General features: G+C 37.8%; 3 protein-coding genes across 9 annotated transcripts; 2 read left to right on the top strand and 1 right to left on the bottom strand.

The window, feature by feature from the left end:
• Positions 1-1,150: 1,150 nt before the first annotated feature.
• USP33 (ubiquitin specific peptidase 33) lies at positions 1,151-45,316 on the top strand. Of its 6 annotated transcripts, none has more exons than XM_075711123.1 (25): positions 1,151-1,190; positions 6,268-6,331; positions 6,893-7,004; positions 8,075-8,128; positions 10,213-10,275; positions 12,716-12,868; positions 15,167-15,266; positions 17,787-17,856; positions 19,206-19,319; positions 20,057-20,135; positions 22,300-22,717; positions 23,132-23,272; positions 26,092-26,204; positions 27,536-27,708; positions 27,844-27,914; positions 28,504-28,537; positions 29,361-29,406; positions 30,144-30,324; positions 31,612-31,738; positions 33,974-34,143; positions 35,562-35,643; positions 38,233-38,341; positions 40,253-40,355; positions 41,115-41,183; positions 43,553-45,316. In XM_075711123.1, the coding sequence occupies exons 3-25, from the start codon at positions 6,924-6,926 to the stop codon at positions 43,708-43,710; spliced, it is 2,709 nt and encodes a 902-aa protein (XP_075567238.1). In that variant the 5' UTR covers positions 1,151-1,190; positions 6,268-6,331; positions 6,893-6,923; the 3' UTR covers positions 43,711-45,316. The 6 variants fall into 6 exon arrangements, with proteins under 6 accessions (XP_075567238.1, XP_075567237.1, XP_075567235.1 ...); XM_075711122.1 differs by having other exon boundaries at positions 27,820-27,914; XM_075711120.1 differs by lacking the exons at positions 1,151-1,190; positions 6,268-6,331; positions 43,553-45,316 and having other exon boundaries at positions 6,885-7,004; positions 27,820-27,914; positions 38,233-38,349; positions 41,115-41,153.
• A 13,267-nt stretch (positions 45,317-58,583) lies between these two features.
• ZZZ3 (zinc finger ZZ-type containing 3) lies at positions 58,584-119,451 on the top strand. Its single transcript, XM_075711119.1, is given in 14 exon segments — positions 58,584-58,613; positions 84,314-84,470; positions 86,881-87,861; positions 87,864-88,441; positions 103,558-103,696; positions 105,124-105,271; positions 105,354-105,472; positions 105,758-105,829; positions 106,008-106,109; positions 107,511-107,606; positions 111,843-111,995; positions 115,485-115,619; positions 117,735-117,835; positions 118,211-119,451. Coding segments are annotated over 12 exon segments (2,718 nt in total). The 5' UTR covers positions 58,584-58,613; positions 84,314-84,470; positions 86,881-86,931; the 3' UTR covers positions 118,356-119,451.
• Positions 119,452-122,781: 3,330 nt separating this feature from the next.
• AK5 (adenylate kinase 5) lies at positions 122,782-218,016 on the bottom strand. 2 transcript variants are annotated; one of them, XM_075710978.1, is made up of 14 exons: positions 217,957-218,016; positions 215,877-216,075; positions 214,766-214,933; positions 208,420-208,589; positions 208,186-208,299; positions 195,517-195,708; positions 169,554-169,644; positions 162,924-163,000; positions 147,510-147,552; positions 146,350-146,394; positions 137,895-138,058; positions 136,702-136,818; positions 132,514-132,702; positions 122,782-122,892 (listed from the first exon to the last, which is right to left on the bottom strand). In XM_075710978.1, the coding sequence occupies exons 1-14, from the start codon at positions 218,014-218,016 to the stop codon at positions 122,782-122,784; spliced, it is 1,740 nt and encodes a 579-aa protein (XP_075567093.1). The 2 variants fall into 2 exon arrangements, with proteins under 2 accessions (XP_075567093.1, XP_075567094.1); XM_075710979.1 differs by having other exon boundaries at positions 215,889-216,075.
• Positions 218,017-234,191: the final 16,175 nt, after the last annotated feature.

Below are 234,191 nucleotides of genomic sequence, written 5' to 3'. Positions count from 1 at the left end.
GCTAGAGGGGACTCCGTCTGCTCTGATTAGCTGGCAGTTCACTTATTATACCTTCGAAATCATGCACGGGAACAGCCCTGTTCCCAAGATCGCTGTTGTTGGAAGAACAGATTTGCCAGCTAAAAGAGTTAAACTTTTTGTGGCTGCTCTCAAATCTTTTCTGGCATTCAGAGCTTCATTCTTTTTGCAGAAACACGATGCAGAATAAATACTACTGCCTGAGGCAATCTCCCGCATGAAAAGAACACGCCCCTCGCTCCCCGATGCCAAACACACCGCGAAGCCCCCGACGCCCGACACCCGGGGCACGGAGCGAGGTGCAAGCGGAGGGCGGCCTCGGCACCGCCACCGGCTCCTTTCCCTCCGCCGACATCCCCGGCGCTTCCTCAGGGCAGGGCCCTCTCCCCGCCGCGGGGCCCGGCCGGCTTCGGAGGGGCAGCGAACCCCGCCCCCGCAGCCGGCCCCCGTGGGGGCAGAAGCCGCCTCCCCCGGCCCCGCCGAGCCCTCCCCGGGCAAGGCGGCCCCGGCATCGCGGTCGGGGCTGCCCGAGCCTTGCGGCGCCTCGGGCGGCAAAGGCGGGCGCCCCTCGCCCGGGGCCGGGTCCCGCTGCGCGGTGGCCCTGCGGTTGCCGCCCTCGTTACCTGCCGGGGGGGCGCCGCGGGCAGCAGCCACGGCCCCTCGCGGGCGGCTCCCTTCCCGCAGCGGCAGCTGCGAGCGGGGCGGCAGGGGATCCGCTTCCGGGCCAGCGAGAAGCGGCCGAGGTCGGCCGGGAGACAGCCCCTGTCGCTGCCACGTGAGGGTGACCCGCTCCGCTAGGAGTCCGCGTCGGCCATCTTTACGCAGGGCAGCCTGCCTCCGCGGGCGGCCGAGCAAGGTGGGAATGAGGGCCTGGCGCCGCCATCTTTGTGCGGGGCAGCGCTCACGTGAGCGGCGGAGACGCTCCGCGCGGCCATCTTTGTGCGGGGCGCGCCCCGCGGCCGGTGTTGCCGCAGCCGCGGCTGTTGGGCGTCCGTCTGCCGAGGAGGCGCCGGCGGAGCCCCGGTGATCTTCCGCAGCGCGCCGGGCCGGGCCGGGGAGCGCTGCCCGCCGTCCCCGGGGGCTGGGGTTCGCCGTCGGTGTGAGCCGTAGGGCTGGCCGCGGCCCCGCTTATCTCCGGGCTCCGCGCACGGTGCGTCCTCCCGGCTGCTCCGGTAAGAGGGGGAGAGCCCCGGCGGCGGCGGGGAAGGCGGCTCGGGTCCGGCGCCCATGAGGGAGGACAGGAGCGCGGCGGCCCGTGTCCCCGGCCGGCCTCAGGGTCCCGGGCGGCTGGGCCCGCTGGGCGCGTTGGCACGGTGATGGCCGCCGCCGGCGGCAGCCGTCTCGGTGGCCGGGCCGCCGCGCTCCCGGAGGGCTGGGCGGGGGCCGGGGGCGGTGCGCGGCCGGCCTGCCCCGCCGGGCCGCGGGGCTGAGCTGGGCTGCGAGGCGGCGGGGGCCGGGCCGCCCGCCCCGGGCCAGCGGGTCGCCGTGCGGGGCGGCCGGCCGGCGGGGTAGGTGCGGCCGCGGAGCGTTGAGTCGACCTCCCAAAGCCCTTCTGAAGCTGAAGAGGCGCGGCGACGGCAGTGTAGATAGGCTGCAATTCCTAAAGCCAGTCGTTTAGCTATAAATCCCGCTGTTCGTTCCCTGAGGTTTCCGCACGCTTGGACCCCCGCGTACGAGGGATGGTACAGAATGGAGAAAAGCGTCTGGTGTAGCACCTGGTGGAAAACCACTGTGGAGTTCTCCTGTGCGCAGGCAAAGGCCCGAGTTAGGAAAATCCTCTTAGAAACATAAAGGTCAGCTAATGGGTTTCAGAGTTAGGATTTAAAGTGGTGGAAGAAAGAAATTAATGGACGTTCTGTGTGCTTTAAAAGGCAATCTGAAATGAAAGATGGCTAACCCTGTAAGAGGATATACCCTCAGCTCAGGCGGGTTTTTTAATGTCCTTTCTCTTGGGAAACGCTACTTCATGACAGGAAAAAAAAATCTAATGGAAGCGACTTAAGAAGTAGTGTCTTGCTTGGATGAAAAGTTCTTGGTGCCTGAGGAGAAGGACCGGGTATCTTTCATTAGCTTACTGAGTATGCTTTTGTCATTTACTAGGAAAAAAACAGGTTTTATTCTAAGCAGATAAAGTAATTTTTCTGCCAGAGTTAGTACTGATGGCTGGTGTCATTTTTTTCGAAGAAAACGGGATACTTGTGTGTAGAGTTGGTAGATTAAAAAAGGTAGAAATAGGGAGGGGTGGGAGATGAAAATCAAACCCACCTGCTAATTAACAGAATATAAAGGAACTTAGTGTGTGAAATTAATCTTAATCTTCCCTATTTCTTGATCTAAGAAGACAATTCTCAAGTTTGATAACAATATTATTCACGTGCATTGTTATGCTGAAGTAATTTCTGTAATAGTTGTCAAAGAATCCAGTAAAGTTTTAAAAGAGCAACAGTTCTTTAGAAAACTGATAGAAAAATGTGTATCTTAAAAATCTGTATATGTATGTCTAAGGTTGTAGCTTCAGTGGGCATGTATAGTTTGGAGTGAATGCTAGTGGTTTTTTTGTGAAGTGTGAAGAATATCTATATGACAAGTAATTACTGAAGTTCCAGATCTCTCTAGTATTCTAAATTAATTAAATGTTCAGATACAAAATTGCACCCCCATGTCACTTTTACTTTGTTGCCATAAAATGAAAATAAATGTCATTGTTCCAGTGCATCACTAGTAAAATAACTGTGAGTAAGCTTGAACTTAGAGCTTACTAGGTTGATATGCTGTTATTCAGAGCTGTACAGGCAAAATAATAAAAACCTATAATGAGGATACAATTACTGCTTCAGGTAATTGCTGTCTTCAGAATAATCCTTTTATTCTTAAAATCTTCTACCAGCATTCCCCAATTTAACCCTGTAAAATGATCTGATAAAATGGCTCAATATTTAGGGACATCAACAGAATAAAGATATATATTTGTTTATTTCAACATCTGTTGAAGTGTTAACTACTGCAACTAGGCAGATGAAAACATTACTTCAAAAACATTTTTTGAGAGTATTTAATATCTGTTATGGTTCTTTAGGAAATACTAGGCTCCCTGCATGAGCCTAAGATCATTTTCAAGACCAGTTTAATTCTCTTAGTGTTTGATGGGATTTTTCTCTGTGTGTGTGATACTTCTATGGTAGGCAGTGCACAAGTCTGTGATGCCATGGAATTCTGCTGAATAATAAATAGGTTGCTAGTTGTGATGCTTTAAATTATGGTTCACATTTATCTGACTGCTTGTGTGAGAAAATGTTATTTTCTTAGTGAATGCAAAGAATAAACGGGAACAAAAAAAAAGGCTGGAGTTCAAGATAAGTGTTACAGGCTTGCTTTTGTTTTTTAAGTATGACTCGCTATGTGTGCACTAAGGAAAAATGTGTTAATAAGTCCTTCTTTTGAACATTAAATGATTCAATTAGTTGAATGATGTAGTATGATGCATTGAGATAGGTGGGTTGAAACAAACCTTTCAAGTGGAAACAGTGGAGAGAGCTAGGGAGAACAAGGGAGAGACGGCAGAGTTCTCTCCCAAATATGTTGGGAGCATTTGATGAGAAGCTTATTGCATGAATATGACTGTGAACAGTTAGTGTGAAAACTTGAGTTCTATTCCAGGTTAAGTTTTACTTCATTCTTAACCTCATAGTAAAACAAAGATGCTTCCTGTATCACATATGTGTAGGTCTATGGTCTTCAGCTTGTGATTTTTCTGAGGTTCCTGTGAGACCACGGAATACTTCTGAAGGGTCCACGTAACAGGCAGAAACAGTCTTGTTACCACTGGACACGGTCGCTGTCTAAGAATTCCTGTCTTGGTAACAATTTTTTAGAGTTCTTCAACCTGAGGAAGGCTGAAGTTACCGATACAGATCTTTTCCAGAGCTTCTGTCTTTCTAATACACAGACTTGGTTCAGGAAGCCCCAGAGCTGGAAAGGATTCAGGGAAGCTATGTATTCTGTAATATTTTTATTTTTCTGTGGATGTCTTCTTTTGGTCAGTGATGGAAACAGGATACTGGGCTAAACGGACCTTTCATCTGACCCAGTAGAGCTGTTCATATGAGGTATCTAGGTACTTTCCCAGTACAAACTATCACATGTCACTGGGGGCATGAAGTGGTGATGTACTCCAGCTTCAGAACAGGAGTATAAAACAGAATGTAAGAGAAACTACAAAAGTAGAATTTTTTTTTTTTTTTAAATTACTGAAAATGTGAAGTGACTTTTGGATGAGGTCAACACAATGTAGAAGCTTGTGAAAGAGCATATGTGATAATGAGATGCATCAGTAGAGGAAGATAAGCAATCTTTTCAGATAGAGTAGGAAGTGGTGAAAAGGAGGAAGGGCAGTGAGCAAGGGAGGGACTACCCTGGGCTTGCTAGGACTTAGAGAGATGAAGGATGAATCACAGTTTTGAAATTAATTTTACAGTTTTAGACTTCAACATAAAATTTTACAAAATGTGTTACTGCAGCTAGGTATATTAAGCTACCAAGGTTATGGCAGTACAGCGAGTTATCACTGTTGCTACAGGATGGAAGGAGGTGTGTAAGAATTTTGTTAACAAAAGGTGAAAGAAAGGCCATTCAGCTCCACCCATATAATAACATGCAAAGAATCTATAACATTAACTACACTTCAACAAGGGATGCTTTTCATATAGACAGGAATAGGGACCACATCCATAGGGACAGGAGTTTCAACATGCTTTGGTCTTTCTGATGATTATTATGAGGAGATGCAGACTGCACCAAGAAACAGAATCTGATGAGAGCAGAACTCCTGGCTTTGGGTTTGTTCAGAACAGCAGGTTTGGATTTGTGCAGTTCCAGGTGTGACAAGTAGCTTAAATACAAATCTGATAGCATGAGGTGAAGTCTCCACCTCATTCATTGCTTTGTATTAGTTGAAATAATGCATTCAAAAACCTTCTTCCATAAAAGAAGTAAGCCTAAAGCTTTACTAATCCATTATACCAGTCTTTCTAAAGCATTTGTGTTGAATCAATATTAATTCACACGGAATTTTTTTTAAGGTTGTCAGGGTGTTATTTGAAACTCACTTGTCCATTTTTAATGTTTTAACAGACCTTGCAAAATGTGGAAGGTGAAGCATACATTCATGTTTCCATTTCTGTTCTGAAAAGGAACTTTACAGTTCAAAGCAGAATTGCTAATATGACTGAGGTTGAGAAGGTTTGGTCTGAAAAACTATCGTGTTCATATTTGAAGTGTCTTTCAGCAATACTGCACATGGATTACAAATAGACACTGAACTCAGGAAATACTTCTCTGGCTGCAGCTTATATTTGAGAGTAATGCGTTTTAAATGTCATGCCATTGGTTGGGGAAGAGAATTTAGACATCATCTTGAAAAAAAAATCCCAAATTACTAATTTCCTGTAGTAGTTCTAGTCTTGTAAGATAAGTTCTTAAATATTTTATTGAACTGCTGTTAACATGACATGCAAAAGGACTGTGAAGGATACACACACTTACTTGAGTATATGTATACATGTTATAATAATTATATTTTGTATTATTTTTATATATAAATAATTGTTTATATATAAATAAAATATACCTAAATATATATGCAGGTATATACCTGCATGTATATAATAAATCATACAAAGAATTATATATTATTCCTATAAAATAATATATAATACGTTAATAATATTATTTGTATAGGAATGTTGGTAGGAATAATATAGGCAATTTACACACACACACATATTAAAAAAAAAAAAACCTTTCATAATCAAAGGGAACTGAAATGGCTCTTGATTCAAAGGGATCTTATTGCAAGGCAATGGAAGTAAAGACCAAGTCAAAGATAACAAACTGAAAGTTTACTAGGAAGTGTGTCTGAGATGCCTACTAGGCAAGGTTTGTTTTTCCCCCACGCCATCAGAGCTCTAGGTTACTTAGTACTCAAAGGAGTGATTGGTCGTGTAGCGGAAGGAACAGACCTAAAGCTGCTAAAGCAAACGGGCAAAGTGGAAAGAGATGTTGATAACGGTGCTAAAGGCTGCAAACAGATCAAGGAGTCTGCCTCACTGAGTTAGAACGGAAGTTTAGTTGCAAGTCTTGATAAAGGAATGCTAGATTGGACAGATAATATGTGCAACCATCAAAATAATAATGACAAAGTGATTGTATTTAGCATTCTTTATTGCTGATACGTTTCTGTGTCTGCATCAGAGACCTTGGATGGACAGAGAGAACTCAAACGAGAGAAGAGCTCACTGTGTGTTCAGTACTACATGTGAGTTACAAGTTTCAGTTTGCTTTTGCTATATAATATGCCTGAATTTAGAATGTGTCTTTGTAAATAAATAAAACCAAGATAAAGTTTTCTCCTTCTTTGACAAGCCAGTCATGTGCTTCTGCATTTTAGCCTTCACAGCTTCAGCACACTTCAGCAGTGTTGCGTAAGATCCCTTTCCCATATATACAGTCAAAGCCACTATCAGTTCTGGGTAGGCTTGAAAACCGTAATTCTTAGGTTGATGGAGTGCCATGGTACAGGCTAGGAAGTTAAATAGTTAATCCAAACCAGCTCTGCTCCACTCAGGATTCTGTTTGTTTATGCCCTGAAACTCAGAGGATTTTGTTTTAGAAGTCAGCTGTGTTTAATTTGGACTATTGGATTCTCTTACTGTTAATAAAGTTATTTGTACTAACTTACTTTAAAAAGGCACATTCTTTTAAAAGTTATGTATATGTTGCATATTAGATACCTAATATTGCTGTCTAATGTAAGGAACTGGGTTTTACTCATTCTTACTTCTGTTGACAAGTGATTCCCTGGTCTTGAAAATCCCAGCTACAGGATCTTGGAAAATACAGCTTCCAAAATGTCATCACCCAGCAGCAATTGTCCACACTTGGAATCAGTTGGTGAGATAACGAAAGAGGAATTGATACAGAAATCTCATGTGAGTTGTAGCAGCTTGCTTTCTTTCTATCACAGTTAACGCTGGTCACTTATTTTAGCTACATATCTTGTTATGTATTACTAGTTATAAGATGCATTTAAGTGTTAAGCATGGGTAAAATCTGGTGAACTGGAATAGTAAGGTTTGTTTAAATGAAGTACGGAAAGAATTATGGACTTGATAAAACTGGAAAATGATTTTTCAGTACTTAACACTTAGAGTACCTTGCCCAGCAGTGTTTTCCAAAGCAAGTGATGTTTTAATGGAAATATTAGTTAAAAGCCTTAGCATAACACCAAGCTGAACTTTATTTTCAGACACTGCCATTGTAGCAGGTAGGTATTTGGAATGTTAATGTCATATAGTATAACTGACTTGATTTCAAGTAGAAACTGTAACACAGAAATTTATGCCTAAGTTTTTCTTGGATAACAGTTCACTGTTTGATGGAGCAGCCACAGTTTCAGAAACTGCCCCTACCTGAACTCTTGGTTAATTAGTATTAATAAATGGAACAAAGAAAGATCTTGTAACCCATTACAGTAGCTGGGACGTGATGAAAAGCCAAACCTTTTCTGTCCATGGTGCTAAATTTCTTTATCTGAAAAGTGTATTTGCTGCTGAGGGAGTATAGCATTTCTCTAGTGTTGCATCTTTTTTTGTAAACCTTTGAAGGAAGTGTTGACTGTCTGCAGATAGGGATATGCACTTATTATGAGTTCTATCTCTTTAATTTCTTTTTATGTTAAATTGATAGGAAAGACCAATTTTGAGGATTTTTATAATAATGTGATATGATATATCTTTATGCTTTATTTAGAAGAACAATTTTTGGTTTAAGATGAAAATTCAGAGAGATTCAAGGTTTTACTAGAAAAATACGCTGATCTTAAGATTACGTGAAGCAAAACAAACCTTGAGTTGGTTATTAACACATCCTTTTTTCTGTCTTAAAATGATTCAGTTGATACTGACACTTACAGTATTTTTTTCTCATTTTGTCTCAAAGATGTGGTTTACTGGTGAAAGTAGATGAAATAATACTTTGCTTGTGTATTTAACTTCAATAGGGCACTTGTCAAGACTGTAAAGTAAGAGGACCCAACCTTTGGGCATGCTTAGAGGTAAGTTGTTCTGTTGTTCCATAGTAGGGTCCTTTTCTAGTAATCTGTAGATAAAGTTGGTGGTATTTTTTTTAAGAAACAACTATAATGAAGTTCTTAAAATTAGCTTAAGTTATTATTTAAAAGCAAAACCTCTTGGGCAGTTTTCTATTTTTAAAATTATTTACCTTTTACCAGGTACATATTTCTTGTGATTTAAGAATGCTGTGTTCAAAAGGAGATTTTTTTGGTAAAGAAAGCATATTAAGGTTTTTTCTTGAGTTATGCTATTTTTTTAGCTCTTAAGATTTTCTTTTTTTAAATCCTTTTCCCAGGTCTGTAGATCTGAAAAATAATATATTATTCCTGAATTAAGTTACTTTTTATAAGCCTCTGTTAGCATTTGTAGTAATAACATCTAGCAGTAAATGCTGACTTTTTACAGCATAAAAATATGTACTTTTTTTTGATTTTTAAGCAAAACAAAAAACTAATTTTGAAACTTATAGAAGCATGTATAAACATTCTTCAGACCTTGTATGAATTTTGTACAGTCTTCCCCCTGTATATAGTTCTTTCTTAAATATGCTTTTGCCTTACTCTTCTTGCTGTCTACAAAAAACATAATTTTCAGTGTATTTAAAACAAAAAGCTCTGAAAATGATGCTTCTGATTGATCTATGATACCAACAGGAAAGTATGTAGCTAATTTAGTTTGTAAAATGTCTGGTGAGTTCTTCATACATACAGCTGTTTCCAGAGATTGAAATTTTGCTCTATAGGCTTGAGTTCATTCCTTGGCAACACTTGTTTAAGTCCTGTTGGGAAGATAGCTAGGCTGAGATGCCAACCATTAGGAGTATGTATGAGTATTTTTAAAAATCTCCTTAATTAGTTTCCTTTTAAGTGGATTATTGTAACAGTTAAGACATCAGATTATTTTGCCCCTTCTGTCACTAAGAGATAGAAACGAAGAGGGAAAGAAACAGTGTTTAATGTCTTTTTGTTACGTGGCTTGAAGTTTAATTATGTATAAAACCCTCTTGGGAGTAGGAAGAGGTGTTCAGGGATGCATCAACCTGGCAGGTGGGAAAACGCTGTGAAGCTTAAAACATGTTTTTTATTTCTCACTTAGAGCTCTTAAACTGTTACTGAAAAACTTAATTTCATACCAACATTTCCATAGGAGAGTTTTCTAATTGCAGTAGGACGCTTAGTGTCATGCTGTGATATATCTCCTCTTGGATGAATTGGCATCTTGCCATCACCTCTTTCAGTAGAAAAACATGGTGAGATCCCAGCATGTTAACTATCTGTAACTTAACCAATATCTGTGATTATTTAATATAGAAAATTGACTGTGTTCAGCTGCTATTTGATTGTATAAATTAACGTGCTTAGAGAGTTATACAGATAACATGCTGTGCCCTCTTGTGTGATTGTCTTGACTCATGCAAATGAGGAATTAATGAAAATTGCTTGAAGATTGGCAGCTGCAAGATTCCACACTCAACTCAGCCAAATATGTTTTGCAATTAGCACAATTAAAATCGACAATTATTTTGCATGTTATAACTAGAATTTAGTAAGTACTTAACCATATAGTGCTGGTAACTCTTACAGAAAGATGAAAAAACTAATTAATTGTGAAGTAATACTCTGATAAATAGGCACGGCAGATTGGGGCGTATAGGCATTTTTGTATAAATGTGTCATGTTCCGAGGCTGTTGCAATTCAGTGTTTTAGACACTGGGCTAACTGCGTATTTTCTGTAACAATTTCTACCAAATCATGAAATGTAAAAAATACACATTGACCTTAATCTTGAATAAATATATCAAAATGGCCAAAAAAATATATTCCAAATGCATTAGATGTCTAACACTGCCCACTAGTGAGAGAAGTTGAGTTAAATCTTGCAGCATTCTTATTTGTTTTAGGTGATATTTATTTTAACATTTACTGTGCATGTCTCAGTTTGTGTAGGACTCTGCAAGTTTGAATTTGAATGAATTTTGAAGGGACTGGCAGTATATTCCTATTCAGTAAACCTGTTTGACACCACTTTTTAATTCTGTATATTTCTTCATATCTTGCTCAACAGAACAGATGTACATACGTTGGCTGTGGTGAATCTCATGTTGATCACAGTACTACCCATTCCCAGGTATGTGTATTTGCTAGTAATACAGTTACTTGAAGCAGTGAAGTAGAATTAGAGAACTTTTTTTACTCACTTTAGTGAAGTCATTAACCTGTGTTAGCATAACTGGAAACTTGATTAGCTATGATTGTTTTTTATCTATAGGAGCAGGTCTTACTAATTTAGGAGTATATGAGTTTACATTCTTTGTGCAGCTGTATAATTATTTATGTAATTCTGATGTTACTGTGCTCCCTATAAGAACACGGTGAAAATTACAACAATTATTACTGATGATTTTCAAGATGGGTGGACAAAAGAATTCTTGAGTACTTCAGCTTATATGTAATACCTCACTACTTCACTCTAACTTTTTAGGATGTTGGGTTAATGAAGATGAGAGCTGAACAGGTGTAAGATAGGAAGTATAAATTACCAGAAACAGGTGCTTTGTTTCTGCATTATGCTCCCTGTTCCAGTGGCTACAGATGAAGAACCTGTAGACTGAGCTGAGCATATCGTTCCTGCTATGTCCTGATTTTGGATCCAGCTTGGTAGGAGCAGTCGAGTGTGTGCACCATGTTCCCCAGCATGCCAAGTTCTGGCAAGGTTGGACAGCTTGAGTGAATCTGTTTGGGTCTTAAACTCACTGTCTGTTCTGTGCACACTTGCCAAAATGAAGCAAATGAGATGTATCATTCTCTCTTAACAAATATACTGGGGACAGAGGGATGGCAGTTTTATTAATATTTCAGAATTGCTGACTTTCTGATTAAATGAAATTCTTGCCACAGTTCGTCTGTCAGAATATACATCTAAGGTTCCACACTGAGCAATTTTTGGTCGTTAAAAATACTACCCCCCCAACCATTAATATTAAAATGAACAAGTAGAATATACTAGGGTTTTACAAGAAGTATGCTTTATGACTGCGTTTTACCACCACTCTGGATTTTTTTGAAGGGAGGGCCTTGAGAGGGGTGCATATTTATACAAATCAATAGTGCATTGATATAAATCTATTTAAATACAATTTTTTTGTCATCTATTTAAGCTGAATCGTAGTTCTAAAGCTTTTACAATGGATATATAAATGAGATGCTTGTTGTGCAATTGTGGAACAGATGGTCCCTGAATTTCTTGCCTACAATATTATACCTCTTGGCTTTCTACGGTAGTTTATTCCTGATTTACATGCTGATTTAGCAATGTTATGTACTTGCTAGGTAAGAGAGAGGGAATGGATAGTTTGCTTGCTGTCAGTGACATCCTTGTCTTGATTTTCTTGTTACTTAATTTTAATTTCTGGATAGTAAGCCCTCTTCTGGATTTTTTTTCTTCAGTAAAAATCTCAATAAACTCACTAAAATGAGAGGAGCAAGGTTGACATGAGTCAGTTTATTTCTGCTTGCTCCAGTTTCTACCAGCAAGCCTCCCAGTACTGCAAATAGTCATGTTCATTGTGTCCACTTCAAGAAAATTAATAAGCTGTTGCTCTGGAGACTTGTAATCATTTATGCAGCTGAAGCTGCAGAATCAAGCATATTCTCATGATTAAAATTGTCTGAGATATTTACGTAATCTGATGTTTCTGATGTTTTTTAGTAGGGGGAGGGCTACTTAATGAAATTGTAGCCCACATTATATATTAAAAACATTGTTCTTGTGCAAGGCCTTATTAAATGAGGGGAGGAGGAACTTGGGCATCCTGCAGCAGTTGTTGTATTTTCCTAATCTCTAGCAGATACCTCGTTGTCTATAAACCTGTCTGGTGCTGACATGTAAGGAAGAAATACAGGAAGGATTGGTGGAAATATTTGGAGGATGATAGCAACTGTGTACACAATCTTACAGTAAGCAAAGAGGTTAAAAAAAGAAAGAGGAAGATGAGAACAGTAAAAATATTACCCATCTGTCAAATTTTTATATTGCTTCACAGTATGAAGCTGTTCAGCAAGAGAACTAATTGAGTCTAGAATGTTTGTTTTGATATGAGCACCTCTTACCGTAACTGAACTAAAAAATCTTCTCTTACTCTTCTGATTGTTTGTTAAATAGCTTGAATTTCCTACAGCAAAGCAGTAGAAATAAACACTGCCCTTACTGTAGAGGAGGTGGCTGCCATTATGACCAATAGCAGACCTTCCTGGAAGATTTGTTGTGAATTGTAACTTTTCTGACAACAGGCTTTCTTCTTATTTTTGTAATTACACAGAGGCATGTCAGATATGACAGTGGCTTAGATTCTGATTGTACATTGTTGCTAATTCGAGTGACTTGTACTAAAAATGAGTGTGGTAGAGTTTGTGCTAAAATTTCTGTAATTGATATTTTTTAATATTCTAACATATGTATTTGTTTCATTGTTGAAAGATCTAGAATTTTAATACTTCTGTTCTAGCTTGCATGTAGCAGTGTTATTCCAAATTTCTGAATCACAGTTTTGGTTTTTGTTCTGTTTTAGGAGACAAAACACTGTCTAACTGTCAACCTTACTACACTCCGTGTTTGGTGTTATGCCTGTAGTAAGGAAGTATTCCTGGACAGAAAATTAGGATCTCATTCTCCACTACCAAATGCAAGACTGTCTCACCAAGCACAAGAAAATAGTGTGCAGGTATTTTTTAACCCAGTGAAACAAAGGCAGCTGTAGCTTTGCAGTAAACATTGTGTCTTCTCACAAGTGAGACTGACTTTTCCTCCTTTCTTGTGGCTGAACTTTACATTAATTTCTCTCTATTTTTATAAAATGTCTTTAAAAAGACAATGCCCAGCTTCTGTGTCTGTCTCTTGTGTACTGCACGCTTCCTAAGAATGCTTTTTTCATCTTACTGTCTAACTGGTTTTAATCTACGATAAACTGTAAGGTACAGAAAAAGCACAGGGTTAAATTTAAGGTTACAAGACTGGAATAGTTCACCTGTGCTTACCCATTTTGTCAGCTCTTGAAAATGTTATTTACAAAACTCATTACACTAATTGCTGGCTAACTTACAGGGAGCAGCAAAATGCCTTAGTATGTATTTATGGATACTTACCTGAGATACAAAGTCATTCCTACAAGCACAGTACTTTTAAAGAAATACATGCTAATTGTTAACCTCATTCAGCTAGTAATATAAGACACTTAATGGGATTCCTTTAACTTAGTTTCTGAGGTTTAAATGTGTCTAGTTTTCAGTTTTGATAAATGACTGAAAAGGTCTTGACTTTTGTGTGTGTATGTGCATGTGGGAAAATTTTTCCAGTGGAGCAGTATGCGCACAAACACTCCTGAATAGTTAAGAATGTAACTACTATGTAAGAATTTACTAAGAAGGCAGTAGTAACCTGTGTATATTCTATATATGTGTGTAATTTTGGTGTAGAATGACAAATACATTGTGTTAGATTCACGTGGAAAAATATGTATCAAACTACAAATCAGGAGAGTGCTAATAGTGTTCTATGGCAGTTAGGATTGCCAAGGAGTATAAATATGCCAAGGTGAAAAATCTGGCCAGTATCTGGGGAGTTGACATTAGTCGAGTAAACACAAGCTTGAGGTTGTGGTGGTTTATATGTTTATGGCATCAAAGACAAGACTTTATAAAAGGGCTTAGCTGTTCCTAACTCCACATGTATTAACAATTAACATAGTAGCTGAAGAGTAAGATAATGAATAAAGCATTCGCTAGTATCAGAGACAAGTTAGAGGAAAAAAGCAAAGCAGACGTTACACAGAGAATTTTGAAATATGCTATTTGCTTGTCTTGTTCTTGTGCAATTTCAACAAGGTTTGGTTTGTTTTGTTGTTATCTTCTGGTTACGTAAGTCTTCACTGGCGTCAGTACTGTCACTCTGATAATATGTTTTCTAGACAAGTGTTGTCTTAGAGAAAGTTATGCTGCAATTTCTGAAGTATAATTGGCATAATGCATGTATCTGAAAGAAAGGTGTTATTTCTTTATTGCATATTTAATGTACTTATAAAAAAATGACAGGTAACTCAGTTAAAACTGACACAAGTACAAGTATGGTATTTCTAAAATTGTTTTGCTTTAGGCATAGAGCTATGGAAGAGATACCATGATGCACAGGTTGGACAGAAAGATGGGTAGTTTTTCAATATATATAGAGAGAGGAAATATCCTTCAATGTTTTCACTTCAAAGTTTAGTATTTCGTATGAACGTAATCTGATCGTTTTCTTGTAAAATGACAGCAGCTTAATTGGAATAGTACCACTGGAATATTTTTTTAAATTTCTGTTGTCCAGAAATTCTGGTGACTTGATATAAAGCTGGGTTCAGACTTCTGAACTTCTGTTCTATTATACTTAACCTGTTTTAATCTTCCAAGGAAGTGCGTATAATATACAGAAAAATCAGTAGAACTTACAAAGTCTGTCAAACATTTTGTTTACAACTTTTATTTATATGTTCACAAGAAGACCTCATCATGCAATAAATGTCTGCCTGCCTAAGACTCTGTTTCTCTATTTGTGCATTTTGCTTCCAACAGTTTAATTTGTCTTCGTTAAATGCAGTGAGCCATCTGGTGGCATATCAAAAACATATACACTAACTTTTATGTGATGACTACTGTGTTAGCTTTTCAGTGCTGGCTTACTGTTTGTTATCCAAGGGAAAGAAATACTATAACTTGCTTTGTTTTGATTCTTCAGCTGTTGTCATAAAATCATGCGATGTTGTCACTGCTAATCTGAAAACAAAAACGTGGGGTTTTTCTTAGTAAACTTTATCAGGGTAGCTGTGGAATCCTCTTATTACCAGTTTATGTGCAGTGAGATTTCAAAATGCATTCACATAATTTTCAGTTCGTAGATTTGTTGGTGAAATTATATGTAAGCCCAGTTAAGAGGAAAATTGATAAATACAAGTAAATATATTTTTTTTTCTTTTTCTCCTTACAAGGATTTTAAAATACCTAGTAATCCCACACTGAAGATTCCGCTAGCAGCTGTATTTGATGACTTAGATATAGAAGTGGAAGAAGATGAGTTAAAGACTAGAGGTAATAAAAGCAAAATCCAGTGCTTTATTGCATTTGTATGTCTCCAAGTCTGTTCTCCAGCTATATATTAGTTCTAAGTGGAACTGTTTCCCATTCTGCTCCAACTAAGGTCTGTATTTTTAGTTTCACCTTTATTGCAGCAATCTTTACTTACCTTCAGAGCAGAGGCTGTGGTGATAAATGTAGTGCACCTGTGCAAGCAGCAACAAAAATAAGAAAGCGTGTTGGAGTAATGTTTAGTGTAGCTGGTGTTCTAGCCACTCTGGTAAAAGTAGGTTTTTTAAATAAAATCTGTCCTGATGTTTTCTCCTGTCCGAAAAGGTTCCTGATTTGAATGCTTTCCTGCATTTTGGGTAACCGTTTTCTGAGCCTGTAGTATCCCAATATGGGGTTTTGGGTTTGTATTTTCTCCTTTGCGGTAATGGATTTCATGCACTGCCAAACTTTCTGGTGTAAAATGTTACCCCACCCTAATATTAAACTATTGTAAAGATGGAGATGACAGTGGGTGAAACCCCAGTGAAGCCTGAATATTTGATTTCATAAGAGAACATAATTATTATTTCTTACAAGTCTCAAATTGGTGTTGACCATTTTAAAAAGGATATATGTATTTGTTAGTAAAGAAAATATTTCTAACTACCATTTTCTCAGAAAAATCTGACCAGCAGATTGTTAAGCTGTTGTTTTTGAGATGCCAGTTTCATATGTCAAGGCAGTGTGTCTTCCATCAGTGATGATAAAAGAGTTATTCTAATTTATGGATCTCATTTCTCCTTTACTCATCTACTACCAGCTTTCCCTCTCCTAACTCTGCTGGCATTGGCCAAAAAACCCCTACTTTCCCCCTTCTGTTGTCTGGCACGGTCTTTCAGGATATGTCACCACCCCACTAATTTGCCATCTGCCCTTAAATCATTAAACCATGTGTTTCATTTCCAGTTAGTTTCTCCTACCAATGTGTGCATTGTATCTTCTTGTCCTATTAATATATTTAGGAACGTAACTTGTATAGAAGTAATATATGAATAGAATTGCATTAAAGTTCCTGATAATATTGATGTGCCTCTGTTAATGTATTTCTCAAATTTAAGGAAAAAAAACTTCTTTAGCTCTATTTTAACTTTGTTCTTAAAATTTCTTTTGAAATGCTTGAAGAAGCAAACATTAGAATATATCTTTGCAAGGAAAGAAGTCTATTCAAAAACTTTACTTGCAACACTGCAGGCTGGAAAACTGCAGTGAGAGTATCTTCCTGATATATCTTCTGCTGTTAAAAAAATTTAAAAAAAATCCTATGACTGGTCTTACTTTCAGATTTTGGTAAGAATGACTGTCCTTTTTGTAGCAGAAATTGGAAGGGCAGAATGCAGGTTCAGATGTGGGAAGCAGGACTATATTTCCATTCAGACAGATAGAAGAAACTTTTAAAACTTAAAAATGAAGTTCTGTGCATTAGAAAATTCAACTGAAGTAACCAAACTGTTTTTTAGATGTAAGAGGATTTTCTTAGTAAGTTTTGGTTTTTTCTGCCACAGGCTAAAACGATCAGGGTAGTTCCTATACTTCAAGGATTGCGTAGAGCCGATGGTGTTGATTGCTGAATATTTTAAGTTTTCCAGTCTTATTGATTCTTTGTTTATAAATGTTACTGCTTTCTCACACAAAAGCAATTTTATTTTGAAATTACTTCCTTCCTTAATTTAACACTTCAGTAGTTATGAATAGTGTTTCAGATTAATTTTTTAAAATTGAGATCATGTGAGAACTATGACTTGTTTAAATAGCCTCTCCTCAAATATTTAGAGAGCAGTTTTCATGACTCCATAATCACTGAAAGAATATATGTTAACTGTAACTTTTAGGTGTGTGGAAAAACTGTATGTGGATATCAGTAAAGAAAGTAAACAATCTGGGCTTGAAAATAAATTCTGTGGGGAAGTCTAAACTGAGCAGTCTGTGTATAAAAATAAGGGTATATAATTGGCATAGAAAAAGTCTGATCGTAGGTAATTGTAATTCTGATTCTGGGATAATCACATGCTGAGTAGTTTTTGAATGTTCAGCATAATCTGACTACTAGCATGAACTTGAGACAGAAGAATGAAATCTTCCTTGAGAAGCTTTTCGTAATATGATTAGCTGTTATGAATGCAGCATAGCAACAATTTAACTGAACAGGTAAATCATTAAGTTCAAGTAAAACTTAAATATTGATAAACATATTTTAAATGACAATCTGCAGCTGTCATAAACAATCAAAAGTTAGTAAGATGAAATACAGTCTACTTGTCTGAAGTGTTCTAGTCAGCCAAAATCAAAACACTTAATTACTTCTTCTAGTTAGATTAGCATTCCTTTCCGAGTCCTATGTTTATTTTAGTTACAACTCTGCATTATAATTGGCATCAGAAGTGTTACATGAGTATTTTAATTAGTACATATTTTCTAGAAAGTATTTTCCTTAATATATCTTGTATTGGATTAAAAGACTTGCTGAATATTCATTCTGTTTTTCAGGTCTAACAGGATTAAAAAATATTGGAAACACTTGTTACATGAATGCAGCTTTACAAGCTCTTTCCAACTGGTAAGAAAAATGGTTGTGAATGTAATTTTATATTTGCTTATACATGCATTTTTTCAAGATGGACTTCAGGATTTTGGAGGGCTGCACTACCATGGAAGAAGATGTGTATTCATTAAATCTCAGTCTTATATACTACAAACAGTTGTGTCACTGATAAAGGGGGGAAAAAAAAAGTATTATGGTATATGGGGACTCAGCTTTTTCCTTGTTTCATTCTAATTCCTCACTGTCCTAAATAAAAACACATGCTGTTCTAGAAGTTAGAAGAAAATCTGATAAAAGCTATTAAATTTGTGGGTTGGGTTTTTTCTGCTACAGAAGAAATCAAAGGAAATGTATAAGTATAAACCCTAATTAAAAAAAAGAGACATGTTAAGATCAAAAGGTCCAAATTCAGTCCTTACAAACAATGCACTTGGGACATTGTATGTGAAATCATCCTAGGAATAGCTAGAATACAAAATCTTCTCGTCCCATGGGGATACCAGACAAGCTCACGAAGGAGAAATCTACAAAAGCTGAAGAGATAAAACACTATCCATCTCTGAAGTTTCCTGCACTCAGAATGGTTAGGTGGGGACAGTACTTGAGCATATATCATATATGCTTACTGTATGCATCTGCTTTTGGCTGCAGTCCAAGACAGGATACAGGGCTAAGTAGACCTCACTGACATCCTTTGTTGAGGGAGAGAACAGAGGCAAATCTCTCTAGAAGGTAAAGAAATAGACAAGGCATCTAATCATGAGGAAATTATTCTGTTGACACATGCCAAATTTTGCAAGTATACTGGGATATCTCCTTTCTTGGATAAAAACAGGTCCAATCTGTATGAAGGATTGTGACTTGTGATTGTGACAAAAGGGGGGTTGAAGGGAGAGAAGTGAGAGAGTATGTGGGTTGGCAACACTGCATGAAGTAAACAGATAAATAATAATTTAAGTATAAATTATTTACCTACAACCATCATGTGGCACTATTGGATAGAGAAAAGAAGATTTGTTTAAGATGCTATTTATGGACTAGGCTTATGGTGATTGTTGCTGTAGTAGTACACGTATACTTCTGTGATGGCTAGTAGGAATTACGTTGAATTTGAATGCCATTAGACAATTCTGGTGCTTTAACAAATGTCAGAATACATTTGAGGAGCAGTGTTGCTGTACTGCTGACGTTGTCCTACTAGGAAATGTTTGGTTGTGGCATTTAAGGATGTAGGAAATTAAATTGTTCGCTTACATAATAGTATTACTTTTTTTTAATAATCTTGTATGAAATGCTGATTTCCTCTTTTATTTTAACAACCTGAAACAACCTGAAAAAAATACTATTTTCTTCTTTTTAATCAGCCCACCTTTGACGCACTTTTTTCTTGACTGTGGAGGCTTAGCCCAAACAGATAAGAAACCAGCAATCTCTAAAAGTTACCTCAAGCTGATGACGGAACTCTGGCACAAAAGCAGGTATTGCATCATTTTGGTGATGAAATGATTATAAATAAACTCCAGAGTCATGAAGGATGTATTAATCTGTCCTAGGTTTCTAATTTTTATCTTGTGTGTATCACAGAATTACTTTTATAAATTAAGGAAGGAAAGACTAACTTGCAGGATTTAAACACTCCTTATAACCTGTTCTTTTCCATATCTACCAAAGATAGGACAAATAATGTAAATTGTAGTAAGATCTGACAAGAAATAGATGATAAACACTATACAAAGTAGCATTAAGCTTTTAAAAATAAGTTTATATCTGCCAGAAATACATCTAAAATGTATTATCCTCTCTGTGTCCTTCATTCTATATCAGTGCTTTATCAATTTCTCTTTATTTCCTTATATGGAATTTCTGTTATCTCTGGCTAAGAAAATACTTCAAAATAAAAGTACAAAGGTAAAGAAACAGTACCTGTGCATAGTGCCAGGAGTACGTCTGATTTGTCATCCGATTCTCTGACAAGAGACGTGGCATAAAAGTCCCAATACAGTCTCTATTTCTGTTGGATGACAGATTTTAAAAAAATATATTGTTAATTACTCAATACCAGTGTTATGCTTGGTTAAGATTAAAATTATTAGTGTTAGATGTGTTATAGTTCAAGTTGCAGGCAAAATTATGATCCCAGTAAAGATAGAAAATTCCACTTAAATGCTTGCTTTTTTATGTATATTTATATATTTGAAACTTTTTTTTCCTTTAGGCCTGGTTCTGTTGTTCCTACTGGTTTATTTCAAGGAATTAAAACTGTTAATCCAACATTTCGAGGCTACTCTCAACAGGTAAAACTTCCTGATGTCTCTTAAATCTGCCTAACCCATAAAGTTACCTCTTATTTTTAAATTTAATGCTTAAGGTACCATGCTTCCTATATTTGTTAAAAGCAAATGCAACATAAACTGTAGTTTATATGCTTCAGATGTAGATCATCTGAAACCAAACCATCAACAGTTAAGTCAGGTTTTATGTTTGTTTATATCAAATTCTTGAAAGGCCTTCAAATTCTGAGAATAACTCCTTTTCCCTTTTTTCAGGAGAATTAAAATAATACGTATCTGAAACTTTTCCTGTGTGTGAAATAATGCTGCTAATATTTGAGCTGTCCCAGAAAACAAAATAAAGGTGTTCAGAAATAAAAAAGAATATAATAGCTTTTTATATTCATCTACCAGTTACGTTTTTTTTAAATTAAATACGCAGTACCCAATTTTTATTTAGTATCTTTGGGGGAAAAAAGAACCCCACTGCTGTGTGTTTCGTAAGCAGTATTGTGGGAATTGTAAGTTGGTAACTTGTTAGAGGCATGGATTATGATATAGTAAAGGCAGTCTTCAGTTGATCCTTCCTACAGTATCTTGCTACATTCATACAGTTTGCAGTACTTTATTAAAAGCTTTTGGGCTAGAGGAAAAAAACTAAACCCTGTAATTAGAAAAGCTTACTAATATCTTCCAGGAATCTGCTGTTACTCAGAGGAATTTTGCTGTTTCGGTTAGCGTGTTTCATATTTGTGGAGTGGAGGATAAGAACACATGTTTTAATATTCAAATGCTGCTTGTAGCTGTAAAGAAAATATTTAAATAGTAATCTCAATGTTTTTAAGTTACTCATGAGCTTCTTAAGAGCCACATGAATTTTTGGAGAAGTAGAAAATCAGTCTTGATAACTGAAAAGAAACTGTATGGAAACCTGCTTCTCACAGCTTCGAACACTGATGAGAATGTCTTTTTCCATGCAGAGCAACACTTAATGAGAACCTTTTTAGGTTCTGCCTGGATCACACTTCAGTTGTATGTTTGGTAGGTTTCATGGCAACAATTAAAACAAAGCAGCTCTTTCATGACCAACACTCTCCTGTTCCCCAGCCTCACAAGTTGGGCAGCCATGTCCAATATTCAGGGAGAAAAAAAGAATTCTTTTGCTCAATGAAGAATGTTTATCAGTTAATCTGTGTCTCAAGGTTTGAGTCTTCCCTCTTTTTTTTTTTCTTTAAAAGGATTACCAGCAAATACGCATATTAGATTTTTTTATTACCCAAACCCAAAACACAAATCTGACAGTTGTAGTTTTTAAAAAAAAAAATGTTTTCTAGTCAGCAGTTATGAGCTTAATAAGTAATTGCTATGATGGATGGGAATGTTGAGCAGCAAAAATTATTATTATTATGAACAACTGAAATACAAAAAGGAAAATAGAAGAAAATAGAAGCAGTAGTAGTTGCCAAGAACAGGCTATTGTTTTCTCCCATGCTTGCTTTATTAGATATTCTCTATTGCCAGGAACCAAGCTGCTGTGTGGATTGTTGAAGTTTGGCTTTTAAGATATTTCCAAACACGGATTAGACTTGTAGTAATACTTGACAGCACTTTGTGGAAACACTGATAGTTGAGTAATCTTGTCCAGGCTTGAGAAGAAGAATTAAGATCTTGTTGACAGTACGATGCAATTGGAAAGACGGGCCAAGTACCTCATAATACTTTTTAATAAAGTACTTCCATGCCCAGTGAAAGCAAGGCTCCGATTGCTTTGCTGAAGATGCTGCATAAGGTTTTAAAAAACTGTCCCTAAAACGTTCCATTACCAGCAAAGCTGGAGTCTGACCACGCTGTTGGTAGTTGCTTGAGTTACATTTATCCTTTGTGTAAGCTATGCCGGTATTTTTGTTAAAGTTGTTGAAATAAGCTTTTGGGGAATTGAAGTGTTTTAGCAGAAACTTGTATGATAAGATTACTTGTTACATGCAAGAAATAGGTGCAGGAAACAAGTATGTGGTCTGGAAATTAAATTTCTTTTGAACATTAGACCTGGGACAGAGGAATTTACCTTACTCTTCTTTTAACAGCCAGCTGTATCTTTCATTTTAGTGATCTGTATCTTTTCCTCATACGACTTTAATATCTTCCAAATAAAATGGAGTAATCTTGTAAAACCTGTTTAAAATCCTAGGATGCACAAGAATTTTTGCGTTGTCTAATGGATTTGCTTCATGAAGAACTTAAAGAACCAGTTGTAGAATTGGAAGATGCCCAGCCTATGGGTGTTGAAGAGAGTATGGAAGAAGACAAGAGCCAGTCAGATGTCAGCTTTCAGCCCTGTGAATCCTGTGGTACCTGTGACAAAACAGAAAATGATGCTATTTTCAAACCTGTCTTGGAGGATCCTGCAGAGACAACCATGTTAATTCAGGATGATGATAACTCAATCACATCCAAAGATTGGCAGAAAGAAAAAATATCAAGCAATAAGCTCAAACGAGCAAAATCTATGGAAGACTTGGAAAAAGACACAAACGCTGCTTCAGAGACCACTGAATTTTTAAATAATCAAGGGACTGTTAAAGTACAGATACACAGCAGGTTCTCAGGTAATGCATTACTAATGTGAAGTTGAAATAGTCAAATTATTAGCCAGAATATCTGTCTGAGTGGAAATGAGTTGTAGAACACCGTAGAGAGGTATAGATCAAATAGGGTAGGTGGGTTTACTTGTAAACAATGCAACTTCTTAATTTATTTTGTCAGTTTAGATGTTCTGAATTCAATTTGAATTCCCTTGAAAAGCTAAAGATTTGTGCTGGGTAAGGTTTCAGATAACCCAGAAGAGTGGGTTTTTTGGTTTTGTTCTGAACTTAAAGGTCTGTGAATTGAAGTGGTGCTTCATTCCTAGATGTCCAGTGACCTGACAGTGTGATTAAATAAATTACATAACTATTGTGTCTGTTCATTCTGCAGTACATTTTTTGGTAGCATTTATGAAATAATGCAAATATTAATTGCAGAGTACATCAATGATATCCACATGAATGATATATCTGCAGCCCAAACCCCATCATCAAATGAAGGGATGAACACACGCTTATCAAACAGTCCTCCAAAATCATTCTCATCATGCTCTTCATTGGCACCAGTCCACAAAAAAGGTATAGGCCCTTTTCTCCCTCCTGGTACTGAATTGCTCTGTATTACAGTTTTCATTTTGTTATTTCTTGTGCCTTGCATAGCAATGCAGTGGTGTTAGGATTTTTTTTTATCCCCTGTCCCCACTGGGGGGAGGGAGCATTATATAAGCTGGACATAAGACGACTCCCTTTGCTTCTGTAAAATTCTGATTCTTTTTAAGCATGAATAGTATTTGCCTCTGCTTTGGAAGGATGGAATAATATTTTTAGACAACTTTCTCAATTACACTGGTTTGGAGAGAGGGCAAATGTGGGAGAAGTTAGTACCTACAGAAAGGTAATGCTTTTCAGAGAACACGCACACTGGTTCTTCAGCAGAAGTTCACTAGGTCAGCATTTTAGTTTATTAACATTTAAGGAACCATATATACTGTAGATAGGCTTGTAAATGCTAGCTGCTTTCTGGTTGTTACTGTCTTTGTGGTATAGAGTGTTTCTTTTGGCACTTTCCACAGTGTGATGTGTTTATCAGCATCCAGAATGTTTAGACCTTTATTGCCTTTAGACATGAGACAGTGCAGCTTTAGGGCACAAGGGACAATATATGGGGGCTTCCCCCCCCCCCCCCTTATTTGTCTAACAGTAGGCTATTTTAATAAAAGCTTGTCTTTTGGAACAGGCTTTTACGGCTAGTATTAAACCAAACTAAAACACTCCCACAACTTTAATATTGTGATCCTCTTTCATTCAACAGGCTGTCCAGGATAAGTTCTGAGAATGTTCATGTTATCCTTTTAATGCTTTAGCATTGATGTTGAATGACAATGATTTAATGGACTTAAATCATTGACCTCCATGGTCCATTTGTTTCGCACTTTTGACACTGCATCTGTACTATTGTCTCTAGTTTTGGCTTTGCCCTTACAGGAGGGTTTTAGACAAACTGGAGTGAGTCTATCGAGAGAGATACTAGGTGGCTGGAGCCTGTAATGTACAAGGAGAGGCTGAGAGAGCTGGGTTTGTTCAGCCTGGAGAAGGAAAGGCTAAAGGGAAACTGTTGCTGTCATCAGCGTTATGGGCGGTTACAGAGAAGGCAGAGCCAGACTATTTTTGAAGCCATGCAGCAAATAGAAATGGAAGCAAGCTGCAGAAAGGAAAATTTCTATTAGATGGAGGGGAAAAAAAATCTTTCCATTCAGTGGTTGAATACTGGAACAGAGGTGGGAGCCCAGAGGTACCCTGAGGTTCTTAGAGACGGATATTCCAAAGTTCAGCTAGAGCTGCTTTGAACAGAGACTGTACCAGATGATATCCAAAGGTCTCTTCCAATCTAGACTACTGATTTTTGTCACTTCCTAATAATTTAACTCTTGGTCATAATTATTGACTATTGAGGGAACAGGTATGTATGCAGTAGAACTGACTAGTTCTACTGGTGGCAGCTGTTCGCAGGCTCACAAGGTGGGTTTTTTTTTTTAATTACCTATAATGCTAGGGGAATTCCCTAGTGTACTAGGACTTGTGTCTGGGGGCTAGCACCTAATTTACAACACACCTATTCCCTTCTCTTCCATTTCCCCCTTGCTAAAAGCATGTGGTGTTTGTTGGGTGCCACAATTCTAAGATGCCCCTGCTTGTCAGTGTCTTCCATTTTTTCCTGCTGTTAGTGTGGATAAATACAGCACATCCTCCACATCGCTGATAAATGAAGACTTTAGAACCATCTTAAAGCAGTTTGGTGGCAAAATAAGTGACTGAAAGGACCTTAGAGAATTCTGGGCAAAAGGCTGTGTGAGGCAGTTTGTGTCCGTGATAGATAAAATATGTGATGCACTATGGAAAAGAGGGTTTTTCAGATTACTTCTAATGGCTGTTCTTTCTGCTGGACGTACTTTTGAATTCAGACTTTTCTAGTATTTTAGACGTCTTCCTAGGTATGGGATGATAGAGGGATAATAGATAATACTGCTGGAGAGTAAAGAGACAAGAGTACTTGCTTATTGGCAAACTCTTTATGTACAAAAGAGCCTTGGGAGGTTGTGTTCTATGTGGAAGAGTCACTGGAGTAATTCAGTTTCCTTTTCACTATAACTATTCCTGTGTTTCACTGCATGTCTTGTTACTGGCTGTCAGCATTTTGGCAGTTTGCCTTTGACTCCTACAAGACTATTGAGTGGTCTCTTGGGTAATGTACTGACTCCAAAGAGGTTTTGTGGTCTTCATTTTAGCCTACCATTCCAGTAATCTGTAGAGCCCAAGAGGACTGCTCTGCTGTGTTTACCTAATTAGCAGTGGATTTGTGTGGGGAGGCATGGAGTTTTACTTTTTTTTTTTTTTTTTTTTAAATAAGCGCTGTTAAGCTGGACTCTGGTAGTAAGTTTAGTCTATTTCAACCCACTGTCATCAGTGTTGTGATACAGTAAGCTTGTGTATGAGCTCTTCAGTCCAATGTGGTTAAAACTTCCTGGAAAGATGTGATCAAATTCAATGTCAGATAGAATGTGCCTTTTTAAGTTTATACCTTGAGGGATTCCTGCCAAGATGAATCTTGTAGCAGTAGGCTGTAGATTTCAAGACTGGCAGTTTGACTTAAATAGAGACAAAATTTTCTGGTGTTTGTTCCCCATAAACCGCTTGAGGAACCTACATGAATTGCCTGGTACTAGCAGTAATCTGGTTGTGGAATTTCTAAGAAATATTTAGTAAATAGAAAACAGGGCTTGGCTCATAATTTCATCCTAAATATGTGTGATCTGTAATTATATTATGCAAAGTTGAAGGAAATCAGAATCCACTGTATCTTGATTTACTTTCAGCATTTTATTTTTGTCATTTTATAGTTTCGACTGTATCATCACCGAAAAGGAAGAAGCGCAAGAAGTACAGGAGTGTTATCTCTGATATATTTGATGGGACTATAATAAGCTCAGTACAGTGCTTGACTTGTGATCGGGTGAGTAAGGAGGGGAAGTTCTAGCTTATAATATGTTTTTTTTCCCCAGTACAAATACTTACAGTTTTACAAATACAGTCATTCTCTAGTAAGTTTATTCTTTTGTGGCAGATTTCCTCAGAAGGTTAGGTTGTTTCATACTTGCTCACTCAAATAGTAACAGCAGGTGCTACCAGTGCTTTGTGTTTAGACTAGCTTGCTTTCATTGAGCTGGATATTTACTCAGAGCTGAAAAATAACATTGAGAATTGGCTTACAGCAAGGATGGAGAAAGAGGCTTGCTTTTCAACTTCACTGAGGTATGATTAGTTTCTAGTAATGTTCTGAATGTCCTAATGCATACCTGCTACTGTCGTAAGTTCGCAGGTACATAATGTTACAAAGAAAAGTAAAAGATGGTAGTCCAATCATACAGCCTTACCAGGTAGACTGAGGCTAAGAAAATTCATCTCTTTCAAAAAATCCAGGTAAAGACACTTACTTTTACAGGTTATATGAATCATTAACTGCTTTCTGAAGTTGCCCTCTACTGCAAGATGTGGTGCAATATAGGAACAGTTGATTTTTTTTTTTCTGTACTATTTGCTCATAGAATTACTTAGAACAGCACATGTGCTCATTTAAAAAAAGTCAATTATCTAAACTCGTCTAGTGGACCACTTTCATTTCAAAGCAATAGTATCAAGAACTGGATATCCAAATCTTTGCACTGGGGACAAGTTTCTCAACATAAAGTTTAAACCTAACCCTGATGCATTGCATGCCCTTACTGCTTCCCTTGCTTTAGATCTAAGAATACTGAGACCTCAGGGTAATCTGGTGAGCAAGTTCAAAAAACAAATAAGAATTTTTGACATTTGCTTGATGTTTTACTCTGTGGCTATGTGATCACTAAACCCCGCATGGGAGGAAGAACATGCACAGCTGGGTCTCTTTTGCAGTGGGTCCAGTTACATCAGGTCAAGACAATGTCCAAGTAAATTACTGTCAAAACAGTGGGCTGAAGCTTTCTGAAACTAGCTTATATAACAGGAGCCTCAGGCAAAAATCATAGTGCTTTGTATGACTAGTAGGAAGACAAATAATGAATAACAACTTCAAAAAAAAAAGTTTCAGTGATAACAGTGTGTGAGCTCACTCTAAAAATGTTTTGGTTTTTTTTTCCTTCCTTTTTTTTAGAAAATGAATACTTACATCTCTGTATTTGTAATTAATTTGCTACCTGGTGAAACTTTCAACTATACAGTGACTTAGTACTTAACAGAATTCAATTTAATTGTTGTTTCTCTTCAAGCTTAACTCTGTTTTGTTTCATTTGTTTTCTTCTTTAGCTGTCTGTAACCCTGGAGACCTTTCAGGATCTGTCCTTACCTATTCCAGGTAAGGAAGATCTTGCTAAACTCCATTCTGCAAGTCATCAGACTTCTCTGGTCAAGGCAGGGTCATGTGGAGAAGCGTATGCCCCCCAGGGATGGATAGCTTTTTTTATGGAATATTTCAAAAGGTAAATAATATTTACCTTGTTTTATTTATTTATCTATTTTGAGATTCCAGTTTCTGCTCTTCTGGCAGAACATTTGTTGGTTTTCTTTCTTTTCTGTCAATGATGTTTCAGGTTTGTTGTCTCATGTGTTCCTAGCTGGTTTTGGGGTCCAGTTGTAACCTTACAAGATTGTCTTGCTGCCTTTTTCGCCAGAGATGAGCTCAAGGGTAAGATGTTAATTACATGAATGTGTTTCTTCTGGGCTTTTTTTCCTCCTATCACAATAAGGCGGTTGATATCTTCTTAGCTTCATGCAATTAAGCAAAGGCCACCTGCTAGACTGTAATACAGTCATTCCTTGCTCTTATGGGATCATTCATTTCATAAAAGGTAAGCTTCTCACTCAACTGAATATTTAAGGCAAGAAGTGCCCATGAAAGCTGCTTTAGAAATGTCAAGTAAAACTGAATTTGGTTTAATGAAGTGGTATCAACTGAAGGTTCATAAAAAATTCAAAACCCACTATATTAATACTCATTCTCATAACCTTAATTTGGACTTAGTAAATTATTTCCCTTCTTAAATTATATAGCATCATCTCTTCAGATTATGCTCTACTGCTTCATAGTTGAAAGCATAAAACCTAAGAACCTTTCTGTTTAGTTGCTATGTCAACACTCTTACGACTGTTAAATATTGAATGCAGCCTAAAGATAAATTCCCTTTAAACTTTTATATATCAAATGTATGCACTTGAAAGATAACTATTTGGATTTAGAGAATAATGACTGTTTTTCTTCTCCCTGATATTTGCAGGTGATAACATGTACAGCTGTGGAAGGTGTAAAAAGTAAGCTGGCTTTTACCTTTTTTTCAACTTGTCTCAATGTGAGTGCTTTAATGCTTCTGTTAGTCAAGAGGCATTTATTTCTGTTGGCTACTTCGCAGTACTATTAATCTTTTGATACTACCTTGTGTTCTGGCTGTCAGAAGTTTAGTATTACACAAGTGCAGGAGTCAGGAAGCACTGACTCACTGTAACGTATTGCGAACCAAATGTGCTTAATTTTTTTCATGTTCCTTACAATTTTAGACCTTTCTAAATTGTTTTTGATTGATGAAAGATTTTAGCCTTCTATATTACTAGCCAGTTTTCATTGATATGCAGTAGGTCGCTTCAGTGTGTTAAAAATAAATAAATATACTATGGCTTTAAATACTAAAGAACCAAGAAACAGAAGTAGTCTGAAGACTGCTCAAAGCCCTTTATGAAAAAGGAGTGTTATTCGTTGCTATATAACTGGTGATCTGCTGTAGGTAATTTCTTAAACTTAGTCTGTTTCTTTTTTCTCTTTTTGCTGAATAATCAGCTTTTATGGAGCTTAAAGCTCTTTCCTTTATGCTAAGAGAAACTGTTAGCTAGATGGAACTTGATTATCTGTACTTGCTGCTTTGAATTTTTCAGCAGTACAGATTGTCTTTTCTTCTGAAGTGTCATTGTTTGTATCATTTTGGCTAGTCCATGTCTAGTCTACATTCCAGAAATATTTTGGGTTTAGTAAATGTAATGTTCAGCTTAGACTTTTGCTGATAGAGCACAATAAAATAAAACCTTTTCAGAACTAAGTCTTGGTTGTTTGGTTGTTTTGTTTTGGTTTTTTTTCTTTGCTTAGGTTAAGAAATGGAGTGAAATTCTGCAAAGTGCAAAAATTTCCTGAGGTACTGTTACTACATGCACTTTAAAGTACTTTTTCTGCATGATTAGGAATGTGGTAAGACTAAGGAGTTGCATGGAGTAAATTGTGTTTATAATGTGTTATGATGAAAGCATATCTTTGTATTGGCATTTGTTTTAAGAATGTGAGCAACGTTTGATTATTCTCCCTGTAAGAAAGTGAACCTTGTACATGAAAAGTAAAGTTAGAAGAATTTTTCTATGTTGTTACTGTCAGCCTGCAGAACTTATTTATAGTTACGAAAGATCATAAATCTTTCCACAGCCAGACTGGAAATCTTTTCTATAAGTAATGCTTGTAACTTTACATTTTAAAAGTAATCCAATCTTACATTTCAAAACATGAGTTGATGGCTGCAATAAACAGGAAGAATTAATGTCCCTTGTGACAAGATTGTGCAATAGGTGCATTGAGGAAGAGAAAAAGGTATGTTGTTCATTGCTGCATCAGTGTTCATAACTGTTCCAGATTGGGGTTTTTTATACTGTCAGTAAGGTGAGTCTTCGATAATTACAAATTTATTTCTAACTCCTTGAGCCACAATTGGTTTTTAAAAAAAAAAAATGTGGAACACAGAGCTTGGGATAGTTGCCTCAGGCCATAGAGAAAAGTGATCCTTTTGGGATGATAAAAGGAAAAGGTGGCATGCACAGTGTAGTTACTAGGTACCAAAAAGTAGCATGTATAGTTCTTGAGTGAATCTGTCGATCCTTCTTACAGATATTGTGCATTCATCTCAAAAGATTTAGACATGAACTTATGTTTTCCACAAAAATTGGGACCCATGTGTCCTTTCCCTTGGAAGGCCTTGATCTTCAGCCTTTCCTTGCGAAGGACAGTCCTGCTCAAATAGTGACTTACGATCTCCTGTCTGTCATCTGCCATCATGGAACTGCCAGCAGTAAGTATAAGGTTGATTGTTTTGTCTCTGCAGTTGATATTCACATCAGCACTTCTGTTTAAGGGTGATATCCATATACTGAAGGGTAAATAGATGAGCATTGGTAATGATAATGTGGAAGATAAATGCTGTGATTTTTATCCTGAACCATAAGATGTCTTGCTTTTAAAGAGTTGACACATTTTTGAAATTGTATGACGTACCTAAATAAAATTGTAGGTGGAGAAAAATTAACAGATCCTGGAATATTAAGTAAAAAACCTGTATGCACTATTGAAAGTGAACAGTATAAATGTACAAATGATGTTACATGCCAGCAGATGACCAGTTGATTGGCTGTTCTACACAGCTGTTGTTTGTCTAGAGTTTTGATGCTTTGCATGCCTTACTTTTTTGGAAGGAGTTCACAAAGCACCAGAAAGATGCTGGTAATTCTTTTTTAAAACATGTTCTCTTGGATGATTGCTGCCAGTTAATGCCAAAACAGGCAGTAACTGCTATTTATGGGTAGTGATGATTTGCTGAATACACGTCTTATTGCTATATGTCAAGCTCATTCCTGCCCAAGTGCTTTCAGTATTTATAAGATTTGGAAAATAAGAGAAAAAACAAATTTTTTGAATGCAGAAACTTCATAGGTTTTTACAGAAGTTACCTGCTCCCTCCTGTGCCCCAAACTTGAGGTATCCATTGTTTAGATGAAGTTGTTTCTGTTTTTTCTGGATGCTTTTTCATCTTCTGTTTAGTGCTTGCTGAATGGTGCTTCTCGTAATCAGTTTAGTAGATATTTGATTATTTAATTATTGACAGTTGAATATGTATTTAAAAATAGTAATAATTTAAAATCTTTTTTGAGTAGTCTTCAAAAGACAGTTAAGTATGGTCCTGATATCATGTAGCCATTACACATCTATGCTAATTTCTATTATAAAGCATAAAAAGATTTGAAAAGAGTTCATTGTGGAAACTGATTAGGGTAAATTGTTCGGACAGTCTTACTCTGATTTGAATATCATGGTTCAGGAGTGCATTAGACAACAAGCCATGTGAAGAGTTCCAGAATGTGCTGAAAGTGGTGTCCAACTTTCCACTAGCTGATAGAAATTCAGAAACAAAAGCAGATCCTGAGTTTGAGGGAAGTTAATATCCAGGTCCTGTCTGCTAATGGTTTAATGTTTCTCCCATTTAAGACTTGCTTTTTTTGGACTTACTATGCAATACATGAAAAGGAAGTAAAATGGGCAGCTCTGGACACATTTTTAATAACTCTTGCTTCTGACACTCTAGGTGGACATTATATAGCTTATTGTCGCAACAATTTAAATAATTTGTGGTATGAATTTGATGACCAGAGTGTCACAGAAGTATCAGAATCCACAGTGCAAAATGCAGAAGCCTATGTTCTCTTCTACAGGTAAGAAACTACAATCATACTCATATTAGTCAGGTATGTAAATAACTTTTTAAGCAGTTGGGCAGCTTTCAGAAATTAGCTGCCCCACAAGAATTGTAATGGAAGAATTTTTCCAACCAGAAAAGCCTATGCTGGATAGAGACTTAATCCTTCAGTTATGTCCTTAACACTTGCTCTGTCACTGCTAAAACATATATAGAACTTAAAATGAAAATTAAATCGGCAGAAATAAAGTACAGTAATATGACTAGAAAGAGAACTTTAAGCAGCTGTTCGAACTGGCCACCAATTACCTTGTTTTCAATTAGAGGAAAGGAATTCTGCACATGGGGAGGTTTTGCACACAGACTCCAACTGTTAAGAGCTCTAAAGGGAATTGTGGAAAGTCTTTAGCAGATGGGATGTGGAACAACAGAGGTTTTACTGTATTGTAATTTAATTTCAGGGAATTTATAGGCTGGTCTTTTCCTGAAAGTTGAAATGAAAGGCAACAAGTCATGTTGTTATCATCTTCAGTCTAAGGAATTTTTGTACTTGAAATAGTAAACGCAACTTAACTCAATTTTCAAATTCTAAATTTCTGGTACCAAGATGAAATTTCCGCTAAAAGTTGACTGTGAAATAGATTGTGTCGGAGTTGCACAAGAAATGAGATGTGTTCTGAGAATGTTTTAACTTTCATTAGGAGCACTCATACCTGCCACTGTCTGAGCTAAGCCTGTAAGTCTGACTCAGTAGGCCTTTTAAAAGGAATGTGGAAGTCACGCTATATTGCCAAGAAAGAACACTGTACCTGATTGTGGGCAAACATATTAAAATAAACAATAAAAGAATAGCATTCATAAAACTTGGTTTTCAAAAAAGAATATACCCACAAAACACTACCACACACACACAAAACAGATGTTCTTTCAGTGCGTTTTAGAAAGCTTAGTGGAGATATGTCTGCATTTTTAAATTACAGCTGGAAAGTGAACTCACCTACTTGAATTTAATTTTCAGACTTCTAAGGTTTTTGTTAAATAATTTTTATCTGAATTTAAACAGGTAATGTATTTTAATTGGGTTCATAGCATTTGTGTTTTTTCCTACTCTTTTTTAGTCTTGTTTTGCTGCACTATAAATAGCGTTGTTGCTATAGCCATTAGGTCTACCTGAAGCTTTTCTATCAGCTATTTGAGTCAACTTGGATTCTGTAAATTAACTGGGGTGGCCCAGCTTCTGTGTGATGCTCAGTGACGTTTCAGGTCAGGGTTTTGGAGGGTGGAGTGAATGGTTCAAACCTTCTTTTGGAGAAGAGAGATTCTATTCAATCTAAAAACAGTAGAGCAGAGATGCTTCCAGTTGGACAGCAGCAACAGCTTCAAGGAGAAAAGTAGGGGGTACAGGAAAAGTAGGGCAATTACCCTATCTATTTACTGTTCAGCCTTACTTCTGAAGGTAAGTGAGGAACATCTGCCCAAGGAGTACAGCTTGCAGAGCTTTAGCTCAAAGATGCTAACCACTGGAACTGGTTGCCCAGAGAGGTGGTGGAGGCCCCATCCCTGGAAACATTCCAGGTCAGGTTGGATGGGGCTCTGAGCACCCTGATCTGGTTAAAGCTGCCCCTGCTCACTGCAGGGGGGTTGGGCTGGATGGCCTCTAAAGGTCCCTTCCAACCCAAAGCATTCTGTGATTCTGTGCATAGAGGAAATGGGCAGATGGGCAGAGCATTATCTCTTTCTCCTGTGATAGTAAGCACCTCTGCAGAATAGTCTGCTGCAGAATAGTCTGCTGTCTCTGTTGCAGTCCAGCTCTTTGCTTTCTTGGGCTGGCAGGTTGAATGGGAAGTGCCAGGGGTCTTTGAGTTGTTGAACTAAGCAGGCAAAAGTTTCCTTGTAAGCATGGTAACACCTGTGCCGTGGCTTGAGAGAGCTGAAGACAAGCATAGGTTTAGCAGAGCAAGTAGTCTTTGCCCTTCCTGCTCTGTACTAACTGTACTGACTCTTGTGACGCATCGTTCTGTAATGTGACAGTCTCGGTTCCTGCCATGCATTTAGATGGTGGTTCTGGCTGTGCGTGAAAGGTGCAAGTTTTCTCACGTGCTAAGTCAACTGCTTCATGCTAGCAGAACTTTGAAGTATAGACACGGCCCAGGTAATTTACTTGAAAGTACTGTTTTCTTTTTACAAAGTAAATTATCTTCACTGTACACAAGGATATATATTTGTTTAATGATTTCTATTTCGGTAATAGAAAAAGCAGTGAAGAAGCACAGAGAGAGAGACGGAGGATATCAGGTCTACTGAATATGATGGAACCAAGTCTTCTACAGTTCTATGTTTCCAGACAGTGGTTAAATAAATTCAAGACTTTTGCAGAGCCAGGACCAATTTCAAATAATGACTTTCTCTGTATGCATGGAGGTGAGACTGTAACTGAGTATCATTTAGAAAAACATTGTCTGTCGACCTGTACCTATACAGGGATGTACACTTGTTTTAATTAAAGGAATTTGAATAAAGTAAGTTCACATTATAACTTCTGTAACTTCTTAGGTAAATGGTAACTATAACTAGTAAATTATTTCTCTCATTTTAGTAGCTGACTAGTTGGAAATTATACTGTGTGAAGTTCTCCTAATGTTTTTTTTTCTTTTCTCTGCACATTTGATTTTGTTAATAACCTTTCTTGATTCTTAAAGAGGAACAGTTTGGCTTATCTGCTTGCTTCCTAAATATATATGTTCCTATTTTTAAAATCCTGTCACTTTATCATCATTCTTAGTACTTTGGTCTGCCAATGTAAATCTTTTTCTCAGCTATGTGCTAGAAGCAACAAGAAGGTTTAAAAGCTGCAGAACAAGAAATTGGTCTGATGCAGAGTATCCAGTGGACAGCACTGTGAAAATAGAGTAGTAATTCTGTATATTTTGTATAGGAGTATAAAAATTTTACATTGTGCTAGATTGTTACTAAAAATGAGAGGATTACATTAAGTAAAACATATTTGGGGAAATAGCCGTATTTGAGTGCTAACATGCCAAGAAATCCTTACTATGTGGTTTTCTTATACCTATTTTCTAATAAAAAATACAGCTGTGTTAGATTAGCAGTTAGAGGTGCTGCCCCTGTTGCTGAATCAAACTTTTAACATAGGAATACTGTGCCCCTGTAGCAAATTGCAGAGTGTGTATGTCAGCCCTTGTGGCTGTGGCTTTCCTTTTGCAGCGTTACGGCAGTTGACTCTTGTATGAGTGCCTGAACTACTAGATTTTCCCTATTCAAAAGAATTCCTGCATAGCACATTGCTGCTTACCGTGTGCTTCAATTCAATGCTTCTAATGCTACAAGCCCCTATTTCTGCCTCCCTCAAAGTTTCACTACTTTCAAGCATTCATGTTGTTTGAAGTAATTCAAAGGGTCTGCAGCAAATACGTGAATACTGAATAGACACTTTGCTAATGTGTTTACATGCATAAAGTATTTAATCAGTCTTTAACATTTTAATTGTATACCTTCAGAAGCATTTTGCAATCAGTATCTAAAAAGTATTCTAGCCCTTTAATTTTAATCTTACATGTAGTTTGCTTCTGCTTTTTATGAACTCTTCAGCCTCATAAAGACTAAAATTAGAGTGGTCTCTTTACATACAGTAATAGATTATACTGTGGTAAAATTTGTTTCACATGATTTCTCTGAATTAACTGAAAAGTTTTTTTGGTTTTTTGTTTTTTTTTTTTTATTATGAGACCTCTAACATAGTCTCGTCCTTCCCCCCACCCCCCCACTCAACCCCCCAATAAAATCCACAAGTCTCTTTTTTTTTTTGGTTGCTTCTGCAGGTGTTCCTCCACACAAAGCTAACTTCATAGAGGACCTAGTTGTAATGCTACCTCAAAATATATGGGATAATCTGTATAGCAGGTAAGTTTTGTACTGTAACTGGAAAAAATGCAGTGATACGGTTTGAGAGCAAACATGTGCCAAGCAGCAACAACAGACTTTAGGGGCTTAGAAAAATATATATATATACTCTAGGCACAAAGCTATGTGAAGGGATTGCAACCGGCTGATTTGTATAATTTGCTTGTGCAAAGTAGTGCTAAAAGCCTACATAAAGTAGTGTGTTACTGGGATAATACTTGAGTATTAAACCAGTAAACATATATGGTATGTACAAAATGACACGAAGTAGGTCAGCAAAAGTACACTTTGCAAGAGGTGTTTTGAAAGAGCTCTCTGTATTAGCTTCCTGTTCTCTTGTTGGCTGGAGACAGCTTTTCTTTTATGTTGGCTTTGAATCCATAGCGTCAGCTGCCAGTACTGCTTCAAAATAACTTATATCTAAGCGTTCCGTATAACTACTCCATGCTTTTTAATGTAGGTCAGGTTTAAGTGCTTCCTTATAAAGGAGGGATTCTTAAAAGATGCATCTCCTTTTAAAGTAACAAAAAGCTGCAGAAGAGCTTTGTTCATGACCTTAAGGACTCTGTTGCATTTGCATTAAATATTTTTAGCTGTTAATTTCCTGCCACCTAAGCACTATAGCTAAAACATTGGGGTGTTTTTGTTTTCAAGTCTCAATGGACACAAGTGAAAAATAGAAACAATACTATTTCCAGCTTATTTCCACTTTCCTAGGTGTATTGAATTTTTTTCCAACAAAGGCATTATCCATTTTCTGTATGCAGAAATATTTGTTAAATCTGAAGGAAAGTGGTTTTAAACTTCTATTAATTTCTGTTCTTTATAAGTGTTTTAACAAGATGTCAAATTTCAGTCATTTGATAGGTCGAAGTCCCAGAGGTGATAGGGTCCTTCAGATTTTGACAGTAATCTACTAGGTAGAAAAGAGGTATGAATTGTTATTGCTAAACATTTGTCTGTTCTGTCTGGCTTCCTGACTGGCACATGCACCCTTCAACACAGAGTAGCTCTGAAGCAACCGTGTTTTGCTTTTTGTCTTGCTGTTATCTGGGAATTATGGGAGAGTATAGTGGCTGCAGTGGGTGAGAATTTAGGGTGAGGAAGCCAACTATTGGTGGAAGCTCATTTTTACGGAGATAGTATTAAGGAAAAGGAGATACTCATCTAGGATGCCAATTGCTAATCCATGTCCCAAACACATTTGTTCTGTTGCTCACATGGCACTACTCCTGTTCAATCCCAAATATCTTGGGGTCAGAGTTGCTTCGAGATAACATAGTATCATCCATGCTTGACCTATTTCAGTTAAAAACTTGTGAACTGATCAATGCAGTCTAGAGACAAAGTGTCATCTTCAGAGGTACATTTTAAATGGCAGGTGACCATTCAATGAAATAAATGTCTTTTTTGGGATGATTGGGTATGTACCAAAAAACGTGTATGTACAAGTGCTGTTGTACTGAAATAATGCTTTAACATGCAGTTAAAATGCACTTCTGTATTTGGGGAAAAAAAATAGCATCCCAAATGATTTTTATGAACTGACAAACATACAAGTCTAAAAGTTTAAAAAAAAAAAAAAAAGCAATGCCTTCCATGGCAGGTTTTTGCTTAATTTTATTCACTAAGTAAATGTAGTTATTTTTAACTCTTGTTTAAGCACTTTCATATTTTGAAGTTTAACTCATGTTGCTATAGTTAAGAGTATTCTCTTATCTCCCTTAATGTAAGATTTTTGGAATAAAATCTGAGGGTTTAGAAGAGAAACAAAATCAGAAGAGAACACAGCTCTGACAAAAATAATTATTCAACTAGGAAGTAGAACCTGGAATGTCCTTATCTCAGTGCATATTTAAACCTGGCCTTTCTGTTGTAGTAAATGCATCTGTTAAGGCTGCTAGTCATTCAAGAATATTTTCTTTATCAGGCTTGTAGTTTCCAGGCTAGCAAATGCTGCCCATGTTCATAGTGATACATATATCACTCTGTGTGTGTGTGTATCTATCTATATATCTATCTCCTGTGCTTCTCAGTAATGGTGCCCCTGAGGACTTCCGTGTATGCACTTTTGCACAAGGAAAATATGGAGAGGAGGGTCATGGAGAATAACTTTTTAAGAACAAAATAATAAACAAGCTGGGAGGCTGGTGTCAAGGAGGTAGCAAACTGATGAAGAGCCTGCAGTGGCATGGAGGAATGTGGTTAAGATAGAACTGGCTGGAACATTTCCATAAGCTGTTTCTTAGAGGCCTTCAATAAAATCACACGTGGTGTATATAGAACAGAATACCTGCCCACTGATGTGTTCTGCCCATAGTAATGCCTTTTGAAGTGTGTGATACAGCAGAGTTTGAGATGGTTTGTACTGGGTTTAGGCAGTCAGAACTTGGAAGATGGTTATATCTTAGGATGGAGTACAAAATATTACTAGGAAAATAAGTGATGGCATTTGTGGATCAGTGTGACTGGCATGTATCAGACTTCTGTTACATGTTAGAAGAAGCTGACGCTTGCAATGTATACAGGTGCATGATCTTTTTACATGGTATTTTCCACAAGGTTAAGGTTTCTTTACTTTTACTGCAGGTATGGAGGAGGACCAGCTGTTAATCATCTGTATGTTTGTCACACCTGCCAAATAGAGTCTGAAAGAATTGAAAAAAGAAGGAAAAATGAATTGGAAATGTTTATTCGGGTAAAAAAGTAAACACTTATTCATTCTGCTTTTTGATATCACCTGATATTCATTACTTGACCCAAGGGGTTACCAGAAGTGCGTAGGTGATTCCTGTAACAAATGGACTTTATTAAATATCTGTATACCTATATAGAATCCCTTCTTTCCCATTGGCAACAGTAATGTTCTTGTGATATGCCAGATAAGTGTTTATATGGAAATGTACGTAGAGAAAATATTTAATCTGTTTCTTAAATTGCTTTTTTATAGTATGGAAACAGAGTGCAGCCACATGAGCAGTTGTTCTTTATATACTGCCAGTGATCTGTTCTGTGCAATCTGATAAGGTTTAAGTGCAATAATACTGTGCCAGCAAAAATTTAATCATAATCTTCATCTCTAGTTCTAATTTTAAAAATATCATTAGAGACATAAACAAACATAAATAATTCAGTGTGAGGCAAATAGCTTAGTATTGTAATGGATCTGTAAAAGTAATGTCAAGCAGCTACTATATTTTCCATGAGCTAGAGATTATGTGCATGAGTCTGGTAAAATAACTAGTAGTAATGATTTTGTAATTCTTAAACCAAAAATGTGTTTTGAAGTTTTCATTGAAAACAAATGCAGAGATATTGGAGTCCCATTTCTGCTACGTTAATTCACCAGAGGGAGAAAAATAGAATTGCAGCTGTTTCAGTTCTGTCTGTGCTTTAATCACACTTCAGAGATTATGTCAGCTTTTCCATATTTTTAACTGCTATTTGAACTTTTTAGTAATTGATTTTTCTTTAGTCTGGGTTACCACTGGATAGTAGTTATTATTAACAACACTGCGTCAACCTCATTTGCTTTAGCAATCAGTATTTTTCCAGTATAAACAATGATTATATATGCACTGTTGTGCAAGTATTGTTACTGGTTAGAAGACAGAAAATTCTGTTATCCTCTATAAAGATTGCTTTAGGGAATGATTGTAAAACTCATTCTATCTGAAATCTTAAGAAGTTGTGTTGATGCTTTAGGTTCATGGCTTCAAGGGGGAAGTATAGCTATATTATTACAGAGCTAAAAGATAATGGTTTAAAAGGTTTAAGTGACTTTTTGTATGTTTCTTAATAACATTGTGAAAAGATCTGTAGTCTCTGAAAAAGAATAAAATGTTGAACTTCCTAAAATCTTATTTATAAAAAAGATGGTTTTTTTTTTACAGTGATAGAAACAAATTTAGTTAAATGCAACTGAGACTCTTTACTTAGCTGTTTTTTGTAATTTATTGTCACTTACATTGCCTTGCAACAGAAACTCAGAAAACCAGGGTGTGATGATTTTTTTTTTTAATTTTAAAATAGTAGGAACAAAAAATATTTCATGTTTTTTAAACTGAAGCAAAGAAAAGTCATGAAAAGTCCCAGTGCATTAGTTCACCATGCCTTGCTTGGAGTCGTACTGGCATCTGTTTAAAGTATTAGGGGAAAAACAAACATAGATGAAGATATAGTTCATCACACAAAGAACCTTCCATAAAATTATGGAGCAAATCTTTTAAAAGACTGTTTTGTTTCATTTTATTTTACAAAAATAAGCTTTCTGCTTTCTTTTGCTACTTGGAAGTTCAGCCTTCACAGTAATTATTCAGTAGTGTTTGATGGGTAAGCACTTGTGCTTAAGAAGAACTTGTTGCTGTTTTCAAGAAAAAAATAGATGAATTCTCAAGTAAAGAATAAATCATCTTTTAATATGAAGGCTACCACTACATCAAAAGCTCACCTCAGGAATTCATCAGGTGTTTACTGTTCTGATGGTCAGTAGTTCTTTAAAATGTTCTGTAGCAGTGTAATATTATGCTGTTAATAATTACAGGGGTTAAAAGAATTCAGTAATTTAAAGAAAAAAACGCAGAAAAACACTGATTCTTTTTCCTTTCAGCTTAATAGAGCATTCCAAGAAGAAGAATCTCCATCAACATTTTACTGCATCAGTATGCAATGGTTCAGAGAATGGGAAGGATTTGTAAAGGGTAAAGACAGTGGTAAGTTGTGCTCCATTTCAAAACGTGGGTAATCTTCTCTTTTTTGTTGTCAGGTAGTGGTACTGTTTAAGTAAATGGTTTCTGCTTTGGTAGAAGGCTGTAGGAAGAACAGATAGAAACGGCAACAAAAGCTCTTAAAATGAACATCTAAGACACAGGTTTTATAGGTTACAACTAGATCCAGGAACCAAATTACAGAATATAGTCAAATAACTCACAGGAATGGATAATGGGACAGTTGTGGAAAGAAGGGGGTTTGCTGTTAGCAGCAGCAGGAAAATTGGATCTAAGTACAAGGGAGGATGGATTTTGCTGTGCAAACTGATAGATAATGCTACAGCTTCTGGAGGAAAGGTGACCTCGCTGTCACAGCCTAAACTCATAGATAACTGAGTAACAACTATAATAATATCACTTTAGCCTACTTTAGGTGCCTCTAAAGTTTTGAAATGGAAACACTGATAAAATGCTCTACAATTTTGTCTGAGTCTGCTCTAGGACAACTTTGCTAAGGGTGAGAGTCAGGATTAATTTGTGTTTTACATTGCTTGAAGACTTACAATAATCATGAATGCTTTAAAAAACTTGCTCTTAATTAAAATTCTGCTTAGCTTTTAACAACTTAGAATGTACTGTTAAGCAGTACAAGAACAAGCAGTAAACAAATGAGCTATTTCTCCTTCCATTTGAAAAACAGCACCTCCAACCTGCCGTTTGTTTTCAGCTCTCCCAATTGTAATCATCTTTCTGTCCCACTAGATCCTCCTGGTCCTATTGATAATGCTAAGATTGCAGTAACAAAATGTGGAAATGCTGTGCTAAAACAAGGTAGGTATCCAATACTGCTGCAGCTTTGGGCCCCTCATGATGTATTTGTTTGGAAAATTTATTATCAATTCTTTTTTCAACTGTTATAGTAAAATGGCTATTCCTTGTGAATCTGTTGTGCCCATTTTCAGGGAAGCAGCTTATTCTTAAAATAGAGATTTAGTATCTGTAATAAACTAATCCAAGTACAGATGAGGGTGTAGAAGGAGGTGTAGAGTAACTTTAAAATGGTGAAACTGTGCTTTGGCTTTGTATCACTTGGTTTGATTTGGATTTCTTAACGTAAATTGGGAGATGCTTGGCTTTTAGCCTGTGTCATATACCTGCATGTAGTTATTTGAATCTTGAAACCTAATTTGAGAACTACTTCTGACACAGGGAAATAAACCACAGTAAGTAAATGCTGTTGTTCATTTTTCTGCAACTTATTTGCCAACTTATTTGCAAAAACTTCTCTAGGGTGCAAAGATACAGATCTGTTTGTTATTCATCACAGTCAGATGCTTAATACCACTTACTTGAAATCTGTAGGTACAGAGAAAAAAAAAATCTAACACAGTCTGCTTTATGAAGAGGTCAGACTTCCTATGAATATTTAAATTCATTGTAGCTCAGCTTACAAAAATATTCAGCATTAAGATTAACCTTTATTTAACTGGATTTTTTCCCAATTGAATGCTGCAGCATACAGTGGGCCTACCAATGGCAGTTCACTGGAGGCCGTTAGGCCCTGCGTAACCCTCACCAATTGTAAAATGTCGAAAGCGTGTTTAAAAAAGAACGAGTTCTTGCACTCATGAGGTTTGCAGTACGTTTTAATGATTTAAGCACTAATGTAGAATTCAAATACAAGGTGTAAAGCATCTGACTGATGTATAGCAAAAAAAATCATTTTAGAATCAATAACGGATAGCAAATTAGCCAGTTGTTGACTTAACTTCAGCTACATTGATTCAAATTAGAACTTGGGTAGAAATGAAGATGAACAGGCTATGGAATATTTGTCTCAAGTCATGAGAGAAGAGGTGGGAGCGCCGCTAAATAGTATACAGTATTACATACCTCTGTGACCCAGTGGTCCTGATCCCAGTGTGCTAGTTCACTGTGCCTGTTCAGTTAAACCTGACCGTTAGAAGAGCTGAAATCTGGATAAGGGAGTGAAGATCTACTCCTGTGCCTACAGAGATGGAGTTGGGTTTTGAGTATCTGAACCTAAATGAGTAAAACTGAGGCATAACGTCATTAGTACTGGCACAGGATCTGCATCATGACTTTCAACCATGCAAAGCTTCATCTGGGGTAGCATAGGTAAACAAATGTTGCAGCTCTTTGTACCCTTCCTCTTTGGAACTTTTTATACGTAAAGTGCAGTAGTAGGCACACTGGAGCAGGTGGTGAGGACAGAAAAGTATAGGAGGTAGGGGGAGAAGTCCCCTTGTTATGGCGCACTTTTTTTTTTAGTAGGAGGGTGCTGAAATTAGGCTTAACAAGACACATTAATAGTATCTAATAAGGATATTGGGGGAAACTTGCTGTAGGGCAGGTTTTAATTAGTTGCTTAAAGAACAGAGGGGGTTTATTCAGATAGAATAGAAATTTGTCCTCTCTGCCTAGGTTACTGTGAAAAAATCACTTCAACTGTATCAGACAGATCCTCATGTTTAAAACCTAGAGGGGCAATGCGCTGATGCTCTCTTGCCCTTTGCCACTACAAAAGGTTATGGAAAATCAGAAAAGATTGTTGGATGCTGACCTGAGACAGGGAGGGACCTCTAGCCAGAGGAATGGAATCATAAGCAAAGACTTTAATCAGTGAAAGAAAAGAAATCAGGATGACCTGTCAGTGCTACATACAAGGAGCATCAGTGGGACTGTTAATGTCCTAATAGTGGTTTCTCTCTGGGGTTCTGAGAATTTCACTGTGGTTCTCACACTTTTGTTATTTACTGACAATATTAATTTATTTGATGAAAAAAGAATCTTGAGTCCTTGAACTTTACTGTGTAGTTGATGGGACTGCATATCCTTACATGAATATGAATCGTTGTTTCCTGTGTACTGAGAGCTACCAGTTGTCAGCTTGATTGATAAGTATCAGATAAGGTGTTTATCACAGAACCTTCATGTGTTTTATGCTTGAGGTGTGTTAAGTACTGGATAGTTTAGAGCAGGTAGTTGTAACAATCAAGAAATACAAAGTTAACATAAAATATGCCATTGGGTTTGGTAGTTGGTGCAAGATAAAGCACAAAATTCAGATTAGGGTTTTAAATTTGATTTTTTTTTTCTTTTTGTATCTGTTACGGACTTCAAAGAAATCATGAAAGAATTATTCTAAATAGTAATTAAAATTTTAAAAATGTTTTCAGGTGCAGATTCTGGACAAATATCTGAAGAAACATGGAATTTTCTTCAGTCAATCTATGGTGGAGGTCCAGAGATTATACTCAGACCACCTGTTCCTCTAGTAGAACCTGATATCTTGCAAACAGAGGAGAAGATTGAATTAGAAACTCATGGTCTGTAGCTATTGAGAAAAAGATGAACTTGTAAGGAATCCAGCTTCCTTACAAAATGCCCAAAATACATTCCTAAAAGTTTTATTCTCTTACGTCTGTTGGAGGCACAGCTCACTGGGCATTACGTTAACTACAGAATAGTAAGTTGAAATATGTATTACCATTTGTTTAAATAGAGGCTCTTTCTCTGTTTTGGAAGGCACATTTTGATTTGTACATTTTGGAGTGTTTGGTCAATAGAAAAAAATGTAATTTCTGAACCTTTTGTTATAAGGTAAAATCCTGTTATATCCTTAGACTTGAAAAATTAGGACAAATTTAGAGATGTTCAATAACCCTTCTGATTCCTGACTGGGCTTCTGAGATCTACAAACTTTTGCCTGACTTAATTGTACAGTCTCGACAAGCCTAGGTATATGGGGAGTGTATTTTAAATGGATTGCAGTCAATGGCAAAGAAAAAGGATTTTAATTTCCTAAATGCTCAGGAAAAAAATTCTCACTTATTTTGCACTGTAAGTATATGAAATGGGTAGTATATAACATCCAAATACTTATTGTATTTGAATGGATCAAACATTAGTGTAGACTGAATATTGTTTTAGTCAGCAAATGTCATAACTTATTACCTACTAAATTTTACATCTTATTATAGTCTTCTGTAACTCTGTAAACCTGGATAGTGTCTTTGATAGTATATGTGACAAAAAGATTTAGTCTTCTCTAGGGTAATGTTTGAGAGCATGAAGTGTGAAATGTAAAATGGTTATGGACATGAATGATATAAATTTCAGAAATTAAATTGTCTGGTCTCTTGAATTACATTCATAAACAGTTCCATTTGAAGGACTTTATTGTATTGTTAAAAGTTTTCATTGGCATGATGACCTATAATGTCAGAAGCTGGATGAAATGTATATATTGCACAACTTTACTGAATGATTCATACTGGAATGCAGAATGGCACTTGCTCTTGTTTTTGCCTGATATTGTTACCAAATAAGCAGCATCGTTCAAGGCTGGATCAATAAAAAAAATATATTAAACTATGGAGGGGGGGGGGAAGCTTTCTTAAACGTTTTTCATTTATTACATCAATACAAAAACTTTTGAAGTGATACTGTGGTACTGCTCTCATACCCATATAGATATATGAAATATAGTTACATTTCTTGACCACTTCATGTTTAGGCAATGATGTTGACAGTTCTAGCTCCAAAGTAAGAAAATGCTGACATACCATTCATCTGGATAATTTTATATCTAGTATAAAATCAAAGTGGTTTTGAAGTTTGTGAAGCACTTAAAGCCATTTTGGTTAAAAAGCCACCTGTAAGAGTCCTAGAGAAAGTGTCCTCTAACCTTAAGTACTTGCTAATGTGCTGTGTAGGAGGGGTCAGTTCTGTCTGAATGTAAATGCCAGTATTTTCCTAAGCCTGCCAGAGAAGAACTAGAGCTAAAAACACAGCGCTGCAAATAAGAGGGGTAAATGGACAGCAGTATGAAGCCAATGATTATATGGCTGGTGCATAAGGAAAATATTTTTCAATTTTAAACTGTGTCACAGGTAACTCTTGGCCAGCCTGTTAAGTTTCTGAACTCATATGTTAGTGGTGTTAAATTCCAGAGGAGGCTATGGGACATCGGCAGCTGAGAAGCCTTTCATGTAAATGTAAAGAGACAGTGAGCAGAGACTTTTAATGCCTGACAATGCATTTGGACAATTTTATATTAGTAGATAAGGCAACCTGAAGTTAATATCAAGTTACCCCTGTATGTACAAGGTAAACAAACACATCAGTTACTACTACAGACTTGTCTCTACTGACTAAGGTAAAGTTAACTTGCTTTTATGAACAGTCAATAGTAACTTGCTGACCTTGGCCTGTGGAAGGCTGTTCTAACTTCCCACCTCCATTTTTTGTCCTTTTTTCATATTAGGGTGACTAAACTAAATCTGGATTTATACTGTCTTATTTTAACTCTACCCCGCCACCCCAAGGTTTTATCTCATTTAAGCTATTCTTAAGGTAATCTAACATACTAAAGCTAAATGAATAGGTCTGCATACTTCAGAAAGAATTTTTCCTACATGATGTTCTTAACTGGAAACTTGGGAAATATTTTCTTGGTTAATCACTGTATGGTGATGAGGTTTACCAATTTATTCAATGTTTTCATCAGTAATCTGGATGGTGGAACAGACTGCCCCTGTAGAGCTTGCAAGAGAAAAATGGATTGAGTGTTAGGGACATCAGCTGGTTGGGGTAATGAAGCAGTTCTGTGCTAAGTATTTGAGGTATTGTAGCAGATCAGACTAAGAGTTAAAATCCAGTGATACCAAAACAAAACCTGTTCTGGGTAGTAGTAACAAAAGCATCAGATGTGAGGCACAGGAGGTAATTATTCTGCTCTACTTGGTGCTGTGCTTTTTGTGAGATCTCATCTGTACTGTTCCCCATTTCGGATGCTATATGATGATAAAGACAAGTTGGGGGGAGGTTATTTCAGAGAAGAGCAACAAGACTCAGCATTGAAAACAAAGTTGTTCTCTCGCTTAAAAGAATGCTGAAGATGCAAGACTACCAATGGGGAAATAATTGCTGGATAATAGTGAATGATTTTTCCTAGATGAGTAGGAATATTTGCCTCAGCTTTAGCAATTGTGACTTGTGCTGGGTTTAGGTAGCATATTAGAAATCTAGAAATCTTCCAGCAGTTTTGTCGATGTTTTCTGCTGGGTGTCCAGGAATCCATGGTCAAACATAATCTTAAACTGTGATGCACATAGATCAGTAACGAGACACTTTAAACTAGCAGAGTGGCCTCTGTCACGGTGGTAAAAGGCATCTTCACACTACAACTGTTTGTCATGCTTTAAAAAAAATTAAAGAAATCCTGAGTTTGCAGAGATGAAATAGATGTGTTTTGTGTTAAAGACTGTTCCAAAGGGATGACTGTCTTGCTTTTAGCCCTTTGAGAGCTCTACAAAGGATTTTATGCCCCAGAAATGGAAGCAGCCTTTTAAAGTAAAACAGTGTGGGAGAGCTCCAGATGGATGGCTTGTGTATGCTGGAGGGAAGGCAACACTTCAGGGTATAGGTAAAGGAGAAGCCTTTACTGTGAAGAGCTGCCTGATTCGCAGCAAAGAAAGAATGCATCTCAGGAAGGGGCTGTGGAAATTATTTTTTTCCATAAGCCTTTCACCAGACTATTTGGATTCTTTGTTCATTTGTTTCCAGTTGAGGAAACACAGCAATGTGTTTGGGTGCCAGGGAAGCTGTCATTTCAAGAAGGGAAAAATCCAGTGGAGTCCTTGTTTTAGGCCTGGGAATCTAGATTTGAGCTGTTAAAACCCTGCTGTTCAGTCTGGTAACTTTAATCCTCTCTTCTGGAGAAAACTGCGTGTGGGACTTACCAGCTCAAAGCTTGATTTCTCTATATTTTTAGGTTTTTTGCAAGTAGTATAGCTAATTGTTCATCTGAACCCGCAATGTCGAGGAGAGTGCTTCAGATACTGTGTGCTGTAGCTGAACAGTATAATTGGAGGGAAAAAGATTAGTGGAAGAGCTATTGAATTGCTTAGTAGCAAAATAAGGCACTTTTATAATACTCTTCAGAGGCAAGAGCTAAGTAGCCTGTCTGCTTAATAAAGCAAATAAAAATTACCTGTTTGTTAGCTGTAAAATTATCCCACGTTATACTTTTACTGACTTAAAGGCCAGTCTTTTCCTGTCCTGTGACTGTAACATTAGGAAATGAAGGAAGTTCTGAAGACAATTCTGTGATGCAAATTCATTGTTTAACCTGAGTAGTCCAGAAAGCTGTTTCTGCAAGTATAATCTAAATTAGTCCTGTGTCTAGGGATAGAGAGATAAATGCATATAATCTATTTCTCCAGTCTCTTAATTGAACTGTGCCTGGAGGCACTACAGTAATTATTTTTGATTCTGTGTTGGAATAGTGATCTTTAGTAGATACATCCGATGAAGGTTGGGTTTTGTTTTCAAATAGTGAAGTGACACTCAATTGACTGCTGTAATGGGTGTCAGTCTTCCCATCAGTAATGGCCTGAAAGTTTTCTAGGTAAGTTAGAACCTTCATACACTGCTCAAAAGCTGTATCAAGGTAAGATGAAAAAGGGCAAAAGCTATTTTTATTAATTCATATCAGACAAACTCAGAACCATTTTGATAACTCTGCATATTTTATTTGAATACTGTTGCCAGCTGTTCAGCTGCCTGAATGCAGCGAAAACATGTTTTAAGGTATCCTCTAATACCTATTTCACAAAAACTGCTGTAGGGTAAGCTCTCTGTGGTAAGGCTCTACAAACCTGCCAAATCTGAATTCAGGGGAGAACAGCCACACCCATTGTTGCTACATGTCCCTGACAGTGGTAAAGAGATCTTGTATTTCAATTTTACTGCTGTCTACATACTGTACTATGACTTGCAAACCTATTATATGCAGCTGGGTCAATGGAAGCTAATTTATTAAATGTTTTTTGATTAATCTATTTCTTCTCCCTGATGATATATTTGATGTCAAAGTTCTAGTCTGTTTTGCTTTGCTTGGGAGTTGTGGGAATGCTTACTGTTCTATGGACAGAGCTATGCTGATAGGAATTAACTTCTGACCAAGCTATCAAAGTAGAGATGTCAGAAGATTGGTACTAACAAGTAGTAGTGCATTAGTCCGTCCCTACTCTGAAGGCTAGATGATAACGTACTCTTAGAAATCTGTCCTTCCAGCAGAGTGTGACACTTGGTGACACCTGAAAGAATTTATATTTAGAAGCTTTTGTAAATTTGTGTGGTCCTGTATTTTGGTAAAGAGAGCCCCAGAGCAGGGTAGTTTCATCTAAGTATCTGTTGAGTTAGCAGTATGTCCCACTGACAGTGGGATATCAGCATGAAGTGTTAGAAATGTGTTTGGCTATAAAATATATTACGTGGATGAAGCAGTTTTCATTTGTGGAGCAAAAGTTAAATATGCCCATCTAGGCCTGAATTTTTCTTCTGAAATCTGGTGTAATTGGATGTGCTATGCTAATGCATTATGTAAGAATGCTGCTTCTCAGGTTCAAAATTCATGTAGTGATTGGCTTTTTCTAACACAAGATATCCTAGGTTTTCTTAAAAGGACTAAAGCGAAGAAGTTTCTTTCAAGTTAGTATTATAGGCATTTATTTATAATGATACTGCTAACATTTGATTTTTTTTTTTGATTGATAGATTATCGTGTTATGCATCATCTAAGTTCATTTGGAAAAGCAAACCTGAGAGCTGGAAAATTTACAGGAAAACTTAGAGATTATCTGCTTAAATGGGCAAGTGGTTTCTTCATATTTGCCATACAACTATTTTATACTGAACTAAGAAAATTCTGTTCCATTTATTCCTTTTGAATTCCCTATCTACATCTGGCTTAGTGCAGTCTAAGCAGTTTTCTCACTGAAAACCTTTCAGCTCTTCATTTTGCCCAGGAAATGAGTAAAACAACTAGGCTTTTTCATTCTTCCAAACAGATGGCTTTTCTGGCTTGCCTCTATACTTAAGCTATCCAGAGCTGACAATTAGTAGCAGGAAGCAAAAGAAGAGTTCTAGATTTCTGAAGTGTCACAAAGAAAGACAAATCACTTTCAGCATTATTTCACAGAAGTGATCTGGTTGCAAACAAACTTGGTTTATATTAGCCTTCAAACTCTTAGCAGATTAGAATATAGCCTTGTTCAGTAAAAAATTTTAAAAGGGCTCTTCTCACTAACAGTGAAAAGTGTAACTTGTTTTCTTGACTATATTCTATTATATATATAGCTGTTTAAAACATGTGACTTGTCTTAAGAATAGCTTCAGCCTAGCTTTCAGCCATTCAACAAGGTGACAAGTCTGTTTCTCCATAAAAAACAGTGTGAACACTGCCACACAGGAAGATAAAATGTCATCTGTTTATAATACATTTAATATTACAGATGTTTGCTTACAATAGCAGGGTCAAGTTTTTCACAGAAAGCTGGTGTTATTTACTCTTCACAAAACTTTTCTCTCTTCTCAATGTGTGTCTGCTGAGACATGCAGCTGGAAAAAGAAGGTCCATTTGTGAGAAACGTATCACTGATGGGTCTGGTAGGTTTTATGGATTGTTAGTGATACTACATTGCAAGTCATTTGATGACGTTTCCTTGTAAGGGTCGTAGATGGGTATATGTGTGGACTTAAGAAAATGCAATAGGAACTTGATCACTCAAATAGGACGTTTATAAGATGAATAAGCAAGAAATTTCATTTTCTGACTTGTTCAGGATTAAGTTGATTAGCTAAAAGGGTAAAATTCTGGCTGTTGAAATGAGTGGACCTGAGGAAATATGAGTTGACACTTGCCTTACTGATTATATACTGTTATGAAATGAACTGTCAGTAAAAAAGTGAAGTTGGAGTAACAGGAATACACCGGTTATTTAAGCAGTTTTGATACACCTTTATGTAATGCTAGTGAATCTCCAATCACTTATTTTTCTTACTAGTCATTTGTTCAGCAGCATGGGAGGTGCAAAAATAAAGCAGTCACCATCCACAAAATGTTTTCATAATATAAATGAAGTTGAGAAGACTTCGTTTCCAGACATTTCCAGATATGTTCCTCCTTTCTCACTTGGAACTCACAAAGAACTTAATGTATAGTAAGAACTTTAGGAAGATCTATTTTTGGAATAACTTACCACATGAGAAAGTGAATCTTAAAGTACTTGGAGAAGAATAAAGAGGGCAGAGGAGAGGAGGCATTTGATTCTTCCAAGTAAGAAAAAACTTAGCTCAAAGGAAATTGTCAGCTGTCAAAAATGAAAAATAGCAATTTTTGTCTTTTATCTCACAGGACAATGTCAAGACCTTTTCATTTTCATTGTTCATGAATAGTTTTGCCCAGAAATGAATATTTTTCTAGGTGACTAATTTTGTTCTGTCCTGTGTGAGTTTTTTTTTTTTTTTGAAGTACATGCTAAACCAAGATGTCCTGGTTACCATGGTAATACATTGCTTCCCCCCCCGCCCCTTCCCCCGGGTGTCTGTCAAAATGCCAAACCCAAACTAACAGAGATGCACCACTTGCTCATGCTGTGAATGCATGGTTCTTTCCACCTCTTTAGGACCAGAAGTAAGATTACATAGAGATTTTCAGCTGTAAGAAAAGAAATGCACTCATACCTGCCAAAATGCTAATTGATTGGCAGCTATTAATTCAGTTAGACAATATTTTCAACTAAATTTCTAGTCTAGTACTGAGGTTTTTATATTTAGGCTGGTTTTACAATTTAACTGTAGAAGCAAGAAATAAAGACATTGATTTAGCTATGAACTCTTCACTGGTGTCCCATCTTCTGAATAATTTTCAGTGAGGGAAATGTACTCTCCCTTACCTTGTTTGTTTGTTTGTAGTATAATTAATTTGCTTTCCAGCCAAGCAGGGTAGTGGAGGTAATTTGTCTCTTAAACTACATCTGTAGCAGTCTGAACTTCATGCGTGACTTTGACTTTGCACAGTCAAGTGCAGAGGCTAGTCTTCCTGGGCTCTTTCTGTAGAGACTGAAAAAGATACAGGTAAGGGGGGGCACTTTCTGGGCTTCTGCTCCGCAAGCCTCCCGGGAGATGTTAAGCTTCTGATCACACTGTTAACCTAAATCTGAAAAGTGCCTACCCTCCACTCTGGGTTTGAGCCCTGAACGGGATCTCTCCTTTTTAAACTGTCAGTGGTGTTGGCGTCCACTCCTGTGTGATGGCAATTACGTTTAATTAAAAATTCAGTCTTTTATATCTTCTGTGAGAGGGCCCTAATCACAGGCTAAGCTTGTCTTTAAAAAACTTTTGTTTGAGGAAAATGTGCCTAAAGGCTAGGCAGGAATGTGCCAGGTCTTATTTGGGGGGGTTTAGACACCTACCTCTTTCTGGAAAACTTCTCATCTGTGTTTTTTTGGTTTACATTGAACATACTACATGCTGTTCAGTTTGAGTGACAACAGAGCCCTTTATTGTGGTCTAGGACTTGAACGGATATGCAAGGTAGCCGAAACAGTAACAGGGATATTCCATGACCTGATGCATCTTTATGTAGGTTGTACATAATTGAAAGTATTCGTGCAGAACCACTAACACCTGAGAGTGCTCCATACATGTAACAAAGGGAAGTTTCTGAAGGAGAGGGGGAAGATAAAAGTGATTTGTTTGGATAGGAGTTCCTAACCTCTTAAGGGGTAAAACTCTTAGAGTTAAGCTAACTAACTCTTGAAGTCAGTGCTGATGTGAACACTCCAGTAAGGTAACTCTTAATACAGACTTCAGTTTTTCAGTAGCCTTAGGCAAAAACACCTGTGCCCATGCAGGTCCAGCTCCCAGTCTAATCCCATTTAGCCAAAACTTCCCTGTCTCACATAAGTGAAATCTCCCAGAACCAGGAATTCTCTGCACTGTTGTTTTCTTGAAGCCTGAGTCAAAGTGTATAAACTAGAATAACAACATTCTCAAAGTAACTGAAATAAAGCAAATAATAAAACAAATACACTTGCTTGAAATCTTTTAGACACCAGTATTTCAGTTTTGAAATATAAAACCTCACTCTTGAACATTAAAAAGTAAGAAGTAGAATACATTCTGAAAAACAAGAAGCTTCCTTCTTGGTATACTGCTTTTATGTTTAATGAGTTTCAATCGAATATTTTTTTTAAATAATGCATGACAGTCTAGCTATCATTTCATATCTACCTGACTTTGAAGCCTCTACTGAAATTAGAAAAAGCCGTATAAATGGGAATACCTCATGAGCGAGGAGTGGTTATACATTGTACTGAATATAGCCTAATGAATTTAATTATTAAAAATAAGTATCAGATCTACTCAACTGCAACTTTTTAGACCAGTTTGGGTTAGACTGCCCCTACTTCAAATATACAGGCATAAAATGGAAATCAACTAATAATTCCTAAATGTGTTTAACATTTGTAATTGGCAACTTGCTTTTTCAACATCTTTTGGTAACCAAAGTCAACTCTGGAGTAGTCTGTGTGGGTTACAAGACTCCTAAATTCTGTAATGTATGCATCCTTTATCAATGACTGGAGATCATTCTGTTTAATAAATAGCTATAACTTTGATTGCCCCCCACCTTGCTCCCACACACAAAAAAAAGTGTCATAAAAACAGGCATTCTAAAATTATGGCTGGAGCGGATTTATTTTGAGAAGATACTAGACCAGATGACCACTTATAGTCCTGTGTCATTTACCACAATTGCATTTTTTTTCAATTACGATTTTAGTAATTTTTTATTACTAATTTTGACATGCTGACATCCGTAACTACTGTAAAGTCTTTGTCCAAGTAGTATTTGAAGTAATGGAAATATTATTAAAAACATGCATTTTGTTACTATATTACTGAATTGATAATATTGAAAATTTTAATAAACGTTGTGGTAAAAAGCCTGTACAGTCTCTGATGTAAACTGGCTACTGAAGCCACACCTAAATGAGTCAGTAGGGTATGTCTTCAGGCAGAATTTTTTTTTTTTTTTTAAAGTTTAGACACAAACTAATTTTTTGTTTATTTAAAGCATTTTGCTTCAGGTAAAACCACTGAAAATGCTTTTTTGTTGATGATGATCTTAAGGGAAATCTAGCCTTTCTCATATTTGTTCTTTACATATTGTAGCATGAATGAAGGGGGAAAAAAAAAGAAAAAAATAGGGCTCTCCAGGGGATACAGCAGGCAGAACTGAGCAGCAAACAGAGGACCTATAACAAAGAAAACGTGAAGTGATTTTGTGTAAGTCTGCATATTTAAGCAGAAAATGGTCTTAAAACTGGGTTGGCTTTTTTTTTTTTAGTTCAACAAAAACTTCCCTTGTATATCTTTATTTTCTGTAACTGTTGTTGGAATTTTCTTCTCAAGAATGCAAATGCCTTTTGTTTTCTTTCAGAAATATGTAAATACAAAATCCCAAAGGCCACCTATAAAGTACCTACAAACAAAATTATTGAGATGGTAAAGTAATTAGTGCAGAGGCTTCCGAGTCTTGCGCTGAGCCAGCTCGCATCCAGTCCAGGACAGTTTATTAGGTTTGGGCCATACTGTGGAAGCTGACCCTATGGAACCTACACTGGCTTTAGGAAGTCTCTCCGCTCTTGTCCAGGGCTTACGGTGCAGCCACCCGAGTAATTCCACACAACTAGCCGGTCTGCCCTTCAGTCAGAACAAGTAAGCTTGAGCTGAACTCTGGAGATGAACTCAGCTATAATCTTCCTCGTCCCGCATGCCCTTTTTAAGAGCCAGCGTAGATCTAGAGCTGTAGCCAAGAGCATAAGCCCTGGCTGAACTGCAGTGCTGGGCAGCAAGCAGTAAGAGCTTGCTCATGTTCTTGGGGCATGGTGTGAAGATACCAGAGCAGCTGTCGCAGAACTAACCTCGGTGTCCTGAGGGTCAACTTCTCCATTGTGCTGAATTGTGAAGAGTGAACTTCGTTAATCTTTTGCCAGAAAAAAATATTTAATTTGCATTAATAATCATAGAATCATAGAATCATTTAGGTTGGAAAAGACCTTTAAGATCATCCAGTCCAACCATTAACCTACACTACCAAGTCCACACTAAGCCAATCAAGGGTAGACTAGACTAAACCATGTCCCAGAGTGCCGCATCTACCCGTTTTTTGAACACTTCCAGGGATGGTGACTCCACCACCTCTCTGGGCAGCCTGTTCCAATGCTTGACCACCCTTTCCATGAAGAAATTTTTCCTAATTTCCAACCTAAACCTCCCCTGGTGCAGCTTAAGCCCATTTCCTCTCGTCCTATCGCTAGCTACGTGGGAGAAGAGCCCAACACCCACCTCACTACAACCTCCTTTCAGGTAGTTGTAGAGAGCGATAAGGTCTCCCCTCAGTCTCCTCGTCTCCAGGCTAAACAACCCCAGTTCCCTCAGCCGCTCCTCATAAGGCCTGTGCTCCAGACCCTTCACCAGCTTCGTTGCCCTTCTCTGGACACGCTCCAGCACCTCAATGTCCTTCTTGTACTGAGGGGCCCAAAACTGGACACCGTATTCCAGGTGCAGCCTCACCAGCGCTGAGTACAATAGAATAATAGAAGCAATTAAACTATTTTAATGGATTGAGATAGGTAGAAACAGCAATGCTGCCACTGAAAGCATGAGGCACGTAACAGCCTCATGAAAGCTGGACCTTGGGGTCCTAGGCCGTTCTCTGTGCGCAAACACGAGTGGAGGTTTCAGTGACATGGAGGGATGTAAAACATCTCGGCTCCTGATTTTGTAGGAAGTACTTTTTTGGGGGAGTGGGGCGATAAGAGTATTTTTTTTAGCTTGTCCCATTGTAATGTGCTGAAAAGCTGTCATTAACACCATTTTCCCTTCATCAGCACAGTTGGGTTGTTTTGTTTGTTTTTACTAGCAACATCGATGAGGCCAGAGAAATTGTTATGGCCCTATACATGAGTAATATGGCTGTGGGTAATAAAGGCAGCTACCAGTTACTGGTACAAGATAGATGCTGTAGCACAGAGGAAGCTGCAGCCACAAGACTTAGGGATGTGATGTAGTTTGGGTAAGGTATATGAGGAGCAAGGGAGACTTGACTGGAAGTGGAAATGTGTTGGAGAAAAGCAGTGTGGTGCTGCTAGGGAGGAGCACATTCCTTTATATCTAGGAATTACTTAAAAGCTGCTATAGGATACAGTGAGGAAGGGGCTGCAGGCTAGCATGAGTGGATAAAAAAAGAGATTTTGAACTGTGGACAACAAAGTGGATGCAAAGCCCCAGCCAGCCAGCTTAAAGGGAAGCAGGTTTCTCCAGGTTTAAATGTAAATTCTCTTGGGCGGAGGTCTTAGTAAACCTGCTTGATCTCAGTCCTTACTACACATGGACTGCTTTTTTTCTTCTTTGCACGTTGTTAATTTTCCCCTGGAAGGTTAGCTGAGCCAAACTACCCTGTAGATACACAATGGCTGGATTCAATCCAGGGAAAAGTAGGGGGCACGTAGAGGTGGGGCAAGAGCCTCGGGAGTATCCCTTTCATTAGCAGCAGCCATTACCTGAAACATCACACCATTACCAGCAGTTGCTCTTTGTTATCAGCCCATCACTAGACATTATTGCTTCTTAGGCGAGGTGGCAGAACATATTTATTAAGTCCTCAGTGAATTCAAGGCAAGTCCTGGTGCAGGGTGTGGTTAGACAATATAGTTCGACTGGTTTAATCCTGTTGCCAAAAAGTTGCCGCTGCCAAAAGAGGATTGTCTCGTCCTTCCCCTCTACTGGCAAACTCTCTCACCCCCGTCTCACATGCTGGCTCTCATCTGTCTCCACAGTGAGCCAACGCCGCTTATTCTCCAGCTGAAAACTAACCCAGCAGAAACTGTTCCAGTTTCTTGGCGTTTTGGAAAGTCTGGCTGGTTTTCCACGTGTATAGATGGGCACCAGAGTGGGCAGTGGGAAAGACTGTGGGCAGGGGAGATGGGGGGGAAAGGGTGCTGCCTCGTGTGCCAGCAGGCCATCAGCCTAGGTCAGCTCTGTTGCTCAACTGCACCTTTAAACGGCCATGGGAATTTGGAAAAAAAATCAAAACCCAAAAAACCCAATCGATTTTGCACTGAAGCAGCTGAGAAGAACCCTGTGTTCCACTGTGAAAGCACCAACGCTTGCCTGAAATGCAGCAGTGTCTTCAGGCACTGCAGCTGTTTAGCTAAGTGAACGCATTTCTAAATGGATTGCAATTTTAGTGCTTACAGGTGCTCCTGCAGTAACGCAAAAGGCACCCTTCCTCTTTCAGATTCGGGCACGCAGGCAGAAGACTGCATGAGAACGGTGGCATAGATTCAAGAAAAAAATTTCCTTCTCTCTCTTGTGGGATTTCGGTTGTTTTGAATCTGATCACAGGAGACAACGTCCAAGTCGGCAAGACACAGGGAAAAGCGAGAACCGCTGGGGAAAGTGGAAAAGCTACTGAAGTTTTTCTGCAGACTCGGGCATTGCAGAACGAGTGTCTATATGACTAGACTTGCAATTAGGGCAACTAGGATTTTATTAAATCTGCTTTCTTTACAAAAGTATCAATCAGTAGCTGCTGTCAGTAACTACTTTTAAAAGCAACTGAAAATATTCTTCAGTACTGAGTCTTCTGTTACAGAAAGCTGTTTTAGCTTAGGCTTTTCTAGCAATTTGGAAAGCCTTTAATTGTTCTTAATGGAAAGGTTCTTGAATTTCATAAGCCCTTAACAGAAAACTTGAGCCTTTTTGTGTTTCTTGGCTACAGGAGGCTCTTCCAGATGTGTTACAACTGTGGTATATCGGGGGAAAAAAAACCCCAAACCCAAACAATTAGAGGTTACAAGGATAGTAAGAGCTAGACGGTAGTTCCTCTCCCTCTGTAGGAGTGCAGAGGTAAATAATCTCCTGCTGGAGCAGGCTGCGGGTGTTGAACAGTAACGCTGGGTGATGAGATACGCGTTAGCAGAGAACCAGACGGCACCAAAAAGAAGGACTTTGGAAGCGCGGCTACTTAATTCTCAGTCACCGTCTAGAGGGCTGGAGTGCCGCACGGTGCCTGCTCCCGAGGAGGAACGGGCGAGGAGCGCTCAAATCGCTGGGGAGCCGCGAAGGGACGAGCCCGGCTCTCGGGGCGCGGAGGCGGCCGCGGGCGCTTCCAGGGGCAGGAACGGCCCGGTGCCAGGCGGGCAGGGGCCGCCCCTCGCCCGGCCGCGCCGCAGCCAAGCTGCAGGCACCCGGCGCTGGCCGCCTGCTGCGGCTGCGGGCGGCGGCGCGGCTGGGCGCCAGGGCGGCCCGCCGGAGGGGGCGGCAGGCGGCACGGCCGCCGCGCCGGGAGCACCCACAGCCGCCGGCTGCCGCTTCGGGCCGCGCCGCCCTCCTCCTCCTCCTCCTCCTCCTCCTCGTCCCTCGGGGCGCCCCGCCAAGCACCTGCCCCAGCGCGGGGGGGGGGGCAAGTCCCGTCCCTCCCCCGCCGCCCCGCAGGCCCGGCCCTCCCCCCGGGGCATGCCGGAGCGCGGCGCCGCTCGGCCCCCACCCCCGCCCCGGGGCAGCGGGGCCGCCCCCCGGCCCTTGGCCACGGCCGCGGGCAGGCCGGGCCGGCCGCCTCCGCCCTCTGCCAGCAGGCGGAGCTGCAGGGAGCGGGTCCCCGCCGCAGCGGCTGGAGGGGGAGGGGAAGGAAGCGGAAGGAGCCGCCGCCGCCGCGCCGAGGGGAGCAGGCGCTGTGCGGAGCCGCCGCCGCCGCCTGGTGCGGGCAGCACGGAGGGAGCTCAGCCGCGGACGGGGGCTGCGCGGGGCCGGCGGCGCCGGGGAGCGGGCGCCAGGTGAGGGCGCGGGCCCGGCCCCGGGGGAAGGGGGGGGACCCGGATGGTGCCGAGTTCGGAACCCGCGAGGGGAGGGGGAAGGAGGAGGAGGAGGAGGCGGAGGGAATGAGAGGGGGGAAGCCCCCACGTGACCAGCGCGTGCGGGGAGGAGGTGGCGGCTCGCGCGCCCCGTTCGAATCAGCTGGCCCGCAGCGGCGCCGCCTGCGCGTGCGCGGCGGCCCCGCCCCCCCCCCCCCGGCGTTACGTGTGCCGACGTGTGTCCACGTGTGTCCGTGCGCGCGCCCGGCCTGGCACGGCGGGGCCGGGGGGGGGGGGACGGACACGTGCGCGGCGCCGCGGCCGCCATGTTGGGGCTGAGCCGAGCGCGGGCGGTGCGCGTGCGCGCGCGGGGCCGGGCCGGGTCGCGGGGCGGGGTGGCGCGTGCGGGGGGGGGGGTGGCTGAGGGGGGAGGAGGAGGAGGAGGAGGAGGAAATCTCGCGAGGTCGCGCGGCCCCTGCGGGAGCGGGCCGGCTGCGGGATGGCGGCGCAGCGCTGGGCGTGCTGGGTAATGGTAACGGGGGCCCGGGGGGCGGGGACCCTGGGACCAGCCTCCGCCCCGCCATCGTGCCCCGGGCCACACGGGGAGCGGGGCGGGGTTGGGCGCCCCGGGGAAGCGCGACTGGCTCCGCTCCGCTCCCTCCTCCCCCCCGCCCCGGCCCGGCCCCGCCTCACCTCAGATCACCTCACGCCTGCCCCTCGCAGTGCCCGGGCCGCGCCGCGGCACCCAGCCCCCCCACCCCCCCCCCCACGGCCCCGGCTCTCCCTCTCCGGAGGAGCGCAGGCTGCGGCGTCGCGGCCCGTCGCTCGCTCCGCGCTTCTCCCCCCCGCTGCCGCCGCACCGCCTCTGCCCTCGGTCCGGGGCCCTCCCTCCAGCCGCGGGTGCCGGGCTTGCGGGCGGCGTGCCCGGCCCAGCCCGCCGGGGCGCCCCCGGGCTGCCCCCCGCTGTCGTGCCCTATCGCCTGCCGGACAGCGGTCCCGACTTCACGGCGCTGAGTTGGCCGTGCCTCTGGCTGCTCCAGCGCTGCTCTGGCAGCTCCCAGCCCGGGTTAACATCCAGAGGTCCTGTGGCCCTTCCTCGGCCAGCGTGCAGCCCTGGCCCTGCCCTTGCCCCCACCAGCACGAAGTGGTGGTTTTGCTGTCCCGGCTTGCTGGCCGCACCTGACCCGTGCTCTTGCTTCTGTACTCAATTCAGGTTTCTGCTCGTGAACCCAGACTGCTCCTACCCTGTAGGAACGCTGATGTTTAAGGATGCAGGGATCCGCAAAGAGATATTTAACATCACAAATATGCTCTCTCTTGACGCGATGTCGTATGTCCCATTATACCCCAAACTTGTAAAATACATTTCTGTTTTTCTCTTGTGTTAGGAAAAATAATTCCAGTAGTATCCAGGCGTCCCAGCTCAGCAGTATCCCCTTTGTCTCCTAGTCCTGATCTCTCTTAAGGGAGAGCATATGGTTCGGCTTCTTCCTTATGGTGTCTTGTATTCCGTCGCTGATTATCCAGGCACGCTGGCAGGTTTTGTAGTATTGGAGTATAACCCTGCATTTTACTAATACGGTTTTAGGCTGCCACAGAGATGACACTACATTTTTGTAAAAGAATATGTTCTTTAGGCTTTGAAGTTCCAAGCTTTATTTTGGAAATATGTTTGCGGTTATTATTAAACAAATTGCAGTAGCTCTGCAGTGGTTGTACATGTATTTGCATGCTTTCCATTGATATTGTCGTTATTACTGTACTAATAACATAGCGATCGTTTACTGAGGAATAACATAGTGATCGTTTACTGAGGCTTTTAAGGTGAAGCTCTAAGAGTACTCTGTGTTTCATACTAAATATTAGCTTGTGCAGCCTTTTGAGAATACGCTTTTTGGGTGTATTTTTGACCTGTAGTTAGATGTTATGCCTCCCCCTCCCCAGCTGCTACAAGGACTGGTGATCCAGTAGGGAGTGGTAGATTTGGGGTTGGCAAAATTCGATCCTTTTCATAAGCAATATAACTTTTCAGAAAACAAGTTGACAAGTTACTGTTGCAGTCAGTTTTCAAGTGTTTTTTACTGTACTGTCTTTCAGATTAATAGTATTAGTTTTTGCTTAATCAGAAGTGGAAAAAGTTTATTTCAGAAAAAAAAGATGGGGTGTGTTAAACAGTAGGGGAGAAAATTGCAGTTCTTTTAAAGTAAAGAGTATGTGGTAAAATGTTCAAGAAAATAGCTATCAGGTGAAATTTTCACCTAATTGAAGTCACTCATGAAACTCCCCTTGCCTTAGAAGGGGTTAGCAGTTAGTAATTTGCTTTCTTATGTGACTTCTAGCAAGTCATTCAGAACCTGAACAACTTTGGTTGCAGGCTTTCTCCAGCACTGTCATGCTTATTTCATAAACGCATTTTATGTCTTGAATTTATAGTAAGATTTTTTGTGAAGGACTGTTACACAGTACAGCTGCATGGGTCAGTAAGGAGCAGCGGTTATGACCTTAAATTGAAATACTGTTGATAATTTATGTGTCTAGTTATTTAGTCCAATATAAGTAGTTGTTGCAATTCTCAGTTATACCACTGTTAACTGAAACGATTTTTCCTTTGCATTGCATACTCCAACTGTATAATTATGAAGAGACAGGCTGTATTAAATAGCTTAGTAACTAAGTCATGAAGTCAAATCATATGTTTTGTCTCATAATTTTTAACATTTCTGGAAAAAGAGAAAGAGCAAGTAGGATTTTTGAGCTCAGTGTTATTACAGTTATTAATGTGCAAAAACCCCCTAGATCTCTTATTTCACAGAATTTGGGAACTTATCCTAGTATGGGCTTCTGTTCTACAGCTGAACAGCACATGACTGCTCTGATACTTATCAGTGCTTCTAACATACTTATGTAGTGAGATTCCAGTCTGCTCTCCGTAGTCTCATACAGAATGAAGGCTTTACTCTCCCAGTATTTCCAAGAGACTTACAGATTTTTTTTGTTTCTGGTTCTTCCAGACCATTCTAGGTACTTTGATTAGGCTGACTTCTGGTCAGTAAGGGTTGTCTGGTTGATACAAGGTGGAAAGACTTTTACTCTGACCTTCTACCAACTTGTTGGATAAGGGAAATAAGAACTATTTTCTTAATGTTTCTAAAAGTACTCGGCAAGTTGGAACAGAAGTCTTTGCAGCCTGCCCTACTTCCAGTTGTGGGTTTTTTCTTGTTTTTTAAATTAGTCTTTCACATTTGAAAAGCTCTCTCTAAAGTCTTTAGGGCTAATCTAATGGGGTTTGCTTTGTTTTGGTTTTCCCCAAAATGGAAGTCTTTCCATTGTGTGGGAACTGATGATACAGGTCTCTCCGGTCATAAAGAACCAGATTTGCAAGGGAGAACTTATTTTTCAAGTATTCAGCACTTGCTTATATCCGTAGATTTACATTGTACTCACAGTTCTAGAAATGCAGTATTGTAAGACCTATTGTTCCCTTTCTTTAGGGATAGTGTAAATGTACTTAGGCTATTCCAGACAGATATTTGTAGGACTTGTCCTTAAAAACCTTGAACAAGAAGAGTTCTACCACCTCTGTAGGCGGGAGTGAAGTTGCAGAAAGTGAGAAACTTTCTCACTTCTGTAGTGAGGAGGGTTTTGTTTTTGGTTTCCAAATTAAGTGTTCTTTCTTTGCTGGAAATCAAGCTGCTGATCATAAGAACTTCCTTCTGGTAAACTTTACATTAAACACTTAATGGTATATTGTTCTAGTTTTAAGAACATTGTAAATATGGTTTCTGCTTCAAAAACTTCTTTGGATGCAGAAGAACTGTCATGAGAGTTTATTTTAGTTTTGTGAAAACCTTTTTCTGTTTGAGTAATTTGTAAAACACACTTCAGAAATGCAGAGCTGAACACTAAATAGTGTGTTCTCTTTCTTACTGGACACTGGTTTTCCTAACAAAAAGACTTTTAGAAAGATTCTCTGATTAAGTGCAGCTTTGTAATCAAAATATTCTGTTTTGGTTTTGTCGTGTAGTAGGTTGATAATTTGTGCAGCTTGTGTTCAAAATTTGTGTATTAGTTAACAGTTTGCATTTAACTACTTTCCCTTATACAGACAATTTGTCATGTAAGAGTTTGTTATAGCTTCAGACAAAAAGCCTAGTAGCCTAACTTACAATAACTGTTCTTTAAAGTTACTTTAACGTTTTGATGGTTATAATGAATTCGGTTAAACATAGAAATACGGAAAGGTCAGCTAGTCCAGTCCTCTGCCCTTTGGAAGTGTACCGAGGTAATTTCCTGTGATGATGAAGTTCCTCTTTGTGTTGCTGGTTTCAGCAGCTCATCACCCAATGGTTAAAGTTTTACCCGATACTCAGTTTAAATATTTTTGCTTCGCATTAGGCTGATTGCCTTGTGTCTTGTTGCTTCAGAAAACGATTGATTCTCTTTGTAGCAATTTTATCTACTAGACGGCCATTAGCTGCTCTCCATTCTTTCTGGTCTATTGAACTTCATCATAGGACATAAGAATATGAGTGTTGCCAAGACAGACAATTTGATTGTCCAAGATTTTAAAGTTTGTTTTTTTTTTTTTTTACTAGTTCAGATTTAAATACAGTATTTAAACGCAAATATTTGTTTTGATTAGTGGGTGCACATGTGCCAGACAAACTAGTGGTAAGAAGGGTAAAAGCTTACCTTTTAGAACATACATCAGTAGTAGAGCAGTGGGATTTTGTCAGTCTCTTACAGCTTTGTCATGAGAAATACCTGATTTGTGTCCCTAAAATGTAGTGATTTGCACTTTGTTTAAAACACTGAGAAAATGTAAAAGTCAGAAAGGAAATGAGTGTTCTTGAGAGTTTGCCTTTTGGTACATAAATGATAACATCCTGGTTTTTGTTTTATTGGAGGGGTGTGTGTGTGTATATATGTACATAAGATCTGAATTTTTCAGAGCTAGTGATTTTTTTTTTTCTGAATTGAAGTGTCTCTGTAGTATCTCTAGTATAGTATAGGAAAGGAAAACAGGGATATAGCCCAAATTCAAAATTGGAGGAGCTATGCATCTGGGTTACTGTGCCACATACAAATATATTAAAGGGGAAGGAGAGTGGTATATTTGTATTTGAAAGATGCTCTGCCTGTACAGTCATGTTGAAGTTAGGAGTTTCATCTCCACAGTTAAAGATTCTAGAAACACCAAAAATAGATACTGTTAAGAAGATTTGCAGTGCTGCTTAGTTACTTATTAATTAAATGCTTTAAGGACATTACAGATTGAAGGCATGGATTGAGTAGAATTGTGCAGGTGTATTTTCTGAATTTAATCCTGTTTAGTCTTTCAGTTTGTGACCTGGATGGTAGAACAAAGCAGATTTACTAACTGCCTGGACAGTACAAATCTGGGAGGGAATACAAGCATTAGAGTGTGAAATGGTCTTGACAAATTGGATGAATGACCTGAACTATATGGGATGCAGTTCAGTAAAGAGAAACACAAAATAATATGTTTGGGTAGTAGCAATAAACTTAAATATGAGAAACAACTGGCTGGGCGACAGTTCTGCAAATAAGCAGCTGTATCACAAAATGAACACAAAGGAGTCATGACGGTTCTCTAAAAAAACAAGAGTCATACTGGGATATATGAACAGGATTGTTGTTGCGTGTAAGGTATTAAATTCTTTTGCAGTGCTCAGCGTAAGGCCTCAGGTGATGCACTGTCTCCATTTTTGTTACTCTCCTTCAAACAGATTTGGACCAATTGAAGAATATTTAGAGAAGAGTTGTAATAATGACCCTGAAGGAAAGACTGAAAGAGTTGTGCTTGTTTAGTTTATAGCAGAGATGGGGAGACATAATAATAGGCTTCAAATATGGTAAAGATTGCTACAGAGAAGAATGTAATAAACTCTTCTCCCTAGATAGGGTAACAAATAATGGTCCTAAAGAGCACAAAAGGAGATTTTGACATTAGGAAAAGCTTTCCAGCTCTATGGATAGATAATCGCAGGGTTAAATAGCTGAGGGGGGTAATGGGATAGCTATTGCTGAAAGTGCTCTAGAAAAGGTTAAATAACTTCCTTTTAGAGGTGATTTGGGTATAGTCGGTCTGTCCTTGGCACAGGAGGTAGGATGACGTGTCAGCATGAGATCTCTCCACATTTTTATGATTTTTGTAATTTTGCTGGCCATGTTTTAAAAAAATGAAACAAAACTTCATGGTGGAGCAAAAATATTGGTGATGTGACAGTTTGTAAGATTTAGTTCAAAAAAATAATCAAATGTATTCATTAAAGGGTTTTTTATAAAGCATTTATTAAAGGCTTCTGTAATGTAATATTGAAAATAACTTTAATAGAGTCTTCATTGTAGATTTAATATCTTTGACTTACCTTTATGTGTTTTTTATGATCCAGTAGAAAGAAACTGAGCTAGAGTCAAAGTCTTTCAGAAGACGTCGTTGAAGAGAAGCAAAGTTCAAAAGATTAAGTCTAGGGAGCCAGGGAATCAGGTGCATTGCAGGCTCTGAAACAGAGCAAATTGTGCAACATCACGCCTTCTTTCTATAAAATAGAGATAACAGTTATTGTCTGAGAGAGGTATTTTGAGGGATAATCATCACTTACAAAGTATCTTCAGGTTCCTGAAGGGTTTGTTATATAAATATGTTATTTAAAATTGGTTTGTGTTCCATGAATTAGAAATAGATTTCAGTCTTCCATGCCCATTGCTGTGCAATAGTCACAATATGGAAAAGCCTGAATAGAAGTGTATCCTTTCTACTACATATACTAGTTTTAAACAAAATTTCTCCTTTGAGATTTTTTTTTTAGGTGATTTAAAAATATTTAATTAAATTGGAAGAACTAACCTTGACACAAATGAGTTTTTAAAGCTTTTCAGGGTTAAAAGCACTGGAAAATTTGATAAACCTGTGTTTTGAACCAAATTCAGTTCAATGAATTAGTCTGCACTTTTTCTATTCAAAATCAACTGCCGACTTTCCATGTGACCTTGTTCAAGCTTTTCTGATTTTTGAAATTTGACAAAGCTGCCTTGAGCTTAATGATGAATGAAGGATAGGCTCTGTGTCACATATGTATGTGCTCTGTAATTAGGAAAAGGGTTAAAGTGAAACAAATTCTGTCACATTCTCAATGTTTGAAAAGAGTGTAGAGGATTTAGATAAAACAATGCTTTCAGTCTATTACTGCCTAATTGTAATTAGGCTTTTAGGGCATTTTTCCGTCTCACCAATGATATGGATTAAACTTCATATATACTTCAACTTCACAGGGTATCATCATGCTGTTTGTTGTAATTGATGGGATATTGGTCACTAAACCATTGAGAAACAAAGTGTTGGTAACTGACATGGCACTGGCTTTAGATCCTGATGCAATGTTTGCTTACATATAGTTGCAGATGCAGCAGGACATGGTGGAAGTTAATTCTAACGGTTTCGTATACTTTATTTCAGTTAAATAAATGTGATCTCAAAGCTGTTAATGAGAATCCTATTTCTCAAAATCAATAAAGGAAGAATGCAAACACTGTTCGCTGTATTAGAATGATGTCAGAAAAGGAATTTGTTCCTTTCCTCAAATATTTTAAGTCTTCCAGGGATTTTCCTTTTATGTATAACTGCAGTACAGAGGCTTTTTTGTAGAGTATTATAAAGGGGTCACAGTATCTCATGCAGTAAGGGCACAAAGGCTTAACTCTTAGGCGGAGGCAGATGCACCTATTCCCTAAGCTCCACCTGAAGAGCTGTTACTGAGAAGAAATTGTCAGACAGAACTGTCTGAAAAAGGCTGTTTTAACCTGGAGTTTGGAGAAGCATTTCTTGCAGAGTGGACTGGGGGAGTGTATAGACAGTGACTAACTGAAAGACTTGGAGTGGGAATCTATTAACGTTACAACAGATGCTGGGGTTTGTTTGTTTTTTTTTTCTGTTTCCAAATGTATACATTTTCTTTGGCAACTTTAAAAATTGTATTTTATTAATCGTTCTAAAGTTAGAATATATTGGTACATGTTTTTTGTTCCACCTACTATCTTCTTTTCGTTTACTTGCGCTTTCTCTATACATGTCTCTGAAAGTCAGAGTATAACTAGCGGCGAGTTTTACTGTTTAGGTATACATTTTTATATTGCTTTTGTTAGTACCTACTTTGCCTAAATTGTCACTTGAAAAGATTTGACAATGTTTCTGTGCTTTGCTATGCTGCCACCACTATTCTTTGGGTGTTTCCTCAAAAGCTAGGCTTCAGGAAGAATGTAGCTAACCAGATGTTCTCAGTTCTTTTCAATCCTCAGTCTGCAACTTTTCTGTATTTTTTTAAATTTATTTTGCCCTGGAAAAAGGCAAAATAGAAAGCCACTACAGCTTTTTTTTTTAAAAAAAAAAAAACAACTAGTTTTCTATTTTTAGCAGAATCATGGTGTTTATTGTGTCAGTTTTCTGGAAATTCTGCTATATCCAGTGCGTTGCAAAACAATGCAGAAAGGCTGAAAAAAATCGTTATTCACAGTATCATTGTGGAGGCTGCAGCAATGCAATTACTTTTCATGTATGCTTGCGTAGTTTTAAATCCATCTGTGAGGAAGTGGTTTCTAACAGAACAAAGTGTAGTTATCTTGTTTCTCTTCGGTGAGGTCAGCTGAGAATTTCTCTGGATCATACAATTGGGAATCCACTGATCCTTTGTTAAGAGGATTCCTAAGATACTTCAGATGGAAAAGGTTCTTCACGTAGCTGCCATCTCACAGCCAGTGCTGAAAAGGACAATGAGAAGCATATAGTCTTTGTATGATGTCCTAGTGCAAATAAAGCTTCCCCTCCTCACCCCTCTGCCCCAAAGTGAAGTCTTGTCTTTTTCACATTTCTTTTCCTACTTTACAGTTAATTTCAAGACTTCTTAGATACTAAGTCTTATCTTTGTAGTTCTGGACATGTCATTTGAAGGTCTTAGTTGTTGTTGAACCAAAGAGAATTTTGCAAATCCTCAAGAATCCTCTGTATGTTATTCTCATAAATGGATTGCTTTGTGGAGTACAGTTTGCTGTTGGGACCATTCAAATTATCCAAATGTGTAAGTGTAAAGGAACGGATTTCTTGATGTTAAAGGCTAGATGGTCTTTTGTTGTTGTTTTATGACTACCCCTCAAAAACCCCACACCAACAACATAGGTAATTAATTTCTTGTTAATATTTGTGAATTTCAGTTATGTCACTCATGATCTGAAAATATCCCCGGTTAATTACAGCCCAGAAGTGGTTTTATTGAAACTTCCTGTATTGCATGAAGGGTTATTTTTTTTCTCCTACTGAAATTCTGAATGTAGAGAGGGAATCTTTTGCAGGGATATGGAGGTAAAGGCAGGCCAGTTAATGTCATTTTATCCTGTGTGACTCATGTCTCATTGATTTTCCACTTGAGAGGTAACTCCGGTGATCAGACCTTTGCGTCCTGCTTTTAGGGTACAGCTCATAATTGAATTTAGTTGCAGTTAGATCAACTGCCTTTTTAAAAAACTCGTTAGATTGTTGTATGTCTGTATTTACTTGGCCCAAGAAATTCTTCCAGAGAAACCATCCCAAAAGGTTAGGAGATTCTCCATGAGAAACAGGAGAGCTCTGGATAGGCTTACTGTTTAATATTCTTGGTACCATTTTCAGTTTTGATTCATGTGTCACTATAGCTTTGTTATATGACTTGTACGAAATAATCATGTGGACGTTTCTTCTCATCCTATCTGTTCTGTCAGTAGGCCTGATCTGCAGAAGTGGCATGAGCTAGAATTTAAGCTCTGTTTGTTTGTCTTCCCTTAAATGTGTCCTTTACTATGTGTGGGCTATAGTTACAGCTTCCCTAGTTGGTTAGCTCTTGCTACTGCTTTGAAACAAAAGTTTGCCTTTCTTACACTTAGAAATTAACTTCTGTTGAAGTCTGGACAACTGTTTCTTTTTGACCTTCACTGACTGCATTTTCTGTAATGAGAAGATGTCAAAAAGAGCCCAAGGGTTTGAATCAGTAACAAATCAGAATATAGAAGGTCTATTTCTTTTTTTTTTCTCTGATGCCTTTTTTGTGCCTCAGGTTCTGTCAGTGAAGACTTGCATCAACTGGATTTCAGTTAAATTTTCAATAGAGTTTTAACAGTTTTATATTCGAGTGAACAGTAAAACAGAATGAAAATAAAGTAAAACACATGATGCTCTGACCCCTGCTTTGCAGAAGCAGACATGAAGAGTGTTTCCCCCAAGGAGTTCACAATTCTAGTATACTGTAGGGTATAGCTGGACAGTACAGATAGATGGAAACAGTACGATGGTTGAATTATTTCCTGTGCATCAGTTAGAAAATATTTTTATCCTCATCATGGAAGATGCGAGTTGCAAGTTAAAAGAAGCAACTGTGCTTCTTAGGCTTACAAAGCATAAGGGAGAGCCTGAGAGTAAGGCTTCACATTACAGCTAACCTGATCCAACAGCTATCTGTCACCAAAATACATAGTTGTGACCCTGCTTTCCACTGGCACCTGTGCTCATTTGACCATTACAGTAAGCCTGTTCAGGGAGCTAAACCAGCAGAAAAATAATGGCTCTTTTGTAGGGGTTTGTATTTTCTAAATCAGCTCATTGTGAGATCGGATTGAATACTACAGCAAATGCATGGGAAAAATCAGGATGATGGCGCCTGAGAGTTACAGGGGAGTGGGATTGCTCCTTTTTGTAGATTAAATCACTTAACAGTAAAATGAAACCTCACCTGGGAAGTCTTGTTGCAAAATTAGAGAATGATTGAAGGCTCACCAGAGTGTGAATCGACCCTTTTGATAAGGAGTGAGATGATAGATGGGTGTGGCTTGCTTTGCTGTGTTAGAAAGCGGCAGGGGAAGGGGTGCCTTGGCCAAAGCAATAAACTAAGGAAAAGCTCTTTGGAGAAGTATCTAAATGCATATGAGTGGAGCAGGGGGTGAGAAGAGAGCATGGCAGTAATTAGGAGGCAAAATGACGAGATCCTCATCAGAGTTACCCGCTTGGGGTAACAGTGGAAACCTTCCTAAATCAAGCCAACTGCTGAAAGAGGGTTCCGTCGCTCAAGGCGGCGGTTGCCACTGGACCTTCGTAACCTCCCTTGTCGGTGAACGTGCAGCCTCCAACACAGGCTCCTGCACTGGCACAACACACTTCTAATCATGATTCTGCTAACTCACGCATGGATTTACAGTTTTTATTTCCTCGGTGGCCGTTTGAATACATAGACATAGTAGAGTTGCTCTTTGTCACCACTAAGAGTGATTAAGAAGATGTTTTTAATGTTTTCCTCAACTAAGCAAGGATAATGCAAACTGTATGCGTGCAGAAGTCCAGAAAGCAAGTAGTGCCCGCCTTAGCTGGCACACAATTTAAGAGGGGGATTTTCAGTCAAAGTAAGCAGGTGTTTCAAATGTTAGGAGATGGTCAGTTGTTAATTGTGATCAAATACTTGTAGTGATATTTTAGTAACATTATTACAGTGACTGCAGAAAAAAACCCCTCTACTCTGATAATAGTCTGGAGATTAATCTGATGATCTAATCTCTTGATTTCACCACTGTCTTGAGTCAGAGTTGTAGAAGGATCTCACAAAACTGAGCAAATGGGTGATAAAATAGAAGCAGAGATTTATTTTCAGAAATGTGAAGTAATGCATGAGAATAAAACAACTTTATGCAAAAAAACCCAACCTTGACTTTAAATCAGCTATTACTGCTTAGCAAAGTGTGTGATAGACATTTCTGTGAAAACATCAACTCGGTTTTCACTAGCTGTCAAAAGAAGTAAATAGTGTTGAGTATTATTAGAAAGGGGTCATAACATGAAACATTACTATTCTATGGTAAAAATCCATGACATACATAGGGCATGCGTTGAATATGATTATCCCACACTGATCTATGTGCTAGACTTAGTACAGAAAAAGGCAACAAGAATAATCAAAGGTTTGGGATAGCTTCTCTATGCGGAACACTAAGGAGATAAGCCAAATAAAATATCCATTAATTCTGGGAGTGTGCAGCAAAGGTATGTCCTCAGCTCTGCCATGCCATACATGGCCACTGTATTTCAGTACTTCCTTTGTTTCCAGATACAGTGAAACTAATTTTTAAAGGTATGGGGTTTTTCCTCTATTTTTTTTCTCCTGTTATCAAGAAAGGAATGTGTTTAATTACTTCTTGCCCTAGGAGAGATAATATATCATTGAGTTCTGAGGGCTTTGTATATTCAAGATACAGCGAAGGCTGCTTAGGGGCTATATTCTTACTGTATTTATTTTTCTTCTTTTATGGCTACAGCATTAGGCTGTGGGTAGTAGAGTTCATAACTGAATAATTTCATATTTTATACAGAAATTTTAGATGTTCTCTAAGAAAGCTGACAATCAGTTATTTTTTGATAATATTTTAAAAAAGGTTAAGCAGTTTTATGGATGGCATGTAAATTACATTTGTCAAGTTAATTCTTACTTAATACTTGATGTCAGCTCTTCAGAGGTGCTAAGTAAGGAATAAGCACAGCACTTGGTTTGACGTAGCACTGTTAAATTTCTTAGAATAGTTTGAAAAAACTGTGCCTTAGAAAGGGTCAGTAAGGCTTTTTTAGGAAATCGCTGTCAAACTGTAAATGATTTATTATTAAAAAAAGCTATGTAGAGTCTTCTGCTTGATATCCTTACTCTATAAATGCAAATGTGCATATGACTGTCAAAGTGAATGAATGTGATTTCTAACTTTGTAACTGCTTTTATTGATTGTTTTCAAATTCATACTATAAAGAGTCCAAACTGTATCTATGGCAAACTCAGAAAGCTACTGGTCAAATTGGTTTTGGTCTTGTAAGAAGTAAGCATTTGGAGTAATCGGATCTCTATAACTGAATGCTTCAGAGGGATAAAAATCAGGAAAAAATCAGGAAAAAAACATTTTACATTATATTTGTGTAAGTCAATATTTAAGTCCGTAGTAAATAACTTAGCCACTTAGTCTAAGCTTTATCTAATTTCTTAAAATTAGACGTTTTTTAAATGTGTTGTCAGTTGATTCAGTGTGGGCGATCTGGTGTGCATTTCAGAGGCAAAGCCCATGCCTGTGGAGAGCGAAAACTTAACTGCAAGTGCAGATTTCGTACTGCTGTGATGGGTTAGCCATTTAGGAAACTGTCTGAACTCTGGCAATCTGCTCATGTTTGCTTAGGATAGGTATGGAAACTATATAATTCACACTCTCTGACCCAGCTTCTGGCAGCTCCTTCCTGTAGCCTGAATCTGTGATAAAATATGCTGAAGGTAGATGGTAGCTCTCTTTTCCTTTGTTCTTGTGCTTTGAGAAATTCTCTAGTGGCTGAACCTGGAACTTGAATAGCCTTTTTATGTTTCTCCAGTCCTTTCACCTGCTGTTACAGGGTAATTGCAAGGAATGGTAGGATGTGCATCTCCCGTTTTATTTTTGGAAATTATTATTATTAAGAATTTTAGATACCATAGCCAGATGTATTTTTATATAAAAGGTTAAATGCTCTAATTGTTATTTTATTAAAATGTGGTCGTAGCTTGCACTGTATTATTGAATTAATAACTGATGAAGTATAAAATCAGTGCAATATTACTGTAGTCGTGAGTCCTATCATCTTGAGACAAAGGCTGAAATTCAGAGCTGTCAGAAATTACTTCGGTTTCAGAAAATTAAAATGAGAAAAGGCAAGATGCTATTTAAAATCTTGAAGTCTCATATGTTCTATTAGGGTAGATTGAAAACATATACCTAGGTTACTAGTACTAATGTGTATCCATTTGAAACATCCATGACATTGTAGTTGAAAAGTCATACTTCGTTTATGCAGTAGCTTTCTATCATTGATAATACCATGGATCTTTTTTTTTTTTTTTTTTTCTTTATTCCTGGAAAAATGTATGTAGGCAAAGTCCTAAAAAGTGAAGCAGAAGAAGGAGCTCTGACTAAAATGCAAAAATTTTATTCTGCCAATAAAATACAATTGGAAGCAGAGTAAAGAGAAAGAGTTAAAACTGAAGTTGCTGGGAGAGTTGCATTGGATATCTAACCTTGCAGCCTTTCCTTTTTGCCAGGTTATGGGTCTTTATACCTATTTGTAAAAATGAAAAATTAGAATTCTCTTTCATAAATCCATCAGTGGGATAGCTTGAATGCTCAAAATTTATGGGCGCTCAAGGGAAGACAGGGAAAATTCATGGAAGAGAAATCCGTTTAAGTTTAGTAAATCGATAGAAATCACACATGACTTAAGAGAACCCTGAGCTAAAATAGTTGGAAACTGGAAAGGTATTGTATACAGTTGCTCTTCCCTAGCCATCTGCTCATGGCTGCTGTTGGAGACAAAGTACTGACTGCATAGACCTTTGGTCTGACTCAGTGTGAGGAAAGAGGTTTGAAATGAATAACATTTATAATAATTGATTTGCTTTTAAAGTGAATGAGGAATAAGTTTTGAAAATGGATGGTCAATTAACATACAAAGGGAATTGAGTGTATATGTGCATAGGTGACAGGTATGTTCGTGTGCTTAGGTGGTAATAGGCAAGTCCCTTTTGCTCTGTAGGTGTAGTGCAGCATCAATACCTGGAGCATGGAACATATTTAGAAAGTGCTTGATAAAGTATTCAGCAAGTGGGAAGGCGTAATAGAATCAGAATGAATTTTTCACTTTGTAGGCAGTCTTTCATTTTATGTATGAACAGTGAGCATAATTTTGAAAGTAAATTGTCTCATGTAGATGCAGGAAATCATAAACTAAGTATTGCAAAACAAAACAACTGAAGAACAATCATAGTCAAAGCAGAATACCTGGGTATTCCTTATATCACAAAGTTGAGTAAAGGAAGCAAAAAGAAAAGCGTACAGAGGGCAAACTGTAATTGCATTTCAGCAATGTGTTGACAGGTTAATGGTGGGCTTAGAGTAACAGTGTAAAAATCTCAGAAATGCTTAGAAATGCATTTTAGATCTGTAAAATATGTATATTCAACAAGTTAATAAGATACCTGGAGAAAAAACAGCTGATGCGTAGTTGTACTGTGTGAAAAGTTTTACTTTTCTGGCTGAATCTTTTGAGATAATTAATTTGTGACTTTTAAAGATTAAAAAAGTGTGAATCAGACCGGTCTGAGTTTTTACTGTGCCAAGGGCTGTAGAAACTGCAAAACTGATGAGCAAGCCTGCATCTAGGTGAAAAACATAAGTAGAGCGAGCCTAAAGATTATTTATCAGTGGTCACAAGAAAAGCAAAGACCTGTAGTTAGGTCGGGGAAAAAAAAATACTCCTCTTCTGGGTTTTCTGCAGGGTGATAATGGCATTTATGCCGAAGTGTTCAAATGAAAAAATGTTCATAGTGAGAAAGTAAGCATTAACGGAAAGGCTGAGATTTTAAATGTAAATGCAGGCCAAACAGAACTTTCTTTGTATTTCCAGTTAGTACTGTAAGCATAGGCAAGGCAGAACACAGAAAACCCAGGAAATTAAATGCAGTGTATTGTTTATCAGTGAGTGTACCGGCCTACAAAGACTTTCTGAGCAGAGCAAGAGAAGAAAGCAAAATAGCAGTCAAGCAAAACAAAATTACACATGATGCAATCGTAGTCCTATTTGAAATATTAGAATAAAAAAGGAAAATAGACTACCATTGTACTGTTAAATCAAGGAAATTCTGGCCCGCTTTTTCCAATCTGGAAGTGGTTGGATGTAGACAGAAGCAGCCAAAGTAATGTACTGGTTGAACTGGACCACTCTTAAAATAAAGTTTGGGTTTTTTTAAATCAAGGCCTCTATTACCAGTAGGTATGCTGTAATTAAAAGGAAAAGGTATGCGATAATGTTCATATTGAAAGGGTTTTTTTCTGTGCCTGCAGACAGGACAGCAATCAAAGTGGCAGGTCGTTGTTACTTTAAGAGCTTTTAAAAAATGCAGTTGCTAATGCACTTAAAACACCTTCATTACTTGCCAGTTGAAACTTCAGGAATCCAAGTAGACTGAAATATGCATAACGGTCTTTCACTCGGAACACTTAAATACAGACTGAACAAAGAATGAGAACATCAAACTATAGAGGGGTATGAAACTTCTCTGCTTAGCAGGCTGAAGTGTCAGTTGCAAAGCAGAATTTGGAAACCATCTAAGAATAAGTTGTGAGACATTGTTTGTAAGTGCTGATATCTGCTGTTCTGTCAGGATGCCCAAGCACTGGGAGGAAATTTCTGTCTGCCTTCAAGTACTCCTGGGGAGACAGGCTCGTTCTCTGTGTAGATGATGCTGACATCCAGCTCACAGAACAGGAATGTGCTCAAAACTGCTTTGAAAGACTATCTGCAAAGGCAAAGCTGTCGTGTATGGCTAAATCTAGCTAGCAGTTGTGCTGTGTATTAGACCAAACAGCAAAAAGAGACAACGAAAATAACATCCTGTATGGAAGACTGGAACAAAAAGTAGGGATGGGTCTTTTTGCCACAATTCGCTATTTTGAGAACTGCAACAGTGTTGAGGTTCTAGCATAGGGGTGAAACATTTCAACAGCTGTAGTATCTCAGGCTGTTTCTGCAGAAAATAGATGTTTCTCTGCTTGCTGTGGGCCAGAGACTTGACTCAGTATAACAAAGTCAGTTACACTGTACAATTTTATTAATATATCAAAGTCAGTCATAACATAGCCACATGAGCATTGAAAAGAGTTATGGCTCTTAAACATAACTGCCAATCAAAAAACAACATAAGGCAAGTTATTTATGGTTGGACTCGATGATCTTAAGGGTCTTTTCCACCCTAAATGATTCTGTGATTCTATGGTAGCAGGCTACTACCATATTTAAATTCAAGGTTAAAGCATAGTTTGTCTTATATCTAGTTCATTACTTTTTAGAGCCCCTAGCACGTGAGAGCACATCTGTTTGGTGATACACCTGCAGTATCAGCTCGTGCGGCAAGGGATGCCTCTAATTCCGGGAGCGCGAAAGTGCATCTGGTCAGAAGGCACAGCAGGGCCACAGCATAGCTGTGACAGGCTTCCTTCCTTTTCTTCATAGATGCCAGCATAGTTCTGAATCCCACCCTGCCCCAGCCTGTCCAGAATGTGTTTTAAGCATTTAGAGACGTAATTTAGATCAACCCTTTAGCTTAAGCAAAAAGGTGTCCCTCTATTTGTTTACCGTTATCACTGAGTAACATTTTAACCTCTTGCGCAACTTTGCAACCCCCCTAAATGTAGCTGGGAGTGAAGATCTCGGAAGTGTAAAGAGTTTGCAGCTTTCATGAAAGTTGGAGCCCCCTTTTTAAGGACAATTGCAGTTTGAGCCCAGCAGTTACCTGCTATACGTGGTTTGCTAGCAGTCTAGTCAGTGCATGTATAGATTGGAATTGGTCACACCATCCTTGAATTTTAAAGATGGCTAGAGGGAGGAACATGAAGTTTTTCAAAATGGTGGAGGTGAGGTGGGGTGTCTGGCAGAACTGGGTTGCATTTAGGACTACAAAGAGCCAGCCCACAGGATAGCAGTTTTGCTGCTCTGCTTATAGAGTAACATGCTTACCTCCTAGATTGAGTCAAAAGTATTATCAGATGGAAAATAAGTGGTTGAAACATTTTTCATGAATGGAGATAACTGGAAAAACATCCTTCTTCCATTTTCTTTTTCCTTTGGGGACATTTTAAATTTTGATGAAAAACTGAGAACAAAATTTTAATTCTGATGAAACACTCAAAATATTTTACAGGAAGCATTGCATGCCTCATGCTCCCATTTTCCAATCTCTCTGGTTTGGTACTTGCCTTAGTACCCATGCAACAGCACTTTTAAGCACAACCCACAGAGATTACTTGGTTGTGTGTGTGTAGTACTGCTCCATTTTGTACGTCAGTGTTTGTCATTATGATAGCCTTCTGAGGGTTATGTAGCTGATGCTGTAGTTTTGCATAGAAAGAAGTATATTAATTGGTGTATTGCAAATGCATGCCCTTGACTGAAAATCATCTGGGATAAAAATATATTCCATACAGTATTTCATTCAATATATACAAACTATACACATTATAGTGTACTTCATAGGGTAGCATGTTTGTAATCACTGTTCCGAAAGTAAATCAGACAGAGTAGGTATTTCCAGTGTAGTGTTCTACAAAAATGAACAGACTGGTTTATCTCGGGGCTTTTAAGAAAATAAAGGAGGGCTGGTTTTCTTCATCAGCTTTCTTTTCATCTGTAAGCTGTTAGCAGGGTTATTCAGTACTTGATGACCCCATACAATTGCAGCCTACCTGTAGGAAAAAAGAAATGTCTTTTTATGCTTGATATTTTCTGCATGTTGCAATAATAACTTCATTAGGAAATAAATCATATTTTTCCTATTTATTGGTATAAAACTATGTTTTAGCTGTGCTTAAGAGATTAAATACTTTTGGAGTCTATTCTGCTAGGATAACATTTTGATAAATGGTTACTGTAATCAAGTTAGTGTAATTAATTTTATAATGAGCTTTTCAAGAACGTGTGTAATTTAATGTATCTCGAAGATGTTAGTCACATGTTTTGGTAATCCTGCACAGGAGATGCTCTTTGGATAACAGCACAGCTATTTAGCAGCTGAATGGTTTCACATGAAAAGCATATTATAATTTAGAGTGGGACGTTCACCTAGGATGGTACAGTGGAGTGGGTAGGCGGGGTGAGAAGGATATAGAGTGATGGCCAGTAAGTGAGGTTAAGCGTGATTTTTTGAAGTGGGACATGAAAGTTACTTGCGTAGTCTGTTTTTCGTTTTCTTGGTAAGTTAACTGTATTGGACAACAGTTACTTTCTTGACCGCCAATAGGTAAGGGTGTTAAGGCTACTGTCTTTATTCATGCTATGTGCAATTTGTATTAAATGATGTCACAGTAATTGAACCTTTTTTGCATTTTTCTGGTAAGATGAAGCAGTACTAGGTGGTGTGTTGAAGTATGGAATGTAGTTTATTGTTCCTAGGGCTTTGGTACCACCTTACAAATTTCACATCTTCACCTTTGGTTCTGGCCACATGACTCTACTCTTGTGCTGCAGCACATTCTCCTTTAATATGACCTACAGGAAAAATTGATCCATCTGGACCCATCTGAAAAGAAAAAAAATGAAAGGTGCTATTTTCATCTCAGACCTATTTGTAGATTCATTTCGTAGTATAGTTCCACAAATATTTGTGTTGACAGAGTTGTCACAAGTATTTGTGACAAATAATTGGGATGGGTGTTGTGGTGATGCGAATAGATTAGTTGTGACTAGGTAAGATCCCAGATTCTGCCAGGTCTGCCTGTCTGCTTCTTCCAGTTACTCCCAGTTTTACTTTCCCTCTTTCACAGTTGTGATCCTTCTGTCTTCTAGCAGTTCTTCAGGACTTCCAGTCTGTCTCTTTCTCCAGCGAGCATCCACTCACTTTGCTAATGTAGCTGCTCTCCTTACCTATCCATTCATGTTTAGCATTCCTCTTAGCCTGCCTTCATCACTGCTTCACCAGGATTTTTGTTCTCAGGCAAATGCTTCTCTTATGCCAAATTCCAATTTCTTACTCCAAAACATGCAGGTAGAAAAACATGTTGAAGGGAAAAAGTCAGATGTGTCTTAAGCAGTAAGAGGGTTTAAAAAAAAATTCCATATTTGTGCACAGAAATGAGTAATTATTGTGGCTGAGAATTGAGGGGAGAGGCAGCAGGGTGAGAATATCAGTCTGAGGCAGATGCTTCAATGTATGATTTCAGTGCAAACTGTTAATTTCACCAAGGTATAAGAAACTGAAAGCCGTTTAGGGTTTGTCTGTAAGGAGAAGAATTTTGATAGAGTGGTTACTTTTCTAGAGTTCTGCTGTACAGTTACACTTGTATAATTCATATTTAATTTTATATGAAGTAACTTTGCCACCTTATCTTGGAATGTTTGGCTGCCTCTATCATACCCAGCCTCCCAATAAATTTCCTCATGTAGGTAGCCCAGAAGAGTGAGAAATATCAGTGCAGTCAGCCATTTGCTAACCCACTGCTGACTGGAAGGGGTACAAAGGAACAGATGTGCATTGCTAGTCATTGTCATATAACTTGCTGGTTTGACCTTTTTCTTTATTTTGTGGTTTTAGACAAAGAGGTGTCAATGTAAGACAGTAATGGAGAGGAGGAGGTTAAGCTATTGGGTTTTTTCACACATCCTATTATTTAAGTACCAGATTCAGCTTAGTCGCTTACTCTTCCATAGCGCCCCCCCCCCCCCCCCAAAAGAACTAGAAACAATTTTTTCCGTAAGAAGTTTCTTCCTTAAGATTTTTTGCCCCCTCTTATGTAAGAATAGGTTTGTCTGGCCTGGTGAACCCCTCTATTTTAAGGAAGAAAATTAGCATATTGAACTATCTATTCCAGTTCTTTGTCAGTTTTATTTTTTTGGTAAAGCGTGTCCCTGCTAGTTTCGAGTGGTACAACTTTTTAAAACTTGATACTACTGTTCTAAATTTTTCTTTTTTCTTTATTTTCTTTATTTCATCTTGCTATCCTTATATATAAGATAAAGTAAATATAGGTAGTCCAGTTCTGACAAACTGTATTTTGACCATATGTAATACAATCTTACTGTGTCAGAGATGGCTGAAATCTCAGAGTAATTCCAGACCATGGAGCCTCGTAACATTTATTTATTTTTAGTTTTATTGCATTTAAACTTTCATTATAGCTTTAAGCTGCTTATTGTTATATATTATTTCAAGTAAGAGCTTTGTAATGTCTTTTGGTGGGGGGTTATTTCTATCATTTGAAAGTATTGCTTATCTTGATGTAATGTAAAATCGGAAAAATGTAGTGCCTTCTCCAGAAAACTAATTTCTTGCTAATGTAGTTATGCTAAGCTCAGTATGTGTGGGAAGAGATGCTGGCGTACTCAAGATGTGATAGACTGGTGAATATAATTTGTTAAATGTAATTCATCCCTAATTTAGTAATACTGCTTTACTAGGAAGTGATATGCTTTATATGTGGTGATCCAAAGTCCTGATAATCTGATGTCTGTGCAGGTTCTCTTCTGTTCAAAGATGCTAAGTTTTTGTCTTGGGCAAATACTTGTGTAAGGGATTAGATTCTGTTTACATAAATAACTTCTGCAGTCTTCATTTTATACAATAAACTTTTTATTTTAAAAAATGGACTGTTTTAAATAACATACTACTGCTCTGCAGAGAATTTAAGAATTGCTGTTTTATACCACAGAGATACACTGGTTTTATTCATAGATGACTTAAACTAATAAATATTCTTTTCTTTTGAGATACATACTTAAGCAGTGCTATGCATGCTTAAAAATGTACAAAGTCTAACTGGCTTTTTCTGTGTCACTGAAATAGTGTGGTCTGGAGTGTATAGCTGATAAGAAGAAAGGTAATGGTGTAATGATCAGGATGTCTCTAGGTAATCAGGACACAAAAGCTTATTCAAGATACCTTTGGTGTAGTTCTCTGTGGAAAATGCAAAACCAGAAGATGTAATTTTGTGCCCCCTGCAAAGGGCCGTAGCATGAAGCATATACAGGGTTCTGCTAACAATTAAAGATTGCGTGCATGCATGCTTAGGGTATGGATGCAGTTAATTGGTTAAAAATTTATGACATGCTCATAATAGAAAGTAATGACAAACAGGAGATTCATGATAAATGTTACGCTTTTCTTTGTTAAATCACTTTAGAAGACTGAGTTACAGGGTCAGGTCATACTCGGGTTTTGTCAGCTCTGATTCTTGGGAGAAGTGGAGTTTAGAAAGAGGCTTGAGAAAAAGCCAGTTTTGGCCATCAGTTTCGTATCTGCACTGAGATAGACCAGTAGCAAGGTAGTTCCTAGTGGACTGCTGTTTCCTAAAATGTAAATAGTGGCCAGTGGTTTCTGAGAGATTCTGAAAGAAACAGACCATGTTTATAGGTTCAGAAATACGGCAGACTTTGCTGTATTCTTATGTAAAAGTCACAGTCATTTTAGTAGTTATAAAGTGCATTGTAATAGCAGTCTAGAAAATCATTAGGTCAGTGGAAGCAGGATTTCAAAATTAAAGAAATAGTTTGGCATTAGATATATCATAATTGAGTGTACATTGTCTCAAACTAGCTAAATTAGGTAGAGTCTTATACTCTCAAATCACACCATATTGTTGTCATTGACACAGATTTGTTTCGATTTGTTTTCTTTCCCAGAAAATGTTCTGCCTTTTATTATTAGAAGGATATGTGTAAAAGTGATGTTTCTTCTGAAGTGTTACAATTTAAAAAAGAGAATGTAAAATCTGACACAGATTTTTAAAAGAATAAAATACAATGTTTTAAAAAAAAGGAATATACGTTAAGGACTCCCAAGTTCTGATGACAGAAATAAGTATGATCAAAGAGTCTTATGACTGAAATAAAACATTGTGCAATATTCCTTACAGCCAGAGGCAGGCAAGGTCCCACAGATCTAGAACAGAAAGAAAATGAAACAGGAGAGGGCAATTATATATGTGTCACATTTGCTCTTGTAAATGGTAACTACACCAATAACAGATAGTGTTTCTGAAGTAATTTGGGGATATACTGCAGCATGGGAGTAGAGAGTGCTACTGCTATCAGGTATCCACAGTTGCAATATCTGAACACTGGAAAAAGTTTTAATCTTTATCACCACACAGTATTATTGAGCACAAATGGAAACTGATTATCAGATGAGACTCAGAAGAACAGGAAGAGAACAGATTACTTCTCTTCATATAAGATGAGGATTCGCTATACTCAAACAAACTTCTCTTTTCTAGGGTTGAATTGTCGTGGAAGGCTGTAGCTATTGTCCATTTTCATAAAATAGTGACATCAAATAACCATTGGAGACTTTTTCCTGTTGCAAGAGTCTTCCTCTCCCCCCCCCCCCCCAATGTTTTTTGTTTGTTTAATGTTGTATGTAATGTTAATACATCCATCATAAGTACCATGTATAAAAAGCACCACCACACAATTACAGTAGAGGCTTTTGTGGCTTTGCTGCTTTCAGGTCCAGTATGTTCATATACTGACCTTTTTTCTTTACTATTTCTTTTCTAGCTTAGGGCCACATTGAACATACTTTTAACTATGTACCTGTTTCTTAATTCTTGGGGTTTCTTTAAACAATTGACTTGTTTCCCAGATACCCAGTACTGGCTTAACCCGGTGAAGAAATTGGTTATTCTACATATTTAGGAAGGAGTTCCCTCATTCTGCTGTCTTTAACTGTTGGTTTCCATCTCTATGTAGATTTGTTTCCTCTGTTGCTAGAGGTTTTCACACACACAGTTCAACATTCGCTAGCTTTGCTAAATAGGCTTCTGGTTAAGTTAAATAAAAATTCTAGTGTAATTATATGACTATGGTGTGTATCGGTAGAGTCCGCCTAAAGGTATGTAATACTTTAAGGGTTCTCAAATGCTAGAATACATACCCTGAAACTCCATCCTAGCTGTCATCAAACTCTTCATTTTATATAAGATGTATCACCAGTTTCTGTAAGCAGTCGTACTTCAGTCTCCCTCTTCAGAAGTTCCATGCTGATTAATGTATGACCATTCCCTATAAGGTTTCGGCATCAACGCTCGCTCACTGACTTCTTACACAGGCCCTTCCCCAAAAGAGACACATTCAGAGTCCCTTCAAAGCTTTGTCTCTGTCTGCATTACGTTCTGCTTTCACCTGTAGCTTCCTCATTTTTAGTGGGCTTTGCAAACCAGACCATGTTGTTTCTTAGCTGATTCTTTCTCTGTAGAGTCTTTATTGCAATATTCTTTTTCTTAAATGTTGGTGTGGTTCCCTGAAGAATGGCTTAGACCTAAAAGCGTATTTTGTTTCCCTTGCACTCCTTATTCCAACTCATAAATATCTTCTTAAAATGAGTGGTGTCCAAAACATTAAATTACTCTTCCATTGAATTTCTCTACCATTGAAGATGTGGTTGTTCTAGGTGAAAAAAGTTACTCTAATTGGTTATGAAATAAATGTAAAGAAATGATAGTTGCTTTTCAAGATAATTTTTCCAAGTAAACTTGTGGGAGAAGTTAATTGTTCACTTAGTAAGCTCTTGTGAATGTTGTTTTCTAGTTTCTAAGCAGTAATTAAGGTGCAGTCATTTCAGTGTATCCCGATTAAAGTTTTCTAATTTTTTTTCACCCCCCACCCCCGCTACTAAAAAAAAATCCTGACTAGGTAAAACTTTTTTTCCCACCTTGGTTTCCCCTCTTGTGATATTTGCACATTCTTTTTGCTGTTTCTAAAATGCTCTTGCTCTCCCCAAAGGTGCCTAGGCACAGCAGGGGTTGTGTCTTTCCTGCTGTGAGTGAAATAGAGTTGGTTTAGGGGAAAGAAAATTAGGGGACATAAAGTATACAAATCTGAGGGAAGACTGTCAACTATTTCAGCTGTTCCTGAAACAACTTATGCAAATGTTCTTTACTTATGGACTGGTGAAGTAATTATAAATTTTGAGATTAGACCTCCTTCTGATTGACTCATTATATTTTGTTTCAGGCTTTTTTCTGTATTTTGTGTTTTACCAAAGTTACTGAGCTGTGGGATTTTTGTTGGGGTGTGTTGTTCGGTTTTTACAAAAATCTGTCAAAATCTCTCTTTACTTTTGGTATCTACATATGTGTCTTTCCTGACAGTTAAAGGGATCTATAGGAAAGGCAGCAGTATAGGTTTAAGTAACGGAGAGTGTACCAGAATATTAAAACCAGAAGAAACTTGATGACCAGGGAGGTGGGGGGACACAGGCTGAAGTCACTTGTATTGGAGCTCTTTGTGGAGTTCGTCTCTCTCTGTTTCTGGTTCCATTCCTGGTGTGGCTAAGTAGCAACTGTTCCTTTTTGCTCATTCCTTTCAGTCATTTATCTCTTGCATTTTCAAGTGTTTTTCCTTGCCTTCTTGTTTTTCCATTCTTTATTTGTCTTTCATTATGACAGTTCTCTGCTCTTTGTTCAATTAAGAAATTCCACTGAATAATTGAAATCTAATTCGATTTAGTTATCCACATAATAGAATTTATGATACTTCATGTAACATGATTGTAGAAAAATCTTTCATTATTGAATTTCACTGTAACTAGACATAATTAATCTCCTCCTCTTACTTGGCTCAGTTTATATTTTGAGTTGTCAACTTAATGGGGAATTAGTTTTTTTGCTCTTACCAGTATGAAATCATAAGTAGGTTGAAAGTAAAGAAGACAATTTCCAAAGGCTTTGGACTTATATAAACTAAATATAACAACTCTGTAGATGTGGAGAAACCTGTCAGATTGTGTTTCGCATCATGATGTTTCTGAATTGTCAATAAGAAAATAAGTTCACTTTTAGGAAGTCAACAGAATATGAAGAAAGATTCAGTAATCACCATCGTATAGTGATTTATGGTGCCTCCATACTACTAGGTGTTCTTAAATTAAATGCAATTCCTGGTATGTTTTTTCAAGTAATACCTGTTGGGCATTGGCAATGATGCCTGAATTCTGGAGACAGCTGAAAGCATTGTGTGGTTTTTGGATCCATAGGCTTATTTCTGTCTTTCAATATCAAAATTGGTTCACTTCCACTATAAACAAGGTAGTATACATTGTTTTCCTGGGGTGAAGAATAGGTTTAATGTGAACTCTGGAAAGCATTTCACTCCTATTGTGTAGATGAAGGTTATTCAGGGATTTGGAGCCAATGTAAGTTCTGAATTCTGCTCACTTGATTAAAATTAAATAGCAGAAATAATTTTTTTTCACTGTGTGTCTAATTATAAAATATATTTGACAATGCATTTCATAATTCATTAGTTGTAGTAATGTCTTTCACTACTTGTTTTCTTGTGTCTCTTCAAATATCTTCTGAGGTTTGAACACCCTAACACATGACTTCCAGTTGTGAATTCATTTGCTTGCAAATCTTTAGTGTGATACAGTGCATCACTTAGAAAAAAATCGAGAGAGATTTTACATTTTAAACCTAAATTAGCATTTCACATTCTTAGTTACTTTATAGCATACTGTTCTTTATGTAGGACACTTGTAAAACTGATAACTGCTTCTTAAAAAGCTGTTACACTATATGTCCTGTTCCATTCTTCATAATTTTTAATGAAATAATGTAAAAGTTTTATTGATGCCTTTGTCTTTTTCTCAACAGTTTTCAAAATCTTGTTAATGTGATGGCATAAACTACTAAAAAGCCATTTGGATTACATCATGGATATTAGCAGTGGTGATTGATATTATTCGAGTGGTGCAGTGAGAGTCTGCTGTATGAAATGTCAGAAGTTTGTATTTCTTCTCATTTTGCAATGGTAAGTTTTTTACATTTTGTACTAAGTAAATAATGACTCTTTAACTTACTATGTAAGCTGTATTTCTTTAGAAAGTAACATACCACCAAATCAGTAAAGATTTCTGTCTTACCTATTGTTTCTCATGTCTGTTGAGTTCAACAGTAATTGCTCGCCAAAGTGTACATTGGAATTTGGTTTAATTTATTTTATTGGTATCCATTTGAAATGTCAGTTACTTATTCTTAACATGTGCTAACCTTAATTAGAAGAACTTAGGTGAAATGCAATATCTAAATGACCTTGTTTTTCATGTTTGGGTTGACCCCAAATGAGATCACTCTTCAGAAGGTATTGAGCTTGTGTGTAATGGGAGAATATACAGACAAGTTTATCTATGTGGAAAATAGGTGTAAACAACCATTATAGACAACGCATAGTTACATGGTTTTTTTTTCAGTCAGCTACTGATGTTTTGCCCACTTGCTGTTCATTGTATTATTTATATTTTCTCTTAAGACAGAGTTTGTTGGACATCTTACACTTTGTCCTGCATTGATACTTTTAAATGGGCAGAATGGAAGTTAGTACAATAGCAGTTCTTTACCTGTAACTCCAGGAATACAAACAGTGAACCTTTCCAGGCATTCATGTAAGGCAGCAGGAATAGCTAACAAGCCAGGAGGGTAGTAGCAGCACAAATACCAGGCAGTTTTGAGAACATTTGAAAATTCCATTTTGTAATTGCCTTTTCTTTGTTACGCAAAATGATGTTCTGTCTTATACAATTGTATCTAGAGCTATACCAAGCAATACTTTTAGGATACATTACTTTCATTAAGAAATACTACTTATGAATTATGAATACCTAAATAGACTATAGTAATTACTGTTAATTGTCAAACAGAATTGTATTGCTTAAGAGGTGTACTGCTCTTGTCCCGTTCTCTTTCTGCTCTAGGACCATCTGACACCTAAACAGTAGATTTGTGAGAATTTGTGCTCTTTTTTTTTCCCCCCCTCTCCTTTGCTGCAGATGGAAAACACCTATTGAAACAATTTTCCTCTGTTTGTCATTTTCAGCCTTTCTAAATAACATGTAAAAGGTTTGATTCCATATTTAAAATTTGAAGTCTTCACATCATATGTCAGTTGACCAGGTTTGTATAATCTGGAATTTGGGTAGATGGAAAAGGCAAGGTATGCCATTATGTACAAATGTGAATCTGTTCATTATCATGGACATTATGACAGGTTTGTGGTGATAAGCAGTTTGACACATTGAATTTTTAAAAGTAAAATGAATAGAAGGATAAGACTGAACTGCTTTCTATTAAAAATGTTATTTTGAGATTGGGCAGTTGAATACTCCTACATTTCACTCTGAAATCTGAAATACAGACACTCTCAAACTGGATGTTTTAAACTTAGCTTTGAGTCTGAATTTACTTAAATCCAATGTTGGTGATGATTCATCTCACCAACTGTATGAAAGGTTTAAAAATGGAGAAGGCTTGGGAAACAGCCTTCTAGTAACTCAGAGGAGATTACTGAGAAGATAGAGCCAGGCTTTTTGTTGACGTAAATGATGCAAAAATAGGGGAGGCCCCACCTGGGTCTAAGAAAAAGTATTTTAGCTATAAGGACAATTAAAACACTGGAACAGGTTGCCCAGATAAGTTGTGGAATATCTGTACTTGGAGGTTTTCAAGACCCAGCTGGACAATGCCCTGTGTAAGTAAATCTGAATTTAGTCTTGATGCTCATTTGAGTAGGAGGTTGGACTAGATTGCCTCCCAAAGTCCTTTCCAACTCGAATAGATGCAGGCATTAATTTAGTTCATTTTTACTATTAATGACTGTAACTTTCTTACTGGTGTGTGTGTGTTTTTTTTTTTTTTTAATCCCCTGTTAAATTACAATTGCAATTCAGTTTTGTTTTTGTTTCAAGCAACAGGTGAGCAAGCAAATACAATTTTAATGGTTTCCTTCTTAGTATGTGAAACCATGTAACTGGAAACTGTGGGATATTAAAAATGTGATTTGATCCCTCTCATTTGACCAGACGAACTTAAATAATAATACCAATACATTATGTCATATGTACAATACATAGAAATAGTGTATTTTAGTAAATGGAGCCTAACTGGAACATTGCAGCCTTACATAAAGCATAAATAGGGGCAACATTCACACACAAGTACTAAAGCCAGAACGATGGCAAATACCAAGTCAGCTACTTTGTAGCTTAGATGGAAAACTTTTTTAATGCCATAAGGAAATACCACAGAAAGAAGTGGTATTAATACATTGCGTAGGCATATTCAGTTTTACATTAGGTACATTTGTGTCAGTATATTCTTCAGCTTTGCTATGTCTGTAGGTGTTTTTAAGTATTTTTCCTGACTGGTTTGTTTACCTTTTTTTGAAGGTTTCCCAATGAGTGGATCATGATGAACATACTTTAGGGACTTGCCATAGTATGGCTGCTTCTCGATCTACTCGTGTTACAAGATCTACAGTGGGTTTGAATGGTTTGGATGAAAACTTTTGTGGTAGAACATTAAGAAACCGTAGTATTGCTCATCCAGAGGAAGTTTCACCCCATCCTCAAATACGGTCAAGGTCACCAAAGAAGAGGCCAGAGTCTGTGCAAACTCAGAAGGGAAGTAACGGTGGAAGAACTACTGATTTGAAACAACAGAGCGCTCGGGAGTCATGGGTGAGCCCTAGAAAGAGAGGGCTGTCTACTTCGGAAAAAGATAATGTTGATAAACAAACTGTGGAAAATTGTGAAAAAAAACAAGCAGAACCTGTTTCACCAGTTTTGAAAAGAATTAAGCGCTGTTTACGTTCAGAGGCACCCAACAGTTCAGAAGACGACTTGCCTGCTAAAACAGAGAAGGAATCATTGGAGCATAAAAGCTTAGTGTCGGACAATGATGCAGTCTCCACAGGGACTAAGCGAGCTTGTCGATGTCTTATATTGGATGATTGTGACAAAAGGGAAGTTAAAAAGGTGAATGTCTGTGCAGAAGGATTTAACAATTCTGCAATAGTTGACGAGATCGCAGGTTATCAGACTGTCAATGGAGTTGGTGAGAGAGACTCAAATTCTCTTAACTGTGATGACTGTCAGCTTGATGGGAACACTAAGCAAAACAGTGCTGGTTCCTGTATGCCCAAGGACAAAACAGTAGCAGAAAATGGAGACTCGTTTGCCCATTCTTCATTGTTGCTTAATAGCAGCAAGGAGGACAGTGTTGTAGACCATTATGTGCCTTGCACAAACTCTCAAGAACAGGTAAAGTTAGAGGACCACAAAATAATAAATGACTGCTTGCCTGAGGAGCATGCAAATCAGGCAGATGAGCCAGCTACAGGGTCCTTTTCTGAAATCCAGTCATCTTTGTTAAGGATTCGGAGGAGGAGGTAGATGTTGTAGGAGATAGTAGTGCCTCTAAGGAACAGTGTGCTGAAAACACCAATAGCAACCTGAATACTCATCATGACAGTGCATCAATCTCAGGTGAACCTGAACCACATTCTTCAGTGCTGGACTGTGTTTCAGCTCAAATGACTTCTGTGTCGGAACTTCAAGAACACAGATATACATTGAGAACTTCACCACGAAGGGCTGCTCCTGCCAGAAGTAGTCCTACTAAAAATAACTCTCCTTGTAGAGAAAACGGACAGGTTGAGGAAAATAATCTTAGTCCCACTGAAAAGAATGTACCTGTAGGTATTAATAATATCAATGGATCTCCCCAAAAGTCTGAAGAAATTAAACAGAATGAAAAAGAGAGAAATTGTAATATGGGAGATCATGGGAGTGATGGACTAAGAAAGCCACTTTCTGAGGCTAGGCTTGTTGCTGGATATGTACCATCTGCCAAAGAGAGTGCCAACATCCACACTGCAGAGGATGATGAGGAAGAGCCTGATGTGTATTACTTTGAATCAGATCATGTGGCATTGAAACACAACAAAGAGTATGTGTAACTATGGTAACCATGAATTCTGCTTTTGTTTCTTACCAAAAATATATAAATTAATACATATTTAAAGTACTTTCACAAAAATTTAAGTGCTTTATAATTTTCACACTCTTCAGTCTTCATTTTTCTTCCTTGTTTCTACCCCAAACAAAATTAAACTCTATTTAATATGCAGTATGGTACAGCAATATGGTTTATACATTTCTAGCAATATGAATTCTTTAGCCAGAAATTGTTTGGTTGTTTTTTTTTTTTTAAACACATCTGTTATCTCTTTTCTCTAAAAAACTAGCTGGAAGCAAAACCAAAGGAATTATAACCCTTAATTAGAGTTCAGTTATTTATCAGCATATCCAATAGGCACAGCATGTACAGCTTATGAAATTACCATTCTGTTGTACATAGAATTTAAGGTTAGATACCTATTTTCAGAGTGTCATGGGAAGCACTTATCATTATTGTGTTAAGGAAGATAAATTGATCAAATGCAGCAATTTGAGAACTTACTCTAGAGTAAATTATGTCTACATTGCTGTTTATATTCATTAAATGTAAATATACACATGTTCTAATTATTATTAGAAAAGAGCACTAACTTTTTTTCATATTTATCATCTGAATGTCTGTGAGTAGAACTGTGGTAATTGTACATTTATGGTAATTGTGAAAGAGATTCTTGAAAGAAAATGGCGATTTTTCTCAGTGAAGAAAGTTTACATGGAGAAAATTTGTCTTCAAATGATAGATCGGGCCACAGTTTTTATTGCACAGTCTTTGTAACGCTGTTTTGATTTCTGTGTTTTGCTGGTTAGTAGATGTTCTACATTTCGTTGCGAGTACTGAAAGGCCAAACGCAGATGATCTTCAGTTTGCTTCATATGAACAGCTAAACCACTACTAGTAGTTTCTGTAAATAACCACAGCACGATTATTATGAATATGGGGCAGAAGGCACAGATGATTGTTTAATCCAGCAGAAGTTTGACTGGGTTTTTTGGTATTAGGGTTGCATTATTTTTATAATGAAATTTTGTTCCATATTGGATATGAATAAATTATTTTAATCAGAGAAAATTGGGAATTAGAGCATGGTTCAGACAAACTATGATTTCAAAATATCAAAAATACCTGCAGCTTCAGCCATCAGCCTAAAGTGTATGGACACTTTTCCTGGTAGATAGAAGATTACTGTGTCCTAAATTATAAATGGGAAAAATGGACTGTTGCTTTTTGATGTTTTTTGGATGGTTTTGTATCTGTATGTAGGATGACTTTACTAGTTACGTTAGTACAAAGATACATTAGTAATGTGTCTTTTTTATTTTATTTATTAGGAAAAGAGTGATAAAGATCATATCAGATATTTAGATGCAGCCTCAATTTTTACTTCTTTCAAATTAAACATGTCCAAAATGCAGTTTTTAAAAATAATGTGCAATTTGATGTAAATACTGTAAAAATCCAAGTAATTTTTTCTGTTTTTACAATGAAACACAGATCTAAATTTTTCTTGAAGAATTTCAAGAACGTGCCCTAGTGTTAGCTTTTGAATCTACACAATTGCTCTGAAAACATGACTAGTTGTTGTTCAGATTGGCAGTCTGTCTGTGAGAGCTTGTTGGAGAGCTTTTGAAATTGCAGCTAGGACTTGGTAGCTTGCTACTATCTTGCTGCCTGAATGCAGAATTCCAGAAGAAATTGCTGTTATTTTTACCCTATCTTATTGGTTTTTGATGGCAACAAAGGCCAAAGCTAGAAGTCTCTTCTAGATCAAGAAAGAATAATTTCTGCTTTCCAGGAAGGAAGCATGCTACTGAAGGTAGTGTTAGCTGGATTTTCCGTGTGCCACCCCCCACCCCACCCCCCTTAAAAAATGTTGATATAATTGGAAAGTTATGAGCAGTCTTTTTTTGTTGTTGTTTATATTTGCAAGAAAATAAATCTTGTATTCTGATGGTTCCTTATGATAATAGGATCCTTCTAAAGAACTTAAGTCTATATTTTGATATTTGAGTGCAGTTGTCCTTTATCCGGACTATTCATAGTTCAAGAGTTAATCAAATACAGTGCACTACATCCTTTTTCAAATTTTAAAAATACCAAAGTTCATTAGAGGATACTCCTAATACATGTGTTACAGTTCTTGAATAGTGGCTTAATTATACCCTTGCTTAATCTTCCTTAGTGCTTATTTTCTAAAATGCTAAACTTAAAAAAAAAAAAAAAAAGTTTTTGGCAAGTGTTTTCCCTGATTAGTTAGATGCAAAGAATTCCAGGGTTCCCATGTTGTCAGGTAAAGGCCATTCACTTTGCCTGTGATATTTCTGGCTAAGCGAAGTATGCTGGTCTTCTGCTTATCAGATCTTCAGATGGTGCACAGCTTTGGTTTTCTGTCCATCATCAGTTTGTGATTAAACTTGTCTTTATGGATTATTTTTTTCTCAGGGTTATATTTATATTCTCTTTTAAAAGCAAATTCAGAGAGACATTAGCACCTTGGCTAGGTTGAGGAAGCAGATTTCTCCAAGAATGCATTAATACAATTCTCTGGATGTTCCACAGTGGGGAAAAAAACTATATTGCTCTGTTTTGTAGAAGCAATTTGATATGTCTGCAAACTTACATTATTTCTTGTTATATTACACAGCTTGATGGCATACACACTCATACAGCTGATTTTCACTCTCCAAGAAATTATTGTAACATTGATAGAATATGAATGTACCGAAACCTTCAACAGCTGTTGATAAGACTTGCTATAAGAAAACCAACTAAATGTATATTGTGGTATTTTTGTATGAATTTTGTCGCTTTTTTGAATGTTGTCGTGTTTAAACAACATTCATATATTAATATTTCTGGGAAAACTGGATGATATAATAGGAAAAATAATCATCACAGAAAGCAAACTATAGAATATTATTATTCAGAGGGAAGGCTGAAATGATGGATGTTCCACAACTTCTTTAATAAAATAGATCCCTCCTAAAAAGACAGATCAGAGATCTCTAAACAGAAATTTTATCACAACATAGACGTTCATGTAGATAATAACAGACTGATCTAGGGGGTTGTATATTTGTAAAGTACTGTTAACGTTAATTTTTCTGTTATTGCACACACAATGTGAATTTTTGTGTATTATGATTCCTCTCAGGAAAAATATGGTTTGATGCATATTTGAGAATTTTGCTTATATGTTCTAGCTCCGAAACCTTTGCCTTTTCTCTTGAGATATTTTCATCAATACTGAATTTGTTGAGTTAAATCTTTCTACACTGCTTAATTTTATATGCTGTGCTTAGTGTTTTGCATATGTCTTTCCTGAGGAGTTTCTTGTATATCTTTGCTGTATCTTTTTATAGTTTAATTCTTTCTTACAGTGCAATAGCTTACTTTAATTTTCTGTCTTATGCAATATTTTGTTCTGAGTACATTTTCCCCTTTGCCCAGTGTTTCATTTAGTGCCCTTTTTTCTTCTTTTCTTCTTCCTCTCTACTTACTCTCTTTGGAGATTTGCAGTGTTTGGCAGGTATTAGGTTGCGTGGGGGAAAATTTTCATTTAACACTTCACTCTGAGGTCTAAGATGGAAATGTAATTGAGGAATTGAGTTTTCATGTGCATATAATGCATTACACAGTGTATTTCTGGGAGCCTGTAAATTCTGATTAGCTTTATAAGGACCACGTAGGCCAGTAGGTAAGCCCACTGATACAAGAATTATGCATAAGCACTTGCCTACAGGCATTCAGTTGCAGGAGTTAGGACCTTGCATTTATTCAGTAAATAGATACTTTCATGTATCTTTGGTTTCATTTATTACTTTATAATATTTAAAAACATAATAGCTGTACTGACATTTAAACTGAAGACAGATTAAAATGAAATACTTCAATACATCTCTGAAAACCCAGTCTTGTGAATTCTTACTTACTGTGGGTTGAATTATTGCAGAGGCCTTGGAAAGATGTAAAATCAGATTTAATATTTAATTGACAATTCATAATAGTACTGTTAATGTTTTTGGATGCACTTTTAATATGATATGAATATGAGAAAGAAAAGAAGCATCTGTGGCATTTCCTGTGGTACAGGTTTTGTATTTCATTCAGTCACAAATGTTTCTGCCTAATGAATCAAATTAAAACAGTTCTCTATAAAAGTTCATCTTATTGCACTTGACTTGTTAGAATAGGGTCTGGTGCACCTTGCCATACCAATTACTTGACAACTGCCTTAAAAAGAATCGTTTTAAAATGTAATTCTAATGTAGTCCTGTACCAGCCTTTTTCACTAAGGTGAACTCCTAATTTTACCTGCACTATGTTTTTCCTTTAACTGGATGACAATTAGTGTTAAAAATCAAGCTACTTTTTATTAATATATTTTAAGATAAAATCTCCATGTCTATCTTCATATATATTGGGTAAGAATAAAACTATTACATCAGTTTCGTAACTTATCCCCATATATTCAGATACATATCTCAGAATTAAGGTCAAATTTATCACACAGTATGGATTTATTTTAATATACAGATAAGTCAGGTAATGTCACATTACTTTGTAGTGATGTCATGTAGCTATGAGTAGCTAATACTATAGAATAAATTATCCTTCCGTATTATTTTTAAGGACACCTTTGTCTCATTTTCCTATGAGACATGCAGTTTTAGTCTGAGGAGACTTTGTTTGTTACATTGTTCCATCTTAAGGAATAAAGGGAATTGGTAAAAATTGAGTAAATCAAGTTACATTTTGTAGTAGCAGTTTTAATCCATACTGGGGTCAAGAAGGTTATGAGATGGCAACTATTTTGTAAACATGTAACTTCTGAGTACTTTAGAGAATATATCATCAACATAGAAGACTGATGAAGTATACATTTTTAGTGTTGAAGAATAATAGAAGTTAATTATTTTTAAAAAAGCTTATATGCCATATGTATTAGATTACAATATATTTTAATTCATCCTTTGTTCCACACAAGAGTGGTGTAGCATAGAGTGTCTTTTTTCTTAAACTACGTATTAATGTAAAGCTTAAACATGTGGAAAATTGGTACTTTTTCCAGAGAGTAGTTTCTACTGTCTAGTGGATTGGTCTGTGTTCACAGTACGTAACAAAAAATTAAATCGGCTTTAAGTGAAAATCTCATTTCATGTAGAAGTTGAATGCTGCAACTAGTTAATCTGCAAAATAGAAATATAACGGAAATCAATTAGAAACTTCTAATATGAGTTTCTGATCAACTGCAGTTTGGTATTGCAGATAATTGTGTTACTAAAACGTTGTGGTAGTGCAGTGGGCATACAACCACATTTATTAATGAAATCCTTGTTATAATTTACACCAGCTTAAAATATTAAGTATTTTGAGAATTGTTTACTGCCAGAATTACTATTTTATCATGTTTTATAAAATAATTTCTATTTAGAAATACTTTTCAATGGAAAAGTTGTAAGAGACGCAAAATTATTGCGGGACTAAAGATTAAGTATTTTTGTAATCATAGAATCATGTTTTATAATTAGTAAACTATTCAGTAAACACTAAATAATAGAGTTCTTAATTTGCAAGAGAGAATGCCTTGGGCATGTGCTGCATCTCTTTTTTCTCTCCCTATTAATAGGCTTACTCTAGGAGCCATTAAATGTCAACTACATTTGTCAAATTAGTTTTTCTTTCTCTGAACATAGTTATCGTGCTGTCAACCGCAGCACAATCCTAGTGAACAGCACTATCAAACACAGTGCAATCCTCCTTTAAATAATGCATCCTGTGGAAAACCAAGCTTGATTTCTTCTGGATTTGTGTCCTTGAATTCTCTTCTCGCCTGATTTGCCTGATACCTGCTTTTCTTTTTCTGCCTGTGCTCTCACCTCCAAGAGTCCTCTGTTGCAGCGTCCTGGCCCGGAGGAGAGAGTGCGAGCTCTCCAGCGCAGAGCTGCTTCCCTGCGGGCTGGCTCGGTAGTATGTGTGGATGTGTGTGCTGATGGATTGACCAGAGAACGTGAAGAGTAACAGTTGGAATTCTGCTTGTCTTTCTCTGTAGTTCTCTGGCAAATGAAGTATTAATAAAAATAGTTTTGAGGTGTAGGGAATATCAGTTGAAAAAAAAAAAAGAAACGGCGTAGGAAATTCATGGTCCTGATTTTAAAAAAAGAGAGAGAAAACCAAGAAAAGATGGGATGGTGACGTATTCACCCAGCACGGCTGTGTGGAGAGTAAGGCTCTGGCTGTGTTTTTGGCTACGCACACGAGGGACACTTAACAAAAGCAGAAGTGGTAAAGTGTGGTTATGCCAGTTATACCAATGTAATGTATGTCTGGTGGGGCAAGGAATAAATTATATTAACGTAATTGCCTACTTGGTAGGGATGTACTAGTATTTCACTAAAATATTAGTAAGCGTAATGATGCCACCAAGAAAACAAGAACATAGCGACTGGCATATGCTGTGAGGATGGGGGTATCTTTTCTCTTCAGTTTTAACTAAACTAGCTTGAAATGGTAACTCCATTACCAGTCGGAAGTATTTGTTCTAGTCTCACATGAAGTTTTGACAGCATCTCCATCATGAACTACAAAACTAACTGTCAGTATCTTTTAGAAAGGAATTGTGCAAGCAGAACGTATTAATGCTTGTTTTAGTCTCAGCAATAAGTTCTAATCAAGATAGGTGTTTCTTTGGTACTAGAAAGTACTTATATGCTATTTTGAGAGGAGGACAGATCCTACTTTTTGGTTTCCTTTAAATTTTGTTCTTGGTAGGAATAACCAGCTGATTTTTAATTTTTCATTATTGCGTATCTTTCTTTTGCTTTGCATAGTCCAAGGTGAGGATGTTCTGTTCTTTTGTATAACCACCTTTGAAAGCTTTATGCTTCGTAAGGCAAGGACCAACTGTGTTTGTCCATGGTTTATAATCACAGTGAATACTAATAAAAATACACATTTTAGTAATTTTCTTCCTTATTTCTAACTTTTCTTCCCTTTCTTCTAAGATTGAGTGAATAATTCTTTGTGTTGCTGTTAGAACATTCAGCTTCTCAGGATTGCATGTCATGTTCTTCTAATCCAATTATAGTCTTCAGAGATTACTGTAACAGAATACTTGAGGGAATATGTTAATTTGTTCATACGGCAAGAATATACACCTGAATAACTGGGGGGTTTTTTCCTTGGGTTGTAGTAAAAACCTGCATAAACTACCGTAGAGTGAGTTGGAGGTGTTCAGTAATCAGTGTTGTCAACTTGCTCAGGTATTTTGTTCAGAGGATTTCTGTACAGTTGGGCCAGTTTCATGGTAACGGGGGTTGCTCCTATTTTGTCTCTGGAAGAAAGCCCCTTCTGAATGGTTGACTTCCCCAGCATCTTTTTAGAGAAGTATATCTAAGTGGCGATACTGGAGGAATCTGTGTGGTATTTTCTCTCAGTAAAGGAATGGGACCATTCTCATTAGAGTTGATGAGAAGGGAGGAGAAAGAGTAGGGGTGTGCTGTCAGTCTTTCTTTCTGTGCCCCTTGTGAGGAAAACAATTTTACTGCCATTTCCTTATGGCACTCCAAGCCTTGAAAATAGAGGAATGACAGGGACCTATATCTTCTTCGCTACCAAATGTCACTGTCCTGCAGGCAAATACTTTCAAAAATGCTGTTAAAGGAAGATCAAAAGGCTATATTAAAATGTGTTAACTGGGGGAGGACTGATGGATGATGTTTTAACCTTTCATGTTGACAAGATTGGAAAAAGTTACATGTTTGTTCAGAGGCACAGAGACCTAGCTGCTACTAAAAACTTTGAAAACTTGCTGGAAACGTGGGTATTCGATAAAGGTGCTTTTGTACAGCTAATATTAAAGCCTGCTGAGTGTGGTGGACAGCTCTTGACAAGGGTGAAGCCTATGGAAATATATGAGTGGGTGTTCCATTTCTGGAGCAGAGTTAAGGATTTAAGAAAGAAAGGGACATCACAAGTTCATAACCAATAAAATACCGTTCAGATGCTTGAAATACCAAGTCTGGAGCTGTGAAAGTTAGAAGAAAGGTGAAATTAGAGTGGAAGACAGCTCTTTTGCATCCAGGTAAAAGACTGCAGTAGGGTTTTCTGGTTTGGTTTAGGGTTTGTTGCTTTTTTAAAAATGTCCTTTAAAAAAACATACGCTTTTTGGCCTAGTTCTGTTTTGTTTTAAATAGGTGCATATTATAGCCTGAGGCTGGCATTCAGAAATTGTGATTTTTGTTCTGTTACTGGCACAGTAGACTTGGAGAGGCCACTTAATGTATGCTTTAGTTGTTTCATGTATAAAACGGAGATTTGCTTGATTATTTACTTATCTCAGAAGTCTTTTACAAGGTCTGAAGTATGAATATTAAATATGGGTAGAGAAAGTACACTAAATCACGTGTAAAGAGGTTAAGCTAGAGCGGAAAACAATTTCAGAATGAGTTGCAGAGTTGGCTATAAGTAGATTACCTTGGTCAGAGAATCTAAGCATTAGGTAAGGAAAAACCTGCCATATGCTGCCTTTGTCAGGCAAAGGTGCTTTTGTAAGGCCTGTCAGGAGTTGATATATGCCCTTATTGATTATGCCCTTAAACTCTTTTCTGTTTCTGAAGCTTCCTCGTTGCTGTCGTGTGTGTTCTACAAATCTAGCATTGAATCCCAGCACTCTTCCCTAGTGCAGTAACAGATTTTTTTAAATCCCAGATGCACATCAGAATAATTCGTGAGAAACTCTACAGTGTCAAAATTACTGTGTGATGACACTGGCAAAGATTTCAGGCCAAGCTTAAAAGCTGGGAGCATTATCTGCTATTTCTGAACCGAAACAAACAAACTGCAAACAAAATACTTCTTTGAAATGAGAAGATTGTTTGATGTAACTTAAAGATTTCTCCAGGAAGCCAATTTCTTACTGCCTGGGGTTTGCCTTCTCCCACAGTAATTTGCAGTCTTATAATATAACATGTTTAATATCCAATACTTCCTTAGCTGAGCATCTAACAAGGGATTTTTTTTTTATCTGATTCGGTGTTAGTAGACCAAAATCCAGAGTGGTAAATGACTAGGTATAGGAGAGCAGGTTTTAATCTGTACTTTGCTGGAGTGCCAGTAGATGGCAATAAAACAAAGACTTGCTCAAATCCTCCCGATTACTGGTAAGTACCGATTTTATGTCGCAGCTCTTGGAAATATAAAAACCAGGTTTGTTTTAAGGTAGATTTTTTTTTTTCTGCATATATTTCAGCCCTGTTTTGTTATGAGAAGTGTGTGTTCTTTCATTTAAAACAAATCCTACCTGCACAAGAAATAATGTTTCTGATACAAAATTTAAATTATGGCACACAGATTTTTACCTTCTAATCCCCAAAATTGATGTTACTATACTTTTTATCATATTGTGAACTATATTCACACAACTGTAGAAATGCAATTAGTTTGGGGAGTGGGAAGTGATGACCAGCAGCTGCACAGCATTTTATTGGTCAAGAGAGGATAAGTCACTTCTTTTTAATTAGGGATCCAAGTACATGTCTTTGCAAGGTGCTAAGTGATGATTATAAGGCAAGTAGAGTTGACGAAGTCACTTTTTTATTTCAAGTAATTCCTGTGAGCCTCCAGACAATAAACTACAGGGAACTCTCTATGCTGATTTTATTATATACATTACAAATAATTTCTTGCTACATTTTTCCATTGTTAATAAGTGTCACTTCTGTCACCTGTTAGCTTTATAAAACTATTTTATATATTGTCAACTTTCTAAAAAATACTGAATAGAGTTGCATTGGTGGTCTAACAATGATAAATATTTAAATAAGGGAAAAAAATTATCATTGTGATAACAGTGCAAGTGTTTTAAATCCATATATGGTTCATGCTAAAAGCAAGTAATAAACATTTAGCGGTGTGTCTGTAAGGTTGTCTGAATACTATGTGAAACTTAGAGGTGATCAAAGTTGCATGAGTTTATATAAGTAAATGTGAGAATGTTCATTATATCATTACTTCAGAGGTGATGATGTAAAGTTGAAAAAGATGAATTAAGGACTAAACTTTGGACTAGCAAGGACATCCTTCCATTTATTTTCATTTGAGGGGAGAGTAGAAGTGATACTGCTGTTTCCGAGTCTCTAGCTTAAAAAGTGAGAAAGTACATTATAATTATGTTGGAATATTACATAAGGAAAGTCCAACAAATAGTGCACAGTAGTGTTTTGAGGTGCCTCTGGCTAATTTCAAGTTTGTGTGTAAGTTTACTTTGGATAAAGATGCTTAAGATGAAATTTCTTCTTTTTCATGGATAAGACCAATGGCAGAAAATTTCCTCGTGTGTTCTTAAATGTTTGAGCATTAAGACTTTGTAGGGGGCTTGTTTTTAGAGGGGGCTTGGTATTTTTGTGGTGTTTGGTGAATGTTACCAACAGCCACTTTTATGTCTGCCCCTTACATTGTCCAACAGGACAAAACTGATGCTTCACATTTATTTATCACAATTTAACTGAAAAGCTTCACTTACTTATTTTATTCCATCCACTAATTTGAATTAGCTACCTAAAAGTTAAAATCTTCATTTTGTAGCATCAATTTCTCACATCAGTCACTCACTTGAAGTTTAAAGTATAGTGCCGCCTTCTCTTGATGGGAGAAGAAGCCTTCAGAAACCCCAGAGGGACTAGCCTCTGTGACTAATAGTGAAATGAATTTACTTAAAAATGTTGAATGACGTGGCCTCTTGTGCAGGCTAGTGTTAAGTCATTTAGTATAAAAAATGAGTCAACTTAAGAAACATGCTATTCTTAAGGCAGATAGACTCCAAATATATATAGTGCTTTTTAAAGCTCATTGTTAGTTCCTGATGCAAAGAAAATAAAATCTGTGATGTAACTCTGGGTACTTAGATCTGGAAATGTAAATAGTGTTATCACAGTGTGGAAAGAACAGGGAGAAAAAAGCATCCTGACAGTAGATCTCGGAAAACTGGATCAAAATGGAAATAGGTCCCATTAAGGTACTAGCTGCGCTATTTCCAAGCTTTATCACAGGCAAGAGAGGAGGCTGCTGTGTCCCTAATCACTGTTAGAACAAGGTTCGTGGAAACGAATAGTGTGGTGACTAATTGCTTGTGGCAGGGCTTCCAGAAATATGGCTCTGCTATGTGATAATTATTTTATGGAGCAATCCAAAAGAGTGAAGTAGTTATTGCTGCAGCAGAACAGCTGAATCAGCAGGAATCCCTGCTGAACAATATCAATCTTTAAGAAGTGGCTTTCCTTTTTTCAGTATTGGTTCCCTCAAAAACCCATTTTAATGAAGGTTTTTCAGCATCAGTTTCTATACTATACTGAATTATTCAAGTGTTCATCTGGAAGATTCCTGGCAATTGACATGATTTAAGAAATTACAACAGTGTTTCAGTACTGGGATTGTGGAAACACAGAATTACATTCTGTAGAATGAAAGTTGTCCTACAAAGAAAACTGCTTTGGGTTTTGTATGTGCTAACAAGTTAGTGATGAGAGTTGAGGAAAGTGTAACTTCAGTCAGTGTAGGGGATATGACTGAGTGTAAGTTTACTCAAATTATGCATTTTTAGTTTAGTTGTATGAGTTTGTTTGGAGGATGTGAGATAATTTTCCTTGGTAATTCCTCACAGATTTTTCAGAGAAAATTACGTATCTGTAGCAAGATAATTTGGAGATGGTTGCTCTTCGATTGCCTCACTGAAGGATGGAGCCAGTTTTGCAGCAGACTAGTGAGCAAGGCTCCAGTTACTTTCTCTTTACCTTCTTTAGGCTTCCAATTTTGGACAATGTTAGCACAACTGCAGGAGGTAGTTTGAATAATTGTTGTGCTTCTTTCCAAAGAACCTTGGAAGAGGGTTAGTAAAATTGTCAGCCACTTTTTTTTTTCTTTTTTTTTTAAATAGTCTTGGAACTTACGTGCACGCTGTCTTTTGCTTAATGTGGCAGAAGTATTATGTTGCTGTTTGAGACTAAGAAGCCTGAACAGACAGAGTCTTCAAGACAGTGATCAATGTGTGCATTATTTGGCTTACTGCTTTTTCAGAGAAATACTTGGCTTTATTACAGTCATGTAGGGCTGCAGAACTAAAAGCCTTTACAAACCTGTGAAAACAGTAGTAGTTCAAAACTTGAAAGAGCGTATGCAGAGATATTATAATACACTGGGTTAAAAAGTCATGTTGGAATTTAAAAAGACGTGCAATGGTTTGGAGAGAATGCAGTACTGCAGCAAATCTGAAGTACCTGAATATGGAATATGCAAACTATGTATTTCAGGATTAGTCTTTTCAATTTTTTCTCGGCAGTGTAAGACCCCAAAAGGCACATTTTCATGCATTTCAGTAGTTCTGATATTCACTTGATAAAATTGCACTCTTATTCCTGGGCTTCAGACTATATTAATTCATAAAAAGTGAATATGGAAGTTAAATAGCTCCAAGTTAATACATTTCCTTAGCGGAGGTACAAAAAAGTGCCAGGAAGTCTTTTTGTCTGAACAGTTTGCTCAAAACCCGCTTTTTCTCTCTTGGATTATTTCATGGTAATAGTGCTATATAGCCGCAGATCAACATCGCATGACATGTTTTTGAATGATCCTGACATTCTTGTAATATTGTACGTATTTCCATGAAGACCAGAGGTACCGTTTCTGAACCATTTATCTTTGAGTCCGTGATTACTTCAGAGAGGTCACGTGCATGTTTTAATGAGGGAAGTAATTGGAGTTCAGTATTCTTGTTTTGTTTGTTATTTCTCCCCAAATGTAATTCCTCCTTTTTCCATTTAGACTTAATAATTTAAGGCCACCTCATTAAGATGATTTCTTCCCCTACTTTACACATGTGAGTCATTGTTAAATGAGCACTTCATCTAAATCACCAACATTTGGTTGCTTTTTTCTTCTATGTATGTAAATGCTCTAAATGAAATACTGTTTTCTTTCAATTTCATTTGGAAAAGCAATCACTTAAATACAATTTGAGTAAGTGAGGTCAACTGGCTCAAGAAAAGAAAGGCAGGTATTTATTTAACATGTTCTTAGATGCAAATTTTTGTGTCTGCTACTGAGCCTCTGTTACCGTGACTAGAGTTAACTCCAGAGTCTTGTAGAGAAGTTTTGGCACCTGCTGGTAGAAAAAGGCTTTCCGTTGTCCAGGTTAAATCATCTCCCCAGATATCATTAAGCTCTTCTACAGCTGCATCTACATCAAACAGATTAGCAGCCTGCTTCTATTTCGTTTCTCTGGAGCATGCAAGGCAGGCTTCTGCATAAGCAGTGCTGTCAGTCCACCTGAGCATGGGCAGAGGCTGCCCACGCGAAGCTAGGCCGTAATCAGATGCTATTTGTAAAAACTAAGTGAAGATCTTAATTCTACATACGATGATTCCTGTAAGCCTGTAACAGTCTGAACTGTGCTGTTGTCTCAGGCCAGCTTTGATGAGCCATCACTACTTTTGTAAGTTATTTCTGAAGTTCGTTTTTCACCTGTTCAAGAATAGCCCCATTAATTGTCTTGCTTTATGCAAAGTTATTTTGTTTAGAAGAAACTGGAGCACTTTTCCAGTAGTGAAAATGTTCCACTACTGTTCCAATATTAATGGCCTATTTAACAAGCATTTTAGGTCTTAGTTGCATATAAACCTTGAATATGTGCAGGCAAATTTGAGTAATAATAAACTCGGAATTGTATCCTACTGTTTTTAAACAAGCTCAGTATTTTAGTTTCAAACTTGTATGGCTGTATTTTATGTTTTCAAATATTACATTTGAGTGAAAAGAAAATTACCTTTTTTCATGGGGAGGCAGCAGTTTAATGCCTAGGTAGAAACTTAAATATTTGATGGTACAAAACCTGTATTTTGCCTTGAGACTGTTTACTTCCCACCACTTCAAGCCTTACCCACTTGCCAGTGCAGTCAATTGGAAAACTTTCATTAGCTCAGTAACCTCTAGATCTTTTCTGTAATACATGTGGAATTCATTGTGTTAGGCTTGTCTTTATTTTAGCAATAAGAGAATAAAAAGAAAATTTACTGAAATACTGTAGTAGTGAATAGATCTTACCTGATTTTAGTATACATTGGGTTGCATTTTGGGCTGAACTAAAATACAGTTGCAGTATTAAATGTCAGAAAACATTTTCATGAAAAAGGTTGATACATAATAATTTGCAACAACAGGGGCCATGAGGAACTATATGATTCAGAAACTGAAGTGGACAACTGTAACTATAAGCTAATAAAAGGTATTAAATGTCGTTACCTATTTTTTAAAGGCTGTGTTATGGTATTGTATGATTTCCTGACTCTGAGTTAGCTTTATAGAAAACAGTTTGGGAAGCATACGTTATTTGGTACAGGTATGATAGTTACCTCAGTGACTCTTAAATGTATCTGTTAAATGGAAAATCAAAATTGTGTGTGCATCTGGGATGGCAGGTTTGAGGGAATGGCGACACTTTCATTCAACTTCTGTATTCTTAGAGGAATATCTTTTGTATTTTTATAAAGTACTTATTTCTTGGTTTATCATTATGTTTCGTAAATGATTCTTGTGTTCTGTTCGAAGGGAGGCTTATATGAAATGTTTAGATACAGTTTCTAAGTCATTCCTGTCCAACCTGTGGGTGGTTGAGCGAAATGTTAAAATTCTGTGGTAAAGTAATTTGTATTGGAGTAGAAGGAAGCTGATTTTGAAGTGGAAGAGAAATTAGGTCATTTTGTTTGTGGTTTGTTTTTTTTTTTTACCGTTGTAAGCAAAGTTTGTTGGTCTTAGCTATTGAGAATATGAATGGCTTGTCCCTGATAACATGTTGTTTGAGCTAGTATAGAATTTACATTTAAAGGAAATCACTGGAGGTTTTAAATATGGTTTTTTTAATGGGTTTATGTAAATTAATCTACTACTTAAAATAGATTTGATATAATTTTTATATAATTTAGTGAAAATGTCTATGAACTGTTTCAGATAAGCTATGAAATCTGGTAGTGCTAGTAGATAATCATGGCTAGTATTTAGATTGGGGGGTGTCACTTTTAAAGACAAATTTAGTGAGATGTTTTCCTTTGTCTCTGTAGTTATCAGAGACTGTTACAGACGATTGCTGTACTCGAGGCTCAACGTACTCAAGCAGTTCAAGACCTTGAAAGTTTAGGCAGACACCAGAGAGAAGCACTGAAAGATCCTATTGGATTTGTGGAAAGACTCCAGAAGAAGGTATTTCAATGGGCTTTTCTTAAGTCTTACTTGAAAAATTTTTTTTAATAACTAGTAACTTCATTGTCTGTAGAAATCAGAGAATTCTATGTATACTTGCATAAACATTATGAGTTTAAAATCCTTCCTCTGCTGAGCAAAAATGGCCCTTTGCTTATTAAATCTGTAAGACATAGGTCTTCAATGATTTTATTAGATATGCTTTCTTTCCTTTTTTTTTTTTGGTATGTAGAAATGTAATCTTTAAATTTCTAATTGTAGTGTAGGTATTTTAAGACAGCCTGAAATTTACAGGTGACAGGAAGTACTTCATAGTAAGGCAGGTCAAGAATTCATAACTTTTCTCAGTAGAGAAATTAAATGTGCTATGAGTGAATTTGGTAGGGTAGTACTTTTTAAAGAGCAGGAAATGTAGTTCATAGCCTAAACCCAAAATGAATGCTAGAAAACATATCTCAGTTCTGGATAACATAATAAAATATTGTCTGATGGAGGAGAATTAGTTTTGATAAGGAAACACTTTCTTTTCAAGCTTTAAAGAAAAAATTGTAGTAACAGGAATACTGAAAAAATGTTTAAAGCTTGAATACTTTATTGCTGCCACTTCTACCAGTGACAAACACTTGACCTTCTAGTCTGGTCGCAACGTGTTGTATTTCAGTGAACAATGGAATAGGTGTTTTATGGTGCAGTTTTCTTAGGTTTGTAGAGACCTAGGTTTAAAGAGAGGTCTGATGTAAGCCCATCGGTTTCAGTAGTTGTCTTTCCATTAAATTTTGAGATGACTTATAGCATGCATGACGTAATAGTGTTGCATTTGATAATCATTGGGGAAATACTAATGATAGTTGAAAGTATCTGGTGTATTTTTGTCTCCAAACCAAAGGAATGATACTGTTAAGGTTGACCTTTAAATAAAGTGGTGAGCTTTGCAACAGTTGTGTTCTAGGCAGAAGACAGCAAAATCAGTGTGAAATATACATTGATTTCTTTATGGGAGGAGTTTAGGTTTATCAGATGATAAAACTGAGTCCTATAGTTTTCTGTGTTAAGAAAGGTACAGATCCTGGGCAAACAGTATGTTTAAACAAAATAAAAGACAGGTAGACAGTAGCAGGGTATTGAAGTCAGCAACACATGATTTCAGCTGTGAAATACACGCTTTAAAGCTTTATGCTCAATAAGCCATCATTGACCGTGCCGCTGCATATTTTATGTGCACTGTTGTGTATTATTCTTGAAAGATATCTTCTTCTTAAAAAGACCATGTGCTGCATGGCACTTCAAAAGTTCTGATTTTGAATTCTGCTGTTAGCTAAAAGCAGTATCAGGTTTTCATAACTTTTCAGGATTCATAGTTTTTTCTTTGGGTATACGGCAGTTGTGTTAAATATTGCTTTTCACTTTTCACTCTTCTTTTTTTTCAGGTCGATATGGGTCTTCCGTATCCTCAGAGAGTTGTTCAGCTCCCTGAGATTGCCTGGGACCAATACACCACTAGCCTTGGAAACTTTGAGAGAGAATTCAAAAACCGAAAACGTAACAGTAGGAGAGTGAAGCTGATTTTTGACAAAGGTAAAAGGAAAGTAGGCATACATTACAAGAAAGAAATGACCAGTGCAGAGGTTTAATAATTCCTTTTTTGTGTTGCTTACAGTAGGTATACCTGCAAGACCAAAAAGTCCTTTGGATCCCAAGAAGGATGGAGAGTCTATTTCATACTCTGTCTTGCCTTTAAGTGATGGTCCAGAAGGTTCTACAAACAGTCGTCCACAGGTAGTTGTTACAAAAGGAAAGATAAAATTTTAGAAAATTTACTTTTGAATTTTTTTTCTTTTTCTTTTTTAATATGGATAATCTTAACTGTTACTTGAAGTGTTAATGTTGGTGATGATATTCATGTACTCAGATCAGAGAACTTATTTTTGGTTTAGGCAAATTTATTTCAAATTTTCATGTGTTTATTTGGTTTGGTTTTACTTAGGAAAGGGTTAAAATCAAGTTATCCTAACTGTACTTTTTCTAAACACGTATTCCATTTTATGTACTGTATTTGAGCAGATGATAAGAGGACGACTTTGTGATGAGACCAAACCTGAAACTTTTAACCAGCTGTGGACTGTAGAGGAACAGGTAATGGAAAACTTCCATTTTGTAGCTGTGGTAACATACATGAGAATAAAACCAAATTGTGTAATAATGTTTAAAGCACTTAGAAGTTCAGAGTCGCATGTATTTAGGTACTCTTCTTTTGACAACTCATACCTCTCCTAGGAAAGGTGTATTTATTTTTTTTTCCCTGTTGATTTAGAAAAAACTTGAGCAATTGCTTTTGAAGTATCCACCAGAGGAAGTAGAGTCCCGACGGTGGCAGAAGATAGCTGATGAACTGGGAAATAGAACTGCAAAGCAGGTAACAAGTAAAACACTTGAAGTAATCCCTTTCCTTGACTCCGCGCCCCCCCCCCCCCCCCCCCCCCCCCCCCCCCCCCTTTCCTTTTTAAAGCTTTTTAGGAAGCACTGGTAAGTGTTGAAGAGAAACCTGGATACAATTTCTGAAGTAATTTATTTCTAATTTGAGGGTTTTTTCTGTAAAAAAAACCCAATTCATAACTTTGGGAATTAAAAAAGAGGGTTTATTTTTTATAATGTTCATAATTAAAGCAATAAAATTTATTTTGATAGAAAAAAGATTTGACTACTTGCAATTGTTTGAGTGCTTGTGCTGTGATAGTAGTGATGTCGGTCACTGCATCCTAGGAGTTGATAGAGATTCACAGATTTATTTGTAGATGTTGGTTTTTGGGTTTTTTTTTTAAATGGCAGTAAATAAACCCCAGTATCTTTTCAGTAATCACTTTTTCTTAAAAATGTAGCAGTAGGACTTGCATTTCACTAATAAAATGCAACTTTTATTCTTGATCTCAAATACAGAATTTTAAAAGTGCCCCAAAGCCCATGACAAAGCTCCCGGACCTAGCTGTTCATTAGATTTTGACAACATGCATTTAATTCTGTATAGCAAGTATAGTGACACCAGTCGTTGTCAGATTGACTTACATTGAAGTACTGAATTTCCTGCACCTCAGTACTGTAGAATGGGCAGATATTTTAATACTTGTAGACAGAAGAATTAGTTCTGTACTGGGGCCGAGATCCACAAAAGGACACAGATGTGGAGACAGTGAGTATTTCTGCATCTGACTTGTGGGGATTTTTCCCCTAAAATGACATAATTTCTCCATTTTGACCAGAAGTAAAAGAAGCTGATGTTCTGTGTTCACAGAATTTTAATTTCTTCTATTTCAGTTGTATGCTTTCAGGTAAAAGTGTACTTCAATATTTCAATATACAAGATTACATCATCTCTGATCATATCTATACTTATAGGTATATTTCTCCATAGCTGAAAAAATTAAAATATATGCTTACTTATTTCATAAATAAAATGTAGGAGTACTTTCTGTATGCTAACTATGCATAATTTATCTGTCATTGTTAAGAAAGTATAAGTTTAGCTTCAGCAGGTAACGAACTACTAAAATTCTTTCCTCTCTCACAATTTTTGCTAGATTTCCTGTGTACTTTTAAACAAGGGTATTTTTTTTTCTCTGAAAGCCTTCGAAGTGTCTGGAAATATTACAAGATATATTACAATAGACAACATTGCAAGATAGGTAATCGTTAGAGAAGTTGTTGCAAAGCAGAAAATGAGGATTTCTTGTACCAATGTAGCAATGCTGGCAAAATCTTTGAAGTGAAAGCCTGTTACATTTCATTTGACATTTAACTGTTGCATGTTGTTTTTTTCCAGGTTGCCAGTAGAGTGCAAAAATATTTTATTAAACTGACTAAAGCTGGTATTCCAGTTCCAGGAAGAACTCCAAACTTATATTTATACTCCAAAAAGGTGAGACAACATTATAGCAGAAATTCTGTATTTCTGTTTGCATTTACGTGCAAATTGAATCTAAATCATTAATATTTTCAATAGATTTAAGTCTTGATTAGTGCTTTCTTACTAACTAGTTCTACCTTGCAAGTATTTCTTACTTAATAAAGTAATCTTTTTCTTTTGCCATTAGCACCATAGAGTGAGTTGGGTGTTATTCTAGTTTCACATCAGCATCTGTTCATTATCTGTCTGTCAGATAATCTCAGGGACATGAAGTGTAAGAAAAGAAAGCATAGCAGTCAGACTGCAGGCTGAACTAACAGGGTTGAATGATTGGTCTCGGGGTGCTTTTTACTCATTTGTAAGTTTACTGTAATTGATCTAGAAGAGCATAATAAGAACCCTGTTGGAAGAGCATAAGGAGCCCTACAATTCATATTGCACCCTCACCTTCTAATTAACAAAACAAAGAAAATTACCTATAACTGAGCATACTGAACTAGCACAAGCATAGGCTTAAGACTGAAATGTCATGTCTTATTTTGATTTGCAACATACATGACCATTAAGATTTTAATGGGTACTAATGAGGACCCTAGACATTTGAAGAGGGCAGCCTCAGGTTTTGTGGGGGTTTTGTTTGTTGGGGCGTTTTTTTCTTACCATTGTTTTCACAAAAGTTCTTTAAAACCTGTTACAGTGGCATTTTGTAGAGTAGCATTACTTTTTTGCATCCAGGTGTCCATGTTTTCTGATTAAGAATAGAGTAAGCCTTACATTGATTCTGCAAAAAGGCACATTTGCAGATTTAGTCCCTTGAAGATTGGGAACAAAAGTTACTGTCAGAGGGGCCTGACAGAAAGATCTACCACAGCTCATCTCTAATGATTTAAAATGTTACACACCTCCAGTTGTCTCCTAGTATTCTCTGAAGTTACTGCAAACAATGAGTGCTCCTATCGGAGGCTTTCCAGTTTGCCATCCTTCATGGTAATGTCATTTTACTTTCACCAGGCTTTTAATCTATCCTGCTCTATAAACAGAGGCAGAGAAGGTGCAGACATGGCTCTGTCTGGTGCCTTGTCTATTGGAAAAGTGCTTTCTGACAGAAGGACCAAAAAACCAGCTGGAAACATTGATACCTTAAATACTGTGCTGAGATTAATCTGTTAGAACTCTAAATTCCTTGTACAGTTTACCATACTGTGGAGCTAATTTCAAAATGGAAAATTTAGTTTTGAAAATTAAAATCCTTTGAGTTCTTTATGTCACCTTACTGTTTTAAGTGACTTCAGTCACATGTCTTTTCTTCTTTCCTCTTAGTTTTATTTGGAAAGACTGTTATTACAGAATGTGAGCAATGCTCCCAGGCAGCAGATCACTGTATTTGATAAATAGTGGGAATATTTAATCAGTACATGTGACATTTTAACCATATTTTTCACCAATTTGAACAGTGATCCGTAAAGTTCTTTAAACCAACTGATGTGTGTACAAACACAGCATAACCAAGAGTGAAACATATTTTTTTATAGAATTCTTAACTTTGTCATACTACAGTGGTAATGCTACCATCCTATAGATTTTTCTTAAGCTTGTATGTAGAACAAATCTAATACTTAACGTCTGTTTTCACAGTATGATTCATGTCCTTATTACCAAGTCATAAAAGTAAGGTCATTGTGCCCTGGTTTGTATTAAGGTAGTGGCTCCGTTTTGTATTTGTATCCCACGTAAGAAATACAGCCGATGAAAAGATCAAACAAATAGTGTATGTGGGGGAATTGAGCTCTCAGTCTGCTAATATAGCTGTCACTTAGAGCACAGATTGACAGCACTGTACCAGGTTGTAGTTATTCCCAAGTCTCCAATGGAGATAACATGATGTGGCAGAAAGGAAATGTGCGGGGTATTGGAAGCCTGGGTCATGCTTATGCTGTGCTTGTACTTATTTTGATACTGAGTATGCACATATGCTGTAAACTGTGGTATCTGCTTTATTGCCAATAATAGAAGTATGAAAATTGGATGCTGATACTTTAAGCACATATCTATGGGAGAATAAAAAACATAGATAGATTGAATGTAAATAATTGTGTGAAAAGGGATGCTTCACAAGAAGGTACTTGCATTCCTCCATGGGGATTGCCCAGGATGCTTTTTTTTTTTTCTTCTTTTTAAATCGTTACTGGGGAATTGAGAAACCTATTTGGTTCTTGAACATCTTGTTGAAGTTACTGTGTATATCTCCTCATATGGCATAATGTCTCTTCTGGTAAGTGATACAGGAAATTAAACAGGATGCATCAGTTTATTTTCCTGTATAACCATCATCTGCTACTGGTGAAAATAAAACTGAATCAGAGATTTAGGACTCCAGTATTCAGTTCTTTGATTATGGCTTATCATTTTCAATTTAATGCTTATATAATATCATTAGTGCACCTGCTTTTAAGCTTAATCCAGAATATACATTTCCCACAGGAAAAATTATTTTTTAACTGTCTGCTTTTATGTAGTATTTTAGTTCATTCTTCACCAGAAGTAGAATCATGTTGAAAAGAGAATTCAAATCCTCAGTTAAATTCCTAGGTCATAACTGTATGCGTAACAGTGGTACTATTTAAGCATAGACACAGTTTTCCTTTCTCAATTTCCAGACCTAGTATTGAATACAGATCTGTTTTCTGTTAACAGAAAATGTAAATCCCTGTGTCAGCTCAAGCTGAAATACGGTCTAACTTCAAAAATGGAAGTATTTGGGGGGGGTTGAAGTCTTAAAGGAAACCAGAAAAGCAGCAAAGCACAGGAAGTCAGTGATCATAAGGCAGAAGGTGGAAAAATTCAACACAGTGGATAGTACATTAGTCTTAGAACAAAACGTTCATTTTTATTCTATGCACTGTAGTTGTTCTGCAGATTTGAGGTACCAGCTTCCAGTCATTACTAGACTAGACTTCATCTCTTTCCTTAAGAGTGAATGGGGCTAGTCTCAATTCCTTGTTACACTTCTGTCTGCATAGTTGCATTCCATCTAAGATAATTTTTGTGATCTTTGCCTTTACTTTTTGAACTGTGCACAACTGTAAAGTAATGCTAGGTCCCTCTTTAGAGGTTGAATCCGTCTTTAGAGCTAAATGGTTGTATTATAGTATTACAGGTTTGTAACTGATTTAGGAACCTTTGGGATAAAAAGTCTTGCGTAAAAAGAGAAAGTATTAACTATTGTAAATATTCTTCATGTTTTATCTGTCTGACAGAAGCTAGACACAGTGTGAGACAATCTTCTCTTTTACGATTATTAAAGAAAGCACTTTTCGTACTTCTGGATTTTGAGTCACACTGTTTTCTTTAAATTGAGGAATGTAAGATTTGACATTTAAGATGTCAAAATGCTGGTCTGGAAAGTAGCTAAGTAAAAAGTTGAGTCGGTTTCATTCACCCTAAATTCTCATTTTTTGATATTTAATATTCTTCCATGGGGAATAAGTAATAGGGGCTGAGTGCCTTTAAGGAATCTATTTTAAAACTGCCATGCGTTCTACACCTTCAGAGAGCATAAAAGTTGAAAGGTTTTAGATATACACTAATGGAGTAATTTATCTCGTCTAACATTTTTTAGTTTCCTTTTCCAGTCAGTGGCAATGAAAAAGAACCTTCAGAGAGCAATTCTTTCTAACTCTTAGAAACCTCTTTTATGGTGGAATGAATTGCCTTTTCTCTCCCTCTACTAGGAAGAAAATCTGGACAATTAGCCTAGACTTAGATTTTTCTAAGGCACAAATTAATACAAGAAGTTGATGATAAGTGTCAAGCATGGACTGGTCTCTTGGATCTTGGACTGATGCAAAACTGCTTCTTTGTTTAGTCTTGCACTCACACCATTCATGACTCTTGGAAGTCCTTTAATATCTTTGCACTTTGGTTCTCAGTCTTCAAAATTGTAGCAGCTTTATTTTCTGTTTCTCTATTGTTGTTCATCTCCTTTGTTTGTTGGCAGGGTTTTTATGGTAAGGGCTCTTTCTTACTGGGTTCTTACCAAAGAAGTGTTGCACTGTTCATCTGATTTCACTTGTTAATGAGGAGGAAAATCTCCAGCTGTATGACGCTCTGATAGAGAGTTTTACCTAAAAAAAAAAGTTGGAAAGATGGTAGACTGTTCAGTGCAAAAGAGAAAATTTCTGGCAAGGTTTGATTGCTTAAATAATAACCAAGGAATGTTTTTAAAAATGTATCATTTTTTCACTGTAGTCATCAAGTAGACGGCAGCATCCTTTAAATAAACATCTTTTCAAACCTTCAACTTTCATGACATCTCATGAACCTCCAGTTTATATGGATGAAGATGATGACAGATCCAGTTTTCACAGCCATATGGATACTGCAGCAGAAGAGGAAGTATCGGTATGTCATTTAAATCAGTCAGAGACTGTCTTGCGTACTGTTATTTTAACCTTGTTTAATGAATAACACGAGGATTAAGCATCTCTGCCATAAAATAAATAACGTCAAGTAAGTATTAAATTGTGGTAATATTCATGAGCCATTTGGAAGTATAAACATATCATTAATATAAAGGCCCCCAATTGCAGAAAATTTAGACCAAATCAGAAAGGAAGTATGTAAAAGGAGAGATAAACAGTTTTGTCCTGAAACAGCTCTAAAAAGTTTTAGTTACATATTTTCAAAAAGTGATCTGACATGAGATCAGTTTGAAAATCGTATATAGTTATGATTCTGGTTAAAGATATGTTGTATCAGAAAAGTCACATAGAGCCCTGGTAAAATTTGAATGCTGTTGGCATCATTGCTTTTTGTCTTGCTTCACTGGCTGAATTAATTAGGGATTTTTTTAAAATCTGCTTCAAAGCGTGAACCAACAGACAGAGTTGTCAACCAGCAAATGGATGTGTTTTTAGAGGCAAATTCTAGTAGACATCCTAACCCAATGTATTATTACATAATGTAGTGTTCCACTTTCCTAATTTATCACATGTGATAATACTGCAAGAATTTAGACTTATATCTTTCCCACTTCCATATAGGGGGACTATATCCTACCACTAGGATGCTGGGCAAGATTTACAGCTGGTGTGAATCACTGTGGCTTTACTGTGCTTAGACTGAAGAACCTGACTCGTTAATTTTTTTTTGTATGTGTGTATGTGAGCCTAGTGACATCTTTTTTTGTGAAAAGCTTGTTGCATAACAGAAGTATTAAGGCCACCCAGTATAAGTCCATTCATTTTCTTTATTGTCTTTTTTACATGCACTGCATAATCTTCCTTAAATTACTGAATTTCCTCATCTATTACTCAGTCTTAAATCCCATCTTGAGTCATGTTCTGTATTCTCGCTCTGATGGTCTTTTGGTTCATCTCAGACATTCCTGATAACTTGGCATGTTCCAATAAGAACCTTAAAAGGCCTGGAAAGAAAAATGCATATTAGAGGAGATGCAGATTACTATTACTTTTCTCAATGGAACTGTTTTTGAGCAAACATTCTTCCATTCTGTATTGTTTTTAAATACATATTTTCTAACTGTTCTGAATATTTTCCTAAACCATTTCGGTTTTGCTGTGGTGTCCTAACTCCAATAAATACAGGCACCATAAATTAACTGGGATTTATTTTAATTTGGGTAGAGGTTGCTGGTTTACTCTTTTTTGCAGTGATAATGGTGGACTTGTGCCCCCTCCCTTTTTTTTTTTTTTTTTTTTTTTTTAAATTTGGCTTAATCTTTTCTTTCTTCACTAGTGCAGCATTTCCAGATGGATATATTTCTGGCTTGCAGTAATATAGAAAGACACAGGTGAGCTCAGTTACCAAAAAGATCCCCATTGTCAGTGCAAAATAGAAGCAATTTGGAAGGAAAAAAGAGATCATGAACTATATTCAAAATGAACGTACAAGATTCTGTTCTAATGTTAAAAGTCAGGTCTCTTAGTGACAGTCAGTGTCTTGGAGAAAAATACTTTGCATCAGCGTGGTGGAGAAGAGATTCAGTGTAGCAAGAGAATTATAGGAAAGGTTTTCTTTGAGTTCTTTACAATGGCAGTACCAGGTGCTGTTTCCCTGTAAAGGCAAAAGGTTTTGCCTGGATATTACCAGTCAGCTTGACTGGCATAACTGTTCCTGAAAAATTGTTTTAGTATAAATGAGTTATTCCCAAGTGAAGACCCTCTATTCCCAATAGAGTGAATTTACTTTTCAGTTACAATTACTTCATTTTGTGAGTAGTCTAATTCTTCTAGAATACAACTACTTAGTATTCCAGAATGAAGTGTCCACACAGGAAGCTATTACAGTGTAGTTTATTTAATATACAGTTATATTGTGCTAGGCAGTTTTTCTCTTTTGAGATTTGCATGGAAAGTGAATCCCTGTTTTATATTAAGAGAATGTAGCTTATCGGCATACAATTTAATCATGTAATTTAACCTTGATTTTTCTGAACATTTGCAGTCTAGTCCTTTATATAGGTTCATAATTAGAATTAAATAATCAATAAGGCCTTTAGAAATTTAACACTAAAGAGCAAGCCTCTTTCCCTCACTTCCTTTAATAAACTTACTAAATAATACAGATTCTTTCATCCTCATGGATTTGTAAAAAGCAATTGAAATTATGTGTGTAGGCTACATGTTAGAAGAATTTTGATTACTGTCTTGTAGTTGTTTTCCATAGCTGAATGTTCCTATCAGTATAGGATCTGAAAACTGCTCTACATCAGTAAAGACTTGTCATCTTTGAAAACAGCTGACGTGTGCCAAGTATGGCTGCTACAATTAAATAGTCATCTTGAAACGGGCATCTGAATTAGAATGAGAGCTTCTGTCCTCTCATAACATGGAGGTCCTCAACCTCTGTTGAAGAAAAGTGGATGAGAAAAAACAGAAATGGTGTGTTTCTTTAAAAATCTCTGGCAAGGTTGTATGCAACAGCCTGTAGGGAGACAAACTTTTAGGAAATTAGGAAGAATAGCAATCTATTTTCTTAAGCTATTAGGAGACAGCATGAAGTAAAGGGATGAAGGAGTTGGATAACTCTGAAACTTCTGCTCTTCCAGTCATGGAACGATGCTTCTCATCACTTTTTATTCATACAGGTAGAGGTGAGAAGTTAATACTGTTAAGACTGACTGTCTTCAAATAAAAAATACATATGATGGAAGCTTGGTACTGTCTTGATTTATGGGTCTTTTAAAAATCTGAGTTTGTGCAAAAATTCTTAAAACTGTAAAAAGTTTTTGGGTGTCCTTTGTTTTTGATATTCTCACAGTTTTGAAAGTACTTCAGAACAGTGAGCGTAACCATCCTTAGAATAGTATTATTCCATACCATTCCATGGAATAGTAAAGAGAAAGGTCAATTAACTTGATAAAACTGACCTGAAATTTCAGTTCTCAAGTATAGTATCTGTTGCCATGTATTTAAAACTAAACTAAACTAGCTTTGTCTTAAACAAAAGCTAAGTCTTGTACTGCAGCTGCCATTTTGCCCACAATGTATGGACAAGTGGATTATATGTGAATTGAAGTTAGGCACCTAAGATGAGAAAAAAACTAGGAATTAAAGTTAGGCACTGCTCTCTCCTTTATACTACACCTAAGCTCTTCACAAGAAGAAACTTGTTTGTAGGATGATGGTTTTTTGTTTTAGTGCACATAATAATTATAAATAATACAAAATAAAATGTAAGTTAGCTGTATGCACTGTTTTGTGCTGTGTTTTTAAAAACAGTTTCCCAGTGTGTTTCTTAGTTAGAATATATTGCCAGCATTTTCTCAAAGGTAATTAATCATACATAGTGATTTATGGAATATATGTCTTACTAGTTGTTATATTCCTAAAGAAAGAATGTTTCTTATTTATTTTTAACCATGAACAGGATGAAGAGAGTATTCCGATAACATATCGAGAGTTACCTGAATATAAAGAACTGTTAGAGTTTAAAAAATTGAAGAAACAGAAACTCCAGCAGATGCATGCAGAAAGTGGATTTGTGCAGCATGTCGGATTCAAGGTGAGTTTAAGAGATGTTCTTCTGTCACTCCGTGGATTGTAGAAGTTTTCAAAGGTAACATGGTTTGGATTTCCTAAAAAGGCTTTGTTTAAAAGAGCAAGTTTGGTTCCTTAGTTCTTGTTCACTGTGTCTGCTTTCACTCATCTTCTTAATAAAAACCATATTCAGTTTAAAGTTCAGTTCCAAATGACTGAAAAATTAAGACAGCCTCATTAGTTGACATTGACAGACTTAATCATGGTGTTAGACCAGCAAGACACTTTCTAATTCTGTTAACTTTTTTTTTAAAGTTAGCATGGTGTGTTTGGGGGGGTGGTGGTGGTGGGGTTTGGTTGTTTGGTTTGGTTTGGTTTTTTTTTTTTAAAGTTAGCATTTTCTTCCCCAAAATTCAAAACTTTGATCAGGCAGACCAGACTTCTAGGTAACAAACTAGTTGCTTTTTCGACCTAAAATTAATCTGAAAAGTGAATTGGCATTATGCAGTGTCAAGCATTCAAAGTTTGAAAATTTCTTTGTAATCTGAATTTGATTTTATTATGCATTATAGTAAGCTATGAAATTACATGATTATATACTATTTTCCCTCAGGAGTACTGCCTTGCTCAGTGCACGGGCTGGATGGAGCTGACCTAATAAGCAATCATTCGGAACACTTTTGGTTCTGCATGGCCTTCAGCCTCATTTACTACACATTATTCAAACTCTGCTTTGAATATTGAATTATTGAATCCCCTTGTGGGCTTTTTATGGCTTTCATTGCTATAATATCAGAGCACTTTGCAAATACTTTTTCTTTCTTAGGAAATGAAAGGCATGGTATTATTTCTGTTTCACAGGGGAAAGAGAGGGAAGCTGGAGCACAGAAATTAAGGTCAACGGTTTCCACTATCTTGATTCTCAAATTGAGATAACTGGAACCACTTTTTTTTTTTTTTTCCAAAGTATTTAGCATTATACTGAACTTGATTCAGAGAACAGCTCTGAGTATGCTTAGTCCCTCCTCATTATCAGCCCTCAAACTCTGAAAGCCATCTGTGGAAGGCAGGGGTACAGCTGTGACAAATCTGTAAGGTGTAAGGTGGTGTAACCCTGAGTGGATTGGTTGTGGCTGGGAACAAGCTGCTCTGTGAGTGGGCTTCACAGATGCTGTGAGAGAACTTCAGGTTCTGAAGGAGGATGAGCTATGGGAGCACAGGCTTGTTTCCCACATTTCTTTTTCCTTTCCAATCCTATTTCTGCTTCAAAGTTCAGATTTTTAAAAAGTTCTCCTTGCCTCCAAGTCCCATTTTCCAGGTTTTCTTTCTTAATCAATTATCTTTGCATTTCCACCCCTCTTGTCTACCATTGTGATTTATTCATCCAGTCTTGATGTTTCATTTGTACTTTATTTCCTCCTCTTCATGCCACGCTCTTCTTGCACTTAGCTGCCATTGTGTTGTCCCTGATTCTTCTCAGGGGATTAGTTCTTGTCTTCTTGCTCAGCTTTAGTTTTAGACTTCTGTTCCCTTTCCTGAATATGTTGTCCCATTTCCTTCCCAGCCACCTGGCTTTTAGTTCCAGCCCACTTACAATGTGTTGTTATGCTTCTGGAGTTTGGAAGTGCACCAGTCTGACCTGTTGTGTCCTGATCTGCAGCCCATCAATAGCCTCCCAACAGGCTCTCCTGGTCTAGTCTCACTGCTTTCTTCTGCCGTGGAAAGTGAATCTATATTGAGACATTTCACGTGGTTGGACTTAAGCTGTAGAAACATCACGTTCATGTGTTGTGTCGCAGCAGTTCTTAAAGCCATGTGAGGACCAGCAGCGACTGCAGGCAGGACTAGGTCTGCTTTTGTTGAACAGGAGGGTAATTTCAACATGGAGCGTCTAGGGATTGGGAAGCAAAGTGAGAGAAAGATTGATTAATCCTCAGGGCTCTGGAGGGCCTCTCCTAGAGTATGAGGACTTCTTTATCCATGAATACGTTATGGTCTGTGATGAGAAGAATTCAGCTGTGTGGCCTAGTAGTAATCAACCTACGTACATGCCTTTCTATATGGTATATTGGTGTGTACTGTTACTAACAGAAGTGATTACAGTTGCTGTTTTTTCAACGCTTTTCCATCCGCTTCACAGTGTGATAACTGCGGAATTGAACCTATCCAGGGTGTTCGGTGGCACTGCCAAGACTGCCCTCAAGAAATGTCCTTGGATTTCTGTGATTCTTGTTCTGACTGGTGAGCAGCATACGCTTCTACTTGTTATTTGTAATTAGCTTGAATATCTCTGTGTGGCTTAATTGCTGTGTGTGTTGGAAATCTTTGCTCCAGCATAGGACACATCTCCTGTGTTGGGTGAAGTGAAAGATAATTTAGGATATATTTGTGGGAGATGTATTTTGTAAGTGTGTTCTGGATGCATTTTTTTGTGTGTGTGTTTTACAGTGTTTGTATTACAAACAGATAGGTTTGGCACTGTTAAATAGTGGGGGAAATTATGAATTAACTGTATCAAATTTGGTATGAATCTGTTAATATCATCACTGTTTCTGAAAGTTAAAGATAAGGAAAATATTTGACTTTTAAACTGTTATCTTTTTCTTTCCCTTGCAGTCTGCATGAAACAGAGATTCATAAGGAAGATCATCAGTTAGAACCTATTTACAGAGCAGAGACATTTTTAGACAGAGACTACTGCATGTCCCAGGGCACCAGTTACAATTATCTTGACCCAAACTACTTTCCAGCAAATAGATGACATGGGAAGCAGATCTACCATCTTGGGCTTACTATCCTCTTTGAAAATAACAATGGCACCATTGTTAATTCTGTGCACATTTTGGAAAGACTCTGCTTTCCCTGAAATGTCGCTCACAGCATGACAGCTTCCTGGGTGTACTTGTCAAACTACAGCTTTGAGCTGTCATGGTTCTAGATCACTGAACAGCAGCTGAACATTCCTAGTGTGCAGAAGGTTTCACTGGGAGACTTTTCTTTCACCACATTAGTCATTTTTAGGTGGTGAATCTAAACGCAAAAGAAAAACATACAAAAGGGTGAGCCAGAAATGAGAGCACACATTGAAGATAGAGTAAATTCCAAAGGCTTTGAAGAACTTGGTTATAATGAGATCCAGAGGAGATGAAGTATTTATATAAAACCAGTTTAGTAGCTTGCAGTTTTGTTGTGAAATAGTTTTCAGCACAGTAACTGACTTCTTTAGGCAAGGTTTTAACCAATGACAGTGTTTGCTTCTAGGATGTACTCTAAAAAATACTCACTGTCTCAGCGATGGTTGGTTACAGGCCTTTATTAAATCGGAGCTGCTTAATCACATTGACTTTCAATTTTTTTAATTTTTTTTTTTTTTTTTAAAACCACGATGAACTCTATTTACCAACAGTGAAGCACTACAGGGGGCAACTGTGGCATTGCTTCCTTAACCAGCTCATGGTGTGTGAATGTTATAAAATTGTCACTCAGATATATTTTTTAAATGTAATGTTATATAAGATGATCATGTGATGTGTACAAAATATGGTGAAAAGTGCCAGTGGTAGTAACTGTGTAAAGTCTCTAATATTCAACATTAACTCCTTTAAAATAAAATACACAGCCTTCTGCCTCTGTATTTGGAGTTGTTAGTGCAACTCATCAAAGAAAACTGCCTAATATAAATCATATATATGGTAATAATTTTTCCTCTTTTGTAGTCTGCACAAGATCCATGAAAGATTGTATTTTTATTACTATTTAAACAGTGATTAAATTTAGCCTGAGCAGTGAGCAAGGGTTCACATGCATTCTTTTATACTGCTGGATTTTGTTGTGCATCATTTAAAACATTTTGTATGTTTCTTCTTATCTGTGTATACAGTATGTTCTTAAATAATGTTCAATTGTCAGGAGAACTGTGAGAAATAAACTATGTGGATACAGTCTGTTTATATATAGAATGCTTGCTGTGACTTCCTTTCTGTGTAGTTCTGACTTTTTAATCAAGATGGAAAACGTGAAAAGGACATTTTAATACGTCTTACAAATATGCACTATGCAGACCTGCAGGATGCCCAGCGCCGTCCTCTGCTGTTAATTTCAATGGGAACTGATGGTGCTCTGCGCCCACTAAAATCCGCTTCGCCTTTTGCAGGATTAGCAGTTTAGCTTTCTCCTCTCTTACTCACAAACTGTTCTTTTTCAGATTGCAGAAAATTCAGATTTTAGTAGCCTTGGTACACTGTATACCATTGTCTGAGAAGCTTTGTAATTATTGTGACATATTTTAGTTAATATATTTTCTATTGAAATGTACAGCTTGTGATTCAGAAACACTTGATTATTTTATAACTGTAATAGATTTCCAGTTGCTTTGAAACTTGAATACTCAGAGTCATTAGCTAGAAAAGAAACTAATTTGACTTAAAAAGACGGCAATAAGAAGGATAATTGCCTGGCTGCACCTAAAAACTTTAATTATAAACTGATCAGTATTAAGTTTTGCAATAAATTTAGGTGTAGTTATTTTTTGCTTCAGAAAAAAATAATTTTAAGCATTTAATCTATTTAGAAGGTAATCCAGTGCAGTTACTAAACCACTGAGCAAGTATCATGTGTAAACATATCTCACAGATCTAATATACTTAGATAAATCTAATAAATGTTAAAAGAATACAAAGCAAAAATTCACATGATGTATTTTAGTTTTTAATTGGAAAAGATACTGCTCTGAGAGGCTCTCTAATACAATCAAAAATCTGCTTTCCACATTATTCATGCTGTTTATAGGAAGCTAGAGTTGGTGAAGGTGTGTTATCAGGGAGAGAATCTGTGGTAATCTTTGTTTTCTGTTGATATCCTGAAAAAATTACTGGAGGAAAGTAATGAAAGTACATTAGTGAAAACAAGATTAAGTGTGAATATTCACTCATCAATTTAGAATAGCTTGGGAAGAACAAAAAGCCATGGTATAATTTGAATGAGAATGGAAGCAGAAGGAGAATTTCAAGTCTGAATCACCCAAGAAAGAAGTGTCTTGGATAAGTCCTCTTTTTATTGAATATGTATAAATATTTATATTTCCATATGCATGCATATACAGCTATTTCTCTTGCATACATTATGAACATATGCAAATAGATCTCCAATGCACATACACCCAATCAAGCATGGGATTTTTTTTGTTTTGTTCCATAAAAAAGACCAGAAGAAGCAGAAAGAAAAATTAAACCGAAACTGTATGTTAAATAATTTTTGTAATTTGATTTTTTTTAAAAAAAGAAACAAAATAGGAGCTGATTGTTGCCTTTGTTCCCAACCCGCACAAGTATGATACTCCACACTTTTTAACTTATATTGTATTTAGAAGTAATAAAAAATACTCCAGAAAACCTACCCAGATGAATTTGCAACTTCATGGTAATTCCAGAATATTTTACTTTTTTTTTTTTTTTTTTTTTTTTTTCTGAAAAATACTACACCAGACAGCTGCTAGTGCTTCAAGGCTTGGGTTTAGAAAAACCTGCCTTTTCAAGCTGATGCGTTATGAAAAGTCTCTCGCTTAAAGCTGTTGTTCTGCAGATGTTACTGGGCACTTACTGGCGCTGGTCTGGAGCTGGAGAAGCACTTCCTAGAGCATCAGAGGTAAAATGTAGGCTATGAAAGGACCCAGGAAAGAAGGAACACCCAGGATACGAAGGATAAGAACATATGTAAACCAGTCCCTTAAAAAATAATTGAATTAGCGTTTACAGGGCAAATGCCAAGGAAGAAAAAGAAAACAGAAGAATCTGCCCTGAATGGAGAAAGGACATACTCTGTAAGCATGCTGATTTGAGCTATATTTTCAAGTCATGTACTGTGCTTTAAAAAAGATTAAACCCACATATACTGTAACAGAAATCACTACTCCTCATTTTTGTACATGTTTTATTTGTATTATGTCTTCATTACAAGAAAGGTAACTTTAAAAATACAAATCTGCCGCATCAAGTACAACTTTGACAGTAAGAGCAATCATGCAACCCACTTCAACTGTGAATTCATCCAGTAGTTCCAGTAAGAGGATGCAATCACTTTACAGGAATGTCAAACAAGCTTTTATTTAGCTATCAGAATACCAAAGAAACTCCACAATATTTTTGTTAACCTAATGGAAATACAGTTTTTTGCAGATATTACAGATAAATGGCTTACTAAGGATGCAAGCAATTTGAATCAAATAATCCCTGACATTTTCTCCCCCCCCCCCCCACCAAAAAAAAAAGTTTTGGCAATGCCAGTACAAGACAACAGATGATGATCTGAATTTTGCATTTGAAATGCTTCCGAAGTATGATTTAAGACATCATCGTACATTCTGGCTCATAGTCAACTTTATATGTAGACTTTAATTAATATAGTAAAACTGCTGTTAATAGGGGTAATTGCTGGATTGCACGTTTAACTATACAATAAAATCATCATTTTCACCTCAACTCACAAAACTGGGAAGTCGCCATTTATCATATCCCACAATTCCCAGCAGAAGACAAGGCTGTCTCAAAAATGGTGTCTGCTCCACGATAATGGATTGACAGACTTCCACAATATTCAACCGTATCTTCACCTTCAATTAATTTTTCTGCTGCTTGTTCTAATAGCCTCCTGGGGGCGTGTGAAAAGTTTATTTTAACTTCTAGCTTGACTAATTCCAGCTGTCTTACCGCTGCATATAACAAGAGAACAGATTTTAGTCACCAAAACCTGAGAGCAAGCTAAGTGATACCACAAAAATTAATACTGTCAATTAAAAGAAAATAACCAATGGGAAGCTTGTACGCAGTAATCTTAAAGCTGATACGCTCAACGGTGACTGATGTGGTTGAAGAGTGACTGCTGGCCAGGCGCTGCGCCTTCCACTCGAACGTATGAGGTCACGAAATACAAACCAGGGCTGCTGTTCCCCATGCTGCTTTTAACCCGCAAAGAGCAAACGACCAGTAAAACAATACATAGTTCTTAGTGTAGAGTTAGCATACAGACCACTTTCTATTGAGTGTATTGTCAGAACAGAGGAAAAAGATTGCATCTAAAATAACATACCACATGCACAAATTCCAGATACCTCTCAAGAAAGCGCTATTGCTTTGAACAGCATTTTCACCGTGACTGGCAAGTGCACGTGAGGTGAGGCTGCGTACGCACCATTACTGCGCTTCTGTTGAAAAAGAAAATGCTGCCTCTTCCTTTTTCAGAAAAGAGTCAATTGTCTTGCACATTTCCAGAAAAACACCCTCCTGTGTTCCTTCTGCATCAACCTGTGAAGCAGGCAAAAACCAGTCATTTTAATTAAGTTATGAAGCATTACTTCAGAAGGTAAACATTGGCACAAAAAAAATGCTCCAATATAAAAGTCGTTCTGTTTCATGTTCCAAGCATGCTAATGTAGAGGAGCAGCTTCCATAAACCAAATTATTCACTGTGTTTCTCCAGATCAACGTGAGAAGATTCTGTAGGCTCCATCGTCTGGAGCAAAGTACATTAATCAAACGAGGGAGCGTAAGCTCTTTCTCCTAAGTACTCAAGTTTTACAGTAAAAGCACACCTTCAATATACAGAACAGTTTCCAAAGATTTTTAGAAACTATTTTAACATTTAATACCCTCCAAAAGAAACCTAATAGAAAAAACTTTGATCTCATACCACTAATGAGATGAATAGCACTGACCTGTTAATTTGTCATCTAAAGTGTCGGAGTGTGTAATGCTGTGACCGACCTAAAAGCTTTCAGAGGGCAGCAACTGCGCGAGCTGCGTGTCGTGCGTTTGTATTTGCAAGCTTGGCCAACTGGTTCTGGGTCCGTCATGACCTTTGGGCAATGCAGGTTTTACAGTGGCACTGGTTTTGTTGTACAAGAACTCCCTTTCATTGAAGAAAATTTTTTAACACCCCAAAGATTCTGTTTTGGCCAGAGGTTGTCCAGGCTGTTCAAGTTTATTTTTCATGACTGGACTTCAACAAAAACAAGACCAATTTATTCTCCTGTGCTGAGGAAGAGAGCGCTGCATTTTAGCAGAGAGGCATGATGTTTGCAGCCAGTAATGCTCCTGCGTGTTCCCTAGAAAGCGCAATGTAGCACCAAGCTTTTCTGAGCGACGAGTTTCATGTCGGCCCCATGCAGCGAGTGTCATGCAGGTCATTACTTGAGGAAGGAGGGCTGTCTTTTGCTGTCAGTCGTGACAGAAGAAGCTTTCCTGCTGGCTGTATACACCACGCAGATTGCATCTGATGGTTATTCAGTGCCTCTCGTGCCTGGTGAGAGCCTTGATTGCCTACTCAAAAGCAAGCTTCCTCTCTGCTTCTCCACGCTTAGTCTTTCGTGCACGCATGCCATGGTGTTTGCACGCATTTAACTGGACCCGTGACAACTTTGCTAAAGCCTGTTTTTCTGAACTATGCGCTGCATTTTCATCTCCAAGTTGCTGACTAGGACGCCAGACAATTGTAATGTTTGAAGGGGACATTCCTGACCATCATACTTTCTGCCACCTCTTTGTTCTGTAGGAGAATAAAAGGAATTTCAAACTCCAAAAAATGTATTTTTGAAATAGGCCATGAAATTCTTCTCGGATACAGCATTGGCTTGCAGCCAGCTCCTGTACAGTCTGACTGCACTCAATGTACATTTAAGTCCCTTGGCGCTAAGTCTTGTGTGGGAGTCAGCAGCTGCTCCTTGCAGAGATCCAGCAAGGGACTGCATTCACGCTCCGTAGCTTGGTTTCGCTCTTGGTGGCATCCACAGATGCTGCAAAGTTTGGTCCCTTGTTGCATCCTGTTGGAAGTGCTGGCACCCCCAGCACGTCTACCTCCACACACAGCAGCTCCAGCCCTGGCAGTGACCAGCCTGGGCAGCCTTGAAGGAGCCGCGCCTGACGGGGCTCAGTCCCCTCGGACTCACCGCAGGGGTAAGCTGCACTCTGAGCTGAGCTGCCCTCTCCCCTCCTGGCAGGCTTTCAGAAGCACGGTTCCCTCGCCTCCCTCGCTCTCTGTCACGGTGGCATTTGCTGACGCCGCTGCTGTATGTAAGGCTGAAGCACGCCCGTGCTGGAAGAGCTGGTGAAGCAGCAGGTGGTGCCTTAGCAAGGTCAGCTCTCAGACAAGGGCTGCGTGTCTTTCAGAGCTTTCTATGCCGCAGAAACAAAGGGTTTAGGAGGGGGTTACTTACTAGCAGCAAAGAGAAAAGAGGGACGGTGAACCGTTCTGGACCAAATGCCTACCTTCTCCAGTTAGAATAAAACTAGCGACTCCCATCTCAGCTGCTGTAAAGCAGCATGTTTTGTCCGTCTCAACTGCCAAGACCAATATTTTCATATGTCTATCCCACAGGAAATATACTTCACGCAAGGGTGAAGGCCACAGCCATTTCAAAGATCTCTTCTCTTAATATGTATTTTTATTATCTCTTTATTCCATAAATATATCTGCACTGGATAACCGATCTAACCTAATCAGCACAGCTGATTGCCATTGGCTTTTCGGCGACCTCTTCCAGAACTGGGAATGATACTCAAGTCTAGATGTAGGCAGTTGTGATTTAGAATTAGGTTTGTGAGCGTGGAAATTGCCGCCCTTTATGACTGGCTGGAACGCTGCCTTCCTAACAGTCACAGTAAAATACGGATGAGCGTGACTAATGACAGCCCCAGTGCTTCCCATGCTGGCCTCCTAAATAACAAAGGTCCAATTCATAAACCTAACTTAAAGTCATGGCACAAAACTAACTTAATGTGACAATAATTCACAGCTAGTACCACAGTAATTCAATGACACTCTCTGCAGCTCCAAGAGAGAAAACTTTGTATTTCTCTTTCTCAGATTATAACAAACCTCGTAAATTCGGACTGTTTTCAAGGTTATTCAAGGCTACTGTCTTCTCATAAAAGCAAGATCCAGATACAGTTTTCCATAGTGCTTCCAGTTTTGAAATGCCACTATGGCTTTAGATAACTTCAAATATACAGAAATTTAATGAGCTCATATGAAAAATGACTGGAGTAATCATCTTCATAGTACATCTTCATAGTACAATGTTGCTCCTTTTGGCATTAAAATCAGCCAATTAACTTTTCCGTCATCAAGCCTCCATTTGTTGTAGGTTTTGGGATTTAGAACCCTAAACATATACTGCCACCGAGAAAAAAACCCGAATGTCTGTAGAGAGGGTGGCTGAGGACCACCATTTTCAGAAAGAGAGACTGAGACTCTAGAGCAAACTCACTACTTAGGAGCTTCTTATTGAAAGTCAGTCAAGTTTAGCTGTGTTGTCACTAACATTTATATCTTTGTCATTAAAAAGAGTGTCAAAAACCTCTCTGAGAAAGTGCAGTACCTGGTTGTCAGAGCAATGGATCAAGCTGTCTGGAAATCCAGTGGAAACACGCTGCCCCAAGAGCTATTTGCATTTGGCATGAATTTATCACTGTGTTTTATCTATAATCCCCTGCTGATGTTTCTGATGTATCTTTCTAGACTGGTGTCTCATCTAATGGGTCGCAAGCCACCAAGGGGGGTGACATAGAAACACTTGTTCCTTTGTTCCCCACCTACTTACCTACCAGGGTTAACGATTCTCTGACAACCTTTCAAAAGACAGCAATAAATGACATCCCTGCTATCACTACTACCACTGATTATGCCTTCTCTAAAGCGAAAAGTACACATTTGCCCCTCCCCAGAGAAACTTCTAACAGGATCAGCAGGAGAAGGCTCAGAAGTGGAAGACTGTGAGAGGGTGCATGGTCATTCATTCTTTCATAATGGTTCTGGAAAATGTGTTTCATAAGCATGTAATAACTACTGCTTACCCAGCATGTGACTTTGACTGATTTTAGAAAGAAACAGTAGAACCACACTGTGAAAAAAGAAGGAAAGAAAAAGAAGGAAAAAGAAAAAGAAAAAGAAAAAGAAAAAGAAAAAGAAAAAGAAAAAGAAAAAGAAAAAGAAAAAGAAAAAGAAAAGGAAAAGGAAAAGGAAAAGGAAAAGGAAAAGGAAAAGGAAAAAGAAAAAGAAAAAGAAAAAGAAAAAGAAAAAGAAAAAGAAAAAGAAAAAGAAAAAGAAAAAGAAAAAGAAAAAGAAAAAGAAAAAGAAAAAGAAAAAGAAAAAGAAAAAGAAAAAGAAAAGGAAAAAGAAAAAGAAAAAGAAAAAAGGGGAATTGGGTTGCATTTTCGTTGAAATATGTAGGCTAAGCTTCCATAGCATGTGATCTGAAATAGTGAAGGTTTTTGGACATCCTTGAAAATCCTCCTCTGCTCTGGACTGCCTACCTTATTTGTTATACTCATGTCCCTTTTCCTCACATGACTTTGAATAGGGAACTTGCATTTAAGACACCTACTAGGTGTCTTACATTGGCGACGTAGGATCAGTTTTGTCTTGCTTGACTACCAATGCACTGCTCTTCTCCATTACTTACTACCCTCCTACATACTGTCACTTGAAAAAAGCTTTAAAGGATGAGTCAGATATTAAAAACAATCAGGTTTTTTTCTCCCTGTCTTCTCAATTGACAGAAGGCCATATATTCAAAGGTATTTACATTTAGCCACGTTAAAACACAAGTAGGTGCCTACTAAATTTTCAGATGCGCTTTTCTGTCCCACTGCCTTGGAAATCACTGAGAAATAAATTTAAAACCAACAGTATCTATCTACCTGCTTGCTACAACTACCATAGCGCATTTTGTTTCATTTCATTCATCTGAAACATCTGATTGCCACAGAATCAGGCAGCTTGCAACTGTTGTTTTTGTGAGTAGTGCTTTCAGTCCTTGCATTTCCAGTACGAGGTCTTTGTTAAAAAGCACCCGCTTGCTATCCTTGGCAGCAGGGGGGTGTTCTGTAACTGACTATGAAAGAAATTATGGAATATTAAGCTATATCCCCAAACCATGTGTTTTTTTTAAAAATTAATTGGAAAATTTCTAACACAGTTACAACTACTTTATCTTCCAGAACATAGAAAATCAATGCCTTAGAAAAGTGAGCAGAGGACACTGTCATTCTTTGCCCTTCATTCTTCAGTCAGTTTATCTTCCCTTGTAAGTACATCCCCGTGAGTTACATCACAGTTCTTCATCTCAGCTGGGTGGCTGGAAGGATCGCTACTATTTATTCCTGCCAGGTTCACAGATGTTTCATCTGCACCCAAATTCTCCACCCTTTGTGCATGCCTCACACTTCCACTGCTGAGCAGAAACACTGACAGGTAAATCTCGGTCAAAGGGAAATTTCAAACAGAGTCCTGATCTTTTGGCAGCTTCATCAGGTCACTGTTCTTGTTCAGAGGTCAGCAGAATGGAAAAATGTCAAATATCATATTAGCTATTTATGAATGCCTCTATGCACAATAACTCTAGGTTTAGAGAAGGTCATAAAATTCTGATTGATTAAAATGGGAATGCTGTTACAACCATACACCTTTGTCTCTTCTGTAAAAGTAAAGCAAAGAGAGAATTCCTAATGACTGCAGAGGAAGCTAGGTCAGACTTGAGTTTTTCTGTCTCTACTGTGTTTATTAGGCTCCTTCCATCCATGCGGTAACACCCGTTCTAATGCAGAGAATGAGAAAGGTAATTTGACCGTGTAGTCTCAAGCACACCTTGTTATGGCGCGACAGATCAGTTCCTCCTCCACTGAGGGCTCAGCCAACATCTAATTCCCACACCAGACCTTCTGCTGGCCTTATGCCCAGGACTGACTTTTACATTTGCATACTTAATCTGCCTGTTTCAGGACTGAAAACGTTTAGGCTGGATAGAATAAGTTAAACACGTAGCACCGTTGCCATGTGCTGTTCCCAATCTGTGGAAAACTTTGGCCAGCCCTAAATACACCTAAAATGGAGAAATCAAATAATACCAATATGCCAACGCTATTTTCTTCTTAAACAAGTTGATGTAACAATTCTGATTTTCTTTTTTGTGGCAAAGCAGGGACTGGGTGCTACAGTTAAGCCCTATAAGACATGATCACTTATACAATTAAACACTACTTCACCTACAATCATTAGTGGTGCTTAGTCACACATTGCAGGAAGATGGTTAGAAAAAGTTAATGCTGAATCTTCACAGCAGTTAGGTGGGATTTACACTCCAATATTCCTCTTAAAATCTCAGCATCCACTCCTCTGAATTCTTAAAGTGCATGGCTGGCATCTCAAGGGACATAAAGCCCACGTGGGCCTTCCACTGAAGAGCTGCTTCTGTTGAAAAAACAAGCCTGGGCAGGAACAACCTTCCGGAAGGTGGCAACTAAAGATTCTTTTAGACCCTTCTCTTCCTCTCTTAAATGGCTTCTCTTCAGATGCTTTGGCCATCGCTTATCCTGGGATCACAGACTGATCTGGACCTGCAAACAGCATCTTCAGGTAAGACATCACTTCCCTGAAGCTACTGGATCCCACCAGCTTTGCCTGAGAAAAAGAGTGCACAAGCCTCTCGTCTGTATTTACATGAAGGCCCATGGATTATTTTAAAAAATCCGTGAATGTAGATGAGATCATTTATTTTAAGGGGTCTTCAAATCAACACCTGTAAATTAACTTCAGTGGCTTTGCCTGAAATGGATTAGGAAACATATACACAGTTCTTTCAGTGAACAGAATTATAGAGGTAGCAGCATCTTAATGGGAGCATTAACATCTTCAACCAGCGCTGGTCAATGCTGGGGTGTAATAAAACCCACTTAGGAATGAACAGATTCCCAAAGCTGAAAAAATGTGGTGTTATAATTAAAATCAGGAAGAAAAATATTAAACGTGTTAGACTGCCTCTAGGTAAAGTCTCGGTCTTCTGTGTACATGTATGATATTACAAATAACAAAAAACAAGGACTATTTTAGCCTAGCCTCCCCGCCCCCCCCAAAATGCAGTCAGTATTACTGATAGTTTTTCTGCTTTCCACCTGAATTTCCTTTCTTCATTCAGAGAACATCAGAGTGTCTGCTAATGTCAATGCTTAGCGGTCTGTAAAATATGTTGCTATAAATAAGAAACTAAGCCCGTGCCCTGGGAATTGCAAACTTCCCCTTTACTCTCTGCTTTCTTCAACGCACGCAGCCCAAACATATTCACCACTAAAAGTTTTAAAAATAAACCTAAACGTCTATTTTCTCTTAATTTCCTACATAGCTAACAGCATTTTGTGTTATCTAGGTCTCTTTGTTTCAAAACAGCTGTTGACCAAGTCTTAACTGTTTTTTCTTTGTCTTTATTCTTCAAAGTGTTGAGCCAAGTAATGTGTGGGTTTGTAAGATGTGCACTTACAGGATCATAATGCAGGTTGGAAAGAACCTCAGTGGGTCATCTAGTCCAACCTCCTGCTCAAAGCAGGACTGGCCACTGGAAGGATGCCGCTAAGCCAGGCACTATGCTTGAGTTGTGTCATTGACCAAGTCAGACTGTATGATTAGACTCTTAGAGTTCACTTATTCAGGAAAATTGCCTATAAAATTTCCTAAACAAGCATTCCTTCCAGAAAAGAAATTACCTTGTTTCACAGTATCTAGTGTATTTCCAAAACTGTATGGTTTTTTTTTTCAGTCCAGCACTGTCCACTGCAGAAATGATAGGGAATATTTGGATCAGAATAGCTATTGAAGTCAATTGCCCTGTGCAAAAAAGTGCTCAGACCTACCTTTCCACTTTGACTGTAGGTGCAAAGTAAACTTTAAGAGAGATTCCCACAACTGTTCAACAACACTTGGTTAAAAAAAAATCACTTCTCTCACCCATGAACAGTAAAACATGAACATACTTCTTGTATGAAAACTGCATTTGCTTCTGCTCCTTGCTGCACAGGCACCAGGTTGCAGGCTTGTACCCGAGGCTGGCTGAGGGTGACAAGGATAGCCTGGGAGGATTAATTTTAAAAGCCTGCCTCTGCTGAGTATTTTGTCAGTGTTCTCTAAATGCTGATAAATAACTGAACATGTACATGTCTACATTGTAAGGGTCGAGGAGGGGGCATCTCCCTACTTTACTTAAATCCATAATGGAATCACATCTTTGATAGCAGATGTGTATTTTATCAGTTCAGGAAAAAGCAGATGAGGCAGACATTTCAATACAGAGTATCTGTGTTCAAGAAAAACAGAAGACACTTTTCAACCTTAAAAGGACATTTTACATGATAATGGTTATAAAGCTGATTTTACGGAGCTTTCCTACTCAATAGTTTCATCCAGAAAATGGAAGTACGTTGAACACCTACTTTCGTCAGAAGCAAGTACAGACACTGTACAGACATTGTAAGAAAAACAGTGTAAACGCTGTTCAAACAATGCGCGAATATTTTCGAACCTGCAAACACACGTCGTCAGTTCCCCCAAAAACTAATGATAAAAGAGTGCAAAGCACATACGCGGTTCTGACTAGGCAAGTCCCTTAAGGAGCTAATGACCTATAAGCTTTCAAGAAAAGACTGCATGTTTTGCCATTGCATAGATTCCATAGCAGATGGAGCAGAAATGTGCAGCAGAAGTATTAAGGAAGGGCAAGGAGAGTCCACACAAGTGAAATAAGGCAGACTGTGAATGCAAAATCTGTGTGAAAGTATTTAGTGTAGTTCCATTCTCTCTGGGGCTGTCACTTCCCTGATGCTTCAAAAAGGGAAACACTGGGGTAGGCACAGCTCACTGGAGTAAGATCTTAGAGACAGAGAGAGCTCTGTTTTCCTTTGCATCACACTGTGTTGGTGTATTGTGTATTGTACTGAATTCTTAATTAGATGCATCCTGGAAATGTTGGCAAGGTAGCTCGTCAAAGAAAATAAAAATAAAACCAGATAATCGTTCTTAAGCTTAAAAAAGAAAAGTAATTGCGGATTTTTTTTCTGCCACTGTGGAGTTTGCCTTCTGTGCACTTACTGTGAGGTTAGCAAAGGACACAAATCAGGACTTTCCTTTTGAGCATCGTTTTTCTCAGGGCTATGTCATTTACTCTGTTCTCAGGTCAGGATATGGGTGCATAAATTAGCTGCATGTTTCTCTTTTGGGAACTTTGCAGAGGAGAAAGGTTTGGGATATGTGATTTGCATGTTTGCTACAGCCTCTAGAAAAAAGCTCCCGTAGTATTTCCAGAAACTATTACTGGATTCTTTCCCTTTTAGGACAAGAAGGATCAGTAGGACTAGATCTTTCTTAAGATCTGTGTAGCTGAACATAAGGGATAGTTCGCCATGACGGAGCAGAGAAATATATAAAAAGAAATGAGTTTACAAATGTGCCAGCATATGTAATTATGAAAAATAATTAAATTAAATAATTAAAAATAATAAAATTAAAAATAAAAAAAACCCAGTTAATTGCACTGATGGAATTTTTCTTGTTTCTCTGTAAACTATTGATTAGAGAATAAAAAGAATGCTTTAACTATCACATCCTCAGCAGGTGTAAACTGGGGTAATTCATTGGAATGAATATAACTATGTCATCTTTTCCAGCAGAAAGATCTTTCTGGTGTGCAGGTCTGTTTTATTTCAGGATATACACTGTCAATTTTGTAAATTTAACTAGAGGGCTTTGGATTAACATAATCTTTCATCCTAACTTTGAAAGCCCTTGTAGAGAAATAAATCCTAATACTTAAAGAAAAGCTTTCCAGCATTAATGTTTAATAAGAGATTCTATACAGATGAGGTAGTGATTCAAGATATGTTCTCAGACTCAAGATAAATCTGTGGGTTTATTCTTCCAAATTGTACTGTGGAACTCAGAAGTTTGTAGAAGTTGCAAACAAACCAGGGAAGTGCAAGATGAGAACAAACTGGAAAGTGCAGAAACTAATACAGCTCATAAATTGTGTCATGTCAGTATTTTCCAAATATTGCTCATATAATGGAAGTAAAAAGCAATAATTTAATTCAAAAGGCCAAGCAATTTACCTTGCATAACTGTGCCTTCCTTTCATAGTATACAATCACAGGTTTTGATGCTTGGTAATAGCTTTCAATTCCTTCGTTGATGGTTTCGGCGTTATCAAAGTGGTGACTGCTCTGATTTCTCATCAGAAGGCGACTGCTCATGGTTTCTGCAGAGCAGTCCAGGCAGAACACAAGTTTTGGCTCCCCAATCTAGAGACAAAGAAAAACAACACATATTTAAACCGCTGGCCTGGTAAAACTGATTTTGTTTGGATAACTTTAAAAACAAATGCTACCAAAAGATTCATCAAGGAATTTATTAGGAAATTACTTTCATATTTATCTATGCAGAAATTATGCTTATTAACAAACATATCTTACTGTAGAAGCACTTAGAGATCCCAGTACTCAGGATCAAGGGTGTGCTTGACTGGGCTTTACACATACAGAGAAAAAGAGATATGATCTGAAAAATTCTGGCTACTTGCACTGATGATCGTCAGTTTGTTCTTTATTTGCAATTGTTTGATAAAAGCTCGAAGCAAACAGCAACTCATGGAATTCTTGACAGTCATGTTTTTAGCCTTTGCTTTGTTCAATCTGTGAAGAGTATATTTGCATTCAGGGAGTGGTAAACTATAGCTTAGAATTTCAAGAGGCAATAGAAGGAAATGTCCAAATTAAAGTGTGCCCACTTGAAATGGAAATGAGTAGCAACAGACAGACTCAGGGACACCACCAAACGCTTGGTGTTGGACGTATTCACAGGAATACATCCTGTGAATTACTTTATGTCACACACTATTTTATGTCAATATTTGCAGTGTAACTCTACATCATTACTACACATGGCATAAAGGAAGGATGTGATATATTTCTCTGCATTTTCAAATTGGTGAGTAATTTCTGAATTCTATGAGAAGCCCACCACTTAGTGCTTTTTGGCTAGCGCCAAACTAGTTGTAAGGGAGAGTCTGCCCTTTTCTATAAACAAAATAAATACAGATTTATTTATTTTTATTCCCAGGCCTTGGCAAAGACAGTAAATAACTGTCTCTGTCTACATTTGATAATAGATATTGCAGTACTTTATGAGTGAAAAAGAACTGGCAAGAAAGAGCAAAATGTGCCTTATAATAATTTAGGAGAGAGCCAAAAGTTCTAAACACAAATCCCCATCGTTCTTTCCCTGAGATGCTGAAAAATATGTGTGTCATTTAGCATAAATCTTGCAACACACTCTGTCATGCACCCTGCTCAAGAACAGCTCTCTCTGACACAAGGCTTTGTCTGAGCAACAACTGTTGGGCTGAGTCTAAAGGAATAAATTCCACGCTATCAAGTAAAATAAAGGTGTTACAGGATCAGAGAAAAGTAATGTAATTTTTCCTTGCAGTTACATATTAAATCCTTCAGCGATGCTCTCGGGCTTTTTCTCATTCCTTCCCTTTCTAGCAGGGATTTGGAGAACACCTTTTAGGAAACAGTGAGAAGTCTTGAGAAAAGACGACTGTTCTTCACACTGCTGACCATTAGAAATTCATGCTTTCACCATGGCTACAGCAAAGAAATCTGAATGACTGATATATGGAAATTGCCATTGCTACCTTTGTTGACAGCCCTTAAAGGAAGAAATATTCTAAAGGTAAATATTTCATGTTAGGCCTTCTGCATTTGACTGACGATGTCTGGATTATGTTGACCTTTCTGCTACCTTAATGACTTTCTAAGAGACAGCTGAAGCCAAGGGATTATGTTGGACAGCTCAATGACAGGCTTTTATCCATCCATTTTTTTCCACACAGCTCAGAAAACATTAATGCTATTAGCAGCACCAATATTGGAGTTTGGGATTTAAAAAGCCAACAAGTCAGTTTTAACAGCGCAAGAGACTTAGATCACGAGGTTAAAAAAGATGTGGGCTTAATCAATGATTAAAACAAATGTCCTTTTTATATAATTGGAGTAGGATGGTGTGAAGTTATTTCCTCCCAGCTCCACATGAGGAATTCCATGGTCTGTTCTAAATTATAATACAGTAAATGAGGAATGATTCCTTTAATCACTTATAGTCATATCACCACCTTACAATGAGGATGCAAAGGAGTCTAATGACTGGTAGGATCAGAAAATAGTACCTTGTTTTACAGACTGGGTCTGATTTGCTTTTGAAAAAATCTATGTGGCTCTCTTAGAAGTTTCAATGTTGCTATTCTCTGGAATTTAAAACGTTATAGAAATGTCATTTTTCCAAGTTAAAAATTGCAAAAAGTAAAGGTAATGCCCCTATGAGATATTACAGCAATTTTTACTACTACTACAGCAATTTTTTAAAATTAGTGTTTTCCTGACACAATTTAGCTTAAATAATGAATGCTGTGGGGATATCTGCAGGAAGCCAAACACGTCTAATGTATTGGGTCTTTACTCCGTCTTATTGGGTATCTTCTACCTGGTGATGCAGAACTTATAATTTAATATTGTTTTCTACTTCTCACCTAGCAGAAGGACTGAGGAGGGAACAGAAACATGTGCTTCTCTAGAATTATGGCTAGGTAGGAGTACAATTATATCGTAGAAAAGAATTGGGCAAAACTGGCTGGAGAATAAGCTGCTTCTACATAGCTAATTCTATTTAGGGCTGTCAAGCTTTTCAGTATAATCACTATTCCTGATGTCTTCTAAATAGAACAGCTCTTTGTTAACAATTATAATGCTTTTTGCACATCATGTAGATATGTAGCATTATTCATTTGCACTTTGCCGCCATTAATTAATAAAGCCTGATGTCCACCTCTTTTCATTCAATCGTAATGTAGGAAGAACTTCTCATTGCCCTTTAGAAAGAACTGCAAAGCATTATCTCAATAATGACTCATTTAAAAAAACTTCACAGACTTACTGAGCAGCTTCCAGCCAGACAAGTTCACCCTATGAAAACTGAAGTGGATACGTGGCTACAACAGGGATGACTTAGCACATTCAAAATTATCACTTGGGGTCCTTGTATTTTAATCCAAATGTCAAAGGCAGCTCAGGACTACAGCATCTTCTGCTGCTACAGTGTCTGCAGGGACTGAAAGGGGCTCTGCTTTTGCACTGGATGCATCAAGACTTGTTTGCCTGGCAATGCCTCAGTCCAGGACATTTCAATCTCTAAGTCCTACTTTATAGCATACACCAGTGTTCACAGGACATGACACATACGCCTGCCAGAAAAGCAGCACTGCTGAAATAGTTCCTCCTTCTACACAAAATGAAAGAAATCTCCAATGTCTTTTTAACAGTCTGCAGCATTTTAGTAAAGTAACTAATAGATCAGCATTTCTGTGAATGGCTTCTACAGCAAACCCTATTGCCCATTATTTTGTCCAGCTTCTGATGCCTAAATCTTGCTAGGCTTTTGTGGTGATCAACTAAATAAAGTAGCTAAAGGTTCAGGGAGAAAACAGATGATTCATTAAAGTTTTATTACCTTTCAAACTTTTATAGGTCATTTGTGGAGTGTAATATGATAGAATATATACTTAACTATTTCCCCTAGTTCACCACTTCTTTTCTCCTAAACCCTGGCAAATTCATTCATAGGGCTTTTATAGAGTATTTTCTGCAGATTGAGAAATGTACAGCTGAGACTTCTCAGTAGGTCTTAGCACATACTGAGGAAATTGGTAACGCTCTGAACTGCCACGCAGTCACTTGCAAAACGCTCTTTTTACGGCTATGCCACCTGTTACTCATCACAAAAATTTAATCTGTGTTTTGCTGTTTCAAAGTGGCAGCAAGCTTTAGCAGAGCCGGCTCAATGGTAAGAGATACTAACTGTGAAGATACATGCTTTCGTGAACCTACATCAATTAGTGCCTGATGAGATTTTCATGAGAACTATAGCAGCCATCCACTAGAATTAGAAAACTGATTCTAAAAATGGTGCTTTCCACTAAATGTTAATTGTTCCTGGTTTATACTAAATTTGGGTAAAATCAGCCTTTACTTCTCCTGGTATTACACAGTCTGTGTAGGTGAGGGCAAAAGCTGGAGTTGCTATATTGATGGGGTGCCAAAGTTTCAGTGTTCAGCAGCACCACGCTGTTGGATTGGCTCTTTACACGTCCCTGTTGCAATCAGCTGAAGATGTGGCCCAAGCAGCATCAAAAGTTACAGTCGTATCTTAATGGAGTTATAACAGCATTACGATTATATGGTCACCTTGCTCTCAAACTCTTCTGCTTCCTTCAGCTCCCGGGGATACCCATCGATCAGGAATCCTTTTGTGTCCCCAAACTTGGAAACCATGGCTTCCTTCAGTAGCTCTAGGACAATACCCTGCATTGGAAAGGAAGGTTGTTACTCGGTTAATTAATACGAAAGATTGATACCGTTATATCTTTGATACTTTAGGATTTTAGTCCTATGCCCTTGAGAACTGCCTTGTTTTGCTAAAAGCAGGTCCTGTGAACACAGGTGTTCTTCTTGTCCTTGCAGGTAGCAGGGCACCCTACTTTTTCTTCTCTCAGGACCAGCTATGCTACACAAATCTAGTGTTGCCACCCAGCCAAGAGTTCCCAAAGTGTCCTCCAAATAGCTGGCAATATTCCATAGTTTCAAAATTAATGTTAATACCTGTGAAACTCTGGAGTACTGCTGCAGCATTTTCCAATCTGATTGCACTTTGCTATGTCATTGATATAATTATATTACATGGAAAGTGATAAGAGACCCATCTGACCAAACACACCAAAGAGCAAAGCAATCAAAATCAAGCATCAGCACAGCTTTTAGTTTCCCCTGAGCAGCACTTCCCAGTATCTTTCATTTACAAATGCATCCTACAATCTAGCTGCACTTGCTGAAGACCCACCAAGAGCTGGGGCTGCAGACCTGCCATCTAAAAGGCAAGTCAGGCTGAGAACAGCACACTCTGTCCTCACAGTCCCCACTAAACTGCAGTCCAGCTACTCTGGGAGGCCAGCCAGCTCTGCAGGGAACCGCTGCAGGTATTGTAAATTAGAATAGCTGCCAGAAAGACCAGCTCTGAATCTGAAATGTGAAGCGATAAAATGGACATAAAGTTTCTGTTTCCTGCACTTCTTCTTACATTTTGCAATGCATAGCACAGCATCTGTCTCACTGGATTTCATGACTAATTTGTTGCCTATGTGAGTCTGAAATGTAAAGAAATACTGGCATGAAAGGGGAAAGAAGTGCCGCAGATCTGGCAACGAGGAAACTTCTCCCTCAAGTTGCAGAATAATTTTACTTAAATGGCAGTCATCAGCTCTAGTCTCTTATTTCCACCTTTTTAGACAATCTACCTACCACTGCCTTTGTATAACCATTTAAATTTTGTTTAACCATTTAAACTTTGTTTAATTAGGACACCAAATAAAACCATCTCTTACGCCAGGCACAGGTTCACCACATTCCATGATGTCCTTGATCAATTTACTTCTCTCTGATAATGATGATAACTCATTTTGGAGAAGGTCACCAGCGGACAGGTGAGTAAATCCGTATTTCTTGGCTAACTGTTCGCACTGGCTACCTTTGCCAGAGCCAGGGCCACCTTTGTGAGGGAAAAATATCTAGAATTAGAAAAGAATAAATATCTGCCTTTTCTCAAACTACAGCAACCAAGAAAATGGGAGGAAATGGATGAGACCGCCTATTTTGCAATTTTTTTATTATGCAAAGACACTCTATCCAGTAGAACAACTCACATATTCCCTTCCGATACACTACACTGCTGACTCAAAAATGTGTACCAGAGTTGAAGGAGTCACAACAGTGTGAAGTCTCTTGCAGAAGAGAACCTGTTCCTGAAACACCATTACCACGTAAAGGAAAAATGTGAAAGAGACAGCCAGTGGGGAAGGGTATCTGACTCAGTGTATGTGCAGCTTGATAGCTGCAACGAATATCAGCAAACTAATGTTCACTGCACCCTTGCAAGGGAAATCTTTTGCCCCCATTTATGGAACGGAAAGGTACAGGCAAAGAAACGGTGAAACCTGCCTCTGTTATGGGGGATGCACGTAGGCGTACACTCTGTCAACCCTATTGCACTGCGGTAAACGTAAGAGCAAAATTTCACTGTGCTTGCGCCCTTTCCCTTTGAGCTGGAAAGCCCTGACGTGCTGGTATGTCTGCCGATAACCGCGAGCCAGGTGCTGAAGCCGCTAAGCGCTGACGAAGGCTGGGCCTTGCCGCTCCCTGCAGCTGCGGTACCGGCTTGCTCCTCACGCGTGCCGCAGGGAGGTGAAGAGCCAAGCGCTCCGCAACCACGGGCACGTGGAGGCCTTGCCGCCACCTGCTCTTCCACATCCACAACCCTACCTGGTCAGGAGCTGGAAAACCGTACCCGAACCAGGCCCTGAATCAACCAGCCAGAGGGATGAAGGCAGGCTCAGCTGACCCGGCGCTCAGGTGAGGCTGCTCAAGCGATTTTGCCACAGGCTGAAGGGAAAGTGCCTGTGGCCGGCCCCCCGCCCACCACAGCTGCAGGCTGGGTGCCCCCATCTCCCGGGGGTCTGTGGGGAGGCTGAGGGGGCTGGAGGGGAAAGGCAGCGACTCGGGTGAATGCTGCAGGTGTCCTCCTGTCAGAAATGGCTCCTCAAGCCTCCCTGCTTCCTTCCGCAGGAGCTGCTACCACCTCAAGAGTCCCAAAATTCTGCCTCTCTGGCAAGCACCCTTTTTCTGGGGCCGTCGCAGAGTCTCTGGACGCCTCCTTGTTCTGCAGGTGCTGGCATTGCCCTGTCCCACCTCCCCAATGGAGGCGGCTCCTTCTCCTCCCTGAAGGCTGACCCTGTGAAATGCCAAGCGCCTCTTCAGCCGCTCGCCGAGCGGCAGCAGCCACCCCAGCCCAGCTGGAGAGACGGGCGGTCCACGGAAATTCCTGGAAGCCGCTTCTCAGGGATCCCACTCCTGCGGCTGTGGCCTCCAGAGCTGCTGGCGGAGCGGAGGTGAGCACCCCACGAGGGCTGACCTGGGTGGGCAGGGCTGAGGGGCCATGTTGGTGCCGGTGGTGGGGGAGGCCGGGAAAGCAGATTTTCGTTGTGACAGTATCAGGATTTGGGGAGCAGCATTTGTGTAGCAGCATTTTTACAATCTTTGATGGACCTACTCAGAAGATCTGATGCAGTAGGAGGTAATTCTACCCTTGTAGGGAGACAGTGCTCGAAAATCAAAAGAAGAGGCAAGGCCATAACAAAAAAAAAAACAACAAACAAAACAAAACCAAAATCTTTCAATACAGTTTTTAAGCAGGTGACTTGTGTATTTATCAACTGTTGGGACTTGCAAGTATGACTACACAGCTCTAGTATGTGGACTTAAGATGCTAGAAAATACCTGATTTTCCTTTTTGGTTATATTTCCACAAATAAATATAGGAATAATGTGTTCACAATAGGGTGAATTTGGCACCATCTCTTCCTGACTTGAACTTTTTTCTAACTTTTTCATTTAATTTAAGAAATAACTGCTCCAAGCATATAATTTTCAGAGAAGTTACAGTACTGTAGCTTAGAATAAAAATTGGGTCGTAAGGCAGTAGCATCAGAGGAATGGTTTTGTCTGCTGTAACCTGGAGTCTTTTACTTCAGCTTCACAAAGACAATTATCAGCGCATGGTGTGAGAATTACACTTGTGCTACAATTTTAGCTAGAAATATCTTTGTCGCAGTCTCATTTTCTTTCCAATGTGGGTTGCATGTTATTTTTCTATTGCTTTAATGAGAAGAAAATTATGCTTTCGTGAAAGCACCAATTGAAAGAAAACAAGGAATAAATAAGAGCGGCTACAGAGAAATAGATTCAGAGAAATTACAGGCAAATTATCTGTAATGAGACTGTTAAATATCTGTAGTGGCAATTAATTTTATTTCTGGTCTGTTTTGGTTTTTTAGATTAGTAAGTTTGTGTGTGCATATTCTTGTTTACACATTCTGTCTCCTGGCCTTGAATACACTAGTAGTGCAGTAATTTAATCCTATTTATTTGGTGTATATAGACAGCATTAGAAAAAAATCGGCTATAAAGATTACTTTATTCTGTTTCTTATATAACTGTTTCTCTTCTGGATGTAGAGCGAAACCAGAAATTTCATAATGTCCCTTCATATACTAAATAAACTAGAACTCTTTTTAGAAATAACAATGCAAGGGTAACTTTTGGTTGTTTAGCTAGCAGGTAAATGTTCAGAAAAGCTGATGTGTTTCTGTAATACCTTTATCTGTTAGTATTTTAAAAGAGAACGCTGTCAGAATGACCCATTATGCAGGGCATACACCATAATGAGTATTACTGTGCCTCCAAAACATTAATTAAAAGTGACCATGTTTATTTTTTATAGAAGAGTTCCAACAAAGCTGAGATTAGAATGCTGAACTCTTTGAAGAGGAAAAGACATAATTAAATAACAGTTATGTGCTGAAAATGGTAATTTTTATGGCCACTGCTATTATTTAGTATCACTTGATGAGTAGCAAAGCATCCTACTGCTTGACAAATGTATATGACCCACTTTACAAAGTCTTGTGTTTTCTTATCAATGAATGAGACCGCAGTTCTTGCTTGTCCTTATCTGAGAAGAGGCTGAATGTCCCCAGGAAATTCAGCATTGAGGGCGGAACACGTACTCAGCATCTACACCAGTATTAATTTACATCAGTATTAATTTACATGCCTAAAGTTCAAATATTAGTTAATGTCTTGTCTCCCTCTGAAGGCCAGTATTTAATGGGACTGAAAAAGAGCTATTTAGGTGGGAAAGAATGTGAAAGTGCATTTCCTTGCTCATGAGCTACTTCCTTCCGACTCAGGGTACATACTCATACGACTGCTACATAAGCAGCTTTAACAGCAAATTAACCCTGCAGTCATGAGGCTTCTTATCAATTTGTAGTGTTGTAAAATTTGTATTTTGCTCTTTTTAGAGGGTCTCTTTATTAAATCTATGCATCTTCCTAAAAAATGAGAGGAAATATAATAATTTAATTGAAGAAAGCTTATAAGGAACAACAGCTGCATATTAAATAGAACAAAAACTAGCACAAAGATATTTTCAGTTAAGAAGGCTTCACTGCAACTTGTTATGCTGTTTTTCAAACAGAAAAAAACTCAAGACATTGAAAAAGGTTGTGAAGTTTTCCCAACGGCTCAATTATTAGGAGGAGGAAAATATGTCCCCACTTTTGTTGTGAAGCCATAAGATTCTTTGTGAATGCTCTCATTTTTTCTGTATGCTGTCATCTTTTACTCTACCTATGTATTTTTTGAAAAAAAAATGTGTTAGCCAGTGACAGACTGATTCACGGTAACATGACATGAAGATAGAGTTAAAGCCTAGAAAATGGCCAGAGGAATTCCGAGTATGCTGTGACCTGTAGGAGAATGTAGAAGAACTACCAGCAGTTCTTCAATGTTAAAATGCTTTTGTATTATGCTAGTATTGTAAGTGCAGTACATCTTGCTTAAAGCTCGTTCATTAACTGCACAAAAAGTAAAAAATTGCAGATTCAGAAATTAAGCACATCGTATCAGTCAGCAAAGACTGTTCTTGGAAACGGAATACTTTGTCCCTTTGTGCTTTCTGATGCAAACATTAAGCAAGTATCTGGAACCAGGGTACTAGACAGAGCATAAAAATTAAATGCAGTTCTGCATATTGCTTTTCTGTAGACAAGGCTGCATTAAAAGGTCTGTGCGCTCCCTTAGCGCAGTTTTCCCTTCCATTATGTTGATTCAGCTGCCTGTGAAACTGTGTAAGGGGATCTGCTGGTAAATAACTTTCTCGCAGCACTGCTGACTTAGGTGGTCACCTTTCCCCATTTAATTACTGAATGCAGAAATCTGTCACAGAGAGCACTTCAAGGGGAGAAGAAGAGTGGTCTCAGCGGGTAGGGAGAAATGACAACTGCCCAAGCAGCACTTCTCAATGTTTAACTGCAGTCTGCCTTAGATCAGTGAAAGATCTCAGTTTAAGAAACCAAGTCTCTCACACCTGCTCTCCCTCATGCTCCAGCCCTCCCCAGATGATGAAAGACCGCAAGCCTAGGCATGTCATTCAAATGCACCGGTCTGGCCTAGAGCACATCACAAGCAGATGAATTAATGATGCCAGAGGGAGCTGGGACAGCCGCTGGCAGCGAGCAGGGACAGGAACAAGCAGTGTGAGCAGTTCATGAACCGGCTTTGCTGCCAGAAGTATTAATAAAGCAGAAGTGTCATACAGACAGCCTGCGATGTCTCTATTTTAAACTTGCCAGATTTTATGAGTTCATCATATACCAAAATACTATGAATATTTACATAAAATGCCAGCAGCAGGATTTACAAGAGAGTCCCACCATTCATTTTAAAAGTTTCAATTTCTAGACCTTATTTTCATAATGTTAAGAATGATAAAATCATACATTGTTCATTGTGGTTAAGATTTTACTTTTCATGTTGCTCTGATGAAAAAGGTTTGGTTGGTTGGTGGGGGTTTTTTTTAGTGACTGGCAATAATTATATAAGTTTTGAATATTAGAGCATCCCCCAAATTTATCTTTGCATTTTTTATTTTTCTCTTGAATTTTACTTTACAGGCCAAATTTAACTTGGTTTTGCCTCTTTTATTACCCTGTTCTTATCTCCCATATTTTTGACTTGCTGGTTCTATGTCTCTGCTTTGGTGTCTGGATAAAACATTGAAATTGTTCCTTAATTAATCCAAGTTGACTGCCGTTCCAATTAATTCCTACGTTAGCGCTAATGTAAATCTTTGCTAATTAGATTTTTTTTTTCTTTCCCTTTTTGGACAATTTTAAAGGGAAATTAGTGGGGCAATTAGTATTGTCTGCTTTTTTCTCTTTGTCTTACAAACAGTATTTCAATCTGTCAGCTATGGCAGATGGTGTGTTTATTTCAATTAGTTTGTAAACCACTTCAGATGCACATCTTTAGAACTTTAGTTTTAAAACATCTTTATAAGCATCTTATTATTTCCTCACGAATAAATCTATGTAATGAGTAAACATTCCTAATGACACCTGAGACCAAGACAGTTTTTCCCATTCAAGTATCACTAGCAGCATGCTCCAACGCATTTTGTCTGCCTTCTTTCTAGTCAAGGTAGCATGGGCTGAACATCTCTAGAGCTGTCCACTGCAATGGAGTACTCAGCCACTGAGAATTTGTGGTGCCTTTTTTCTTCTTCTTTTTCCACCCCCACCCCCCAACCTTGACAGTTTTGTTCTGTTCCTGTGAGGCTTCTTCAAAGTCTTCTTTTGTTGTTGTACAATCCACAGTGATCAGACTTCCACTCTTGACTGATGTGTAAGACAACTTTACTGCCTAGGCAAATGGTATGCATTTTGCTAGTGTATATAACGTTAAACCTGGAGTGCATGTGGGTCAACAAGTGATTCGGGCAGATTTACCTGAAAAGGCCATAACTAAAATAGGCTTGTGGCCACTTCAACCTAGCACCAGCAAGAAATCTGTCTCTGGGAAATACCATTTGTCTTCACTACCCAGATGGAGTAAAAGCAAGATTTTTGCAGCCAAATAAGCAATCGTGAAGATCACATGTTGGTCACGGAAAAAAAAAAAAAAAAAAATCTAGAAAAAGATATACCCCCACTCTTCACATCAGACTCCTAGAAGCTTTTTCAGGGGTGGGAGGTTGGGGGTTGGGGAAGGGGATATTTTGGGAAAAAGTATAAATCATTCTACATAACTTGTTGACAAGTAACCCATGTTTGGACTTAGTCAAACTTCTCATTATAACATTTTCAACAAAGAAAAGTTAGACTTTTTGATGAAGCAGAATTTTCCTCTGTACCTAGAAAGCATTTACTGGAAAGTTTGAGATGGATTTAAGAGCAGGAATAAATAGGGAAAAGGCGTGTTTTCACTTTTAAACTGGAAGATGGCTAGTAGATGGCCTATAAAAAATTATAAATGAAAACTAAAAAACACTCTTTGAAAAAGAAAAAGCAGCCCAGAGGTAAATGAAACATATGCTTTACCATCAACAATTTCAGAGGCAAAATTCCTTGAGCATCTTCACTATTTTAAAAATCTGTGTTTGTACAAACCCAAACATAATTTTCCAATGAGAGATGTGAGGCAGAGAGAATGAAAATTTGTCACTGTAGCAAACAGCAGGAAGATGTACTTCAGTAAGCATGGAATTACAGTTTGCTTAAAGACTGAAAATTAAGTGTTGTGCATCTTTCCCTTAAGAAAAGTCTCCAAGGAACTTTTCAGTAACCTAATTTTACTTTTTCAAACACATAGTATCCACCATAGGTTTCCAATAAATTCAGTCAACTCATATTTGCTATAAGATAGGGTGAGATAAAAGTACAACACATAAACACGCCATCTTTTCACAAAATCCTTTAGGTTGGAAAGAACCTTTTGGGATCATCTAGTCCAACACCTCTGTTACACCAGGGTCAGCCGTTCAGGACCCTACAGGCTCTCTGGGCAACCTGTTCTAGTGTTCGACCACCCTCACAATAAAAATGTGTTTTCTTGTGTTCAGATAGAATTTAATGTATTTTAAGCTGTCCCCATTTTCTCTCATCCTGTCACTGGGCAACACTGAGAAGATTCTGGCTCCCTCATCTTCATTCCCTCCCATCAGGTATTTATACACATCGATAAAATCCCCTGGAGCCTTCTCTTCTCCAGGCTGAAGAATCCCAGCTCTCTCAGCCTCTCATCATACGAAAGATGCTCCTGTCACTCAAACATCTTTGTGGTCCTGCACCAGACTCGCTCCAGTAAGTCATTATCCTTCTTGTACTTGGGGAGCCCAGAACTGGACACAGTACTCGAGATGCAGCCTGGCCAGTGCTGAATAGGGAGGATCACCTCACTCAACCGCTGGTATTGGAATGTTTTTTGATGCCTCCTGAATTCTGGATGAAACTTCCATTCATTTATGACTAATTTTTTTTTTTTTCCCCTTAGGAAAAAAATGCGCAAAGTGACTTGCTCTTATGTAAAATTACCCATGTTTGGGCATCTGTCCTTAGGCCCTTGGAAATGTGTTGTTCCTGCTCTGTATTGTAAAGCAGTTCTGAAAAATTCTGCCTGAGACAAAAGCAATTATTCTTTCTAAGTAACTAGTACCAAGCTTTAAGCTGAAACTTCTAAATCTTCTGGTTATAATTTGTTTTAAAAGGCTGTTCGAAGTTTATGCTAATTACATTAGTCATATTTATATAATAATGGGCATTAACATGGTGCTTTTCCTCTGTGGACTTCCAGAAAACAAATATAAAGTAAACCTTGAACCTGGAAAGCCTCAGTGCATGCTGACTGGCACGCACAGTGCATCGTGCACTAGCATGTATCATGCATGGTGACTAGCCCGTTGACCTTTTAACAGCATGTTGAGCACATGCAGAATTGAAACCTGTATTTACAAAAGTTGTTTCACAAATGAAGAGGTGAAGACACATGATTTTTTTTCACCTAAACCTTAAAATTCTGAGTTATAAATCCAATCTAGTAATGTTTTAACTAATGCTGGTTGGGGCAACTTTGCTGTGGGAGATCACACAGCACTACCATAACTGCACAGTAACTAAGGTCATTTTGAGTATGTTTGAGTATGTTCACACTTAAGCATACCTCCTGCACTGAGCTTTACGTAACTGTTGTTAGCATGGTCAGACTCAGGTTAATAACATGATACTAAATCCTAACTCCCTTTCAAAAGACTAAACCGCCATTGTAGTGCAAATACTCTTAACCAAACTGTTCTGCTAAACTTTAAAAGAAATCATATACTTATAATCAAAACTAAATAACATGGGGATTTTCAAATGTAGCAGTTAAATTAGGAATCCTACTTACCGACTACAAAAATTATGTTTGATTTCCTCAGATCTTCTGAAAAGTCTAAAATGAAAATAAAAATTCTTTAGTTGGCAAGAGCTACTGGTTTTAATCTAATCTACCTTCCACACTGAATTGTGTAATACTCATGCAAGGTGATCTGATTTTACTAGATTTATTTTCTGCTGTAATGCTCTGTATTCCAAAAGGAGCTATTGTCCACAAGGCTATTTATCTCCCAGTTTCATAGTTCTCATTGCAGATATGATAAAAATATTCTACCTGAAAATTAGACCTTGCACATACCCATCAGTCCTTTAAAAAGGAGAAAGAAAAAAGAAAGAAAAAGAGAAGCAGATGCATCTTGATGTAATAACATGCCTCCTGAGCAACTGCATTTTTTCTCTGAATATATTATTACATTATAATTGCTATAGAAGTTTGTCCACATCCCATTCCAATTTTATATTTGGTGCACTACATCTGAGATCTAGTCTTAAATTCCCCTGAGCATCAAATTGAGCCAAATAATAATCCCCTTAAATGAAACCCAGGTATTGTTCCCATTTTAGCACCAAAACTGCTGTATGTACTACGGTTTTGCCTTCTACTGAAATCTGATTTTTTTTAAAAAAGCAGTTCCTTCTAGTCTGAGTCCCAGTCATTGGCCTGATTATACCAGTACAGAAGGTGATATTGCACCATCTGAGCCTGCTGGACTTTTATTATATCTCGACTTAATCACTTACAAAACACATTCATTTACCACATACAATTTTGGTTTTTATTATGTGGCGCGTACATTTCTTATTACATAATATCGTTAGCCATAAAAGATTTTGATTAATCCTTTCATTCCTCTTAGACTCTTAGCAGCTCATACATTCCAATAAGCTTTCCCTAACTGCTAATTTCTGAAAACACCTATGAGATCTGATGCTGCTTAACAGTAATATTTTCTAATAATTTTGTATCCACTGGCCTAAAGAGTGTAGAAATGTCTTTTACAAGCTTTAATTTGCATTCAAAGAGAATTCACGTGATAAAATCCTTTGAGACATAACTTTCACAATATAAATAACCTGAATTCACTTTACCTTCTAAGTAACTATTTAAATACAAGGGGAAACCAAAGGTTTCAAAATTAAATGGCAAATGATACCGAAAAAGAAACTCACCTCCTGTGCTCTCATAACCAGAAAAACTTGACTGATCCTCCTCCTGTTAATTGAGCAATTGATAAATTGAAATGGATATTCTGCGTAGTTTGCATTTCTTCTCATATCTGCTTATAGGTATACCTTAATATCTTCTCCATATTCTAACCTCTCAGTTTTAATCTATGTTGAGATATGGTTAACAATGTCACAGAAGTGCTACTATACTGTTTCAGTTGGTAGAACATGAACATGGAGAACCCAAGACAACTTGAGATGATTAACTGGCCCATATCAATTTTGTGAGGAACAGCTTTTTCAGTGTCCAGCTGCGCAGTTCCAGCACAATATATAGGCAACCACTGTGCGTGCTGAACTGCTTCCGAAGTAAATATGGTATAATAAGCTGTTAGTAGTGGAAAGGCAATATTGGAGTAAATTCTAGAAATGAACTACAATATAAAGGTGAAATTAGTCTTTGGTCTAAACTTGAATGTGTTTACCCTTGGAATGCAACATAAGCTACAAGTTGTTACAGAGGATGCTGAACTACAAAGAGTGATTACACCAGGGCAATGGGGAACTTGGCGTGTTTTTTTTTCCTGATACTTGGCCAATTAGAGTGATTTTGTCATGTGCTGTATAGTACAGCCAACAAGGAATTACAAATACTGGCCAGCAAAAGTGTCAGAGTGGGAATTCTTTGCTGTTCTTATAAATTGGAATATATATGTACTGGACATAGTCTAGGCTATGTAGTGTCAATATGCTCACACCATCAGTGCTTTAATCTAGTCTATAAAATATAAATAATAGCATTGACAGTAACACGCTTGTATTAAATCATCAGTGCGTAATATCAGCATGGAATACATTACATTAATCCTCTCAAAATAGCATAGGGTTATCAAGCTGTAGTTTCTTACAGATCTGCTTCAGTATGCTGTCAGAAATAGTCATGGTTAGAAATTTGTATAGCTGCATGAATAGATGAAGTGAAACAAACACCAAGGTGAACAGAACGGGTAAACTAGTGGCCACTGTAATCTGCAAGGCTCTTGCACTACCCTTGCAGGTTTCTCCTTCTGTTCCCATTATCTGTGAAACAGAAGTACTCTTCATTAGGCTGAAGTACCATTACACTGGCTACATAAAACATTTTCATTTTGATTCACAGTAATTCTTGGCCTGTTACACTGCAGTAGCAGAACTGCCATCCTAAAAAAAAAAAGAGCGGGGCAAAATTAAAAAAACAATTGGATCCACTAAGGTTACAGGAGAGTATTTCAGGGAAAAAAAAAAACCCAAACATTTTCAAATAAGAGATTAATCTCTTTCCTACAATTCAAGTGACAATATTAACCTTACATGCTTTTTCTCTGATGTAATAATACAATAAAACATTTGACCCTGCAAAGGATATATTCCATATAAAAGGCCTGGTTTTAGATTCAGCTTCTTATCATGCCTTTGAAGGTTTATAGATCAAAATAATTTTACGCACAAAGTTTAGAGTAAAGTTTCTTTAAAATCAATATCACAGTTGCAAGTTTACGATCAAATGGAAGAGTCATTACTTCTTTCAAGTACTGCTTTGCTCTCCCCTACAATTGCAGAATGAAACTGCCTCCCTAATGCTGGTGGGCTGCTCAGAGCAGCAGGTGATAATAAAGGTCAGTTTAAATCAGGAACAGCTCTCATTTTGTAGAGCTGAAATAGCTTATTTAGCTTCAGTTTTGTCTCTAGTTCTTACATATCAGCTGCTTTTATTTGACCAACTATATCTGCTTCAATATAACAACAGATAAACTAACCAACAAGCCATGTTCACATAAGGAACAAATGCTATGAAAAGCCATTAAAGCGAATTGTAACTACAACTCAAAAGCAGGTAAACAGGAAGTGTGACATTGATCAGAACCCAGAACATCAAAATAATTCTGTTTACATCTGTAACTGCTCACTTTTCAGGTGCAGAAATACTGTTTTCAGAATAATTGCTGGGTTTTTTCAGAGGGCATCTGTTCCATGATTCTATAAGACAACTCAGCACACGGCTTGATGTGAGTAGGACCACCACTCCTGCTGAACTTCCATGACAAAATAATCTTCCCCATATTTCAGGGAATAAGTTACTCCATAAAAACATTTTTTCAGACAGAACTGAACAGCACCCAGATGGGGTGGAAAGAGGTCCTGAAAGCCTGGTCTCTAGGGGAGCTGTAAGAAAAGTCAGGAGGAACAAATCAGAACAGTTGGGCTACAATTAATTTGGTTTTGATGGCAACGTATTCCTACACAGTTTTCACTGTTCTGACTTAAACTCAACTTAGACCCATTTCCCTTCACCCTTTCCTCCCAATCTCCTCAAAAGTACGACCAGTTTTTCTGCTGATCTGGGTGAGGAGCTAGATTTGCTGTTTGGCTTGCAGTCCCTTGTAGAGAGTGACAGAGACTGGCATCCTGGTTAATGCCAGTCCCCTCATATTTACATTTGACAATACCTATTTCTAATTGTGTCTTTCTAGTAAGTAGGTCTCTAAACTGTGAATGGCTTAACCTATATCGGCCTGAAAGAATTGTTCTGCCTGGTTAACAAAGTGCTTTGTAAAATAACTGTTGGATTTAGCAAGTGATCACAGGGGGAAAAGTCCCACCAATTGCTAGATTGCTAATAGTATTTTACACCATATTGCCATCAGGAATACAGTAATTTAGCAGAACAGTCTCTGTATTCTCGGTGTAGCTGTTTCCATTTAGTTAAAAGCAAGGTGAGAAAGATAATAATCTTACATGTAATGAGGTCTGAAGAAAGGTGGGTAGTCTGTAATTTCAGATGCCTTTAGAGCCAGGTTATATCTACAAATATTATCTGAAAACATCTCAATTAGTGGGGCATAGCTGACCACGTAACTGCTTAAACAGTAACAATGGTACACTAGATTCTCTTCTAAATAGAGAAGTTTGCTACCTGTAAAGAATCTCGTATCTGACACTTGCCTTTAGAGTTGGAAAATGTAGGCTTCTGACTGTATTCTGACTTCTTGACATTTAGCTCATTATTAGTAAATATCTGACTAGTAGTAGGTACTTCATAGGTTAATGAGTTTAAGTTACTGCCTGTCATTGCTAGGTTGTGAAGTAATTTCCATAATAAATACCATAATAAAACAAACTGACAGTAAGTCACAGCATATAATAAGGAAATGATACAGAATTCTTCAGATCTTTGAGTTTTGCTACTAATGAATTAGGACTCAAGTCATATCACTTTAAAGAAAGCAATAAAACACTTTTTTTTTTCTTTTTTCTAATGATGGGGCATTTTCTTCATTAGGATTTAACAACTGTTGTGAATGTTTGTTACTTGATGAAATGAGAAAGCTTTTCTGTTACCCATTAATAACCTCTGCTCCAGTCCTTCGGGCTTTTTTGGGGTGGGGTTTTTTTTTTGGCAACATGGAAAAGAAGAAAGTTCTCTCTTATCATCTTGTTGCTTGAATGCTTCATGAAAATAGTGGTGAAAAGTGTGTGATACATTTTATTCAGACTTCTAACAGATATAACGAGCTCTTTCTACAAGTTTACTGAAGAGGACAAATAATCACAGATTAAGAAGAAAAGAGGCAGTACAGTGAGATGGAATTTAAAGTACAGCATGATTGTTGCCTAAAATTATGCTCCATTTTCAAGATTGAATTTGAGAATGTAAATATTCAAAGGAACATGTCAGGCACAAATTATTTAAACAAATAAAAACTACCTGTTTCCCTGCCTAAAAATATTTGTTGAGAATTGAACTTAATGTGCAAGCAAAAAAAAAAAAAAAAGGCAGCATAGACAAACATAACTTTAATACAGAATGACATAATGTATACAGTAGAAAGTACAGGCAAGAACTGACTATGTAGATTTATCCTGGCACTCTCATCAGCATCCCTTTGATGGGAATGCAGGTATAGAACCATCAATTTCTCAGCACAGTGTAGTTGTACAATTCTCCCTTTGCCATTGTTAGGTATGCAAAGCACTTGTACTCCTGTAGCATTTTATTTCTTCAAAGAACACCACAGTTCCAAATAAGTCTTCCCTGTACTTCCTTTGGGAACAGAGGTAAGGGCATTACTTCCATTTTAGCACAGATATTAGGTGACTTGTTGATGTAAACACAGTTACACATGGAAGCAGAACTAGGTTTAGGACTTTTTTTAAGGACTTTTTTTTTTTTCCCCACTTTCAGCTCTCTAGCCTGTAGTATATTTACTTTGAATTCTTAGTCCTTAACAAAGTCATATTAAATGAAATCTCAAATGTTTGCAGATGATGCTTCTACATCTAGTACCCTTAAAATCAACTTTAGCTCTCAATTAAATAAACTTGCTCACTGATTAAGAATAGTTTAGGGAATCAGAAAGCAGTATGAGATGTCTGTTGAGCACTGTCTGCATATACGATTTGTCTGCTTCAGCACAGTCCAGCCTGTCACAATCTGTGTGGTTTGAGTTGCACATGTGTTTGCAACTGGATTTAACAGGCATATACCTACCTAATCACAGAGGATGGTCTTTCAGATTAGATGTATGCAGCCTCTGTTTATACAAATGTAGTTATCACTGAGTGGTGTCCTTACATACATTGCAAAACATAAAGACCCTGAGCAAGCCTTAGCTAGGCAAAGTTAAGCATCGGAAGAAATTTGGGCTAGTCAGAGCTCAGCTGTGGAATTTGTCTTTTAAATTCCTGTTTTCTTCCTGTAAGAGTGAATGTTTGATTTTTATGAGATATGCTGGGTTAGCTGCAGGTTTTATGTATGGGCAATGGTCCCTGGGAATGGATTTCATGAGTCATACAGTTGCTTGCCATTAGATCTGATTTATGATTCAAATCACTTTTTGAGGCTGAGCTGCTTTCTGCAAGCTGAGTGGTAAAGTATGCCTCTGGAAAGCAGGGGTGGCTGTGCTCTTGACCTCCTCTGTCCAGAACTAATGAGTATGTGTAAATAAGATACGAAACAGTATGAATACATCCAGACTTCAAGGCTTTTCTCTCCCCTAAAGGCATATCTTCTTATATAGTTCATAACTGCCCAGCAGAGTGGAGTTATTTGTGTCAAAAAGGACTAGTAGTAATTAAGATGAGAGAACAGTGCTAATGTTATTTGAGGTGGTTTTTGTTTGTTTCGAGTGCATACAACTAGAAAGTGCAAAAAAAATTCAGTGTTTGTAATAGCATCTACAAAATCCTGTCAGATTATTAGATCACTATGATTCCCTTTTGGGTTTCTAGCAAAGACAAGAATCTCTATGCCATTATCCTTTTAAAAGAAACCTTATTATCAGCTCTGAAAATAAAACAAATTTATACCTACGCAGAGGTAGAGAGTAACTCATTTTTAACACCTGTAAACCACAATCAAGTCATTTGGCTTTTAAAGGTATGCAAGATTTTTTCAGATTTTTCGTTCTTGTTCTTTGATAGCATAAAGAAGAGGACCTATCAGTAATTTAGAGGGGAAAAATCAAAATCTGTTTGCTATAGTGTGTGTGGGTTGGGTTTTTGTTAACTTCTGTAGGGTTTTCTAGTGACAATAAATACATGTGATTGTTAAGCATGAAAATGAAAGCAAAATTTATTTAGGTTCATATTGATTGCCAGACCCTAGAAAACTGGAAAAAAATTCAAAGAAATTAACTTTTAAGGGCAAACTTACCAACCAAGGTATGCAATAAGAACACCCTTCCCAGCACGGTAGCAGCATTTTGCATGATCAGAGCAGCATAGGTGTTCTGGTAAACCAAACACTTCATCTGCAATTTTTGTATTGGGTTTAAAACGCTGAACTAGAGGGGACAGCATTATATCTAACTTGAAGAAGAACTGGGGCTTGATTTTTAAATATCTTTGTGTTTTGAAGACACTTGAGACACTCAACACCCATATTATCTGCGCATAGTTATTATCTGCCGCTTGTTTTAAAATACTTTTGTCACATACAGTATTCATTTACTTTTCAGTAGATCTATTATTTATAGAAAGCTCCCAGTGCCTACAAAATTCTTCCCAGAAGTTATCACTATTTTTCCTTTAGCATTCTTCTTTTCTGTAAATATCCCTCCCTCCTTAAATGATTCTTCTTTATGTGCAGTATTTATGCTGCTTGGTATAAATCCTTCCAGGGGCTTTTCTGTTACATCAAGCCACTGCAGCAGAGAAGTGCAGCAGGGGACCTTCCAGTGCATTTGAACTGCAAACTCAGCGCTGCTTAGCTCCTTTTCTTAGACAGCGAAGGACAATGCTAATGAATGGATCCCTCAAATCATACACCGTTGGCATTATACGCAGAGTCTCTCTGCCCTGAACTGTTACATTGCCTTCTGAGGCCTGGAATTCAGTGGTCTGTGGGGTGTTTTTGTTTGGTGTTTTGGTTTGGTTTTTTGTTCTTTTTTTTTTAACTTTAGATGAAAAAGGCTTTTCTGCAGGCCAGTCTCAGTTAAATTTCAAAAAAAAGAAAAAGATAAGATAAGATTCAGTTGTGGTGGAACTCGGTAATTGCTTCTCTCAGAAGAGAACTGAAAGTTCAAGGCGTTACTTTCCACAGACAACCTACAAAATGTTATGCTTCTGCTTCCATGCATCACCATGGCACCACTCACTTATTGTGTTAACATGAGCTCCATTTTTTAATGAAAATCAAACTCAATGACAGGTGCAGTAACCTGTAAGTAGTAACCTATCATTAACTTTAAAGATTTGTTACAGGAATTCAAACTGTCTTTAGGAATAGAAACAGCAAATGAGTTAAGGGCAGAATGTAACTTTCACTTGTAATCTGAAATTTCTAAGGACATTTAATTTTCTTTAAGATATATGCATTCTTTTATTTCATTCTTTAAGATGAAAGTATTTGTCCTCTATTATATACGTCTACAATGGGCAGTATGCTCAAAAATGTCTTTTCTATTGCTTGCTCCCCTTCAATCTCTTTCTAGCCCAAACCCAGTGTCACACATTACACAACTCACGCAAGATTCTGTAATGTGTTTGATATAAAGCTCTGTTCTTTACCTTACCAGTCATAATTTAGCACTGCCAGTGAAAAAAGAGGTTGTTGAGTTTCAGGATGGCACTACAAAAATGAGTAGATGCCTTTCCCTTGTGTGGGAGATGATCAGGTCTTGAGACAGTGAGTAAGAGCTGCTGGCACTGCTATGCCCTGATCACATTAGCCATTTACAAAAACACACAGGCACAGATACATAAGTCACAGACACATAACACACAGAATTGCAGCAGACAGAAAGAGGGAAGACATGTAGACCCAGGAAATGTAGCTAATGAGAACAGACCTTTTAAAATATGGAAGTAGAGCATTGTCTGAAAGATCTTGGCACAGAGAAGGACAAGAATAGGGTGTTGTAAAATAAGACCAGCGTGTGGCCTCAGATCCTATCATTTGCTGCTATTAAGATAAAAGTTGACAGCTGTGTTCAAATTTTACCTCTCAAAGACCTTCTCTGCTTAACATTTGACCAAGCATATTCTAGGTTTACTAAAACACCTATTTATGTTTTATTAGGTAGTTTGATAACTTTCAATAAGGAACTTTTACAGTATTTATAAAGAACTTCTCTGTTAAGAAGGAATTTAACGATGGGAAGAAACAGTTCACTGATCTGAGATGCACAACTGTAAAAGAATTCTAAAACTAGGACACTTCTCACTCCTTATGACTGGTATTTAAGCCCAAATTGACTACAGTTGACTGCACAATCATGGGATATATAAAAACTAAAAAGACACCAAATAGGAAACATAAGGCTTCCTGAAAATACATAGAGGATTTTTTTTTTTAAAGTGTTTCCACTGTACCCAGAGAAGCCACTCTGCTGCTTCAATACAATACAAAACTGCTCTTTAAATAACTTATTTGTATCCCATATAGTAAAATAGCATCCTTGCAATCACTGCAGTTTAGTATGTAAATGTAAAAATCTACAGTATGTACTTTGACAGTGATTAAGAAGTAGTAATGTTTTATAAAAACCTGGGGGGGGTTCAATGCTTTAAAATACAGGAATTGTTGCTACAAATATTTTGAAGGGTGGGCTTTGGTAGCTGTCTTTAGGGATGCTGGTCTATGTGAACAGAACCTGTCCACAGCCCTGAGTAAGGTGTTTAAATCTAAGAGGCCAGGGGGGCAGATTTAAAATACACCTTTGCATTTCATTGTCAGCTTTAGATGCAACATGAAATGTTCTGATGTGGATCCTGTTTACATCAACTATGTGGGATCTCCAAGAATTATGCAGGTTCTCTGGGTTATAAAGGTGGACATGTAAAATGCAGAACTCATAAATTTAGTTGTAAAGTTGTATTTTGTGCATGAAAGGATAAGGCCTCAGTTTGCCAGTGGAGGGGCAAGCTTGGTGTGAGGAAAAGAGGTACACCATCCTAGTGCGATTGCCTAGAAAAATGAGGGCGAGATACTGTAAATTGTGATGCTTTTTTCTACAGATGCCTTCCACAAGCCACAGAGAAGAGCTTCCTAAGTTACTGCAAAAGTATTCAGTGGAGCATAAATGCAGCAGATCTTGAACAATGATGCTGTCACTGTTGTTTAAACCTCCGGTAACTCGCATGAGCTCACCATCCTTGTGAGCGAGTCCTTGTGCCCTGTACTGCCCACCAGAGCTGCAGGCAGCAACTTCTGGTTCAAAGTCAGAAAAAGAAATGGGGATGCAAAGACTTCAGCTAACCTTGGCAGTTCAGTACCCCCTAATGTATGTATCATCAGAAAGTAAATCCAAATAACGTCTGTGAAAGGAGGAGAAAACAACTGTTTCTGGCATTTCAAAGAAAAAATGCAGATGGAGTCTACGGCAATTTTCCTTGCCCATTTTGCCATGGTTTGCATGGGGGAAAATACAGCAGTAGGCTTTCTTTCACGTGCCTTTACGACAGCATACAATGGTGATTTTTGAAAGAGAAAAATAATTCTTCAAGCTTACAAAATGATATAGAAGCACCAGCATACACTTGGTTTGAGCTTATTAAGGGAGTACTTTGTAACAGGCAAACCACAGTACTTTGTTTCTAGAACTAAGCATTTAATAGGATAGTTTCCATGGCAACTTGAACTGAACAGATTGTTCATTGACTTCAGTACATTTCTATTAAACATCTTTTCTTTGTAGTTAGGCCTGCCTCTCCAGCTCTTTCATCTCTTTGGATGCTTATGCATTATCTTTTTTTGCAGATATTCTTAAACTAGATTGGACTCCACCTTTCTGTGCTCTTTAACAAAAACAAATGCTGAGAGAACAGAGTTTCACAATCATTCTCTGAGTTTCCTAGAGTCCATTTTCTTTTCTATCGTGTACTCCTCTTTTAATCAGTTTCCCTGTAGAATCACAATCCGTAATTCAAATTGATACTGCTGCCTACCAGCAAAAGAGAAATGGACACCGTAGAAATGTTCAGCATTAAAAGCCCAAATGGCTTCTGGCTACTCTTGGTCATTTTACTAAGACCTGTAACGATTAATGCTGCACAGCATATATGAATAAAACTGCTGTTATACCAGAAGTTCCTTATGCTCTCAAGTAAAGAGAAAGCACATGATTAATAGACTACATTCTAGATCTGACCCCTTAAATAACTTAATGTTTATCTAATTTTGAAAGGTAGCTTTAGAAGTCCCAATGAAAATTTCTCCCGCTAATGGAGATGTGCAGTCTGTTGTATTGTAATGTCAACCCCTGGAGCACTGTGTCTGAAGGGTTAAATAAATTACTTCGATTGAATCTTCAGTGTAGAGAAAATGGAGTCAAAACACAATGACAGCTGCTATGAAACATAGTAAATGGAGGAAAATGGTCTTTGGTTTAATCGACAGAGCTTTAGTTAAATGAGGCTTTCAATTTGCTGTTGCCCATCACTTTTAGGAATATTTGTGTTCTGTTTCTGCATTGAAAAGACTTTCAGGGCCTTTTCATTATCTCTCTTGAATATTTAAGTTTCAAGCTATGATAATCAGTCAGGCTGGAAGTGTTGTTATAATCGTGGTAGCAATGGAGTCTGTTTTTCATCAGTTCACTTAAAGCTTTTCCTCCTGCTCCCCTAAAGCCTAGATTCATATGTGCTCTGGGTGGGAAATGACAGCAAGCTGTAAGAATTGTCACTACATGGCAACAACTTTTAATCAAGAGCTTGTTTCCTCTTGTTAGAATGAGAGTAAGTCTCTTGGAGGGCTTTTTGCCTCCACTTCATTTTGCTTTTGCTTCTTGCTTTTCAAGTGAGCTGTCACATTTTCTAATTATAAAACGTTCTGCACTTGCAGCAAAGATTGGGTTATGCAATTTTCTTAATTCAATAGATTGCTTGTCACTGCTGAACAGAAAACCTTTTATTATCTTTCAGTCTCTTTTACATCTACTTTTCCTAGGTCTTTGACATATGTGGGGGGGAAAAAAAAAGGCAGCATCTCCTTTGCACATGCCATCGCGTTTACCTAATTGCGTAAGTAAATGTCTGGTTGTATTTTTATTTTTTGGAAGAATGTATTTTGGGCAGTCATTCTAAAAACCTAGATTATTCCTTCTGTAATACAGGATCTGTCAGCTACAGATCTGAGAAACACAAGAATAGTTATTAGTGATTTAGAGATTTTTTTTTTTTTTTTTAAAAGTGGGTATTACCCTCCTGCCTTTCAATGCTGTAGGGACTTTGTGATTTACAAGTGTTCTAGTTCTTGAAGCATTCATGCATAGCCAGTAGAAAACAATCAGCTTGCTTTTAATTTAGTTACATGAATTTAATTGAATGTTTATTTATAAAACGTACAATACAAATCTCAAGCTTTTTCTGAGTTTTTTCATTCAATTTCCCCTGTGTACTCCTCCAGAAAAGCCAGATCTTAGCCTGCGGTAGTGTTGTTTTGCACTTTTTCAACAACAGGTACTAAGTGTTTCTCGAAGCACTTTGCTTCGAGAAATCTAGGAGTACTCCTAGATGAGCTGATGACTACATCAGTAGTTGGAACCACACCACTCATTCTCCTTGTTCCTGCCTGCCAGTAAGAGATGTTATTCTGAAAGAAGTAGTGTACATCTGAAGAACTCAGATACTTCTTTGTTGGCTTAGTTTACACTGGAGATTTTCCTGGCTCATTCCAAGAATGAGAAAATGCAAAGGTGTCTGTGTACGTCCATTTCAGCTGTGCCAAGTGATACTCATCCCCAGCTGTGGCTTTGTCTTCCGTACATGTTGTTGTACTGCTCTATCCCCCAGTTCCTCTTGTTCAGTGACTACCAAGATGTTCTGCTAAAATTCAGACATTTTTAGCAGCTCAGCTGTGTAAGGTTGCTTAGAAACCAGCCTTCTTATCCCCCACATTCTCATGACAGATTTCCTATGCAATAACATCACTGCATGACACATTTGTATCCAGACACGCATTCCTTTTCCACTTGAGATTCTCTGAGTAAAGGTTGTTGGTGCTTCACGCAATTTGTAAACAGCATGTGGTAAATCACTGGAGTATTAAATCACTGCCACAGTCAAAATGAGCTCAAGTTTCACATGCGAGCAGTTCCTCACTCCTGAATTTAGTTATTGATCTTTTCTTCCTGAGAGTAATTTCTAATTTTGTTTCTTAGACTGGGTAGCTAGATGGTATTATGACTTTATGGTAATCTCCACTCCCTTCTTTGCTTCTGTATATAACACTTACTTGCATCATTTCAAAATTTAGATGGTAAGGGTTTTTGGTTGCAACTGCTTTCTCCTTTATATTTTCTTCATATTTGTACAAGGCATTTCATATGAACTGGGTATAAAAATATTTATTAATAATATAAATATTTATGTTTTTAAAAAATGTCACTAATAAGTATCAAAGATATCAACTTGGCAGTTGAAGAGAGTCGTTGTCAGCCACTTCATATTTATATCTCTCTTTGATGGAAGGGTTTTTAGCACTGTTTTTACTTCATTTCTCCTTCTTTGTTTGATAACAGTATTGCACTCTTGCCAGAATGGCAATGTGTTGGTCTGGCAAAATAATGAGAAAAGCTGACTGCCACATCTGGCAGAAAGAATATTTGCTATGGACAAAGACAATAAGGTCCCATTGTAGCCTTCTTGTTTAGTGTCACTTAAGAACCACATGCAACTTCATTCAAAACTACAGTCAGTGCTTTTATGGACTGTGCAATGTATCATTAGTGAACCATATAGTTTGAAATTATAAATTAGTATAATTTTCATATATTTCTTTCTGTTAATTTTATTTCGTAACTATAAAACTTGTGCTTATTATTTGAACAGCATTTCAAACATGAACCAAGAGTATAATTTCTTTACTGTTTATACTCTGCCAAAATAATGTATTTAGAATGTCATTAAAATGCAAAATTTAACATCAACATAAGCCAAACAAGATTTAAATATACATTCTGCTTTATAGGACATAAAGGCCTAAACCCTGCAGTAAAGAAATAGTACAGTCAAGACAAAGATGACGAGAAACTTCAGAGAGTTTCCTGGGATAGAGAATATTTTAAGAAGGATTTATGAAAGGAGGGATTTAAAATGAGATTTGGAGACAGAGGCAAGCTGTCTGCTTGAAAAAAGCCAAACTGAAATAACTGAGCCAAAAAGAACAGTAAAAAAAATCATAAATTAACAGAAATGAATAGCGCTAGAACATACAACATGTTGCAGGTAAGGATAAAGTGTTGCATTGAATACTGTGAAAGAAAACCAATGAATGAATGGATGATACTGCATGAAAATTCAGTTTTCTTGGTCCTGATTTTATCACTAGCTTTAAAATTTCACAAGAAAAGATATCTTCTGCAAATAATGAAGAAAGAGGTGAGAACATTCGCAACCACATTTAGTTGAATGATAACAGAAATACAAAATAACATTCTTTTCTAAGCTGCTCCCAAATCTAGAGAAGTGTTTGCAGTATTTGTGAAGAAAATGCAAGCAGAGTTGTGCAAAAGTGTATGTTTTGCTTTCTGCCTTTCAAAAACGCCACCCTTAAGTACGGCGGTGTGATAGGCAGATGGCTTTAAAATTTTTTTTAATTATAAGTCATTCTTTCAATGCTTATCCACAGCACAGTAACAAGAAGAGTAACACTTATCCTTAGCACAGTATCCAAGCCACGGGAACCTCCCGTGTTTCAGTTTGTGCCCATTGCCTCTTGTCCTGTCACTGGGCACCACTGAAAAGAGCCTGGCTCCATCTTCTTTGCACCCTCCCTTCAGATTTCTGTACACGTTGATGAGGTTCCCCCTGAGCCTTCTGTTTTGAAGGCTGAATGCTCCCAGCTCTCTCAGCCTTTCCTCGTAGGAGAGATGGCCCAGTCCCTTAATCATCTTAGTGGCCCCTCGCTGGACTCTCTTAAGGAGCTCCATATGTGGAGAGGCTCATATTGAGTGAACTCAACAGGCAAGTGCAGGTCAACCAGGGTATCAAGCCCAGCCAGCATGGGTTCATGAAAGGCAGGTCCTGCTTGACCAACCTGATCTCCTTTTATGACCTGGTGACCCGCCTGGTAGATGATGGAAAAGCTGTGGATGTCATTTACCTGGACTTTAGCAAAGCTTTTGACACCGTCTCCCATAATACTCTCCTTGGGAAGCTGGCAGCTCATGGCTTGGACGGGTGTAGTCTTCACTGGGTAAAAAACTGGTTGGGGGGCCGAGCCCAGAGGGTTGTGGTAAATGGAGTTAAGTCCAGTTGGCAGCTGGTCATGACTGGTGTTCCCCAGGGCTCTGTTTTGGGGCCAGCCTTGTTTAATATCTTTATCAATTATCTGGATGAGGGGATTGAGTGCGCCCTCAGTAAGTTTGCAGATGACACCAAGTTGGGTGGGAGTGTTGATCTGCTGGAGGGTAGGATGGCCCTGCAGAGGGACCTGGACAGGCTGGACCGATGGGCCGAGGCCAACTGTATGAGGTTTAACAAGTCCAAGTACTGGGTCCTGCACTTCGGTCACAACAACCCCATGCAACGCTACAGGCTTGGGGAAGAGTGGCTGGAAAGCTGCCTGGCCAAAATGGACCTGGGGGTGTTGGTTGACAGCCGGCTGAACATGAGCCAGCAGTGTGCCCAGGTGGTCAAGAAGGCCAACAGCATCCTGGCTTGTATCAGGAATAGTGTGGCCAGCAGGAGCAGGGAGGTGATTGTTCCCCTGTAGTCGGCACTGGTGAGGCCGCACCTGGAATACTGTGTCCAGTTTTGGGCCCCTCAATACAAGAAAGACATTGAGGTGCTGGAGCGTGTCCAGAGAAGGGCAACGAAGCTGGTGAAGGGTTTGGAGCACAGGCCTTATGAGGAGCGGCTGAGGGAACTGGGGTTGTTTAGCCTAGAGAAGAGGAGGCTGAGGGGAGACCTTATCGCTCTCTACAACTACCTGAAAGGAGGTTGTAGTGAGGTGGGTGTTGGGCTCTTCTCCCAAGTAGTTAACGATAGGATGAGAGGAAATGGGCTCAAGCTGTGCCAGGGGAGGTTTAGGTTGGAAATTAGGAAAAATTTCTTCATGGAAAGAGTGGTCAAGAATTGGAACAGGCTGCCCAGAGAGGTGGTGGAGTCACCATCCCTGGAAGTGTTCAACAAACGGGTAGATGTGGCACTTCGGGACATGGTTTAGTCTAGTCTACCCTTGATTGGTTTAGTGTGGACTTGGTAGTGTAGGTTAATGGTTGGACTGGATGATCTTAAAGGTCTTTTCCAACCTAAATGATTCTATGATTCTATGTTGTACCGGTGAGCCCAGAACTGGACACAGTACTCCAGATGTGGCCTTACCAGTGCTGAGGTGAAGATTAGAGGGGAAAGATGTATACAACCGTTTTTCCCCTCTCTAGCCTTCTTTCTTCCTATGTACAAGGAAAACACTATCAAAATTTAGTTTTTAGATGTGGATAGAATGGGATCAGTAGAAAGGCTGGTTTCAACACACTGTAAGCATTTGTTGTTGTTCTATTCTTAAAAGCACTTTTCTTTTTCAAGGGGAGAATGTTTGATTTTGTTTTTAGTTACATTTCACACTTTTTGTACTTTCATGCCTCTCTTCTGAAAAATGTTTTACTCCCTCTTCTTAAATATACAGTAGACTTACAGTGCATTCCAACAATTCTATTTGTCATGTTTGCCAACATTTTAAAATCTGTGGAGGAAACTCAGCAACATGCAGTAATGGAAGATATGGGCTCTTAATACCACAATAATACTCACTCTTTTCTCATAACCAGAAAGCAACCTCTGTGTATCATGATTTTACTAATATTACAGTTAAAAAGCCCTTTGGCTTAGGTACCCTTAAAGTTCCACCACCCTGTTCAGACAAACTGTATAGCATAGTATGTACATAAACTACAAAACTGTCTAGAGAGAGGCCATATATATACAAAAAATTACCTGGTCTTCAAAGTCAAATTCTGTATAAACAGCATCTCTAGAATCCATAATCAGACTGCAATGAAGTTCATTTGGCCCTAAAATAGTAAAGAAAATTAGACTTTAGAAATGGATTGGAAATGTTCACTTTATGTGATGGAACACTATAATATTTCCAGTTGTCTGTATGTATGCAAAAACTGTGATCCAAGGAACCATTCAGATGTGCTAGAGTACCCGGGTGAATGGTATTCCATTAAAAAAGCCTTCAAAGCATCCATAAAAGCTACCACAGATCTTAATAAGGAATGGTTATACTAAATGGTGAGTTGTTTCAGCTAGATTGCAAGTTTCTTGGGCAGGGTGTTCTGCGTGCCATGACTCGTAATTGTAAAATTGCCACAGGGATTTTGGCTCAGGGGAGACTACAAACCATGTTTAAGAAAGAGAAAGGAAATACTGACTAATTGGCGATTAGCAGATAAGGATCCTGGAGCGATGTTGATGTGGGACCAAAGCAGCACGCTTCCAGCAGCCACAGTCCCCATTCCTATCCTACCCCTTTCCAAGGCTTGCACTTAGGATGACAAAATTCAGTTGCTGAGAAGCCTGGACCTGGCTGAGCTTTACAGTTTAGCTTCAGCTGAACTGCTGAAGGTGCAGGATAACAGAAATTGGGCTTGGTATTTCAAGCAGTCATGTGGGGGGTAGTCATCGCTCAACCAGAATGGGAGGATAAACCACTAATCATCTTTCTGTATAAACATAGGAAGGGTGTAGCATGTACATCATATTCATATTCTGGCATTATCAGCCCATTCAGACTATCTCATTCCTGGGCACTGAGGAAGGAAACAGTCTCCTGTGCCCTCCAGATGGTGCAGCCCTAAACCAAATCCTGCGCATATTCCACACGCATTAAAATGTCAATAGGTGTGTGACTACAGGAGTATTTTTCACAGCATTATTAAAATTACAATAACAAAAATACTGTAGTGATAGACAGAGATCTAAAAATTGTAAGCAGCCTGTAGCCACAGGTGAGTCCAATCACTATCTTCATGTGGGGAACAACAGGTAACACCAGGGGAAGTGTAAGATGTGCTTTGTTTTGTGCCCTCATGTCCCCAGTCAGACAAGATCACTGATGAGGAAGAGAAAACAACTCCCTCCTTCCTGGGTTACAGGTGTCTCTACCTGGTTCCTGCAAGCACTGGCATCGAGGATACATAGTTTTAAGACTACTGCTGACCTGGAGTTGTTTTCTCACCATTACAGATGTTTGTATGGGTGGCTCTCTAACAAGCACTATCAATAACAGATTTTGCATCTCAGTTTGTGCCAGATGCATTTATGTATTATCTGCTTTTGTTTGCTTTTAAAGTTTACATAGTAATAATTTATGTAGGTGGTGAACTAAACATCACTAAGAGAACAGAGGAGAGGAACTAGATGTCATGATGACTAAAACCGTAACTACTTGGTAGAGATGATGATTCTAGGGTGTCTTAATTTGCAATCCATATTACCGTTGGTGCCAAATTCATCTTTGATGCAACTCTTTGGACTACGTAAGAGATACCAGGGAAAGACCTGGGTCTACCATCTGCCAGTGTTTTTGGTTTGTTTTTCTTTTTTCCTCTAATGTTCATGTATACTTTATCAGATTGCTACCAAAAAAATAACAGAAAAGGATTATACTCTTGTTACCATAGAATGTCACATGTATATATGCAGCATGTTCTCTGACATATACACTTCATGGTCTTTTGAAAATACCTGTCTGTAAAAGATATATGCAACCAAATAGATTTACAGCTGCTGAGAGAATCTTAATTTTTTGATAGCTGATATCCCACTCTTAACATTGTGTCATTGTTGATAATATAATTTAACTAAGCCTCGGTCGTCACCAGCACTGGCCTATCTTGACACATCAATCACTTTTAAAGGCACTTGTGTGCAAGTATTTGATTAACTGTCACTTAACTACTGCGAGCAGTATGTATACTTAGCCAGAAATGTTAATATGAAATACGGTGCTGCAAACTTAAATGTAAAGGTCAGGCTGAAAATGAATACTCATGCATAATATATCTTAAGTGATAAAAGCCATAATGGTTATACAATTTTAATGTGGTCAAGCATGTTAAGGCCTTTTTTTTTTGAACTAGGACATCAGTTTCCTTGGAGAAGCATAGCTCCTTTCTAGGGTGTTTTCAAGGAAGGTCAGGAAAATTGAAAATACGTGTCTTTTCTTTCTTGGTTCAATGAAAACTAACAAAATCCATAACCATCTATCACTGAACTGTATACAGACTTCTCTACCCTTCTCAAATTGCCTCAAGACAAACCTATCAGAAATGAATTGAAGCAAATGGCTACTCCCAGGACAAGATAAAGTAATGAGGGGACATACAAAAGTACTTGCAATATCCCTGGTGCAGTATGAATAAGCATGAGTAGTTTTCTATCCTCCAGCTCAGTTTGTTGTTCGAGGGAACATATTTTGCTGAGTTTGGACTAAATCTTGCTAAAACAGGTTTTCTAGGGGAGGACAACAGGTTTGCTAACTAATCGCTAGTATGTGTGGCAGCAGAAGTGTACCAGATAGCCACTTTGCAAGGTACTGGGAGTCAGTAATCCTGGTGGCAGGTAAAGCTACTGACAAGGCTAAAGCCAAGGGGAGAGTTTTAGAAAGAGTGGATAATTCAAAACTCAACTTAGGTTTTCTAAGCCCGAGTTTCAATCGGCAACATTTTATGTAAAAGTTGTGGCAATGTTCAGCTATCAAAGGAGAAACACAAAATGCTGGGTTAAGGAAAAGAGGAGGATTGGTTAAAGCATTTGGAAGCAAACATGCCCTGCTGCTTTCAATGAGTCTGCAGGCTGCACATCTCACACTCTGACAACAAAACAGTTGATCATAAGTTTCATTGCCTTTTCTGAGTTGCATTGTTTTTCCTTTTATAACTTAGTACACTGAGAACTAGGCTATAAAAAAAAAATTAATACTTGTTTACCATTAGGAGGAAAGTCTTACAGTCTGAATTGTCCTAATTCCTTTCAATGGGATGCCCCGTTGCACCACCAGATAATCTTAGCTCTTGGTTAACTTAGAGCTTTTTTGTGCTTTTATGAACCTATTGCAAATGATCTGAGTAACTGTATCAATTTCAACAGGGGCAACTCAACAGTTTAAAAAAAAAAAAAACAACCAACATGAAAGCTCTGCTGCTATGGAGAAATAGCTTGCAAGCACCTGATCTGAAAAGGTACTCGTATGACTTAAAATATGCTTCCTCAATTTCAGTGCATGCATAAAGTTAAGGTAAGGGAAACTTGGTCATTTTCATGTGCCCTGGGGTTTCCCTTGGGGAAAAACCACAGAGATGATATTTTAGGTACAGTACTGCACAATTAAAAAATAAATCAGTTGGAAGTTTTTATTAAATCCCCATTAACTGAATAATCAGCTCTCCAGGGAGGAGCAGGCTGCTGAAAAAAGAAAGAGCAGATTGGCTAGAATGCATTCCCTTTTTTTGCTAGGCTTTGTATCTTAACACTGAAGGCATCATTCATAAAGGTTTGTCTTGCTAGGAACCCAAGAAGGTCCAATGGCACAGCACAGAGGGACGAGCTGAATTAATAGGTGGCTGCAGTTGTACAAGGGTGTGCTGACAGGAGCTACCCCTGCCAGCTCTGACAGGCAGGGAGAATGATTCCCCTGCTCCTGGAGGGGTACAGGGCTGTGCTCAGTTGCTTCCTTCACCATGAGGCTGTACTTGTAAATTTTATGCTGTATTTTACATACTGTTTGTTGCTCCTAAGCTGAATTGTGCCGGATCGGTCATGGAAAGCTGGGAGGGTATGGCTGTTACGGCCAGGTGTGTGATTCCTACCGCAGAAATGCTCCCCAGAACCCAGGGGCATCGTGGCCGTAAATGTCTCTGGTCCTGTAAAACATTTCAGTGTTCTGAGCCTGGGTGCGTGTCACTTCCTCTGAAAGTGTGTTCATCCTTAAGTTTTCATGAATGCAAATGTCAAGCATTACTTTTTCACAGTTCACTAAATTAATTTATACAATGAAACTAAATTGTACTGATCTGTCTAAATTTATCTGCAGCTGATTTAATTTCCCATTCCAAGGTAGCTATACCCCATCATGTAAGTTAATTAAGTCTGCTCCTTGGACCATTTGTGTTTTGGCAAATCAGCTAATGTATTTCCAATCCTTGCTTAAATCCATTACTTATTTAAAATCCTGGTAGCAATTCTATTCAGTATGGTTCATTGGCTCAAATATGCCCATACTCATATTTTAACAACTGTAGTATTTGCACTGTTCAACACTGACTGTCATAAAAGTAATCTAAGACTATCCTGTGAAACATGTTGCTTCTCTTAATAGCATGTTTAAGCTCAATAAAATAAAAATGTCTTTTTATGTTATGGAACATGCACTGAAGCACCATCTAACAACTCAATTAATGCATGTTGCATATAAGCACTTGGGCAAGAAAAATGCTTAGGAGATAAATTTCAAGTGGAATATAATAGAAATAATTTACTGAAGGACTGATTAGCATTAGAATGATTACATTTTAATTTTGCTCTCAGTAAGATGCTTCTAATACAAATTTTATTGCAACCTTACACTGTTGAGTTTCATGACAGGTTGTTGCTCTTAGCAACAGTCCTAATATGTTGTTGAAGGCAACAATGAGAAAATTGTATTTTAATCTGTAAAAATATTCAGTTGTTTTCTTTCAGCATATATTGTTACACAGTTGATTACAACTGGGTTTTACAGGTATACCATGAATTAGATTGATGTGGAGGCATGAAAATATTAGAAATACTATGTTTATGTTAGCCACCAGGAACCAAAATATATTGCAATATCACTAATAAGATTAAAAGACAAAAAGTGAGATCAAGGCAATCCTGGAATTGTGACCTCTAGAAATTAAATATCTGGTCTCATAGGATCTCTAGAAATCCTACTTCAAATCTCCTTACTGTTACTGGTGCTCAGGTTAGGCACTAATTAGATGATTGTGGCATGGCTTCTGATAAAGCTCATAGCTCTCCAATTATTTTGGTGAGGAATTTATTAAGCAGATCAGACTTTCGAGGAAGTGACTGGAACTCATCCAGAATCACAACCAATTTGTGCAAATTGTTTAGCTTTTGTCAATCTGGTTGTCAGAGCTAGCACCTTTATGCCACTTCTTTCCTCTTCTTGCTATTCAGTACTTAGCTTGTTTAATTAGGGAATCCGCAGGTAATTATCAATATAATACTAAACAGTGGGAATGCTGTTTTAGGTTTGGAATCAATCTCTTGTCTCCTGGAATAAAGTTAAGCACAAAAGAGGTAAGCGTGCCACTTAACGGAGAAAGCTAGTAGTCTTTATTCTTGTGTGCATCTTATCTCGAAGCTGACCACTAGAAACCTGTTTTTTTAGCTAATGCACATTTTATCATTCTCAACCCCCCACCCCCACTGCCTTGATAATTCATCTTTATCTCATTTTGAACATTATCAAAAATAGCCCTGTGGGTGGGTTTTGTAGGCTAGCTAGCTTGGAACCCCTTTCAGAACTTCAAAATAGAACCTAATCTTTCTGTCTGAAGCACTGCTCTTTGCAAACATCTTGCTAGTAGAAAAAAGTAATCCCCCCTCTGTCAAAAAGAGATAATAGATGTACTCCTACTACTAGACTTCACTGTGCTTCACCAACTCCTCCTTCCTTGGCAGCCCCCAGATTACAAACAACTGAAGCTACCCTGTCTGCCAATTTATGGCAGATGAGTTTTCCCTTAAACAGAGGAGAGATCAGATACACGATTTTCTCTACTATACATATCTAATCTTTGTTTTAATAAAGCTAGTAATTTTTACAGTAAAATATTTCACCTAGAATTTTCTTTTTGTGTACTGTTTCACAGGACATTTATGACCTCATCTACCTATATAACCCTCATGGTCTACTTGGCAGGCAGCCAGGGATGCCATCTGTAAAAAGAAAAAGTTGTGAAGTTACCAAGCAATATTTTCCTGTTCCCCTCAAGCAAAATATTTCTGACAGATGTTACGGATTTTCAGTGCTTTGATTTTTAGCTTCAACTCTTTTTGCAATCCTTTGTCCCTCAAAGGCTTTTTCTTTGAAGATATTCAAGCCTCAGTAAGCACAAATAATAAATATATAAATAAATAAACCCCCCAAATGCCTGACATATTCACACACAGTTTCAGAATTATTACCAATTATTAGGGTGGAAGTATGATCATTAATCTCATAAGACTGGTTTTCTGGTGAACACTGAGGCATCATCTGGAACTGAAACAGATAGCTGAGAACTGGAGTTCATCAACTTCTAAGGTTTCTGTATTGATGATGTAGTTTTTTAGTGGACTATCCATAGTATTTTAAGATGAGCTTGTAGATAAACAAGATGTTAGGTGGGTTGTATGAAGTTTCCAGTCTAAAGAGATTTTGTTTGTCCTTCATTGTGCAACTGTTTGAGGTTGGTCAAGACTTTGCTACAGTACATACATCCATGCTTGAGGAACATGAAAAAGGCATGCCACCAATGTCAAATGCTGTATAAAAAATGTGGTTCTCTAAATCTTACGTTAACTCACCTGCTGCAGCCTCTTTGTTTGCAAATAGTTTATTGTCAACTGCCGAACTTATGTCAAAGAACACTTCTTCTTCATCTCTGTCTGCATCAAACTATTAAAAACAAAAAAAGTTAGCAATCACACTGCTTACTACTTGGCTGAACATCAACATGTAACATGTCTTCTCACCCCAAGCCTTCTTGATAGGAACCTTTCTATTTTTCCGTGTGCTGTCCATTGCTTTAGGTATGAATCATTTTAATTTTGACTGAAGACTAAACTAATTCTGTAAACCATTTTAGCTATTTTTAATAGGTTGTCAGGAACAGAAGCTACAGTAAAATTGACTTGCTCTCAGAGAATGAAGCTTCAAAGCAGAAAGTAAAACTAGTAATGCATATTACTTTTTAAACCATTAGATAGCTGAAAAAAATGACAGCGTAGAGACCAGAAATGTGATTACTTTATTGTCACTTCTTTTCAGAGATTAGCATAATTAACTATTTAATTTGCAAGTGAAAAATTTTCAGCAACTTCTCAATTGTCTGAAACCAATTTTTGTGACACGGATGTGTGTACGATTTCTTCAAGTAGTTGAGTAAAATTCTTAGGAAAAAGTAAAGTATTTCTGAAAGTCTCCTATTATATGGAAAAGAAAGCTTTCCTTGCTCTTGTACTAGCAGAAAGTGTATTGGCTCAGTGATAAATTAATAAAATCAGGAAAGCAAAGCTCCTTTAAAATGGCAAATAATTAATTTCTTACCATTTCAAACTTTTTTCATTTATTCTATCTTTTGCCGGAATTCTGATACTGATTCTTCCAAACTGTTCTCAGCTCTGTCTGACAGGTTCTTTTTATGGCCAGGTGACATGCTTGACAGTGGGTTTGTATTCTTTATCATATTTATAAAGCTTCATTCATTCAGACCATCACTTACTGAGGCTTTATTTGGAAAAAAATTGGACTTTTTATTACTGTTGCTCTGGATTTTTTCTTATTTCTTGAACTGAGGCCACGTGCATTACTATGGAAAAAGGGGAATACTGTAACCTCAAGTTAAAGGAGCAAGCAAATAATGGTCACATCAGATGGCTGTCATTGAGTGCATGCCCCCCTGCGTAAGAGTCACTATTTTGAATCATTTTGTATCTTCAGTATAATACGTTTTAGGATGCCGAATGAAACCCAGGGCAAAAAGCATTACACTAGTGATTGCAAGCTCATGAACTTCAGTGGGCTCTTTCTTCCAAGTCCAAGACTGTTGTGCACCTTTTCAGATGTCTCGCCAATACCTGCCTGTCTCATGGTAAAAATAATAGGCAGGGAGCAGCCTTGGAGGGAGAAGTTCAAACCCGACTAGGAACTTTGCTGCAGAAGCTGACATTTATAGAGGTGAAGTTGTTTTCCAAATACCTATCTCAGAATATAGCATGATACTTAACGAGACAAGCAATTCAGTATCTCTCTAAAATTAACTAACACCCACCACTGCAAAATCAGTATCACTCTTTTCATTATGACTTATGTATTATCTATATTACTTAAGCTGTTCTGTCAGTGGTAATGCAATTTGCTTTCCTATGGAATTTTCCATCAGCACCTCAAGGTAAACTCAGAGGTAAATATCAGCCTAAGAATAATTATTTAGAATGGCAGATGTCAGAAATAGTTCAAAAATAGGGAAAGAACATCAGAGGCAAAGATTGGTTCTACAAACTGTGTCTGTGTGAATGGAAGAAAATGGAAGCTTGTGGGAGGCCAGTGTATCCTAGAGGCAGGCAACCATTGTAGAAAGTTTGCTGCCAGCAAGCTTAACTCTTAACACTTGTCTGAGTTCTCAAATCTTAATTGGTATTAGTCCTTACATTTAAAGATTTAAATTTAAAGATTTAAATTGGATTTAAATTTAAAGATTTAAATCTTTAAGGTCTTAAATATTTAGCTTTATACTTAGCTCAGCCCTAGAGTTCATTTCCATCATAATGAGCCTACTGTAATTATCAATACATGGAGTTTTCTGACTGGTTCTTGAAATGGATTTTCTGGCTCTGACCCTGAGGACCACTCAGAAGTTCATCCTGTGATGCAGCACAGGTGTCCATCTGTCTGGGCAGACACTTATCTATTCTGGAGGAGTTCTTTTGCCATTCAATGTTAATCAAAATTCAAAGCATTATTTTTTTTATTTATAAAGCAGAAATTTGTGTTTACATATTAAAAAGATTAAATCTTAACTTGTGTCAAAACTGAGGCTTGTGGAAGAACAGGTCTTAAATTAAGCTGTTGGGCTACTGTTGGGCAATTTATTATCTATGCACAAAGAGCGGCTTTGGAATTTCCTTGTTGTAAGAAAAGAGTACTGATCTCTCTGAATTTCTTCTGCTTTGGTCTGTCTCCAAGGAAGTGTGAGGATAGGTTTTTCTTCTGTTGCTTCTCAGCAAAAAATGTATGTGTTTCATTAGATATGCTAGGGAAGACATATATAATATCATATTTGTGGGTATGTGTACGCATAAAAAACAGCAAATTGTAATCAGGTTGTGTCTGATTGTTATTGTGTATGTCACGCTACAGTTGGAGAAATGACAAGCTTGCTTTCTCATTAGTAGCATTCCTCTGAATAATCCAGTTTACCATGAAAAAACACAGGATCAATCTCAAAACATTCTGAAGGTTCCAAGAATTTGAAACATCAACTTCCCCCATTGAAAGAACACCAGCTGTGCTTCAGTACTCTGAAAAATCTGGGCTTTGTAATAAAAGCCTATATTCTCACCCAAAGAAAACCAACTATTTGAAGTTTGCACATAGACTCAGTTTTCCCCTCACAAAATGAGAACTGTAATACCCTGAGCCACAGGAAGGCAAGGTAGCTTTCACAGAGAAAATATTTTTGAAAGAAACTAAGTAAACCATGTGAATTCTGTACTTCATTGAATTGTAAAACATTTTAAAATGAAATCCTTTGATAATTATTGGAGGCTTGAATAAAACATAAAAGGTACTCAACCCTATTCACAAAGAACAAACAGCAGTAACACTCGTATTTTTAGCAGAACGTGTCTAAATCAATAGGTTGCTTTCCCTACTGAAAACAAATCCCTACTTGCTGCAAAACATAGCTCTTTGCAACTAAATTATCTACTGGTATCTTTATGGATGGCTCAGTTTAATTATAGTCAAGGCCTACGTTTTATAGAAATATAATTTTATTAAACATGCCACTGAAAGCACTTGCAATACACAAGACACATTAACTGTATTGTTATCTAATTGATAAAATCTTTACCAGTGATGCAGGAAGAAGCAAAGTGTCTCTTCCCTGTGAGGTCAGTGGGGTTTGAGGTCTGAACTCACTTTACAGTGTTTCCCTCAATGAGGCACTAATGGGGTTTTTGTACTTTGCTATCTCTGTTTTGTTGGGGCAGGAGATGATGAGGGAGGACCTCAGAGGACAAGAGAATCACATTTCTTCAAGAAATCAGCCTAAATCTCTGAGCCAAGAAGGTTTCACAAAGCTTTCTGAAGTACAGCTGGGGGCTATGCTTGGTAAGAATTAGCAGAGTCTTCCCCCTGCCCAACACGTACATGTGGAAGCTGCGGGGCAGCAATCTCCACATCACTTCTATGAGCCGTCCTGCTTCCAAGCTTTATCTGCCTGTGATGAAGGAAATTACGAGAGGCTTTTTCTACCTTCTCTCTCCTCAGTCAGTTCAATAATGGTGTTTCCGTGGGAGGAAGAGGTAATACAGCATAATTTGGGAGGATGTGAATTTACCACACCCACACACTGTAGTTACACCACACGCTGTTCTGCTCCCACCTGGTTCGGGGGAACACATCTCAAGGATTACAGCAGGAACAAGAACAGATCTCTGAAGTCTCCCAGGTGTCCTTTTAGTTGAGTTTCAGATAGTTCTTTGCTCTGGCATCACAATTTAGTAAAGAAATGACTAGTAGAAGTCATGTACCTCAGGTTTTTGGGTGTGTTTTGTTTTTTTTTTAAAGAAATGATAACTGGCAAAGGATGAATTTTCTGGAAAGTTTATCCCAGTGTCATGTGAACATTGTTGAATTGGAGGATTTGATGCTGGCACAGTGTTATATATAACAATGATGGAAAATATTTTCTAGATCTTCTGTGTTATAAATAATTGTTCTAGGGAAAGCAGGTTGTACTTGCTGCTCTCAGAGAGAAAATGATTAGTGTTTCTAAATAAGCACCCAACAAATCCTAGCCAACAGAAGGAGCTTCACAGAAAAATTGTCTGATTTAGTTGTTGAACATTGCAAATCCCACTGGTCAATGATGATAAACGGAGGTTTGGTAATACCACATATTGAGTTAAAGAAAAAAGTGCACAGCTCTTTCCTCACGTCTATCAGGGGGCAAGCATCAAGGAAACTGCAGTTAACGAGAATTTTGGGTGAGGGTGAAGTCATTCAGCCTGGCACTGTCCCCTGCGGACTGATTCACCCCCAATGACACTGCTGGTCTTTGCAGGTGGTTTATCCAAAATGACAGCCCCAAAATAGGGGGAGATCGTAATAGCCTTTCAAATTGGAGTGCAGGAAAACTAGAAAGAGATCTGGTTGCAGCAGGCTCACAGGGAATTCTTGCTTGTGCACTTTGAAATAAAGTTAGAAATGGAGAAAGCATAAAAAAACCCCAAGCAAATAGGTGTAGTTAAATAGCATTTGCAACAGTAGGTGAAAATGTCCTCTATTTTAGAACATGATGGATGTCAATGAAAAGAAAATAAGGCATGTCCAAATTAAAATAACAATATTGGGCTAATTGTTCTATGGCAATATTCCCATCAACCTCAAAATCAAACAGGACTACAGGAATTGGATGATGAATGCTCTATTTGCTATCTTTGCAGGCAAAGACTCCAACAGTAACTGCAATTCATAGATGTCCAAGTGTTTTCTTAGTCATTGAAACATACATTATGTCACCTGAAGAAATGCCCAAAATATTGTACATTTAAAGGTACAGGTGATTATCAGACCCACTTGCTGCAAGCAAGATGATATTCATATATACTCTTTTGACCTCTTGGTCTTGCCTCAGTAGGGAATTATTTGTTGCTGGTCTTCAAGAGCAGGAACGAGTACAGAGTGCTAAGCCTCAGACCATCGCAGTCAATGCTGGTCAGGAAAAAAACCCAGCAGAGTTGCTTTGAGTTGTTCTTTTAAGTCACATCCTCAGGTATGGACCTTTTGGTGGTGTTTGACTGATCTTTGGCTGTGGAAAATAGGCCATCGCACCTCCAGTCACATAAATAGGACAGGGGATTTTTTTTTTCTCAAAGCAACTTCTGAAGGGGGACTGATAGTGAACAATTAAGTGAACAGGAGTTAGGCTGTGCTGCTTAGTCAGCAGGTCTAATTAGATATATGAACAGGAACACCGAATGTAAGCCAAGTGATAACATAAGATCATGGTGCTTGATGCTTGATCTGGTGATAGCTCCCAGATGCTCAGTGCAGTGCTACTATCCACAGCTGATAAAACTGGAGGGACCTCCAGCTGCACTATGAGAATGATTAGTTGACTACCATGTCTAATAAGGGAAGAATTAGGGCCAAGATCAGAGAAAGCTGAAAAATGAATATGTTTCCTGTACCTTTCCATGGGAAAGAGAAATTTTAGAAGAAGTTGTTATATCCAGCAGACAAAATTGTAAGATGCGAGGATGAAGAGCAAGTGAGACAAATTCAGAATTGAAGCAAGCAGCAAAATTTATTCTGATGCCAGTTTCTTTACTGCTTAATTAATCATAATTGGCAATGGATTCCCCATGATTTGAAAATTTTAAAGATTGTTCCTAAAAATAGTAATACATTCAAATTCAAATAGGAATTAATTCAGGAAAGTCTGCAGTCTAAAAATTGCTCTACATAACCATAGCTGTCACTTCAGGCTTTATAATGCATTAACCAGCTATACATGGAAGTGGAAACACAATAATTGTTTAGGAAGTGGACAAGTCATCCATATATTATCACCTGCAATGGAAGAAAAATTCCTTTTTAAATAAAAAATAAAAAAGAGGGTAAGCTACAAAAAAGAGAACATGGCTTCTTGTATCACAGTTATCCCATGCTTTTAAAAGAGATATCTAGTTTAGAAGTCAGATTGTACCACTGTCCTTGAAGGGTTGGTATTTTTTGGTTGAAAAGTTGACAATCCTTTAGCTAGTAACATAAAGAGATTCATAAGAATGATCAAGTTATAATGATTTTCAGGTAGCAGTGGCTACAGCTGTGATAAGAACTCCTCACTATTTTTATTCAGACTAGTTTAGGCAGGGGTTTGCTCCTGGAGGAGTGAAAACAAATAAGAACCAGTTTTATTTTACCCTTGGTAATACTAAAAGGTGAAGCGAGACACGCACTCGAGTGTATAGGTGCTGCTTTATGATTTTTGGACACCCACACAGAAATCCCTTTATTATTGTTGTTCCATTCCTAGTTTGCTTCTCATAATAATTACAAGCTAACTGACTTGTGCAGTTACTTCTAGAGAACTGTGGAAAAAGCAAAAGGAAAAAAAAAATCAGCAACATGGGAAAACAGTAAAGAAATAAGTGAGGAAAAATATATAAGGTAGGATAATAACCATTGGGAAGGGAGGACAAGAAAGAAGAGTTGAAGCCTTGTATAGGAAAAATAATAAGTAAAGGAACTGAGGAATGAAGCTGGAATGTGCAGACTGGGAGCTCAGGGAACATTTCTCTATTATAAAGTACTTTTAATGATACTCTTAAAGAAAACACAAACAAAAAACCCTCCAAAACAACACAAAATGGGGGGGGAGGGGACACAGGGGAGAGAGATTTCTCTGTAATCCATTCTCTAGTTCTAATATTTTCTATCTTTTATGTCAAATACTCTGAAACCTCAGGTTAATTTTTTATATTTCATGTACAGAAGAAAAACTACAACTGAAATTACACTAGAGCTCACCAGTGATTTATAAAAAATTATGCAATTAGCAGAGGTCATAAATTGCTATCAGACAGAAATTTAGAAAAGAAACTGAATTAGAGATTTTATCACCATTATTAAAATCCTACGGAATACTTTGGGTTATCTAAAATAAACCACTTAACACCTTATTTTTTACCACAGGAGTTCCAGAGAGGATTCATAAATCATCGCAGAGTCCTCATACTTCTATCATTAGAGTTGCTCAAGTTCCACTTGTCATCCAAGTGTCTATTGCTATGAGTGCTACTTGTAAACAAGCATGAAGGTGAATGTTCACCAGCCCTGAGTGGAGCTGACAGTTCTGCAGGGGCTGCTGCTAACTTTCGCATATCCCAAACTAATTTACTCAAAATAGGTGCAATTTGAAGCCACTAACTACGTAATTTTGGAACACATTAGGTGCATAGACAGAATCCAATATGGTAAGAAACAATTAAAATTAAACCATCAAATTCAAATAACATCCTCCAGTAACAGTGAGAACTGAAATGACCCTCACAAAGAGTAAATACAGAGTTATAGTGGAAAGTATCAACTAATTTAACTGCCTTGCACCACAAAATGTTAAAATACAAACATGTACACCCATGCACATAGACGGATCAAACCTGCTCTGCTCTTCTAGAAACAGAGATGGACCCTGAATAGATTTAGGGATTTTGTTATAGCTGATATGAAATGCAAAGATTATGTCAGATTCTGGCCCATTCCCACGTGTTAGTACAAAGGAGGATATCTTGGGACACTTGCAGTTTGATTGCTAATCATCTCCCTTTCCTATTAATTTGGCAGTACATAAACAATGCAATTACTACAAAAGGGAGGCTTTGGGGTTTTTTGTTCTTAAAGTGATTGTCTATTATTTCATGCTAAACTCGAGAACTTAGTGCCATGGCATACAAGTGTAGAGATGTTCTGACAGTTTAATTCCCTTCATGGTAAAACTCTGTTAAGCTGGCATCCATACTTGTAAAATGGAACAGCATGACACCACGTAAATGGTATGTCTTATCTGAAGAAACAATTAACAGTAAGCAGAAGTAATAGCCTGTCTTTGTAGGTTTATGCCGAGTAATAGCTTTTGATGGGCAGAAAGAAGGAGAAGTCCTATCTTTATGCTGTGACCATGTTGAGCAATACCCTGACTTATATCAGTTTTCAGCTGTTAAAGATGAGCGCCTCAGGCAATGTGGTGGTGAGAGTTGATGGGAAAGACACCGCGCAATTATGGGCCCTTGTAGAGCAGAAAATGGGCAAATTGAAGGAGAGCTAGATTTGATTGGCTGTGAGGGAAGAAATCAATAATTTGGTGGCACGGTAGGTAGAAAATTAATGAACTGGGGGGAAAGCAATTACTTCTTTGGTAGGGAAGCTGATGGAGGCAGAGAGTGGTGCCAGAGAGTGGTTTCGGAACACACTTTTCATAACACTAAGATGCAAAACCTTTCTGTCTGAGCAGACACTTAAGAGCACTGGCTAGTTAATTGTTTTCCCAATAAGGATATTCACCTGCATGCCTGATGACTGTTATATGGAAAGCAAAAATATTGCTGTTTTATTTCTGAAATAATTTTTGCATCACGTTTTCCATTTCCTCAGAGGGGCTCTGAACTTCCAATAGGCGTTGTCCTCCACTATATTTGTATCTCTAACTTTTTTAAGCCAGTTAGTTTAACATAGTAACAATTCAAAATGTTTCAGCCATTTCTCTACACTACTACGACCCCTACAATAAATATTCTATTTCTCTCTGAAGTTGTCATCAGGAGTCAGAACTGAATTAGGCAGCATATGCATTAGTTCACATAGTATTTAAGGGACATGATTTGTGTTTGTTTGTTCTGGGTTATCTGACTTGTTGACTTCCAGAAGTAACTTTTCAAGCTCTAAATACATTTCTACATATAAACTCTCTATGCATATTCACTTTGCAAATGATTTAAAACTTGCACCTTGACATGTATTGCATCTGTCCAGCAGCTTCTACAGCAAAGTCAACTATATTAATTATTTTTGAAGATTAATTAAAACCAAAGAGATGCTTTAGCACATGCACATATAGAGACCTTTTCTACCTTGAAAGCACAAACACTTTTTCTTATTATAAAAAATATGCATTCCACGTTGGAGTAGTTTTCACTATGCATTTACTTTTTAAAGGAAATCACCTTTAAAGAGGCAAATGGTATTACAAAGAAACAGAACAGTGGTGTCAACCATCAAGACAGATCACTACTGAAGAGCTTGAATGGAAAACTGAATTACAGTCTGAGTTAGGAGATGCTCCATGATCTATTTGCTACTCTGTTCCTGTAGAACCCAGGAAAACATTCTGCCTGAGGGAGAGATCATCTTACTCTCACCTCCACCAGGTCTAGAATAAATTGTTTGATTTTTACTTTAATGCACCTAACCCTAAAGGAAGGGGAAAGACATTACTGATTACAGAGACTCAGGTATGACTGGATGCTGTCCAAATCCTCATACAGCTTTAATAGCCCTCTATGTCTTAGCTTGCAGTATCCTTTCTTTCCTCTTACATTACTGCAGCTCACAGTGATGCTGCAAATTCTGAAGCATTAATACAAAATTCAGTATTTTGAAACCTAGACAAAGGGCAGAGCAGTACAAACAAGTTGCATGAAGCTCAGTCAATAACAGCTGTAGTTGTCAGTTTGCTATATACAGCTCAGTGACATTACAGGAAGATCTAGGATCACCCGGCTCTTCCCCGAATGTCTTCGTGTTTTCATTCCACAGTGATAATGCTTGTCCTCCAGTAGTTTTTCATCCATCTTTATCTAGGAAGCGTTCTGATGGGGCTTGGATGTGTCCTCGTTCTTCAGAAGTTCCTGGCAGCTCACCTTATTTTATATAAACCAAGAGACTCTTTGGGAATAAACAACTATTGCCAAAAATATGATTTTTACCTATGTATCATCACAGTTTTCTAAGGAAGAATGCTACCAAAAGTCCTGTGTTAATTTCAACTGCAAATTTAACTAGTTAATAAAGCACGAGAACTTCATTACTGGGATGCAAGAACAAGCATAGGGTATATGCTGCTGTGAGGTTTTTATATGCAAAATCTGCATTTAATTCAGGAAATAATTTTACATCTCTAGGTGTCTAAGACCTTAGCAATATAGATCGTTTCATCTGCAATAGCTGTAGTTCTTTGAAGTGGTATTTCAGACTGTAAGAACTAGAACATTTGAAAATTACAAGCTTTTCTATTTTCCTTGGAAGACAAAAAAAAATTTTACTTCCCAGCTAAACAGTTCCTGTGTATTTAAATAAATTCTGGCCCAGGATAAGCAGTGTTTCCAGTGGTGGTCTCTACATTATTAAACTTCATAAATGGCATTGGGATCCTTGATAATAAGCCTTCCCTTGGTCATCTTGAGCTGGAGTGCTAAATTTCCATGAAATAAATTATTTATCTCTAGAAGCATGACTTATACCAAACTTAGGATAATATTCAGCAAATGTCAGCTCATAAAACCAACTTCCAATTGTGCTGCCTCAGGAAGGACATGAATTTGTTTCCTGCAGCAAGAAGTGAGTGCACACTGCTTTCTGTACCAGAAAGTTCTGTTTAGCTGTCTAAATTATTGGAGCATGTTGTTTCAGAGCACAAAGGAGACTATTTGATTAATAAATGAAAGCTGGCAAGCTAAGGAGATACTGACAGAAACTATTGTTTTAGTCATCACGGAATATGACATTCTTGCATCTAGCATGTATTTTTTGGAAAGAAATGTAGGACAAAATCCCACGTGATTATGTACGCTGAAAGCATTTTTTAAATACTGTAACAAAAAAGTGGATGAAGTGGAATTGATTGACATAATTTATTTAACTTTTCAAAAGCTTTTGACAATATTTCTACCCAGAGGCTATTAAATGAAACATAATTTTAGGGAAGCGCTAAATAATATAATGGGTTTATTACAAGGAAAGCATAAGAAATGTCCAAGGGATGCGTTGTCAAGTAGTACAGAAAATGGCCACTACATTGATCAAGGAAATAGAAAGTACAAACCGGAAAACCTAGAGCAGCTCACTTATCCTGACTAGGGAAATGAAGTCTGAGAAGGGATAAGGATATTGTCAAGAAATAGTATGTGTTGCAGGATAAAGATGAAAAAAAAGCCAAGAAAGATCACAATGAAGCCTCCACAATCTTAATATAATTTCACAACTTGACCTTTAGCTGTCCAGTACCTCTTTGTTTGAGCTAAGTGAATTACAGAATACCTGAAACTCTAACACTTGAGGTCTAATACCATAGTATTAATACATTGTTAAGATATCAATAATTGTCTTGCAAGCCAAACAACCCACATTGCATTTTTATACATTATCTATAAAAACTGCTGTAACTGTCCACTGCTTCAGCTTACACAGAAAGTTAGAACTTTTGATATACTAAAGGAGAATCTACTACTTTACATGTACTAAACAGTAATTATTTCATAAACTGGGGGGTTTCTCTGTAGTAAAGTAGCTTCTGGCTAGTATTCTCCATCACTGCAGCTCCTTCACCATTGCTATGTCTTTCTGTTGGTTAAGACTACATCATGGTGTTTCTCACACTGTGGTTGTTTTCAATGTCATCTTGCGAAACGGCAGACAAATAAATATCTGTGAAGCTTCCACCTTTCCATTTGCTGCCTAGTGCTAGAATGGGTTTTTTCTGTTTCAATCCTTGATTATTTTAGCAGAATAATCTCAATCTTACAGCTGTACAGTGATATTAATTTCTACTGGAATTCTAGCAAAACATGGGCAGCAAATTACAAAATTAAGTGTTTTCAAAGTAAGTCAGCTCAAAGAGTATGGAAGGTGTACCTCTTTCTTTCAACCTTCACCAGTGTTGTAGTGCTGACGATCTCAAACAGTGACTGAAAATAATAACTATTTAGAACATTTAACAATTATCCACTGGTTTTTATTTACCTTAATATATTGAATGTTTGATTTGTTTGCCTTTCTTCTATTATTAAAGTTTTACTCTTGATAAAATTATTATTAAAACCATTCGTGTTATCCAGACAGAGTGATGGCATAGGCTCTGTTACACTTATGGACCCTAGAAAAAAGGTTTGGGTTGAATTCAGCATATGCTTTAGGAGAAAACATTGATTTGATTGTTATTTTCTGCTTCTAAACAGTTAAGGAACAGCTATACAATTATGACTAAGAATTAATGCATGTTTATGTTAGCAATTGAAAATTACTTCAGTATAAGCTTATGGAAGCACTGTTAAAAGCAACTCAAAGTGTAAATGGGTATTCTTGCATGCTTCTAAGACACAAAAATGTAAGAAATGAGATATATATGACAAATTCTAGAATTATCTATAGTTTACACCGGTCAAGATACTCTGAAAAGTTGCAGTCTGAATGGGGATAAGCAATTTAGTCTTTATTTTTAATATATTCAGTAAATGAAGGAAGTGTTAAGATGCAATTTATAAGGGTGGAACAAGTTTATTATTAAGTTTTGTGATGTTTAGTTTCAATTTATTTGATACTAGGCATAAAAATATCTTTCACTGCATTTTTTTCTGTTTAAGATTCTAATTAAACAAAAGGCATTCAAGAAAATTAAGATTTCTTTGCTTTTGCAGTGAAATTACTTAAAGTGGAAAAAACAACAGTGTGAATACACCCCAGTTTATTTTGCTTACAAAAGGGATTGGGGGGGATTTTAGGTTCTCACTCTCCTTTCATGTGGTTTAATCTGTAGTGAGATGGAAAGTAAAGTATTTTAAATATTCCTTTCTCTTTCTACAACTTTTTTGTTTTAATTCTGAATAAGATGACTTGGATAATCTGACAGTAAAAATCTTTTTAAACAAAAAATAATTTCAGATGATCTTAAGCCTGAACCTGTTACATTAACTTTGTTTTCTGGCATTCTTTGGCTACCTGTCCCATTTTTAAGTAACACAATATATGGCATAGCACTGTGCAGATAGCCAAATTCAGTTGGTGGGTTTCACCAAGCATATCCTAATTAATAATCATTAATACAATTCCAATTCCTTCCTTTTGCATATCATAAATCTTATTAGATCTTCTAACTCTTACATAGTATTATATCAAAGGTAAATTATTTTTTCCATTCTAATGGATACAATCTTCTCCAATGGGCATAATAAATGTTAAGCAGGAATTATCAATACTCAGACTTACTCTAAAAGTGGACTTGGGATAAGACAAGATTTGCAGAGTTTTCAAGACAGTTCAGATATGCTAGTTCTTAAAACTAGTTTTCAAAGTCTTAAGTTGAAACAATGACTGCATTTAATACAGCCATTATTGCTAAGGAGGAAAGTAAAATTTTCTTTAGCTTGGACTATAGTGTTCTAGCTCCCAGAAACTTTTGGAATTCACTGTCCAAAATTCCAGAGAACTGTAATCTCTTATTTGATTCTATTAGTTTTGAGAGTAGTCTATACTGTAAAAGAAGAAAAATAATTTAGAGGTGGATCATAATTATTTGTAAAGCTTACTCTGTATTAAAATTATGCAAAGTGAGTAGGGGAACTGACTAAATACAAATACCCCATCAAACAAAAGTTCATGTGGACCAGGCTACACTGAGCAAACTAGATCCCATTTCCATTAAAAGCCCTCCATTGGGTCTTAGGATGTTGTTGACTTCCTTCTTCCTCCACTGTGGAAAGCAAGAGTCTACAGAGAGCTCATTTATATATGCTGGCTCTGCAAGCAATTGATTTTGCACACCAGCTAAAATTTAACTGATTCCCTGATGTGAACTCTGCACTCTCTTACCTCATGTAATGAAGATCCTGGGTACTTGCCTGTGATTTAATTTGCAAAAGGTTTCCTACATAGCCTTCCCTCAGAGCTGTACAACTTTTGTAAATACATAAATAGTCACTGAGGTAGAGAGTGACTCTCTCTACATACTTATGTCACATCCTTACTCCAGTGAATAAATTATCACAAGCTTCTATCCCTGCTTAAGACTTTTTAATTTGTCTTTTTTCATCCTCAAGCCAAATCGTGCAGTCAAAAAAGGTTAGATTTAGGTCTTGTTTCGTGTCTGAAATGTCAGTCATTTTCTAGTAAATCTTTTTTCAGGGCACTTTTTTTTTTAAACAGCAAAGTTCACCATGCTTGTGCAGTTCATGGGGAATTTTCCAATTTTGTTTGAACTTTGCTCAATGTAAAAAGAGCAACTATAACCTTTAACGTAAAGAATAATTAATATTTACAAGGTATGTTATCAGAATGGGGTTATAACAAATTGTTGCACAGCCTTAACAAGAAGCTATCAAATACATTGTAGTAAAAGTTCTCTCTAACATAACTGATTTGTTAAGGTAACGGTTTTAGTAGAGACATCTTTCCAAGAAACACTGACATGGTTTCTGTTACCAAGTCCTAAGCTAACCTATGAGAGAATATCCAGATATGTTTAACTTATTCTATATTACACTGACCCTACTAAATTTAGTGATTTTTCTTAGGAGTGGTCTCCTGGCTGTAGTTCAAGGATATAATGAATAGTTCTTAAAACCAAACTCATTTCAGAATTCACATGGCTCCTGACCCTCTTTCTAAAGTTCAAGAGATATGAGGGAACATGAATTGCATAAATGAAGAAAAGCCTCTGTTCACAGTACTGGAATTGAGCTCATTTGTGTCTTGCACCCCGTGAACAGGGTCAGAGATGAAAGCTAAAATACCCACAAAACCTTTAATGGCCATTAAAGCACTCTGAGGCAACGTACGTAGCCTGAAGGACAGCAGAGAGAATGTTCTTGTAAAAGAAACAGAAATGAGCTGCTTTGGGTTTATGTGAATCTATATTATGTAGAATCTATATAGTGAAATTCTTGCAATAAGGTGCAGATACAAAGAGGATTACTGGATGTTTTTTCTGTGTATTAAGGACTGATAAATTTAATAAGCAACTTGACTAAAAACTGTATTGCCCACATTCTAGGTTCCCTTTTAGTAAGGACTCTGCATTTATACAGAAGTCTGTTCTTTTCCATAGAGCAGACCAAAAAAGCACAGAAGGCAGGACACGGTAGGAAACTAGTGAAAAGTGTATTTTTAAATTGCCTAATTGGTATCTTGCAGTGGTAGGAGAGGGAGACGACCTCAGCATTACAAAAACTATATTATTACCAAAACACAATGGACGGTAGAATGCAAGACAAGACCTGACATGCTAGACAGAGCAGAGAATTTTGAAGTACTGGTATTAAAAACGTGAGTGTGAAGCTTCAATTTGACATTCTCGTCAAAGTCAGGAGGAGAAATCCAGTGGAGGACATAATGAAAAAATATTAAGACTTGCCTAAAACCAACGTAATTTTAGCAATTATATTTTTAACAAAATGGATCAAGGGGTAACATATGTATGAACAATCCTAGATATATAAATAACTGATCATAGCAAGTTACAGTGCAAAGATGCCACATTCTACACATTGTCCTCTATTTGCTATACCATGACTGGCATGAATGACCATTTTGTTGGCATAAAAAGAGATTAACCATGGACAATGGAGAGACAACAGTTCTTCCTTCACAGAAAATTACTATGATAATTGTGATTGCAGTGTTATAGTCATGTCCTGTGAGGCTTCTTTTCACATTTCATTATTTAAGTAGAATACTGAATTGCAGAACGTGATATGGTGACAACAAAGTGAACAGATAGTTATATTCACTGGCCATTAATGAAACAAAAACTGCAGTCCTGTATCAGATGGAAAGATACAAATGTTAACCCTGGGAGTAGGAAGGACAATAATTGTGCAAGAGGATAAAGGAAACATGCTTAGTTATAGCAATGACAAACTGCAGAGGATTCACAAAAGAGTCTGCCAAGAATTTTAGGTTATGTCTACGTGATACAAGGCAACGCTGTGCAGAGATGTTTGTGCTAACACTAAATCATGTACCACAGTTACAAGGAACAAAATAGCCATGTTAGTGGCTACCTGATGGATAAGTTTCAGTGAATTTAAGAAGCAAGGATATATTACTTCAGTGAAGTGCTAAGTTAACACAATAGCGGTGTTTCTTAATTTTGAAGTATTTCATACAGTTCTTTGAAGCACTGTTTGGTAGATATTCTTTAGCTGTATTAGGAAAAAAAAAAAAAATCCTCCAAACAGCTATCAGAAACATTCAAAAGGATATTCTACAAAGAGGAAGGTGTATTAGGGGAAGGCTATAGTTCTCACTTTAGTACTGTCTAGTGTGGTGTGTTCCCTGAGTCACATGACAGCTGAATAGCTCTTCAGCTTTCTCAGTTCTCCACCAACACTGTAGCTGCATCTAACCCTGTCTTGTTGAGCCTAGATGCTGAAATAAGACTCTAGAATGCTAGAGAAAAATGCCAGAACAGATCCAGAAGATTAACTGCATTAGACATTTTGCTGACAGTCTGAGCATCTCTTCTCCATTTTGACACTTAAATGGCTTCCATCATTACAATACCTGAGCATTCAGAAATGTGAATAAATTTATCTTTATGATGCATTAAAAAATAAGAAAGTGTAGTCTTTTATGTCTTCCCTCTCTTTCATGCAATATATCTACAGGAAAGGAGGAACAGGAGCAAATGTTTGAATAATTACAGGATGATACTAGATTTCATGACTAGAGGCTAGCCCACTCGGTCTCATTTCACCCATTTGAATCAAAGTTGAGTATGGTTGATATCAGAACAAACATTTAGTTGCCATGTGCATAAGGAAATAGAAATATTTAACAAGAGCTAATGATACCAACTTAAGATTCAGGAAATAATGATGTTAAATACTGAAATTGTAGGGCACGAGCCACCAGTTGTAGTAACATTTTAATAAGACTGTGAGAGTGAGACCTGAAAGACCATCCTTAGTCTACTGATGTAGCAACTTGCATGAGTTGATATTCAAAATTTTTCCATCAAATGGCAGCAAAATGGTTTTGCCATGAAATCAGGAAGTCACTAACTATAAACTTTTCACAAGGAAGACCTACCAGTGGTAATCAGAGCTGGAAATCACTATTGGAACTTTTGGTAGGAAAGTGGTATTTTAACATTTACAGCAAAGCATGGCTGAAATGCAGTTTTGGTTCTTCTGCTGGATGTTCACAAAATGATCAGGTGTGGTTTAGGATAGGAAAGCTTGCTTATGGATGCCAAGTATTCCTGATTCAATACAAAAGGACTCCCCAGAAACAAGGTATTCTTTCCAAGCTGGTTTCTTAATATAAGTTTCCTCTAAATAAGAAAAATTAATCTTCTTTAAGCCTCACTTTAACTAGCAAAAGGAAATTAGAAGCTAATATTCACCCAAAGGACACAGCTTAATTACCTTAAGATGAACTGTTTAAAATAACTTGAAGAATATGTAGGGCATGTTATTTTAAATATCTCTAACAGTTCATTTCTCTGCATGATAACTTGGCTTAATTACTTATCTCAGCTTTAGCTTCAGATCTGTTAAAAAAAAACTGTTAATTTTAAACATGTATCAGCTTTCACAGTGCCAGAAGTGGATAAATCTGGGATAGTATGGCTGTCAGGAACAGCATTCCCTCTCTCCTTCTGGAGTTCCTACATCAGCTTGGCCCATGCACTCATCAATGGCTAATTCAATAGCCAGACTTGTCAAAGTTTATTTCTTTTTCGAAGTCTACTTCTTCCTGCAAACTACTGGGGGTACAGGGGGCAGGGCAGATTTCAAAAAGCTGGTATTTATTTAAATCATCATGCTTCCAAAGTTAAAAAAGAACAAAATGTTTCACCAATGCTATTCACCTCAGCAAAGAATTTCCATCCTTAAGGTTTCTCTGCATGCTTGCATGTATGCACAGATGGCAAGTTTCCAAGCTTGGTCATTCTCTGGCAGCCATTAGTACTTCCGATATACTTGTTGACATAAATGATATAATCAGAAGATGAAAATATTTTGAAGCTTGGAAAGTGTATATCGTGCACATGCTTCCACATATGCACAAATTAGTCATCTATCTTTCCCATATAAAATGTGCATATATTTACAAACAGTCTTTTTAGACACATTTCCACATAAATTTCATTTATATACCTTCTTTTGTATGTTCTTCAAAATATCTCACAAAGCAATAACACATAAATAGTGTTGAGACACAGTGTAAAACCTAGCAGTGATGAGAGCATGTATAAACTTTCTCTAGTTCAGCAGTTCCACAGGAAACAGTTCCTGATTATTTCTCATATCCCAGTTTTTCTCCAAAAGAGCTATCAAACATAGGAGACACAGAGACCCTTAATTTGCAATGAGAGCTAGCTGACTTTCTGTGTCTGCAGAGATCTGGGTATTTGTTCTAGGCTTCAAGTTACCTTTCATTGCTTTGGATCACCAAACAATGAAAAAGTGATAGTAATTACTTCCCAGCCCACATCTCATTTTCCCTGTATAGAAAATTTTTTAATGATTATATAACCATATCATCCATGGACCCAGATACAGATTTAGGAACCATGCAGCAAAACAGAGGAAGACTCCTGAATCTCAAACAAAACCTCTGGTCTCGAGGTTCCCACAAATAGCTGCCTACGTTGCTTGTTTGTTTTGAACAGTTCCTAAACACTGAAGTTTTGCTCCAGCTGACATTCAGACCTATCTGGGTTCCTCTTCGCACCCCTACTTGGTCATGCTCAAGAAACCAGAAGTACCCTGAAGAGCCAGCGTAGTAGTCATGGTAAAAGCACATCTAACGTTTCTACAAGACTGTGCTCATGACTGCTCTATTCTTAAAACTACTGAGAGGCATTTGAAAATATATTGGTGGCATTGGGCCAATCAATGGGAAATCTCAGTTCAGTACCCTCTACAAAGCAAAGCAAGTTCAAACCCACATCTATGACCTGTGGGGAGAAAGGCCATGCTCAGATATAGACGAAGCTAGGTTCAAATGAAACCATTCCTGCCAAGTCTGTATCACTTTGCAGCCAAAAATGCAAGATCCAAGGCATCAGATGGCTTGTAAATGAGATCCTGAGCCTGCAGCAGACAAGTGAGAGCACGCGGGGGAGGTGGTGGCTAACAGTCTCTATTCCTAGCATTACTTCAGGGAAGGGGGTGTGGGACTTTTTTAATTTTCTTTTTAAGGATTGTTTAATGCAAAACTGCAAGGATGAGAGCAAGTATCACCACCATAAAAACAAGAGCAGCTAGTCATTCTGCATTCTGCCAAACCAGATGCATGTTCCTCCACTGAGGAGAAGATTCTTGGAGCTGGATTCCGGTTTGGGGGAAGTGCCTGGCAGAGGCAGCCATCAGGACCTGGAAGCAGGGTGGAGTTTCAGATCATGCCTTAGTGTAACACTTTGCTATCCGTAAGATCTGGATTGACCTTGAGAGCTGCTGAAAGGACTGCAGCACCCACGTTTCTCCATGGAGGGGCCCGGAATTAAAGGAGGAACGAGTAATTGAAAGTCCTTTGGAATCAGCATTCACAGCTAAATAAATAAATAAAAAGCCCAAATCAGAACCTCAAGTTGGACAGCTGCATGATAGCAAAGAAACTTTAGAAATGGATTATAACTGCTATTTTCATCAGCGTATTGGTAAGTCACAGCCTGTAGCTAAAGTTCATGTCAGTGTGCAATGCTATAGCAAAATCCCTTTTTTAACCAAATCAAGAGAAAAATTTATATAATGCAGTTCCATGGGGAATTTTTCTGTGACAGTTGACAGCCATTAGGCTTGTTTGATGCTAATGAGGGCAGACAGCTATATAAGCTATTTCCCTCACCCGCAACTATTTAACTTCTAAATTTGTGCTCAAAATCTACTTCCCGCTTCAGCTGCTTTTTATGGGTTCTCTTTACTTCTCTGACTAATCTGAATGTCATTTTAATGTTTTGCATAGGCATGGTAAATTCCCTAAAAGGACAAGTGAGACAGTGAAGACATCAGCGAAATCAGCATTTTATGCCACAGGATGCGGTCCCGTCCTGGCTGTTTAAATAACGTCCAGAGCCTTCTTTTAATGTTTAGTATTTTTGTCTCACTAAAGCCAGTCTTTTTTTTTAAATACACACAGACTTATTAACATAATAAGGTTGACACTGAAGCACTATGCTTACACAGAATTATTATAAATAAGGCAGACTGGGCCTAATCCTGTCTCCAGTAAGAGAAACTTCCACTGCTATGATGATGAGCTCTGTAATTTTTTTTTTCCTGTCTAGACCAACAGATATATTCTACAAAGAACAGCTAAGCTCTCCAAGAACAGCTTTAATAACTGTAACTGAAAGATTTTTGTAACCCAATGACCTCCTCTCCAAGGACTATACCAATATCTATACCAGATTAGAGTCCAGATAAAGTGGAGATTCAGAGACCCTTTTCAAAATAACCAATAGCTGGGTGATGGCTATCACTGGGGTGTGAATAGCAGAGACTTAAAATGCATCTGAACAAGGCAGAGTAGAGACTTCAAAGTTTAATTGCCTTTTACTTTCTACCCAACTTCTCCTCTATCCTACCATCTTCCCACAATTAGTTTTGGTTTGATACAAATAACTAATTTCTGAAATACAGATTATCTGGAGATACAAATCCTGCATATTACCTTGCCCTCCTCACCTCTGATAATTTTCCCACTGATAAAAACATAACAGCAATAAACATAGCATGGTCAAAATTTTTACTGAATACAGATGATTACTACCAGTGGCTTCATTTTATAAAAATAAGTAGCCATAATTTTTTCTTGCATTTTCCTCAGTGAATTAGCAGTAAAAATCATACAACTCTGGTATTTTTCACTGTGTGGGCACCATCTACTATCCTCTGAATTCTCATTCCTTTCTTACCAGAATATAGGTTGTCCCTATGACTGAGAACAACTTAACCAAGTCAGTTGAGCAGAAAAAAACCCATTTCTTGTAGGTGAAGAGGCTGCTTTCTGTGGGAGATTTTGTTTATGACTTAGAGTTAGGGACATCATGATACAGGTGCTACAATGGTTTGTCCATTATGGGCTACCATACTGTATTGGTGTGTTTAAACTTCCCTGCAGTGGGATGAATTACATCTGATGGGATGTAAATGAAAAAGTTTCCTAGTTAGGATAATTTCACATCATAGTAATTTATTCAAAGGTCTGTGAATGGAATTTTCTTGAGCTTTATCCAACATTTCTTAAGGGCTACGTAGTTCATAGCAGTAGGTCTAATAATGATGAAACATCGATAATGTCCAGAACAACAACATAATATAATGTTCAGACAACAAAGATGCACTGGACTAGAACTTCAGCTAACACAAACCAGTTTTCTGCTGAAACACAGTTTATCTAGGCTGGGGTGCCAGCGGTGGGGGTAGGGAGAAGGATTAACTTTTTATTATTTGTAACTCACAGCACATTTTTTCAGAGCAAGCTAGGTCTCTCTCAGGATAGCAACCACATTAAAAGCATTAAAGCACATTAGTTACATAGGGATTAAAGTTTTTTTCTTTCTTTGCCTTACTTTTTCATTATTACCCAATTAAAAAAAAAAGAGGGAAACCCTTATAAGTCAGTGTTAGAAACTGAAATGATACCATACTGTATCTCTAGGAGCACTGTAGCCAAAATGACAAAGTACCTAACAACGATTCTCGTAGGTGAATAATATGAACCACCTAAGTATTTTTAATTGAACAGCAAGCACTGTCTAGAAGTTTGCATACACAGACCCTTTTATTTTGAAGTTCTCTACTCATGACCACACCTCAACAGTAGCCTTGGTTTATTGGGCATGGCTGTGTACACATACCAATTGTCATGTCAGCACCTGAGACCAAATACAATAATATTCTAATATTTGCTAGATGGTAGGAAGGATACGGGAATGGATTAAACTATGTTCAGAACTGAAGTCCTCTGCTAAACATTAGAGTACTTGCAGATCATCTAGGCATTTACACTTTCTCCCTTTTATAATTTAATCTAACTAACATCTTCCCCCCGCCCCGGTAATTTGCAGCTTAGTTATTGTCTAGATAAACAATATATAATGTAAGATTTTTAAAAAGTTACTGATACAGTAAATGCCAGCATATGCATCTATTTGTATACCCCATGTCCAATACTGAGATATCTATTACTATTGTCTTGACACTTTCTAAAATCAAATTTGACTTAAGTGAAGTCAGGTTTTGATTTGTTAGACCTACTGGCAGATTGCTGAAAATAATTTTAAACACAGACTGCGTGTTCATGAAAATATCAGATATTTACTTCTCTTTCTTAATTATAATGAATTTTACAGATCTGTTCAATTTGAACAACAATCCAAAATTTTGGATATTCCAACTTCATTATTCCGAAGAAGGAGTCTTTCAGAAAGGACAGAGTTATATCTTCCCATTTCTTACAAGTACTGTAGTTGGGCCCTCACTTCTCTTCTTGAAAACAGAAACCAGGATCAGACTCTGAGAGCAGGGATACCATGCACAGGCTGAAAACATAAGACATACAGAGCAGCAAACAAGTATAAGCTACGTACTGTATAAAATTGTCAAAGGTCAAGGGAAAAAAAAAATACGAAGGGAAACAATTACACCTAAGTGACCTAACCAGTAAGATCTGAAATGAAGAATGTGGTTTTTAATTCTATTAACCAAAGTATGTTAAAACCAGTATGGAATAACTGTTGGAGCAGGAAAATTAATATTCTTTGGGAATTTAGATTTTTATTTTCTCACCCATACAGTGTCTAACAGTTGACTCTAATTACATCAAATATCTGCTCATTAATCATATTTAGTTAGATTTCAGTGAGATCTTTTCTCTTTTGGTCAGTTTATTGATGAAGAACAACATATTTAAGTAGATGTTTAAAATTAGAGTTGTGGTTCTAAAATTATAACTCTCCGTAAGACAAATGGTTCTGTTTGTTTTCCCTGAGTAGAACTGTGATGTTGGGTAGAAGAAATGTCTGAGATTTAGAGCTTTGAATAGCAGGGACAAGGTGCAGGTAGGGATTTAAGAAAAACGTAAATCTTTTTTTTTCTTCCTGGTCAACACTGACCTTGCCTGACCTTGCCTCAAGGATTCACTCCTCTAGGAATTAGGCTAACGTAATTCTATTTTATGCTGTTCTAGTTCTTACACTGCTCTCATCCGCATAATATTTCAGTGCCTTCCAAGTTGAACATTATAATCAGCAGGATAAATGCTATTTTCTTTCTTGCTGCCTCCTTCTATAGGGAAATACCATGCGCAAGTGCATCAAATGTATGTAGAAGTCTTAATATTACATGTGTATTATACAGATACATACTAGTAAAGGCAAGTTGAAGATACAAGGCTTCCACCAGGAGAAGGTAGTGATGAAGACTGCAATGGCTCTTGGATCCTATGGCTTTCTAAGAAAACTCTTGTCTTTTCCACTGATGGAAGGCTATGAAAAATTATATGATTTAGGTTTCTTTTCTTTTTTTTCCCCCAAACCAAAAGAAAGCTCAAGTTCATCAGTGAAGAAGACAATGGGATCAAAGCCATTTGGAGTAAGAAAACATCTGTTATCTCCGTGGATGTTTGCTTAAAGAAACAGAACAGGAAGTTGGCAGAAACATATTGGATTTCCCATTGGACAAATGAATTTCCAACAAAATGAACATATGAAAAGAAATTACGTTGTCAGAATGTCGAAACTCTATAGATAATGCTGATCTATAAATTGAGCACTAAGAAAAGGAACAAATGGTGACAATAATTTTTTTAGAAACACTATTTTAAAATTCACAACTTGCTCTAGTAGTATGTAGTTTTCTGTGTGGACTTAGCATACGTTTCCTCTGTTGCAAGGTCATGTGGTTTTAAAAAATGCCCTTTTGTAGAAACTTTCAGTTGCTTGCTTGCTCTGGAGTGTGCATGCTTAATCTCTTGTTATTACTCCTTTCCCAGCTACTCCTTTTTATCATTTATGCCCCACTAACTTCGTTGCCTTAGGCAACTGCAAAATATAACTTCCATATGCAATGAACTTCTACCGAAATGAGGTCTGCCATATATATTCTTTATCATCTACAGAAAGGGATCCTATTATCCACTGGCCACGAAATTACTCATGCACCTAACTCTCAGTTGGCTTAACTAATGCGTCCTGGTTCTGCAACAAGGGAAACACAGCTGCACTCTAGCAGCTCTAATGACAGGTGAACAACAGAGTCTCCCTCCCAAAGTCTAATTATCTTCACTTCTACACCAATGTAAATCTAGAGTAATTTCTAGATCTCTATGAAATGATATTAACACACTTCGAGTAGATACCATATGGTTAAGGAGTAAATTCAAATCTTACAGATTTTTTTCATATTAAAGACTTTTTTGACATGTTGCCAAGTCAGTATTTTCTGCATATGCTGTTTCCTTGTCCTGTAGTGGACAGTAATATAATGTGCACATTCCATGTTACCATTTCCATACCCATCACAAACATCTGCTTTCTTCAAAAAGAAAATAGATATCTAAGGCGAACATTGCAATTTAAATTACCTTTAGAACTCTCAAGAAACAGAGCTAAAAAGTAGAAGACAAAACCTCAACAGGACAAACATCCTCTGTTTTAGAGGTCTCATCACAGAAAAGGAATTCTATCCAGATGCCCCCACATGCTCTATCTACAAAGGCACATTTTCCCTGAAGAGTTATGTATGCCTTCTATAGGAGGAGCACTTGTAAAGGCTATAGAAACGTCACAAAATACATACTTCCTCCATAAGGAAGAACAACTTCCAAGAATTCCAGTCTTCTCATCCTTCTAAACAGAGTTAATCAAGATCCTCAAACAGAAAAGATACTCTCTAGAGAAAACAATGTAATAATTTCCTCAGATTTTCATTTTGAAATTCAGAAACATGTTGGAAGCACATTAGTAAGGCTACCAACATCATTAGATGACTGTGCAATTAAGGACACTTTGGCCCTTCATGAATCTGACCAGCACATAGAATTAGTCATATTTGCCATGAGGAGAACATATGTATATGAACTACCAGGGTTATTTAGGCTATCAAAAGAAACAAAATAGGCCATCTGTGCTCTCATGGTACCATATGTGGCACCAAGTTTTGTGCACTATTACAAGCAGACACAGTCCGTAATTTAGAACATGTCGATAATTCAGCCATTGTCAACTGCTCATTGAATTAGTCATCATTAAGCACTTAAACACTTCAGCAGTACTTGCTAGCCCTACTTCCACAAAGTACTTCTGGCTTTATTTATGAATGCAGCTTTTGGATGTTCTGTGTTTAGAAATATTTTCTCTCACCCCAAATATTGCAGAAATCGGCATACTTACTGATATCCAAGTGGTCTAGTTACATTGCAATTTTCTTGTCATCAAAATTTTTATCTGAAATGTTAAAGCTTGTAGGAGACCATGTAAAAAGACATATTTAACCCATGATGAGATAATCTAAGGACTTCTTATTTACTGGAGTCAATCAACAGCCAGATATATTTATTCCTTGAAAAGCCTGTATTGATCAACCCAACTCAAGATACACTTTCTGTTAGAATGTAGTTTTTTTCTGCTTTCCTCTCCTCTCAAGACAACCACCCAAAAGGTACATAACTATTTGCAAGGCATGAAACTGCTGGCACTGGAATAGCAACCAGTGTTTTGAAGCAAGCTCTTCTTTCATGCAACTAATTTCTGAGCAAAGGATTTGCAACTAGTTGGCAAAGCAATTTATGCCTGCAGCAAAGAATTGACATGATGCTTACCATGTCATCTACATGCAGATGAATTTTGCTCTGTGTTACTGCATTTTGCAGAAAATACTCTCTCAGTAAACTGAAAGTTTGCTTTTAGTAACCACGGTGTATACCTAAAACACAGTTTGACTCATCTAGCCTATCTTAATGCAAGAGGTCTAAGAAGCCAAGCATAACCACAACAACAACAATTAAGTTTTCAGAGGTATATACTAAAGGACTTACTGTGATGATTAGCCCTTTTTCCTGGAAATATTTAACCAACGGGACAGCATTCTGCTTGAAATTCATTAGTCTTCTTTGAGTGGCTTTTAGGTTATCATCAGGTCTCCCTTGCTGTTCAGCACGCTTCAGTAACCTTTCTTTCAGCCTTTGACTGGAACATGCCAGAAACACCACCAAATCTGGGGTACAGATCTGTGGAAAGAGCAATTCAAGAAGTCTGTGATTAAGTTGACTATCCAGCACAACAGGACTCAACAATTCTATTATTAGGTGAGGCTCAGATATGCTACATTTGCATAAGTTGGAACTTGATGAAGTCATTTGTTTTCTGGTGGTTTTTATAAGGGAAATTCATAGGCTTACGGAGGGGATTGTTTGTCTTATCTGAAGGTTAGTCAATTTGTTTCACCTGAAATGTTAAGGAAAAAGTTTAATGAAAAATTTTTACCTCACCCCAGAAACCTTCTCCAGACTATGTTCATCATTTGCATTACCAGAAGGCTCCCCTAGCTAAAATTAAAGTCTTTAAAAAGAGCAAAATATAAATGTCTCATATTCTGCAGGAAAATGGTTGTATGGTTTCCATCTAAAAAGCCTTTAAGTAAGGTGGTATTTAAAATCCAGCAGCCACTATGAAGCTAACTGATGCCTAGGACCAGGCGAAAACAGACCTGTTCCAAGATTCACAGTTTCTTGTAACACTTTGTCTGTTTCTCTGAATCTCACACAAACTTCAGTACACTTTTCAAGAGGTTGGGTGTGGCAGCTAAGCGGATTTTAATTTCTCCTATCCTTTTTGGTCTGTGTGGTAAGCACTGTTTTATCTCGCACCCATCCCCGCACTAAAGGTCAGGAAGTACAGCCTTACAGCAATGAGAAAAAATTTTTTTGGAAGTTTAGCTCTTTCCCAGTTAAATTCAAGTTGTCCTTATGGCTTTGGTTATTCATGCTACGAAACAGTTCCAGAAGAGATACCTCTGGTGCTTGAGGAGGGGAAGCAATGATAGCCCCACTTTCTTAGGAATGCTGCTAAATGTTCACAGGCAATCTTCAGAGGTCGCCACTATTTAGCACATGTGGTGGAAAAAACAGAATTCACTCAGACACCTGAATTCACAGGATTTTAAAAATGGGGCTACAAGTGTATATTAACCATATTCCTAAGACCTGATTGTGTTCTTTCCTCTACTTGGTTGTTACAAAGAAATCTACCTCTCTTCAAAGACTCACCTAAAAATCTTCTTCTCACTAGCTTAGTGTTTCCTTTTAAAACCTATTAGAGTTCTCTGTAAGAAGGACTTGAGATAAAAACAAAGCCTATTGTACTGTGCACATTTTTATCCAATTACAGATTAGAAAGGGTTTATTTGTTCTCACATACAAGCATAAAGTCTTTACTTATCTGAACAAAAAAGTTCATACTTTAATTTTAAGTAGTATTAGTTAAAAAATTAGCTTACTATTCTAGAAATGACATCATCTAGTTACACTGCAAATGATCGTGGATGCTCAAGAACACTAAATAGACCTTTTTCTCATGATGGTTCCTACCTACAGAAAAATTTTGTCTTTGTTCAGCTTGATACTATGTAAAATTGACGAGTCTACAACTGTAGACTGTCTACAACAGTATCACCAAAACATCTACACATATTCTAGCTGCTACTGTGTAAAGAAGGAACTGATTTATGTCTTTATGTTCATTATACAGTTGTTATTAACACATTGCTATTGAGGTCCAGAACAAACCAGTTATGCTTCCAAGTATTCTCTATATCTAGGTCCCTCTACCCAAGGATGTTAAATTGCCTAAAGGCAACCACATACTAGACTGAATAGTCAAGACTTCACAGGTGGACAATCTGGAAAATTAATAACCAAGTTTTAAAAAAAAATACCGTCTAGCTGGGTTTCTGTCATTTGAGGGAATACAACCTGAAGTACAGTCTGGCCTTTTCTCCTGGCAGTCTGAGCACAAAAAGGTTCTTCTGAAGTCAAAAGAAACAAATAGAACTTTTCAAAACTGGGGTGATGGTCATTAGTCTTTACAAAGGAGGTCACTGACAGAGTAGGATATAGAGATGAGGAAGTAGAAAGTGGCTAAAAAGCAGGGCCTTCTTCAAACAATACAGGACAGCCTGACAAGCAGCACTAGCAAGCAGGATGGTGGTCTCTTTATCATTACAGAAAATTAAATGGGGTTTTAAAGAAAATCAAATTATTTTTATGCACATTGTAGACGATGGGAGACATGAGGACACAAACTACAAACCAAACCCCAAAAATAGGAATCCTGGTAATTTTTAATGGGTATCTATTAGATTTTGAAACAATTAACCTTTTAATCTATTTTTTTTTAATAATTACCAGTGGGAGAGAAGCTCTCTCCTACCTCTAACAGATGTATCTCAATGTCAACAAAAACAGAGTAACTTTTCCTCCCTTTTCAGACTATTTTACATACATAATTGACAGTTATTCTGTCCTCTCATGAAATGAATTAATTATGACAGTTAATTTTACTACCACGTAATAGTTTTAAGGCACATAATTTTTCATATGAAAGACTATGAAAGTAAGTTTCTGTGTTAGACTTCCATGCATTATGGACATTACTAAAAGCAGCTCTGTTAAATTAAGGTTGCTTCATTAGTAGTAGAAGCATAACGAGGAATCAGAAGTTGGGAATTTGAATAGCATACAGTAGTAAAGAAATCCAAATTATGACACAGATTCTGAAAAAAAACCCTACAGATTTCAAAGCCTTTTAGGTCATGGAACACTGTCTCAGGAAAGGGAATGGCTGATGCACATTGCAGCAGACTGAGCACAGAGACATCTCAAGTCCCAGTGTGGATATCTGGCTGATTGGAGCTTCCTAACGTATATTATACAGAGACGCAGAAATTATAGCCGCAAATCAGGGATCAGTAAAGTGACTAAAGGAGTTTATACAGTGAGTAGTTTTATTTAGTATTTCCATTTCTGTGGATTCTAATAATAGTGAAGAAAGATGGTAAGAAATCTTTAGACGTTCCAAGCTGTAGCTGGCCTTCTCCTCACTTTCAATGCTCGCTCCCAAACACCTTCAGGACTAGCATCTACCACGTACTCAGATCTGTGAAGCCATACCAGACCTCCTCAAGTGTAGAACCCAAGCTTTTGCATATCACATAACTTCACATATAGCATCAAACCTTACAGAGAGTACTTAGAATAAATAGATCTCTCATGACATTATTAGCCCTAAGGGAAAAAGAGGAAGGAGACAAAGGGCAGGTCTCCTGTTTCACACAAACATGAGAGTGCAGCTTTCCACAGTCAATCTCAGTTCTTTAAAGAAACTGTGGCTGAGTAAGTGCAGCCCCAGAGCAAGGGAAGGATCTGAAAGCCACCATGACGTCAGCAGGTGTGCAGGTTCTCATCTGCCTAGTTCCCACAAGCAGCACTGGCTTCAGAGCCCAGTTCTCTTTTAAGAAAATGGGAAAGCATGCCTTGGGTCTGATTTTTTTTTTCCTAGTTGTAAAATGAGGATAATAATGAGGTACAACACAGTAATTACTGTGGAAAATTAATTAATTAGGTTTTAATTATTTCCTATTGCTTTTTAAAATGGAAAGTTCTCTGCAGGAGCTGAGTAGTGCTGTTCTTAATTTTTTGACTAGTTACAGCAAGAATACAAAAGACAGTATCAGAATCCCAGGAACTAAAACTATTTTTTCTGACACTCTGGTGTTTGTAATTTGAAATACATTTCACTCACAGAAATAAAATGTCAACAAAAGCAATGGTTTAAAATTCTCAGTTCAAGAAGCCTAGTTGCAAAAAAAAGTATAGACTAAAAGATTTTTTGAAGTGTAAAAAAAAGTAATTCAAGCATATTTGAGGTAGGAGCACAAAGCAGATTCTGATTATGTGATGTCTCTATGAATTCATCTTTTACCTCCAGAATATGCATCTTTATCATCACAAAGTAGCTGAAAACCATTTAATAAACACAAGCCTCTGCTTGGTTTTAGACACACAAAAGGGTAAAATCTCTTCTATATCCATTGATACGCAGACCTAGTAGCACTTAATATATTTCTCCTACATGTATTTACAACCTTCAATGTAAACCCTTGAAATGCTATTGATATTTCACTCGTGTTTTCATGAACCACTCCGCTTCCACTTACCTCAACTGCACCTGCCTGCAAGATGTGCTTATAAATACCTTAAGTTGGAATGTAACAGGCTAGCGTGAGCATATGCACATCTGAGATTCTGGAAACATATCTAGTTCTCCTACATAAATATGAGTACAAATTGCTATTTTTCTGAAAAAGAAAAAGTTTTTTCTATGACTTATTTGAAAACAAACCTATTTTTTTAACTCAGAACTAACTGGTATTGAGTTTTATGACTAGGGAGTAACTTTTATTCTGAGACTCAGCTTGTAGAAAAGGTGTATGCAACCAGTGCAGACAGAAGAACTGGATTCCTTCATGCTGATTTCCCATAACACGGTCATCTTGTGCTGAAGGCAGAGGGTCTTATTCACATCCAGAAATGCAAGTGAGGAAGGACTGTGGGGCTCAGGGAAGTGAATTTGACTATTTACTAACTGGAACTTGCAGAAGAGAGAATCTTTGCCTATGGGAACAGACAGGTTTCTGGTTATTCACAACCTTCTGAATTTTAAATGAGACAAAGAGCATATGGCATCAACTCAGAATAAAACTGGTGGGTACATCATCTCATTTTTTAGAATAGTATTTACTAGTAAGTAAATCCTACTCCCTTTGGGTCTGAATCTCCTTCCTAAACTGGAACAAGGAATAAATTGAGAGTAATTCCACGCAAGTTGGTGCTGTTATTGACGTAAAGCAGTATAAGTGGAAAGATGCTCTCTTCTCTCTGGGGATATTTTCTACATCTCCTCTTGTTAGTGAGAGTAGTGTGGTTGTTTGCTAGAAATTAGATGATTACACTCTCTCTCATTATTCCTCATTAGGCAAAAGACGAAAATGCTGTTTCTTAATTCCTGGTATGTTCTACTAGATACTCCTGAGAAAACTTAACTGACAGCTCATGAACAACTGTCATTAATTTAACAGTGCATTTTATTCTAATTGGTAAAGGTTACTAGCAAGGTGGTATACGTCCATTGTATGGGTGCTCTCCCTTGTAATTACTGATTTGCTTTTTATAGTTCCATCTCTGCTGGATTACTAGATTGTTTGCATATTTTTGTCTTGTTTTAGAAAAGCAAAATCATGAATCGTTGTCAAAGAATGAACCCTGCTGACAGTATTTCTTCTGGTAACCACTTCTGAACCGTATTCACACTGCCCAAGAAATAAGCTTCCAGCAAATTGCTCAGACTACATAATTAGGCCCCCTAATGACTGAGAGAGGCAGGTGTCTTTAGGGACAACTGATTCAGATTTTCACCTGTGTAGGGCAGCTAGTGGATAGGAATCCCTAGCTGTAAACACTACTGCTAATGCTACAAAGAAAGGTGTAGGCAGACCTCTGTTTCAGAACTGCTCAGCAGGCACCTCCATCCACTCCGAATTCAGAACATCAGGTCCTCTCCTGAGGGTTAAGGGCCAGCAATGGATGAGCTCTCGCTTGGCTAGCAGAGAAAAGCCCTTGTCCAGAAAAACAGAAAACCTGAGGTCTAGGGTCTCTTACCCAGCAGAAAATTGAACCACTGCTTGCCTTTCCCAGGGGAGCGCTCTGGCTTCCAGGGAAGAAAACAGACAATGATAAGAGCATCCCACAGGCTTCCTGCTCAGGCTTGGCTTTAAGAAAGCAATGTAAAACTCACAGGGCCAAAGAGAAAGAATGAGAGGAACCACAGCAACATAGACTGCTGATGTGCTAGCCCCCCCCCACTCCTCACACAGATGACTGGGTACATCTGTCCAGCAGGGCACTGCACCTGAGGCTAATTGCCTGGAACAGTGAGGTGGAGATTTGGGAGAAGGGAGATAGAAGTTGAAGAGGCAATGAAATGAAGATGACACATAGACCATAATGCAGAAAAAATACGTTTACCAGAACAAAAACCTATTGCAGAGAACAGATCCTCTCCCCTTAAGAAGATTCACAGAAAGGTTGCATTCATTTTACTAGTTGTTCTGAAGCCCACACTCTTGGCCAGTCCAGAGCAGGTTTTCTATGAGCAGCTCTTTGCAGAGCATGAGCTCAGCAGTCGGACTGCCAGAGGTCAGTTGGCCAGAAACACGTAGGTCAAACTTTGAGGGACTGCAGGCATCATTTCTGCTTGGAGGTTTAAGTATAGGACTTGGAGGCACAGCACTGCTGTCCTTAGCCTGTGAGGCTGTGAGAGGACAACTGAGTTTTTCCCAGCATCCTATATTATGCCATCTACATAGTTTGTTCTACTTTAGCGCAATTAATTCTCATAATAATTTTCATAAAGAATATATTTGGGAGTTAAAAAGTTAACTCAAATCACAGCCAAGATGAACTAGTTATTCTTTGTAGGTGTAGTGCATTTATGAATATTCTTAAGGACATTTTCAACAAAGAATCAGATAAAATTTACTGCCTCTGTTTATTATTTAAATTAAGATTTTATTTCTTGAAATATAGTCTTGTCACCTAGGCCATATAACACAAAAATATTTTTAAGAGAATTTCCACAAAAATAGTCTTTCTCTTTTGTCAAGGAATTAAATTATATTCATTAATGAATATTCATTCATTCTAATACCTGTTCCACATTTCATTTCACTATTAACAAAACTTACAATTAATATATTTTAAGCAAACTTCATCTGTACTCATTCTATTGAAACTAACAGGGTTAATGTTGGTGAAGGAATTACTGAAATCAGAAGGAAAGTTAGGCATGAATGACTGAAAGTGGGGGAAAAAAAAACCCAAACCAAAGCAGTAATTGAAATTAACTGGAAAATACTGAAGTGAAAAATTGTTTCTCCTGGGAAGGGTAAAAACTTATTGCCATGTGAGAGATTACACAGAAAGCCAAACTGCAGTTTCTTCTTCACAAGTCATTTGAGTTCAATACACCAGTCAGAGGCATTTCATTACAGTGTTACTGGAGAAGAAGATATTTAGCATGCTTGAGCATGCTGGTACTGTAGGTGACTTGCTGAATTTCAAGCTGACAGGTTAATGGTAAATAAACCATTTTCTCCTTGGCATTTTCCAATGTGTGCTTGGAATCTAAACACCCTTCTACTATTTGCACTCAGCAGAGATCACGGATACCTTAGAAATTTGTGGTTTAGGATAGTTTTATGCCTAGTCTCAAACTGAAAGGCTAAGTCAATCAGTATTAAATGTGTGCTACTATGCAGAAGGATTTCAAAATGATCAAAATCCAGAAATTATTGTATGTTTAAAACAAATATATAAACCGGAAGTTCTATTTGCTTTTAAGACATTAAAATTCATGTTTTATTTTTTTCCCCACAACCATGACTGCTTGAAACTTTGTTTCAAAGTGAGAGCTGAGATTCTCATAGTCACATGACTGCAGGGCTTTATTAAAAGTAACCCTATCAAAAGCGTTGGCAGTATTGACTCTGCTTTCTGGAATTAAGAAATGGGAGAGTCAGGGTTTGGCAACAATCCAAGACTTCCAATGAGAATGTTTTATGTCATGTATTCAGTCTTCAAAGAGAAAAATACAGGCCTTATTTCAACTCAGATAAGAAGTTCAGAGAAAACTGAGAAACTCAGAGAAAACTGCAGTGCTCACGGCTATGAATTCTCACAGGCTGCAATGAGTCTGCAATGAGTAGCTGACCATTAAGAAATGAAGCTGGTATAAGTAAGTGACCAGAATGGCAGAGCTGCTGCTGGTTGGCAAGCGTTGCTGAAAATCTGAAAACATCACTGATGCCATCTTAAAGACTTCTTTACTGCTCAAAATATATGGGTGATAGGAACAGTGATATTAACAAAACTCAACAAAACAGAGGAAAAAAAAGCCTTAATTCAAACGTAAAATTCCTCAGATGTGTAAAGTGCTTTTTAATTCACTTATTCCAGATTGACATTATTGCTTGGAGACAGTGTTTGTTACTTCTGGTTTCTAGATCTGAGCAGAAAGAGAGATACTGTGAGTGCTGCAAATGATACATTGCTTTATCTTAGGCAGTTTAGTCACTGAGATGCAATGTGTTTTAATACAGTTCTGCCTAGCAACACATTGAGAACTTACTGTCCACAAGAGAGTCTGGCAACATAGTAAGGAAGAAATCGTCATCTTTTAGCTATACCTATGTTTGGGAATGTTAGCATACGTTGGTTTGCTTTGACTTGTTTACTAAAAATAACATTTTTTCCCAGAGAAAAGTTCAGCTTCTGGATTAGTCAAAGGGATAAAAATGTGCTTGGTAGTACCAAGAGCAATTACAAGTGAAGTTCAACAAGAATTCATTATCATTGTATTTCTATACTAGAACATGATGCAGGACAGGTATTGTAACTAGAGTTCAGACATATATGTATCCATTTGATTTTTTCCCAAAATGAAGAGATTATGAAATCTCAAATAGTGTCAAGTCTCAGTAACAGCCATGTGAGCCATAAAATTGAAAGGATTATTTTAGCATAAATAATTTGTTACATTAAAGATGTCTGCAAACACAGCACAGTTAGATTTTACATGCACTTGCAAGAGAAACCAGGCACCTTAGCTGACCTTTCCTTTTTCTTCTACTAATATGGTGAACCTTTTCCAATATAAATCAGTTTATCTTCACAATAACTCAGCACAGTTCTTAGTGGTGAAAGCCATGTAATAATATACACAAAAAGGTTCAGTGAACAGCGTTCAGGGAACTATAGTGTTAGTGTTTGGGAGCAAGACAGATTTTATGCCCTTTGTGCCTTGCCTTTCCATTGTTCATCATCTACTGTCCACCACATGCACTAGTGGAGAAAGGGCAGATGATGTGCCTTAGATCAAAAACTGTACAGGCTCTCTCCTGGTCCACCTTTCACTGACCACTGTGGCCAGCTCACATCTAGTCCAAGTTTTGACTTCTGGCCCTTTATGTGACATTGGCTCTAGATACTTTCTTGACCCCACTGCATCATGCCTCACAATGAGGAACAACATATGGGAAACAAAACAATATGGACTGCTTACGATTGATGAAGACCAGACATGCTTTCTTGACCTATAATGGTGTTAGGTTTTTGTAGCCTGTTTTGTTTATACACCTCCTATTTTCCTCACATTTGTTCAGTCTCTGTTCCAGCCTTACCTACTCCCTCAATATCTTGTCTTACTCATCTCTGTTTCCATTCAGTTTAATAACTTGTCCTTCACATTCTCCCCCCACAATTTATTTTTGGTATTACATATATTCTTGGAGTTTGTCTGTGTAAACAAGGGCAAAGGAGAAAGGCTATACAGTGGAAAATGCTACTTTTAAAATGAATGCTTCTTTGTTTATTTCAAGCTTCCGTGGGATTACAGATGAATACCCATGCCAACACACTCAAATGACAAAGGAGAAATGAACAGTCACCCTTGTCCCTGCTGCTCATTCCTCCCACTGGCATCTACTCTATATCCTATATGGCTGAAAGAACTGAGAAAGCCAGCATATTCTATTTACCCTTATACAAACTTACCATCATTATTTTAATTTACATCATAAAACCCAAAAGTGTTCTAGCTGCTTTATGGAACAAACAATAATGTAAAGTCACTGTTCAAAAGCACACAATTGCATTTTAGAACCCGTGTAATCAAAACAATTAACAGCTGTGAAGGGATCATAAATGAGGGAAAACAGTTAAATAAATAGTAACTCCTACTTTATGCATCTTTTGGCAGTTTCCCTAAACGTAACCTTTAAAATGGCTTGTGTCGTACAACCTTTGCTGCTGTTTTCAGGTGCATAAGCATGTAATGGTCTTAAAGGGACCATCTGTAAGAATAAGTAATCACCCATGACAAAATTAATGATAACAATTAGTTCTTATTCAGAACTTTTTATCAACAGATCTCAGTGTTCTACAGGGGTTGTCTTTGTAAGAATAAGGCATATGTGTTACAGAATAATGTGATTTGACTATTTGCATTTTGTGGGATTTCACCATTTTCTCCAGAAGGCTGTTCCATTGCTTAAGAGATCTTCTAATTATAAAGTGTCTTACTATTTAATCAAAACTTTCTTTGCTGAAATTTCAACTAATTATTTCTCATCTTGTCACTTTTGGCTCATGAGAACAATTCTGTTCTGTTCTTCTACACACTGCTAGCTGGAAAGCTATAACATTTCTAAGCTGTGGAAAACACCTGTACCATCTTTAATTGCAGACCTACACAAATTATCACAACAGTTAATTACTGAATTCTCTACAACTCAGTTGCACTTCCCATTGAGGGATCTCTGAGTGCCTTAAAAATGTTAGCACGTTTAATGTTAATAACCTGACGTGCCATGGATTACTGTCAGCCTCATCCTGTGAAGGAAGATGAGTGCCACGACTGCTGATAGTCCCCTTTCCTTACCACAAGACCTTCCTACTTATGTGTGTAGTATTATTACCTACTAAACAGAGAATTTTAGAGAAACAACAAGCATATTTTATTTCTTTAAAATATAAAGCCAAGACAAAACACTGAACATATCCCACTGGATTAAACAGATGTTGTATGTTGAAATATGTACATCCTTTGCACATTCATTTCCATGGCCTTAGACACGCTCATATAAGAGGTCAGCTGCAAAGAAAGGTGAAAAAGGAGGAGCCTTAACAGACCAAATTTTCTTTCCTGTGCTCCTATAAAAGCTCTATGATTCCTTCTTTCCTTTCCCATATTTATTTTAGAACAGATAAGATTGAAAGGTGGCCCTATATGAAATGCTCCAGGACTTTTTTAGAGACTCAGATAGTCATCTATCTTTCAAGCAGAATCAGGCCTTGAGGAGCATGATTTAGCAAATCCCATTAGACTGAAAACAAAGGAACTCTCTGAGAATATAGTCAGGTCTAAAATTACTAAATCCATCCTCTCTTTCTCTAAAAAAAAAAAAAAAAGATAGACCAATATACAGCATCCTTGAAGCAACAGCACATACTAAAAAGGAGCCAAAGTGAGGACTTCTATCATCTGTCATTCCGTCTTTTTTCCATGTAGTTTTCTATAGTCAACAAGAGCTAACCAGGCTAGCAGAGGGCAATACTTCAAGTTAAATGAGGAAATACTATTAGAAATGGTGCAAAGGCAGGGTTCAAACATATATGAAACGCAGCGTCTCTCTTTCTCCCCTTCGACAGCATGGTATTGCCTGAGCTTTTTCTATTACCTCCTGGACTCCACTTCTTAGTGGTATTACTAATGGACCCTATGATGGGTGCTCAAGTGTTGTTTAACTGGTTTTCCTTTGTAGAAGAATATGACTCTAGGATAGCTCAAAGCACTTCATTTAACTCCTGTCAGCTCTTCCAGTTTCACATCCCCCATTCGTTCATCAAACACAACATCAGCACAAAACTATAGCACCAAGAAATGCACTTAAGTCACACTATCACACAATACACCAGACAAAAAAAAAAGAGGCAAGGAAATGACCATTAAGCCTAAATTTCTGCTGTTTCATTTATAAAGTAGCCAATCTTCTCTTTTGTTAATTATAAGGAGATATAGCTGGCAGTCATTGGCTATTTTCTGTAATAACTATTTTGTCTGTTTCCTTTAATTTCCTCAATTCAGTCTTCTGAATTTTGCCCAGAATAATACCTTATAAAAGCACACTAATGAAATGCCTCATTAGCTGCTTTCTTTTGTTACTTCTGTCTTGGCAATGCCACTTAGCATTCAAAGTACAGAAATGGTAGTACACCAGCAATTGTGAAGGACTTTGAAATGCTCTGCATGAAGGGCGCTCTAAAAATTCAGCACTGAAACTGCAACCTTTGCTTGTGACCAGAACTGTTATGTTAACAGCGCTTGATCAGAAAATGACATAAGCTGTTTGTTTTTCCACTGAATTTAAGTATTTTTAGATTAGTTTAAAATACACACATGAAAACAACATGTGAATAGAACTCAGGAATACAGTTTTAGCTGACTGCACCGTAGAATTGTAGTTTAGAATAACCAAAATGATCTAAATTTCTAAAAAAAGAGCATCCTTTCTGGTTTACAGAAACTTGCAAAACATGTGCAGTTTTAACCCTTATTTTATTCCAGTCTTTTCAATGCACTGTAATAACCTTGAGATGAAAAGCGTTGTGAGGATATGCATTGATTTAAGTACAGTTCTCTTAATGTAGATTAAATTGAACAAATAGGTATGGAAATATAATGTCTTCCCCCTTTCTAAATCAGTAAGATGCAAAAAATATTAATTGTTAGATTTGATGTTATGTTGTTTATCTTGAGAGGATTTTCATTACTGAGACAAGAGGCTTGCATTATTGGTTGTATTATCACATTGTCTTTTTACAAAATATTCAGTCATCAGACAGAACGTAATATAATGTAAACCGAAAGAATAACATTTTGTGAACCTGTAATTATGTACTTGCAAAGATTTAAAGAGCAATACTCAGTTAGAAGTAACATCTTGTCTCTCTTGGAATCTTACTGATGACTTCAAGAAGCTTAACTATTGTAGAGATATGCAAGTGATTTTAAGAATAAAAACAATTTCTTACTTGGTCCTCAAAGGAGATTGCCTGGGCAACATCTCTGGGAAATCCATCAATCACTATACCCTCTTCATCAGGGATCTGCATTAATCTCTGCTTTATCTCAGTTATGGTTGTTTCCTTTCACAGAGAAGAGAAGTTATTTATTTAATATTGTAAAGGAGGTTTTCTTGATGGTGCACATTAATACAGCATGTACAAATCCTTTGAAAGTAAACATTAACACAGGATACACTGTACCTGAGGGGCCAGTTCTCCAGTAGTAATTATTTTGGCAATTAGACTCCATTTTCTATTGCTGCTTGTGCTGTGGATCTTCTTCCTTAGCAATTCACCAACTGATATGTAGTTAAATCCATAACGTTCTGCTATTTTCAAGCTCTGTGTTCCTTTACCACTTCCTGGGCCACCTATTGGTAATTATAAACAAAACATTAAATTAACCTCTCATCTGAAGTACCCCATCAGATGTGAAATCTTCGCTATCGGCACCAATTTTCCAACCATTATTACAGCAAATCTTGCACTTGCATGACTTGTTACCAGCTATTTAGAAATGGGTCTCATCTACCTGACCATGAAGGTAATGGTTTGTAAAATAAGGTAAAAAAAAAAAGAATACAAATCTACTTGCAAATTAAAAATAAACACATTATTTTAGGCTTGACCTCATTCTAAAGCTGTTCCTGGGAAGGAATTTTTCTTGATTTGTAGCAGAGGAAGAGACAAAGGAACTGGTCCCTTCCTGACCTCTGTGAAGCCAAAGGTAGAGCCAGATAGTCTGAAGCATATTCATGTCAGAAAGAATCATACTTGGTTAAATAAGCCAATGAAATCAATGGACTAGTCATGAAATTGAACTAATAAAATCTACTCCTAAATATGCTTGCATGAGTTTCTAGAGGTTTTCTAATTTTAAAATACAGAAAAATATTAAATAATCAGCTGAGATGTTTCCATAGTGATTTGGTACAAGGACTTTTATTGAACCGTGCATACTTCTGGTACTGATGCTTGAAGCATCTGATAGAGAAGCAATTTGTTAGGTTCAGCTTGCTGGACACCTTGAAGAATAAAGAGACCCTTTAATATAGCACAGGCAGAACAGGTATCAAAATCACAGAAAACAGCTACATTACGCAGCAGGGAATGCTGAAGTGAAGGTCAGCTGGACAGCAGAAGCAAGAATACATGTAAAAAAATCAGACCATGTCTGAACTAAAAGGACACATTATGATGTGAAGAACAGAGAAACTGGAATCCAGTATGTAAAAACAGGGAATTGTTTTGACAAAAATAAATGTTTATATATAGAAAAGTGTATGTAACTAAATAGCATAACAAAGCAAAACCAAAGCAAATGTTTTTATATTAATTCCAAACACTAAGTAGCTATATTTTGGGGAATTGTGTGTGAGAACATTGAATTTTATTTCAACAGACAAAGAATTAAGATTTATTAAAAATATACGTTTTCTATGAACTTTAAGAAATACAGCGATGCAAGAAAAGTAAATATGAATACAATGAGTTTCTTGTTAGTAATCACACAACTCTTTCTTATATTATCTGTATTATTCCCATAAACAGCTTCTAGGCATTTATATAATAGAGATTTGACTGCAGGATAAGCGTTACAATATTGCTTTATGTATGGGTATGACACTCCCTGCGTAAGCAGGTTCAAACCTCTGCCCCAGCATTACGTGTCGGAGAGCTTTCAGCGTCGCCAGCAGTCACTAGGAATTCTTCTGTACCCCTGCGCTGTGGTGGTAACCCTCCGCCTGGCCTTTGCAACTCAGGTCGGGACCCATTCGAAGAGAATGAACAGCGAAACTTGCATATTGTTAAGGTGTTCCCATACCCTGCCCACAGTCTAGTTAACCCTTGGGGAAAAAAAGGTTTTGTCATTATCCAATTAGTTTACAAAATGCTTAAATCAAGCCAGGTTAAGATAAATGCAAATATAAGCATTTATCTGTAACATCCAACTAGTCAATACAGCTACAGTTGTTCATAAAACACACAAGCAAAGAAATGAAAGAAAAACTGTATCTTATCTCTGTACAATAAGATTAGAACTGAAAAGTATTTTCCCCTCATTTAGTTCACTTGCTGTTTCTCTCCTAAAAAGGCACACGTTTTCTCTCCTCTTTTGGCAGATTATGTTAGGTTTTACAGCTATTCTGCCGTTTCAGTTCTTCTAGGTGATCTAGATGGTCTTAAGTTTCTTCAGCTTGAACTCTTGCTTTCATACAGTTTAGCTATCCTCTTTGTTAGAATAAAGGATGTTTCCCTTTTGTAATATGCAAGCATCTGATATACTAGGAATCCACTACGGTGGCTACAAAGCAATTCTGCTTCAGCTCTCCCCGCTCCCTTTGATGGCGCGCTCAGCCTTCCCCATGACAAATGCATTTCACCAAATCTTACATTGTGTTTCACTCCTGTATCAAAAATGTATCTGATAAATGTTCAAACAAGATAATTCCATGTAGTTTACAGTTTATTACGGGCTCTTGGTAATCTGGAATGATAGCAGGTTTGGAGTAACTGATTCCCAGTGTCTTTTTTCTTAAGTAGATTAAAACAACAGCACAAAGAAGTGCAGCTAATTGTTCGATGATTGCTGCCAGTTTGTATGGAGCAGATTTTGCCAGGTGAATGAATACGGTTATTACTTGCCACTGGAATGCCTATTCACTCTGTGTAAAGATGTCCATAAGCGACCCTCTCTCTATATATAAAGCCACACATTGCAAACTAAGAGCATAATATATAAATAATGTATCTCATATATGTGTGTGTTTATACATATGTGGAACATTTATTACGATGAATTTATGTGGTTTTATTTACTGGCAATAATCCTAACTACTGGAAAAAAGGGGCGGTAGGTAGTGACTGTGCTTCGGAGCAAGGGTTTACAAAAATTACTGGAGCCAATGCTGTGCTTAATTCCTGCAGATATAAACCTTTCAAGAAAGGAAATTGAGTTTATTTCCCTGGAGACTCAAGACAAGTTTGAAACAGACTGTGTTGCACCCCAGAAACAATAAAGATGCAAAACATATATAGGTAACATATAGAAAATCCAAAACAGAAAATTTGACAAGGAAAATAGTATCCCTATTCCAGCAGAGATACAAAAGATGCCAGAAAAACAGAACTGTTACTTGAAAAAACATCAGTCTCTGTAAAACCATAAAATAGCTGAAAAAAACTTTTTGAAACCAAGTAGATAGACTTTACACTCCTGTAAGGGAGAGCTTTGCTTTGCCATTAAAGAGAAGCAGAAAAAAAAATGTGTAGTTTGGCACTTCTGTTCTTTCAATTTAGATTTGCAAGCAGAAAAAAACATAATAAAGTATTTTCTTTAATGTTCATAAACTTCTCATACATTTGTTTTTTCTCAATCCAAAAATATCCCTTTATAGCAAGCTGGGACTATCCCTTTGCAATCTAAGGGGAAACATTCAGGTAATAAAATAAGAGAAAAGTGATAGGATGAGATTACTTCCCACAGAAAATCATTATAATTTATTGAACTATGTATCCATTCCTGACTCTTGATAAATCATACTGCCAAACTGTTCACAAGAAAGGAAAATCAAATCACTTTTGTTTTTCATTCTTTTCACTTATTCTGAGATTATACATTATTCAAGAAAAGCGTGATTATTTTACATATTTCTTAGAAGACGTCTAGACTAGGGAACATTTTGTTGCATGTAAAATTATGTTTGCTAACTGGTTTTAAGTGAAGATTTGTATGCCCAGAAAGTTTTACTACAGCAGTTGTTTTAATCTAGTTTTGTCAATGGAAGTTCAAAATTTCAAATTTTGCTTATATTGTTGTAAATTCAAAATAAATTCACATAATAGTAAGATTTCTAAAAAAATTTATGATTTTAAAATCTAGCTGTGGACTGGATCTAACCAATCAATGGGCCAGCCGACTGCTGACAGCACCATCTTTGACCTATCCTTTAAACTTTGTTTATAAAAGGAAAATGTATTCTTTTACTATTAACTAATATTTTTAATTAAGTGCCATTTAGAAACATTCTGAACTATGGGGCTAATGACACCAGATAATTCATTTTTTGAAGATCTTTGTAGTCAGGCTGTATCAATAATAAAAATGTGTTTGTCAAAATATGTTAGGAAGCACATTTTTAAACACAATCTAGTTTCCTAGTGTTATAATGCCTTAGAAACTTAATTTTCCAGTGATTCAGATGTGTGCCATCCTGGCTGGTTCCATCTGATTTTTCTAAAATCCAGTCACATTCTCACTTTGCAGCTTTGTAGCTTTACATTTCACCAGAAGACTTTTCTGCAAACACAGAAAAAGAACAAACCCCCCGCCTTTATGAGTGAGTTCTCTTTTGCCTTGGAGATACCTGGTTCATTATAAGGATGATAGATTTCAGCTACCTGATCCATTATAAGGATGATAGATTTCATAAAGCAAAGAAGTTGTAAAAACCTTTATGGAAGCATTAAAAAGATCTTGGACTAATGCATTATTAAAGAAAAGTTCACCTAACACACGAAGCAGAAGACAGGTCTTTAGCTTGTGTTCATGCAGTCCCCTCCAATGAATGGGACCAGCCCCTGCGAGCTGGGCAGTATGGTTAGTTATCACTAGACAGACATAAATACCTTGCTTAACTGTAGTTTTCACTGGCATTTTATGCATGCTGAAAAATATGCAACATATTTTTTTGTGTACAATATTTGTCTCTTGAAATTAATAGTACACTTTTTTTCATTTTCACTCTTTCATTCCGTGTATTAGTTATTCTTTTATTCTTTCCAGTGTGTGTTTTTATGTGCTTTCTCAACAGAAAGTTGAATTTGGGAGAAATTTCTTGATACTATACAAGATTAGACAATAGCTGCTAAGCTACATACAGTTATTGTCTTTCTATCGAATCACACTATAATAGACAGATTCAGAGAAACTCAGTTAGAAAATAAACCCGAAATAGCTTTTGTGGAATGTTTACAATGTTCCCTATATAAATGGGGGAAAAGAAAAGCTCTGTAAAATCCATGGTCTGTTCATTATATGCTGGTGTTCAAGGCTTTCACTTCAAATACCCCTGCACTCAGTTCCAGAGGTGAAAGTCAACCTCTCTTTATTTCACCTAGATCAAGCCTTCATTTATCACTCTACTGCAGTAGAGCTACATGGATTTCAATGCATTAAGAGCCTTCTGCAGTCACTGAAAGGGAGCCAGTTTTTCTCCTTTATTTAAAGGAAGGCTAGCTAATTAATTAAGATGAGAGAAAGGCATGTGTTATTTCTCCATCTAATGTAAGCTTTATAGTTCAATGGTGCATGGAGAAATTTGCATGTTGAGATTTGTAATTCCAAAACAAAAGATCAAGAAAATTCAAATGCCTAAGCAATTCTTTTGGCATACCACAAATATCTAGAATAATGCCTGGTTGTCTGTTTTCAATATGTTCCAATAGCACGTTTCCGAGACCTGCTGGATGCAGAGCCTAGAGGACATGCTGTTCTTAGAGATCCCACTCTATAATACAGAGAAGACGTTTCTGTTCTCTTTTACTATACTGCATACTATTCTCTGTTATGGAAGCAGTATCGCTCTCTAATATGAATAAGGCTTTATAGACTAAAAATGTGATTCTCCATCACCTGGCACCTGTGCTGTAACTATTTAAACAGTCCAGAGAATCAGAGAATTAGGCCTGGCGATAAAATTTCAAAAGACAACTATCTCAGATGGCAAGGAAGCTAATTCAAAGAACTTAAATTCAGAAACAGAACAAAACATTGATTTAGACTTAAACTGCAGCTATTTCTTAAGAAACAGTATGCTTGTCTGAGGCTGGAAAGTATGAGTTGCTTAGAAAGGATGCTAAACAGCACACAAGAGAGAACTTGGGGAGAGAGCGCAATTAAATAATGCTAACTGATCGCTCACTCTCCCTGAAGATGGCACAGGATTCATTCGCCAAATAGATCTAGGGATTAATTTATCAATGCAATGGACTAGTGACCACATACGCTCACTCCAGCTGGACATGCCGATCAGTTTTCAAGGTTCCAAATATAGAGGAAAACAGTTCCCTACCACATTTTAAGCTGGCTTATCGAATACTTTTAAATATCCTTTTTTGTGAGCAGCTTTGAGTATATCTACGGTAGCGTTTTAGTTCAGATCCGGAGCACGCTTTGGAAGAGCACTTTGGTTCATGTGGTGAAGCTGTTTTGAAATGCATGAGTCGGATTCATTTTAGATTAAATCAAACTGGCAGATGTGCTCCATAAGCAAACCACGAGCTCTCCAGCTGCTAATGGGCATCCAGTCTACAGAACATGACCACAGGTGCTCACTGTAACCCCTAAACCGCTTACAGTTGGGATGCTATATCCTCAGCACTAACAATTTCACTTTCTGATACGCTCTAATTGGGCTGCACCACTTGCTACGGCAGATGGAAAAATTGTATTTAAATACACATAGGCATTCAATGTATTTGCAGTACAAATAAAAAGGCAAAGTAACAAAGATAAAATCTTGTCAGAATGACTCTGCCTTCATACCTATGACAAGGATAATTTTTGGTCGCGGTCTTGCAGGATCAAATACATCGTACTCCTCAATTAGCTCAGCAGTTTCAGAGAGGTCGGTGTCACTTTCTATCGAAAACTGTTGGATTGGAGGGAGTCGGTCATACCGTCGGTATGGGAAGTTAGAATTATCGGGCATCACTGTAAAACAGTAAGATAAACTGGGAACTGTGGAAATACACAGAAAACTCAAAATCTATTGTGTGCACAGATTTAAGTAAGTATAATAAATAAAGTATAAATATCTCCTAATTTTACAACGTGCTTGCTGTTACTCTAGTAAATACTCCTTGCCTCTATTTAGCTCATTTATTAAACTGGAACGACTAGGAGTCAGTTTCCTTTGGTGTTTCTTTACAAGCACGTCAGCTTTTCTGCCCATAGCACCCAGCGTTCAGCAGCGGCCTCTGAGAAGAAAAGCGTTGTATTCTGCAGATAGCCTGTACTATTAAGCAGAACTCTTGGTGATACACATTGTACACGGAGACAGAGATAGTATTCTTGCTAATTAGTTTAATGAAATGCTGGATGGCAAGGAAGAATAACTATGGCAACTGAAAGACGAGCTAATTACTCTTTGTTAACATTACAAATAAAATAATTACAGGTATTGGTATGACATTTGCTTAGATTTTATGAGACGCACCTTTTTCTAAGTGTTTATCATTGACATTGAATTTAGTAAATCAGCATATAGCTCCAATATAAGCCAGAAAAACCACCTAGTGTAACTGCATGGAGGTTATTATGTACGCCATCCATAAGGACCAACCAAAAACATAAACCAAGTGCACCGAGTCAACTTTGCCCCTATCTTTGCAAATGTTTTAGGTAGGATATGGGAAATCTGTCCACTAATGCGTTAAACATTTACACAGCAAACATCCATCGTTAGGCTGCAAAATGATCACAGTTTCCTCTCCTGTGTAGCATCCGTTATGGGAGGAGAAAAACAGATGCCAAAACGCAAGGAAACAGAATCCTTGAGTCCTTTGCCTAAGAAAAATCAGAATGAGGCATGATCTGCTACAGAAGTATAAAATAATTCAGTAGTGGATGTAAAACCACCACAGCACAATTATACTTAATACATTACCATTCCTGAAAAAAGACCTCCTGGATTGTCCTCCGTTGAGTGGAGGCAGGGTCTTCTTTTCTGGGCTGACAAAAGTGTCCCATTTCACTTTTTCTGACCCTCCAAGCTCTTTCACTTTCTGCAAACAGCTTTCCAAATACTCAATCGGGTCATCGGGTTTGTAACACATTAATCCATTCAACAGACTCTGCAATGTAAGATCAGAAATGCACACCATAATGATAGATGCCAGAAAAAACCAAGCACTTTTACTTTGAATTTTACTTTACACAGAGAAACCCCATCTTCCTTGTATATTCAGACTCTCCATTTCAAGCCAATGCATGAGAGCGAGGCCTGCAAAAATTGTACGATTTTGGTTTGCCAGTGTCACAAACATGACTCAGAACAGGAAGCTCGTGGCTATGTCTTTTTATTTGTCTGCTCGCACTGTAATAAAACCTGAAAACAGTAAAAAACTTCCCTACATTTTTCCTTAGAACTACCACTGGCAAACATACGCAGAGCAATACACAAGCTAGACAGAGCCAAAAGTTACCTATTCTGTGTAGTCTATTACATCACTGAAACGCATCTTTTCCTTAAAGACCACCCACAGGTATCTTATCCATATTCTTGAGCCAACACTTAAGACAAATAATGAAAAAAGAGATTTTTGAAAATGAGGAGAAATACTCAAATATCATCTTGATCAGTATTGGGGAAAAAACCCCAACCCCAAAGCTCATAGGTGCTTCCAGATTTAATTGAGCAGAAATTCCCAGCCATGAGAAAACCCCTGTGTACAGCATTCATTCTGCACCCATGGTACCTAGGGGCGTTATGGGGAGCGTGCAAGAAGGAGTGCCAGGCCCGCCTCTGACGCATGGTAATTGATTTTCCTTGACAAAGTGATACGTAAGTCATCATCTCACCTCTCCGCAAGACAACTGCATCCAACCTTCTCTTACCAATAAATGCCTTTCAGGGTGATTTCTGTTCCTTTGCGCTTTTCCTAATTTTTGTGCAAATAAACTTGAGGGTCACAGCTGATATTAGTTATAATCATAAATAGCTCCAATTCAGGATTTGCTCGGTTACTTGTTATCTACAGTTTATACGATAATTGTTATTTACACACATTTGCATTGGTAAAATAGGATAGAATTTATACACATCTATGCCCTTACTATACTACTTAACCGATCGCAGCAACTAGCCATATATTTTTGCAGCAGATATGCACCATTTTTAAAAAATTGCCAGCTCAAGCTTTGAGTCCCTACAGAAAGACAGTTCCGTTTGCATCTCTTGTTAAACCATTCCCATTCTAAATGCATTAGTAAAACACTGGCATAGTCTATGTCCTGTAATTTTCAAATGCACACACGCACAACATTGTCTAGCTTCAGGACAGACCAGGGAAAATACATATGTGTCTGTGTGTGCGTGTGTGTGTTTTACACCGATGGCAGGATGTCCGATTCGGGGAAAAAAAAAAAATAAAAATCCACATTTCATAGAGAAGTAATTACCAGCCATTAGCGGCAGGTAAGTTGTAGGAAGCTAAACAAAACCTCACTAAACAGTTGTGGGTTTGGGTTTTTTTTTTTTTCTTCTCCCAGACCGGCGAAAACGTGGAGAACGCCTGCCAGCTGCGCCCGCCTGCATTCCTCGGCAGAGCGGCCCCGCGGCCACCCGAGTCGGCTGCCCCCGCTGCCCGGGCGGCTGCAGGAGCGCGGCTGCAGGAGCGCGGCCGCCCGCCGCGGCGCGGAGGGGCGCGGCCCGGTGCCGGCGCGGCCGCGGAGGCTCCGGGCAGGGCGGGCAGCGGGGCGGCCCCGGCCGGCGGCTCCCACCGCGGGGTCCCGGCTGCGCCCCCCCCGGCCCGGGGCGGGGGCCAGCCCCTCCGCGGCGCCGCTCCCCGCGCAAGGTACGCGCCCCGCAGCCCCCTCCGGCCGCTCCGTCCTTCCGGCCGCCTGCAGCCCGCCGCGGGGTCCCAGCGCGGAGCAGCCCGCTCCCCCCCGCCGCCCGCCACGACGGGGCGGAAAGCGCTCCCCCCCCCCCCCCCGCCCCGCGCCGCCTCGACTACCTCGAAAAGCTGCGGGATCTCCCTGCGGGCCAGGTACTCCTTCGCCTCGCCGGCGCTCATGCCGCCAGCCGGGGCGCGGGTGGGCAGCGCCGAGCCCCGCACACGGCACGGCGCGGCGCGGCGGTGCAATGCGGGAGCCTCGGCGAGGCTTCCGCGGGCGGGGGGGGGAGGAGGGAGGCAGGCTGCCCGCCCCCCCGGCCCCGCTGCACGGAGGGAGCGGGAGCGCCTTTTCCCCCGGCGGGGAGGCAGAGCGTGCGCAGGCTGCCGGGGAAAGTTTCGGGGGGTGCCCGCGGTGCGGCACCCGGGCGGCGGCGGCGGCGAGGGGCCGTGCCTGGCTGCGAGCGGCGGGCAGGGTGCCCCCGGAGAGATCGGACCCCGGCTCCCCGGGAGGCACCGGCTGCTTTCGCCGCCCTGAGGCGCGCCCCGCACGCAGCCAGCGCGGGGAGGGCCGGGCGCGGGTGTCGCGCAGGGGGGGGGAGCCCTCCCGGCACGCCGCCGCTCTGCCCTTGGCATCGGGCTTCGGCGTGGTGAAGAGCAAGGCGATTCATACGCTTTGGGCTGGTACAAGGCCGTGAACTACGGTCACTCGTGAGCATCTCTGATCGTCCGGTCACGAAGAGACCCCGAGACACCTCTGGTCCAAGCTCCTGCTCAGGGCAAGGGCAGCTCCTGAGGTCAGAGCAGGTTGCTAAGGGCTTTATCTACCCTCATCTTAAACGGCCTCCAAGGATGGCAACTGCATAGCCTCTCTGGGCAACCTGTGCTCGGCTGGCCTCCTGGTGAACAAGGGGTTTCTCCTATTCGGTTAGCACCTCTCTTGCCTCAATTTGTCTCTTGCCCACCGTTGCACCGTCTTGAAGAGCCTGGCTCCATCTTCATGATAACCTCCTCACAAGCGTTGGAGAGCTGCTATTATGTCCCCCCTATGCCTGCCGCAGGCCGAACAAGCCCAGTTGCCTCAACCTCTCCTCAAGGGCAAGTGCTCTCATCCCCGACCATCTTTGTGGCTGTCCATAGAATCACAGAACGCTTTGGGTTGGAAGGGACCTTTAGAGGTCATCCAGCCCAACCCCCCTGCAGGGAGCAGGGACAGCTTTAACCAGCCCAGGGTGCTCAGAGCCCCGTCCAACCTGGCCTGGGATGTTGCCAGGGATGGGGCCTCCACCGCCTCTCTGGGCAACCTGTGCCAGTGCTGCACCACCCTCAGTGTAAAAAAACTTCTTTCCAATGTCTAGTCTAAATCTATTCTTCTTTAGTTTAAATCCGTTATTCCTTGTCCTGTCACAACAGGCCTTGCTAAAAAGATTCTCCCCATCTTTCCTGTAGGCCCCCTTTAAGTACTGAAAGGCCGCACTAAGGTCTCCTCGCAGCCTGCTCTTCTCCAGGCTGAACAACCCCAACTCTACTCACTCGAGTGAGTCCACTCGACTCACTCCAGTTTATCAGCACCTCTCTTTCACTGGGGAGCCCCAAGCGGGATGCATTATTCTAGATGTGCTCTGAGGAGTGCTACAAGAGATAGCTTCTGTGATATTCTGTAGCGTGCAGAAGTCATAGTAGATTATTTCAGTTGCTTAATTGTCCTATATCAAGCCTGATGTTCCAATTAGATTTTTATTTTGTTGACTATCATTCCTAACACAACATCCGTGGAGTTTCACTGATGCACGCCCTAACAGAAAGAGGTTACGCAAGTGCAGGCTTACAAACAACAGTGAGCTGCTGCTTTCCGTATCTCAGTATTTTTTCAGACATATGATAGGTCTTCTCAGGAGTCTTTTAAGAAGCTTCTCACCCTTTGTGTGTGATTTGTGGATCATTATCAGTTTGAAAAGCTTCACCTGCTCAGCTGCAGCCATGTTCCTTGTTTTGCTGCTTCTGTAGTTAAACTGCCCTCTTTTTCCTCTGCCCTGCCTCCATCCTTTTATGTAGACACTTTCCTTTCTCCTGGAGAGGCTTCCAGTCCTTGTTTATTCCCTAAACTGCTAAACGCTGCCCCGGGGCAGTCCCATGATCTTCTCCTGGCAAACTGGACTGGAAAGTTTTCCAAGTCATCCAGTTACTCCCAGCAGCTTCCACTTGAAGGGCAGCCACTCACATCCCTTCGCAGCAGTCCACTGATGGATGGCCTATTCACCACTTCAGCTTAAGTATCTCTGGAAATAAGTTTGGATTACACAGCTTAGGATCCTTTCCAGCTCCATTTTCTATGAATCCAGTGATGTCCACTTTGGGAAGCTGCAGTAATGTCACTGAATTGGCACTTCTCATATGTCTAAAGAAGTCCCTAGTCTTGGCTGGAGAGGTTAATCAGCATTCATCTGCAGTCTTTCTCATCCTCCCATGAACCCTGGGTGTGGCTTTAACCCTACTTTCTCTTGCTTTTAATACATCCAGAGGTAATTCCATTGAAAAGCACAGTATCTTAATTATGATTGAGTAAAAAAGAGTAGGCTCCAATGTCCTAATCAAAAGATATGAGATATAATTGCTTTTGAAAGACTTTAAATGAAACTTATCAAGAGGAAGACTGAGTGAAATGAAATAGATGTTTTCTTAAAATAAGATTTTTCCTAAGGAGGCCTAATGGAAGATGCCATTCTGCTTAGGACGACAGAGCTGTGGTTTTGGCATTTTGTGGTTTTAATTTTTTTCTTTTTTTTTTAGTTTATACAAAAAAATTCAGCTGTATTATCATTGTCTCAGACAATTTCCATTTATAGGCTTTCAGCATATATATTTTTATATATTCAACATTTATGGGTAAATTAGTATCTCATCAAATGTCCTGGATTGACAGAGAAAAATATTCCTTTTCACATGCTTTCCATGGCATCTTCCTCAGGAATGTGAACAATTTTTGTGTAAAGTCTCGTCTGAGATGTCTGGTTTTTTACTGTAGGCTCCCAGGCATTTTGCTCAGTTAGATAATGCTAACAGAAAATAAAAATTCTGACTCTTCTGCCATAAAACTATTATCATTATGCACATCTAAATTATTGCTCAAAAAAGAGTGATTTTCAGCTAATCTGATTTTTGTTGCACAAAATCAAATTTTATGTTGCAGAAATTGCCACCTCAGAAAAAATATGGCCATTTAGGAAATCTGTGAGACTGAACGTGTGAAATGTATCTGGAAAGGATATTTTTGGATCCGATAGTACGGTACCTGCTTCTAGAAGTAACTTGTTATGCATTTGCCTTTGGCAAAATCCCCATATTGAAACAGGGTCACAGGTGGATGCTTCTCAAAGGCTCTGAAGAACATCGGCAGCAAAGGATTAAGCATATATTAACTAAATACAAAGCTGGGTTATTTGTCATTTCAGGTGTGTAGGTAACGTAAAGGCAGCTGTTAGGTTAGCTGTTTGCTATTTAACAGTATCTGATCAAGAGTGTGGATGGAAATCAAGTGGTCTTACTGTCTTAGAAAATAACACAGGATGCAAAAGAAGTTCACAGAAATGGGAACGTGGATTTGAACTCCAGAGCACCCCATCCCCAAAGGTATGGGCAGCTCTCATGGTACTGGGGTGAGGCTGAAGGCTCACTTTGGTTATACTTCTACTACTTCCTACCTCTTCTGGAGGGGAAGAAGCTACAGTAAAAATAACAAAATTTTGCTATCAAAATTACACCAGTTCTGGAAATTCATCTTGAAAACTCCTTATGGATCCTGTACCATCGGGCTGATTCCATTCTCATTCTCGTTGGTTCCTCCAGTAAATACATGAAGCTGAACTAATATGAAATTCGTATGGGATCAGCTGGAATATGCTGTTCTGGGCCTTCTTGTCTTCTTGGTTAAACCAATTACCTAACACCCATAGCCTTCAGTCAAAGCTTAATTAGGTTCTATGTTTTCAAAAATCACTTCAGAATCCCTCAGTATTTTATAAGAGTCTTCTAGTTCTTTGTCTAGTGCCTGTTCAAGCACTAGTGGCCGTCATTTTTCACATAAGCTGCTGCTCTGTTAGATGTCTTTATTAAATCAGAACTGATGTCCTTGGATTGATGCGCTTATAACAGGCTGGATAGTTTGAATTTGTAGATTCTGTAAGTAAAACAATTATGTGTAGCCTTTTTAATAGAATATGCTGAATTATGTGCTCCTGATCCAGAAATAATATGCATTTTAATGTAAATGCAGAGCTTATTTGCAGCCCTGAATTGTGCCTAGTGTGGTGTAAATTAATCCAAGATTGCTAAAATGATCTGTTCATTTTAATGAGAAACCTGTTTCTGAACTCTTTTGCTACAGTGTTGTTAATGTCTTTTTAAACCTGCTGTTTTCTCTCCCCTTTCTTTTCCACTTTGCTAAACCTTTTTTTTTTTTTTTTTCTACTGATATCTAAACAGGTTACTTAAGTGAATTAAATCACTAATTGAAAGGTAGTGGAAATTCTACCCACAAAAATCTAATGTTTGGATCTAATTTTCAGTGAGTCCCAGAACTGCCATTTTATGTAACTTTTGTGGACACCATGATAAATAAAACCTGGGAGGGAAGAAAGAAGGTTGTGCTGCTTAAAAGTTTGAGGATGCATATTTCAATCTGCTGAGACAAAAAAAAAAAAAAAAAAATTAAAAAATGCTATGATCAAGTCACTCCTTAACCTTTGTTTTGATAAACTAAATAGCTGTAGCTTTTATTTTCCAATTACAGTGTAATCATTCTTGTGACCCTTCCCTGAACTCTTTCCAATTTATCAACAGGCATCTTCTGCGAAGGCATCAAACAGGACACGCTGTTCCAGAAATAGTCACACCAGTGCCAGGTACTGATGTGATTCAGCCTGCCGGTACCATCCTCGCAGTCCTCATTCTGCTGTTTTCACACTGCTGGACTGAATTTGTGCACTGGCCGTGGTGTTGCAATGGGGTTCACCTTTAGCTGGTTGTCTAGCGGGCTCCCAGCAGCTCCGCTTTCCACTGTTTCTCACCTACATTCCTCCACTCTAGGATCAACACCCGCTCTTTATTCTTTGATGTATGACTTCATATGTTTGCTTGCAGCCAGCTTACCAAGAAATCAGCTTGCTCAGTACCAATGAGCTGTCCCCTGTGCGAGTACCACTTCCCTGGTCTTTGTCATCTGCCAGTGGTACCAGGGATTTTTTTTTTTTTTTTTTTGGTAATCAATAAAACCGTTACAGAGCACACGGCCAAAACACAGTTCCCATGGGACTAAACCAGAAACTCAACATTTCCCATTTACACTTCACTTTTGAGACCAGTCAAATAGTCATTAAATAATATGTACATTAATGTTGATTCATTCAGGTTTTCTAAACAAAATATCCTGCAGCACTAAATAAATGCCTTCAGATCAGCACTTTTTTCTTCATCAGACAAAACAAACCTTCTTGAACAAGTATCTGTGGATAGATCAGAGAGGATCTATTTTTCAAGAACTGGCATTGACTAGCATTAATTAAATTCCATACAAACTATACTCTGGTATGTTCTTACCAGTTCTGTATTTTACTAAGTTCCATGTTAGATGGACAGGCCTATAACCCCCTATGCCACCACCCTTCTAAAATAGTGGTCTAACATATTTCCAGAATGCAAATACTTCAAGGGTTCTTAAGAGGCCCGAAATGTCCTTTCCAGCTGTTTTAAAACTCCAATATAAGTTACCTAAATACGCAGATTTACTCAGTTGTTTTTAGTGGCTACTGTTTATAAAACTTACCTGACTGCTATTGTAATGGAGAACGTTTCATCACCATCCTATGGTATAATTACATCATCTGATTATTTCTTTATATACAGAACAGAAATAATTAGTGAGGGTTTCCAATTGCTTTTGTTATATCTATGCAAGCATATTCCAATAATATTGTTAGGATCCTTTTCTTTCTTCTGTTCAGAAAAAGAGCTCTTTTAAATGCTGTTCCACATGTCTGACCGCTGGGTTTTGTGTAATTTTGTTTCCCTTCTCATTTTTTTACAGTTCTTAAATCTCTCACATATTTCTCGCAGCTTCTAGTATTTGTTATAGATGTTTTTCTTATTGTTACATAGCTTTATTTTCAAGCCAAATTGCTTTTAAATCAGTACTGTCTTTTTTTCAGTCATAGGTTGTTAGCGTTTTGGCTGTTTTGTTAGCATTTCTTAAATAATTCCCAATTATCATGCATATTTTTTCTATTTAAGTCCTTATCCTTGATCTGGCTCCTAATAATTAGATAGTATGAGGATATTGTACAGGCATTATGTAACTTAATAAATTCAAGGTTACCACCTCAGGAAGTCCTTAAGCCTCAGCGAGACGGAAGGCAGGAGATCCTGTAGAGGTTTTCCTTGTTGTTAACCCAGTCCCCAAGATGGCCGGTCACTGCTGGGGAGAACACAGACTGGGGGCTTGCACAGACTTTCAGTCTGATCCATTACAGCTTCTTGATGCTTTTTGCTGTTATGTCACTTAAACTGAATATTCTCCACCCCCCACCCCCTCCCGCAATGTTATGGAAATTGCCTTTGGGGAGGATTTTATTTTCCTCCGTTACCATTTTTCAGCAACGGATTAATAAACAAATTGATACTGAATTTTAAATGACTTAGGAACGCTGCGCTATTTTTTGCAATAAAGTCTTAATTTCCTTGCCTTTTCATCCTAAGGATCCAACCACAGATTTTAAGGTTCTGATCTATGAATTGTCCCCAAATAGATACTGACAATAAAGCAATTTCAGTTCATCTTGTTTACTCTTTGTGAGCTAAGGAAATTGGGGTAGCTGTAGAAAAAAAACCCACAAAGAAACAGAGCAAAAATCAGTTAATAAAAGAGGCTTGAACTGAATAATGACTTGTGGGTGCTGGTGGGGAGAATAGAAAAGAAATCAAGCACAGCTGTTAGAACTTGTCCTGGGAACGCTATGGAGCATAAGATTGTTAGTGAGCGTGAGTCTCTGCTACTTACCGTTTGGGGTTTATTTCAGTGGTATAATGGATCAGTGCCTTACGACATTACTTCTGTAACCTGTTATTCAATCATACAATGAACATCTTCCCTACTTGAAAATCACCTTGATACAAAGTACAGCTCTTGAAAAGATAAGCCTCTTGGGTTTTTTTTAATAGAAAGCTAAATGAATTGAAAGTAATACCAACTTCCGATATGAAAGGCTTAGAAGAGTCATATCATGATTTCAGGGATTGCTCACACTGAGAAACCTTGAACGTTTTTTGATGGTTATATCTTTACAGTGGCACAACACATTGTGATGTCAAGTCATAGGGAAGAAGGTGCAAGTTAGTTTGATATAATTTTTTTTTTTTACCTAGAGTCAAGAAGGATTCCTGACTGGGCTTTTTTCACGTAGGAAAGGGCCCATAGGACATTTACAAATACAGATTTTTGTTTCATTGTAGTCAAAAAAAAGTACTATTAATTTTGGCCAGGTTGTACATGTATGCCAAAGAATAAAATAAAAGTTAAGAACAAAAATCTTGGCAATTTTCTTATAGTTAGGATTCACAATGGAGTAACATTGGCATGTGCTCTTGTTGAGAGTGATCATGGCAATAACTCTAGTGTTCTGGTAAAAAGTAGAGAGTCACCTGTTTCCATATTCAGTGTGTATTCAGTATTTGCCACAAAGCAGTAGCTGTCAAAATGTCAGTCAGCCACTGGTGTTTGTTGTTTTGTTGTAAAGAACTTAGTTTCTTTAGAGCTAAAGCTCTGTTTGTTTTTCATATTTCATAATAAAGTGGGAAGCGACTGACCAAACCCACTTTTCTAAGCCCAGGAAGGCTGTAACTTAGGCAGGTATTGACTCACAACTCTGAATTCTATTGTAAGGAACAATTTTTTTGTGGGACGATTTTAATTTGATTGAGGTGAATCCTTTTTCAACAATCTCAGGTTCTTGAATGCATCCATTTAACTTTTTGTTCTTGTACCACAATGAATAGAATGCAATATATAGAGATTAAAATATGCGCATTACATAATAATTAGATAAAAATCAGAATATAGAACAAGGACAAGATAAAGAAATTGCATCTTAAGATACAATGAGATGAGAGACAACATGAGAGAAATTGGGAAATGTTTTAACCATGGAAATGTTTTAACATTAATTCGACATTCATCCTGACTTTCTGCTGACGTACAAGAACATTGCCTGAATTTAGTCACCAACTTCAGCGAATGCTTTCTTGACAGTATAACAAATGAGAACTGGATCAAACACCTGTTTTCAGTAGAAGATGACACCCTGCCAGATGGCTTATTAGCAAAGATAACAGAACAGTTGATGAAACTGTCATATGATGGCTGAACTTGAACTCAGATTCAGCAAAGCATGGGTTGAAAACTTTTGGCTAAATGGAAGAAAAGAGTTTAGCCTGATACTGGATAGAGCCTGATACTGAATAGTTTTTAACATTTGAAATTACTAATAATCATCAGGACTTCTTAAATCACCAAAACTTTTTTTTTTTCCTGTCATGCTATCCAATAAAACTAAGTAGTTGTTCAACTGCAGTGCTGAACAAGACCCTTGGACCAGTGTTGTTATTATTTCTTAAGAGATGAGGCAATTGTGTTCTGGAAAGCAAATACACCCTGGCTGGGTGTTGGAGTCATGACACAAGGCAGGATTCAGGAGAAACTTGTTAAGGATAGCTGTTTCCAGGAGAACTTCTTACAAAGTTCTGCTCCTACATGAACTTGTCTCAAGAGACGGGTTGCTATAAAATGATACAGTGGTACTCGTGACAAACTCTGTGGCTGCAATTTTCGTATTTATTCATAAATGTCCAGGAAAAAAATTAATATTATTTTGACTCTTGTGTATTTGAAAAAATGATCACTTTCTTCAAATGTTTTTCCTTGTATATTCTGGATCGTAGTGGGTTCACGAAGCAAGCCTTGTCAGTATCTTTTCTTTCCTTTTGTTCAAGTTATTTTATAAAACTGGAATCACTAACATGTTCATTGTCCTGATTTAGTAAAAAATGTGAAAGTATGGATGTCTCAAAGTTTGCAGTCTTAAAAATGTCTTTCACAGCTCTCAGAGTATACTGGGACAGTGAGAAACCAAGGTGTTACTAACTTTACCATGTGTTTGAATACTTTGTATCTGGTAAATCAGTGTCCTGCTTTCTGCTGGGGTAGAGTTAATTTTCTTCCTAGTAGCAGGCACAGTGCTGTGTTTTGGTTTTAGTAGAAGAATGTTGATAACACGCTGATGTTTTTAGTTGTTGCTGAGTACTGCTTATGCTAGTCAAGGACTTTTCAGCTTCCCATGCTCTGCCAGGTGCACAAGAAGCTGGGAGGGGGCACAGCCAGGACAGCTGACCCAAACTGACCAAAGGGCTATTCCATACCATATGGCGTCATGCTCAGTATAGAAACTGGGGGGGGGGTTGGCCGGGGAGCAGCGATCGCTGCTTGGAGACTGGCTGGGCATCAGCTGGCGGGTGGTGAGCAATTGCATTGATATATACATATCAATATATATATATTATTATTATTATTACTATTATTATATTGTTATTATTACTACTACTATTTTGCTTTATTTTAAGTATTTCAATTATTAAACCATTCTTATCTCAGCCCAGGAGTTTTTCTCACTCCTACTCTTCCGATTCTCTCCCCCATCCCACTGGGGTGGGAGCGAGTGGCTGCGTGGTGCTTAGTTGCTGGCTGGGGTTAAACCACGACAATCAGAAATGAATTTATTAGCAGTAACACCAAGCAAGTAATTTTTTTTTTTTCTTGTACTGGGTATATTCTGTATAACAAATGGATCAGATTCAGGCATTTTGCTATAGTCTTCACTGTTTCTTTTGTTGCTGGATTATAGCTGAGTTGGTACCATTTGGAAAAGATTTGAATATTCAAAGATCTCTTAAATTACTTCTTTCTCTACATTATACAGCTAAATCACCTCCACATCAGTTTTGGACAGAATTTTTTAAAATACCCTGTAGTGTAGCTGACATTTTATTGTTCTATATAAGTTGATTGACAATTAATGATATTCTACTGCATTTTCCCGGCTTTCTGATGAAACTTTTTATTCCCTGAGCCTCTGGGCTAGGGAAAAGAGAATGATGACTTGTAGAGGTAGAGTGTACAGCTTTCCTAGCTGACTTCTTTTATGGAAATAGCGTTATGAGCAATTTCTGGGAAAAAGACTGATTTTACCATTCAATATTACTAATACACACAGAGACATACACCCTTTCCAAAACAAATTTTTCATTTAGGAAGCTATGAAGATCTCCTCTGAGAGAGAAAATACATTTTGTTTCTAGAATTCTGAGCAGATAAATAGCCTAATGGTTTAATTTATTTCACAAAAGGATCTGAAAACCAATATGGCAATTTTAGATCATCATAACTAGATACCGAATTACTGAAGGAAATGGAAAAGATGGTTTATACTGTTCTGGTTCCTAGATGAGGATATAAGGCAGGCAAAATATGTTCAGCCTCCTTAATTTTAAATACTCTTTTAGAATCTTGTGATAAAAATCCATCCATGGAAGAGAATCTATATTAAAAATGCTTCTCATAACATGATAATATATAACAACCAAAAAAATTGAAATTGTTTTCCTTATCTTGCGGAAATATGCAGGCAAACAGAATCAGATGAAAGAGCAAAAATGAATATATAGTAGCAACAAGCAACATTTTTGAATAGGGTTTGAAGTCTTCTGGTTTCAAGATTACCTGAAATTAACACTGAATGCTATGAGGTCCTTCAGTAAGAGGTGCTGTACAGGTGCAAAGCATTTATTATTTTTATATTTAGCAAAGTCAAATGATTATCATCTTTATTCCAAAGCTAAGTAGCAAGTGAAGTCATGTATCCTTGACCCCATATAATTATTTTGATGCCATTATTCTGAAAAGAATAATCTTAATTTGTTCTTTTTAAGGTACTGTTTCTGAAACTTCAATCTTGAATTCTTGCAGTCCACAAATAGAGCATACATTTCTGTACCTGATAAATGTATATATATAATTTTCTTGAGATATATATTTAATATGAACATGCAGCTAATAGACCTTTGTGAATAATACGTATTTGATATGCTTAAAGCCTGGATTTTTTATTAAAAGCTTGGGATGAATGATGTGAGAGTTCCAAAAGGAAGTATTTTCTTCTTTTTCCCAGTGATTTAATCCATTGTCAGAAGGTCATATCCTCCAGCCCAGAAAGCTAATAATCGGTTAAAAAATAAAAAGAGGATGTCACAAATGCAGATTTAAGTCACCTTTCTAATCTCTAGAATCCAAGACAGGCATATATTCAATTAATCCCTGGTCTGTTTTGATTTAGGTTGTGTATTTGGGTTTTTGGGTCACTGAACTGTAGGGAGTCTGGCCATTTCACTGGCCCTGAACTTACGCCTTTGGGCTCAGGGTCAGGGTGCTGAGGCAAAAGCCTGCCAAAATTACCACACTGAATGGTCTACAAAATTGGGACACATAGCAGGCTCTGATGCTTTAAATCTTTACTATATACACACATAATGGTTATTCTTTAATAAAGTATTGTTAGTAATCTTTTTTTTTTTCCAAGTGCAAGATTTTTTTTTCAGCATTTACATAATGTTATAATGAGAGAAATTTTGTTTAAGGAAATCCTTGATAACTATCAGATAGTTAAAGTGCAGGAAGATGATGTTTGCTGAGATAATACTTTTGCAAATGCATCCATTAAGGCACTGATTAGTTGAAACTGATTGACTGATCAGTGTCTTTTCTCCATATAAAAATCAATCACCTTGAATGAACATGTAAATTTGAATACCTATCTTAAAATGTAAAAGGTCATTACCTGCAGGAAATGTAGCTTTTACCGTTTCATGTAATACATATTTAGCAGCTAAAACAATTAGTTCAGGTCATAGAACAGGACAGATACATAGAAACAACAGGCACATATCCATGTATTGATAATTCCTGTTATCACTAGGACTTTTTCTTGATGGTCTCTTTCAGTTAGAAAAATCTCATCAGGATCCAGTCCTTAACACGAAGATAAAGACAGGTAAAAAGAAAGTGTTTGGATTTTTTATTCATGAGAGAGTTGCAGAACAATATAGAAAAACTTTTATAGATTTCATAACTGAATGCATTCTCATGCGGGCAGTTCTCTTCAGTTTGCACAATATCTTGATCAACTTAGGCCACACAATTTGGCTTTTAAGAAAGCAAGTATTTTGGGGATTACGTAGTCAGCAGTTTACTTTCTTGCTGAATGTGCTACTTGGTTTCATCCAGACTTTCTGCTTAGTAATAGCTCATTTAATTTTTTAAGTAAAATTCCACCTTGCACTGAGTGCCAGCACTGTAATGGTGAAAAGGCCTTTTACTGACCGTCTGCACAGAAGGAAATTTCAAGAAGATTGCATTTTTATAAATCATAGCAAAATCTGGCTCCCAAGCATTATGATTTCAATTTATGAAGTCATTCTGGCATTTCTACTTGGAAACAGCTTCCAGTAAATATGCTCAAAGAAATAGGTACTTTTCATTTCAAAGAGCATGGACTTAAAATTTATAATATGTTGAAGGATACTCCATGCTTACTTCAGCATGAGTACTTTCCACCTGATCCGTAGCAGCTTTTACAGTATCCTGCTGAATGAAGCTAAAGAGGGAACCAAATGCTCTGCTTTACACAGTTTGAGTAGTCAGGGAAATTATTAAGGTTTGCTGATCCACTGCCACTTTTGTTCACAGCCTAGCAGCTACTCTAAAAAGTACCAGTGAGCTTTTGTCTACAAATTTTTGGGGCTGCTTTGATCTACTCTACCCCATAACTTCTGGAAAAACAGAAATAATCATGCCTATTTACATTTTTTTAAAATAAATGATTCCTTCTGTTGAGAATATTTCTTTACATTTCTTAATGGCCTATTTTTGGATTTATCTTAAATTTTGCTTCTCAAGTGGAATCTTCCACTAATCAGTTCTAATAACATTTCAGTACTCATCACACACTGATCTACATAACCTTTCCTGGCAATTTACTGAATTCGGTTTTAGTCACTGTTCAAATATTTAATGTTAATCAATGTTATTGTACTTGATGTATGAGTAACCTTTTTTAAAGTTGACTCAGTGCTCACTCTGTATCTTACTTCTAATACAATTTTCATAATATTAAATATAATATTTTTCAGGTGAAGCTGATGTGCATTCAGCCTTTAATTTTCAAAACTTTTGCATTTGTTTTGTCATATAGCTGATGAGTAGTCCTCCATGGAGTAAAAAAAATCCCTTGCTTGTGAATGAAGAAAATCACTTGGAAGACAAAAGGGTACATTTAGACTGCAAGCTGTAGAGTAGTCTAAGACTATACACAATAGCTTTAAGTAATGGTTTGGGAGCTAAAATGAGTCCATCAGCAACATGGCCCTTTACTTGAGTTAATGTAACCAGCAGAGCTGAGACCACTTCAGCTCATTCACTGCAGGGAGGACTTTCCTGAGACACTCAGATGCTTGGTGTGTTTGGGACACATGACAGATTTATCATAGAGATGTCAGAACTAGTAGTGGAATAAAAATGATGACTTCTTAATGATTCTACATGGTGTGTTATAGCTACTGCTTGAAATCAAGAGTAAAACTATGGCTATAAACTTAGCTTTATTTAGGGCAATTTAATTACAATTCTTATCTTGTTCCTAATTAAGAAGCCCATGAATTTTCTATTTGAGAATGAACCCTTTTGAAATATTAATGGAAAAATACAATGGAGAGGGTAATTTTTAAAATATATTTTTTTTACTGCTGTATTTTTCACATATTTTGTTGTTTTAATAAATGAGAATGTTTTGACAAAAGTTTTCAGCATTGGTTTTTATTGAGAAAAATACTGATGCACTGAGACCAAATGTGATGTGCATTCATATTTCATGACTGCCATTATATCTAACAAACCATGTAAACAAGCTGCCACTGTTTTTTCATATTTTGTTTTCTCATATTTTACTTATTTTACCAACAGGATAAGCTGTTGGAGTGGTTTGTAACCTCATGTCTTCTGAAGATGAAATACTGGATTATTACACAATTCAACATTATGGAAACTCCATGCCCGGTGATATTTGCATCATGAATGACAGAACAGAACCGATGACAAGGTAGATGGTTAATTCATTAAGAACAAATGTCAACCGACTTTCATTGTACGTTTCAAGGGTTTTGCCTGTGTTCTATTCTGACCTCAGAAGGCACTGTAAAAAAGTCTATAATCTCACTTTGTAAATAACAGTAAAAAACATTGTCTAGTTTGATTCCAATGTACCTAAGCAACTTGATGCTATGGATGAACAAAAGTTTAGATTCTAATGTGTTTAGCCAGTGTCCAAAAAGAATCTATTGATAAGCACAGTTCAGTACAATTCTTTCAGCTTGATATTAGAAGCACAACTTCTTTCAAGTTATTTTCCTTTGGAAGTTCTCACCATATCCTTTTTGCATATTTTTTATCAGTATTAATGTACTATTGCAAATCTTTTCCAAGTACAAATATTTTGTTGTCAAGCCAGTCTAACTAACAGAAATGGAAAAAAACCCAAATGAGTAAGATCAATCATTAATTTGATCATTGTTGTTTCATTGAGGTTCCATATTTGAAGACAGCCATTTTATCAGCTCAGATACCAAACTGTAGTAGACTTGTTTGGTTGGTAAAATTTTTTTAATCTATTGTATTCAGAGTCAAAATGAAGAAAGTAATAAATCTGCATTTTTTTAGTGAGATAACACAGTTGAGCTATTACTGATGATTCCTTAAGAATCAGTCTTGTTGACTTACTTCATTGCAAGAGTTCCTTTTCATTCTTCTTTTGGAAGCGTAATAAATGAAGCCAAAGATATATTTCTTTATCTTCTACAGCAGAAAATTATCAGGCAGTACGTGCAAGTCTGATAAAAACAAGAAAAGAAACACAGAACAAGGATCAATAGTACAGAAGAAGGAAGAGATACACTGTGATACGTATAGGTAATATAACCAAGGTTATTACCAACAAAATTAAAGATATTTAGTTGGTATTTCTGGTATAGAAAAAAAAGGTTGTGGTCAAAAAGTGTCAGGTAAAATCTAGTAGGCACAAATCCCCATCTTAGGAGCTTATGGAGTTACACTTGGGATTGCTTCCCTCCTCAGGGGAAGGCTAGGTTTGTTTGCTCCATGCTGGACAGGAGCAAGCTGACAGATGGCTCTCAGAGGGCAATTTCTAGAGGGTATAGATTAGAGGATAAGGGCCTGAGCAACCTGCTGGTGGAGGAAAGAATCTGGAAGGGCACCAAGATGTGCACCAATGTGAATACCAGCTGCAGTTACAGCAGCTTTTTAATCAGTTGTTTTAATTACAAATCATTTTGGGATACACATTTGGTGTCCTTTCTAATTACTCGGCATGAGGTACAAGAAACATTGTGGCAAAGGTCAAGCTAAAGAGACTCAGAGCATGAAAAATACTGTGATTAGCATGAAAACAAAGCAGAACGAAGAAACAGCAGACAGCATAGAGCTTGATTTCTAGACAAAAAAATCCTGTACAGGCACGGAAGCAAACACCAAGTCTGTATTGAGAGCTGCCTAAGGGAATAAAGATGAAAAAAATGAAGGCAAAGCTTTTGGTACTAACTTACTGGGGAAAAAAAAAGAAGTGATAACCACCTCCAGGAATAATGCCTGAAGCACTGGCACACTCATGCGTGTCTGATGAATACTAAAGTCCGTGAAAGATTGAGACTGTAAAGAAATAAAAGCCAGAAGTAGAAGAAGAAATAGATTCATTACAAAATATACTCAAACAGGCCAAGGGAATCCAGAAGGCAAACCAGAGACAGATCTAAAAACGTGACCTATGCACTGTATTACGCAGCATATAAATCAGAGGGAATAATGACCATTCTTTTGGAATATTCCAATGAGCTTGTGAAACTGAGTTGGCCCTAGCTCAGTGCTGTCTCTGCCCTGGGATGGAAAGGCAGCAATATGACCTGAACACCTAAAATCAAAGATAACACCTGCAGCGTGACTGTAGTTGATCCAAACATTGCTCACACACTGCAGCAGACAGCATGTGACACAAGACTGGTGAGTTTGCAGCTATGCTTTTACAGCAAGAGCCAGCTAAACCTTCCTGTGGATTGCAGAATGAACTACATATAACCCATGAAAAATAGCAGCAATATTGACAGGGCAAGTGTGCTTAAACTACTCTGACTATTGG

Source organism: Pelecanus crispus, chromosome 5 (assembly GCF_030463565.1).
Source record: "Pelecanus crispus isolate bPelCri1 chromosome 5, bPelCri1.pri, whole genome shotgun sequence".
In the NCBI taxonomy this organism is placed as follows: domain Eukaryota; kingdom Metazoa; phylum Chordata; class Aves; order Pelecaniformes; family Pelecanidae; genus Pelecanus; species Pelecanus crispus.
The sequence above is the reverse complement of the archived record's forward strand: the minus strand, read 5'-3'. Positions and strand labels throughout refer to the sequence as shown.

Coding starts and splice junctions, on each gene's coding strand:
- USP33 (XM_075711122.1), top strand. CDS start 6,924: ATGTCATCACCCAGCAGCAATTGTCCACACTTGGAATCAGTTGGTGAG. Junction 40,356..41,114: donor TGTAAAGGGTAAAGACAGTG/GTAAGTTGTGCT, acceptor CTGTCCCACTAG/ATCCTCCTGGTCCTATTGAT. Junction 41,184..43,552: donor AAATGCTGTGCTAAAACAAG/GTAGGTATCCAA, acceptor AAATGTTTTCAG/GTGCAGATTCTGGACAAATA.
- AK5 (XM_075710978.1), bottom strand. CDS start 218,016: ATGAGCGCCGGCGAGGCGAAGGAGTACCTGGCCCGCAGGGAGATCCCG. Junction 195,709..208,185: donor CAATCTCCTTTGAGGACCAA/GTAAGAAATTGT, acceptor CTCTTTCCACAG/ATCTGTACCCCAGATTTGGT. Junction 146,395..147,509: donor TGGTTATGAGAGCACAGGAG/GTGAGTTTCTTT, acceptor TTTTCATTTTAG/ACTTTTCAGAAGATCTGAGG.